This window comes from Ochlerotatus camptorhynchus, unplaced genomic scaffold, assembly GCF_037179485.1.
Source record: "Ochlerotatus camptorhynchus isolate MF236.1 unplaced genomic scaffold, CSIRO-AGI_Acam_v1.1 ptg000077l, whole genome shotgun sequence".
Taxonomy (NCBI): Eukaryota; Metazoa; Arthropoda; class Insecta; order Diptera; family Culicidae; genus Ochlerotatus; species Ochlerotatus camptorhynchus.
The window spans coordinates 5,572,785-5,861,142 of NW_027040567.1; the positions used below are offsets into that span (position 1 = coordinate 5,572,785).

At 39.8% G+C, this 288,358-nt stretch overlaps 2 protein-coding genes and 1 pseudogene across 2 annotated transcripts; all 3 read right to left on the bottom strand.

Moving 5' to 3' along the window:
- Positions 1-6,351: 6,351 nt before the first annotated feature.
- bbg (big bang) lies at positions 6,352-209,648 on the bottom strand. Its single transcript, XM_065217503.1, has 9 exons — positions 209,511-209,648; positions 120,152-120,903; positions 33,482-33,887; positions 7,805-10,454; positions 7,614-7,742; positions 7,341-7,551; positions 7,184-7,270; positions 6,983-7,120; positions 6,352-6,910 (listed from the first exon to the last, which is right to left on the bottom strand). Exons 2-9 carry the CDS (start codon positions 120,213-120,215, stop codon positions 6,762-6,764), a joined length of 3,834 nt encoding a protein of 1,277 aa, XP_065073575.1. The 5' UTR covers positions 120,216-120,903; positions 209,511-209,648; the 3' UTR covers positions 6,352-6,761.
- Positions 17,593-19,592, bottom strand: LOC135697756 (volume-regulated anion channel subunit LRRC8A-like). Its single transcript, XM_065217561.1, has 2 exons — positions 19,395-19,592; positions 17,593-19,330 (listed from the first exon to the last, which is right to left on the bottom strand). Exons 1-2 carry the CDS (start codon positions 19,406-19,408, stop codon positions 18,247-18,249), a joined length of 1,098 nt encoding a protein of 365 aa, XP_065073633.1. The 5' UTR covers positions 19,409-19,592; the 3' UTR covers positions 17,593-18,246.
- Positions 209,649-237,897: 28,249 nt separating the features above from the next.
- LOC135697666 (uncharacterized) lies at positions 237,898-241,389 on the bottom strand (annotated as a pseudogene).
- Between the last annotated feature and the right edge of the window lie 46,969 nt (positions 241,390-288,358).

The window sequence follows — 288,358 nt, forward strand, 5'->3', positions numbered from 1 at the left end:
CAGTTCTGGTGAATGAAGGAGCAAGCTTTATTGAGCATTTCTGGTACAAAAACTACAACGTTTTGGTGAATGGATGGACAAATTATACTTGATTTCCGAGAAGAACCTAAAGGGTATTGAATTCTGAGGACAGTTCCAAAAGAAAAAAATATTCTGGGGATGATTTCATTACAATTCTCCAAATAATTTCCAGTGAATCTTGCAGATAGTTCCAAGAAAATTTCGAAAAGAATACCGAGAGAATCAAATTTTGAATGAAATTCCAAAGGGATGTTGAGGAAAATTTTTTTGAGGAAAATTCCGAGGATAATTTCAAGCTAGTTCTAGGAAGAATTTATGGAGATTGCAGAGGAAATTCTTCTGAAACTTTAGGGGAATTTCAGTTCCAAAGTGTTCTGAGAAAAAAAAGTTCTAAAATATTCCGAGAAGAACCTTAAATATATTGAATTCTTAGGGCAGTTCCAAAATATTTCTGGGGAGAATTCCAAGAGAAATCTACGGATAATTTCTAGTGCACCCTGCAGATAGTTCCAAGATAATTTCGAAAAGAATACCGAGAAAATCAAATTTTGAGTGAAAATTTTAAGCTAACTCCGAGGATAATTTCTAGCTCATTCCGGGAAAAAATTCTGAAACTCTATAGGAATTTGAGTTCCAAGGTGTTCTGAGAAAAAATCATGAAGAGTTCTAAGCATAATTCCAGTGGACTTCTGAGAAGAATATCAAAAGAGCTCGTAGGAGAGTTCTAGAAAAATCCTCGAAGAACCTCAAGGATATTGAATTCTGAGGACAGTTTCAAAGTATTCTGGGGAGTATTCCAAGAAAACTCTGCGAATTATTTCTAGTGAATCCTGCAGATAGTTGCAACATAATTCCGAAAAGAATACCGAGAAAATTAAATTTTAAGTGAAATTCTAAAGAGATTTTGAGGAAAATTTCAATAGAGTACCGATAATTTCTAGCTTATTCCGAGAATAATCTTCGGATAATACTGAGGAAATTCTTCTGAAACTCCAAGGAAATTTTAGTTCCAAGGTGTTCTGAGTAAAAGTCAAGAAGAGTTCTAAAAATAATTCCAGAGGACTTCTGAGAAGAATTTCAAAAAAGCTCATAGAGTTCTAAAAATTTCGAATAGAACCTCAAGGAATTCTGCGGATGGACTTTTTCGAAACTGTACAAAGTCTAAAGACAGCTTTTGGATTCCCTAAATGTCGTCATTCCGTTGATAATCATGTACTCGCTTGTCAAAATAGTTTTGAGCGCGTTTGTTCCAGTCGTTAAATATTTGTTAAACCTCTTTAATGATCGTATTAGCCTTGGTATTAAGGTCAAAACTCGGAAAAGCATGCCGCAAAACATTGTTACAACGATTCCTACAGGGTTCAGAAATTGGAAAAAAAAACGACCGAGATGCTGGGCAAACACAATCGCAGTGATACCCATGTTGGTAGTATGGACACGTGGAAAAATTTCAAAATCAGGAAAGGTATCGACGAAGAATTGGACCACCAAAAAAAGAGGTATGATTGCTGCTAGTAAGGCAAAGCGGCTACAAAATTGCTATATAATGGAACGTTTCATCGATATTATGCGCATACTTTACAAAGGTGGCCGACTTCTTCGTGAACATTCGGAAGGAGCGGAAAGTGTGCCACCCAGTTGGTAGCTAACTATGATCCTGTGCCGGAAAAACACTTGGTGGAAGGTGCCAAAAATTGCCAGTACACAAGTAACCGTATTCAAAATGACATGATTACATCGTTGCACAATGTAATGTTGCGGAACATTGCGAAATCCTTGTGAGGAAAAACAGTGGTAATCATTGCAGATGTGACGAGCGATTGTGGGCACCAAGAGCAGTTGGCGATTGTCATCAGTTATATTGATAATGATCGGCCGACGGAAACATTTGTGGGTGTGAGACGGGTGTTGAAAACAGACGCGACGACCATCTTCAATGCTATTGCTGAGGTCTTGACACCGATGCAGATTTCTTGGGAGCAGGTGTTGGCAGTATATTTTGATGGTGCCAGCCCAATGGCTGGCAGCACTTCTGCAGTACAAGCCAAGTGCAAGGACGAAAACAGCAATATACTTTTATGAAGAGCTTTGAGTGTGTTGGTTTATTTTCTTTTAACAGATACGCGTATTTCGTCTACTACTTGCAGACTTCATCAGTGCCAAGTACTCAACACCACTGATCAAGATTGGATTGATCAAGAGCAATATAATGTTTTTTCACTGCTATGCGAACTGTTTGAACCTTGTACTTGTCTACGCAGTGTGCATGCGAAAGTGACTTCAGCTGAATCCGACCACCAAGGCAACAACATTGCAGGAAATGTATCATTTCGGTTAAAGCCCTACTATTGCAACCATTTGACGAACTGATCATCATCGACATTGTCGATGGGATTAAATTGCCAATTCCATTGGCTTAGCAGTTTCTATTGAAGAAGATGAACTACCACCGGAGTAAAAAATAAATAAAATTAGCTAAATTGAGCAGAAGGGTATCAGTGGTGGGTGGACATCACCGTCTCCCACGCACTTTGGAGCACTCTCCATCCTCAGATTAAATGCACCATAGCAAAAACAATTGCCCCTCCTTCACAAGATTTCTGTGCACGCTAGTGGGATCTGTGCATAGTTATAGCCGATGCTAGTCCAACTGGATTGGGAGCTGTTTTGTTGCAGCAAGGTTCCGATGGACACAGAAGGATTATATCGTTTGCAAGCAAAGCTTTAACAGTAATTGAACAAAAATATTTTCAAACAGAAAAGGAGGCACTTTCTTTGGTGTGGGCGGCTGATAAATTTCAGTTGTATCTGCTGGGCAAACGATTCAAATTGATAACCGACTGCAAACCACTACTTTTCTTGTTCAAAGAAAGATCTAAACCCAGTGCCCGAATTGAACGTTGGGTTTTGCGTTTGCAGACATACAATTTCGAGGTGATTTACGAACCTGGAACGAACAATTTGGCTGATGCACTCTCTAGATTGTCGGTTTCCAAACCAGTGGCTTTTAGCACATCCGATGAAGCCTGCATTCTACAATTAGCACTTACTGGAATTCCGTATGCCGTATCAGTACAGGAGGTTGAAGAAGAATCTTTGAAAGATGATGTTCTCCAAAACGTACTGCAATGTTTGGAAACTGGGATATGGAACGATGTCGCCAGAGATTTCAAACCGTTTGCATCGGAACTTTGTCGAGTTGAAAACCTTCTGTTGAGAGGTGACAGATTAGTCATTTCGGTAAAATTAGGACCACGAATTCTAGACATTGCCCATGAAGCGCATCCGGGTATAGTTGTTATGAAAAGGAGGCTTCGACAAAAGGTGTGGTGGCCTACATGGACATGGAAGTGGAGCTATACGTTAAGAGGTGTAAAAATTGTACTCTGGTTTCATTACCAAACCCGCCAGAACCACTGATTCGAACGAAACTGCCAGACAAAGCATGGGCAGATCTAGCAATCGATTTTGTTGGTCCACTACCATCCGGGCATAATCTACTTGTCATTGTAGACTATTTCAGTCGTTTCTTGGAAGTGATCATCATGCGGCAAATTACGGCAAGTCTCACTGTGAAGGCATTACACGAAACTTTTTGTCGTTTTGGCATGCCGGAATCCATAAAATCTGATAATGGACCCCAATTCATCAGTATCGAGCTTCAAGATTTTTGCAAGCAGTTTGGCATCGAACACAGGAAAACAACACCCTACTGGCCTCAAGCCAATGGGGAAGTGGAAAGAATAAACCGTTCCACTGGGAAGAGATTACAGATCAGCCAAGAAACGTCAGGATCCGATTGGCAGTGGGATCTCAGAACATTTGTTCTGATGCATAATTCCACACCACATTCTACAACCGGCGTTGCTCCATCCATCCTTATGTTTGGGAGAAAACTTAAAGACAAGCTACCAGGATTGCTAATGAAAGGTTCAAAAACTCTCGAGGAGATCCAAGATCGTGACCATGTACAGAAGGTGAAAGGAGCAGAATATACAGACAACCGACGCAGGGCAAAGCCAAATGATCTGGAGAAAGGTGACATAGTAGTAACAAAACGTGTGCATAAAGAAAACAAACTGTCAACTACATTTGATCCTGAAGAATACATTGTTGTTTCTCGTACTGGCTCAGATATGATTTTGAAGTCAAAGGAAAGTGGGAGGATAATTCACCGTAATGTATCACATTTTAAAAAGCTCGTTTCAGATGGTAACGATGCCACAATTGACTCGGAAACCTTAAACTCAGAAGACCAAAACGATCCATTGGAGTCCACACCTCCAAACACCGACGATGCACCATTAGGCGAGGATGAATCAAACCGATCAAGAATGGATATGGTTAGCCATCGTAATCTTCTGCGGAACAACTCACCAAATACAAGAAGTGAATTTAAATCTCGTCCAAAAAGGGAATTGAAACATCCATCATACTTAAAAGATTATACAGTTAATAACCTTTTTTTTTCTCGCAGCACATTCGATCATCCCTGTAGTGTCGATCATAGCATAATTACCTATACTTATATTAATCTTGAAGGTATTATACCTGAACCAAATAGATACATTGCTACTACCGCTGAACATACCTTTGTATTAAGAAACCTTGAAACAGAAATAAAATAGTTTTTGTCTATCCACGAACCGGAACGGACGCGTGTATTTATATATTAAAATTCCGATAAACCGAAACTCTACAATCCCTACCCGACGACAAAGATTATGTGGATCCCGGACTCCAAGGAAGTGTTCCCCGATCTTTTGGCAACGAGTGGAGATTACCTGCGTGTCTGGCGTGCCGGAGAACCGGACACCCGGCTGGAGTGCGTTCTCAAATATAACAAAAACAGTGATTTCTGTGCTCCGTTGACTTCGTTCGATTGGAACGAAGTCGATCCCAACCTGGTGGGAACCTCTTCCATTGATACGACCTGCACTATTTGGGGCCTGGAAACGGGTCAACCTCTGGGTCGAATAAACCTCGTTTCTGGCCATGTCAAGACTCAACTGATTGCACACGACAAAGAGGTGTACGATATTGCATTTTCCCGAGCCGGAGGTGGACGTTTACCGGCGATGTACATATAATTTTTATTTAAGGTGATACTCTAAGAAAGCCTTAGCGTGAAACTTCAAAGGCACAAATGCCAGCTTCCACAAAACATACAAATTGGAAATTGCTACTTTCTGTTTGTAGTAGCGCAGCAAACAAGGAGTAGCAATTTCAAATTTGTATGTTTTGTGGAAGCTGACATTTGTGCCTTTAAAGTTTCACGCTAAGGCTTCCTTAGAGTATCACCTTAAACGTACAATATTGTTGTCCGTGGTCTAGCGTTCTTTTTAGGAGTGTTCAGCCGTGATGGAGAAGGTACCAGTAGTTGTTTATTGCTACATTTAAGTAAAATAAAACAATAGATAATTAATTGCCCCTTCAACCACTGATAGAAGAGAAGCATCCTGAAAATATCAGTACAATCAATTAATACCGTTCCACTCAGGTGGAATTTAGCCTCTAATTAGATTGACTATGATCAACAATTTATTTTGCTTGATCAACCGTATTCGAAACAATCTATTAGTCGACTTCGTCCTTCGTGCTGCACCAGTTCACCGTACAGCAGACCCCAAATAATCATCCACTGTGTGTGCGCGGCGATAATTGCGTTTGCGAAATCAATAAAGGACATGTGTTCTTTCCACAAGTGAAATCCAATTAGCAGCAGCGCTAGCGGCAGTATTATTTGAAAAAGTTTTTTCGTATATTTCATTTAAACGGATTTTTCCTCTATTGATCATCATCGATAAATATCTACACGAATAAAAATAAAATGCGAAAATTAAAACGAAAAAAAAAACTAATAGGGGGATTAGAAACAAGCAGCGCAGCGTGACTAATTTAGGCTTTCAGCATACACGCTTAATATAATAAAACAAAAATCTAGAGCCCGATAAAAATACGTAATAGTTAATCTGCTATATAGAATCAATTCCCACTCTCTCGCCATCATCATCATCATCAGCATCAGCATCCTCGCTAGCAAAGAGGGGGGCAAGAAAAGGTTTCTCTTGTTAGACAGCATTGCGTGGAATTGACTTCGATTCACGGCAATCAATCATCATCTTCTCTGGCATAGGAAATACTCTTATTTTGATTCTAGAGTTAGTACGATTCCGTTGCTTTTTCTCGCTAAAACTACAACAACCACGATTGCTTGTTTTGATTTGTTTTGAATTTAACATTTTTTTTTTCACAGATACGTTACCCAGATTTTTGCTCCTTTCGTTTTTTTTTTCTCTTCTCTTTTTACACAGATCAGTCTAAATTAGCTTTTCAATTTGCGTTCTAGTCCAATGCAGTTTACAGTTGGCTATTGGCGCATTCCAAAAAATATAAATAACTATTTTTGTATACAAGTTTCCGAAACAGGCGAATACATATAAAAATATACAATCAACAAATTTTCTTAAGATTAGAGGGTTTAAAAAAAAGCTTGGGTTTTATACGAAAAAAATAGAGATAATAATTTGATTATTATTGCTGCTGAATTGAATCGCTTGGCGCGAATTGCATTCTGCCTTATTGAACTAGCATTGTTTTCCTATAGAGCATATGCATTTATAGTAAAATGTAACGTGTAGAAAAAGTACGGCTCTCTCTCTCTTTCGCTCTAGCTCTCGCTTTCTCGTTCCCGATTTGTATACATTCAATCACACTCCCATCATCGCGTGGCATCCGGACTACTTGAGCGTGATCCGGACGTTACCATTCGGTAGCTTCTTCATCATGTTCCAGACTTGTATCCGAGTCATGCGTTCGATTGTAAGGTCATTAATGGCAACAATTTCTTCGCCGGCCTTGAGCAAACCGGATTTCTCCGCTGCGCCACCTGCAATGGGGAGGAAAATTGGAAAGTGAGTAAATCGTGCTCAAAGTTAGACTGCGGAGATAGTTAACTAACCCATGAAGATCTTCTTGATCATCAGCGGCTTGTTTCCAGCGGGCGAATCGAAACCACCTTCGATGGAGAATCCGAGACCAGCGCCGTCCTTCAGGATTTCCACCATTCGGCTGCCCTCGATTGGCGAGGAAATTTCATCTGAAATCATGAATAAACCCTTGATTAAGAAACCTCCAATTAGACTGCGTTGCCTTAACTTACCACTAGCAGGAGTGATCGAGGAACATTTGGACTCATCGGCTGAGAGCAGACCATCTTCGGAGGCGGTTCCATCGAAGACACTTTCAGCTGTAAAACAAATGCCATTGTTAGTTTCAGCATCATCCCACTCAAAGAAAAAAAAAATCATGCGACCTACCTTCATTGGAAACGATATCCAGATCCAAGTCGAGCGATCGCGACGCCTTGTGTTGGATCTTGATCTTGCGTTCGTAGTCGGGAATTTCGTTCTTCTCAGCCAGCGAGCTGAGCGAACCCAACGATGGCCTCTTCGTCTTCGACAGGGTGTTGTTGTCGATGACCAACGATTTGGAGCGGGTTATCACCATGACCACTTCCGGGCGAGGTGTCTGCAAATGGGAAATTCTCATAAGATCGATCCTCTTTTTGAAAATCACACGAAAAAACATACCTTAAGTACACTGAGCGACTCCCGATGAGTCAGCCCACGCATGCTCAGTCCGTTGATGGAGAGAATGCGGTCACCTCGTCGCAGTCTACCGTCCTTCTCCGCCGGGGAGTTGTTCAGGATTTTGTGAATCTACAAGCAATAATTTCCATTAACAAAAATTCAAAATCCCATCAAAAAGTTATTCAACTCACCGTAATCTCCTTGGCCTCGTAATCCGACCCACCGGCCAGGGTGATCCCAATGCTGGATTCCGGAGTCTCCCTCTGTAGCACGATCACGAATGCTTCCGGTGTGGCCAGCGGAGGATCGGCCTCTTCGATGATCAGCTGCAGGTCCTGGGGTGTGATCAGACTATGGCTGCTTCCCAGCGACGAGAAGCTACCGTAATCTGAGGGTGTGCTCTGCAGAGTTTGCGAAGATCCGGAACAGTTTGCCACGTTGTTACCGAGCATGCTGTTCGTCTGCAGTGACGACACTCCCGACGACGATGAAGCCAGGGAATCCCACGATGAGAAACGATCGTGGTTGTTGTTGACTGTGGTGGTGGCAGGCGTCGATTTGGCTACCGGTGCAGGACTTTCCTTTGCCACGGTCTTCATGGGTGCTGGAACGACCGTGCTGTTGTTGGACTTTGCCTCAAACGACTTTCGAATCTCTGCCAGATTCAGCTTTTTCGTATCCACCGATGATCGCAGTTCACGCTTGGTTGGGGCCTGAATCTCCTCTGCCGTTTTTGAAATTTGCTCCGAGAACGATCGAGCGAACTTTTTCACATCCGGTCTCTTTGGAGCCTCCGGTTCCTTGGCGACGATCGTCTTGGCCGCTTCATGACGAACCCACTTGGCCAGATCGGACATCGTATTCGTCGATCCACTGTCTACCGAAATGCTCTTGGCAGCCGCGAAACTGATCTTTTCCTTCACGGCCTCGACCGGTTTCTGCATAGGAATGACCACTTCCGTTTCAACGCTAGCGTTCTCTTCTACATCCGAAACCACCTCAACGTAGGAAGCAACCTTGATTACCTTATCTACAATACTGTCTACCGTATCAACCACCTTGTAGTGGGTCAGTTCCTTTTCCTCAAATCCATTCGACTTGCCACTGTTTCCGGTTGATCCTCTTGGTTTCGACTTGGATTTCCTCCTTTCTTCTTCCTCGTAACCATCCGTACTGTCTCCATCCTCGTATCGTTTAGTCTTTCCATTGGCGGCATCTTCAATCTTAACATCACCACGTCCGCTACGACTCTTAGCCGAAGCCAGTACATTCTTCCTATTCATGGTCATCTCATTCGATGAAGATTTGGAAATGCGACGGCTCATATCAATCGCCGGGGTACTTCCTACTGAGCTGCAGCTCGCCTGCGAACCGGAACTTGATGTCAACGTCGAGTTCGAACTAGCAATCGAGGTGTTGGTCTCCGAACTGAGCGTTCGCGTAAGAACGTACTTCTCCGGAGGGGATGGAGCAACCGGTGAAACCGGAGGCGAAGATATGCGAGAGCTCATAACCGAATCGCTGTCGTCGCTTTCGTCTTCTGTGGTTAGACTGCGTTGATCCAGACCCTTCGGCGGTGGATACACGAGGGATGTTCGAGGGGGTTTTGCAGGTGGAACGGGAGCCAGTGGTCGGCGGAAGCCTTGCTCGTCCAGTTCCGGCTTCGGATCGGACTTGGGTGATGCACCGTTAAGGTTGCGGAAAATACTCTTATATGTACCGCCGAGTTCCGGAGTGGTCGGTTTCGGAGCAACCATCGGTTGGAATGAGCTTCCATTGGATTTGGCAGGCATCGGCAGCGTAGCCGTTTTGCGGTTGTACAAATTATCCGGCATCTTATTAAGTACGTTCGAGGAGAGGATTTTCTCCGAGTCTTTGCTCTTGATGATCGGCAGACCGATGATCTTGAAATCGGGCAAGACTTCCGTTTCCGGTACCTTTTCCGGAATGACCAGTCCACGCAGTTTGGACATGGACTTCTTCCGCTGTTCGAGCAGGTTTGTGATGGATGACTTCCTCCTCTCTTCAACATTGTTGCTGATCGTTGCGAGACTATTGCCGTTCGAGTATCCGGAAAAGCTAGTTGTCCTCGAAAGGACTTTGGCATTGCCAAACATTCCTCCATTGTCCAGCTTGCCTTCTCCGTTCGATGTCATCGTCCCGTTCGATGGGTTCAAGTTCTCCACGCTATACGCTTTGCCCAAGACCACCGGTTTCGACGTCTCCAGCCCATACTTGGTCTTGTAAGATCCATTCTCCACGGTCCTGAAGTCCGATGCACTCGGAACGCTATCCACTTCGTCCAGATTTTCCACGCTATGTGCCTTTTTCCTCAGCGTAGCGTACGCCTCTATTGGATCCACAGCTTTCCTAGTGAAACCACTCTCACCTCCACCGAGTAAATTCTCCGAACTCTTGGTGAAATCCTTGGAGAACTTTCTCAGTGCAGGCGAGCCTTCGTTTTCCGATCCAGCTCCACTGGCACCGGCTCCGGAACCATTCGAAAACATGGCAATCTTGTCGCGAACGCTTCGTTCCGACTTTTCATCCTTGCGCCAGTTCGATCCGACGAGGGTGATTCGCGAGGGAGGTTTGTTGATTTCGTGGATGTCAAACGACCGGCGGCGGGATTCGTCCTTCGGCAGGGGAAGCGTGGCGCTGAAGATCTCCGACGGAATCAGCGAGTTGCTGCGTGCCGGGGATGGGAAGATCGGAGGTTTCTTGAAGGTGGTCTGATCCGGTTGATTCTGGTCCAGTGACTTCAGGACCAGATCCTGACGGAAGACTTTGCGAGGTACCGCCGGTGGGTGGCTCTTCGGCAGGTCCGGAATGTCGTCGTAGCTGGAAGTGGATGGAAGGAGATGGGGGGTTAGAGATTTGTGTTCTTTGTAGGTGGAAGGGGTTTAAGGGGATCAACGCAATGTATGGAGGTCCTTTAAGTGGTATTCCGTTAGCTCTGAGTTAGTTGTTGTTGTTGGTGTTGTTTTTAAGATATGGTTAGTGCTACGGTTTTGAGATTATAAATAAGAAGTTAATAATTTCGATGAAGCTAGAACATTGAAAACGTATTTCATGAATAAAGTTCCGAGAGGACTTAAGTTTGCTTCAGAGGGAAGTTTAGGTACACTGCCCTACAATTATGGATAATCAGCTAGAAACAATTATGGATCAGTCAGACTAGCATGTTAATCAAATGGAGGTGATCCAAATGGAGGTGATCCAAATGGAGGTGATCAATATCAACAAAGTTTTGAGAGAAGTTCAGAGGGAAATTGTGGGTGGACTTTTTAGCAGTTCTAGATGAACTTCACGAAAGTTCCAAAGAAAAGGTAGGAATGCTCCGGGAGGACTAAAGATAAGTTCCGGAAGTATGTTCTCTGACAGCTTTCAAAAAGTTTACAAACATCCGAGAGGAATTCAAAGGTGTTCCGAGGAAACTTCAGCGAAGTTTCGACGGAGCTTCAAGGATGTTCCGAGTGAACTGCTGAAAAATTGCATCATTTTCTGAGAAAACTGCTGAAAACTTCTTAACATTTCACGAGTAACTTCAAAGAAGTTGCTTTGGAACTGCCCACAAGTTCCTTTCCAACTTATCAGAATCTATCCAAACGTATTTTAAGGTTATCTAGATTAAAATTTCTCAAAATTTCCATGCACTTCCTGGAAGCTCGTGAACTTCATGAACTTCGTGAAGTCCCTTGAAATTCTCGAAAGTTCGGAACTTCCGAGAACTTTTCGGAAAATCAGTGAATTTGTCAGAAGTTCCGTGAAATTCTCGAAAGTGGAGAAGTGCAGAGAACTTCTGACGAGAACCTCAAGGAATTTCCAAGGACAAGTTCAGAGAGCTTCCGACAGGAAAGTCAGGGAGCTTCCGAGGAGAAGTTCAGAGAAATTCCGAGAAGAAGTTCTGAGAACTTTCGGAATGAAATTCAAAAAACTTTCGATGAGAAGTTCTTAGAACGCCCAACGAGAAGTATTCAGAGAAGTTCAGAGAATTTCCGACGAGATGTTCAGAGAACTTCCGGCAAAAAGTTCACAGAACTTCCGAGCAGAAGTTCAGAGAACTTCCGAGCAAAATTTCAGAGAACCTCTGAAGATAAGTTTAGAGAAATTCTGGCGGGAAATTCTAAGAACTTCCGAAGAGAAATTCAGAGAACTTCTGACCAAAAGTTCAAAGAATTTCCAATGGGAGGTTCAAAGAACTATTGACGAGAAGTTCAGAGATCTTCCAAGAAGAAGTTGAGAGAACTTTTGTCAACGATTCCGAAGATAAAGTCAAGTAATTTCCGGGGAGAGGTTCAGATAATTTCCATAGAAAAATGCAGCTTCCAACGAGAGGTTCAGTGAATATCCAACGAGAAGTTCAGAGAATTTCTGACGAGAAGTTAAAAGAACTTCCGGCGAGAAGTTCAAATAACTTCCGACAAGAAATTCAGGGAATTTCTGAAGAGAAGTTCAAAGAATTTACGAGGAGAAAATCAAAGAACTTCCGGCGAGATGTGCAGAGAACTTTTGACGAGATGTTCAGAGATCTTCTGACGAGAAGTTTAGAGTAAAACTAAAATCAGAAAACTTCCAACTAGACGTTCACAGAATTTCCGAGAAGATGTTCAGAGAACTTCCAACGGGAAGTTCAGAAAACTCCCGTGAGTAGTTCAGATAATTTCCGACGACAAATTTAGAGAACTTCCGAAGAGAACTTCCGAAGAGAACTTCCGAAGAGAACTTCCGAATTGAACTTCCGAAGAGAACTTCCGAAGAAAACTATCGAAGAGAACATCCGAAGAGAACTTCCGATGAGAACTTCCGAAGAGAACTTCCGAAGAGAATTTCCGAAGAGGACTTCCAAAGAGGACTTCCGAAGAGAACTTCAGAAGAGAACTTCTGAATAGAACTTCCGAAGAGAACTTCCGAAGAGAAAATCCGAAGAGAGCTTCCGAAGAGAACTTCCGAAGAGAACTTCCGAAGAGAACTTCCGAAGAGAACTTCCGAAGAGAACTTCCGAAGAGAACTTCCGAAGAGAACTTCCGAAGAGAACTTCCGAAGAGAACTTCCGAAGAGAACTTCCGAAGAGAAATTCCAAAGAGAACTTCCGAAGAGAACTTCAAAGAGAACTTCCGAAGAGAACTTCCGAAGGGAACTTCCGAAGAGAACTTCTGAAGAGAACATCCGAAGAGAAAATCCGAAGAGAACTTCCGAAGAGAACTTCACAAGAGAACTTCCAAAGAGAACTTCCGAAGAGAACTTTCGAAGAGAACATCCGAAGAGAACTTCCGAAGAGAACTTCCGAAGAGAACTTCCGAAGAGAACTTCAGAAGAGAACTTCCGAAGAGAACTTCCGAAGAGAACTTCCGAAGAGAACTTCCGAAGAGAACTTCCGAAGAGAACTTCCGAAGAGAACTTTCGAAGAGAACTTTCGAAGAGAACTTCTGAAGAGAACTTCTGAAGAGAACTTCTGAAGAGAACTTCTGAAGAGAACTTCTGAAGAGAACTTCCAAAGAGAACTTCCGAAGAGTACTCCCGAAGAGAACTTTCGAAGAGAACATCCGAAGAGAACTTCCGAAGAGAACTTCCGAAGAGAACTTCCGAAGAGAACATCCGAAGAGAAATTCAGAAGAGAACTTCCGAAGAGAACTTCCGAAGAGAACTTCTGAAGAGAACTTCCGAAGGGAACTTCCGAAGAGAACTTCCGAAGAGAACTTTCGAAGAGAACTTTCGAAGAGAACTTCTGAAGAGAACTTCTGAAGAGAACTTCTGAAGAGAACTTCTGAAGAGAACTTCTGAAGAGAACTTCCGAAGAGAACTTCCGAAGAGAACTTCGAAAGAGAACTTCCGAAGAGAAATTCCTAAGAGAACTTCCGAAGAGAACTTCCGAAGAGAAATTCCGAAGAGAACTTCCGAAGAGAAATTCCGAGGAGAAGTTCAAAGAACTTCCGTGGAGAACTTCCGAAGAGAACTTCCGAAGAGAACTTCCGAAGAGAACTTCCGAAGAGAACTTCCGAAAAGCAACTTCCGAAGAGAACTTACGAAGAGAACTTCCGAAGAGGACTTCCGAAGGGAACTTCCGAAGAGAAATTCCGAAGAGAACTTCCGAAGAGAAATTCCGAAGAGAAGTTCCGAGGAGAAGCTCAAAGAACTTCCGCGGAGAAGTTTAGAGAACTTCCGCGGAGAAGTTAAGAGAACTTCCAAGGAGAAGTTAAGAGAACTTCCATGGAGAAGTTCTGAGATCTTCTGGCGAGAAATTCTAAGAATTTCCGAAAAGAATCTCAGAGAAGTTTTCTGAACATCTATTCTGAATTTCTCTAAACTTCTCCATGGAATTCTATGAACATTTTGTCGGAATATGTTGGAAGTTCCGTGAACTTCTCAGAAGTTTCTTGACGTTCAGAGAAATTCTGAAGAGAAGTTCAAAGAATATCCCATTATAAATTCATAGAACTTCCGACTAGAAGTTCAGTGTGGAAGAACTTCAGAGAGTTCAGAAATCGTCCAATGAGAAATCTTGAGAATTGCCAACTTGAACTTTTGAGAATTTTCGACCTTCAAAGCACTTGTGAGGATAGGGTTAAAGAATTTCTGATGAGACATTCAGAGAACATTCCGAGGAAAAGTTCAGAGAACTTTTGGCAAACAATTTCGAAGATAAATTCAAAAACTTCCGAAGAGAGGTTCAGGTCACAGGAAATACTCGCGGGAGCTCTCTGAACTTTTCCTTGGAAATTTATTTTCGAGATTATTTTCGACGACAAATTCAGAGAACTTGCGAAGAGAAGTTCCGAGAAATTTCGAAGAGGAGCTCAGAGGACTTCTGCGGAGAAGTTTAGAGAACTTCCAAGGAGAAGTTCTGAAAGCTTCTGATGAGAAATTCTAAGATATTTCAAAGAGAAATTCAGAGAACTTCTGATGAAAAGTTCAAATAATTTAAGAGGATTGGTTCAGAGAATTTTCAACGATAAGTTCAGAGATCTTCCAACGAGAAGCTCATAGAACTTTTGCGGAGAAATTTAAAGAACTTCCAAGGAGAAGTTCTGAGAGCTTTCGATGAGAAATTCTAGGAGATTCCAATGAGAAATTCAGAGAACTTCTAACGAAACGTTCAAAGAATTTCAAAGGAAAGGTTCAGAGAACTTCCAACGATAAGATCAGAGATCTTCCAACGAGAAGTTAAGAGAACTTCAGAGGAGAAGTTCAGAAAACATTCGAGGGGAAGTTCAAAGAGCTTTCAATGATAAATTCTAAGAACTACCGAAAAGAAATTCAGAAAACTTTCGATTAGAAGTTCAAAGCATTTCCAAGGAGAAGTTCAGAGAACTTCCGACGAGAAGTACAGAGAAATCCCGCGAGTAGTTTAGATGATTTCGCCGACAAATTCAGAGAACATCGGAAGAGAAATTTCGAGGAGAAGTTAAGAGAACTTCCAAGGAGAAGTTCTGAGAGCTTATGCGGAGAAATTTAAAGAACTACCCAAGATAAATTCAGAGAACTTCTGACAAAAAGTTCCAACAATTTCCAAGGAAATGTTCAGCGAACTTCCGACGAGAAGTTGAGAGATCTTCCGAGGAGAAGATAAGAGAACTCCCGACGAAAAGTTCGTTGATCTTCCGACGAGATGTTTAGAGAACTTCTGATGAGATGTTCAGAGAACTTTGGACGAGAAGTTTAGAGTACTTCCAAGCAGATGCTCAAAGAATATCCGTCGATAAATTCAGAAAACTTCCGAGTAGAGGTTTCGAGAACTTCCGAGGAGAAGTTCAGTGAACTTTCGAGGAAAGTTCAGGGAACTTTCGGGGGAAGTTCAGAGAGCTTCCAACTAGAAAGTCTATGAACACCCGAAAAGATATTCGGAAAACTTCCAACCAGAAGTTAAAAGAATTTCCGATGAGATGTTCATAGAAATCCCACGAGTAGTTCAGATAGTTTCGGACGACAAATTCAGAGAACTTCCAACGATATGTTTAGAGGTCATTTGAGAGCAGTGATTCAGAGAACTTCCGATGAGAAATTCCAGGAAATTTCGAGGAGAAGCTCAGAGAACTTCGTAGAAGAAATTTTGAGAACTTCCAAGGAGTAGTTCTGAGAGCTTCTGACGCGAAATTCAAAAAACTTCCAAAGATAATTGAAAGAACTTCTGAAGAGGATTCAAAGGATGTCCGAGGAGAAGGTAAGAGAACTCCCGACGAGAGGTTCAATGATTTTCCGACGAGATGTTTAGAGAACTTCTGATGAGATTTTCAGAAAACTTTGGAGGAGAAGTTTGTAGTACTTACGAGGAGAAGTTCAAAGAATAACCTTCGAGAAATTCAGAAAACTTCCGATGAGAGGTTCAGGGACATTTCTAAGAAAAGTTTAGAAAACTTCCGAGGAGAAGTTCAGAGAACTTTCGAGGGGAAGTTTCGAGAGCTTCATACGAGAAATTCTAAGAACTACCGAAAATAAATTTAGAAAACTTTTCAACATGAAGTTAAAAAAATCAAAGAGAGGTTCAGAGAACTTTCGACAAGATGTTCATAGAAATCCCACTAGTAGCTCATCTAGTTTCAGATGAAAAATTAAGAGAACTTCCAACGAGAAGTTTAGAGAACATTCGAGCAGTGGCTCAGAGAACTTTCGATGAGAAATTTCGAGAAGCTCAGAGAACTCCCAAGGAGAAGAAAAATTCTAAGAATTAATTAATTAATTTATCTTTATTAGGGAGACTTTCAAAAATTCTAAGAACTTCCGAAGAGAATTCAAAGGACTTTGTAAGTAAAAGAATTTCCTAGCAAAGGTTCAGAAATCTTCCCAGGAGAAGTTCAGAGAACTTCCGAAGGAAAGTTCCGAGAGAAAGTTCAGAAAACTTTCAAAGAGAATCTAGATGGAATATCATTGAACTTCTCCTCGAAAGTGCTCTGAACTTCCCGTCAGAAATTATTTGAAATTTTCGTTGGAATATTTCTGAACCTCCTCTTGGAAGTTCTCAGAATTTCTCAACAAAAGTTCTCTGAACTTCTTCTCAGAAGTTCTCTAAAACTCTACTCGAAAGCTCATCGAACTTCTTCGTTGGTAGTTCTCTGAACTCTGAACTTCAGACAAAAGATTAAGAAAAAATCCGATGAAAAATACCGAGAACTTTAAACGAGATGTTCCTTGAAATTCCAACGAGAAGGTCAAAGAACTTTCGTGAGAAATTCAGAAATCCTTCGGAAATGTTCTGAATTTCTCGTTGGGTGTTTTTTGAACTACTCGTTTGAATTTCTCTGAACCTGAACCAGTGAACTTCCGAGGAGAGATTCAGAGAACTTCTCGCGAAAATTCATAGAACTTCCATGGAGAGGTTCATAGCACTTCCCACGAGTAGTTCAGAGATATTCCAACTAGAAGTTTAGATAACTTTCGAGGAAAGGTTCAGAAAAGCTCAAGTTAATTCCGAGGATTCTTCGATAAGCAAATGAAATTTCCCATTTGAATCTCGGCAAGTTTTTCACTGGGATCCAGCAAAATGAAATGCCTAGCTGCTCGGTGGTGCCCATCTCAACAATAAAATTATCAGGGCCTTATAGGATTCAAGAAAACCGTATAGATGTTTTGGAAAATAAATAGAAATTTCCGCAGCTTATGAAATATCCTTAAAGATTACGGATTTTCAGAGGAACTTTTGGAACACCTGTGAAGTTCACGGAACTTCCTAGAAGTTCATTGAATTTCAGAGAAGTAAATTACGGATAGAAATCCTCTTATATATTTTCGTAAATTAAGTATATAAATCAACTAATAAGCCGACGCCTTGCAAAAATGGTAATCAAGCTCATGTATCTAATGAAATGTACAAATGGTCAAACATACCGTTTATGCATTTATAGGACCGATGTGGTTTGTCTTATGAAATGTATAAGGCTGATGTTTTGTCAAAAAATGTATAAGTGAAACACTTGTCTAAAATACAGAATTTCCGTTTGGTGTGGAATTTCACGGTCGTTTGTCGAAACTTCTTTAAATTTATCTTCCCTGAAGTACCCCTAAAACTTCACTGAAATATACCTTAAACTGTCCTGAAGTTCCCCTGAAGCTTTATTGAAGTTTCTCTTGAACTTTGAGGAACTCCTCTGGAACTTAAATTAAATGAACCAGGTTGGTAGCAATTTCCTATTTACACTGATGGTGGGTCAAGTTTGTATGGAGGATCACAACCCCTTGTTCCCCAATGCTCTTTAATTTTTTTTATGTATTGAGGGTCTAACAACTGTGCCAAATTTGATCGAATTGGATTTTCGGGAAAATTTCAACCTAGTAGGTTGGAAGAGGTATAGAAACGCAATAGAAATATTAATTTGCACATCAAAAATTCATGCATTGCTCAGTGTTGCCCATACCTGTGACTTAGATTGGGTAAACTTTGCAGATCTACTGTGTGAAAGACGGCTAATCGATTCGATTTCTGTGCAAAATGTTATTAAGCATAACTCTACGAAATGACTTCTACACAGGCAAAGGCACGACTCACTACCAAAGTTCCACTGAGTGTTTGCTTTCGGTAATCGTTTATTGTTAAATGAAAAGTAAAACAATTCATAAGCATTAAGATTATACATATTTCACAATATAATTATTATTAAATTACATTCCTGATCATTCATCAGACTTGAATCTACCCTAACTAATGAGTATCCTCATTCTCGCTATCGTATTCAGTGCAGCAAATTCCACCCCTTCGCACGCCACATTCCTTCGACGATTGTTCAATCACAATGTGTTCCCGTGTACTTTCCACAAATTGACAGCTCCATGAATTTGTTGTTCCAACCAGCGTCATGCCCCTGGGAAGATACCCCTTGACATTTCTAATTTCTATGAGCTTGTTGTTCGAAACATCCAGCTTTTTCAACTCCGGCATCCTCCAGTGCCGGACATCCATCTCCTCAAGTTTTCCGTTGAAAAATGTTAGATACTGAAGCCTCGGGAGACTGACGGATTCGGCTGTGCTTATCGTTTTCAGAGGATTCATGTCCAGGTTGATTTGTAGAAGGTTCTTCAGTCCATTGAAGGCGTCCATATTCAGGTGGGTGACATCGTTCCAGTAGAGATCGAGTTCTTCCAGTGCTACCAGTCGGTTGATGTTTTCTGGAATGCTCTGTAGGTCGTTAAAGGTCAACTTCAATTTGGTTAAATTCGGTAGATCGATGTTCGAATGGATCACAACCGTCGATGTTCTACTTGCTCTAAACGATACCGAATTGAGGTTGACCAAACCATCGAAACTGGACAAATTGAGCGTGGGGTAGATTGTTTCTCTAACTTCTACAGACTTTAGACGTTTAAGTGTGCTCATGTCATTAGGAAGAGGAACAATTGTTTCGAATACGATGATCGCCTCCAGTTGATAGTCTTCAGTTGGATCCAGCGTCATTTCCGTCACGTTCGATACCCAAACTGAAAGGTTTCTCAACGATGGAATGACGTATAAGGAATGGATGTTCCCGTATGCGAAGCCGAGATGATCCACTCCGGAGAAGTAGCCCTGCATCCATGGTGCCACGGAGGAGGACTGATAGTTATTTAGCAGCAATTTGGAAGTTGACTCATATTCGATCTGCGGGCTTGTTTTCAATAGATCGATATCGGTTAGGTTTGTCACCACACACCAACCTTCGTATTCTTCCGGAGACTCTTCGCCAGCCATGTCCTCGCACTCCCAGCGGTAGCCGTAGGTTGCTGCCGCTGCCAACAGGCAAAGGAAGATGCTGTTCAGGAAAATGAAGCTATGATCAGAGGCACTGTTTATTGGTTTACGACACAATCACTTACGTTGATCGATGCATTCCGCTCGCTGGTGTCTAAATGATAACTGAAAGTATACTGCACTGAGTGGTCTTCCTAGCGGCGAACTTTATATAGCCAATCAATCGTAAGATTAAACTGTTTATGGAATTGATTTTGTTTTCGTTCAATCATTCTGATTATTAGGAATGCAAGGAGCTTGGGGATGCTCAGCGGGATCAAAACAAAATCGATTCCGTGAACGCGTTTCATTAAAACTATGGAGATTACTAAGTACAACCTCAGTTCTCAGGAAGACGCTAACGGAATAGTGTGTGTGTGATTTTGATGACTGATTCTGTTATCACTTTATAGATTCACCTAACGGCATCGATCTGTTTGATGGCAGCAGCCTCTTCAGTAATATAAGGGTACTAACTAAGCATTATGAGCATTATGAAAAATTTGACCTGAGTCAAAATGGCTGAATTCTTGAAAAAAAATTGGCTCATTTCCCCTAGCGAACAATTATGCGAAATTTCATGGAATTCTGAGAGGCAAAATAAAAAAAAATGTTTATTTTTTCGTCATTTGGTCTGGATCTGCTCAGTTTCAAACTCTTAAACAAAAAATCAATTCTAAGAACATAGGGTAGAACGCTACTTCATCGTAATCACCCATTTCCGTTCTATCGATCAGAAAAGATCAATAATATCAATGATTTAACCGTGCCCAAATCAATAATAGGTTTGTTCCGAATTAGTTCATTAGCTGCAACATAAATCCTATTAGAGCGCATTGTATGAATATTTACGCTCATTGTTCTCAAAACAAAAGAAGCGTTCCTAGCGAATCCCCTTTTCCTCCGTTTATCCGTAGGACGAAGAAAATCTAATAGCGTTTCAATGCGTTAGGACGGAATTGAAACTCTTAGGACGAATTAAGAATCAAGAAGCAGTATTAGATGTTAAACGATATCTCAGCAATTTGTGACTCTTTATGAAATCCAACACTACAGGGTGCGTGACGAATTTTTGCAGTAAATGGCATATTTGAGAAAAAATACACCAGTTAGTTATTCTAGCAATGAATTTTGTGCGATTTATTTTCTTTCGCAACATATGGAAGTTGTAAGTAAATTTATTCAAAAAAATTGCCTTCCCTTTCGACGACTGTAGTTAGACGCTTCCGGAAACTGCAGTATGCACGTTTTAAAATGTTTCGATCCATAGATGTCATCACTGCCTTGATTTTAGCTTTTAGCGACTTAAGTGTGGTGTGAGGGGTTCTATTGGTATGCCGTTGGACGACGCCCTATACAAAATAATCCAACGGATTGATATCGGGACTGCTTGGGGGCCAAATTTACGAAATATTTTCCGTAAGCCAGTATGAGCAGGTGCTCCGTCTTATCACTTTCCCAAGCCTTTTTTAATATTATACACTGTTCTTTCAGACACATTTACCGACCGAATTATTTCTTTCATGCATACTCCGGCGCGCAACAAAGTGACAACGGCTGACAGATTGCTCTCTTGTTTCGACATCTTTACGTTTACTCAACATTGTTTGTTTAAATCTTACACCTAACAGTATAAGCTATCCAGTGCTGCCAAATATATCTAAATCATGATGCACAAGCATGAGAAATTACTATTTGAAATTTACTGCAAAAATTCGTCACGCACCCTGTACGTTGGGGAAATGGCTATAATGTTGGCTTATGGATCTAAGATTTAGCCCATCGCTAAAAATCTGCAATTTATCAATTGTATCTAGATGAACGCGTCATTGGGACGGTACTTCTGGATATTTTTGGTCGCTATAAAAAAATCAGTTGATTGCAGAATTTATGTATGGCCCCAAATTAAAGACATTTAGGTTGACATTACATCCATGTCTTGGAATCTGGAAAACTTGAAGTCTCAGAATCTTGAATATTTTTTCTGCAATAATCATATTATTTTTCCAGGAACACATTTTTTTTTAATTCAACGATTCAATAAAAATTGTAGATCAATCATCACTATCCAATGTTTAGGTTTTATTACTAAATCAGCCAAATGAACTTGGATCTAGTGGCCTTCGAAAAGCTTCATATTTCCGCTGTAAAAGCAAATGTTGAGGTTCAGCGAGGTTACCGTCTTGCCAAAAACGGGGATGAACTATGGTCGCTATCTCCGGAAAAGCGCTTTATTAAGGGGCTACATGTATACAGTCAGGAATCCTTATTACCGGATTCCTTATTGCCGGTATCCCTTATTGCCGGATCCTTATTGCCGGGCTATCCGCGAATAAGGATTCCCACAGCTTATGGGATTTTCACTAATAGGTGGATTATCTCATTTGTTTCAATATATAAAGCTATACTGTCTTGGACAAAGTTGCTGTACTGGGATAGACCAACAAGCCAGGTTTAATTGGTAACTACGCCGCTAGAGGCGCTTCACTTTTGTGTTACCTATGACGGGCGTTATAATTATGGATCTTAGGTCCAACATAGAATATTTCGTGATCCTGGCATATAGAAAGTTACTGTCTTGAGCAAAGTTGTTCAAGTGACCAAGTCCTTTCGGATGGTCGCCATATTAGTTCAGAACTCTCTCACTACGCAGCGCTACTGTGCACATGAGCTTCCTATATAAGCTGTATCTTAAAATGCTGGCCATATAGAAGGCTACTATCTACACCAGATTAGCCAAGCCGGTTGCCGTCAACGACCTGAGTTCGGACCACCAACCGGTGCTGACCGAGCTGGGCTACAACGTGGCCCCTGCACCGTGCCAGCGGAAGGACTACCATCGAGTCAACTGGGTTCAGTTTCGACGCGTGGTCGACCGCCACATCGACGACAACCCACCGCTCGACACAGTGGATGACATCGACCGGGCCTTGGAGGGTCTCCATCAAGCCATATCCGTGGCTGACGAAGAGTGCGTTCGACGAGTTCCTGTGAGGGGTAAGTTTCAAGCAATTGATTCCCACACCAAACTCTTGATTCGGCTCAGAAATGTTCGTAGACGCCAGTTTCAGCGGACTGGGGATCTGCAGCGTAAATACGAAATGGTCGATCTGAATCGGCAGATCGCTTCCAGAATGGTCTCAATCCGGAACGAGAGTTTCGGGCGGCTCGTTCAGAACCTGGACGACCGTTCCAGACCATTCTGGAAGGTTGCCAAGGTGCTGAAGTCTCACCCCAAGCCCATTCCACTACTTAGAGTCAATGACGAACGGCTTATCACCAACGAAGAGAAGGCCAATGCGATTGGGGAGCACATTGCCCAGTCGCATTTGCTTGGCTCTAAAATCCCAAGTCCACTCGAGAACCAGGTTGCGCAGTGCGTCCTGACGTTAGATGCCTCCCCTTGTGCCGTCCCTCCAGAAGAACGGATTACAGAGGAACAAATTTGCTCAGCGCTGAAATACAGTAAGAACATGAAGGCTCCCGGGTTTGACGGAATATTCAACCTAGCGTTGAAAAATCTCAGCCCGAGGGTGTACTCGCTGCTAGCTGCCACCTTCAACAGATGCTTGGAGCTGCACTACTTTCCAAGCATCTGGAAGGTGGCAAAAATCATCCCGATCCGCAAACCTGGGAAAGACCCTTCACTACCGTCAAGCTACAGACCGATTAGCCTGCTCTCAGCGCTGAGCAAGCTGTTCGAAAAATTGATCCTCAGCCGACTAAACAAGTTTGTGGAGGAACATGACATTCTTCTTCCGGAACAGTTCGGGTTCCGCAAGGGGCATTCCACCAATCATCAGCTAGTGCGGGTGATGAATAACATCCGAAGTAACAAAGCTGTATCCAAGTCCACAGCCATGGCCTTGTTAGACGTCGAAAAGGCGTTTGACAATGTCTGGCACGACGGACTTATATACAAGCTTTGTAACTCTAACTTTCCACCATACCTTGTGAAAATCACCCGTAACTATCTCCAGCAAAGGTCGTTCAGGGTGTCGTTGAATAGTTCCCTTTCGGGACAATTTCCGATCCCAGCAGGTGTTCCGCAAGGGAGTCTGCTGGGACCACTGCTTTACAGCATCTACACGTCGGACATCCCTCCTCTAGGAGACGGTTGCGTGTTCTTTCTGTTTGCAGATGACACCGCGATAGCTGTCAAGGGTAGGATGCCTCGTGAAATTACGAACAAGCTCCAACGCCTTGACACCTTTACTGATTATGCCACCACGTGGAAAATCAAAATCAACGCCTCGAAAACCCAAGCGATCATGTTCCTTCACAGACAATCATTAAAACTTAAACCGTCTCCCTCCTGTACCGTAATAATGGATGGTACAAGGGTCGAGTGGTCCACTGATGTTACTTATCTCGGGATGTTGTTCGATGAGAAGCTCCTGTTCCGCTCGCACATAGAGAAAACCCTAGTTAAGTGCTCCGCCTTGGTTAGGTGTTTGTATCCGCTCATTTGCCGCAGATCCCGCCTCTCAAGGCAAAACAAACTGGCTGTTTACAAACAGATCATAGCCCCCGCGATCTTCTATGCCGCCCCGGTGTGGGAATCGTGCGCTCAGACCCACAGGAACAAAATCCAGGTTGCACAGAATAGAGTGTTGAGGATGATCCTAGATCGTCCATTCGACACAAGAATAGCAGACCTCCATCAAGAGGCAGAAATTCCCAAAGTAGATTCCAAAATTGAGGATATGACAACCAAATTTATCCAAAAATGCAATCTTTCTGAACATGCTTTAATAAGCAATTTGTACATAGTAGGTTAAGTGTATATAGTAGAGTAGGTTAGTTTTAAGCTGTAAATAGTAGTATTAAGTAGTTTCTCTTCAAATTCTAAAAACAAAACAAACCAATCCCACCAAGGTGGTCGACCGTGTACTAAGTCTAGGACTAATTCTGTAAAACAAATTTTGAATTTTGCCCATACCTAAAGATGAAGAAATCATTAAATCACTTAGTAAAAAATTTATATGGTAATCGTCCAAGTTAAACAAAAATAAAGATCATTTAAACTAAAAAAAGGCTACTATCTTGAGCAAAGTTGTTCAAGTGACCAAGTCCTTTCGGATGGTGGGTAGATTAGTTCAGAACTCTCTCACTACGCAGCGCTAGTGTGCATGTGAACTTCCTATATAAACTGTATCTCGAGAACCAGGCCATATAGAACGTTGCTGTCTTCAGCAAAGTTGTTCAGGTGACCAAGTTCTTTCGGATGGTGGTCATATTATTTAAGAACTCTCTCACTACGCGACGCTAGTGTGCAGATGAACTTCCTTAATATGTTATTTCTGGAAAAGCTTGTCCATATAAGATGTTGCTGTGCAATGTGAGAACACGAAACGGGATAGGGATGACGTGTAGAGAGGCTGTAAATCGATTTCGGACGTCATTTTAAAATCCAAGATGGCGGTCATCGATTCAAGAAAAACTGTCAAATACCGTACAATATGGGTATTTTCGGAAAGGGAATGACGTGTAGAGGCTAGAAATTGATGCCAGACGTCATTTTGGAATCCAAGATGGCGGCCATCGGTTCAATAAAAACTGTCAAATACCCTACAATATGGGTATTCTCGGAAAGTGGATGACGTTTAGAGTTTGGAAATCGATGCCAGACGTAATTTTGGAATCCAAGATGGTTGCCATCGGTTCAAGAAAAACTGTCAAATACCCTACAATATGAGTATTTTCGGCGAGGGGATGGCGTGTTAAATTGCCAAGTTTTTCTCCCCCAGGTGTGTATTATTATTTTGCAAACTGTAATGAATATGTTGCTTGATATACAGGGCGGACTCGATTATCCGGAGTCTTGAAAAAAAATTCACTCCGGATAATCAAACCCTCCGGATAATCGAGCCATGAACAAAAAAAAAATATTTTTTGGTCTTATGTGGTCTCATTTAATGTTTTTAGTGGTTCTATTTAACGCTATTGATGAATTATGGAATCGGATCGCTGGTTGTGTAGATATGGCCGGAACAAGTTCCGGCGTTTATGGGCCATGAGGCTAAATTTGACTTGAAAGGAACAAAACCCATTAAGCGACACATCAAATTAAATCAAAATTTGATATCAAGATCAATGGTGGAAAAAAATTATGTACCTTGGACCATATTGGCCACTTCCGGACAAGTTCCAGGAGCCCCAGGAAAGTGACCAGAATCGAACTTGGATAATAACCTATCATGAGGCACATTAAAATCTCGAGATCCTGACCAGATAGGAAATTACTGTCTTCGGCAAAGTTGTTCTAGAGATCATAATCTTTTCGCTGGTGGAGAGTAGTTCAGAATTTTCTCACTACGTAGCGCTAGAATACATGTGAAATTATCGCATGTGATATATCTCGAGATCATGACCAGATAGAAAATTACTGTCGTCGACAAAGTTGTTCAGAAGGTCAAGGCCTTTTCGTTGGTGGACAGTAGTTCAGCGTTTTCTCGCTTTGCGGCACTAGTATACATGTAAAATGCTCGCATATATAAAATATTTCTAGATCCTTACCATATAAAAAGTTACTGTCTTCGGCAAAGTTTTTCATGAAGTCCAGATCTTTTCGTTGGTAGAGTAGTTCAGAAAATTCTCACTACGTGGCGCTAGTATATACATACAATTTTCGCATATACAATAGCTCGAGATCCTGAGCAGATAGAAGTTACTGTCTTCGGCAAACTTGTTCAGGGTGTCAAGTAGTTTTGGCTCGTGGACAGTAGTTCAGAATTTTCTCACTACACGGCGCTAGTATAAACGTGAAATTCTCATATAAAATATCTCGAGATCCTGACCAGATAGAAAGTTACTTTCTTAGGCAAAGCTGATCAGGAGATCATAGCTTTCTTTCTGATTAACTGTAGTTCAAAATCTTCTCACTAGGTAGTGCTCGTATACATGTTAAGTTCGCGCATGTGATACATCACTAGATCCTGACGAAATAAAGAATGTCTATGGCAAAGTTTTTCAGGAAGTCAAGATCTTTTCGTTGGTGGACAGTTGTTCAGAATTTTCTCCCTACTCTGTGCTAGAATGCACATGCAATTCTCGCATATACAATAGCTCGAGATCCTGAGCAGATAGAAAGTTTCTGTTTTCGGCAAACTTGTTCAGGGGGTCAAGACTTTTTGGCTGGTAGACAGTAGCCTAGAAATTTTTCACCGAATTGCGCTAGTAAACGTGTACAATTCTCTCGTATGCTAAGCTCGAGATTCTGAACAGGTAGAAAATTACTGTCTTCGAAAAAGTGGTTCAAGATGTCAATGCCTATTGCTTGGTGCACAATAGTTCAGAATTTTCACACTACGTGGTGCTACAATACACGTGAAATTCTCGCATGTGATTTGTTTCGAGATCCTGACCAGATAGAAAGTTACTGTCTACAACAAAGTTATTCAGGAGGTCAAAGTCTTTTGTCTGGTGAACAATAGTTCAGAATTTTCTCATAAACTCTAGGCTTTAAACTCCTGAACAACTTTGTTCAAGACAGTAACTTTCTATCTGGTCAAGAACGTGAGATATTTTATATGCGTGAATTTCACATGTATACTAGCATCATGAAGTGACAAAATTCTGAACTACTGTCCACCAGCCAAAAGACCTTGACCTCCTGAACAACTTTCTATCTGATCAGGATCTCGAGACATAACATGCGAGAAGTGTACATGTATACTAACGCCACGTGGTGAGAAAATTATTAACTACTGTTTACCAGCCAAAAAGTCTTGCTAAACAACTTTGCCGAAGACAGCAACTTTCTAGCTGATCAAGATCTCGAGCTATTGAACATGGGAGAACGGCACGTATATACTAGCACCGCATAGTGAGAAAATTCTAAACTTTTGTCACCCAACAAAAAGATCTTGACTTACTGAAAAACTTTGCCGAATACATTTACTTTCTATCTGGTCAGGATCTCGAGATATTTTATATGCAAGAGTTTCACATGTATAGTAGCGCCGCAAAGTGAGAAAACTCTGAACTACTGTCCACCTGCAAAAAAAACCTTGACCTCCTGAACAACAATGCCGAAGACAGTATATTTCTGTCTGGTTGGGAACTCGAGATATTTTATATGAGAATTTCACGTGTATACTAGCGTCGCGTAGTGAGCAAATTCTGAACTATTGAGCACCAAGCAATAGGCTTTGATCTCCTGAAAAACTTTGTGAAAGACAGTATTAACACAGACAAACAGACGTAACACTTCATTGTGTATCTTCGTTCATGCATTTAACGGTTGATTTGAATTTTATCAGTTCCGCGAACTACTCGCCGCAGCGCTGGCATCGGATCACTTTGACGTTTCTATACATTCTATAGAACTTTTATGGAATATTGTTTGCGAGCTAGCGAGCAAGCTTGTTTTCCGCGAGAAGCCCGAGAGATGTCGTTACTGAGGTCATATGTTTTGAGATACTATTTTTTTTTTGTTCATTAATTTATTTGATAAGGCTCAACCGAATTAACTTTACAGAGCCGAGGATTCTTGGTCACTATACAATACATCTTAAAACTATAGTCAAAAAGTACAACACAATAAACACTTTATCTTCCGCTATCCAAAAAGCCTCCTCCATCAGAACTGGAGCCGCTTCTAGTAGTTTCATTGTATGGCAAATTGTTGTACGCCAACGAGGGTCAGAGCGCGTCCATTGCAGCAATGGACGCAAAACGTGGCACTCACACACTCATCACGAAACGGTTGATTTCCAAAGTCGACGACGCATCGACCGAAAAAACTGATGATGAAGAACAATGAGGAGGACCACACAATGGTTGCTGCCGATAAAACAGACGATCGCGTAGCACACATCGAGAGTGGCCTGCTCGACAGCCGAGTGAACACTGTTTGAGATACTATGTTTTCAAGAAAAACTTTTTCAAAGAGTCACGTCTGTTTGTCTGTGGTATTAACTTTTTAGATATATCACATGCGAGAATTTCACATGTATACTAGCGCTACGTAGTGAGAAAATTCTGAACTACTGTCCACCATCGACAAGGGTATGATCTCCTGAACAACTTTGTCAGAGACAGTAACTTTCTATTTTGTCAGAATCTTGATATATTCCATGTTGTAATCAATTAAGTCAAATCCCACGTAGTATGGTCACATTTTTCGCGGTTTCTATTTACATTTTCCCTATTATCCCCATTTTTTAGGTGTTTACTGTAATCTTTAGTTTAGCTTGTTTAGATCAAAACAAGTTTTTGAGGAATACTCGTTGGTTTCAGATCGTTACCAATCGACAGCACCAAAATGGCAATGGAAAAAATCATGTGTGTTGTACAAATTACAACAGCGCGAGTAACGGAGGGTTAAAGGCCTTTTGGTACATTTTTTTACGGATCTTCAAAAATTTTGTTCGGTTCCCATACCCTCCCCCCCCCCCTGAAACGTGACGTTATTAGTGAATGGACCATCATGGGATTCAGTTTTTGTATGTTGTTGTGGCACATGATATGTTTGGTTCCTTTCAGGTCAAAGGTTAATCCAAAACCCCTTAGCGCCGGATTTTGTAACAAAGGCACACAAACACTTAAATATAGTCATTTCCCGATCTTGTCAGACTGAGTCCTCGGATCGAAAATCGGTTTTCCAAGCGGTTTATGAAAAATAATTTGCAAGATAGGTAAAAAAAATATGACTCCGGATATTCGAGCCATTTTCACCGGATAATCGAGCCCCGGATAATCGAGCCTCCGGTTAATCGAGCCTCCGGATAATCGAGTCCGGCCTGTATCTTATTTTAAACTGTATTTATAAAATCTGTTTGCGAGCAACTAGAATAACAGCGGATGCAGCCAATTGTAAACGCACTGACTGGGATTTAGGTACTCCACGGTGCTACCAATCGGTTGAGTGTGGTGGCTAGTGGTAGTGAACCGATTCGCTGCGGTCACTCACTACTACGCACGAGCTGCACGGAGAGGGAGAGGGATCGTCTTCGTACAGTGTGGGAGTAGGAATAAGTAATAGAAATGTAAACATTAGGAAACTAAAATTAGTCTAAAAGGTACACCGTCGCGAGTAGTCAACCGGGGGCAAACCCCGTACGAAATTTATGTTTAGTTAGTAAGAATAAATGTAGTGTTGTTAATAAATCAATGTTGTGCTTTAGTGAAAAATAAACGGTATTTTGTGAAAAAGGGTGTAGTGTTCTGTATGCGGTGAAGGAAGGTCTACGGATGACAGAAGGATTTGGTCGAGGAAAGGATACGAAAGGGTACGTTCGCCGGGCAAGTAGAAGTCACCATCAAACGGTCGGGACGGTCCCCGACATAAATTGGTCCTTCGAACCGGATCCCTACTACCGGTGGACTCACGGATCGATCGAATTTCGACAATTCGACGGTCAATTTGCGCCGTTGCACGTCCAGCAAACAGCCTACTCGCAACCCACAAAGGATCCACGCCATTCTTGAAGTGCATTGAAAGAGACCATCGCCATCGCATAGATCATCAATAGTGTCAATCGCCATCCTTGAAGTGTATCAAAGGGATCCAATCGCCATCGTCGAAGATAGCGAAAGAATCAATTGCCGCCAAACGACACCACCTAATCCTGCAGCAACAGTGAGGATATTCGCCATCGTCCTTCGACTGAATCGTCTGTAGGAACAACAGCAACAACAACCGATCATTTCTCGGGGATTTGGAACTGTACGGATCACGGATCAAAAGGGATTGTAGGACAACCTGAGCGTTGTTCTGCTATCAGGCCAGGTATGTAGAACATGTATATGTCCACCGAAGCATGAAATACATCCCACTAACACCCACATTTCGACTTTATCGTGTGATTGTTTCTGAATTGACGAACAACGGAGTGGTGAATCAGTTCACGAAGAACTCGATTTCGGGCATCTTCCGATGAGTGTAACCACTTGGAGGAATTCGGTGGTGATTTATTAGACGATCGATGACGATTTTGGCGCAGTTTTCTACTACGATTGATGACGATTTCGGCGCTGTGTTTCCCTCTGACTAGACGAGACAGCGACAACGTGATAGCTTTCAGGCTCGGGCATCGCTCAACGATCATCGTGTCCAGGTAACTACATTTGAATAGTATATGCCCAGCTGAAGCTGGATTCGATTGATACCGCACCTAAATAAATTCTACCTTTCGATGCTAAATTGGACTGTTCGAGTCAAATTATTTTGGACGCAAGCCCTGAGGTTTTTTTTGGTTTTCGGACTGCTGATATTTCATTCTGCGCGACGTTCAGCGCCATCTGTAGTTCTCCAGGTGAGAATAAGTATATGTCCTGCCGAAGCAGGCTCTCTTGTGATACTACATTGGTACATTTCTCCTTCGCTGCACTGGATTTCGATACGATCTACCGACTTGTTACCATAAGGCTTTACAACTTCGTGGTTCGAAAGGATAGTTATCGTGATTTTGAGGCAATTTGGATTCGGCTGTCGGCACAAACTGTCGTTTGCACAGGTTAGCCGAACGGTATATGTTCAGCCGAAGCACAAATATTGGTTACTACATTCGCTTTTCCACTCCTTCGCTCTTCACTGGCTCGAATTGGAATCCGAGATTCCCGATCAAACGTTTTGAGGTGTACAGTTTTGAAATTTACTGCTATCTGGCTTCGGTAGCACCACTGGTTCTTCTCACAGGTGAGTTGAACAGTATATGTCCAGCCGAAGCAGACAATTTGCATACTACATCGCCGATTCCTTTCGGTTCTCGGATCATTCAACGTTTCACGTGGAGCAACGCATCACTTGTACCTATCAACTTACGACTGGCTCTTGGTTCTTCGTTTCCGTTCCGTGATTCTCCAACAACAACCATGTCAACGAAGATTACCAGGTCAACCGACTCCTTGAAGGTGTTGAAGTCAAAACTCAAGGGTCTTCGAGCGTCGTTAAACAACATTAGTCAGTTCGTTAGGTTTTATAAAGAGGGTACAACAGCTAGTCAGGTCAATGTCCGCTTCGAACGTATAGATTTGTTGTGGGAGCAAATTAGTGAGACTTCTTGGGAAATCGAATCGCATGAGGACTACGAAGAGCAAGAAGGTGTCGAAAATGAGCAATTGGAGTTTGAGAATCGCTACTACGATGCGAAATCGTTCTTGATGGAGAAGGCCAAGAAGTTCCAGGAAGAATCAGCATTAAACCAGTCAACACGGAGTGCAGACACCGCTAGTACACATGGCACAATGGACCGTGTACGCCTGCCGCAAATCAAGCTGCAGACTTTCGACGGAGACATCGATGACTGGCTGAGTTTCAGGGATTTCTACACGTCCTTGATCCATGAGAAGGCAGAAATTCCGGATGTGGAGAAATTTCACTATTTGAAAGGTTGCTTAGCAGGCGAAGCTAAGGTGCTAGTAGATCCGCTAAAGATAACTAGCGTCAATTATAAAATAGCTTGGGAGTCGTTGCTAAAACGTTTCAACAACAGTAAGCTACTAAAGAGGAAACAGGTACAAGCGCTGGTCAAACTACCTTCACTCGCCAAGGAATCGGTCACGGATCTTCACAGATTGGCTGATGGATTCGACCGTGCGATTCAGATATTGGATCAAGTCATCGAACCAGCCAAATATAAGGATTTGCTGCTGGTAGAACTGCTGAGTTCTCGTCTGGATCCAGTCACTCGACGTGGCTGGGAGGAACACACGTCCGCTAAGGAGCAAGACACTCTACAGGACTTGCAGGAGTTCTTACAACGGAGAATTCAAATCCTCGAGTCTCTACCAGCGAAGGCAGAACTCAAAAACGAGCCGCAGCAACCCAAACGGAAGTCGTTTACACCGAAGGTCAGCCAAAACGCCGTACAATGGAATACCGCTAAGTGCCCATCGTGTACGGAGGTTCATGGACTACATACGTGACCAGACTTCCTGAAAATGTCGCTGTCCAGCAGGGAGTCGTTTCTACGAGCACAGTCACTCTGCCGAAACTGTCTCAAGCGAGGACATCTAGCTCGAGATTGCTCGTCAAAGTTCTCGTGTCGCAACTGCAAGGCTCGGCACCACACACTGCTGTGCTTCAAGGGCGAACACTTTTTGAGCACGAAGTGTTTAAAATCGTATTAATAAGCTTATAAATTGTTCTTTTGACTGTCGATTTCTCCATATTTAGATGGGGAAAAGTTGAATTTCTCACTAAGATGTGCTTGTTTCCCCTGCTGCTGGCGTGCAAAAGGACCAGTACTAAGTAACTAACGGATTACCACACTACATGGCATATAAGATCGACTCAAATTTAAGTTTCAATTACTCAAACTCTAGAAAACGTAGTTTACTTGTAGACTGAGTAAAATTTTCCTCATAATTTTTTTCGAATATAACAAAAATCGACGAAAAATCTACTCATTTTAGAAGTATACACTCAAACAATGAATCACATATCAAAAGGAAAAAAAAATTAGAATTTCACATAACTTTCATGTGATATCATAATTGGGAATTGCACCACAAAATCACATGAACCTTATTTGTCAAATGAAATTTAAGTGATTTATCATATAGGACAGAACATGAATGTTATGTGAAATTCAAAATGATATCATCGGTTTTGTTAATGGAAAAATGTAATGTTCATTCCCAATGGCAACTAAATTTTTTTTTCCGTGTACTAATTTCATATGTACATCGAGATGTTGCTCATATTAGAAAACAAAATCTCCGAAAGTTTTAAGGTTAACTACATTTCCAAGAATATGAGTGAACTAATCTCAACTTTGAGGCTACCTCATTTGTTGTGTAATCGTAATTTATCTTTCTATTATTTGCTTTTGCATTCCCAACTCAAATTAGGTTCAATTTGTTAATAGCAGGTATGTTTTGCTCAAACATGACTTCGCATCTATTTCATCTATTCATTCGTTGAAAAATCACAGAAAATCTGTAAAAAATCACCGAACGTTCAGCTGTTGAGATTTCGGTAAAATTTCACAAATTTCAGTGAAAAAAAAAAATCTTTGTGTGTAAGTTTGAATATTGCCACAAAGAAACAGACAAAAACCAACGGTTACCTAAATCCTTCCCGTTGCTACTCATTGTAACTTATTGTATATTATTCCATTACGTGATTCAATTAATTCATCGATCAAATTTTATAACCCAACCGCTGACAACTCCCCCTAGCATCTTCGATAACTTAAGTACAACAACAAGGACGGCAACCTACCTGGAATGTTTATCTCCTTTGGCCGCGATCGCTACCGCCGCCGCCGCCATGGTCTGGGCCTGTGTGACGGTCATACCGTTCGGCGTGGGTTCACTGAAGTTCGGTGGAAACTCATGCCCGTCCGGTGGCAGCCGTGAGAATGCCGGTGGCGCTACTTTCGTACTACTGTTGCTGATGATGATCCCCCCTCCGGTCGACTGGTGCACGGTACTGGCAATGGCGGTCGCTGTCGTCGTCGTTGTCACCACATTGTTCAGCTGGTCCATAATCGTGACAGTCTGGTCGACTCCTTGGTCGTTGTCGATGTCGTCGTCGTCGTCGTTGGTGTTGCTACTGTTGTTACTGTTGAGATGGTGGGCACTCGTCAACGGTGCTACTGCTGCTGCCGGGGAAAAATTGGTTGGTTCTGCAAAGATGAAAAAGATCGGGAAGATGGGGTGAGACACGGTGAGTCCATTCAATGATGACATGAGAAATATGAGCTGCTATTAATTTTAATTTGTTTTGCTTAAGAACTAGATTTCGCGCGGTTGGGACACACGATTCGATTCACGATTATACGGCTCCGTTGCACCACCCAGTCGGGCAGCGGAGACTCGCGTGGGAGATTGATCATCAAAGCGATCAACGAGAGAGGTGATGGGTTTCAATTACGCGCTGCCAGCCATATGACGAAAAACATGCGCATGTAAAGTAACTCACTTCACTCCCTCGTATGACTCAATAGCTTGTCGTTGTTGTTGTCGTCGTCGGTCATGCATGTGGCACGTATGACACGTCCCTCTTTGATCGATCTTTGTTCAGATACAGAAACTGTAACTGGCTTGTTTGTTTGAAATTCTTGGAATCGGTTAGCCAATCAACGGGCGCGCTCAAACGTCACCGATCAATTGTTCCCATGCATCTGATTTTATTTACGGGAATCTTTGATCTCCAGTTCAGCGCAAATTAATAATTCTTCCATTTCAGCAAATGGTGCCGGACGTAAACAAGCACTTGGCTAGAGTTGGCCTAGCGTTAACTATTTCTCGAGAATTTTTTTTTGAGAAGATCACACCACCAGCCACCGGGAACCGGGAGACCACAGGCCATGGCCATCTACCCGGATCCGCGCTACGCTTTGATCAATTATCGAGATCCGAAACCGTTCAATCAACTCTTAAAGTACGACGGCGCGCGGATAAAGGATGAGCAACCCATCAGCAACCGAAACAAGCGAAGGAAAACCGGGAGAAAATAAATCAATAAAGCTTCTTGATAACTAACTTTAGGCCGCCCCTGGCCTAAACGGCTTTGTCGGTGCGCGTTCTCGTTCCGGACATCATCGTTTAATCTAGAGCCAAGCCAAGATCGACGACCCATGCGGACGACCACCTCGTAAATGCGTGACCTGACCTCTTAACTTTGCGCACTTCTTTCCGGGGGCCCTGGATGAATGAAAAGTGAACTTTGTTTAACCCGTCCAAAAAGGGTGGAGTCATCGTGCGTTGGGAATATTGATTGTATCGATTTTCGATGGGTTTGTTCAGGCTGGGTTTTTGATCGCTGTCATGAGAATCAGGTTGAACAATAAAGGTACAGAGGAAATTGAAACTTTTTTTTTTCTTGCAAAATTGAGGGATGAACACGTGATTGCTGCATTCGATGTAGTATGGAAAGTTATTTTCGAAGAAGACGGGTTCATTGTGGATCAAATTGAAAGGTAAATGATGAATGAGACAGGCAGTGGAGGTTTAATCTAGTGGGTCGATTGGATGTGGAGTGATAAGCATCCCTTCGCCAATCCGACAGTCAATAATCCATACAACCCGGATTTCACAAATACAATAAATTTGGTGTGTTCATAGTGTATGGGTCATCCCAGCTCAAGTCGGTACAGAAACTTAATAAGTTGTGGTCGATGTCACCGATTTGAGTCATACTTGGCCAAAACGCTTATATTGGCATTCTGAACAAACGCCTTTTTATTTTGCTTTAAAGTGCCTACATCCTTCTGGGCTACAACCCTGGATTTTCGAAATTCTTAAATATTTCAACTTTCAGAAGAGATTGCTCCACTACCAATTAAGCTATTCGTGATCTTAATACGTCAATATGAAGTTTTTTTTTAATGTAGATTCTTATAGTTGTACTCTTATTTTGTTTTTGTCATAGTAACTACAATAAACAGACTGATTACGTTCATGAATGGAAAGTGTGTTTTCAAAAATGAAAAATTTAACTAAAATAAAAAAAAGCATTCTTGCTCGTGAGATTGTATCTAAAAAATAAATTAATTACTCTAATAAGGGCATTAGTCAAGTAGCAGCTGTCATCCACAACTGAAATTTTATATACCTGCTAATCTATCCGATTTCATCGTACTTCTAAAGCACAACGTTTTGGCTGTATCTCATAGGAACGTATTTTTCGTTTTTTAGGATCACAATTAAATTATGGACAGAAGTAAATAAATGAGCTAGTTATGATTTCAAATAATGAGAATCCTGCCCAGAACATGTGAAAAATAATATAACAATAATATTGTGCCAGGAAATCAAGAAAAAATAAAAAATATTAAATAGTATTGGTCATATCTAAAAAAATATTTGTCCAAATCATATTCCCTTGAAAACATATAACATATATATAGTTTTCCAAAGTGTGGTGAAAATTTGAGCCCGAAATGTTCAACTTATTTTTCCTTTATTGTTCTAAGATTCTCAACGTTTTTTTTTTTGTTTTTCTTGATATTAATGTAACTGCTCTTCAGTTATCTTATTTTTCCCAAGTACTCGAAATTTCTCTAAAGTTCATAAACCTCTAAACTTAACTTCTTAATAGTACTTTAACTATTCATGTTTGTATACTTCATCCGCGAAGTTAACGGTTTACATAGTTGGAGATGCTTAACGACAAATATCAGACTTATTATTAGACTTAGATTTTTATACGATAGATGAAGAGATGAAAGTATAGAGTTGATAGTTCCGTTAGAGTACGGCAGTGTGAAAATTGTATATAGAGAGTAGAAAGCGAGCAAAGGTCAATTTTGATCAACCTGATTCGTGCCTTCGTCAAAATTGACCTTTGCTCGCTTTCTACTCTCTATATACAATTTTCACATTGCCGTAATCTAACGGAACTATCAACTCTATACTTTCATCTCTTCATCTATTGTATAAAAATTACCACCTTTAGTGTGATATTTGTAGCTAAGCATCTCCAACTATGTTTTATTTATTTATTTATTAATTGTAATTCATGTTGTCTTAATGAATAAAACTTAGATAATACACAAAAAAAGCAACAGATAAACAGATTACAAAAATAATCACAATCTTCTCAATCGGTTTCGAAATTGGTTCGATGTTTCTCCGAATTCAAATGCTTCTTCCACAGCCGAGAATGCCCGAATCATCGCAGACATTGGCTCATGGTTTCCATATGCAGTCCGATGTAATCTTGGTTGTAGTAAGGATGATTGCCACAACATCCTTTGAGGAACACGGAAGTTTAATTGAGGGCAGTCCACATCGTCATTTAAAAGTTTCGCTACAAATAAGGCTTGTTGCATTTTTCTTCTGTGTTCCAACGTATCCAGGTCCAATAGCATGCATCGGTCTGCATAAGGTGGTAAATTCATTGGATCGCGCCACGGCAGGCTGCGCAAAGCCAACCTCAAAAATCTTTTCTGGACACGTTCTATTTGGAGATTCCACACTAGCTCATATGGAGACCAGACCACAGATGCATTCTCAAGTATGGGCCGAACTAAAGAGCAATATAGTGCCTTCAAGCAGTGAGGGTCTTTGAAATCTCGTGCAATATTCAAAATAAATCCCAGTTGACGATTCGCCTTAGAGATGATCGAGGAATAGTGAAGATTGAAGGTCTGGTTTGGGTCCAAAAGAGCACCAAGATCAGTCATACGTTCTACTCTGCGAAGCGTTACATTGTCAATGCCTTAGTCGTAAAGGATTGAACTCTTAGCGCGGTGAAACGTTATCACTGCACACTTTGGAACGCTGATGATGAGCTTATTGCGACGGCACCAATCCACAAACAAATCTAGCAGAGCTTGAAGACGAATCCTCAATCGAGTGAACTATGACGTAAAGCTTAAGATCATTTGCATAAACGAGCTTGCATTTAACTCCCAACAAAGCTGCTACATCGTTGAAGAATAACGAATACAAAAGTGGACCCAGGTTACCAGAGGTGCTGGTAAACGTAGAAGAGACACAAGATCCTAGTCGTACTCGAAGAGTTCGTCCAGTCAAGTAGGAATGTAACCACGACCTAAGTTGCTCAGACGCTCCTAGTCGGGAAAGCTTGCATAACAGAACCTTATGGTCGAATTTGTCGAATGCGGCTTTCAGATCAGTATATATGACGTCGACTTGTGCCTTATCCTCCATGCATGTACTGGTGAAATCCAAAAGGTTAGTAGCTACCGATCTACCGGGAATCAATCCATGCTGGTCAGTTGAAATGTAGTTCTTTGAGCGATTCAGGACAAATTCGCTCAAGATGATCTCAAACTGTTTGGATGCTGCCGAAAGACTGGTGATACCTCGATAGTTCTTAATATCCCGTTTATTGCCAGCTTTGAAAACCACAATATTGGGAATTTTCCTTGCTCCAAGGATGCATTAAATATGGCTGCTAAAGGTTCTGCTAAGGCAGCTGAGCAACGGCAGAACACCTCTGCCGGAATTCCATCTGGACCAGGAGAGAGTGAGGTTTTCAGTCTCCTTGCTGCTGAAAATACCACATCCCGAGTTACTTCGAATGCGCTCAGTTCCACTATGTCACTAGGCGTATCAGAGGCAGCAGATTCAGCTTCAACGTCACTTGTCATATTTTTATCAAAGGCAGATGCAAAGTGTTTAGCAAACATCTCACACGCTTCGTTAAGAGAAGTGGACTCTTTCCCATCGAGTAGCATGTTGGACGGTATACTCGAATATTTTTTTTTTGCTGTTGACAAAGCTCCAAAAATTTCGGGGGTTACGCCGCAAATTCCACTGGTCTCTGAGGACGTGTGATTTGTAAAAGGCACTGCTATTTTTAATGTAAGCGATACTGGCACGCTTGAAGTCACGCTTCGTGTCAGCTGTTCTGTGTCGACGTAGTTTTCTCTGGACTGCGTCATGCTCACGCTTCAGCACTCTAAGCAGAGGAGTACTTCAAGCTGGGATAATTGGTCGTCTTTTGACAGGAACATTTGATTCCAACCAATGTTGAATAATGCTACAAAAACGCACAGTCATCTCATCAACATCAATGCATTCAAACACATCGGCCCAGTCTTGATCAAAAAGATACTGCAGTAATGAGACATAAACAATTTTCTTGAAGTCTAGAAGCCCTGTTCTATCATCCACGTTGCAAGCTGGGTGAGATGGTCAGTCAAGTAGAGCAGGTAGCGACAGAATTAAGGAAGGATTAATAAATAAAAAAGCCCTAATTTCATGGGAACTTCAGTGGAATCCTTAAGGTTCACGCACATTTTAACCATTGGTGATCCGTTGCAGCAGCTCATACAGCTTGACAATTGATTTGGCTGTCACTTTCCGGCAACGTATGACTAATGGATGCAACATGCGCGTACCGTTACGGTTTATTAAACTAACCAAAAAGTCTGGATTTTCCTAAAGATTTTGAAATTTTCCTGGAGTTATCGGAACTAACCATCTTGAAGCTCTTGGAACTTTTTTAATGTTTCCACAATTTTCGCCAAGTTTGCCCTGAAATTCTTGAAGTTTCCCTTAAGTTCCCGATGTTTTCAAAATGTTCTTGGAACTGCTTCAATGTTCTATGTTTACTATCGGACGGGTTTGGGCCGAAGCGTCTCGAAATTTAATTTAATTTTGTCCACAGGTGGAGTTCATGGTAATATGCACGATAAAAAATTTCAAAAAATTCCGGGTGGTTAATTTTCCCGGAAAAATTTACTTTGAAAACCCATAACTCATCAACCAAGCATTGTAGAAAGAACGTTAAATAGTAAAATGATAGTTAAATTATCTCAGTAATCGATATTGAATATCATCAGAGAAATGGTTTCGCGAAAATTTTCACGATGGAGGAAAATCACAAGCAAAATCAAGAAAAAAAGCATTGTCAAAGTAGTTAAATTTTTGTCAGAGTAATGATGTTGGTCATGCTTCAATATTTCGTATCTATCACTGGTGAACATTTCAGAGTGGTGTCTCTTACCAGTTCAGAATAATGACCAACAAACTAACAGCCTGGGAAATCTGGTTTTTCTTGCGTGTTTCCGCCACCGTGAATATTTTCGTGGAGTTGTTTTATTAAATTATATTTGATATCGATTGCTGAGATAATTTCCTTATCATTTCAGTACTCAGTTCATCTGGAAATGTAGTACTTTCCACCCCGATTTTTTTTTTAATTTCATCCATTCATTCAACCCTAAACTCATAAGTCTTGAACGCGCAAAAATTGGTCAACATCATCTTGGTGTATTTCTGTTAAAAGTGCATTAAAAAACCTGAAATGCTGCATTTGAAAGTTGAGTGTATGTACAATGGTTCCTATGATGAGTTTTCACCGTTTGCTCTCCAGTTTTCAAAGTGACGTCCAAGCAAGAGGAGCAGCGTGTCAAAATTTGCTCGTACAGCAAGAGAATCCGACGTTCTCACATGTGGCCAAATCAACCGTGACAAACGTTTTAAAAGTGTTCGGGGAGCGTTTGTCGACCGCCAGAAAGCCTGGAAGCGGCGGAAATCGTAAACCGGACGTGGCAGCGACGACGAAGAAGGTGGCGGTGAAATATAAGCGGAATCTTAACCTCTCCATCCAGGACGTCGCTGGCAAGCTCAATGTCTCCCATACTACTGTGCAGAGGGCCAAGAAAAGAACCGGGTTGTCGACGTTTAAGAAGGTGAAGGTGGCGAACCGAGATTACAAACAAAACACGTCAGCAAAGCAGCGGTCCCGAAAGCTGTATACGAATCTGCTCACAAAGTTCGACTGTGTCGAAGACGGATTTCAAGCAGGGAAGGTGGCTGAATTTTTCAAAACCATTAAACTATCGAAGTTCCTGAAAAAAAATGTCTCGGCTGCTACCATTCCTAAAGCAACATAATAGACCTGTGCTGTTCTGGCCAGACTTGGCGAGCTGCCGCTATGGGAAAAATCAATCCAGTGGTAAGATGCGAACAACGTGGTTGTGGTACCCAAAGAACACAACCCTCCCAACAGCCCAGAACTCCGCCCTATCGAACGGTCAAACGGAACATAAAAAAAAAAACTAATATATTCATGGAAAACGAGCAGCAGTTTAAATCTAACTGGCGTTCGGCGGCGAATAAGGTCGATGAGACCACTGTGAAAAATTGAATGGAAGGGGTTAAGGAAGGCACAGCAGTTTGGATTTGGCAAACCAAAAGAATAAACGAACATTTTTTTCTTTAAATATATGAATTGAACTACCCAAAGAAAAATAGGAAGATTTTTGTGATATGTATTTTGATTTTTTTTGTCGACCAATTTTTGCGCGTTCCAGTCTTTATTTCCAGTTATGAACAGGTCATATTTGATTCTGCAACATGTTATGTATCAATTTATTGTGCATGACTCAAATCATATAAACATTATTGCTAAAGATACCTTATTATTTGTCACAGCTATTTCATTCAATTTATCTTACATCGATGACAACAAATTGAGAAGACTGGCAACTCTAGCATCATTAATGGGACAAATGCAGTAACGTTGCACTTAAGCAAAGGAGAAACCACCCGATAGAAAAATGAGAAATGCGCTAACTTCTCTTTTAAGTTTATTCGCCTAAAGTTTTAAAAAATATAGAATTTATTCTTTTATTTTTATTTCTCTCAGGGAAAAGCCTGTTTAAATGTCACTCACTTTCGAATACCTTTTTCAATTAGGATGAAAACTTATTTTTTTTCTATAAACAATTCAATAACTGTAGCACCTTCCAGTGAGCGACGCTCTTTTAAGGAAGTGAAGAAAATTCTGAAAATAATTCTGATTGTGATTCCAAACAGAATATGATGAGTATTCCAAAGACATTCCTACAAAAGCAGGAACTCCAGGTGATTTATGATAGTTCCATAATTTGAAGCGAATTTCAAAGTGAAATCAGTATTAGAAAAATATGGAAATCCCGAGCTAAGCTAAAATTTAAAATCCCCGAATTGAAAAAATGTTGAATATCAAAAATAAATTGCCTCCTCTCAAAAATAATTTGCTTAGAAACCGGGCGCGAAAAAGAAAAAGTCGTAATGTTCATGGTTGACGCCCAATACGCCTCTACCTGAAGTTTTTGGAACTTTGTTTAATTTTACATAATTCTTCTATTCTTATTAAAACTTCCCTGAAATTTATGGAATTGCATTAAAGATCTCTTAACTTGCATAAAACTTCCCAGTGGACTTCCATGAATTTCTAAGAACTTCGGTGATGCGCCCAATTTTATTTAAGTTCTTTTATCCTCTTTGGACTTCTTTAGGCTTCTCTGAAATTTTCGAAAAAAAAATTGAATTTTTTTTCCCATGAAAACCCCGGGAGATTGAAATTACCAAACACAACAACTTTATGGGTTTCTTTGGCGGAATGCAGAACAGAGAAAATCGATTAACAATGGGTTTCGATGAGCGCTCGCGTATACGGTCGGGAGGAAAGTACACCGCACAGATAAACAAAGTACGATCACCCAGCTTGATCGACGTCCACACCTGCTCTAAGCATTATTTTCTAGTAACCTCGCTTTAAACCTAGAACTTTCAGCCACCAAAACACCTCCACCTTTAACTTCGAAATCGTCGCCGAACACCTGACGAGAGAGCATGCGAGAATCCAACCATGTCTCCGTGAGAACAATGATGTCGTAGCAAAGATCCGAGGTAGTTACGTGAAAATCGTCGACATCACAGTTGATACCACCGACGTTCTGGTAGTAGACGGATATCTCATGCTGGTAGTTGGCAGGACGGGTGAATGGACATGATGTGGCAAGTGCGTCGTGATGATCGGGTACGGGTATTAAAAAAAAAAAAATTTTCGGGTTCGGGTCGGGTACGGGTATCTAAAAAAATATATGTTGGGTTCGGATCAGGTACGGGTCGGGTTCCTACGACCAGGTTCGTCTTATGATCGATCGCATTGAGTTGCAGAACGAAACAGTAGTTGCTGCTTCTGACCGACCACAGCCGTTGCCAAAGAAGGCTAAAATTGCTGACGAGGATATAGATTCAGCAAGCGACGATTAAACTGAAAACACTAAACCAGTACATGAGCTTGATCGATATCTGAAGTACCATTTTACATGTGGGTTTTTGTGGGATAACAATTGAAACATAAATTTAATATTTTATCTTATAATGTCTTTCAGGGTCTGAACTTGATATGTCTCGAATGGAAGAATTTGTAGCAGAAGATTTCGATGTGGCTAAATTTTGACGACAGCAAAGTGAAACCTATCCGCGTATCTCAAAGCTTGCTTTGTGGTTACTTGCTATTCCAGCTTCATCCACTTCGGATTAGAGATGGGCGATCCGCTCCCGAGCTGTTCTCTAGACCCGATTCTCTAAAGTGAGCTGATGACCCGCGGTTCATTTTTTAGGAACCGTAGCTCATCAGCTTACTGATATCACAAGTCTAAACCATTCAATCCATCACTCATAGCGGAACTTTTCAAAAAGGGACTCATTATTCCACTTACGCATTGAACAGTCACCGCGTAAACCAAGACGCAACATATGCCAACTGATCGACAGCACCAACGGTAGAAGCAAACTTCCAAGCGTCTGATAGGAGAGAGAGAGAGAGAGAAATATGTACATGTGCTACACGATCTTAATTTTCTACTGGTATTATCCAATTTATTTTTGTACCCGGCTCTTATAGTTGATGTTATTCCTCCAGCATATCCGGAGTACTTTGAGATTTGGGCATAATTGATTTTGTAAACAAACACATCTATCGCCGATTTCTCGTAAATTGAAACTCAATCTCGCGAACAAACCATACCAAATGATAGAGGATTCATATCTCTACCTGTTTTTTGCCGTTAATTTTTTAGATTGAGCTTTAATTGGCGAGAAATCGGCGATTGTCGTGTTTGTTTACAAAAGCAATTACGCCCTAATCTCAAAGTTCTCCGGATATGTGCTCTCACCTCTCCTCCCATCATTCTCTGGGGGAGCGGAAGATACGCACAAAAGCAAATAACCGAAAAGCGAAATGCAGCTCTCCAGCTTATCAGCTCAGCTCCAGATCCGGATCATCGACTCGAATGATTCACTGGGAACTGTTTAGGATGACAACTCTCGGACCCGTCCAGCTCTCGGACCCGTCCAGCTCTTCGGATCTTTTTTCTCTCTCGATTCTTCACGATTCAGCTCCGGATCCGGATCTGAGCTGATGAGCTGGAGCTGATGCCGAGAATAGTGAGAGAAATTATGCTGGAGAATTAACATCAGAAATAAAATTTGAATGTAGTCTGGATTGCATAGCTTGGGAAAAGCCGTAACATCGTGTGCCACGATGTCAATTATATCATCGCGTGTGACATAGGTCTACGCATACATTTTTTTTTTTTTTGTTTTACTGCTATGATGTTGGCACATTTTGCGCGCATTTTGGTTTACGCGATGGTTGATCAGTATTATTATCTTTTTCCATTGAAAAGTACAGTCATGTTGTAAGGTACGGATTCGTTGGTTTAGACTACTTTTACAAGTTTATGCAGTTTTAAGCACTAATTAATTTTCCGATTTTGAATTTGTGTCATAATTTCTAAAATTCCAATGTGATCTGAAGAGCTGTTCAAAAGAATCGACTCCCTTTAGTGAGCTGGATGGGTTTTATCTACTCAGCCAGATGAGCTGTTTTGCCCACCTCTACTTCGGATGAGCGAACGTTTTCAGTGACCGTAGCAACATTAGACGCTAGAAGAACAGACCTCTCACCGGGAACTTTGAGTACATTGACATGCGTTCACATGAATAAGCGTTTTTGGCCTGCCGGTTATTAATGTTTACTCTCATATTTACTCCTTTATTCTGGAAAATACTGAATACGAACTCTGACTCGAAAATAAATATGTTGTTAAATAGTCTTAATTTTTGAATAGCATTTAGAAAATTTCAGTTTTAGCTAGATATTTTGGATCGGGTTCGTGTCGGGTACGGACGGGTATTGAGATTTATTAAATTTAATCGATCGGGTTCGGGTCGGGTACGGGTAAAATAGTTTTCAATTTACACTCAAGGCCGAGACGACTATGCTGAGTGCTGGCGACTTAGGCAGAGAAATCGGGGGCTTCCATAGTGCCTTCCACGATGCGTCTCGGTGGTGATGGTGGTGATGGTGGTGGTCCAGAAGCAGTAGAGGTAGCGTTTCGTAATAACGGTGGGCAAGCAGGTCCGTTGTCGGGCAAAACATTTCGGAGAACCCCCAAAAGATCGCGTCTAGTGAAAACATCCCGTACTAGAACATCAGGTTGTCTATCTCGTGCCCGAAGGAAATCGTATAGCTCAGATCTGACGATGCTCAGCACAAGACCAAATAATGTGATCTGCGTCCTGGTAACCATGTCCACATTCACGGAGATTGTCCAACACTGAGCGTTCAACGAATAGTGATTGAACATGAGGCAAGACAAGTTCGTATTTGTTGATATTTTTGTTACATTAAATATTATTAAAAACAAACATATTCGTAGAACGAGTATTGCTCACCACAAAAAGCTCAATCTGTTACAAGTATATGGTTTTGAAAATATTCTAATTTTTCTAGTGATATTTAATATTTGCAAATATGTATAGGATGTTTTGGTATTTGGCCTTATTTTGATGACGAATGATATGAGATCAAAGTTGTTTAAAATTAGCAGAAAAATAATCCATATGTGAGGAGGATCTTACAAAATCGGGAAAGCCCTATATTTGTTATTTTATGTAAAATCACTTCAGATACCGTCATTCTGAACTGACACATTCAATTTAAAACAGATTCAGCGGATGATGAGATCGTATGGAAAATTAGTTGCATAAATCCACCCCATAAACTGCCTACCATTTGAAAGGTCCTATGGTGCGCCGTGTGGGAGAACATTCGTTGCTACACATTTTTGCCACAATTTAAGACCTGCTTCATTGGAATATTCATGAGACTTTTTGTGTATGCAGAATACTCAGATACTCCAGGATAAATTTAACGAAACATTCTTTACTCAATTTATGAGCATTAGATAAATTGTTGCGAAAAAAGCCATATAAATTAGAACGGCGGTGTGTGACACCTTTTTCGGCACCACCGTTCTAGTTTGCCTAATTTGTGCCGGTTCGATGGAAACACCGCTATTCTAATAAACATGTCCTCCAATTTAACGGTTTGATCCATTTTCGTTACCCAAATGTTGGGAAGATCGGTGCCACAGATGTTGATTTTTTTTTCAGGGCTGTTAATTCAATCCTAGCTTATTGCACCTTCAAGTTAAACACAGTTGTGTATCATGCAATGCACAAAGTGTTCATACCACACTTTCCGGGTTGCACTGTGTCACTGTTCTATTTTGCAACTTTTACCACCACGTCGGCTTTCCATCCCTGGGGAGCGAAAGCGAGAAAGGCTTACATAATCCGGTTGGTTTTAGGCTCTCTGTGCGTTGCTTCTGCTCCGGAATATATGAACAACGGTGGTGACCAAGTTTATCTTCGGGTATTCTTCCTCCCATTCTCTGATAGCTTATGGCCAAACACAGTTTCCAGTATCTCGGCATACAGTAACCGGTCAACGGTGTGGTGCGGTGGTGCTTGTTACTCTAACCGACCGAGATGGTGATACTTTTGCACCGCTCTGGCAGTGGCAATAATGTCAAAACTGGATTTTTTTTTTTTTGAACTTAATGTAAAGAGATTTCTGCGAACATGAAAATAGTGTTTGATTACGAACCGTTTTCAACGAATACCGAGACATTTTTATAAACCTTTTGTAAAAAGGTTCAAAACAAACTGGTAGCTCTTCCAGATGATTTCGAGAGGAAAGGTTGATGTAGTAAAAAAAAACTGTTAAATAAGATGCCACTTAAGTCATTCATCCCATCATCGCACCCAGTGTGTAACACATTATCCCATATCACCTCGGCTGGCCAGAGCTCGGTGTCCGACGAAAATAAGTGAGAAAGAGAAAAGTCAACCTTCCCCGTGGTCATTGCTATAAATAAGCGCATAAGAACGCTCCGTTACGGAAGGCTTTCGCGGGCATCCTCCCTTCGGCATTCCCCATTGAACTCCCCCCCCCCCCCCCGCTGAGCCCATGTGTTCAGCGAAATATGAACTGGAAACGGGGCTCAACAGCAACAACGGTGAAGCAAAATAAAACTTCGACAAAGCCAAAACAGAGCAACGAAACACGCGAAAACATAAAACGTTAAAACTTAAATCTACTCCGCTTAGCATTGATTATATATTTAATTTATTTGTTGTTTTTATTCGCGTTGCGTTCCGTTCCGTTCGTTTCCATCCGATTTTAATCCATAATATTCCGAGCAGCGGAGGCAGCGGGAGTTCAACGACTTGTTTCGCGATTCTCTTCTCCGATTTTGCAGATTTTCTTTCGGTTTTTTTTCCCGCGACACTCACACGACCATACACAAGAACAGAAAAGAAAGTTGTTTCTACTAGAAGCTGAATAGAACATTCCGCTGTGTGTGCAAAGCGTGCTGGGCGAACTGGAGTAAACCAACATGGGCAGAAAAGTCACCTTTGCGACAGGAACGGGGACTTGTGCCGAGCACGACCGGGAGAAATATGGGAAGGAATTAAAACTATATTAAAATTAATAACCATTCTTTTTTTAATATCGATCAGCGGAGGAAACAACCGCGCAAGCGTTCTGGAACGACCAGGACTGGTTCTGAGCATTGTCTTTCGCAGCACAGCAACAGCAGCTGGCGAGACTTGGGTGGCGGAATCGTCTTATTAATATTGTCGCTCCGGTCGCTTGGGGTTCGAACCCTGGGACACAGAACATTGGAGCTCAGTGTCATTGGGTTGGTTGTTTGCCTTATAATTTCATTATTAGTCCCGCACAACGCTAATCGAGTGAGCGAAAGGAGGAAGTCTACCGCGGGTGGGTTGCCTGCGATGAGTTATGGTCTGCCGCGAGTTATAATTCCGTTTGGCACATCAATATTTATACAAATTACGATAATTTGTGCGGATGTTCCGTGGAGGATTAAGTTGGTAGAATTTATGGGGCTTCGAACGGGACCACCCAGCAGGGGTCGGTTCTTAATACTTTGAGACTCATTAACCGAATTTCGGAAAGTTCGATTAGCTATTTGGTCATCGACATACGAATGGGACACCAAATTTCAATTCGGATTCAAATCGGACCGGACTATTAATTTTAAGATTAAATAAACATTTAGAGCATGGATTCTCAAATCAAGGTATGTTTATCCTCCCTGATTTCCGTTTCATTGCTGGTACCAATCATTAGAACTAAACTGCCTACAATCGCATATCAGTCCCATCTGGATTTTCGTAAATTTTGATAGAACAACGCTACCCACTATCAATTGAAATCTAAAAATTTAAAAAAAAATTCTCAAAAATTTCGTTTTCGAGTTTTTTTTTTTGTTTATTCAAAGCGGGGATGTTTCTCAGAGTCTAAAACTATGTTAATCATCGATCGAGTTTCCACTTGCTGCAATTAAGGCCTCCACACGCTTCCAGAATGCACAGCATGTTCTAATAATGTAGTCTGGATCCATTTCTCTCCAGGTACGGGTCAATGTTTGTCTGAGGCTTGCTGTACTCGGGTGGCGTTTAGAACAGGCCTTGGCCTTCATGACGCGCCATATTGAGTAATCCAGCGGATTAAGATCGGGGCTGGATGGCGGCCACATATCCTTCGCCCAGAACGGAAGATGTTCCTGCAACCACTTCTGAGTGCGGTTCGAGGTGTAGCACGGAGCCCCATCTTGTTGAAATACAACATTTGGCTTCGGACCGTACTGTTCTTTGATCCACGGAAGAACATACTTACTTAAAATCCCGATGTAGACCTCCGTGTTGACCTTGTCGCCTTCTGGAATGAACACCGGGTCCATTTTTTGCCATCGGAAGCCACCAATCCAAACACCATAACGCTATCAGGATGCTTGGTCAGATACACGTTCTTTTGCTCGTCGGCCACGCCTTTTACCGGAAGAGAACTAATATACCGGTTGGTTCTGGAATTTGATACGGGATCGACGGTAAACATGCTCTCGTCGGTGAACAGGATTACCGGATTTTTTCGCTTAAGCAAGTTCAAGATTTTCTTGCATCGTTCGACTCGTAGCTCCCGGATGCGGTTGGTAATCATGTGAGTTTTTTTTCCGTGCCCTCGACTTCGCCCCGTAATCTTCCTTTAGGCTCTTCCGTGCCGTAAAGTCACTGATCCCGTTTTCCTTTGCCATTTTCTTTATTGAACGCACTGGATTCACCCGAATCTTCCTTTTCATAGCAGCGATAACCCGCGGAACCCGAGCTGACCTCGGACGACCTGTGGCCACCTTCGCGGATAGTTGTCCTTTCTTTTCTCAGTCTAAAACCCCTTTTGACGGGTCACCGGAGCACTCCCACGCCGATTGAAATGTCTTTTTGCGACATTTGCGCGTGGGACAAATCACGAATACACTGCCACTTCGTCATGGTGCAACTGTCAAACTAAGTAAATCATTTTCTTTTATACACCGTCTACTACGGTATGAGCTATAGATTACGTGCATGCAAAGAAAACCAAGGCGTTGTATGCACAGGTGCAACGGGAACCTTATTTGTACGATGGTGCAAACATTATCACGCATACGGTACTTTCAGATTATGTGATAAACTTACGGACTTTGATCATGAACAATGTGAAAACAACATCAAGTCAGTTTTTCGCAACAAGTAAAGTAAACGCATATCAGTCCCATCCTTAAATTCAATCGTCCAGAGGTGAAGTCACAATTATGCTTTCGAGTTGCCATATTATTCGCTGATATTACATAATATGCAAGCTTAAATGCAACTGATTTTAACATGAAAAAATCCAAATAAATTAACCTAACACTCATCGTAACTTCGACTGCCATTTTATCAATGCCTACGGTTTCCAGTAAAGATCCCGATCGAAAACAGTCGCCCATTGGCACTGCCCAAGCCGTCATTTACCCTAATTCTCTTTAAGTCCTTCTTAAAATTTAACTGCTATTAATTTTTCTTACGATTTCCATAAAATCTCTATTGAAGCACCTCAGAATTCAATTCAGATCTTCTGTTGAACTGATTTCTTGTAACGCCCCGTTAAAACTCGTAGGTTGCTGGGAACAGCTTTAGGTACAACTAGTATTTTTTAATATTATTATTATAATTAGTAATACAGGGTGGCAACTGATCCGGGAATGCCGGGAATAAACCGGAAATCGTAAATAATTGAGAAAAATCGAGAATTAACCGAGAATTTGATTTGAACCTAAAATACACGATTAGTAGACTGATGCAAAATTTGGAATTTTCGCTGCACAATGCATAAACGTTTCCAAATTGAGTCCTGCTTAGCCTCCCAAAATTTGAACCACTTCAGTAAAAAACTGACTTGGCACAAACCATTTCAAGTTTATATGGGAATTACTATGAGAAAACTTATGTTTTTGATCATATCTATCTAACAATTCACCGTATCACTATGTATTTAAACATGATAGCAGTGATTGTAGAAAATTTTCTCAGCTACAAAACTGCTTTTCAATCAAATATAAGGAACAAAAGTTATTAATGATTCAAGTCATTGATGTCTTTTGATTATGCTCATTCAACTGTTCAGCAGGCAACATTGGTGTTTCTGGTGCGAAGAATAGAGCTCAAATATCATGGCTACTATTTGCAGAATACAGTGTTGCCCACAAATCAGCTACTTGATCATGATATAATATTATCAGACTCTCAAACAATTAATAACTATTTAAATTGACGTTTAACTGATGATCGATCTTGTGCAAAGTTGAAGCAGCAAAAAATTCCTATAAGAATAGTTGTAGAACTTTTAAACAGAGCAGTATGGAAAAAGGCTAGAAGTCAATGAACAAAAAGTTTGGTTTTCCCATAGTAAATTCCATATAAATTCAAATGGCTTGTGCGGAGTCAGTTTTTTGCCAAATGAGTTTAAATTTTGGGAGACTAATCAGGACCTGATTTGAATCCGTTTGAGCACTGTGGAGCGAAAATTTCAAATTATGCATCAATCTAATGTTTACATGTACTTCCGTTATCTCGAATATTTCACTTAGAATCATAAATAATTCATCAAGCTCGAAATTCTTATCTTTTCCTTAGTTCAGATTACCAAAACTTAAGAGTTGGATCTAAAAAATAGCAATGCACTAGAGTTTTCAAATCCAAGGCGGTGATAATGTTTTCAAATGATTAAAGCACAGACAAACAGACATAACTCTTGGAAGAAAATTCTTCAAAAAATATCGTCAAGCGTATTTTGCATGCGCACTAGCACCATCTATCATCCACATTTCCAAGCGATGTTTTGCAACCGGAGCATCCCTCGTACATGCAATTTTTACTAATTGCTTTTCCCTCGTTCTGTCAACGCGTTAGCTGTGTTGAATAAAAACAAAACAGATGGAAGTCAGTGATGTCGGTTGTACGAAATTTTCCGAAGATCTATAGAATTGATTGAATTCTGCAGAAATACGGATCCGTAGGAAAAATTCACAGAAGCTAAGACTTTTGTTTAGAGATTTGTTTTGTTTGCTTAGTGTGCTTTTTCTTTTGCTGGAAACAAGTTTATAAACGAGGTAATGCATCACTTATTAGTGCCCTTTCTACCACCGCTCATCACTTTAATGTGTACACAGAAGAAAAAAAAACGTATCAATCAATGATATTCATGGTGAAGTATTGAACATCAATAACTGATAAAAGTTGATTGAATATTACAGTCATCAACTTGATTTGTTTTCAAATTCTGTGTACATAGTACAACGTAATATTAGCAACGGAATGACTAATGTGCAGCAGTTTTGATGTATTATTCAACAACTTTTTTTCTGTATTCGTCAGATGTGGTATGTGTCTCCAGTGGGATGCTTTGACCACTTATCATTTTCAAGAGCTGACATCTACTAACTAGACGTGAAAAATAACTGGCATCACTGATAAGTTTGAAATGTGGTGGCTTGCTCAATGCTTCAGTGGCGCCACCATGACAAATGCAAGCACATTCCCAACTCAAACATTATTTGCGATGAATGTGATAGTGAGTGTTATGTCTGTTTGTCTGTGATTAAAGTGAGAATGTTAAGTAATTTCTAAGCCTTGAACACATAAATCTTTGTCAACTTTTGCAATCTCCAAATGTTGTTCGATGTCAGAATCTTCTAGAACGGCACTCAGTATTTTTGGGAAATAATAATTTAAATTCACTGCGAAATCTCCTCTTTGAAACCTTTTCCGAAATCGCTTGCAATTCTTTTAAAATCCCTATGAAATTTCCTTGAAACTATCTTCAGTTTGTTTTTTTTTCGGTTGTTTTTTTTTTTTTTTAATTATATTTAGCATTATATTCTCTTGAGAGTATTATCGATATCCCCTGGGAATTCTCCTTAGAATTCTTTTTTATTAATTGAATGATTGAACTTTCAAGAGATTTTCAAGGCCCTAAGTGATCATTAGGAGCAGGCTTGATGAAACTCCTCAAACTCACTGGAGGTTTTAAAACACTCTTGACCTGCAGTGAGTGGCGGCAGGAATATGGAAGAAGTAAACAAAAACTCCTTGAGAGAGAGAGGGAGAGTGAACTTCAGCGAGAGGATGATTTGACGTGAGGTGCGCTTTTAGAGACTCTTGATGACTTTTTTGTGCGACGCAAGAAGCTCAGAGTTCACCCAGAGTGAGAGTAAGAGCGTGTGATAGAAAACATGAACATGAATGACAGCAAACTTCACTCTCATTGTATCCCCCTTCGCTCACAAGCTCTGAAGCTCAGTGGAATGATTTGGCAGCAGGCAATCTACTCCTCAGAAAAATGCTACACTCGGCTCATTTAAAACTCGCGAGTGAGGCTTCATCAAGCCTGATTAGGGGTAGTGTCAGAATTGTTTCCGCATCATAATTAATTTTGTAGTAGAGTTAATTCAATTTGAATGCTCCTCCCGAATTCCTTTAGAATGCTAACTAACTGAAAATCATTCAGAGTTTCTCTGGACTTCTGCTCGTAATCTTTAAAAAAATCTCTTCTGTACTACCTGTGGATTCACCGATAGTTATCCTTACAGTCTACCTGAAATGCTTCTCGAAATTACCTGCAACTCGTTTTCCCATTTCTTTGGGATTATCCTCTGAAATATTTTAGAATTATTCCTAGAGACTTTTAGTAGCGAGAGAAAGATAGAATTGTAGAGGAGTAAAATTCTCACCAAAAATTTTTTTTCATTCTGATCAAAATTCTTTGGACATTTCTTTAAGAGTAAATTGTTAAGTGTTAAAATCCTTAAGTTTGATTTAAATCCTACCCAGCCACCTCCAGTATGGTCTTGCTTTGTAGCTGCGCCTATACCGACTGAGCTAAGGAAAGCCCCCTAACTTCCGTGTAGTTGAAATAGTTCAAATTTGAAAGGCAGAATACTTTAAGATTCTGGACCTCACCACTTATATCAATATTTGTCATGCACGTTCAATTGTTTGCAAAATTCCGATACCAACAACTAGGTAAATAAAGATTCCTCACATAATCTCCACCTCTCTCTCTCCACACAAATCATAAAATCTCTCCTCTAGGCCAACGAAAGCTGTTTGCGACTTTCGCATTCCTCGCGCAACGACCGATATCTAGATACGAGAACAGCAACTCACCACGTTGTTACAGGGCCCAGCAGATACATAGCTGGGTACGTACGTGTTGGTGCAACGTGGGCAAGGGCAAACGTGCAGAACTAACGACTGTTGGGGAAGACGGGGGGAGATGGACCACAGCCGGTTTTATGTTAAATTCTCCAAATTCTTACAAATTTTCAATCTAGAATAGATTAATATTATGTTTTCATCATTAACACCTTTTTTTTTTTTTCTTTGGTTTGTTTTTTTCCGTCGATCTTGTTTTCCGTGCTGAACACCAATGCTACCGACGTGCCAGGAATGCAGCTCCCACACCTGGACCCTACCTATCGACCCATCAACTCATGAACCGGGGACCAACGGCTTTACTTCCCATCCGAAGGAAGGCGTGATCAGAGATGTTATGCCTCAGAACATCCCGGCGGCGCCGACTGGGATTGAACCCAGGCCTGCTGGGGTGAATCATTAATACCTTGTAGGTCCGGAACTTACAAAACGACAAAATAAAGAATAAAAACGAATTGCTAGTTCGGTGGCGCTTTTGACGACATAGGGGAAATGGCTCTAATGTTGACCTATTTATCTTAGATTGGGCCCATCGCTAAAGATTTGCTATTTATCAATTTTATCTAGATGAGCGCGTCATTGAGACGGTACTTATGGATATTTTTGTTCACTATTGAAAATTTAGTCGATTGCTGAATTTATTTTATGGGCCCAAACTAGGGGCTTTATGGCCGACATTACATCCATTCACCCTAATTTTGAAAGCAACAAATCTTGGGATTTTTGTGTGAAAAAAACAATGTTGGTTGGTATCGTTACCCTTCATTTGGCTGTACTTCTTTTCTGTGGTTGTTGATAAAGGTATGCCAAAAGTTATTAAATTTTTGAAATTAAACAATACATTTAAAATTTAAACAAGGGGTAAGATGGACCACATTTGACGGGGTAAAAGCACCAGTACTTCACGGTGTCAGTGAAATAAAAGCTTATTATAAAAAAAAATCAGTATCGTTGAAACACCCACCGGCTAATATCGAAATGTTCTATCGGGAGGTCTAGAACAATGTTTATTGAATTCGTATTTTTTAGTGTAAATCACGTCCAAAAATGAATGTTTATGTCCATTTAAACCCAAAAAAATGTAGCCCCGATAGAACATTTTGAAACTGCACACTTAAAAATAACTAATTTTACACGAGACGTAATCCATCTTTGACGTAAATTTTGGAACGTAAACAAACATGTCATGTAAAATTAAGTTTTCCCAAACCGAAACATGCACAATCGTACTCGACGAAAAGTACGATTGATTGAATTTATTTTCTCGTTTCTTTCAGCTGATTCTTATGTCATTTGGGCCGCTTGCATGTGGCGGTCTCAGGGCACGTAAATTTACATGACTTTTTGGTATTGTGCAGCCTCAAATTATAGAGGAGCACCTAAGATATCGCTTGGTGGGTGTTTCAGCAACACTGATTATGTTTAAATTAATGTTCTTTTGCCACACTCTTAGAAATAACTAATTTTCACGAATCGGAATCCATCTTTGACATGAAAAATGAGACGTAAACAATCATTTCATGAAAAATTAAGTGCTCCGAGACTGAAAACTTCGTTACTCGTCGAAAAGTACGGTTGATTGAGCAGAATTTCGCGATTGCTATGACTGAATTGTATGTCAAAATTGACGCTCGTATATGTAACACACTAAGAAAAATTGTTGTAAATTTAGGTGCTCTGAGACTGACATATACGAGCGTCAATTTAGACATAAAATTGACTCATAATAGACGCGAAGTTCAGCTCTTTCAAACGTACTGTCAAACTTTTCAGACTCGGAGCACTTAATTTTACATGACATGTTTGTTTACGTCCCATCCTTTTTGTCAAAGATGAATTCCGTCACGTGTAAGATTAAGTATTCTAAGTGTGCAGTCTCAGAGCACCTAAATTTACTTGTATTTTTTCTAAGTGTGCAGAGACAGCGGGAGTGCTTTTGATTAAAACTGGAATGAGGTTTTTCCAGACCAAGTTTTAAGTGATATCCATTGCTCTTTTAAATAATGAAGAATACACACCTGATTTTATTTACCCAAGATAAAATGTGACAATTTTTACACACTTAGAAAAATTGATGTAAATTTAGGTGCTCTGAGACAGACATATACGAGCGTCAATTTTGACATAAAATTGAGTCATAACAGACGCGAAATATACGTACGAAACGTACTTTTCGTCAAGCAACGAACTTTTCAGTCTCGTAGCACTTAAAATTACATGACATGTTTTTTTACGTCTCATCTTTATTTCAAAGATAGATTCCGTCACGTGTAAAATTAGTTATTTCTACGTGTGTACTGTTTGTATTTCGTTTATTTTAGGACTACTCAATTGAAACGTAACATGTGAAAATAATCAATCAGTTACATGTAAACAATGACAATGAATGTCGATTATTTATGCATTAAAACTCATTCAGGTAAGCTGATCCAAAGATTGAACAAGCCTTACTTAAGCTTAACACAACTCCACAAATCAGCAATGCGTTATACATATTTTAATAGTTTGATTTGTTAAATGTCGTCAGTGTCTGTGTCACTCGTTGCATGTCCGGCATTTTAGTTCTACTAAATTCACTGCCTACCTTTCTAATTACAGGCAGTGGCAGCAGTAGAGACAAGGAAAAGGAAATTTTTAGTAACAGCTCCAGGTAGAAGTGGTCTGCGAGGACGTCGGAAGTATTAACATTTGTACTTCTGTTTTTTGACTGTTCACCACTTTATATTACACTGAATTTTCAGACCGCATTCCAAAAAATATTACTCAATTATGGCAGTAAAATAGCATCCAAATGACCATCAAAATAAATCGCGTGCTTGTGTCCACATTGTGTTAAGTGCACTTGAAAATGGCATTCCTCTCACCAGTTTGTTGCTTACAAATGCTGCATTGCTGTATAGTACTCTTCCGGTTGCTGTTATTGAACTTAAATTTGACGTGCTTCAAGTTATTGATCATACCTTTTACCACACATATGCCTAAATGGTCCAGTAGGTATGGTTGACGTCTATGAATCAGCGACTGCCGGTTCGAATCCCGAAATGCAAAGGTAATTTTAGACTTATATTAACAATATAAATATGTTAATCCAATTAGTCAGCAACAAGTTAAAGCAGTTCGATATAAATGCATAAGATATGAAGCGGTCTTCCATTATTATTTTTGAAATAAAACTAGAAGGCTGAACAAGGGTTGGAAAAGACTGTTATTTAATGCCTTAAAAAGCTTATAATGTATATTACTGTTGAGCTTTTGGCTGGTTAAAATCACCAGATTTAGATGTTTAAAAGCTGGACAAATGTTTAAGGTGGTCTATGTACAGCAATTATTCAATCTAAGGATGAATTGAAATTAATTAATCAGCACTTGTTAAGCATCAAATTGTTACCTGGGTATGGGGATACCATTCGCTTCATGCACTACTAATCAACTATATATTCAGCCTGATGTTAATCAGCTTTGTACACCTTAAATCAACCAATAGTCAGCTTATGTTCTTCATGTTCAGTTTGTACTGTTACTTGGGATGCTCTTTAATTATGGTACCGGAACTTTCAAGTTCTTATAACGACTTAGAAATGAGGCTGCTTGGAATTCTATAGACCACCTTCAACCAAGCTGATTAAGCCACAAATAGCATTTTATCAGAACTTTTGGCTACCTGGGACATTCAGTAGGCAGTTGAAAAATACTTCTCATTATAATTTTACATCTCAACAAACTTGAACGAGTAAAATTACAATTTTGATTTACTTTACGCCGTGTAAAAATACTAACGGACGCAATTGTAAAGGGTGTCCACGATGAAATTGCCACACTATGAAATTGCTCTAACTTTTTAACCGTTGGGTAGAATTTAATGAAAATTTGGGTGGATTTAGTTCATAGTGCATTATTTACATCCTGCAAGTTTTAAAGTCCTGTGATCAAAACTCGCGGAAATGGAGTCGAAAGAACAGCTCGTGCGTGATAAAATCTTGCGCATTCATCACGAGAACAAGGATCTCTCGCATCGTTCCATCGCTAAAACGTTGGGAATCGCGAATTCCACGGTGTCGCGAGTGATTAAGCGGTTCGAGGAACGGTTGATCACCGATCGGAAGCCCAGAAGTGAAGGAAAAAGTATTCCGTACAACACCAAAAATCACAACCGCGTAGTTGGGGCCTTCAACCGAAATCTGAACGCCTCCGTTAGGGATGTGGCTAAGAAGCTGCACCTAAGCCGAAGTTTTGTCCAGAAGGCCAAAGCTAAGGCTGGGCTTCGAACGTTCAAGGTACAAAAGGCCCCTAATCGCGACGAGAAGCAGAACAAGTCCGCCAAAACCCGTGCCAGGAAGTTGTACCTCAACATGCTGACGAAAGTTGAATGCTGCATCATGGACGACGAAACATATGTGAAGGCCGACTTCAAACAGATCCCCGGCAACCTGTTTTTCACGGCCAAGGATAAGTTCAGTGTTCCGGAGCATGTCCGCACTCAGAAGATGTCCAAATTTGCGAAGAAATTCCTGGTTTGGCAAGCCATCTGCACGTGTGGGAAGCGGAGTGCACCTTTCGTGACCCAGGACACGATGAACGGACAGGTGTACATAAAAGAGTGCCTCCAGAAGCGGCTGCTTCCTCTCCTGAAGGCCCACAACGTCCCAACAATCTTCTGGCCGGATTTGGCCTCATGCCACTACTCCAAGGACGTGCTGAAGTGGTATGCGGACAATAAGGTCAATTTCGTGCCGAAAATGTTCAACCCTCCCAACACTCCGGAGCTCCGCCCCATCGAGAAGTACTGGGCGATTATGAAGCAGCACCTTCTTAAACGACCTAAGGTAGTGAAGACAGTCGAGGAACTGAAGAAAGTGCATGCAAAAAACGGTTGATTCACAGGTTGTGCAGAATCTTATGGCCGGGGTTAAGGCCAAGGTGCGGGCATTTGCGTATGGACTGTAAATAAAATACGAGTAAAATGGTAAAATGAAGTTTAATAGTTATTTCTCAATCCCTGAAAATTTGATGGCAATCGGATGAAAACTCGAATTTTGCGAATCAATTTTGTGTGTGGCAATTTCATCGTGAACACCCTTTATGTTCTTTGAGTCGCTTACATGTGCCGGTCTTAGGAGACTTAAAATTACATGAAGTTTTCGTAGTCTGTAGATCTGTGCTTACCGGAACTTGTTCCGGCCATATCTCCGGAACCGGTTGACCGATCCCAAAATACATTCAACTGCGATCTACGTGTCCATAGCACCTGTCATTTGATGCTTGTTGCGTCCAATTTTAAGCAGTGGCAATAACATACAAATAGTTCACGACACCACTAGTATATTACAGTCAAACATTTTATCCACAATCCAATTAATTTACTCTATTTACAAAGTTTAGTAATCGTTGTACTGTAACCCGTTCTCCAGTCTGTGGGCGAGGGGTGCGACTAGGCGAGCGATCGCGAGCGGTGCACGGAGTCTGTCCGTGCAGAAGGTATGAGGTCAACAAACTAACTGCTGGTTTGATTTGCTGCTACTGCTGAGCTGTTGCTGTTCTGCAAAGGGGTGTTTGGAGATGTACACTATCACCTATACGGTTCTTGCATCCGACTGACCAGCTGTATATCGTTCCATCGATCCAGAGGATATAGATAGAACAATAGCTTCCAGTCTGCTTCGTATGACCATATGAGATCTGGTGTTTAGTGAAGAATAGTGGAGAAGCTCAAATTAATCAAAAATGCATTGCTTTGCAGCATCGACTGCTATCAGTTGTTTTTGGTATAGATGATACGATAACAGTGGAATCTCAAGTAGGGTAGCAAAGAGCGAATCAGCCTTTCTGCACTATGGGCTATGGTGGGTGCCATGGTGTTCAAAATCAGTATCATCTAAAGCAGTTCACGTTCAGCATGAACATACCTCCCCGCCTTGAACCACTCCTGGATTCAACGATGATGTTCTTCTTCTTATTGTTGACGTAGAACTACGTCTTTATCGACTATGCTGGGGTGCAAACCAAACATATGTGTGGTGAAATAAGGTTAGTTTTGAACGCTTGTAACTTTGTCATTTATAAATGAAATAAAAATCCAGACACGCCAATCGATAGGATATTTCATTACACATCTGATAAAATAAAGATTTTTTTCAATTTTCCAAAACAAACTTTTGAAAAATGTACAAATGGTCATTTAGCTCTGTTTTCATAAAATAAACGTTTTTCCCAAACCCAGTCGTCATAATCGAGTACCACTCTGTTGCACATCGTTCAACTTGAACCTGAGAAGATAAAACAGCGCTTCCGTCTCGGTTTGCGCAGAAGCTGTAGGTGGTCCGTGTCTAGTTGGTGGCCCGCAGATAGCTTGCAGTCAAGCAGAGTCTGGAATTGCAGTCGTTCGATACGTCTCAATGGGCAAGATCTTGCAAGTTGGTGTACGATCCCATTAAACGAGCGTAGGAGTGACCATATCAGGCTGGAAAGTATCAGTTCAGATTGTCTCCGGAATGGTGATTTCGCTTTTCCGTATGCTGTTGAGCCTTGGGTCACGTAGAAGCAAACGTGATCTAAATACGGCGGAATTGTTCCAATTGGTGGAATTCTGTTCCTCGACCCCGTTGGTGGTCCTTCTTTCCCCACCTATAAACGAACGAGTCTTTTTTGATAATTTTATAATTTTTGTCCATAAAGGGTGATACGGTCAAAATTTGGTCAAGGGAAAACGCGTGTAAATCGGTGAAATCGTTTATTTAAAAAATCAAATTAAATTTCTTTTTCAAGTTCAATTAGTATAAAATTCAGGAAAAATATTCAGTTAGGCTTCCGCTTTTCCAAATCCGAATTGCCGGGCCTTACGCTTGACCCCTGCCATCAGATTTTGTACAGCCACCTTGTCCACCTTCTTCGCCGCAGAAAGCCAGTTTGCCTTGAACTGCTGCTCGCCCTTAGCAGTTTTTTTGGTCTTCTTTAGGTTCCGCTTGACAATAGCCCAGTATTTCTCAATTGGGCGGAGCTCTGGCGTGTTGGGAGGGTTCTTGTCCTTGGGAACCACCTGCACGTTGTTGGCGGCGTACCACTCCATGGCCTTTTTACCGTAATGGCAAGATGCCAAATCCGGCCAAAACAGTACGGAACAACCGTGTTTCTTCAGGAAAGGCAGCAGACGTTTATTCAAACACTCTTTCACGTAAATTTCTTGGTTGACAGTCCCGGAAGCTATGAAAATGCTGCTTTTCAAGCCACAGGTACAGATGGCTTGCCAAACCAGATATTTCTTTGCGAACTTTGACAGTTTCATGTGCTTGAAAACATCTGCTATCTTTCCCCTTCCTTTTGCCGTATAAAACTCCTGTCCCGGAAGCTGCTTGTAGTCGGCTTTGACGTAGGTTTCGTCGTCCATTACCACGCAGTCAAACTTCGTCAGCATCGTCGTGTACAGCCTCCGGGATCGCGCTTTGGCCGTCGTATTTTGTTTATCATCGCGATTTGGAGTCACTACCTTCTTGTAAGTCGATAGTCCAGCTCGTTTTTTGGCTCGATGCACGGTTGTAGACGATACACCCAGCTTATTTGCGGCATCTCGGAGAGAGAGGTTAGGGTTTCGCTTGAAACTACCGGCAACTCTCTTTGTCGTCTCAGCGGCTTCCGGTTTTCGATTTCCCCCCGATCCAGACTTCCTGGCTGTCGACAAACGTTCCCCAAACACTTTAATTACATTTGTAACGGTTGATTTGGCAACTTTTAGCGATTTTGCCAACTTTGCGTGCGAGTAGCTCGGATTTTCGCGATGCGCGAGCAAAATTTTGATACGCTGCTCTTCTTGCTTGGACGGCATTTTGACAACTGAAGAGTGAATTCCAAAATCAAAATAGGAGCAACATTCTACACACACACACCTTCAAAATGAGGGGTGTTCAGGTTTTTTAAATGCAAAATTGAAAGAAATACGTCAAGTTGATATTGACCAAATTTTGACCGTATCACCCTTTAGGTAAATGAGCCCTAATTCATATGTAGCAAAGCAAAATGAGAAATTTCTTGCTTATATTGCGCTATACTAAGTGTATTGCCTAGAGTAGCGGTCTTACCCCGTCTTCCCCTGCTGAGTCTGTGGTCCCGTTTTCCAAACGCGCGAATGTTGCTGGTTTCTGGTAGGTAGAGCACACCATCTTCCGACCAACCGATCGGGCGACCGAGCGAGAGCGCGAGGAATGTGTCGGCCGGCTCTCCCCGCAGACGAGTATGGAGCGGGTGAGTCGAGTCGAGACCGGGCAGTCGGAACGGAAAGCGACTAAATTAGATAAATGTTTTCAAGGGTAATTATTAGCTATAGCTTATAGTTTTAATGTCTTTTAAAATGGCTTTCTTTGGCCATTGCAGCCGGGTAGGTCCGCCGGTCCGAAGTGCTGGTGGTGGTGGAGGTGCTAGTTGGTTCTGAGATTCGGTACGCTTTCTGAAGGGGGGGAATTTTGCTACTTTACGAAGCTTAATGGAGATTGCCGTTTGGATGCGATAGTTTATGGCTTAGGAGTGATAACCAAGAAAGAAGATTGCAATCTAGATCGAAGTAAAAAGTGCTTCTTTTTTTCGGCGGAGGGTTATTTGCGATGAAATTCAATTTTCTCCGCCCGTACCGTGTCCGGTTTTTCGGAGTGGATTTTGATTTGGATTACGAACGATAGCAGCAATAGCAAACAAAAACCGAAACCTGTACTTTCATTGTTCATTGCGAATTTGAATTTTCTTTCCGCTGCGTTTACTCATTTCACTTTGCGCATACACACACACACACGCACCCACGTACGCAGCAATAAAGCGATAATTATTCTTACATCATGCGGTTATTAATTAATTATCAATTTCCGGTAGCATGATGCGATGGTGCTGCCGCGGCCTGTCGGTTTGCATGTTATGTGACTTCTCCGAGTCATCATCATTTGTAAGGCAGCTCGCCGCGTTTGCATTACCGGTGATGATATGATGGGAACTGGATTTGAATCCTGTTTGTACATTCAACGTAATCAAATTGAAGAATTCAACTTTGAACAAATTCATAAAAAGATAGCACGCCATTTAAGAGTCGACGGAAAAAGGAATAAATTCAATTGTATCCATTTAATTCTGCTCCTTAAATTCAAATTACCAACTTCAAAAATTCAAAAATAACAGCCACAACTTTGATTTATAACATTAAAAGCTGTTATATGATGTTGCTTTTCTAAAGCTTTCCATATATTTTTTTTGATGAATTTGACGTTTATGTTAACAGGAACAAAACTTCCAGACAGTGTCATTACCTACTAACATTTTCACTTTTATAAGCAATCTTTTCTAGCGTTGTGCTGTAAAGTAGCTGAAAAATGCTGCAGATACGGTTACAAGTAGAAACTATCAAACTAGTTTTGGAGAGCGTTTACCCAGCTTTCTGACAACAACTATTCAATTTGTCAGTCGCACTGAATAACAGTAGCCAATTACTGCAAATGCAAATATTAACCCACTTTCAACTTGTAGCTGCAAAAAAAAAAGCCAAAGTGAATAGGAGAAATGGCTCTAATGTTGGCCTATGGATCTAAGATTGGACCCATCGCTAAAAATCAGCTATTTTTCAATTTTATCTAGTCATTGGGACGGTACTAATGGATATTTTTGGTCGCTATTGAAAGTTTAGTCGATTACTGAATGTATGTATGACATTTAGACCGACATTACATTAATTTCCCCTATATTACTCATTTGGTGGTTTTTACACAACCAACCATTCGTACTGAATAACATAATCATCAAAAGTGTTTTTTCAATGACTAAACAACCTGTACTCACCTAATAAACTATGTTAGCGCTGCTTTGGAAGCATTTTTACAGTCAACCAACACACATTTTCAGCTATGTAAGTTTACTTTTTGCAGTTTCGTGCTGTGAAGCAGCTGCATAAAAGCTGTGAGTTCAGCGACAGGAAAAAGCTGTCAAAATAGTATGAGTAGCGCCTAACTATTTATCATTTATCCCACTATTACTCAGCTTTTTAGTCAAATTGAGTAACAGTTGCTAATAAATGCTTACTGATCTTCAAATCGTATGGCTCGAAATCACGCGTTCGAAAGAACGAAGCAAAGCAATCATTCTCGAGCGATGCAAACGATGCTTTGATTCGAGTCTCTGTGAGTGACCAGTGAGCGAGGATTATTCCTGCTGTTCTTGCTGTCCTCCTTACAGCCACGTTCAATTCGCATCGTACGAATGTAGTTGCGTGCGATACAAAACGATGCGAAGCTTCTCTTCAGTTCCAGCAGCTTACGCATTGCTCTGAAGCATTCGTTGTGAATATTATTCGGCTGCGAATCGAATCGCTGTCGAATGCATCACCCAACTCTTCGAGCAGAAGTAAGCAGCTGGTGAGTGACGATTGCTTGATGGCAAAATGTAGTAACTCAGTAACCATTCCACAGTGGTTCCTGGCTGGCCAAAACCGCGAAAATTAAAGTTGATATTTTTTTATTTCAATATTTTTTATCATTTTTAGATGTTAATAGTATCTTAAATTGAATGATTTGTGCAGTTCTATTGATTTCATATTTGTTTATGGTTGTTATAGTGTAGCGGTATCACAAATTTTTGAAAAAAAATCGTAATGTTTCTTGTTACTGTTTTGCTCAAATATAGCAAAAAATAATGTGTTTATCAACTTGGTTGCTTGAGAAGAAATGTTCCTCGGCTTATTTCACGTCAAATGGATGGTAAAAAAGAGTGTATGCACTGTTTTAAGTGACAGTGTCAAATAAAAAATTAGCAAAAATATACTTTTTTCACATTTAGACTAAGCAAAACATATGACGGACACATCCACCCACTATCCATTAGTAACCAAAAGATAGCTAGAAAAGCTAGCTTTCAGATAGGCTTTAATGTGTTTTGCGATTTTTTGCGAAAGTTGTTGAAATTAGGAATAACAAGTAAAGTGTTCTTTGGAAAATATCCGTTTCTAAGTTATATAATCTGCGGTGTATACTGTAGCAAGCTTCACAATGCCTTTTTCAAAGCACACCAATACGCACACACATACACACACGCACCATATAGCTATCTCTTATGGTTCATGAGTTATGATTTGTTTAAACAAGCAGGTTAGGGTGGCCCCTAGACAATCGGCATTCTTTAAATATCTTTTGATACGTTCATTTAAGAACTTTTTATGACGCATATTTTTGCAAAGTTGTTATCTCTTTTATTTGAAAATTTATGGCTATCTTTTGCTGAAAAATATTTCTTTTTTTTTTTTAAATAAATTAAATCAAAGTCATCATATCAAGAAGACTGGCAACTTTGCCAGAATCCAAGCGGCATATACAATAGCGCTGCGCTTGAGTGAAGGTGGAAGCAACGCATAGAAAAATGAGCAAATACACAAACCTTTCTTCTGAGGATGTAATCTTTGCTATCAAATTCGTTCGAAGCATTTACCTTTGAGCGGCAGATGACGCGATTGTACCTGTCTCATAGCGTTCATATGACAAAATGGAAGGGTTGCCAGTCTTCTTGATTTGTTGTCTTCGATTAAATGCTTTAAACAGTAAAAGCTCTTGCAGTTTTTTACAAAAAAATAAGAAAAAACGATGTTTCCTATGAAATTAAATGTTTGAAAATCGGTTTGCTCCATTTTGAGATATTGACAATTGAAAAGAGCAATTTTTTTCGAAAAAATAGCCTTTAACTTTCTAATCAAAAAAGATAGTAACCTAGTTGCTTGAAAAAAAATATGCGTCATCAAAAGTTCTAAATGTAATCAGAACAATGTTTTTACTAGAAATTAACGCATGAAAAGATATTCAAAGAAACCCGATTTTAGTGGCCACCCTAACCTGCTTGTTTAAAAAAATCATAACTCATGAACCATAAAAGATAAAAACGTTGTGTCTTCAACAAATTTGTTTTGAATTGAATGTTCTACAACTGTTTAGAACACTGCTTTGGTTTATCTCAAATAATAAAAAAGTTTGTATTTTTAATTCACCAATTGTATGGGCCACCCTAATTTTACGAACATAAAAAGATTGAACAAAACATATGAAGCAAGTTTACCTAAGAAACCATATACCTAAAACTGACGGTTTGAGCGCAAACATTTTTGTCTTCCTAAATACGCCTTTGGGACCATTGTGCATTGGTTCTGCCTCTACTATACTTCTTTTTGTGACGTCTTGATTGTCAAATTTTCTTCGTACAGCTAAAAAAACATCTCTTTCAACTGTTTTATGCCTATTTGCAACAATTTTGAGGTTTTGGCCAACTTTTGTTCTAAGGGGAACCACTGTGCATTCGTGCAGCACTGTATTCATGCCAGTCTTGTAAGCGGTCACCGTAGTCGACACATTTCTTGTGATAATCGGCTGCCTTTACCTCTGAAACTTGCAAAACAAGCTGTAAAATTACAGTACCAAACTAAAATGTCATATGAAAGGCTATGTCATACGATTACTGTCGCCGAAGCCCGTCACGAATGTATGTATTTTAGTTGTTCACATAATAAGGGCTGCTGATGTTGTGCTTGTGTGAATTCTGAAAATAGCCATGCAACGCTGTCCTTGTAATAACATTTATGATCAGAAATGGTTTAATGTACACCAAATTGAGGAATTAGAACGAAATCACACATGTCATATGATTGTTATTTGATAATTTCCTTTTTGCTCGAATGTTGTTCTACCGTTTGTCTCATGTAAGAGAGACGACGGTAGAGCATGAGAGTATGCATGATTCGTTGCGAATATCTGCAGCCTTGGATTACACTACTAATAATATATCTGGGCTTTATTTTTCGTGTTGCGAAAAAATTCTCGGATATTCACTGTTTGAAAACCCTGTATTGTTCCTTAGTTCGCTCTACATTGGAGTATGCAGTTGTGGTCTGAGCTCCTTACTATCAGAATAGCATACAGCAAGTAGAAGCTATCCAACATACATTAGTCACTTTGCTCTTCGGCGTTTACCTTGGAATGATCTATATAATTTTCCTATATATGAAGATCGTTGTAAACTAATTGACTTTAACGTTCTGTAGGTCGTTGGAATGTCACTAAGGCTTCTTTTAAATCGGATGTTGTCCAATCTCACATAGGTTGTCCTGCAATGTTACGTGAGTTGGATTTTAATATTTGTCGACTTTCATCTGTCACGTTCAATTAATAAAAATAGTTTCCGTGAAGTGCTCAATAAGTAAATTATAGGTAGTATTTAGAAATAGAATAAGGTGATATTTTGTTTAGTCTTAAGTTAATACTGTATCATTTCGAATGTACTGTTCTGTTGATTTGAAAAGATGAGGATGCTCCCATAAAGAATAAAGAATATAATATCGGTATTTCTCGTAATGTTCTACACACACAACATTTAACTCTCCTTTGCTACTAAGTGGTATAGTAATTATTCAGTAGTTGGGACAAAGTTGATTAAGCGGCTTTTAACTTCATGCTCAGCTTAAACAGCTAAACTTCGGCTAAGAAGAAGCATTAACGAATATAGGATTAAGAGTTGTCTAATGTGACGAGAGGAGGACGATTCCCGACATTTGGGAATTCGGGAATACAACATTGCGCTTGCCCGGGGAATTCACGATTGAAGTAAAACTAAACTAAAAAAGCAATTTAATTTAATTTGTATTTTATCGCATATCAGACAGCAACTACAAGATCAACTTTTAGTCCTTGCTTCTAGTAAAATCAGTCTGTTGGCTTTTGCTGATATCGCTTTGTCTGATCTTGATTCATGAAATACGATCCTTATGGTTCGAACATGCAGGGTGGCCAGATTATTTTTTTCATTATCGGTAGCTTCTCAAAACTTTTATCGGTAGTTATCGGTAGTTATCGGTAGGCTGCCTTAAGAAGGCTTTCCCGATACTTGAAACCTTTGTGAGCAGGGGGGGGGGCTATGCTCCAGAACGATACACTTTCCTTCAGTTCTTCTGCTTTTAACGTGTCGAAATCAATATTTCAAATTCTAATGCTTATAAGATACTCCAAGATACGTTTATCAGTGGAACTGACAGCTAGAAATCTAGAGTGTGTGAGTGATCTGGTGTTATTGGTGCTTAATGTAAACATAAACAAAGCAGTAATTCATATTAGGATAAACTGCCAGTTAACCACTTCATTCGAGCAGTTAAAATGACGTTTACTAGGGTTAACTACCCCATTTTCGGCCTATGAAGCACAACCCGCACTTACTCCTTCTTAATTTAGCGCAGTTTAGCACCAAACGGAATGTTATTATTACTGATGGCTTTCAAATTTATTTACCTTTCCGTACGTACCAAAAGATTTGATAAAGAGAAACCAATCGTTGAGATATTGTCAAAAGTCTAACACTGCTTCTTGACGCCAAACTCGGCCTACGGATTCTAAACTCGGCCTAACGCATTGAAACGCCATTGAAACGCCAATAAATTCACTTCGGCCTATCAGATGAAGATAAAACATGATTCGCTCGGAGCGCTTCTTTTGTTTTTTGGGAATAATGGGTGAAGGTTTATCACGCGTTCTCATTGACTTCGTTGGGCAGCTTATTAACTAAAGTATCCTACCAAACGCATAAATGACTTGTTAGCTCTGAAATCATGGATTTATTTGAAGTTTTCTGCTCGATAGGCCCAAAATGGGCGATTAGGCCGAAGTAGTTCTCTACCCTACCACTCGAACTTTGAAATAAAACATTATTTTGAGATTTTTTCTTCTAGAACCTCAAAAAAAGTAGCCAACATTTGTGCGTTTTATAAAAAAAAATAGAAATTAGTTGGTCCAGTTTTGTAAAATAGCTGGTAGAAAGTCACGCCAAAACTGCTTGACAAAGTGGTCAGTTCTACTGTGATCTGTCAAATGTTCTTGGTAAACAAAAGAGTCAGCTGATCATAACTGCCTCGTGGACAGCCTTATTCAGACTAAACGGAAAACAGAACATAAGTATTAAACATTTTCCAAGATTATTAAAAATCTGTGATTCTCGGTAGGAAAAGTGAAAAATCGGTAGTTTTTAACCTTTCGTCTGTGAATCGGTAGGCATCCCAAAAATCGGTAGAACTCTGGCCACCCTGCGAACATGTATTAACACGAAAGTTTGATGATGACTCGCTTAATTTCGGTCGAAGTTGGCCTAATGTTTTTCAAAGCTTTGAAAAGCTTCTCGAGGTTGGGAGAAAGTTTTCCATGCCCCTCGCACGCAGCTAGCACGCCTCTAGTGTTGGGAGTCAAATTTTTTGACAGTTGCTTGTTTACATTACTATAGAGAACAACTGGTGCAAGTTTGATCAAAGTAGTCGATCGCGTTCAGAAATAACGTCAAATGAAACAAGAAAGAAGAATCAATATTGTGCACAAACACCTCGAAAATCCGAAGTGGTCCGGTTCCAAGCTGACTAAAGTGCGGAAGATGCCGAAAACAACAGTTTGTCGAGTGCTCAAAACCTACAAGGAAACCCTGAGTGTGGAAAGGAATCAGCGGACATACGAAAACACTGGAACCAGGGATCGTTAGCTGCGCAGCAAGGTGTTGAGGTGCGTTAATGCCAGCCCCGGTCTTTCGATCCGAGATGTGGCCAGAAGTTTCAACGCCAACTTTCAACCGGTGCAGAACATCCTTGCCAGGGAAGGATACAAGTCGTACAAAGCCAGTAAGCATCCGATCCGGCACATGAAGCATGTTTACATAATTTATATAAAGCAAATATTTTGTTAGCATTGCTGAAATCATTCAAAAGTTCGAAAGTATTGACACAGTGTGCCCAAAAAGTTTAAATGTCCATTAGCAGCATTTCAAAAATGGAGTCGAATGCGGATAAAATACTGCAGCAAATATGTTTAGAATTGTTTTTTTAAACTGTAACTTTTTTTTAAAAAAGAATGTGAAACAAAGAATCAAGCATATTTGATGGCATGGATTTTTTAAACTTATAATCGATGTAGTCCTTACTATTTGATGCAGTACCAGAATTTAAAAATTTTATTAGTTCTAAATAATTCTAATATTACCCTGAGGTTGATCAGATTTACAATTTAATTATTGACATTATACATAACACAACGCCCAGTAGGCCAAGAGGGAATCAAAGTCTAACATCGTGGCATTCACACAAAGTTTACCTAAACTAAGGGTAACTCCACTCCACTTCGCATGACCATTGGGAATAATTTTATGCCAGAGAATAATTTTATTATACTTCTAAAATAAAAGTCTGATAGCTTCATTTTGAAGTCTCAGGATCTTGAAATGCTTCTATATTCCAGAGTTTATATTTTTCCTGGGTCCCAGATCATGAATTTTTTGTGAGTCTGAATTTACTTGGAATTCTTCACAGGATATGTTCGCTCTTTTTTTTAGTTCCATTTGAATCATCCTAGAATTCCATCATACTTCTTTTCTATATTCCCCTAAAACAATCTTACCTCTTGTAATCTCTTATAAATCACTATTTAATTCCACAATTCCCTCAAACTGGTAATAATTCCCAAGAATTGGCACAATTTTGTGTCTATTTTTCTCTATGAAATACTGGAAAAAAATTATAATAATTTCCTTAGTACACTATTCAGAATAACCCGTCACGCTCTTCTCAGACTCATCCGATAGTTCCATTTGAACTGCTTTGTAGGTAAGGTTAGAATTGTTTTGAAATTCTCTCAGTATTTCCTAATTACTCAATTACTTTGCCAAAATGGTTTTGAAAGTTGCCCAGAAAATGTGCATAATTTCGTTTAAATGTCTTAAAATTTTTATTAAAATGAATCTCTATAAAAACATTGGACAGAATTCCATTGAAATTATTCGCACGATTCTTATCAGCATATTCCTTAAGATTCATCATAAAAAATTCTATGATTTCTCTTCCGAATTGTATTTCCTTTATTCACAAAATCTCCATACAACTGACATCAGAGTTGACAAGACAATTGACACCGTCTTCAACCAGAGGTTGCACAGACTGAATATTTTACACTAGACAATGGACAACACACCACACCCAGTAGACCAGTAGGTAAATTTTCAAGGAGTCAAAATTTGCACCGGCTGGAGCGGGAATCGAACCCTCACTTCGTGGTACTCACAATACGCCTGAACGACGGGTGAAGTCGCACGACCACGAAGCCCACAAAGATGCATGGAACCCTACTAAGAATTAGCACGAAATTCACAAGGAATTCACCTTACACTTCACTGTGAACTATTTTCAGAATTACATTAAAGTTCCAATAATGTCCAACGTTGATGGACTTTAATAATTAAAGTAGCAAGTTTGGCTTTTTATTTTTTGATTAGATGGTAAATCAATTGCAGTCTGTCTGTGTATCTGGCAAGACGACTAAAAATCTGGAATACTGGCAACGCTATGTACGACCGTGTGTTGACGAAACACAAGGGCTGCACTTTGATCGATGACTAAACATACGTCAAACTGGATTTGAAGCTGCTTCCCGGTCAAACCTCAGATTTTTCTTCACTGGATGTTAGTGTTGAAATCGTGTTTTGAAGTTTACAAAGTCGAGTATGAAGGCGTATATGGACAATTTGCCATACAAAACAATTACGAATCGAACACATGCAGTTAAATAAGGTTTAAGTTGATTGAAATAATCCAAATGGCATTAAAAAAGTTCTCTTTGTAAGTAAGATCCATATTGATTATGTCGACTTTGCGCAAAATCAATTAATAGTTGTTGGTTGCACAACATCCTATTTAGTTTCTCTTCCCTTACAAGAGTAAAAAAGAAAGAAATGAGCAGAACAGTTCGTTACAGCCACGTAATCATAGTAGGCATTGATTTGTGTCCTGTTTTGAGTGTTTTTTTTATAGATAAATCGTGTAAAAAAAAAGAAAATAGAGCGTTCAGTTGTTATGCTTCTAAAAAGCAACTCTGAAAAAAAATCATGTCTCTTTAGTAGCGACGATCGCTGAAAGATTTTTACCAGTTCAATAAAGGAGATAGTAGGTATCCAAAAGTTTTGTGTCCCCTACTCAACAGGTGGCGAAGGTGGAATTTGCCACCAAAACATCCTGAGAGATGGAAATTTTGCTTGGATTTTTAAAAATAAATTGAGATCTGAGATGCTTGACTCAACGGCGAGATCGAACATAAATTCTAGCAACCATAATGAATTTATTTGAAAATCTTTTATACGATAATGTCGATAATACAGGAATGAAACTCAACTACTCTTGCCCAGTAAGTTTAGGTAGCTCTCACCTTGAATTACTACAGAATTGCTAGAGCTTCATTGCAGTTCCCATATTTTGTTTAAGGAAACATTTTGGAAGGTTCAGTAACTTTCTAGGAAATTTTGCGAACTATAGGGAACTGTAATGAATTTTAGGAAAGCTTTGCAAACTTTAAATAAGGTCCTACAAAGAAGCAGAGAAATTCAGCAACTTTCAGAGCAGTTCATTGAACTTCTACAAACTTAAGGGGAGTTCTACAAACTTCAGGAAAATTCGAAAAACTTGAAAGATGTGCTTCGAGCATCAGAGGAAAAGTTCTATAAACTTCAGGAAAATTCTGCCAACTACAGGGACGGTTTGTGAGCTTCAAGGGGAGTTCAATGTCATCCTGGTTAGTTCTACGAACTTCAAGAGAGGTCCCAAAAAGATGAACCGGCCCAAGGCTGAAAATCTCTCTAATAAAGCAAAAACAAAACTTCAAGAGAGTTCTGTGAACTATAGCAACATTATATGAATTAAATGAGCTCTGCAAAAGTTCTTTAAACGTGAGGAAATTTTTGCAAACTTTACGATGGTCTGTCCACCACAGGGAAAATTTAATAACATTAGGAAAATACTGTGAACTTTAAGAAATATCCGATAATTTCAGGGAAATGTAAAATTCAGAGACGTTCAAAGAACATTAGGAGAGTTTGAATAATTTAATCGAAGTTCAACGAAATCATGGAAAAACTTATGAACAGGGATTTGAATTTGAAATGTAAATTCTATAAGAGGTAACATTGGGTCGTTGGTGGAACAACTCCACCTCCATATGTTAGAAAACAGGTATAATAGAGAGAATTTCTTGCGATACATCTTCCTCTTTTACGCTTCCCTTGTGAAATGTGATCGAAAGCATGTTTTTCAATACAAAACGCTTTTTTATATCTTTATATTTTCCTTACAAGTTTTTCTTATTACCTTTCATTCGATATTTTTATTTTTGAAATCAGTCTAGTGTTTCAAAAGTCACTTAAATAAAAAAAAAAGATTTTTTGGACCACCCTAACGTTGAAATGGTCACCCTTATGCCAAAATAAAGTTTGCAATAAGGAAAAAATTACCTTTTTTACCATATTCTGAGAAATACTATAATGTTTTGCTATGGAATGGCTGAATATTAGTAAATTTAGAGACTAAACCATTGTTTAATTATGTTTTCAATTTAAACATTATGAGATCATGACAAAGCTTCGATATTTTACGGTAACGAAGAGGGAATCTTACTGTATCATTGGAACTTAGTATTTTGACTACTTTAATCCCCTTTTGAATCATTTTCAGCTGAATTTGATTCGATCCGTAACAATTTTGTATCGTCAATAGTCCTTATACGCCTTTGTAAACGGCTAAGTATACTTCAAAATGCTTTTTCTCAAAGAACCCAAAATGAAATATTTTTAAAACCTTCACATATTTGATTTTTAGGATCAATACTAACTTCCTATGAATAAAAAAACTGAGGTACATGAAAGTAACAAAAAAGTGCCTTCAGACATAGTGTGCCTCGTGTCGGTTTGAATCGTTGAGCTTAAAGTTGATGGCAATACTATTTTGGCTTAAACGATTAGTTTTAACAACCCTAAACCATCCTTCGGTTGAAACTTTATGCCATCCCATTATGACATGGGAACTACTGAACAAATATTCACCGATCAATGACCACTGTCCACTATCGAACCGAATCCATCGCAACCAATCTGGGCGGTATGTTATTTTACAACCCCGAGCGAACTTCTTTGACCATGAACCGGTCCCTGATATACGCAAATTATCGGTGATCCACGCGACGACCCCTATCGAAGCCACCCGGTCCGGTTGGGCAGCGGACCGGAATGATAAGAAACCCCCATCTAATAGGATTAATTATGCTAATGAAGAATAGACTTGGGTCTATCTGTCTGGTGGCAGAGGATGGGATCCGTTAGTCGAAAAAATCCCGAACCGACTCTTTGAAGTTTCCTCGAGATTGTTGACCTTCCACAGCAAAAAAAAAAATAAAATAAAAGTTCTGCCGGTCCACGGATAATTTATGCAATTTTTAATTCACTACGCTCAATTTTGCATGCTCGCGGAGAAAAATTAAGAACCAACGGTTACGAGGATTGTGAGAAGTATATCTCTTTGATCAGCTCGCGAATTTGCAAAACCTGCGTTCGTTCGGTTCCCAAATAACTCTTTTTCGCTACCGATGACTAGAAACGAGAGTGGGCAAGCAGACAGAATAGAATTTGCTCTGCCAAGTTTAACAGCCCTAGTAGACGAATGTTCCTTCATTTCGCAGGAGAAGAATTCCGACTGGTTCTAGGAAGAACCTCCGAGCCATCATCGTCTAGTTTATGAGAGACCCGCCAAGGAGGAAACCCCTGTGTGGGGTGATTTATAGGTAAATAATGCGCGAGGAAGAACATTGTTCTTTTGCACGTCGTTCTACTCGGCAGAGAACCCATAATTAATTTATTGGTTAGTTTCTACGAGTTTATCGCGCTGATTAGTTTCCAGATCTCGATTTCCCTTCCAGACGAGAACGACTTAATTAGAAGGCGCACTCGTTGCGCATCCAAGCAGGGTAGTATTCGGATCGCGAAACGCGAATTAAGTCATCAATTTGGTCCTCTCCCGCTGAATGTCTCTAGAGAAGAGATGGAAAATGCCACCACGATGATGTTTTCGGGTGAATTTTATGGCTGTTTAAGTATATTTATGTCTCCCGCTGCGGAAAGGATGTAGTCTAATGAATGACTTCGCAGGCCTGTGGGGCGTGGAGTCATAATTGGAGCGGTACCTACTCCAGAAGTATATTAGTAGATTGGAGCATTTATGGCGGACGTGGGATATGATGGCCATTTCGCGCGAAACTGAAACCGAATCGAATTATGGGAAATTTAAATTGAGTGGAAGCGGTTTCGCGATTTGATTTGGTTAATCATCGTAGAAATTAAACATGATTCGTACGGACTACCATTTCAGAAGTCCACTGTAGTCCCGATTCCAAATTTTAAAAATTTTGCTTACACTCGCTTTGAGATTTCCATGCATCGTTTGATCAAAATCTTCATTATGGTTACCTGCAACGAAAGAAAAAAGAACAGTCATTAGAAACAAGCCAGACAAGATCGTTTCAAAAGCATCAAAACCAAAATCGCAAAGATCTGCATGATCTTCGCTCTCGGCCTGCCCGTTTACTTTCTTTCCCTCGCCCCATGTGGTACCATTTCTAATCACGCTGAAAATTTTCCTTCGATCAACGACGACGACGACGACGGCATCCAAAGCGCGTCGCGTCGAGCAGAACTATTAATTTGATTAAAATTGATTATCGGACTGAGTGAATCGCGAGCCTGATTTGCAACGGGTAATCTGCTCGCGGTTTTCTCCGCTGCCCTCTAAGATCATCGTGCAGCCGTGTCGGTGATCCATATTTGAATTGTTTTTATTTAGCGATAAATTTCTGTGTTTGTGAATGGGAGTGATTGGGCACAATCAATGTTGGTCCGGGGGAGAAAACCGTTTCACCAGTTCAAGAAACGAACAAGATTGGCAGCTCTCGCCGTACAAATGGACGGCGTTCTTCTTCTATTCCAACGTGCTAGGCCGGGAATGTAAAAGGGTGAAAGTTTGGGAGGGGTGGGGGGAGGGGGGGGGGGTTCGATAACGAACGTGTGCTAAAGCGGCGAGAGATGTGATAAATTAAATTAAATGAGTGTGTAACTTTGAAGGCTTTCGTCTTGTTGCGCGGGGATGGTTTTCTGGCGGCGTGTGATTTCTGGGTTATTGGCAGTACCTAGTGGCAGGCAGGCGGAGAGCTGTCGTTCTGCTATTTTTTTTTGCGGCGAGGTATTAGTTTGGAACGATGATTAATCAAATCGAGAAAGTATTATTTCCCGTTCGGTTAGGGATTCCGTTGGAGGTCAGTTTTTTTTTCTATGATGGTGAAATTGCTTGGTGTAAAGGTATGTTGAATGGTTGTTTTAGATCTAGGAAAATATATACGAGATGCGACACATTCCTTAGATTAAAGCTTGATATTACAGATGCATTTTATTGCAGGTCAAATCTATTCCTCATTGATTCAGGAGTCTTTGAGAAATGTTATTAGCTTACGTCCCACCAATATTGAATTTATGATGTAAGCCAAATGGAAAATCTGCATAATTGGTATACACTGATACCCACCTCATCATTTTTTGAATTTCTCTCATTTCTATCAAATTAAAGTAAATACATTGTAGTCTGTTCTGATAACTTATTTTTTATATTCTCTTATAGTTTCACTTATGGTATAAAAAAAAACAGTGACAAAAAAAGTGCATACTTCAAAAATCGATATGTTTTCGATAAGTTTCCATTGGACAACCCCTCGATTGTTTATGTTTTGATATTTTGACATGTTCTGAAGCAAATGGCTCGACCTGGTGCATTTGTACACGTGATCACATTTGATTTAGTTGAAAACAAAAAGAAAATGGAGAACGCAGTGATTTCTAAAGTTATTCCCTTCTGTATCCGAAAATTGTTGGTTCGTTATGTGCGAAAACGGTGAATTGTACCAGGTTGCTAGAAAGTACATTATCAGCAAGGCAGCGGTTGGAAAAATTATTCTGAAACTAAAAACGTTCGGATCAGTGGTGGATCGCCCTGGCAGAGGCGAGAACGGACACCAAGATCATGCGAGAAGTCAAGAAGAACCCGAAGGTAACTGTCCACGAGATCTAGGAAACCCTTCAGCTATCAGTTTCCGGTCGAACTGTTCGTTGCCGTCTCGTAGCACAGGAGTTGAATAGCAAAGTTGCCCGGAAGCACCCATTTATCAGCAAGGCAAACAAAGCCAAACGGCTTAAGTTTACTAAGGAGCATGCTGATGAGCCCTTAGAGTTTTGAAAAACGGTTCTCTGGACGGACGAATCAAAATTCGAGCTGTTTAACCGAAAGCGGTGGGTTTGTGTGTAGTGCAGATCGGGTGAGGAGCTTCAGGAGCGCCACATACAAGGCACGTTGAAGCATGCAGGAGGAAATGTGATGGTCTGCGGATGTTTTTCGTGGGGTGGAGGGGGAAGCCTCGTGAAAATCGACGGGATAATGGCCCTTATTACCGAAGTCACTTCACGGTGAAGTGACAACTTGTCACTCACGGTGAAGTGATTCCCATTTGATTTACACGGCAATCACTTCACCGTGAGTGACAACTGTTTACTTCACTTCGTTTTCACAACATCAACATCCTGTGGGAAAATCTGGAGGTTTCGCTTATCCAGACTTGAAGAGAAGCTCGTATTTCAGGAGGACAACGACCCGAAGCATACTGCCAAGAAGACCAAGTCTTTCTTCCGGTCTTGTCGGATCAAACTGCTGAAATGGCCTCCACAAAGCCCGGACCTCAACCCCCGAGAATTTGTGGGTGATTCTCGATTCCATGGTTGACACAGCTGCCGTTATCAATAAAAATAACTATTTCGAAGCCTTGGAGCGCATCTGGGAAGAGCTTGATCCACAGCAACTAAAGAACCTGGTGAAGAGCATGTCGAAGTACCTCCATCAGGTCGTGAAGGCTAAAGGAGGACACATTTATTAATAAAATACTTTTCTTTTACTTTAGTCATCTTTTCTGGAGCCAAAACTGTTTTTATTTTTAATATTCCATTAGTGAAACTTTAAAAGAATATAAAAAAATAAGATATCAAAAAAGACTACAGTGTGTTTACTTTAATTTGAAAAAAATAAATGAGAGAAATTCAAAAAAATATGAGGTGGGCACTTTATTTTGCATATCAGTGTGAACGCAAAAACAAAATGGCTTTGAAATGATTTATAAATAACAAAAATGACAAACTAGATAAAATAGTTAAAACGGCCCAATTGCGCTAAATTCCAAATCAGTTCCAAAACGACCATAAATGTGCGAAAACGATCTGAAGACACTGGCTCTAAACGAGTCATCGAATTGCATGAGTATTATCACACAACGACAATTCTCATAATAATCTAAACTATCTAATCACTTGGCTTTCAACAGAAGCAGCCCAAGCAACACACTTCCATAAAAATAAGGTGCTACAACTTGATTGTGGCTGAAATAAGTTACATGCAAGTTTCCAAAACTACTCAGTGACAAGTGTGCTGCTAGGGAGGCCACTCTCGATGTGTGTCACACGATCGTTTGTTTTTTCGACAGCAACCATTGTGTGGTTCTTCTCATTGTTCTTCATCTGCAGTTCTTTCGGTCGACGCGTTTTCGATTTTGAAAAGCAACCGTTTCGTGATGAGTGTATGAGTGATGACCACATTTTGCGTTCATTGCTGCAATGGAAGCGCTCTGCCCCTCGTTGGCGATACTGCCATACACTGGAAGCGGCTCCCGTTCTGATGGAGGAGGTTTATTGGATAGCGGAAGATAAAACGTTTATTGTGTTGTACCTTTGGTAATAGTTTTAACATGTATTGTAGAGTGAACAATAATCCTCGGCTCTGTAAAGGTTATTATATTGAGCCTTATCAAATAAATTAATAAACGACACAATTATTTTAAATCGGCAAAAATGGCCAAAATAAGTAAAATGGCCTTTTAAAAAAAAATTGTCTCGTCCTTCTTTGATATGCATAAAACTTTGCATAATTGATTGTTATGGGTAAAAATTCACATTTTTGCTAAACTTCGGCCATTTTGGATGTTGTATTTACAAAAAATGGCGTCTTTGTCATTTTTCAAAAAATGTAAACACGAAAAAGTCTCTTCTCATCGAAATGATGTCTATCAGAAGAATTTCTAAATTTGATCCGCAAAATCCGCGATTTCTCAAAATTAATCCGTGATTTAAAATACTAATCCGCGAAAAATAAAAAATAAACTGTTTTCATCGCTTAAAAAAATCTTTTTGTATCATTTCTACATGGCCTTTCAAGCTTATTGCTTATAGAATATTACTTCCACATTTAAAATTGAGAACTTTCTATGCCTGTACCATCCTATGCCCAAGGAAGTAGATAAATAGTCCAACCCAAAAAATAATAGACCGAACGGGAATTGAACCCAGCCGCCTCCAGAATGGACTCACTTCATAGTTGTGTCTTTACCGACTAAGCTATGCAAGTATCGTTTGCACCCTTGGTTCAAAAATAATAAAAAAATAACAACGTATCATCTTCAATTATTTATGATCTTGGTAGTATAAATTAATCATTTTGTTCGACCATTTTCCGCAGAGATGGCGCTATTCCGCTGATAGGAAGTGATAAAAATCCCCATATAGAAATTGAGAGAAGTGGGAAATTATTGTTAAACAAGCTACAATAAAATAAAAATGATTTATAGGGGCGACCCCGGCGTAGTGGCTAACATCCATACCTCTCACGCCAAAGTCACGAGTTCAAATCTCACCCCCGGACAAGTCACGAATGACCCAAGAGTGTTGAAGTGACTATAGAAAAAAAAAATGATTTATCCCCATACAGTTTTACCTGATTTACTGCCAGCTCCCAGAGAGCCAAAAAATTCAAATTTGAGAGAGAAAATTTGCTCTCACGACCTCAATCTCTCAACATGCCATGTATTTGGTTGACACTCGATTTGTGATTTCCCTTTCACAGATTACAAAATAGAGTACCTGACACTACAAGACATGTCTGGTATCTCTATATATGCATTTGCTTTAACATTTGAAGTCCCTCCTTTTTTACATATTCTGCGCAAAAGATACTTTATGCCCCGCCCCATACATAAAATTTGGCGGGAAATTCTGTGAGGGGTGAACTATTTTGTATGCAGAATGTGTAAAAAAGGAGAGACTTCGAATAATAATCTAAATGCATATATAGAGGTACCAGACATGTTTTGCACTGCAGTGTCCTCTATGACCAATTATAGGAAAACAGATTGTGTCTAGTTTCCGATAGATGTCACCTCAAACAACGGCTGTGACATCTGATGGAACATGAATGCAGAAGCTTGACAAAATGATTAATTGACGGGGTTAGAAGAAAAGGCGTGTAAGTGACTTTGATCGATTCTCTTCATCGACTTTCTCTTTCGTTAAAAATTCAGCTGCAAGCACATTTCTTGATACGTGTGCCTTTCTGGATGCTAGACGGGAACCTCCTTTATCAAACTATGTGGCAGAAATAGCGCAAAATCTGTTTATAAAGCTGTGGCTATCGAAAGAGAAAGTCGATGAAGAGAAAGTCGATCAAAGTCACTTATAGTCCCCTCAATTCTGAGTAATTAATGAACATAATAGAACACCCTTGCACTCTGAGATTCTATTGATACAACGCGGCATAGATTTTCTAAAAGCATTATTTTTTTAATTAATGCATTTTCATTTGAAATACAACATTTTCTTGAAAATTTACATTTACCTCCCTGACGTATTTTACTGCCAAAATTTTTTTTTTTAATTTGTCCTAGTTTTAGCAAATCAAACCAGTTTCATTATTCACACTTGTTGGTCCCTTCGGATTAACGGGTCTGGATTTACACATATATTCCTTGGGATCTGCCGAATGGTTTGGAAATTCGTCTAGAACATCCGTAGATTTGTTCTACTACCAGGACTGCAATAATGTCTTTAGTAACGAAATATGTCTCATCAGAATCAAAGTGTCTATGTGGATCATACATGACCTATTGCTTCTAGAGTTCAGCTTATTTTATCTACTAGAACTGGGACAATGTCTGTAGTATCGAAATACTTCCAGACAGATTCACAGTGACATTGTATACACTTCTTTCGAACTTTCAACAGCTGAACATTCTGTAGAGCTTTGACCCTCGTTTCAAAATCTGGTTCACTAAATTTTAATTTTAAAGCATTATCAGCCTTATTTAAATGATCGAATCTTGCCATTGTTGTTAAATTTTGTCTTGTTTTAAAGTTCCAAATCTAATGAACTCAAGTGCTTGATTTTTACCGAACTGTTGAAGATTCGGTAAAAATTACCGAAGTTTGTAATCCTTTCTAAGAGCGTAGATCATGCATGACCTATTGCTATGCATTAGGATGGGTCATCATGATCATTTTTTCAAAACAATGTTTTTTTTTGGTTCCATTTGGGGTACTAAACAACTGTGCAAAATTTGGGGACGATTGGTTGTAGCCCGGCTTTCCGCATTGCTTTTGAAATTTGTTTGGAAATTAGTATGGGAAAACCAACTTTTTTGCATCTTTCAGACTAGGGGCCACAATTTTGCACAAACCACGCATCTAAATACGTTAAAGTATAGCCCAGAAAGTGCCTAATAACTTTGCTCAAGGATGTATTGTGCAAGAATACCCCTAAAAAAAGTTATAGCCATTCAAAAATCAATGTTTCGAATTAAATGCCAAAAATCCCTTTTTCTGCCAACACTGGCGGTGTACCAATGAAAGTCAGACTCCAAACTGAAATAATTACGAAGTTGATTATTTTATCGGTTTGGTATGTTCAGATGAAATATTCAACAACTATAGATCTTTATCTCATATGCGTAGTCGGATGGTGGAGGGGTGTGGTGCACTCATATCAATAGAAGTAAAGTTTCAAACTGAAATAACTTCGGAGTTTCTTATCTTATCGATTTGGTATGTTCAGATGAATTATTCAAAAACAATTTCTCAATCTCATAGGCATAGGCAAGAGATGAGTGGAGGGGGGGGGGGGTTTACAATACCCCAACCCTCTTCACTCATATAAATGGAAGTAAAGCTTGCATGATCGGCAATAACTTCGGTGTTTTTGATCTTGTCAAGTTGGTATTTTCAGATGTATTCAAAAACATGTGCTCCATTTAATAGGCGTAGTTAGATATGAGGAGCTCCTTTCCGTCCTTCACTTATATCAATGAAAATAAAAAAAAGACTAAAATATCTTCGGAGTTTCCTATCTCTCGAGTTGTTCCGATGGGTTATTCAAAAACATTTGCTCAATCTCATCAGAGCAGTTTTAAAGCGAGTACCCCCATTCTTTTGGTGCAATATACAATTGATTTGGTTGTTCGACTGGTTGCATGGAGATTTCGTTTTTATGGCTTTCTCAGTCTAGGGTTATTCAAACAGTTAGGTGTGCATTGCCCTGGGCTAACTGTTTGAATTACCCTAGACTGAGAAAGTCATAAAAACGAAGGCAGTATACAATGTCAGATATCCGGAGTGATTTGAGATTTGGGCGTAATTGCACTTGTAAATAAACACGTCAATCACCGATTTCTCCCGAATGAAAGCTCAATTTCGAAAACTAATAGCACTATGAGGTGAAGAAATTATTCCTCTTTCATTTGGCATAGCTTGTTTACGAGATTGAGGTTTTATTCACGAGAAATTGGCGATTGACGTGATTGTTAAAAAAAACAATAACGCCCAAATCTCAAATCACTCCGGATATATTGACATAAATGCCATTGGATTGTACTGATTATATTTCATTTAATTATAGGTATTCTACTATTTCTCAGGGTACTTTTTTCGATGCTGTTCTATCCCCTGAAGCAAATATTGCTATTGAACTAGGTCTCGGGTGGATCTCTTGGTAAGTCAGAAATTAGCTTCACCCCTCATATCGTTGGCAATTATCAAGGAAGTAACTCGTTGTATCGCATTGACATAATCTGTATCATTACTCCACTACTTTGCCGGTTTTTGCATAAAGCTGGTTGAAATGTCGAAAAGGAACTGTTAAAAATGACGTTTGACTTGGGAGCCCAACTGAAATGTAGCCCACTTAAAGTTAACCCAACTGTCGTTTTCTCCTGTTTTTGGTTTTTGGCGGACGACTACCTCTGTGTTTTCTATATACGGGTGGCCCTAAAGGCAGTATAATATTTCAAATAAAAGCTTTGTATAGAATTTTTAAATTTTCCAACTGCTAATAATTCAAACAACATCTCCTCCTGAATAATTCATCCTGAACATACCAAATCGATAAGATAAGAAACTTCGAAGTTATTTCAGTTTGAAACTTCACTTCTATTGAAATGAGTGAGGCAGGCGGAGTATATTATTACCACCACCCCCCCTTCCCCTCTCCAACTACACATATGCGATAGATAAATTGTTTTTGAATAATTAATCTGAACGTACCAAATCGGCAAGATAAGAAACTCCGAAAATATTTCAATTTGGAATCTGACTTTCATTGGTACACCGGTAGTGTTGTCAGAAAAAGGGATTTTTGATGTTTAGCTCAAACCATAAATATTTGAATAGTTATAACTTTGTTTAGATACATTCTAACGCCGTACTTTCTTTGGCAAAGTTGTTAGTCTCTTTCTAGACTATATTTGTACATACTTAGTTGCATAGTTCATGCAAAATTGTGGTCTTTAGGGATGAAAATGCAAGAACGTTGGTTTTCCCAAACTAATTTTCATATAAATTTCAAACGCAATGCGGAAAGCCGAGTTACAACCAATCGTCCCCAAATTTTGCACAGTTGTTTGGGACTTCAAATGGAACCAAAAAAGGGTTGTTCTCGATTGGTGAGGTAAAGTTTGCGTTTTTCCATATAACGATGACCCACTCTACTATGCATACTAGATGCTCTAGGTTCTCCAAATCGTCCTGAAGACCAGTTGATTTGTTCTACTAGATCAACCATGACTGGGATGATGTTTGTAGTATCAAAGTATATCAAAACAGATACACAGTTTATATTTGGATCATGCATCATCATCATCAACTATTGCTACGTAGGGGAAATTGATGTAATATCGGAATAAATGCCCCCAATTTGGGCCCATACATAAATTCAGCAATCGACTAAATTTTCAATAGCGACCAAAAATATCCATTAGTACCGACCCAATGACGCGTTCATCTAGATAAAATTGATAAATAGCAGATTTTTAGCGATGGGCCCAATATTAGATCCATAGGTCAACATTAAATCCATTTCCCCTATACCAGATGCTCTAGGTTCTCTAGATCGTCCTGCAGTAAAGATGATTTGTTCTACTAGATCACCTAAGACTGGGATAATATTTGTAATATCGAAATATCGATTTGGAAATCCTAGAGCATCTGGCATACACGGAAATAGGTTGGCATGATCCACATTGCCACTGCTAATCTTTTTGGACAATTTCCGATCTAGTAGAACAAATAATCTGATCTCCAGAATGAGTTCAGAATCTATAATATCTTGTATACATAGCAATAGGTCGGCCATGATCCATATAGACACTATGAATCTGTTTGAACATATTTCAATACTGCAGGCATTATTTCAGTCTTGGTTGATCCAGTAGAATAAATCAACTGAACACCAGGGAGATTTGGAGAACCTAGAATAGCTAGAATACATACGAAAAATGCTATGTTCACAAAGGAAGACCAAAAATCATGAAAATGTGTCATATGTTAGGAAGTTCAGGCAAGGCTGAAAACATAGCCACAACAAAGTTCCAAACAAGTTCTCAGCGGAACTTCTTAGCAACTTTAAAGTATCTTAAAAGTTCCCTGTGGAACTTCTTAGCAACTTGAAAGTACCTAAAAAGGTCCGTCATAGTACACATGAAGCAATCCACGCAAGTCTTTATTAGTAACAAAATTTAATGTACGTAAATATGACATGACCAGTGGCTCAAATATATCATAATTATTATATATATGCAGTGCATCAATATTCTATCCAAACATACAAAAATTAAAGAGCAATTTCCTAGATTCGAACCCGTGTATTCGGTATGCGTTCTACGAACGCTGAACACTGCGCCACAAGTGTATTGGAATATCATGCGGGCAAAGACCAATTAAAAATTCATCATCGTGTTGTGTTTCGTATTCAAGTCAGTCAGCTGGCACAGAAAACTTCAGCAGTAGGCGGGACAACAGCTCACTTTAATATATCTCAGATGGCGTAGCGGTTCGTGCTCTCACGCAGAAGGACTGGCTTTAAACAGCTCTCCAATACTACTACTAATGCTGATATATCAATACACGTTCATACCTGCCTTTAGAAATAAATATCATAAAATCCTGACTTCAAAATTAACTGTTCGAACTAATTTACAAAATTGGTGTAGAGACAAAAATTTTTTTTCTTAAAGTTCCGTTCAAGTTCCTCCAGAAGCTGCTTAGAATGCTCTTTAATTATGGTACAGGAACTTTCAAGTTCTTAAAACGACTTGAAAATGAGACTGCTAAGAATTCTATAGACCACCTTCAACCAAGCTGCTTAAGCCACAAATAGCCTTTTATCAGAACTTTTGGTATCTACTTGGGATCGATCTTGGAATTCGGTGCATGGTAGGAGGGAAGCCCGTATCAAGGAATCTAAATGAAATTTGTACGTTATTCCGTTTCCCATCTTTCTTGCATTAATTCAGTGGACATTCTTCCCTTAGAAACAATTGATGATAGGCGGAGCCTCATTTCGAAATCTATGCACCAATACGAGTTCCTTGATTGGCCCATGTAAACGCGTTTCAACGAATTCAATGCATTTTCCAATTTTCGTCAATTAAAACCCCAAACGTCAAACGCTCGAAGACATTTGTTACGAAAATTCCGATCCAATCCATTTCCAGCTGAACATTGAAGAAATAATTATTAACCTGAAAAATGTTGACGAGAGTTTTCGCTTTCCCCCGTCCAACCAGCAATTTACGAATGATCCAAACCATCAACAAGTAGAACGCAAATCATGCCCCGATCGGGCACGATTTCCCACATCAATATGCCAACCGGTAAGTCAAACATGGCATCTTCAGCATCTGGTAAAAGCACTTTTAATCCGCACTAAATGCCTTCCATCAGCGAAATTCCGTCTCTCATCTCTTGCAGTTCGTGACGGAAGTTTTCAGCACGTCATCATCCGGCCCAGAGGGAAAATCGACCTCATCCTCATCAGCGCGCGCGCCAGCAATTGCCTGGCATTGCAAAGAAGGAAAGCAAAAGCTCTCACCCTAGCTCTCCTTTGTAGCCAGTAGGTTAGGAAGCCATCATCGGAAGGTCGGAATCAAAAAAAAAGAGGTAGAAACTACGAGATTCGACCATTCCTCAAGTGAAGTTTTTTTTTGCCGGAAAAAGTTTTCACTGTCTAAATCACTCCGGGTCAAATCGGGATACGACGGTTCGTTGTTCGTTGTTTTCTATATTCGTTCCAACACTCAGAGATGTGTGATTAGACGGTAGGAGAGATTTCCGCGCGAAATTGCTTCGAATTGGACCGAAAACGTGACTATTTTAGCATCGATTTAAGGAACACATCGGTTCGATAATTAGCATTTCCCCTGTTCCACTACGTGGCCAGAGCGTTCCACCGGTGCGCGCGTAATTGTTTGTGAAATATCACTTGCTCCCTGAGGCCATTTTCAACGGACACGAACTCCCCATCCTGCTGTTGCTGCCGACTGAAACGACTTTCCTTTTTCGCACGTCAAATTAAATTTCACTCCAAGCAGCTGCTCGGGACGGCGGTTGGCGTCGCAACGCCCTTGAACTTGAACCTGGAACTCGAGCGTCCCGAGCGGACCAACCGGCTGCGGCTAGGAAGGTATGTCATACAACACAATGGAACGCACTGTTGGTTGTGAACACTTGGACTTGAACTGCGGCGCGCGTGAGTGCTTTCCTTTTCGAGACCACCCTTCCTCCCCCTTCAAGTGGATAGGTACATGCCAAAAAAGATCGTGATGGAGGCGGTCGCACCGACACGGGGAGGTAGTAAATCATAATGATGGCTTTTAATTCGAAGTAATTGTCCGAAAATTTCCTACGGCACGCAGCTTCCAGGAGGGCAGAAAGGTGAACAGCGCTGCTGCTGCTGTTGCTGCATGACCATCTAGACTGGGTTGTCTCCCGGAGTTGTGTTTGCTGCTGTCCGCCCACCCTCGGTTTAGAGAGCCGATGGTGCTGCAATGGACAGCTGGGTGCTCTTATTGGTAGTGCTTGGTGGGTGGGTGGAATGATTCTTAGGAGAAAAAAAGAAGGAAATTGCTGATTTCACTTTCTCGAGGCGATAATTATCGAAAAAAAAAAGTGTCTTAAATCGATTTGACTAACAGGCCTTGTTGGGCCCTGCTATGTTTGATTATTCCATGATTATTTATTTAAGTTGTAGGGTAGAGCGCTACTTCGTCGTAATCACCCATTTCCGTTCTATCGATCAGAAAAGATCAATAATATCAATGATTTCACCGTGCACAAATCAATAATAGGTTTGTTCCGATGCGTTAGTTCATTAGCTACAACATAAATCCTATTAGAGCGCATTGTATGACGAAGAAAATCTAATGGCGTTTCAATGCGTTAGGACGGAATTGAAACTCGTAGAACGAATTTAGAATCAAGAAGCAGTGTTAGATTTTAGACAATATCTCATCAATTTGTGACTCTTTTTCAAATCCAACGGTACGTATGGAAAGGTGAATAAATTTGCAAGTCATCTTTGACAGAAATATTCCATTTTTTTTGTTTAAATTCGTTCAGAAAAGAGAGGTAAAGCGCGGGTTGTGCTCAGTAGGACGAAAATTAGATCAAAAACCCTATCAGTTTAAAAGGCATTTCCTTGAGGATTGTACTGTGTGCTGAAGAAGTAGTCAGGGCAGTTTTTTAAACGTTACGCGGTAAGCTATAAATGAAACATTTTTCGGTAACTTTAACTGTCTATTCAAAGAAGAACTCCAATGATTTTCTAAACATTCAGAAGCACTCCAAATTTCTATGAAGACTTCGGAAATGATCTTGAACTTACTGATAATTTTTAAAGTAACCCAAATGCATTAGGAAAACTTCCCCTGCACGCAAAAATATTTCTTAAATCCAATGTAAGGTTGGATTTATTACATCCTCTGCATATGTTTCATACAACAAGTGTAATAGCAGTTCTTGCAAAGGACTGCAGCGTACAAGCAAGGTTTCCTGAAGGCATATTTTTTAATAAAACCTAAACGAGATGATTTTCTAGACGCAATGCATTTTGGAAAAAAAAACTTTGTTCGAAAAAAAGCTAACTTTAAAATAACAAAATTATTTTAAAACCCTTCCGGTGACAATATTACAGAATCTTTTCATGACACAAAACATTGGTAATTCTGCATACTTTTGGTTGTTATTGATCCATTCTATAGCAAAACGATAAAGTGATTGTCAGGATTTCATTAAAATTGCTAGTTTTGTTCCTTGTCGTAAAATATTAGACCCTTATTATTAATTTTGTCATCAAGGTGATCATTCCCACGTTAGAGTGCTCCAAAAAATCGATTTTGTTCAAAAGATACTTTTTTCTAAAATTTAAAACTACTGAGCCGGTTTCAATGATCAAAATATTAAATGAATGGTAATGTAGGTAACATTGGAGAAGGTTGAGTCAAAAATTTGTTCATTTTTTATATTTGGCCTGGAACAGCTCTTTTGAAAATAAATACTAGCATTAAGTAAGGGTCTAAGATAAGAAAAAAGTGGATTCAAAACAAACTATCTTGAAAAAATATGCATAGAGCAGTGTTGCCAATGCAATCAAGACGCTGCACAGTGTGGTTGGTTCAAAACCAGTCAGTCTACCCCTCCCTTATCCTAGACCCTCACTACTGGAAATAATAACGAACTGTGCACCTCTGCAGCTATATGAACTCCTCGTCTAAGTCTTCTGAAAAGTTTGCACTCCGAAATTTCCCGAAACTTGTCAATGTCCGGTAAACCTTATTGAACTTTGCTGAGCCACTCCGAATTTAACTGTAGTTCTCTGAACATTTTAGAAGATTCTACTTTTTATTTTCAGAAGCTTCCTAGTCACCTTATTAGTTCTCCGGACCTCTCAAGTGTGCCCTTAATACTTGAAGGGCATACTTAAGTGACGTTACACATTTTTGATCAATACTATATATCTATGAACATATAATTCTTTTTTTTCCTGGATTTGTTTTCCATCTATCTTGTTTTCCGTGCTGAGCACCAATGCTACCAGCTCCCACACCTGGACCCTACCTATCGAAAAGCGATTTCCCTAACACAGATTTCAAAGTTGAATTCCATCCGGTATCACCAAACGGTGTTTATTCAATCACCACGCTATGAGTGGTGGTGTTCTCCAGTACACAACGAAAGGCTGCCTGCAAGCAGCGAGCTGCAGCCCACATGAGCATCCATAGAAGAAGGAAGAAGCCACACCGCTATCATTCTCTGCTTGACCATCAAGCTGTGCAGTTCGATTTTCTTTTCGATCGCTCTCTCGAGTCGTTCGGTGTTTTAAGTCGGTCATTTGGTCATGGTACCCGTCGCAAGTTTTCGCTTTGGCTAGCAACGTGTCGTCAGTTCTCGCCTCTCTTGTGGCAGTCGCTAAATCGGCGGTAGTGGAGCAACAATTGAATGCCTCCACTCATTCGTTGAAAAAACAAAAGTGTGGATGCAACCGCATTCGATCATGATGCCCCGAAAAGGCCTCGCAAGCAAGCTGGTGCAAGCAACCACACGGAAAGGTTGCTTCAGAGTAATCCGTTCTCGGCTCTCCCCGAAGAAGCAGATATAGATCCAGTTGAGAAACGGGAAAAAGTGCTCCCACTGTTCACCTCGACGAAGGAACTCGCGTTGCTCAGGAATGAGCTGGCTAAAAATCAAATCCATCCACTGTTCATGCTGCCGCTAAATCTTGTGCTCGCCGCTGGCGGACTACAACGCTGTTGGCACTTTTCTTCAGCTGAACCGGTTTGAGTTCTACACTCACGACGTCCCTGGAAGCAACCCACTGAAAATGGTGATCCGTGGTCTTCCAAATCTCCCTGTTGCGGATATTAATGCGGAATTGGAACACCTTCATCTGCAACCAATTCAACATTTTTCCCATTGCGAGACGTGAAGAAACCAGTGCATTCCGGGACCAGTTGTACCTGGTGCACTTCGATAAGGACTCCACGAGTGTGGCTGCTCTGCGGCAGATTCGCGCGCTGTTCAACATTGTGATTTAGTGGGAGCAGGCACCGAGACGTGACACAGTGCACTAATTGTCTGGCATTTGGGCACGGTACAAAAAAAATTGCCACAGGCTCGTTGTGGCAAATGTGCTGGGGCTCACAATACTACCGCCTGCAAGAAGGAAGAAGAAGCTGAACATAAGTGCGTAAACTGTGATTCCAACCATCTGGGCAGCTATAGGAGATGTCCCAAGCGAGGGACTGGGGCTCACAATGCTACCGCCTGCAAGAAGGAAGAAGAAGCTGAACATAAGTGCGTGAACTGTGATTCCAACCATCAGGGCAGCGATAGGAGATGTCCCAAGCGAGCGGCCTTCATCCAGATCCGACAACAGGCTTCCACGAGGAACCAACCTGGTCGACACCGCAATGTCAAAAAGGACACGTTTCCTATACTTCAGGCTCGTCGTATGGTCCGGAACCTAACACCGCTTCCCCTAAACCAGCGCCCCCCGTTGCGAATACAACATCAGATCAAGCCGAGCCATGGCTCTACTGCCCCGGAATTATCGTACGCCCGTGCTGTGTCAGGTGAGTTAGAAGAAAATTCTCCGAGCTACGAACTAGTGATCCTCGTGACTGAGGTGATCATAATCTTGCGCTCCACCAAGACACTACCTGAGCAGCTTCGTGCAGTTACGACCCTCGAGCAAAAGGATGGATCGTGAAGCCATCGAATTAGTCAACTCGCTTGCTCGCCCAAGAGTAAAATTATTTAGTTCGTTGATTTCCTCAATTAACATAGCGTAGATATCGCTGTCATCACTGAAACACACCTGAAGCCGGAGATAAATGTTCACCTCCCCGATTTTCGGCTCGTAAGGCTAGACCGGACCAGCTCCTGCGGAGGAGGAGCGGTTTTCGGATTAAGGAGAAATATTAGCTGCCGACCATGCTTGGCATACACAGTTTTGGTCACGAACTGCTCATTTGTTAATAACTTTGCACACAGTTAACGAAACATAACCCTTTTTGAAGCAATAGATAGAATAGTAATAAACTGTATTTGTTTTTGTGTTATAAAAATGAAGTGAGAAATGCTCACTGCACATCTCGGACTTTAAGTGTAAAAATTCATTGGTGTTCATTCAAATGTTAAGATTTATCTACTCTTTGCATATCATTAGTAAGCTATGATCCTAATCCATCAATTACTTTAAGGAAAAACAAATTTTAACAACTAAGTGAAAAGTTATTAACAAATGAGTAGTTGGTGTGTACAACTGTGCATGCCAAGCATGCTGTCGACTGCTACCGAGTTTCCAGCTGAAGATGATCGAAGCGGTGGGTGTAGCAGTCTCCACTCCTGTCGGCCCTATTACCATCATTGCGGCCTACTGTCCCAAACAAGTCACCATCAGGGACGGTTAGGCAGCAGACCTGCGGAGAGACATCATCAGACTAACTCGACGGCGCACAGTGGCACGAATATGAATAAAGACGGTCAAAAATATTTTCTACCCTTTTTCGACGTTTTAGAGACTGGGTGTCTTGGGAGAAGTTGCTCAAAATTATATCTCGCATCTTTTGAAATAAACACCTGAATAATCTTTAAGCTAGTATTACACATCCAAATTCTAACTTTTTTCAGTTACGAGATAATGGTTCCATGTCTTGGACAAAGTTGTAGAGCAGTTGATTTTATGAACATTTGCTATAGACACCAAATTTCTACATCATAACTCTGTAGAGCTATAATAGATTTTCTTTTAAGACTACCTTAATATTGGTTTTTTGAGTTAATTAGTGCTTTTTTTCAAATTTGATCAATTTATCATGTTCTAAGAAATTGTTGACATCATTAAAATATACAACTTTGCTGAATACACCAATGCTTTTCATTGATGTACAACAGTGTACAGTGATGTACAACAAAAAACATCATTTTAGATAATTTTAAAAATTGTAACTAACAAATTGGACACAGAACATGCCGCAGCAATTTTTTCTCTTAAGGTTTTGACCCTTGGGAATCTGAGAAAAATATAAAAGGGTGAGATTTCACTGAAATTTAGAGAACTAAAAATATTAATTGGATAATAGCTATGAAAAATGGACTCTTTTCAAAAATCTCTTCGGGGCGACCTCTAAACAACATTTTCCAGAGTTGCCGCCATACAAAAGTTTGTTTGTAACACTCTTAGCTATCAGTTGGAGGGTGAGCCCCCAGATTACCAGACATAGTGCAATTTTGGGACACCCTAGCAAGTAGCACACTCGTAGCATACATTGGTTTATAACTTGTACTAAATATATATAAACGAAATTTGTCTAGGTACCCCTCGGTACCCAACGCTCAAATTTTCAGGAGTACTATTTTATAAGGTGATCTTCCAAATACAATCAGTTTTCGACTACATCAGGGACCGCCTACCCATTAAATATGACGTCACAAAAACGCATGATGGGGTACATATAACATTGACTATTTTGACTCGAGATTTGACTAGATACCCCTGGAAACCCAGCACTGAACTTTTCAGGAGCACTATTTTATAATGTAATCTTCGAAATTCAATCAGTTTTAATCCCTGCCAGGGGCCGCCTCCCATCTTTTCGGGCCGTTCAATATGGCGTCACAAAACCGTCCGATGGGCTGTATATAATATTGTCATTTTCGAATCGAGATTTGGCTAGGTACCCCTCAGTACCCAACGCTGAAATTTTCAGAAGTACTATTTTATAAGGTAATCTTCAAAATACAACCAGTTTTAGACCCCGCCAGGGCCCGCCCACCCTCTTTTCGAGCCGTTGAATATGACGTCACAAAAACGCTTGATGGGCTGTATATCACATTGATTTCAATGAAAAGCATTGGTGTATTCAGCAAAGTTGTATATTTTAATGATGCCAACAATTTCTTAGAACATGATAAATTGATCAAATTTGAAAAAAAGCACTAATTAACTCAAAAAACCAATATTAAGGTAGTCTTAAAAGAAAATCTATTATAGCTCTACAGAGTTATGATGTAGAAATTTGGTGTCTATAGCAAATGTTCATAAAATCAACTGCTCTACAACTTTGTCCAAGACATGGAACCATTATCACGTAACTGAAAAAAGTTAGAATTTGGATGTGTAATACTAGCTTAAAGATTATTCAGGTGTTTATTTCAAAAGATGCGAGATATAATTTTGAGCAACTTCTCCCAAGACACCCAGTCTCTAAAACGTCGAAAAAGGGTAGAAAATATTTTTGACCGTCTTTATTCATATTCGTGCCACTGTGCGGCGTGAGAAGTACATCATCGCTGGCGACCTGAACGCCAAACACCAGGCTTGGGGCAATAGTCGACGCAACCAAAACGGCACAATCCTGAACGAAGACCTGAAAGAGGCTCACTACACCATTATAGCGCCGAACTATCCCACCCGCTTGAGCCGGTCTGGCGTATACTCCACCATCGACATCTTCGTCAGCAACATGGGAGACAACATCTCGCAACCTATGACCCACCAGGAGCTGAGTTCGGACCACTATTCGGTGGTGGCCGATGTGGGCGCAACCGTCAACCGATTCCAAGCTTCCTGATGCAACTACCATCGCGTCAGCTGGGATCAGTTCCAACACTGTGTCGACTCCACTGTCGACTACGGTGTCCTTCTGGAGACGCCCGAAGACGTTGAACGGTGTCTGCATTCCATCGAGGAGGTGATATCCAGGGCCAGGGAACAACACGTGCCAGTATCCAGACAGGTGAGCAATACTCTGAACCTTGAAAGATCTACCAAAGACCTTGTAAGACTCCGTAGCACCATCCGAAGGCAGTACCAACGCTCTGGTCTGCCTGTCCTTAAGACCCACTTTAATCGCCTAACAAAAACCATCCAAGCCAGGATGGTGGACCTCAGAAATCAGGACTTTGCTAGCAGGATCCGCTCGCTCCCAGATTGTGCAAAGCCCTTTTGGAAACTAACCAAAATTCTTAAAAATAAGCCAAGACCCATTCCACCACTGACCCCACAGTATAGTTTCGGCGACCCAGTGGTTCATCTGATAACTCCTGAAGAGAAGGCTGCCGCGATAGGTCAACACTTCGTCATTGCTCATAATCTCGGACAAAACATCGTCAGCCTTCACGAAGCTGAGGTTGTTGAAAACACAACCAACCTCCATCAGATTCCCAATATTTTTTTTTCCGAGGAATCCGAGATTACGACTGACGAACTGTTGGCCTATATCAAATCATCTAAAAACATGAAGGCCCCAGGTTTCGACAGCATCCTGAATCTGGAACTCAAACACTTTAGTTCCAGATTCTACAACAATCTGGCACTGATTTTTAATCTGTGCCTCAGACTTGGCTACTCCCCCTCGTGCTGGAAGTCTGCTAAAGTCATACCCATCCGGAAACCTGGGAAGGATCCGTCCTCTCCTTCAAGTTATCGACCAATCAGCCGTCTCGCAGGGCTATCAAAACTGTTCGAAAGAGCAGTCTATCTGCCGGAGAAAACAACTTGTTACTCTAGGAACAATTTGGTTTTTGGAAAGGTCGTTCGACCGTCCACCAGCTGGCTCGAGTAACAAACATTCTCAGACGGAACAAGTCTATTTCGAAAACATCTGCCATGGCGTTGTTAGACGTTGAAAAAGTGTTCGACAATGTCTGACATGATGACTTGGTGTTCAAATTTCAGCACTACGGTCTTTCAATCTTCCTAGTGAAGATAATTAACAACTACCTATCGAACAGGACGTTCCGAGTCTCTCTGAATGGCATCACATCGGATGCTTTCAACATCGTTGCTGGGGTTCCACAAGGAAGCATCCTTGGCTCCATCCTATTCAACCTGTTCACCTTCGATATGCCTGCTCTTTCTGATGGTGGATCATTGTCTCTGTTCGCAGATGACACATCCGTCGTCTACAAGGGTAGGGTCATCGGAGCTCTGACTGCCAAACTTCAGAGAGGCCTGGACGTAATGTCTGAAAATTTCAACAGCTGGACGATGCGTATCAACGCGGCAAAGACCCAGGTCATCATAGTTCCACAATCTTAATCTCCCAGACTTGTTCCGTCGGTGAATGATAAGATCTGCCTGAACGGCACAGTGGTGGAATGGTCTAAAGAGGTAGTCTACATCGGCTTAACTCTAGACAGCAAGCTGATTTTCAGGGAGCACGTTGACAAAACTAAAACCAAGTGTAACATCTTGATAAGATCCCTGTATCCACTCATTAAATAACCCAAGTAACAATTCAGTAACCATTTGGCATCCACTCTGATTTATGATGGTTTTATAACGGCAATGAACAATAAAATAAGTTCAAATACAGCATTTAAAAGTGTTACACAATGCTGCTTAGTAATTCAGCTTTTTTCTGCTTTACAAACCTTTTATAGTCTGGCAAGAAAGTCAAAAACTGTCTTGTTTTAAAAATAAATTTAAAACAGTTCTCAATCCCTCCTTAAAACTGCTCCGTAATTCAAGCATAAACGTCATTAGCATTTTTGTATTAATGTCTTGATAAAATACTTTATAAACGTGTTCTATCTTTATAAAAGCAACCATAAAACCATTAGGTTTTGAATTAGAGCAAAAAGCGTGTATTGTAGCTTTTTAGGCTTTTTAAAGTGCATCATTAACTCACCAATTACTCTGTTTACAAATTGAGCTTAAAAGATGGTTCCTTATAGTCAATAAATGCCAAATTTATGACAAGGAAATCTCGAAGGATAGACGAAGTAGGATGAAAAATTCAAGTCGATTTCAGCAAAATTTACTTCTTTAGAAGAACTTTTTGCAGGCAACTTTGCCTCCATAAATGCTGCCATAAATCTGAACGGGTTAGGATCAAGCAAAATGGCTTTAGATAAATACAATTCAGCCTGCAAATTTTCTTCATAAAAGCCATTTTAAAACCATATTAATTTGTTAAGGAATTCTTGACAGCAAAACAACTTTTTCACAAATGACCCATTTTTTTTTCCTTTGGTTTGTTTTTTCCGTCGATCTTGTTTTCCGTGCTGAGCACCAATGCTACCGACGTGCCAGGAAGGCAGGTCCCACACCTGGACCCTACCTATCGACCCATCAACTCATGAACCGGGGACCAACGGCTTAACTTCCCATCCGAAGGAAGGCGTGATCAGAGATGTTATGCCTCAGAACATCCCGGCGGCGCCGACTGGGATTGAACCCAGGCCTGCTGGGGTGAGAGGTAATCACGCTTACCACTACACCACCGGCGCCGTTACAAATGACCCATGAAAATCAACTTTTATTCCACCACCATGTTACAATTAGTTTGCTTGTTTTTTATACAATCTTCGATTTTCAATCTATAGTTCCTTGGATATAACAATATTTTGGTAAATTTAGCAATGAGCAAACATTTAAATGCGAATATCATAAAAAAAAACAATCTCGGTCTAGCTCGATCTGAAAAATATTTTTTTTTTCAATGTAAAATAATTAGTCAAATCGGCGTTTTACGAGGGTGGACTTAATTTTTTCGATGTTTTCAAGTACATTTCACATAACATTTAATAAGGCACTTAAAACTGGGCCACTTTATGAGAACTATTGCAATAAATTTGGAATTCAACAAGATTTTTATAAAATCAGTTTCTATTTTAATTATTTTGATAAGATCGGATTCATAAAGCCTTTTCTATCTTGATTGATGCTTTCCTAGTGGATTCAGCATGCGGCTAGGGGAAATGGCTCGTAAAGGGTTTTTATTGTTGCTAAATAGCTTTTATTGTAGCTTTCAAATGGCTCTCAATGCAACCTTTTGCAGTAAATCAATCTTGAAGAGCTTCGAGAATACACCCTTCAGAACCTTCTCCAGGGTGCCAACTAGACATATTCTAGTCTTAATGAGGTTATGTGGGATGCATTAATGACAAAATAGCCTTGACCAGGGTTTTATGAATGTTGTTTTATAGTTGCTTTGTAGTATTTCATAAAACTTAAAATGTTACTTGGGTAGCTTGCTATGGATTTGCAAAAAGTAGATAAATCTTAACATTTGAATCTACACCAATGAATTTTTACACTTAAATTCCAAAATGTGTAGCGAGCATTTCGCACTTCATTTTTACAACGCAAAAACAAATACAGTTTATTACTAGAATTAAAATCTACTTTGTTTTATGTTGTTTTATCTACTGCTTCAAAAAGAACTATGTTTTGTCATTATGTAAAGTGATTAGCAAATGAGCAGTTCGTGACCAAAACTGTGTATGCCAAGCATGGCGGTAACTCCAACTCTTTTCTTAAGGGACAAACCAGACAGGTGCTGAAAGTCTCTTTAATAAAGCTAAACTAACTAAACTAAACAATTTTTAGGATTGATTGAACAACAATTTTCTACTAAATGTAAGATTAAATAAGATTGGGTTTCTTTATTAAAGATGCTTTCAGTCTACTAAATGTTTGAATTTCATAGAACCCTTCAGTTGTGCAAAGTTTGGTAACACCAAAGTTGAGGATATGTTTAAAGTATGACGTACTGTAGACTTTTGCTTCATTTCTCAATCCGGATTCATTAACCTTCGCTGCCAAATTTTATGTGGTTGCCAAAATTGATCTGATCAAATTTCGAACAATTTCTTATCGTAATTGAAACACCCCAATTATTCACACCCAACATCATCGAAATACGGTGAAAATTTCCAGCACTTCGACATGGATTTCCCCATCACTACTTTCCACAAAAGGTGGAACCCATTTTCCGCTCAAAATCAAGGTGCCAAGTATCTGATAACCATCTGTGCCGAAGTTAGTCTCTATCCACATTGTTGCAAAATTATCGCATATGCAGCAAAAAAAACCACAACACCAAAAAAAAAAGACCAAATTTTGTACATCTAATTTGCATGTTCCGTACACATAACAGCAATTACCTCCCGGACAATCCATACTCAACAACGCCGCCACCAGCGGCGTGCATGATTGGACAATGAAGCTACCACACCTCATTGACAGTTTTCCAGCTGATGTTGATAGTTTGGTCATCTTCGTCTGCTCACTCGGACGGGACGACGGAGGACGCGCGCGGTGCCAATCCACGATGGCGCCACCTGAGTGATGACCATTCACGACGCGCATTGTTGATTTGTTGCTGAATATGTACCCACTCACAAAAAAAAAATACGAACGATCGAGCATGCACATGGTAGTTCGCGGCATCACGAAGTTAATTATGATGTTTGTAAATAATTACGAGTCATTATGGGATTTTTTTTGCCCGGTTGGTTGGTTGGTTACTTGGTTGGATGGTATGTACGGAGGCGCTTCACTTTGAATAAACCATCATTACTCTCTTCACTCGTGCCGAACTGACTTTGAGTCCGGCTGCTGGTGATGATACGGCGATGTGCATCGGATTTCTACACATCCCCAACGCAATGTTGAAGCGTTATGTTGACATGCTTCTATCGAATCGGTTGCAACCAATATGGGCATCTTCAGTGGATCGATCAACGGGAGGATGTGATTTCTCGCGAACTAGTTTCGCGTAAATAGTTTCCAAGAATGCTGACATCAACTGGTCATGTTTCTCCGCGCCTGAATTAAACCGACACTTGGTATTTCCTGGGGAATGTCTTTCCCATTCCTTCACAGCAAGACCTTCAGTTTGAAGAAATCGTTCACTCTAAGCGCAATACGACACCTCCTCCGCTAAAGTAACGCTTTCCAGTAAGTAAACAAGCCGTCATCGTCGTCGCACGTCGTCCGTCATTCAGCCAACAGACAGCTACTCAAACCCCCCCCCCCCTCCTTTTCCAAACCACGCCGTTGAAGCTTCAAGTTCAGCCAAATGAAATCGAAAACTGATACATTGTTCAGCCGGGCCATTCTTGGTGCAAATGACCATTTTCCACTATTTTGTCTGCATATCGACATTCTTCCTTCAGTCAAGCATTTAACTCGTGTTCTTTTTTTTTCGCCTCCGTCAACTCATTTCAATTCCAAGTTCTATTTCTCCTTCTTGTTATTTCAGGTGAGTCCAATCGTCGTCAGTCGCCAGTCCAGGAAGACAAGACACCTATACGGAAACTGACAGCTCCCCACATTGCGTGGCCGCGCTCGGCAAACGACCTTCGTTTTGCACAAACATTTCCACCACGAGCGTAGACGAACGTGAGGAGGAATTCGATAGGGTTTTTAATGCTCTGGATCCAAACGGGGAAAGGGGATGCTGGCGACGGGGCGGTTTGTCCAAAAAGAGAGAACTAGAACGTATGTGTAATTATATTTAGTCATCACCGCAGCAGCAGCAGCAGCAGCAGCTCGCGCCTTTCAACGCATACTTAACGCGATGTCATCGTCGTCTTTGTTGACGACGACGGACGGCAATGGAAATCCAGCTCCCCAAAAAAGGAGTTCCAAGCTTAAGATTGGTGATGATTATGCAACGCGTAAAGCTCGGTTCGTTAGTAGCTGCGCACAGCTGTTCGTTCCAAGTGCGAGCATTGTGGTTCAGCCGGTTCAATGGGAAGCACTTTGGGATGACCTTTCGGAAATTTGGTGTTATGTTCGTTAGGTGAGTGGAGGATCGAGCTGATTCGTTCTGTTCATTTATGGAAATTTCATTAAAGATCTGAAATTGAACCAAATCGCTTAGGGACTTGAAGTAATCTAGATATGCGTTTGGTAAATGTTAGTTAGCTAAAAATCAAGAACCTTTTCGGCTGTTGAAAATCATAATTAATCATAATTGGACAAGCGTAAGTAGTAAATAGAAGTTCACCAGCTGGGGACGCCAATCACTCGCATCGTAAAACCACAGTTTGACATCGAGGTCTGTCGAGTATGGGCATGAGAACCATCAGAATGGGATTGGAAGTCTTTGAATAAATTTAGTGAATGTTCCAGGGTTATCTGGAGCACTTAATAGCTTGAAAACTAATGATTTAAAAAACTGCATGCCAATAAACAACTAAAATTCAGGTATACTTCGATATAACGTCCCGAGCATAGTCTGATATCAAATTGAAAACTACATTTGATGTTTTGATTTCGCACTCTATGAAATACTTATTATTATTTAAAACTCAACTCTGACTGCCACAGTGGGGTTCCCACCCCTTGACTAGTTTTTAACCTGGACGTTGGTGGGCGGGCTTAATCTTATGCTTCATAGTGGAGCGTTGGAGACGGTTGGTTTAGGTCCGGCATCGTTGGCTCATGCCGTTGCAGAATAGCGTCATGAGCATGCGATGACGACTCGGGATTTCCACTGTGGCGTGCTTCTATTGTGACATATCCATACGTAATTTTATGGGACGACATAGTGGAACGTGTGAGCGAAGCTGGAGCATATACCCTATATAATTTAGAAATCAACTAGGAGACTAACTTCAAAGTGAAGCATTTTAGTCACTTGAAGGTGTCACCTGGAACGAACTTATGTATGTAAGAAGCCACCATCCTAGCTTGGGTAGTGCCCTGCATGCGGCTCCACTCAACAGCAAGATCAATTTTCGTAATCATTATGAATTCAACATACTGCTGTATGAAGGGCCAAAAAGGGTTGGGCGGGCCCGTAAGCAGAGGCACTTACGCGAAACCCGCGGGAATAAAAGAATCTCCTTCCAACAATATGATCCAACAAAATGATATACGAACAAAATGTCACCTGGATCGAACTTATATATAATAAATATAGGTCAAAGTCAAAAACAACTTGAAACACGTTAAATTTTAGATTACATGCCCAAGTGGGTTATAATTGATTAGGTAGATTAGAGATTCCAATTATTTGTTAAATTAGGCAAATGAAGTGTCATAATCATCAAACGAACTTAAATAAGAAAATTTAGACAGCCTAATAACATTGAGTAGATTAACAGAAGAGTTAAGATGCGGGGGGTCCACTTAGGGAGGCAACTAGCCTTTAAAGCAACTAGTAACTAGCCTTTTCATATATTGTCTGGTTATTTTGATGGTTGAATCAGTAGGAGATAGATTTTCGGTTTCTCTACGTTTTGCAGCACAAATCTAGTACTATGTGTCATTTCCTCGAAAACCCCCAATAACCGACCTCTTCAATACATTCCTTTTCCCATGGCGTTCAAGTGGTCCGCATAGACTATTCAGCCATTACCCTTCCTTTATCTTCAGCTTTGGATTGACTTGCGCTCCCATTGCCCCACAAAACGCTGCAAAATGAAAATGAAAATGAAAACTCTGACTGCCACAGTGGGGTTTCTGGAGCTCAATTCCCTAGAATGAGCATGAGCATGAGAATGATTGACCGCTTGAGGATGCAACTTCGTTATGGCAGATCAGCTGTAATTACGCAGAGAACCAATAGACGGTGCTTGAGACTAGCAATCATCTTCAATATGTAAAGACTGGTGATCGCCACCGAGCTCCTTATATCAAAAAACAATAACGACCAAGTTTCTGTTCAACTTGTTGTAATAGGTTTTGATCCCGGTGGTGACCTTACCGACGACGACGACAACAACTGCTCTTGAAAAGGAGTTGATATAGCGGCACCGGTGGTGTAATGGTAAGCGTGATTACCTCTCACCCCAGCAGGCCTGGGTTCAATCCCAGTCGGCGCCGCCGGGATGTTCTGAGGCATAACATCTCTGATCACGCCTTCCTTCGGAAGGGATGTAAAGCCGTTGGTCCCCGGTTCATGAGTTGATGGATCGATAGGTAGGGTCCAGGTGTAGGTCTTTGGCGTCGGTAGCATTGGTGCTCAGCACGGAAAACAAGATCGACGAAAAACAAAACAAAAAAAAAAAGGATTTGATATGGATTTACGATCAATACGTCTTTCCTAAATTCATATATTACTTCTTTTGCATACCCGTCCCTCAAACCGAATTTCATTACATTATCATATTATGAAAGAAATCCGATCCAAACTATAACTCTATAATGTGAAGGAGCTTGAGATTGAACCCATGATTTTATGCTCAGTAAGCATAATCGGTCGCCACGAGGCCATCAAGCTCCTTATTTCACAAAACAATTACGAACAAGTTCCTGTTGATCTTGAAGTTCCTGGATTTTGATTCTGTCAGTGACTTCACCGACTTTCACAAAAACTACTCTTGAGAAGGATTTGTCATAGATTTTCGATCAACACATCTTTCTCAAAACTGGAATATTGCTTCTTTTACGTACTCGTTTGTCCAACTAAATTTCAAAACGCTTTATCACATATTAAGAATACATCCGATTTACAGTAAAACTCTATAATGTGAAGGAGCTTGAGATTGAACCCATAATTTGCTGCTATTTTGGAGCTCCAATCTAAAGAATGACGAATAATTTTATGTTCTTTTGGTTTATAGATTTTCGCTGTTCATTTTCAAAAAAATTAGGAGTTTTCGAACAGCAAGATATTAGTATGTTGGATAAAGCTTCCATTCACTTTTCACTTTTCATAGAACTTAAAGTCATATGATTGTCCCTGCAACAAAATTTAGATAAGCTTTCTGCAAAAACCAACTGATTCTGGACATTCCCTTGGAAAATTCCAGCAGTTCTCAAATCCTCATCGGGAAGGTTTGCAACCTTTGTGTGGAAAATCAGGAATCCTGATGGAGAAAGTTTATTCGGAAACGTGTGGAATTCCCACTGGGAACGTATTAAACCTCCGTGAGCGTCCTTTGGAATCTTCGTCGGGAATCCTCTCGAGAACGTCTGCAACCTTCGTTGAGAACTTCTGGAATCCCTGTCAAGAGCTGAAATCTCCTTTAGTAACGTCTGGAATTCCCGTCCAGGCTTCCAAATAGTTCAGCCTTCTAGTGACAGCTGGTTTGTACCTGAATTGACAGTTGATTTGTGTGCTTTAAGCTGGGTGTAGACAGGGCAAATCAATTGATCAAGTCAGTTGAATTCAACTGACTTGAACGCAAATTGAACGTGTAAACCATGCCATTCAACTGATTTGATAATCTCACTTGAATTGAAAAAATTGAACCAGGCTCAACTTTTCAAGCCAATTGAATTCAACTGAGTTGATCATTTGACTTGCCTAGTCTAAACCCAGCTTTACTACCACTTGCTACCGTACGTTCAGATCTGAATTCGAAGTGTATTAGCTACAGCGCATGCATACCCGCTTTGCTAAAATCATCGAGCTTGAAACGTAGTGAACCGAATAGGCTGTATTTATACATTTCTTTATGACCAGGTTTTCAATGTTTCTGTCGTCAAGACAGCCTTCACAAACCGACGACATCCCTCAGCTTACCCAAGTGGCTGTCACGAAAAGGCTGTCACGAGACATTATATACAATTGATATACGGCAGTGGAGTATGGAAGAAACCCAAGAAAATCATCCTGAACAGACATGTCGGGCCGATTCCAGATCAATGTAAGGTCGATTTATGATCGACGTCGGTCAAATTTTGGGTCGATGTCGGGTCAAATCTGTGTATATCGGGTCAATATCGGATCAACATCGAACAAGCTTCGGCGTTACACTGCCCGCATAAACGCGAACCATCACATGACCTTACCGATAATGGTTATAAATTGTTTATAATCCCTGCTAAACTTCAACTGAAATGGTTATGGAACTTTACATGAACGTTGAATGATAAAGTTTTAACCTTATGTATTATAGTTTTTTGGAAGTGGACCTTACAAATAATGGGTTGTTAAGAACCATAACCATTCAAAATTCTTGTTTTCTCCATACATTTTCGGAAAGAAAACTATACTAAAACCTTTTAACTTATGGTTTGAGAACATTAATGGTAATGGTTATGGTAACCAGTAAGGTCCATTAATGGTTTTGTAACATCGATCAACTTTATGTGGAATATATCGCGAATTGGTTGCCTGTAAATTACTGATTACCAATTCACGATATATTTCACGTAAAGTTGAGCGATAATACAAAACCATTAATGGACCTTACTGACTACCATAACCATAACCATTAATGTTCTCAAACAACGGCACCGGTGGTGTAGTGGTAAGCGTGATTACCTCTCACCCCAGCAGGCCTGGGTTCAATCCCAGTCGGCGCCGCCGGGATGTTCTGAGGCATAACATCTCTGATCACGCCTTCCTTCGGATGGGAAGTAAAGCCGTTGGTCCCCGGTTCATGAGTTGATGGGTCGATAGGTAGGGTCCAAGTGTGGGAGCTGCCTTCCTGGCACGTCGGTAGCATTGGTGCTCAGCACGGAAAACAAGATCGACGGAAAAAACAAACCAAAGGAAAAAAAAAAAAAAAATAATGTTCTCAAACCATAAGTAAAAACGTTCTAATATAGTTCTCTTTCCGAAAATGTATGGAGAAAACAAGAATTTGGAATGGTAATGGTTCTTAACAACCCATTATTTGTAAGGTCCGCTTCCAAAAAACTATAATACATAAGGTTAAAACTTTATCACACAAACGTTCATGTAAAGTTCCATAACCATTTCAGTTGATGTTTAGCAGAGATTATAAACAATTTATAACCATTATCGGTAAGGTCATGTGATGGTTCGCGTTTATGCGGGTGGTAGTGTATTAGCAGTCTCACAACATACGAACAAAATTTCAAAGACAGCAGCAACGAATCGGCAGTTTGACGGACTGCTTGTAAATACATGAATAAGAACGAGCTGTCGTGAACTGCACAAGACGGCAACGTTACATATCGTATGACAGTCTCACTGTGGGCTGTCGCTAATAGCTCAACCTCAAGGCTGTCGTAGGAAAAAGAAAGCGACAATCGTTGGAATACTGTCATGAGGCGGTACTTTTGGTATGCCTGTTCCCGTCAAGAATGTTTGGAATCTCCTTCAGGACTTTCTGGAGTTTCCATCAAAATGCCAAGAATCCCCACCGGGTACGTTTAGATGCTCCATACATATCACCTGGAATTTCTGTACAGCATCTATTCCAAGCGAAGTCTGAGATCAAATTGAAAACCAAAAATTGATGCTGCTATGTCACCGATAATGATTACACACGTTGCTGTCGATTTGGTCGTTTTGACGGTTACATAGGGTAAATGTTGGCTTCGGTACCTATTGACTGTTTTCGGCAACCTAAATTTAAACGTTAATTTCACTATGTTTTCCCATCAACGCACTTCCCTGAATATGTCCAAACGATTGTTTAGCCTTTCAGCTTCAATCTGATTATATTTGAACGATCGAGCAATCCAGTAATGCTACATTTTTCTTCAAATAAAGCATACGCACTACAAAGTGGGGTTGATTTCGAGTTGCCGATAATAGAACAGCTGGTTAACACGCAGTTCTAATGGGAAGGTTGCCGAAGAACAAGAGGCTGCCGACAATAGTCACACTCACCTGAGAAGTTTGGAGCGTTGTAAAAACGCTTTCAAAACGTTTTGAAAAATTCTGTCGATTGGAATGGATAGAGAAGCAAGCAGCAGATGAATGTAAACAAACAGACACATCATATATGTGCGTGACGCTGAGAAAATGCTAGTAGAAGTGCAGACGCTGCTTAGATTGACGAGAATACGTAAATTCCCCTATCAAAATTGAGAGCCAAAAAATCTTCCTGTAACATCACATTGGATTCCGCAACCAGTGAGAGCAAACTGAAACCTCAATTTGATGTACATTTATCCTGTTGATAACAAAACGACTATTCAATTTAATATTCTGCTAAGGCAATGAAAGCAAAACTTCAACAACACATTTTTGAAGAGCAAACGTGCAGCAAACTACAAACAAAATTTGTTATCAATGCAGTCAATTATGATTTCAGTGTGATGTTGGTAGGACTGTCATCTGATCACGCGCAATGTACTGATTTTCTGAAATAAGCAAAGTGAGAATCAAGCAAACACAAAGTTTGCTTGTCTTTCACCCTGCGCAAGTTTAAAGCAGCGGAAAAGAGAGACAGAAACACACCGAGAAATAACGAAAGCTCAATGTGTAACTATCGCTCCGTCGGCTCCGACGCAAAGAGTGCCACTCAGTGTAGGGTTGCAAATGGGAAACCCAACAAAAAGACAAAATTATTCTTCGTTATGCCCTTCTTCATCTCCTATGCATGCAGTCGTGGTAAGCAAAGTATGCAAAGAACTCAAAGAAGACATTAGCGCTTGTTGTATAATATTCGCTCCCTGCGCCGCACGGAGTGTACCGCTCATTGTGTGGATCGCTTTCTCGCAGATTAGTTGAAAAAGAGTGTGCGACGTAAATAGGAGAACCACACACTCTTTGTCGAGTGTTCTTAAATGCATGCACAAAGTTGCTATGCTAACGTTCTGAGGTGCTTCCCAGCCCTGGATGTTGGTTTCAAAATTTGATTTCAATTTGCTGTCATTTTGATGCTGGACTTTTCTAGGACTCAAATCCAAGTTGGGAACGTTAAGTATCGTCGTCAAAAACTTCTGAAACGTCGTTCATGGCGGTACATGTGGAATCCCGTCGAGAACATTTAAATATTTGTCAGCATCGGGAAGCTCTGGAATCCCTCCAAAATGTCTGGAAACTTCGGAAGGAACGTCTGGATTCTCAGTAGGTTATTACCATCCAGAACGTCTTGAATCCAAGTAGTGAATGCCTAGAATAGTTGTCAGGAACGTCTGGCATTATATTTGGGAACTTTTGGAAATTCCATCGACATTGTCTCAAATCGCCTTAAGGGGGTATTCCCAATCTTTTGCCTTTTTTCGGCCTGTTTTTCAATTAATTTTTTTTCAAGGAAAATGAATAGTAATGCGCCTAACTCTTTGGGATTCTTGTTTATTGAACATTAAAGTTTACAAATAAATTTTTTTCGACATAAAAAAAGACATTATTGACGTCACAAAATGGTGGCAAACAGACCCCTGTTCGCCGCAAACGCCTGGACGGGCGAAGACTTTTCTCTGGAACGGCTTCATCTGAAACAGATTTCGTGATGAAATTATAATCTGCATAAGATTCTCTGGAGCTTCTCCCGTTGGCAGCAAAAAATCTTGCAAATTAACAAAATGGCGGCCATATGAAAAAACAGGCGATTTTTAGCCCGCTTTTTTGCAGCTTTAAGGTGCTTCAAACAATGTTAAATGTTAATATTTTTGGCTGAAAGTGGGAGAAGCTCCAAAGAATTTAATAAGGAACAAAATGCGCAAAGATTCAAGTCAATATCTCTTATAGTTTCTGAGAAAAATCTTCGCCCGATAAAAAAAATGTGGTTTCGAGAAAAACGCGTTTAAAGTTTTGACTTTAGTTAAAACCATTTGGGGGTTCTTACCATTAGTCAGCTATGCCTGGACACCGAATTTGCTGATCGCAAAACGGCTTGGGGGGATGAAAATATATAGTCTAAAGTACAAAAAAACGTGAAAAAAAAAATTTGATTTTTTGAAAAAAAAGATCGGGAATACCCCCTTAAATGCACGTCAAGAACGGTTGAAATACATATATCATTTGAATCCTCGCCCCCCGTGTTAATTAAATAATTTCTTTTTATGGAAACAATACTGACATTCAATAATACATTCAATTATTGTTTTAAAGCATTGAGTTGAAGATTTTTTTTAAATTTCTTTTTTCTCGCATTTCAAGCTTATTGCTTATCGCATATTAGCTTATTGCGTGCTCTCAACTTAGTGTTCTAGATGCACTTCCACAGTTTATAATTGAGAGCATTCGATGCCTGTACCATTTTTGCATTAGTATAATTGTGTGGCAAGTCCAATCATAACTTCTATGCCCAGGGAAGTCGAGACATTTTACAACCCGAAAAATTCCTAGACCGGCCCGGGAATCGAAACCAACCACCTCCAGCATGGTCTTGTAAGTAGTGCCAGAACTGGTGAACTTCCCCTAATGATAATCAAAATGCAACGGTTGTATCAATCTCGAATACTTCATTTAGCCAATTTTACTTAACACAGGTTTCCATTTACTGTCGGCTCAAGAAACCTCACCAGCTCAACGTTCAAACGAGACATACTTTCGACTGAAATAGGCCACCCCCTTCAAATATTCCATTCCAAAGCCAATTTAACTCCACTTGCGATCCGTCATCAGTACCCGTAACCGACTTGTCGGATGCATATTGGTTCCATAACATTACCACCGAGATACCGTTGCGTCGTCGTCTTGAAAGCCATCCCCAACCCAGCCACCGAATGCACCAATTGATGCGAAAAAAAAAATCAAACAAACTGCAAGCTACAACCGACCGACGTAGTAGACATAACCTATCTCCGTGGCACAGCCAGGAGCCGATCGGCCGACACCGAGCGGCAGCGAGGGCACTATGAATGACATAATTGCGATTTTTAAGATGATCGCCATAATTTTTCCGGGGCGCAAAATTAATGATCGCGTGTAAGCTGCTGTTGAAACCGCCACCACCGCCACCTCCATCATTCGTCATCATCATCATCACCATCACAATCACCACACACCGGTAGTGAGTAGTACGTACGGGCTAATAGCTGCACGTCTCAAGACGTTGCGGATTGTCATGAATAGGAGATGTCTGGCTGATGGCTACCGTTGCTGCATGCTTTTCTATGGGAAAAAGGGATTCGTGGCAGCGTGGCAGAGTAGAACTGGTGGGAGTGGAAGCCTTCTGACAGCTCTACGACCGACCAACCGACCAACCGACGCATACCGCGTAAAGTGAGTTGGCGTTACTGGTCGGTCAATCCTAAATGAAGGCTGACCGAATGAAGCAAACGAACGAACCGAAAAGCAGAGCAAACTCCGTGGAAAATCTTTAATGTAAATAACGGACACGAATGGCGGAACGTAATTAAATCTGTCAAAATTTTATCATGTTTACGAGCAGTCGCAGTTCTTATTGCTCCGCTTTTTCCCCCCGAGTCAGGTTGAGCTAATGTGACGCTTGATAGGTGCCGTTTTCGTGCAACGGTTAAAACGCAGTCTCTTCACCATCAAGGTAGGGTGTGTGTGCCAGTTTTTGGCACTGGTGGTCCTCTAATTGGTTGTATTTTAAATTTTGCGTTTTTTTTTCGTTCGAATTTATTTCGATGCAAGGTTAGAACGTACACACTCAGTTTTGATTTCCCAGCCTAGTGCTCAGCAAAACATTTAACTGATATCTCAGCAAACATTACCGTAATGCACCGAATACCGTTCGTTAATCTGGACAGTTTATTTATAATGAATTATTACGTCTACTTTGCAACATAATGAACACAATGAGCATGGTAGACTTTTAAAAGTTTTCGGATTTATGAACTAAGTGTCTGGATTTCGGTGCATTACGGTACGCTTGTTTTCTGAAATTCAGTGGAACATTTTCCGAGATTCAGTAGGCAAACGTCACTTTTGCTGAGATCTCAGTGAAAAATGATTGTCGGGAGTATATTATGACATATAGGGGAAATGCAGGTAATGTCGGCCTAAGTGTCCCTTATTTGGGCCCATACATAAATTCAGCAAACGACTAAATTTCCAATAGCAACCAAAAATATCCATTAGTAACATCCCAATAACGCGTTCATCTAGATAAAATTGATAAATAGCAGATTTTTAGCGATGGGCCCAATCTTAGATCCATAGGCCAACATTAGAGACATTTCCCCTATCTACCCAAAAAAAAATAATGAAAATTCGTTTCAATTTAGACCCTTGGTTCAAAAACTGGAGCACCATTTCCAAATCTTGCACACTTACCCTATGCTTTTCGAGTGTTTTTTTTTTGGGGTGCTCTCACTTAGTTCCGTACTCGTACACGATCACACAAGAGTGTATAAACGGGTCGCGTATGTATCTACATTGTTGCAAATTGTATGAATGGAATGGAAGGGACTCTTTCCATTGCAAAAGGGCACCCATTTTAATGGATTGTAAGCGGAAGAAATTATTCAACGGATTGATCGTATGCGGCGGTACGGTGAATGGAAACTGTTTCGGTGCAATTAAATGGTTATCTTCGAATGACCTCGGAGGATGATAGGCATTTTTACGAAAAGCCCTACAAATGTGATGACTTGAGGGCTTGGCAATCGAAGATAGAAGTAATGAAGAAGTTGTTTGCTTGGATAGCTTTTTATGCCTATATACCATTTTTGCAGTAGTATATTATGTAGCAAGAGTTTCATAATCTCTGTTAGTGCAGGAAAATTTCGAAAATTTCTAAATTGAAATTAAACTCTAGAGTCGATCGTGAATAGAAACCGTCGTCTCTCTCGTTTTTTTCACACTCTTGCTTTTACTTACTAGACTACGGGAGACTTTAGCTATATTTAAATTTACTTACGTGAATGGATGCTTATTTTGAAGTACATTGGTTGATTATGAATGAAAGTTTACCTGCAACGAGAAGAAAAACAATAATTAGTATTGAACAGAATTGTATGAATTGTATGTATGTATGTATAATTGTCTGGAAATATTCTCATAGATAATGCCATAGCAATTCCAGTATATTCTGAAAAGTAGCTGGTTTGCCTAGAACAACTCAGAATGTTAACATAAGAACATCATGTGTTGATAGAAAATGACGGATGATGTTGGAAAATGGCAGGTAATAATGCAAACTAAAGGGTGATACGGTCAAAATTTGGTCAAGGGAATACGCGTGTAAATCGGTGAAATCGTTTATTTAAAAAATCAAATTAAATTTCTTTTTCAAGTTCAATTAGCATGAAATTCAGGAAAAATATTCAGTTAGGCTTCCGCTTTTCCAAATCCGAATTGCCGGGCCTTACGCTTGACCCCTGCCATCAGATTTTGTACAGCCACCTTGTCCACCTTCTTCGCCGCAGAAAGCCAGTTTGCCTTGAACTGCTGCTCGCCCTTAGCAGTTTTTTGGTCTTCTTTAGGTTCCGCTTGACAATAGCCCAGTATTTCTCAATTGAGCGGAGCTCTGGCGTGTTGGGAGGGTTCTTGTCCTTGGGAACCACCTGCACGTTGTTGGCGGCGTACCACTCCATAGCCTTTTTACCGTAATGGCAAGATGCCAAATCCGGCCAAAACAGTACGGAACAACCGTGTTTCTTCAGGAAAGGCAGCAGACGTTTATTCAAACACTCTTTCACGTAAATTTCTTGGTTGACAGTCCCGGAAGCTATGAAAATGCTGCTTTTCAAGCCACAGCTACAGATGGCTTGCCAAACCAGATATTTCTTTGCGAACTTTGACAGTTTCATGGAAAATTTAGATATGAGAATGCCATAAATTAATAAAAAAAACAACACATAATGATAGATGATGGAGAAAAACGGCAGATGCTGATGAAAAATAAATATCGGGATCGTAAAAAAAGAGTGGGTTCGCAAATTGACTCGTCTTATATTAATGTTAAGCTGTCGCAAAAGTGGACTACAGTCAATGTTTGAATGCAGGAGATCGGCGATGAAGACAGCCTTAGCGACGTCACGGCGAACACTGAGAAGTTGTAGGCTCAGCAAGTTACATCGACTTTCATAATTAGGGAGGTTTACAGGGTCTCTCCAGGGTAGCCAACGAAGAGCATAGTGAACATATCTCCTCTGAATAGACTCAAGTCGATTCGTGGCATTGTTGTAAAACGGCGCCCAAACTACTGAACATTATTCCAGTGTCGAACGGACTAGTGAACAATAAAGCGTTTTCAAGCACGAAGTGTCTCTGAAATCTTTTGCAAAGCGAAAAATAAAGCCAAGCTGGGAAGATGCTTTACTGGCGACATATGACACATGCTCCTTGAAGGTTAGTTGACAATCTAACATGACTCCTAAGTCTTTGACTGTAGTCTCCCGATTCAGTGTCTGACCATGAAGGCTGTACGTAAAGCAGGTGAGTGATTTTTTTTTCTGCTGAAAGTGATTATGGAACATTTGGAAGCATTCAATACCATTCTATTCTTGTGACACCAAGTAGCAAAAAACGTCCTGCTGTTGTTGAAGGAAAACTGAATCACTACGATCCTTTACGACAAAATACAATTTAAAATCATCCGCATAATATAGCTTCGGACACCTGATTGAATAGTGAATGTCATTCAAATACAGCAGAAATACGAACAGCCCAATATGACTACCTTGGGGTACACTAGAAGAAACCGGAAACGACTGAAAAATATGGTCACCTATTTTCACTGACATTTGACGACCGGTGAGGTAAGAACGAATCCAATAAAGAAGGGGACCATGGAAACCTAATCGCTCTAATTTGGAAACAGCAATCTTGTGGTTCATTTTATCAAACGCAGCAGAGAGATCCATGTAGCTAGCATCAACTTGTTCGCCTTTTTCAAGCTCGCGAATTATAAAAGATGTGTATTGCGCGAGATTTGATGCAGTGGATCTCTTCTGCATAAATCCATGTTGTTCAGAGGCAACGTAACTGGAGCAAGTGTGTTTAAAATAATCCAAAACTATCAGCTCAACTAGGTTTGAAACTGCGCACAAAGCCGCAATGCATCGATAGTTGATTACTGACTGTTTATCGCCTTTCTTGAAGACAGGAAAAACAAAAGATTTTTTCCAGCCATCAGGGAAGATTCCAGAATTCAACGAGAGGTTGAATATGAATGCTAGTGGTGCAGCACTCCAGGCTTCTATACAGTTTTTAATCACCACAGATGGAATTCCATCCGGGCCAATACTGAAAGAATTTTTAAGCGAAGGCCTGCTGTTTGAACGTCATCTCTCGATAAAGATGGATGAGATTCAACAACTAAACGTATGGGAGCCTCACTTGCTGCATCTGAAACGTGTTGGTCAGAGAGCTCCTCGTTGACGAAAACACTACAGAAATGTGACCTGACCTAGATCCGCGATACCATGCACATTAGACATTTCTCGATCCCCGTTGAACATCGTGGAGGGCAGACCCGATTCCTTTCGTTGATCTTTCACGTGATTCCAGAAGCTTTTAGGATTAGTAGTTGACGCTGGTGTTCTAGGTAGAGTTGCTCGTTGAGCTGCTTGTACTGCTTGTCAATGCGTATGTATTTCTTTCTCGACACGTCAATTCGCAGTTTGCAAAACTTTTTCAAGGCAGCCCGTTTAGATGATTTAAGACGTTTCAAACGAGGGTTTGACCATGGAGGGTGAGTTGGTATGACTGGAGTTTCTTCGGTACGAACTGATCGATTGATCGATCGATTTACGTCATGATCACGCAGTTCTTCATCCCAGTTTATGCTCTCGAAAAAACAGTCATTCCATCGAAGTCAGCCTTCCAGTAGTCATATGAAATGCTATCCATAGTGTTACGAAAAGAAAATGCTTGGTTCAATTTCAATGATATCTGCAGAGGTGAATGATGCCTACAACGCTTAACTAGTGGCTCAGGCGCCTCATAAATCGAGCAACTAGAAGCAACCTCACGGCTAAGAAAACATAAATCAAGCAATCTGGAAACACTATTTAGTTGCAGGAGATCAGCAGTACTGTAGCTGTCCAGAAGAGCTGCTGCCAAGGGTGCAATGTTTGAGCAACTGGATTGAGGATGGAGGAACCCGGCGTCATTCCAGGGCCATTTGATAGACGATAGATTGAAATCATCAATTACGAAGATGTCGTCATTTGCCTTCATCTTGGATGTGATCCAAAAGAGAGAGTTTAAGTGTTGATCAATCAACTCGAAATCTCCAAGGCGGTCCGGGGGCAGATACAGCACACAGACGAAAACCACTTTCGATTGTAGAGGGATGGACACCCACAGTTGTGCAATGGCAATGGATCGAACTTTGTATGGAGATTTCTGTGAATTACTATGGGAAACTATTGAGATTCACTTGCATTGCTCTAACTTTGATTGACATCTCAGACAACCAGAAGTCGTATAATAATGTACAGACAGTCTCGTAAACTGCTACAGCGTAAGTCAACATCGCATATAAGAATAACATACATCGCATTATTTTAAAGTTAAATCGAATAGAATGCAAATTTCCGACCTATGTGCGATGAATCATTTTCCAATGTAGTGTATCACAAATTATATTGGGTAACATCGTAAGACATTCAAATTAAATTTGTTAATACAGACTAAATTGTATATGATGGTAAATCAACTCGTTTTAAAAGAAATTGAAGTTTGGACATATTGGATTTTTGTTTTTCATATTATAAAAGGTCCTAAATGCCCCTAATTTGAGCCCATACATCAATTCCGCAATCGTTCAAATTTTCAATAGCGACCAAAAATAACCATTAGTACCGTCCCAATGCGTCATTCATCTAGATAAAATGGATAAATAGCAGAGTTTTAGCGACAATAAAACTCTCTTAGATCCATAGGCCAACATTAGAGCCATTTCCATATTAACTCCTACATAAATTTCCTTCATCAATCTTTACCATTTTTTGCACAGGCTCATATTTTGAGTTTGTGGATCAAAATGGAGAGTGTCGAGCCTCTCTCATTCAGTAACGCAATACAGTTTCATTTCTTTTTTTAAAAAATTCAACAATCTTCAAAAATGTCAAGCTTCACAATTGCACAAATGTGTACTGGAAAATAAACATGTTCATGTTCCAGACTATAGGTTGAGCAGGAACATGAGCATGAGCATTGACGACCATACATTTCAGTAGTTGCTACTCCGTGATTGACCAAATTTAGCGAAATTTGCTCAAAGAAACATATGAACGGAGCTTGGGACTAGCAATCCATTCTCAGAGTAAAAAATCCGGAGAATCCAAGGCCAATAACGGCACCGGCCACGTCCTTACGGTCATCGGGGAGGGAAAGGATTGTTATTTCAACAACCGTTGCTACTAGAGACCGAGTATACCTCTGCATCTCCACGGTTGTCACGGGAAGGACGTTTTTGTTAGTGGGAAGGGTAAATTAGATCTGGATTCACTTTTAAAATTTGTTACGCAAATGACGCGACCCTATCAACTCAGTAATGTAAAGAGACTTGGGTTTTAACCCACGACCTTCTGCTCAGTAAGCAAAAAGGGTTACTCTAAGGCCACCGTGCCCCTTACATCACAACAAGCTACGACCGACGATTGTTCATTATCGGTTACAAGAATCTTTTACATTAAAATGAAATCATCCAAAGTAGTAAACAATGTCTTCCGAACCGATTCAGGCGTACGTCACATTTGTCCAAATATACTTATTACTTTTCTGAATCGTTCCTCCAATTTCTGTTATTAACGATTTTCTACAATAGAGGCCTGAATATATTAGCTTAGTAATGTAATGAGGCTTGCATGAGTCTTTTGCATGAGCCCTATTCCCACTTGTTTGGCAGCCAAATTCTATTTCCGCTTGAAATCATTCAGGTCGATGACAGTTCCACCCTTTTTCTTCAGTATGTGCTTCACAATTGACAAATATTCCTCAATTGGCCTTAGTTCCGCAGTATTGGCCAGATTCTTATCCTTGGGAACCACTGTGACGCCATTTTCACTGTTCCCCTGTTTGGTGGAATTTAAGTAGTGGCAGCTTGCCAAGTCCTGCCAGAATAGGCAATCCACCTAATGTTGCTCCAGAAAAGGCAGAAGTATCTTCCGTAGGCACTTCTCCTGGTAAATTTGCTGCTTCATGGTCCCAGAAGTAATGAAAGTTTCGCTTTTCAGTCCACAACTGCTGATTGCTTGCTTGGGCATTTCGACTTCTTTTTGATTTTGCATTCTTCCGGGGCACTCTTCCGGTCAGCCGAGGTATAACAACGTTGATAGAAAACTGCCAGGAGCGGATAGTCCAGGATTTTCGTTTCGAGCGTGCTGGATCTAATAGCGACGTGCTTGTTCCGGTGAATCCATGATGTAAACAAATGAACTTATCCTGACAACCAATGCCTAGTGTGATTCTATACACTCTTACCTTGAGTCAGTGAAATTTTGAAAAAAAAATCATCAATCAATTGGATCAATTGTCAAGACATATGGATGATAAGATCTATGAGTAGAATTACACGGTAACTTTGAGGAAAAAGCTTATGGGGATTGGAATGCGCAAATCGGAAAAAAAAAAATCCAAAGAAACTTTATGGGACTTTGCTAGTGAGAAATGAGGAGAATTCAAGGGTAATTCTTTCGGTAATTCCAAGAAAATCCAGACAAGATATCCAAGGGAATTCCGACAAAAACTGCAAGAGAATTGAGAATTGAGATGATTCCAAAGAAATTCTACAGAGATGATTCATTTTTTGACAGTATTCCTTAGAGAGTTTACTTAAAGCGAAGACATCATATCAAGAAGACTGGCAACTTTACCAAAAATGAGCAAATACACAAACCTTTCTTCTGAGGATGTAATCTTTGCTATCAAATTCGTTCGAAGCATTTACCTTTGAGCGGCAGATGACCCGATTGTACCTGTCTCATAGTGTTCGTATGAGAAAATGGAAGAATTGCCAGTCTTCTTGATTTGTTGTCTTCGCTTAAAGGCTGTCCACATTTCACGTGGAAATGTTTTAAACCGCCTCACCCTACGTGGAAAATCAACCATATCAATAAAAATAAAATAGACAGCGGTAATTTCCCAACAACCCCCCTCTTTGTGAGAAAGGCCAACAACAGCTTCTCAGAGATTATTTGGGAACACACGTCGGACTCGATTGTCGATAACTGATATCTGTCACATTTATCGTCGATTTCTAGCGAACAACAACTCAATCACACAAATCATTACCAACAGATGGTCTTCTCTATCCGATAACCGTGTTAAACCTGCAGTAATAGTAGTTATAAGTCGAATCCAAAAGAGTTATGTTTCAAAGCTTTTGAGGACGATTCTCAGCATAAGAACTCCATTTTCAAAGAAACTATAATGAATAGGAACAAGGTAATTTCAAATAGAATTCCAAGAGACTTTTAAGAATACTAATGGACTGCTGAAGAGAATTCCTCCGCATGTTTCAGAAAAGCGTCTATGAATCTCTGGAAGAATTACAACTAAATTTGGTAATTCCATGTTACAATGCCTTCGTGTTTTGGCAACACGACATCATCAGAGAGGCTACCTCTACTGCTTCTGGATTGCTCTGCCTCAGTCGCGCTTACTCCAGCTAGCGCTCAGCATAGTCGTCTCGGCCCTGAGTGTAGATATAGGTCGGGGGTCTTCCAACTATCTATTACTGGCAAGTATATTGACGATTCAGCCTTTCCTTTGCCTGATGCTGCTTCAACTTCTAGCTTTGTTTCCGGTTTTGCGGCCTCCGCATTAGCCACATTATGTCTATGCATCCGTCCTGCCAACTGCCAGCATGAGATATCCGTCTACTACCAGAACGTCGGTGGTATCAACTGTGCTGTCGACGATTTTCGCGTAGTTACCTAGGATCTTTGCTACATCATTGTTCTTACGGAGACATGGTTGGATGCACGCACGCTCTCTCGTCTGGTGCTCGGTGACGATTACGAAGTTTTCCGTTGCGATAGGAATGCTGCTAATTAATGGTGGAGGTGTTTTAGTGGCTGTGCCCAGGACATAGCTCCTTTCTTATGCGAGGCACCCACTCCTCTGGTGAGACTGGATCGGCACCACCCGCCGCTACTGGTGACGTTAAGTACTAAGCTGATGCATGATTTTAATATTTCGCCTGTCCCCTTTTCCTACGATTTTCACAACGCCGACCATGGTAGTATCGCCGAGTTACTCTCCAGTTTAGATTAGGACGACTTATTGGACAAATTGAGTCCGCTGCTCAAACTATTTTTAATGTTTTGGCATATGTCATTGACAGACACGTTCCAAAAAAGATCCATCATCAAACGACCGTCGACGACGACGACACCGTGGTATACGAGCGAATTTCGTCGACTGAAATCCAGAAGAAGAGCCGCTCTTAAGAAATTCACCAAGCACCGCACATTATCCCTTCAACGTCACTATGTCAGGATCAATCACGAATTCAAACGAGTTGCAAAACGGTGCTTTCTTCAGTATCGACGTGGATTGCAGAGAAAGCTTAAGTCTCGTCCCAAGCAGTTTTGGAAGTTTGTTAACCAACAACGTCGTGAAGCTGGTCTGCCGTCGTTTATGATACATAATGGTAACGCGGCCTCATCTACGCACGACTATGCCCGACTGGCTGCCAGTTACGTGCCACTCTCTGGCCAAACCATGAGAAAAATTGATATCAATCCCGAGATGTTTTTCAGAGCCTCCTCGAAACTCAATTCGTTGTACACTCCGGTTCTTGACGGAATTCCATCGGCGTTTCTCAAAACGCACTTGAACAGTTTGTTGTCTCCACTGCTGCACGTTTTTCAACGGTCCGTGGAGGTCAGCGTTTTCTCATCCTGTTGGAAACTAGCGCACATGTTTCCGGTTCACAATAAGGGCCACAAACAGGACGTTGGCAACTACCGTGGCATCACTTCGCTTAGCACTTTTGCTAAATTGTTCGAACTCGTTGTTATGGAACCGTTACTTGCTCATTGTAAGCCGTACATAAGTATCGACCAGCATGGTTTCATGGCTGGTCGCTCCACTGCCACTAGCTTGCTGTGCCTTACTTCCTACATCTCTAACAGTAAATATGTCAGAACGTGCTCAGACGGATGTCATTTACACTGACTTATCTGCTGCCTTCGATAAATTGAATCACCGGATATCAATCGCAAAACTGGACAGGCTTGGTATCCACGGCTGCCTTTTGGTTTCAGTCGTACCTCACCGATCGCTATCTTGCGGTTGCCATTGGTGATCATCAGTACCGTATTTTCGCTGCCACGTCCGGCATACCCTAGGGTAGTCACCTGGGACCGCTGATTTTCCTGATTTACTTCAACGACGTGAATCTGGTAATTGAGGGACCACGATTATCTTATGCAGGTGACCTTAATCTCTTTCTTCGAATTCACTCAATTGAAGACTGTTGCTTCTTTCAACGTCAGCTGAATGCTGATTGGGGAATTCTGATTAATCGATTATCTCTTTTTCGCGCAAGAATGAGACTATTATGTTCAAGTATGTTTTGTTAGGCACTTAAATTGAGCGCGTCAGCCAAATTAAAGACCTAGGTGTGATTCTTGATACACAACTCTCTTTCAAGCTACACAACACGTATGCCGTCGACAAAGCTTCTAGAATTCGGATTGCCAAAGACTTCACGGATATTTACTGCCTTAAATCGTTCTACTGCTCCTTGTCTCGCTCCATATTAGAATACTGATCGGTTGCCTGGACTCCTTACTACAAGAACGGTCTCGAAAAAGTTGAGTCTGTTCAGCGACGGTTCCTGAGATATGCGCTACGTAAACTGCCGTTGACGGATCCCTTTCGATAGTCTCGTTACGAAAGCCATTTGCAACTGATCCATCTGGAGACCCTGTCGGTCCGAAGAGATGCTAGTTCGAAGGTGTTCGAGATTATTGTAAATGATGCTAGGAAGCATGGATTCTGGTGCCCAAGTCGACGCTGTTTATACAGATCTCACAGCTGCGTTCGACTGTGTTGACCATGGAATATTACTAGCTAAACTGGAAAAAATTGGCATGTCTCCTGCTTTTGTCACTTGGTTCAGATCTTATCTATCTAATCGCATGCTGTGTGCCAAAATCGGATCTGAACGATCTCAAGGCAGCAATTTGGGGCCATTGCTATTCGTGCTATTCACCGGTGAGATCGACATTATGCTTTCAACTGGATGCCGTATGTTTTACGCCGAGGATGTCAAGATCTACATGATAACTAGGAGTCTACTAGATTGTTTGGAGCTTCAGAGGATGGTGGATTGCTTTGAAATGCGGTGTTCTTGAAATTTCATGACAGTTATCATTTATAAATAAAGTATTATTTTTTTTCTATCGAAAGATCAACCCGTTTGTCTTTGACGATATTATCGCAGGACAGCCTCTGTAACAAGTAGCTCAAGTGCGAGACTTGGGCGTAACGCTAAATAGTGCCCTTACATTTCGAGTACACTACAGCGATGTAATATCTAAAGTAAATAGGCAGCTTGGATTCATCTTCAGAAATTTCTTCAGGGTTCCGGGATCCACTCTGCCTACGATCCCTGTATTGCTCGGTGGTACGATCCATTTTGAAATCAAGTGTGGTTCCCTGATGTCCGTATGACTCCAAGTGGGTAGCTAGGATTGAAACAGTGCAGCCAAATGAACCCATGGAATGATCCCTCCAACTTACCGCCTTATGAAGAACGTTGTCAACTTCTAGGACTAGAGTCACTAGAACGACGGTGCTCAATCGCTTAAGCAGGTTTTGTGGATAAAGAAAAAATGGATGCTCCGAATATCCTCGCACAAATTAATGTCTACGCACCAAAGAGAAGACTTCGCCAGCAGGATTTCCTTTATCTTGATTCGTGATGCGTGGAATATGCACAACATGACCCATTAGATATATGTGTAGCTCTTTTCATGAAGTTATTGAATTATTTGACCTTAACTTGACCACGCGGACCTTTCAACGACGACTCTCTTTAAGACGATAACTGTTTGCAATTTTATATGTTTAAAAAGAATTAAGTTTAGTGTATACATTTCATTGTTCATTTAGACCACATAATAATCAGTTGAATAGTTAAAAATAAATACATAAAATAGAAAACGACGAGTTTGAGTTTGACGAGAGTGTTTTGCTATCTGAATTGATGTGTAGGAAAAAATTGAGTTCGAGTTTTTAGATATCACACCAAAGTAAATGGAACCTTCAGAAATTTTCACTCTAGAACAGTAATATTTAAATTTTTGATTGATTTTTTTTTCATGTGTCAAATCGCGGGACGCATAGACATTAGGGACGTTAGATCATCTTCCCTATTTCTCATTAGTCTTCCAACTATTTTGTCATTCGCAACCGTCAATTCAGCATCGTAAAATATCATCCCAAAACACCTCAATTACCTTTATCGCTTAAACTACCACTTCGGCTATTCTTCGGTTTCAGAAAAATCACTCTCGGTTCCATCACTACCGGCTTCTGAATCGCGTCTGCACTAGACAACCCACGACAGGAGGACCATTTGGACCATCCACACTACTCGCTCAGAAGCTCAGCCGAGCTCGTCCTCCCGCTTGTGTCTTCCGGCACTACTTTGTCTTCTTCTGCTGTGTCGTAAACTGCTCACATGAATCACACATCACCGCACATGTCCCCCGGATCGAACAAAAGCCACTAACAATCGCTACCCCGGTCTTATCGTCGAATGTGTCAAACCATCAATTGAAGCGAATAAAGTCCGGGTATCTTCCACTTCCTACTGCTGCCGCTGCACACCCATACACATTAACACACCCCTTTCACAAATCAGCACACATCAAGGAGCACACTTTTAAACTTGTTAGCACTTTTATTGTTATGACCGCTGTTGTTGTTCTCCAAAACTGTTCATCCGCGTGTGCCCTGGCACAAAGAAGATCGTGTTGATCCGATATGGAAGTTGCAGGCGCGTTTTTCCTAGAACATCACCCGTCTCGCCTGTTTCTTCTTCTTCTTATTATTCGTCGTCGATTTTCGGACTCACTTTTTAATGTTGTTTAGATTTTCTGTATTATTATGCTCTTTTATGTCTTTCGCCCTCTTTGTTCATTCACTAATTCTATTGCTGCTGTTGCGCTTTTTGACCATCATCGTGCGCCTTTTTTATTAAGCGTGCCTAAAATGTGTAACAAACGGTTTGATTAATTTGTCGTATTCTTGCCGGTGTGCCTCTCCACTCCTCTCGCCCCTCGTGCAGAGAGGGGAAAGGAGCCGGCACATGTTCACGCCATCGCGAAGTGATTCGTGGTCCCCGTCGTTTGCGATCGTTAAAAGTGTCTTCCCAACACGGGTAGTTGGCTTCGGGCGATTTTCAGGAGAAATAAAACACTACCTTCTTGGGGGCAACTTCAAAACAGCACTTGATAGGACAGAACAAAACGACTCTAACAATTTGCTGATAGGACCCAGTTTCGTCAGACAGGCCGCTCACAATTGGGTGGATCCTAAATGGGCCTTAGTTAGCGACTGTCGAGACTGTATACCGCTATGTTGTTGTTCCCCGTGCGCTGAAGCAACAATAACACCGAAATTAGTTGGAAATTATGCTTGTTCTAAACAATTTAGCTTGACGCGTAGGCATTCGAGCTGGGGGCCTCTTTCGGGAAAAGTTTCGTCATCTGACGTCCCGATGGAGGAGACTGTTAGTTTTAATGGCGCTTTGCGCCCAGGTGTCTTGACGGGAGAGTTCGGCCAGAATGGGAGGTGATTATGATGATTGGGGGAAAAAAAAAACCGAGCGAGGAACGGGGCCAGCAGAGCAGCCTCTGATGATGATTCTCAGAGCAATTTGTTTCTCTAATTGAAAATTAACGTCTTTTGGGATTTCGGAGGTGGGCAGAGATAAAGATTAGTTTACCGTGGGGGGCATGCATTAATTATGATACGCTGAATTGAGGAAACATTTACCCCTCTTCTCCCCTTTTTGTCACGTTTTTCCTATACCTAATGTTTCGCTTCTCAGAAAATCAAACATTCTCCCTTTCTACGTAAGAACGTGACACAATATATGTATCACCCCTTGCAGGAAAAGTACTTGGATAAGTAATTTAAGACTGGATTTTACAATGGCTGCAATTTTGGATTAAGTGATACGATGGAAGTGAAGTAGTAATAATACATACTCAGGGTGTCTACTTGTTTTTCTGAATAGAATTCCCTGATTTTTTCAGCACTTCAACGAAAAATTTACAGGTTTTTATCGAATCCTTTTTTCACATAGTTTCAATTATCATAATTTGAATGAAATGTAGTTTTTTTCTGAAATTGAAATGCTTTGTTTTTTAACAAAAATGCTGCTATTTTCAGGGATATCATTTAACAACAGCAGATCTCTTCAGGTATTTTATTTTTCATGTGTAATTAATTTGTTCTGACAACATTTTATCTTATTTTTTTTTTATTATAGTCACTTTAACACTCTTGGGTCATTCGTGACTTGTCCGGGGGTGAGATTTGAACTCGTGACTTTGGCGTGAGAGGTATGGATGTTAACCACTACGCCGGGGTCGCCCCCATTTTATCTTAATAAAAAAAAACATTTGTAACCAAGGGCGTAGGGAAATAAATCTTGAATGAACTGGTAATATTTCAAGCGAAGAAAAATCTAGTTCCAGGAGCTATTATTTGATGAACTATGATCGATCTATCGCTTTATTGCATAGCCTTACATAACAAAAAAAATGCTTAATCATTAAGAAAAACTAATAATTTATTTTAAATTCGCATTTATAATCACATTTCAAAGTTTGAAATTTATAAAACGTTTGCTTACCCTTAATCTTGAAAGCTTCTAATGGACCAGATTGAAGATTTTTCTTAATCCATCAGAATCAAAAGAACATTTCTACGCATTAGAAATCAAATGAGGGAGTTAGAAGGAAAGAGATGGAAGTGACTTTGATCGATTCTCTTCATCGACTTTCTCTTTTGATAGCCACAACTTTACAGCAGATTTTGCGCTATTTCTGCCACATAGTTTGATAATGGAGGTTCTCATCGAGCATCCAGAATGGCACGTGAACCAAGGAATGTGTTTGCAGCTGAATTTTTAACGAAAGAGAAAGTCGATGAAGAGAATCGATCAAAGTCACTTACACCCCTTTCCTTCTAATTACCTCAAATAAAAAAAGAGCCAGGTTTAAAAATTTTGATTTTTATTAAATCTTATAGGGGAAATGTCGGCTTCGGCAATATCTTAACCCATTATCGTCTGGATGTTCTGAAATACAATGTATCCACATGCCAACATTGAGCTCTCAAGGATCTTGTTTAACCCCCTGACGATAGTAGAATAAGGTATTTCCGAAGCCCTCATTTACCCTATTTTGAATTCTTTTCTTTGATATCGAAAAAAATATATATATATTTGTATCGTCTTGATACTTTTCGAACTCTTCACAGGATTTGTTTAGAATTTTCTCAAGAAATTCATTTGAATCATCTCAACATTTTCTCAGAGTACGTCTTAGAACTCTCTCTGGTACTCCCTTACAATTTGCTTCATGTATTATACTCTACAAATTCTCTATAGAAGGCTCTTTGATTCAATCTGCAATTCTCTTAAAATTCTTGATTGTAAAAATAATTCTCCTGAAATAAATCCTTCCTCAGTATTTAGTAATTATTCTCCTAAAATTCACAATTCACAATTCCCTCCAAAATCATCATAACATATCATAACATAACATAACATCAAACATATCATATCCATTGATATGCTCCTCAGAATTCCCCATACAGGTAAACATATTTTGTAATTTGGAGCAGGTTTAATGATCGGTAATTCAATTAATTATAGCTTAAGTTCGTTGTTCGCTGAAAATTAAATCAATTTCAATCAAACTGTTGACTTCAATGTGCGACATGTAAATTTAAAAAGTTTTCGCTGTGTAGGAATACTTTTTTTTGCATTCTCCATTGTTTCATTGCATTGAAACTCTTTCAATTATTCCAGTGAAATTTACCTAAAACTTTCCCTGAAACATTTTTTAGATTTCCTCTGAGATTTAGCTCAGAATTTTCATTGAATTCGTTTCAGAAATCCTTTTGGATTTTCCGTATTCTCTTGACATTCTACTCAGAAGTAGCTTGGAGTACTTCCTTAAAAATTGCTTAGAATTCTCAGAACTCTCATGAAATTCTTTTTAGAATTATCATGCAATCTTCCTAAGAATAATGTTGTAAATTTCCTTCTCAGATCTACCTTGGAATTCTTCTTACGTTTCAACTGAAATCTTTAGTTCAACAGAACTAACTTGAAAGAAGACCTCAGATTTCACTTCTAGTTTTTCCAACGATTCTTGCCACGGAATACTCCTTCGAATTCCCCTGGAAAAATCCCTGGAGTTCCTTGTACATTTTCGTCAAATTCATTCAATAAACTCCAAACTATAAAAGCTTGTATTACACAATCAAACATTTTCAGCTTGTTTTAAAAGATCCTTTTTTATTTGGGTTCTTGGAAAAACATTTGAAAGAAGACAAATCGTTTTACTCGCTTGAAGACCGTAATGCCGAGAAAATTTCCCTTTCGAACCGTGTACTAGTTGATAGAAAACTGACTAGAAAATCGACCGTTTATGAAGTTGCTGTCTGTGGCAAACTTGTTTAGATAACACTAGTTTACAACTAAAAGTAAAATCTTCAAGGGACAGCCCTATGGGGTTGCACGCAATGGTGCCGTAGGACTACGTGGTCTTATATAATAAATCTGATTTGTTAACTGCAGCAGCAGCTTATGTTTTGTGTAAGAATAGAAGTTTGAGCGGGGTTCTCTCTGTTTATACTTTTTGATTTGACGCGCTTGACATGGATGGCCCACAGTAACTCACGAAGAGCTACTGATTCCGATCAATAGCGGTGCGGCTGCTTCCTCCTTCTATGGCTGCTCATGTGGGCTGCAGCTTGCAGCTTGCAGGCAGCCTTTTGATGTGTACTGGAGAACAATGTTCAATGCCACGCGCCGAAAGCACTGCTGCTGTTGCTTTTGATGCCGACGACAGGACACCACCACACACGAAGATTGCAACTGAATCCAATCAGCGGTTGAGGGCAGACTTGATAGATTTAATAAACACCGTTTGGTGAGACCAGATGGAATTGAAATTTGAAATCTGTGTTAGGGAAATCGCTTTTCGCAGGCAATCGGTGATAATTTTAATTATCATAACAACAGTTGCAAATTCGTGCAATTTTCAACAGTGATAACGTCTTGATAGATGCGTAGAAATATTTCTGATCGATTGCTGATAAAATTATTAAAATTGATCCAGGGGCAGCTGAATTATTAACGTTCAAAATCTTTCATAATTTTGTTACATGTTCCATTTTTGATTTTCACAAAGTGTACCCCTATAAAGAAATCACAGACGTAGTCTTGAGGCGAAAAATTAACTTCAATATTTGAGTCTTATGTAAAATTGTGCGCTGAATCCAAAAATGTAGTCTGAAAAAATCTCAGTAGGATAGTTTTCCAGATACAGCTAAACACTGAAATTTCACTAGCCTATGGCTAAAAATCTCTATAATAAAGGAAAAAAAAAATGAAATTTCACTTCAAAATGTTTGTTTACCACATCACAAATATCTCCGGCTGTAAAAAGCCATATCATTATTTGAATATCAAATTAAAGGTAAGAACATTTTAGTTGGATCAGCTGAACATTATTTGTCAGTGAAATTAGTGGTGTTGTTGTTAATTAATAGTTTGTTTAATTTGTTTTTATTGTTTTGCATATTTTCAAGAAAAATTGGATTTCAGCAAAGTTTTTAAGCAAAGTAAAGACAAATGTTTGTAGTGGTTGTGCCACCAATGCCACTAATCTCACTGAAAAATAGTGTGGAATTAATTGATAGCAAATTTTCTCACTTTTAATTTGGCATTATAATAATTGATATTGCTTCATTACAGCCGGAGATGTTTGTATTTTAGCAAAAACAAATTTTATTAGGTGAAATTTCATTTTTTAGCTGTGTCTAGAAAACTCCCTGAGATATTTTCTGACAACATTTTTGGATTCAGAGCACGATTTTACATGGGAAATGACCATCAGCGTACAAAGTTCAAATATGCTGTAAACTAGTGTAATCAAGGTCTTTCGAATGGTGTTCAGAATTCTGTCACCATGCAGCGCTAGTGTGCATGTGGACTTCCAGTATGAGCTATGTTTCGAGATCCTAACCAGCTGGGTAGCTGCTGTGTTCGAAAAAGATGTTCAGATAGCCACAACTTTTCGAATGACGCGTCATTAGTTTAGAAAAGTGTCACTGTGTGGCACTAGTGTGCATGTGATATTGCGGTGCGCTTTATCTCGATTTACATGCTCACTAGTGCCATGTAGTGGCAGAATTCTGAACGTATCTACCCACTCTTCACAAGGATTCGTCTATCTGAAAAACTTTGCCGAAATCATCATGTTGCCAGATAGTCAGGATCACAAGATATAGCAAAACTTTTCATCTACACTAGCGCTGCTTTGTGGCGCTAGAAGAAGAAGATGAAATTTTCATTCCACTCTTAAAATACTCTCACATTTTCCGGATGTTCATTTAATTTTTACAGCGTTGCAGAAATCCTCTCGGAGCTTTGTTTTAGTTTCTGAAAACACCTTCAAACTTTCCTGGAATTATCTGGACCTCTGTGAAGCTCTTGAAATACTTCTGAAGTTCTCATAAATTCTCTGAAGGTCTCTATTTACTTACTTCCCTGAAATACTCGGAACAGCTTAAGGGATCTCGATTTTTTTTTTCAGTGCATCATGAAACTATTCTGAATTATTCTAAACTAACGTTTATAGATTAATAAACTGCTCCAAAAGTCTAGACTAAAGATACGGGAACTACCCTTAAGATATCTGAAATTCCGTAAATATCTAGTTTTTCTGAAGTACTTGGAACTTCGTAAAAGTTTCCAAAACTTTCTTCAAGTTCTCTATATTTCTGAAGTCCTCTTGACACCGGTGAAGTTCTCTAAAATTTTAGTAACTTCCTAAAAGTTCCTTAAGTTTTTCGGAAGCTAATATAGCCGCTAGGAGGTACTTTGAGCTTCCAGTAAGGTTCCCATATTTTCAAAATTATAACTTCCCGCGGATTGCTTAAAAAGCTTATCTGAAATTCTCAGCATTTCCTTTCACTGCTCAGAACTTCTGTGAAGTTCCTACAATTGTTGTGAAGTTAATAGGACTTCACTGAAGATCTCTAGTCTTTTATTAAGTTAATAACAAACATATTTTTCCCCTTAATACGAGCACTTTCAATTTTCAAAAACTTGAACTTGGATTCAGATCGTGAGTTGGTGATGTGAATGAACATTTGAGGCACAGAGACAAATGCTCAAAGTCTGGAATTAAGCCAAACAAAGTTAAAGATCAGGATTTTTTTTAAAGATCTGAACAAAAACAATTTTGAGACAAACAATTTTCAAAGAACTAAGATATAGAAGCTTTTATAACAGCTCAAACATAAACACATTTCCATAACTATGGGACATATATTCTAGATTGCAGTCTAAGAAAGAAATTTCATTGTTGGAGATGCTTAACGTCAATTATCAGACTTAAAGTGGACGTTGATGAGGGGTGGAAAGACAATCATCCCTTTTGCCAGTGGTGGTGGAGGGAAACACCCAGCACCACCCCTCATCCACAGATGAGTTTGTTAAAGGGGATGATCAACCTGATTCGTACCTTTCTCAAAATTTCCTTAGCTCGCCTTCTACTTTCTATATACAATTTTCACACTGCTGTACTCTAACGGAATTATCAACTCTATACTTTCATCTCCTCATCGATCGTTTAAAATGTCCAAGTCTGATATTTGACATTAAGCATCTCCAACTATGTTAACCGTTTACATCACGCATGAAGTAAAAACATGATTAATTGAAGTAAAACAATCTCATTATCAAGGACGAGGAAAATTTTCCAAGAAACCAAGATCAAGAACCTTCAAAATTTAGCATGCGTTATACTTCTGAAAGAAAAAAAAAACATTTCATGATCTTGGACACAGAATTTTTGATTCCTAAAATTTGGACTTGGAAATTTTTTGATTCCGAAAAATTCAATTTAATGGACTCTGAGTAAATTCTCGGCTTGGCTATGCAAATACAAAGTAAACGCACGGAGAACTGCGAGACCTAGTTCAGAGAGTTCAGACTTCAAAGGTAAATCCGGAAAATAGATGATTAGTTTTAGGCCTAAAGTTCACCAGTCTAGTCCGAAGAGTTTTCTAAATCTGGATCATTAGCTATCTGAAATCCATCACCGTTACCAATATCAATTGATTTGTCATTAAAGACCAACGCATTTTAATCCTGTAAAGTGCCTCCGTCTTCATAAAGATCTCTAGATCTGCCCCATAAAATTCTAAGAAAATTTATCACCCAATCCGTTCTCTTCCGAACTAGTTCTAGAAGGTCACCCGACCTCAACTCCGACAATCACACAATTCAAAGTGACGATAGATATCGTACGAACTCGTTAGAGAACATCCAAACGCAAGCAATCAGTTTCCTTCAAGACAAGTTCGTAACTGGTTCTGATTTGCAATCAAACGGAAACGACAATCCCACCTCCCATTATTGCCAACCAGCTTAATTTGGCGTAGCGAGAAGAGAGCACGATAACACTTGGGCGTAAACCGTCCGTATCGACCGTTCGGTGTTCATCGGAATTAGTCACACCATTTCACACACGATGACGATGGAAACGACATCGGTGCCGGCGTAGCACACTGGCACAGACCGGAGCACCATCCTAGGAGATCCAACGCGCATCATACAGAGAAAAGCTGACATTTAATGGTTGCACCGAAATCGATTCGTAGTGCTTCTTCAAGATCAACCAGGCAGCTATGGCTTCTATGAACTGACTGCTTGCAGCAATCAGTCGGTTAGTCAGTCAGTTGGCTCCGTCTCCCCGCCCGCGGTGATTTATTGAAATTCCGGTGGATGGTGAAATCTTGGTTTAGGTTAGGTGGCAAAACAGCTGAGAATGCGCCACCAGCGTGCCACCGCGTCGTCGCCGTTAAATCGGTTGATTAATTTTTATTGTAAAGTAGCTGTAGAGCAGATCTCCGCGCGCTCTAAGCTGTTAAACCACAAGCTGCTAATTAAAAGATTTTATCTGCCCGATAAATCAGGCTCTGGCTCTGGAGGGAGTGTTGGCAGGTCCATGCACTGGCTAGTTGAGCACTCATACACACGTCACGGAGAAGTTATAATCAAATTAGTCAAACCTCATGTCGTCGTCGTCATCGTTGTCGTCCGTCAGGACGGGTTAGCAAATTAGAGTTGGTCATGGCGTAATTGCGATTAGCACATAGAACTGTAATTACTCATCGTTTTCCTCCGGTGATGGTGATGGTTGAAATGTCAACTGGTTGGACAGAGCCGAAGATTCGTCCCCGCGCGACCTTGTCGACACGGATTGGCTTGAAACATGAGATAGGACGGTTGAACTGATACTTGAAAGCTGTTGTTTTGAAGTTGAAGTTCGACTTGGGTTCCACACTGCTAAGTGATAGGACTTTGGAGGGAAATCCCAAGTTCACCGTTGTGCCCCAATTACCGTGAGAATCACGTTTCGCGCCCACTAAAAGCGTGCTCGCAAATTATCTTTTCTCCAAACAAAACCCCGAACGTCGGACTCCACCTTCATTTCCAAGTAGGGCTTCTCCCCATATAGACAGGCCCGCGCCAGTTATTCATTTGATCCAGTTCTAACGAGTTCACAAAAGGCGAAAATCTCCAGTCACGATCATACGGTGCGCGCTAGTGTTCTCTTCCCTCCGGTCCCCTGTTACCGTCCGAAATTCCCATTGTATCGAAACCCGGGTGCCAGTGAGCGATATCGCGATTCAGGTCCAGCGGGCAGATTTATTTGCAAATTCCCGCACCCCTGCTGCTGCTGCTGCTGCTGCCGCCACTGACTGACCGGCTGGATTAAATCCACGCCTCTGGAGCAGACCGGGGATCTGACCTTGTTTCTGTGCATCATAGCAGAGCGCCTTAGTCGTCTTGGCCAGACAAGCGTTAGATCATCGCGCATTAGATCGCTCGCGCCCAGGGAATATGATGAAAAATACATGAGCTTCCTCGAGAGGGCGAGGGAGAATCCGTTACGCGATTCTATTCCGCCTTTCGGAACCGTGCCGATATGGTAGCGTACCTCTACACATGACGAGCGCGAGGAAAGGTCAATTTCGTGAAACCGTAAGGCGATCTTTCCGCAGCGCAGTCTCTGCATATCTCTTAATCTCCAGTTACACGGTCAGGCCAGCTCTTAGCAGGAGGAGGAGGACGTGTGGGTGGCAGCGGTGCGTCCCAAGCAGAGAAGCGTGAAAGACGCAGGCATTCTGGAGCTTTGGCATTTGGTGGGTGGGTTTCGGTCAAAACAATGTTTGACCGGATTGATAGATCGTGCAGTCGATCTTTGGAACTGTGCTAACAAGACACATTTTATTCGTTTAAGAATGGCGAATCGGAGCGTTCCTTCTAAATGTCTCACGGAAGCGAACTGGCTGCAAAACGGTAATTTGAGCTTTGCCACCATCGGTGTACGGTCTGTTAGAAATTCTGTCCAGATGGGTGGGCTGTCTAAGAACACTGGGCTTCCGAAACGAGGCGCTTGAGGGGTGCAATGCCTAGCACTGCAATTATTTATGCAAAAATCAGCGTGAATTAATCATGAAGAGAGCAAAAGTTTACCGAGTCCGGAGGGCCGCCGTCAACGCGAAGGTGCTTTTCCTCCGCTCAATGGGTGAAGTGGGAACACCGCTAACGGACCTCCCGAAAGGTCGACGGAGGTTGGTGCAGCTGTTCGATGTAAATTAAATTTATTATTCAAATAATGGGTTGGCAGGCTTTTTTCGATGATGCTTTCGCCAGCTAGCGCAAAGCATTTTGCATCTAATTCATGTTCTCATGATGTTTTGCATATATGGTTTCTGCTGGATGGGAAGAGCTTGTTCCCATAGTTCAAGTGCACAAGCGGACGCTCTCCTGAAGGGTTCCGTTCTTGGCGGTTGCGAAGAAGCTCTTACTCGGGTGGACGATTGCTTCCGGGATGGGCTTTCTAAGAGCTGAAGAGTGAATAATGAATATTTAATCATGCAGGTGCAAATCTTGCAGATTTATTCCAATCAATTCCGAAATGCAGGGTGCTTTACTCCATGTTTCGGATAAAGCTTAACGGTTGTGGTGATGTTTGGGAATGTGTGCCAGTTCAGTGCAATTGAATATGGCGTATGGGGAACTGATTACATGAACTGTTGAGCGGACTAATCGTTGAAAATTGAACTGCCAAAAAGGGTGCCATTCTTTTTTTTTTCAATATTAAATGCTTAGCAGCTGGATTATTCGGATAATCAGTCAACTAAACGATTGACCGACTGAGGATCATTCGATCATGTTTTTGATCTTACGAGCTTGGTGGTTAATTGTTTCTTGGTTGCTTTGCTCTGCACTAAGCACATTTCGCTGTCTGCTAATGCGGTCTATTCAACCAATCGCCTGAATGTAGATAATTCAATGCTGAGTTATTATGCCGAATGGCCAAAAGGTCGACAATTCATCACTCACCATGGGTAAACTCGAAAAAATCCACTAAGTATATAAACTTTTACACAAATTATCATTTTTTGTATTTAACTTTTTTCGGAGCAGTGAAACTTCCCCTTAATCATTTTTAAGATCACATTCAACAGGTTCAGTAATCATTTTGATATTGTTCGCAATCATTGTGAGGTTGAACAACAGCATCTGTTTTCTGAACAATTCCAGAAATGGATTTACGTCACATTGTAATCTCACTGCAGTTTAGAAAAGATCCATGATTGTTTGGAAAATAGGTAACTTTAGGATGGTCCAAAAAAGTTTGGAGAAATTTGATTTTTTTTAAAGAAGTATTGTGAGAATCTGTGGCTGTTTTACAAAACTACATAAGAACTTTAAGACAGTTTCTTTAAATTTTGGTAAAATTTGGGAATTTTCAAGCAGTTCAGAAGACCTCAGAATATACCAGGAGATTTTTTTTATAAAATTTCACTAAGAGTTCTCCTTCATTCTCCCGAAGTTTCCATGATTTTTTTTTCTGGAAACTTTACTCTGAATTCGCCTGGAAGTCTTCTTTGAATTCTCAAAAAATAACATCGGGATATCTTTGGAATACTTCTGCAAATTTCCAAGAAATATTTCTTAAAACGTTGGAACTAGCCGCCAAATTAAACTTTCTTTAAATTTTCCTCAGAATTACCTTGAAATTCTTCTCAGTAGGAAGCTTTTTGGATCAATTCTCAGAATTAACTGCTTCCCTTGTTATTCTAATCACACTGGAAGTTTCCTAAGAATTAATTTACAGTTCTCGTCTCAAGATTCTTAGATGTCACACCAAAATATGTCTGGCAAACTCTTCTGGAATCATTTTCCAAATTGCTTTGAAGTTTTCCTGGAGCTATTCTCCGATTAAATTTTAATCCTTCATATAGCATACCCCGTCCCCTAAGTTTCTCCTAAAAATTCCAAGGAATTAAGCGCGGTATTGTCTTTTCCCCACAAATTCCATGAAATTATCCTCAGATTGCCCTTGGATTTTTCCTTTTGGGAAGGAGTTCTGCTCAGAATTATCATGGAATAATCCTGAGCTCTCACTAAAATACACTCTGAATCCAAACCATGATTTTTTTATTGAAATTCTACTGAAAAGTATCTCAGGTTTCACATTTAAACAGGAATTCCTCCGGTAATATAGTGGTAAGCTTGACTGCCTCTAACTCTAAAGGATCTAATCAATCCCAGTCGGTACCGTCAGGATTTTCTGATGATAGATGATGATAGTGGTTTACCACCCATTGTAGCACGGAAACTAAGTCCGACAGCAGTCCACAATCCACAAAGTGCGAATCGTAATGCTGGGTTTAGACTACGCAAGTCAAATGATCAACTCAGTTGAATTTAATTCGCTTCAAAAGTTGAGCCTGTTCCAACTTCTTTCAATTCAAGTGAGTTGATCAAGTCAGTTGAATGGCATGGTTTACACGTTCAATTCGCTTTCAAGTCTGTTGAATTCAACTGACTTGATCAATAGACTTGCCTCGTCTAAACCCAGCTTAAGTATAGAGCAGCGGAGAAGAGAAGAAAGACACACACCCAGAAATAACGAAAACTCAAAGTGTACCCATCGCTTCGACGGCTCCAGCGCAAAGTACGTCACTCATTGCTGGGTTGCAAATGGGAAACCCAGCAAGAAGACAAAATTCTTCTTCGTAACGCACTTCTCAATCTCCTTTAAATGCAATCGTGGTGAGCAAAGTTTGCAAAGAACTCAAAGAAGACATAACATCAGCTTGTTGTATTTTATTCGCTCCCTGCGTCGCACGGCGTGTACCGCTCGTTGTGAGGATCACTTTTTTTTTTATCTAGTTCGTTTATTTGTAAGGCTCAATTGCGTTAGCTTTACGGAGCCGGTAATTCACTGTTCTTTGTTTGTAACAGAATTCACTAAATTCTATGTCTAGTAGGAGTTGGGCCGAATACTTGCAGCTTATCCGAGGTTAGAGGGGTACATTGTCCAAGGATAGGATCAGGGGAGAAGCTTAGGGGTAGGGTTTCATTGTATCATCAGAGCGTTGTCGCCAGTATGAACCGTAGTGTGGTTCTAGATTCGTCTGGAGTTCGACCGGCTATGGTGACCAGTTGGTGACGATGAAACTCATCGAGACGGGGGACAAGACAAAACAAAACAAAAAGACAAACGAACTAAATTCTTATAGCATATAGCAGAGATCGCGGGTTGCCAACACGCCTCTGATAGGAACATAGAGTTGTCTTCCTTGTGCCTCGAGGATATTCAAAAGTCGCTCTCTGGCGGCGTCATTATCGGTACATTGCCAAACTGCGTGATCGATGTCATCGTAACCGTTTACACACCGGCAGATGTTGCTGTCCACAAGGTTTATTCTATTGAGAAGCGCATCTAGCGAGTAGTGATTGGAAATAAGTCTACTCATCACGCGAATGAAGTCACGACTTAAACCCAAGCCACGCTCTCGAAGAAACATTAGGAATAATTGAAGGTAACCACCGTCCAAGATTTCCAGAGTCCCAATCGGTTTGCCAAGTCGAAAGGGTACTCTGGCGCACTAAATGGTAAACCTGTCATAAAATTCGCCTTCCTGCGCGCCCTTCTTTGCCTGGAATTGAGCTATATGAGGGGACCCATACAAAGGTAATCATCTGCTCCCTTACCTTTGAAAGGAAATATGATGAGTGCATACCTGGTTTCATCGACCGAATGTGTGGAACACTTTCTCGGAGATAAGTTGGAAAAGAGTGTGCAAAGCAAATGGGAGAACCACACTCTCTTTGTCGAGTGTTGTGCGAGGCATGTACAAAGTTGTTCTGCGCATAACAGCCCTGCTCTCAAAAATATCTTAAAAGCAGATTGCACTTGGTATTTTTCTCAAAGATGTTTTTTCTAACTCCCTTGAAATGATCCTGTAGAAATTGTAATCAAACTCAAAGTGCTTTTAAAACTGTGCAGGAGATTTAACTCCAGTTTCTAGAAAAATTTCTTAAAGTATAATTGCTTTTAGCCCAGAATTCAAAAAGGCTAAACATTTGTGGAAAATATGCCTATACTGGAACTAGAAAAAAAATAAACACATTTTTTTTGTCGTGAGACTACGTCTTTCGGGAAGGATGCCAATCCAGGGAAATGCAACGAAAATTGGTCAGACTTTAAATGTTAATAACTTGGCTAATAATCAATGGATTTTGATGATTTTATGTCGATCGATTCGGCAGTTTTATACAATTTGTGTGGTTTGTCACACATTATAAATGTTAGATAGTTAAATAGCTAAAAATTAAGAAATATGTAAAAATTCAAATTTCTCACACATTTTCTTCGACCGCAAGGTGCTCACACCTAACACAGCCATCAGAAAGTTGGTTCCTAACAACCAGCGTTGCCAGTATTCCAGATTTATCTGGATTTTACAGATTTTCAGTCGTCTTGCCAGATACACAGTCAGATCACGTTTATTTCCAGATTTTTTAAATATGCTCCAGATTTTCCCAGATTTTTAAAATGTGTTGCTTTATAAATATCACTGGACTCCCTTATCAAAAAATAAAAAGTCAAACTTACTACTTTAATTACTTAAGACCATCAACGTTGGACATTATTGCAACATAATACATTGAATTGTTACAACATGTTTGCAATGGGTTGCAGAATCATCAAAATTGAGACATTTTCTTCACATTGTTGGCTGTCAATAATCCTAAAAAAATTTAAAATATCGAGTCAGTTTTTTTTTATTTATTTTGAGTTTTTGTTTAGATTTCGGCTACAATTTTTTTTTTTTTTTAAATCTTGGAGGAATTTTCCTAAGTTTGGAATTTAGAGAAATCGAAAACTGTTCAGGATAGAAAACAATAAATCGAGCTTTGGAAAATTGACAAGGCTTTTGAATCTAGAAAACCACCAGGACTTTGAAGTATGTTCGTGAAATTTATGAGGATAACTAATTGGATTTCTAAATAGAGTTGTAAACGTGTAAATATTGAGTTACCCTAGCAGTCTGAAATTCGTAAGAATTCTGAATTGGCCTAGATTTCAGAATTTTAAGGTAATTCTGAAAATAGTTAACAGTGAAGTGTAAGCATGCAGTCTGTGCAACTTTTGATTGAAGTGAAGACGGTATAAGTTGTCTTTTGCAAACTCTGGTGACAATTGCATGGAGATTTTGTCAAGAAAGGAAATTGTTTGAATTCGGAAGAGAAATCATAAGGAGAATGCTGATACGAATCGTGAGAATAATTTCAATGGAATTATGTCCAATGTTTCTATGGAGGTTAATTTGTATCAAATTTTTAGAAATCTGGCCATTTATGGGAGACCTTCAAGGCCTTTTTGGCAAAGTACTTGAGTACTTAGGAAATTCTGAAGAAGATTTCAACACAATTCTGATCTTCCCTACAAAGCAGTTCAAAGGCTAAGTGGGAGAAGATTGTGACGGTCATTCTGAAGAGCGTACCAAGGAAATTATTAAGAATATTGTTAGGTAATTTCATAGAAAAAAATGAAACAATATTATGCCAGTTCTTGGAAACTTACCAGTTTGAGGGAATTGTGGAATCGCGATTTAGCGATTTATAAGAGATTATAAGAGAACGATTTATAAGAGATTACAAGAGATAATGCTAAGCACTCTTAGAATGTTATATGTTTGGATATGCTCAAGATTAGCTAAGAGGAATCCAGCATTGAAGTATGATGAAATTCAAGGATGATTAAAATTGAACTCTGTATATGAAGTAAATTCAGACTAACAAAAAATTTCATGATCTGTGACCCAGGAAAAATATAAATTCCAGAAATTAGAATCATTTCAAGATCCTGAGATTTCAAAAATGACGCTTTCAGACTTTCATTTTAGTTATATAATAATATTATTTTTTGGCAAAAAATTATTTGTAATGGTCATGTGGAGTTACCCGTAGTTTAGGTAAACTGTGTGTGAGTACCACGATGTTAGGCTTTGATTCTCACTTCAGCTAGGAGAATTTTAGTTTAAAATCAAATTGCCTACTGGTCTGAACGATTTTTACGGGATTTTGACACATCATTTTGCTTTCAGTAGCATTATGTTAAAAACAGGATTTTTTGGAGCATTCCAGATTTATCCAGATTTTATATTTAGACTGGTCCAGATTTTTTCAGCAAATGACCTGGCAACGCTGCTAACAACACAATCCTAAGCCGCATAATCATTCAGCGTTGCAGGGTGGACGGGTCGACTTCGAACTTGTTCCATGCAGCGTGAGCATCGCAGCATTTTTTTTCTTCTATTCATTCACCTACATCAGCTAAACACAGAAAAAGAAGGGGCATAGAATAGTAATCCAAATGCTTAAGTAAGAAAAACGTAGAAAATTTGACTACTACTTTTACAAGTTTGACTGCAGTCATCGGTTGACTGCCGAGTGCTCGTTGCGTTGCACACTGAAAGTGAAACTAACTCAGAGAGTGAATAACTTTTACTCAGTTGTGAGTAACTTTTACTCATTCGTATTTAAAAAATTCCTCCATACGAATCAGTAAAAGAGGCTCATTCTCTGAGTAATATTCATTTTAAATCCATTTAGCTTGCCATCTCGGCTAGAAGTTGGATATTGGATAGTCAAGTTCAGCGTGAAATTTGCATCAAATTCCATATTTAAACTTGACAGCACGGCCAGAAAGCAGGTTTCTGTATTCAGTGAAGTTATTCGGATGGACAATACCTGTCGCATGATTGGCCTCTTAGTTCAGAATTCATTCACCATGCAGCGCTAGTAACATTTGCTTCAAAAGGCTTGCTTAAGCAGTCTACACTCACTGAAATCGAATCTTATTCAGTGAGTGAGTCTCTTTTACGTAGGTTGCTCATGCACTGAGTGACCAACGCTTTTAGAAATATATCCTTACGAATTAGCAAAAGTTACTAACTCTCTGAGTTAGTTTCGTTTTCTGTGTTTCGACTAGATAAGAGATTGCTATCTCTAGTAATGTTATTCAGATGGATAACACCTAATTTGTATGGGACACAGGGTGACCAGTGAACCGGGAAATCGTGAAAAAGCTGTAAATTCTAAATCACCTGGAGAGGTCCGTGAATTTCGATGATGAACCGGGAAAAAATATACTTTGTCCTCTCTTTGGAAAATAATAATCTTCTCAACTATTAGATTTTCTGGACACAATCGCCTTGAAGAACTTATTCGATCCAAAGGAATTTAGAGGACATTTTAGAATGAATTCAGGGGGCGACCCCGGCGTAGTGGTTAGCATCCATACCTCTCACGCCAAAGTCACGAGTTCAAATCTCACTCCCGGACAAGTCACGAATGACCCAAGAGCGTTAAAATGACTATAATAATTAAAAAAAAAAAAAAATCATAATATGGTATGTAAGAAACTCCAATGGAGTTTTTGGAAGTATTTTTGTAAAGTTTTGACTACAACGACAATTGTCAATTGTTTAAGTTCAAAGTAGTATTATAAGTCAGTTCTGTGTGACGATTGTAAAGAGGATTACAGGTTAATTTCTAATGAATGTTCTAAATAAATTCCAAGAAGAATCTAAAGAGAGTTCTTTTGAGAACTTCAAATAAATTCCGAGAGTATTGAGTTCTGATGGAATTAAAAAGATAATTTCAAGTGAATTTTAATGGAAGTTCCAAGGAACACCCGTGAAAGATATCAAGAGTTTTGAATTTTCAATGAAATTTCTAAATTAAATTGATTTGTCATTTATATATTATTGAATGGAACAGCAAAATAATCTCGTAGTTCTACGTCAACAATGCGGTCCTGCTTTGGACACAACCCTCAACTTTTGACGTAGGACTACGTCTGTGATTTCTATATGGGGGTACACTTTGTGAAAACCGAGAAATGGAACATGTAACAAAATTATGAAAGATTTTGAACGTTAATCACTCAGCTGCCCTTGGACCAATTTCAATACTTTTATCACCAATCGATCAGAAATATTTCTAGCATCTATTAGAATTATGACTTTATCGTTTCTCAAAATGTCACTCTTGAATATTGCAAGAATTTGCAACTGTTGCTATGATAGTTAAAATTATAACGCGAAAAGCGATTCCCCTAACACAGATTTCAAAGTTGAATTCCATCTGGTCTCACCAAACGGTGTTTATTCAATCACCACGTGGTAAGTGGTGGGGTGGTGTTCTCAAATGCACAACGAAAGGCTGCCTGCAAGCAGCGATCTGCAGCCCACATGAGCAGCCCACATGAGCAGCCATAGAAGAAGGAAGAAGCCGCACCGCTATTGATCGGAATCAGTAGTTCTTCGTGAGTCGCTGTGGGCCATCTATATCAAGCGCGTCATACTAAAGAGTGTAAACAGAGAGGACTCCGCTCAAATTCCTATTCCTACACAAAACACAAGCTCCTGCTGCAGTTAAAAAATAAGATTTATTAAATAAGACCACATAGTCCTACGTCACCATTGCGTACAACTCCATAGGGCTGTTGCTTGTAGTCTTTTTTCTGAAGATTTTTTCGCTGGAGATCTAATAAGTTCGATTGTTAAATGAAACTAGTGAGGAAAATTTAATATTTGCATTATAAAAGAAGAATCAACTTGGGGCTTCCATTAGCTTAGTCGGTAAAGGCGCAGCTTCAAAGCAAGACCATGCTGGAGGTGGTTGGGTTTGATTCCCGATCCGGTTGAGAATTTTTTCGGGTTGGAAACTTTCTCAACTTACCTGAACATAGAGTAAAAGTGCAGTTAAATGGTACAAGCTCTCAATTGATAACTGTGGAGGTGCATCTTGAACACCAAGTTGAAGTAAGTAAGAAGTAATATCAACTTGAAATGAATAAGTCTAGTCGTCTGTATTCATATTTTAAGCTTATACCGTGCGGGTCCAAAATTCCTATATACTCAATTCTGTTATACACGTTTTTTTCTGTCCGCATTTTTTATCGTGCACAGCAAAAAAATTATTTTGATATCACATCAAAGTGGATGCACTTCAATCGTTTAAAAAATATGGTGTGATATTACTTTCCAAAAAGTACAAAATTATCATTAATACAGTGCATGAACTGGCATTGCGCTGCTTTTACTGCATTTGTTTATTTTTGTGGCCATAAAAATTACAAGAGATTTTCGACATGATTGAAGCGCATCCTCTTGAATGTAATATTAAAATTAATTTTTTGCTGTGTGTGATCTGAAATTCCAAACAAATTTGGTGCAATTTGTTTCGAAAAAGCAGACAAATCTAAAACAAAAATATGGCGCTTTTCCAATTTCTGTACTGATCCCAAATGAGGACAAAATCAAAAAAATGCATACGATTGGCATTAATTCATTTATCCAACCTGAGCTTCATTTGCGATTGAGCACATTTTCTGAATTCAGTACAGTCAGTTCCCTTCAATCGTAATATTAGCTCAAATGAAACATCTGAATGATACATTACAAAACTTATATTTACACGTGTCGCCATGATGCATCACCCAGACAGAAAAAAAAGTCAGTAACGATCATCGCTGCTGCTGCATCCGGAAACATTCCGAAACGAAATGCAAAAATGCACTCTCATAACCATAACCGGAGCGTGGCGCATAGAACCATAGGGAAAACCTCGCACCATCACGACGACGATGACGACGACGACGACGATGATAGAGAACGAATGAGAAACGCTTGTTCCAAAATACCCAAACACCCAGCAACAGAGAAAAATGTTCATTTATATACTTTTATGGAAATGTGTTCATAAACAAAGCAAGGCCGAATGCAGCACTAGCGGAGGAGGAGGAAAAACTGCATCCACCACCACCACCAGCCACCCATTTCGCTTTCGCGTTATTTTTGTATTATTATTTTTTGTTTCCCCCTACGAGCACCGGTGGTGGAATTTTTGTGCAACATTTCACCGCGGACCATTTGCCTTTGCTGCGCTGCACTTCCTAAAAATAAAAATGTAAGCGATGAACCGCGGTTCTGGTTTTCCTTTCCTAATGCACTTCGCGGGGAGTGGAAAAGTAGGTATGTAGCAAATTTTGAAAATTTTCAACCACAACTCGGGTAAATCTTCCAGCAACAGCAGCAGCAGCAGCAGCATCAATTATGGCATATTTCCAACCCATGGAGTAATTACCCCAGCAGCACCGGCGATGAGTCGTGGGAATCATTGGAGGGAACTGAAATGTGGATGCATATCGCGTAAAATGCGATGATTGAGAAGCAGTCAGTAAGTTGCGGGGAAAAAATCGCCACCCGTCATCACCCTTCCACCATTAAATTGCAATTAATCTTTGTGTACTTCCCCACTCACTGCACCGGGGTCTCGAGAAGAGAGGGGCTGAGATTTCAGAACCACGAAAGTCCTGTCGAGCCTCGGTGGCAGCAAAAAAAAAAGAATTACTGGCTTTCATCATTTTTGAAATTTTTATTTATGACCACTTTAAGCGTATTATCTCGCAGCCAGCCGTGGAGGGTTCTCACATTCGCGGAAGCAGGTCCTCTGGAGAGAAAAAAAAAATGAACGACAACCCATAGGATGGGATACGTGTTCAGGTTTTATCACAAGAATGAAGTTTTTTTTTATTATTTTCTCAATCAGAAATTGTGGAACGAAGAGAAGGACGATCGTCTTGATTCATGGACTCACATGATGGGAATCTTTGGGCGAGGAATTTAGAGATTTAATTTGCGCAACTTTGTTGCAGGAAAAAAATGTACGGTAATTGGAGTGAAAACTTGGGGCACATTTCACGAAGCAGATTTTTCAAAATTGAACCGACATAATTTTGGTTAAACGTTTTTTGGAATTGTTCTGGAATTAAATTTAACGGATAAATTCCAAGTCGCACAAATCTTGCATGGATTCCAATTTTAAACAAGTTCCACATATCGTTATCTAACAAAGTTTAGCTTAGTCCAGTACCGCAACGTGACCGATAGCATCATATTAATTCTGAATCCCAGAATCTTATGTCTTTTTTTCTTCTACGATGCTGACATTAGCAACACCCTGGGAGATCAAAAACCTCATTTCATCATCCTGCCCTGGTGTCTGTTCGCAATCCTACGTCGCAAACCTTCTCCTCCGGTTGCAATCTAAAATGAAATCTCCAGGAATCTACTTCACATCGGATCCCGTCTCGGACCGGAGTAATTGAAAACTGCTGCGCCGGATTTATACCGTGTCGACTTCTTCGTCGGTCTCCTAGCGCCATATTGTGGCCCATTCGGCAAAACAAAAATAAATGGAAAAGAGCAAAACTAATATTCTTAGAATCAGGAAGACTTCCCGTGTGGGATGACATTCAATTTACTGACTTGGGAAAGGATCATTGCTGGCCATCAATCTGCCAGGCTTTGACGCCAACGACGCCCACTGTGAAAACGACCTACGCACGACTTTGCCAGCAACATCAACCACCTTCTGGAGTCAACAGACCGATCGGTCGTGAGGAATTTGCCACACTCAATTAGTTCTGAAGAATTCCAGTAGCTGAGCCGTTTAGCTTCCACATGTGAAGCACGCGGAAATCGAAAAAAAAAATTCCGAAACCGAAAGTATGGAACAGAAAAATCAAAGATAAAGATACCATTAGAGAGGTAATGAGATTAATTATAAGGCGAAGCAGTCTGTTTTTTTTTATTTTCTTTCTTCGCACTGTGATTGGTTGCTTCGTTCCTCCATATGAGCGATGATGATGCTCACATAACAACGCATTATATCTACGGGGGCTTCTCTTCTCGGGTATCGTATCACTTCCCCAATAAATTTCTGTTTGAAGCCGAGCGACGGAGCGACTCATAATCAATATCGGTACGTGTTGCTGCTGATATTGGAGATGGTTCGCTTTTGGGGTGCTCTATTAGAGGACGATGGCTTCCGGTTTTTTGGAAGGCGAGTGACTGCGGCAAGAAGTTCCCACAGTCAGAATCAACGCACGGAAGGGATTATGGAATTTGGAATGTGCTGTGAAGTGGCGAAGCTATGGCTTGATCGAAAATTTTAACAAGCTATTGGAAGCATCATATTTTCGTCTGCCTCTTGGCTTTTGCGCCCCAGTTGGAACTGCAAATGAACTACCGTAACGTATAGCCAACCTACTCGGTATTCAAACGCTGAGTGAATAGCGAATGGGAACTTCGTCAAGCAAGCGATGTTGCACGTGGACTGCAGTAGAACGAAACAGGCGAGAAACTGAAAGAATGGGAAAAACGATTGAATGCGAAAAGCTGTGAGGGAACAACTTGCCGCTCACGGATAAACAGTTCAAGCGTAACTATTCAAATCGACGTATCTGATTTTGTAAACAATCACTTCAATCGACGATTTGTCTTAACTGCTCACTCACCCACGCAAACAAACACTATCATCAGGTAGGGAAATATTTCCCCTGCAAGCTGGTGCTGCAAGTTTCTGTGAGTGAACTAGCAGTTGCCACAAATGGTCGATTGAAGTGATTGTTTACAAAAGCAGATACGTCGATTTGAATAGTTACGGTTGAGTTGATGTTGTATCGTTTTTTTGATATTTAGCATGAGGTTTTCACGTTGATATTTTAATCAATGATGAGTTATTCTTGATAATAATTCCATAATAAAAGCAAGCAAACAATTAATGACCTTCACAGAACTCTCACTCTCACTTTTTGCTTCTTAAAGCTTCAAAATATCATGTAGGACTTACTCTTCATACTTAGAAAAAATCATGTAAATTTAGGTGCTCTGAGACTGACATATACGAACGTCAATTTTGACATCAAATTGAGTCATAATAGACGCAAAATTCAGCTCAGTCAAACGTACTTTTAGTTGAGTAACGAACTTTTCAGTCTCGGAGCACTTCACTTTACATGACATGTTTGTTAACGTATCATCCTTTAAGACAAAGATGGATTCCGTCACATGTAAAATTAGTTATTTCTGAGTGTGTTGTATTGCCAAAACATCACAGGTTATCCAACCCATAAAGATGATAAGATCAAATGAAGTCCTTCAGATATTCTCTCATCATATCAGGTTGATCAGCAATTCATATGAAGACCATTAACTCGTCTGATATTTTCTAATTCCATCGCTCAAGAAACATTCTGCAGACCCTCAACTGATCAAAAAATCAAGCATGGTTCTTGAGATATCTTATGATAAAATCAGGATGATCAGAAATTATCATAAAAATAATTAAAAATTCAGACCATGAGATACTTTCTCATCATTTTAGATTTTAGATTGATAAGGAATTATCAGAAATATAAGCATTTACTGTGGATACCAAAAGAGGTTATATTCAACTTATACAACTGATCAAAAAAAAAACCAGTGTTCACTCGGCTGTCGATGTGTGCTACGCGATCGTCTGTTTTCTCGGCAGCAACCATTGTGTGGTCCTCCTCATTGTTCTTCATCAGCAGTTCTTTCGGTCGATGCGTCGTCGACTTTGGAAAGCAACCGTTTCGTGATGAGTGTGTGAGTGCAGACCACGTTTTGCGTCCTTTGCTGCAATGGACGCGCTCTGACCCTCGTTGGCGTACAACAATTTGTCATACAATGAAACTACTGGAAGCGGCTCCAGTTCTGATGGAGGAGGCTTTTTGGATAGCGGAAGATAAAGTGTTTATTGTGTTGTACCTTTTGACTATAGTTTTAAGATGTATTGTATAGTGACCAAGAATCCTCGGCTCTGTAAAGTTAATTCGGTTGAGCCTTATCAAATAAATTAATAAACAAAAAAAAAAACTGATCAAAAATGCATACGACGGCTTTCGCAAATCCATGGATTTTTAACCTTGGGTTAGCGAACCCCCAAGGAATGAAAAGCATATAAAATGAAGCGGTGTTGAGCTTGCTTGATCGCACGGTGGGTCAATCTTGAGAATTGATACTCCTAGAGATTCTTCAAATATTCTCTTAACGTAGAAGATTTATAGAAAATTTAATTTAATTATAATATTAAATATGCTTTCATTAAAAATGCTTGACGCGGCTGAGCTGATAGTGGGTATGTGATGTAATCGTAGTGACTTTAGTGACTAATATTACGAAAATAGTGACCAAATAGTGACTTTTAATCAATACAAAAGTGACCAATAGTGAAATTTATTGATCGGAAAGATACAGGGTGTCTGCAAATTATCCGTACAGACTTTGACAGCATGCCTCTTTACAACCAAACGGATTAAATTAAGCATACCTATTTGGTTCAATATCTCGACCTATTGTCTTTATATGATGCAGTAAGTTTGGTGAAGTTATGATTTTAAATTCTTGCCAAATGAAGCTGAAAAGTTTTCGCGGAGCTGTTGTTAAACTTTTTCGTCAAGGAAAAAGTAGAAGAGTCTGTGCCTAGGGGCACGAACGGAAGCTTGACGTAGGACCGCTAGTGGACGGAACATTTTGTTCTTTTAATTGATCAATCATCAATTATCTTAACTTAACTTTCCGTTTTTTATTTGTTAGCGTATCAAATTTGTAGAATTTATTTCAAAGCGAAAGTTGATGAAGCATGTCGTTTGGAGCGAGGGAGACATGCTTGGCATACAGGGAGCGTGTGGTTCTGAGTATGGCGATAAGTGTGCAAATATTACGCAATTCCATCCTCCCTATTCGCACGCGCCCGAGGATCGGAGACGAATGCCACTTCGACTTGTTTCGTCTACTGACTACTCTCTGTCGACTGTGCTGGGGAAGCAGCATATGCATGTAGGTAATTGGTGGATTTGTTAGTTAATTCGACGCTTTTGGTCAATGCTGAATATTTACCAGTTTTTCAATAGTTTCTTGTTGAAAATCAACATTCAAAAGCATTAATATCGATGCGTAGCCATATTTCTGATCGATTGGTGATAAAATTATTGAAATTGGACCAGGGGCAGCTGAGCGGTTCCACGAACAAGTGGGAAATTTTTCCAGTTTTAATTTTTTGTATTTTTTGATTTGCATGAAACCTTGCATACAAGTTTTTGGGGAAGAAAAACGCCGTTTTGCATACTTGGTTCGCCATTTTGAATCTAGCCTTACTTATGAGAAGGGCCTATGAAAAATGCACATGATATCTTCAAAAAATTGTATCTCGGAAACGATTTGTCCGATTGGTTTGCTGTCTTGGGCGAAGTTTTAGACAATTGTTGGTGTTATATGGAGAAAATATGCACGGTAAAAAAAAGTTTGGTATTTGTGTTTTGAACTAAAATATAAATTTTCCCTTTAAAGTGACATGTCAATAATTTTTTTATTATCCTTATGTTATAGCTGACTGAAAATGCTATCTAGTGCACAGTAGGTTGTTCTGGAGAAAAATAGGTTACGATGAAAAAAATTGTTTTTTAAAAAAAATACAATTTTCAAAAAAGCTATTAAGAAAAGTCAAAAAAGTTTGTCACCCTAATTTTATGAAAGTACATCAAATTTGCAAACAAAAAGTACTTCGGTAACATTTTTCTAAGATGCACCGTTTAGAAGATATTACTGATTTAATATTGTTTTTTTTTTATAACTTAATAAGTTTTGGCCCTTTTCGGATGTACTCCGTGTTTTTCCAGTTTCAAAAGTATTTTTTTCGGAAAGATTGGAAAATTTTGAGTTAAAATGACACTGACAGCTTAAAGATTCGAGTGAAATTCTCTGCCTTAAAAGTATTTTGAAAAACAAGTTACAAAATCCCACTATCAGGAACAATGATTTTTGGTGCGTTGTGTTGAAAACGTGCTAACAAGTATTAGATACAGGTAATCAGATACCAGTTAGCTGTACTACGTACAGTTGGTGATTGTAAACATGGTCTTTGTTGGAACTAGTCCAGCTGGCCATAACGAGGCTAGCTCCGTCGTTGACCGTTCCTTAATAATAAATAAAAAGAACGCAGTAGTCACCTTCCATCAAACTAGAGGGCTGCCGACTGATACCTCAATCAACAACCGCCGCACTCTTTATTCATTCCAGGTATATACAATTTACAATCTTCTTCAATAACAATATACCTACGCCAGCAAATCTACCTCGCTCCAACTCTCCAAACTCGTACCTGAAGGTTCGACGATACCTGAGCGTTCAACTCTACCTATCTTCCAACAGTCTTTACGCAGCATTCTATGATTTCTACCCGTGAGCTGTATAATAATGTCTGACTCGGTTCTGAATTCATCCAGTATCTACTAGGGAAAACCAAACAGTAAATGCAGAAAGGTTGCTAGTAGCATAGTGATTATAGTAATTTCAGCTCATAATCCTGTGTTTTTGAACGAGATCCAGTGTTGTTTGATAACATAATAATTGTAAAGGAAAGTGTAACACGTTTTGGTGCAAAGGTAAGTTTTAAATACACATTTTAATTATATGTTTTGTGATATTTTCGTACAAAACTAACAATTGGAAAATATTTTCTATGTTACAGATTACAAAATGAGTAAAATAAGATGTATTCGCCCATTCAAAGACATTCAGTGTTCGAAAGAGCTGCGATATCTCACGGATGGTATCATCCAAAAACTAAAATCAATTGAATTTTCCAAGGTATCCACACTGAACACCAAGGATTTTCGTGTTTGTTCGTCTTGCCGTCTACATATTGATTCAAGAGCTCACCTCACCCAAAACGAGGAACAAAGCGTAGCCGGCGGCTCAAGGATGCCAACTGTTCAGACCATACCTGATGTACCTGATTCGCAAAGCTATGAAAGTTTGGTCACGATACCATCAGAGTCAACGCTAAGCACAATTAAATCAAATAAAGACTTCACGATGCCTGTAGACGTCGAAATATTCAACCGAGGAATAGCAGCTATTCGTGTTTCGCCTATAGATTTAGGTAAGGTTAAAAATGTTCACTATCCTGAAAAAAAGTGCGCTGAAATCGTCGAAGGTGTACGAAGAAATCTTTTTAAATTAGACGCTAAAACAGAAAAAGCAAACGAGTTTGATGAAGTCATAGAAAATATGAAAATTAAATTTTTAAATTCAGCCACAAGGCAAGAAAAACTATCAATTTTATCATTGTTGCCAAAATCATGGTCAGTACAAAAAATTGTAGACGAATTTAAAACCAGTAGAAATATGGCATCAGATGCAAGAAAGGAAAGAGATAATGTATTTGATTCATCTCAAGGTTCAAGCTCTGGAAAAGCTTTGAGTAATGAAACAAAAGAACTGGTTTTGAATTTTTTTGAGGACGATGATATAAGCCGTGCAATGCCAGGCCAAAGAGATTTTGTTAGCGTAAAGACAGGAAATAAGAGATTAGCTGTTCAGAAAAGATTGTTAATGATGACATTGAGAGAAGCTTTTAATCGCTTTAATGAAATATACGTCAATGTAAAAATAGAGTTTACATCATTTGCAAGCCTCCGGCCAAGGCAATGTAAACTATTGACTATCACAGGAACACATAATGTTTGCGTTTGCACTACGCATGAAAATGTCAATTTAATTCTACATAGCTTAAAAAAAAATACAATGTCTTGAATGATCTAAAAACATTAACGAATAGATTACTTTGCGAAAATAAGACAACTCATTGCCATCTACGAAGATGTAAAAACTGCGCAGATACCTCAGTTTTAGAAGACAGTTTATTGAAACAACTGGAAGAAAACTTTGTTGAAAAGCTTTCATTCGAACAATGGGTTACCACTGACAGATGTGATTTAGAAACTATTGTAAAGCAAACCGATGAGTTTGTTTCATTTTTCAGCTCAAAATTAGAAAGTTTGATTCCGCATGATTTTGTAAAAACCGAGCAATCCAATTTTTTGAAAACTACAAAACAAAACTTGCAAGATGGTGAATTTTTAGCTATTTGTGACTTTTCTGAAAATTACAGCTTCGTTTTGCAGGATGAAGTTCAATCACACCATTGGAACGTGCAACAGGCTACAATCCATCCTTTCGTAATATATTATACTGAAAATATGCAAATTAAACAATTTAGCTTCATTATAATTTCTGAAGAACTAAGACATGATTCAGTCGCTGTCAATTTGTTTATTGATAAAATGATAAACTTTTTACAAATTGATCAAAATAAAAACATAAAAAAAAATTATTTTATGTCAGATGGTGCTGCTTCACAGTATAAAAACCGAAAAAACTTTTCTAGCCTTTGTAAATTTAAGTCAAAGTATGGTATTGACGCTGAATGGCATTTCTTCGCAACATCGCACGGAAAAGGTCCATGCGATGCTATTGGAGGTACGATAAAACGCATGGCTACCAGAGCAAGTTTAGCCAAAGAACGCGAACACTCGATAAAGACTGCAAGAGAGTTGTTTAATTGGGCAAACAAACGAAAAGAAGAAGAACTTACAAAGTTGTCATTTTGTTATTCTACTACAGAAGAATACGAAAATATGTCTTTGCAGCTAAATAATCAATATAATAATGCAAAAACAATTCAAGGAACTCTAAAATTCCACTCATTTCTTCCTCTATCAGAAAATACAATAAAGGCAAAGCTTTATTCAAACTGTCCTGACAATGATGCCAAAATATTCAATATTGTTAAGAAAGTTGTGTAAACAATAATTTTATAAAAATACAGGAATAAAAATAAACTGATGATATCCAACATATAATGTTATTTTTTATTGCGCACAATCACCATCCCTGAAAAATAAGCTTAATTCGCTCTTTTGAATCTTGCTAATTGAGGAGCTTACATTTGCAGTTCTCAAAAAGGTGTATCTCGAAATCGAGTTGTCTCATCGGTTTGATGTCTGTGGCGATGTTTGGCAATAGAGAGAAAATATGCACAGTATAAACACATCCAGTTTAAATGGATTAAACTGTTAGGCGATATGCAAGAGTTGAATGCACATTTTCAGCACAACGCACCAAAAATCACTTGAAGAAATCATTGTTCCTGATAGTGGGATTTTGTAACTTGTTTTTCAAAATACTTTTAAGGCAGAGAATTTCACTCGAATCTTTAAGCTGTCAGTGTCATTTTAACTCAAAATTTTCCAATCTTTCCGAAAAAAATACTTTTGAAACTGGAAAAACACGAAGTACATCCGAAAAGGGCCAAAACTTATTAAGTTATCAAAAAAAAACAATATTAAATCAGTAATATCTTCTAAACGGTGCATCTTAGAAAAATGTTACCGAAGTACTTTTTGTTTGCAAATTTGATGTACTTTCATAAAATTAGGATGACAAACTTTTTTGACTTTTCTTAATAGCTTTTTTGAAAATTGTATTTTTTTAAAAAACAATTTTTTTCATCGTAACCTATTTTTTTCCAGAACAACCTACTGTGCACTAGATAGCATTTTCAGTCAGCTATAACAGTAGGATAATAAAAAAATTATTGACATGTCACTTTAAAGGGAAAATTTATATTTTAGTTCAAAACACAAATACCAAACTTTTTTTTACCGTGCATATTTTCTCCATATAACACCAACAATTGTCTAAAACTTCGCCCAAGACACCAAACCAATCGGACAAACCGTTTCCGAGATACAATTTTTTGAAGATATCATGTGCATTTTTCATAGGCCCTTCTCATAAGTAAGGCTAGATTCAAAATAGCGAACCAAGTATGCAAAACGGCGTTTTTTTTCCCCAAAAACTTGTATGCAAGGTTTCATGCAAATCAAAAAAGATGAAAATTACTCGTTGCTTTAATGATATGGAACCGCTCAGCTGAGTTATTAACATTCAAAATCTTTCTTAATTTGTTACATGTTCCATTTTCGGTTTTCACAAAGTGTACCCCCATATAGAAATCAAAGACGTAGTCCTACGTCAAAACTGTGTCAGAGATTGCAAAGACGCTGAATATGGCAAAATCTACTGTGAGTGACTCAATAACACGATTTCAGGAGCTTGAAACGCTAGAGGACCGCGTTGGGAGAGGAAAAAAACGCACCATTCGGATTCCACAAATGCGCGAGACAAGCCGGCGACGAATCAAGCAAAATTCAACAATTTCCATGCGAAAGTTGGCGAAATCACTGGAAATATCGAAATCTTCCGCTGCTGCCATACACGCTATTTCGAAACTACCCAAATTTAGGTAGAATGCACCCAGATCGGCCAAAACTGAACCAACTGAAAAATGGGTAAACTGTGTTGGGAGTGACAAGTTGACAAATGAACAACGTCGAACGGATTCATGTCAATGGTGCTCATTTGTCAACTTGTCACTCCCAACACAGTTTACCCATGTTCACTTAACCAACACTTAACTTAAGTAGTTCAGAAAAGTTAAGGTTCTTCTGAACCGGTTGTCCGAGGGCCGCCATCAGTCAGTGCTGTTTACCGATGAATACATTTTCACTATCGAGCAGCATCACAACCACCAGAATGATCTGCAGCTGCTTCCTGTCATCATCCCGCTTCCGTCATGGTTTGGGCTGGAATAACTCACACCGGCAAAACCCCGTTGATCTTCATAGACAAAGGGGTAAAGGTGAACCGAGCAGTGTATCAGAAGCTGTTGACTGACTCAGTAGCCCTGGGCATCACAGCATTTCGGCAAGAACGATTGGATTTTTCAGCAAGACTGGGCGCCGGCTCATGGGGCAAAAAAGACTTTTAGTCTCTGCAAACGTCTTTTTCCGAGCTTTTTGACGAAAGAGGAATGACATTCCACCTCACCGGATTTGAATTCAATTGGACGGATTTGAATTCAATTTGTTATCGAAAAATAAGTATGAATTTAATGAGCAAGAGCACGTTCCAATTCTAACCTCCATTTCCTCACTCTGCAGATCACGAATGTGGTATTAGATCGCGAAATTGAGGCACAGAAAAAAATGTTCAAAGTACCGATTTTAGACATTTTTTTACAATTTTAGGACAGCATTTTTTGGAGATCTAGGGTCTATATGAAGCGATATATTTAGCAACATGAAGAACTGCAGTCTAGAATTAAATGTACCTGGATCTAAGTTAGCCATGAGTATATTAATAAAAGATCTTTCTCTTCCTTGTAGTCGCTATAACGAACTGATCGTCAATTCCTCCCAAAAATAGAATCTTCTGTAACACTTGAGATGTTACAGGTGTTACAAAGCAAAAGAATCATAACTCTGGGATCTAGACAACTTTTCTAGGTCGCAGTTGAAGAAAAAAATCTCATTATTATGGCACGAGAAAAATTTTCCCAGATGGAATGATCACGGACATAAAACAAAACTGAATGCGTCTAGGACTTAAAATCTCAATCGTGAAAAATTAGAGATTTAGGAATACATTTGAGAGTTTTTTAATTCTTTACGCAGGAATACGTCTGTGATTTTTATATGGGGGTACTTTGTGAAAATCTAAAATGGAACATGTAACAAAATTATGAAAGATTTTGAACATTAATAACTCAGCTGCTCCAGGACCAAATTCAATAATTTTATCACCAAACGATCAGAAATACTCCTACTCATCTGTTAAATTTATGACTTTATTATTTTTAAAAATTTCACTATTGAAAATTGCACGAATGTGCAATTGTTGCTATGATAGTTAAAATTATCACAGATTGCCTGCGAAAAGCGATTTCCTTAACACAGATTTCAAAGTTGAATTCCATCCGGTCTCACCAAACGGCGTTTATTAAATCACCACGTGGTGAGTGGTGGTGTTCTCCAGTACATGATGGTGTTTGGTCGTTGGCATCAGCAGCCGTGCTTTCGAAGCGTGGCGTTCAACATTGTTCTCCAGTACACAACGAAAGGCTGCCTGCAAGCCCAGCTGAGCTGCAGCCCACATGGGCATCTATGTCAAACGCGTCATACTAAAGAGTATAAAGGGTGATACGGTCAAAATTTGGTCAAGGGAAAACGCGTGTAAATCGGTGAAATCGTTTATTTAAAAAATCAAATTAAATTTCTTTTTCAAGTTCAATTAGTATAAAATTCAGGAAAAACATTCAGTTAGACTTCCGCTTTTCCAAATCCGAATTGCCGGGCCTTACGCTTGACCCCTGCCATCAGATTTTGTACAGCCACCTTGTTCACCTTCTTCGCCGCAGAAAGCCAGTTTGCCTTGAATTGCTGCTCGCCCTTAGCAGTTTTTTTGGTCTTCTTTAGGTTCCGCTTGACAATAGCCCAGTATTTCTCAATTGGGCGGAGCTCTAGCGTGTTGGGAGGGTTCTTGTCCTTGGGAACCACCTGCACGTTGTTGGCGGCGTACCACTCCATGGTCTTTTTACCGTAATGGCAAGATGCCAAATCCGGCCAAAACAGTACGGAACAACCGTGTTTCTTCAGGAAAGGCAGCAGACGTTTATTCAAACACTCTTTCACGTAAATTTCTTGGTTGACAGTCCCGGAAGCTATGAAAATGCTGCTTTTCAAGCCACAGGTACAGATGGCTTGCCAAACCAGATATTTCTTTGCGAACTTTGACAGTTTCATGTGCTTGAAAACATCTGCTACCTTTCCCCTTCCTTTTGCCGTATAAAACTCCTGTCCCGGAAGCTGCTTGTAGTCGGCTTTGACGTAGGTTTCGTCGTCCATTACCACGCAGTCAAACTTCGTCAGCATCGTCGTGTACAGCCTCCGGGATCGCGCTTTGGCCGTCGTATTTTGTTTATCATCGCGATTTGGAGTCACTACCTTCTTGTAAGTCGATAGTCCGGCTCGTTTTTTGGCTCGATGCACGGTTGTAGACAATACACCCAGCTTATTTGCGGCATCTCGGAGAGAGAGGTTAGGGTTTCGCTTGAAACTACCGGCAACTCTCTTTGTCATCTCAGCGGCTTCCGGTTTTCGATTTCCCCCCGATCCAGACTTCCTGGCTGTCGACAAACGTTCCCCAAACACTTTAATTACATTTGTAACGGTTGATTTGGCAACTTTTAGCGATTTTGCCAACTTTGCGTGCGAGTAGCTCGGATTTTCGCGATGCGCGAGCAAAATTTTGATACGCTGCTCTTCTTGCTTGGACGGCATTTTGACAACTGAAGAGTGAATTCCAAAATCAAAATAGGAGCAACATTCTACACACACACACCTTCAAAATGAGGGGTGTTCAGGTTTTTTAAATGCAAAATTGAAAGAAATACGTCAAGTTGATATTGACCAAATTTTGACCGTATCACCCTTTACACAGAGAGAACCCCGCTCAAATTCCTATTCCTACACAAAACACAAACTCCTGCTGCAGTTAAAAATAAGATGTAGTATATAAGACCCCGTAGTCCTACGTCATCATTGCGTACAACCCAATATATACATAGGACTGTTTCTTGTAGTTTTTTTTCTAAGACCTGGACCTGGAATTTTTGTTTTTGTATTACCGAAATACAAGTATGGAATAAAATACAACACAATTTAATGAAAAAGGAACTCAAGAATCTGTGACATGATTTATTTTCCTCTATGGTTGGACAAATACTTAAGCTACCGGGGTCAAAGATTATTCAAATGTCGAGAGCTTGAAATTTTCCTAGACCATTTTTTGGCATTATACATTGAAAGGTAATTTTTACCTGACCATTGAGGTAACCTCTTCAAAATAGGAATCTAATAAGGTTCACGTGCCACACATAAAATTCAATTCCACTGGATTCACTGGTCCAGTCCACATGTCATGCAGGTTAACTGAAGTTAACGTAAGTTTTTTAAGATTTCACTTTTCTCGTCGTATTTGTAATTCAAAAATGGCGATAGAAGAAAGTGTGCATTCGGCATTGTTGGACGAGTGGGAATTCCCAGGCTTTTTCATGTTTTCAAGAGTTTAATTTTTTTATAAATTGACACTCATTTATAAATTAAAAATGAAACTGCAGAATACGGGAATGGATTTTTCGAGGTGCTAACAATCAACAATTGACGAACTATAAGGGTGCTATTATACGATTAATGTATTTCGACTTCGAGATCATCAGTGCCAATTATTAAATAATGTAAATTAGTGAATTTTCCTAGAATGCAATCATTTAATGAATCAAATAAATCGAAATTTAAATCTATGGTCTATCACCAATTCACTTTATCATTACTACAAAATCCAGTAACATTTACTTGCTGATTCCCGTAACTTTAAAATGATGACAATATGAAGATCATCGAAAAATTACGATAAAATTGAAGTGAAAATCAATTAAATTTGTATGTAAATCACTCAAATGTAATCTCTCCCCCAAAACACGTAATATTGACCTGAAAAGTATGATGGAAAATATCTACGAGTCTATTCAGGTGAATTTTACGAAACTTGTTGTTGCAGTATAGACTTGGACAACTTTCATGATCTCAATGTAAAATAGCCAGAATATTGGGTCTAGAACTTTTTTTCAAAATCTCTGAAAATTTATGATAAGTCTATGACAATTTCAAGATAAAAAAAATCAAAATATTAGATTCCGACAGCAGTTAAGTAACGTTTTCATATGTTCGCAACTCCTCTTGTCAGACTTTACTCTGAGTTTTTAAAGTCAAATTCTTTACTCTCAACCAGTGTTGGAAAAATATCAAAAAATCAAATCTCACCATTGTCCAAGATCACGCTTGATTTTTGTAGATAAAAATCAATAAGCAAACATCTACGGTTGATTTTGCAAGCTGTGATATCGCAGCTCAGAATATCAAGCTAACAAAACTCACCAACTGCAAATTTCACCAAACTGTGGTGAGATTGAGTTTAATGATTTTTGCTCTACACCCGAATGCAACCGAATCTTCCATAACGGCTGGCAGCAGTTCCTTCGTGTCTGCCATCGGTGAAGATTAAAAAGAGATAGCAAACTATACTTTCTCTTTCTAAGAAAACGATGTGGAACGGAATCATGTTTGTGTCGAGTCAGCTCTCAGCTTGATTTTTGCGCGTTGTGAATAGTCTCGCAATATCAAAGGAGCTTGTAAAATCAATATCAAGCATGATATTTTGTTCCAATATCACGCGTGATCTTGAGAGCGTATGAGAGCGGAAAAATATTATTTGATTGATGATTTTGCCAACACTGCTCTCAACATTGGTCGTAAGAAAGTGACTTTAGTGACTAAATTTTAAGGAATAGTGACTTTAGTGACTTTTTGATGAAAAAAGTGACTTTTTAATGACTGACTAGAAAAAGTGACCAAGTCACTAAAAAGTGACCTGCTACCAGTGGGTTCTTTATTTGAATAATTTCATCATTTTCAAAGACCAATCATTTGAACAAGCTTCGATTCCATGATTCCATAAACCGCATTTGGATGTTTGAGGCTTTTTAGATTTGATATTAAAATAAAAAAATACGAATAGTAGGGAATCCGGTGCCGGTGGTATAGTGGTAAGCGTGACTGCTTTCTCACCCCAATGGGTCTGGGTTCAATCCCAGCCAAGGTCGGTGGAATTTTTATGAGGCATAAAAATCTCTGGTCACGTCTTCCTTCGGAAGGGAAGTAAAGCCTTTGGTCCCGGCCCATGTGTGTTTGAATAAGTGCGATATCCTACGCAGGTATGAAAGCTGCCTTCCTGCACATTCAATTGCCGTCAATGGATGGCAATCGATGTCCGTCGGAGATTGGCACTAGATTGCGGAACAGAGCCCGCGTTAAATAAAGGAAAGAAGAAGAAGAATAGTAGGGAATTTGCTACTGCATTTATTTTTATTTTGATAAACTACGGTTTAATAAAAATTCGCGAAGATGTTATTCAATCACATTGCGTCAACGCAGCTTGTTTTGGGGAATTTTTTTCTGTGACCAATAATACGACATTGAGGCTTGCTTTAATGATGAAACAATAAATTTGATTATATTTATTTCATAACAACGATTGGGACCTCGATTTGGGAAACCGTAAAAGTTTACTAATTTTGAACAAGCAATGATCTCAGAGTTAGGAATTTTGTAGCTACCTTTTTTATTTTGAATATTTCCTCATCAGTTGAAGCTCAGACATAGGTGCCAAAATTCAATTCTAGGAGTTTGAATTTTTAAATTTTATTAAATTCTGGCTATGGTGTTTCAATCGTTAAGTGCACACAGAACTAATTCCATACATTTAAAACGTACAAATTCTTAATGTTAAAATAGAAATAGTTTTGAGATCCCAAACCCATATGTCTTCAAGATTTTGTAACTTAAAAAATAGATATCTCTGATACAGCTTTTAGGTATAAATTCTTCGAAGGCAAATGTAAATAAAAGTCAACGAAATTAGATCAATTGTCCTAATTCTTTGACAAAGATTAAATTGAAAGATCCTTCCTTGACAGTCGTTTCGTAAAAAATCCAGTACCTTTATATTAAAAACACATGAAATAAGAATGTTCATAATTATAATATGTTTGACCTAACCGAAAGTTTCATTAAAACTCTACAAAATAAATATGCCTGAAAAATCATTCGACGACGTTTTCTTCAAAATAATTTTAACGGATTAAAACAATGTTTTGCGATAAAAGGCATGGACGAGCATTGAATCTCCTGGACTTAAAAATTTGTAATTCAAGATCTTGGGAAACTTACCAAGATTTTGAGACTAACAGCATTTTTCAAGAGGAAAACTCTGAGTTTCGGGCGTAAATTTCATCGAAAAGCAGAAAATTATACATGTTAGGCATATTTAGAAATTTCCATCTCATTTATGCCCGGAATTCAGCTACTGGAGTGCTAATTTTTGACAGTATAGCTAAATCACCAATGCACGGGTCTTCCCAATAGAAAATGTACAAACATGTCCATTCAATCTAGATTAATCATTCAAGATTCCATCAGATTCAATTAGATGAAAAACTTTTGAATACTTCATGAAAAACCTACAGCCTTGAAAAATCATTGCATTTTTTAACAGTTGGCGATCCTCAGAATTTGATCAATCTGAAGTCTTGAAAAATATCCTGAGAACTTTACTTATATCTTCGCCTATATGGGGATCTTTTGGATACTTCCTGCTGTCTAGTAAGGATGTCTGAAAGAATATCCTATAACTTCCCTAAATTTATTCCAAATCCCAATTTTTCCATCTCTCTTAATTCTATGAAGACCTCTGCACATCTTTGCACATCTCGAAAGACACCTATGATCTACAAATATTCTTGGACATCTGGAAAGTTTCTTGAAATTTAACGTAGTTTCCAAAACTTCGTGGAGCTTTTTTGAAGCAAGATCTGTGACAAACTGCAACGAAGTTTCCTAAGCTGAAGCGATGATCCCTGAAGTTCTAATATGTTTATTGAACTAGTTTTAGATCTTCTACAAAATTCCCTGAACTTTTTCAAAATTCCTTACACTTATATGAAATTTTACGCAGCTCCTCAAAATGCTACGGAATTCGCAAAACTTCTACAAAGTTTGCTGAACTTCTACGTTTCTCGTTGATTTTCTGTGTAGTTCCACGACCGAAAATTCATGAATTTGTATGTAATTTCAATAACTATTCCAAGTCCATGAGGCTTCATTAAAATGTCCCGAAATTATATAGGGATTCCCGATCATTAATGAGCTTCCCTGAAATAAAATGATGGTCCCATAACATCTACGAAGCTCCTTTCCAAGTTCCTTGTTTCTACGAAGTTTTCTGATGATCTATTAAGCTCCCAGAATTTCTACTAAGTTTCCTCAATTTCTATGATGTTTCCCGAGCTTTTTAGAAGTCTTTGAAGTTTTACGAAGTTCTCTGAAGTTAAAGAAAAATCCCTAGGCCAATTTGTAGAGCCTCTAGACGTCTTATTATGCTTTCGATTAAATATCGATATAATAAAATTTCTCAAAATTGTTTCTTCTTATTTAGAACATAAGAAAAGTATTCAGAGACTTAAAAAAAAAAATACGTTGTTTGTCGTCCAATCTTATTAATCACTGTTAAATAGTAACATCGAACTTGACAAGCTTGACAAAATACCGGTGGGTTAAAAAATAAACACCAAAAATGCTGGGGGGGGGGGGGAGGGGGGCTAGATAATTCTGGAGAGGGCCTGTCCCTCTTGGCGCCCCCATTAGCTATGCCAATGCTGCACATTGTAGATGAAATACGCGTATCTGTCAAGGATAAGCAAATAAGGTAGTGGAATTTAATGGAATTTATTTATTCTAATGGGCTGTGTGGCGTTTTACTAGTATCCTTGGTATTTCAAATTTTAACAAAGGTTTCGAATAAAAATCTCTGCCAAAACAAAACAGGACTTCAAAATAATTTTAATTTTATTAGATCCACATTTGAACTCACAAAATAACGCCTAAATCAATGTTCACAAAGAGCTTCATTTAATTTAATATGTTTGATTCGATTGTTCCCTCCATCTCCAGATCTGGAATGTAGATCTATTAACGTTATCACAATGTAACTAAAGCGAAGCAAACAGAACACCAGTCTATTCTAAACAAAGCCATATTTCGTAATTACAGGTGCAACAGGCCAGGCACTCGCCCCGTCTCGAATCGCATACTGCTGATGGTATGCGCCGTTGCACACGTTTTACAAAAGCCAACCTCACCATCGTCATTTTATGGGCTGTCAGATCAATCCTACCTGTCATGATCTCAGCCCGTTGAAGGAATGGAACGATCGTAAACGGGACGGGAGTTCCTTCTAGGGCGAAACGTTGGCAAAATTTTTGCTCAGAGGTCAACGTCAGCTGCTACGACGTCGTTGGTAGGTCGATGGGGTTTTCGCTCCGTGTTTACACAATAGGTTCAAGCCGGATTTATTTACGACCCCGGAGAAATTCCCACACATCACCTCCGAGCCGCCGCCTAGTAATCTAAACGTTCGGTTTTAGGTGCATTCCTCAGCGATACATGCGGCAAATTTAGTATCTCTTATCTGGCATTTCCATTAATTGTTCCACTGTAGTAGATACATTGCAGTGTTAAACGCGGCTATCTGAGGCACGCAGGGTTTCACGTTTTTCAGGCGAAATTCCCGCGCCCTGGCAGTTGAATAGATGAGTGCATTTGATGCGACGCAGTTGGAGGGATTTTGTGATGAATTTCGGTAGAATTTAGTGCAAACAGAACATGACACCGATCAACGACATCACAAGTCATTAAAGGGTCCAAACTTCCGCTTCACACCATCTGTCATGCGGTGTGCGGTTCCGGTGAAGTGGTAAAATGACCCCCTCCTTGCGTCCGGAATCATCCATTATGCATTTGGGAAACCTTTGAATGGTAAGATAATCAGCCACCACCACCCATCTGGCGTGGTTTCTTTCGATTCAACCCAAATTGCGTGCATATTATGCAAAAGGCGAAATTTGAATTATAATGCCAAACACACAATACCACAAACGGAGCACCATGCTGCTGCTGCCGGTCGTCCAAAATTTATTTTCTTTAACATAAAGCATAATTTGTTTCCATTTCCATTCATCCATCAGCATCGGTAGACACACCGAAAGCGCTTGTTGCTCACACAGTAGCTGCCTTTCCACCCGGCTCAAGTGGTGTGTAAATTTGACTCTCGAGAGTCAGGCAGAAGGCTCTTGAAAACGCAATTACAATCGAGCTTCTTTAGCTCAGCGTGCTCGGGCTGACCACCCCAAGAAGAGTGTATGACCTCTTCCCCCCAGCAAGTCCAAAAACTTGGAAACTCCGAAACGTAACCTATCGACATGGCAAGCGCTGTTGGGCAGCTTGGCAAGTTTTCTGCTAAAATAAATAGCAAACTACTTGAAAGTTTGCTTTCTCTTTCCAATTGGAAGCCGAGATAAAGGCAAGTGAACTCCGACAAAAGGCTGAGCCACACAAAGTACAAACTGTGCCCTCACTCGCTCACTCACTCATTCCGCTCGATATATCACTTCTGCTGCAGGCTGTGCCTCTGAGCTGAGTTGTCAACATTTGCGGTTTTGACGACGTCGTCGTCGTCGTTGAATGGGCGTTCTTCCGCTTGGCATTCTTGAAGGAAAACCACACAATAAACAGTTGGTTGGTTGGTTGGTTGGTTGACTATAAGTTTGCCAGGCAAAAGACAATGATGTGACCTGATTTGCTGCCACTGCTCTGTGGAGTGAGCATTTTTCTTCAAAAAGGTTGGAGTGTGAACTATGTATTAATCATTTAAGTCGTTACAAAATCAAACACTTTTGATAAAGACGAAATTCACGACTCTGAATTTTGAGAGTAGGTCAATAGACTCAAAAGGAACGATCAGTGGAATTCTAGGGCAGTTTGACAAGGCTTTTAGGTCGTTAGATCCAGAAGTTGGCTGGATATTTTTCCTGATTTCAGTATATGATCTAAAATTCTATGCACTAACCAGTGTTGTATCCCTAAGATTGAATTAACCTTCAGAATCTTTCGGGATTATTCAAGCTCAAATCTTCTCAATTAATAAGCCCCTCGAACTAAAAGCATTGAGATCCGTCCTCCTGTTTTCCAGCAAACACCACACTCTAAAATTTTACGCAACTATTCCTTATGCCAGATTTACCCGACAAAATAAACAATCCCATCGATTAACCTCGTTTCAAGAAGCGCATAAATTCTTGATAATACCCCATCCACTCCGTTGCACTGCAATCAAACCGAAAAAAAAAACCACTCGCCGATTTCACTTTCCCCACAATCTGTTGCCTCTCTATGGCCGCATAGCTCGACTGAACCAGCTGCAGATCATTTCTTCTCACTTTCCTCCTTTCTCCACCTCGCCACCGCCACCACCAGCCGCACAGTAATTCCTAGCTTATTTATTGCACTCATTAACCCCCCCCCCCCTCTCTCCCACTTCCCACCCCATAATCGCGCGCGCGTAAAACTCCGAAGAAAGAGGCGGCAAACAATCCGAAATTTCTCCGTCCGTCAAGGTCGCCGGTGGCTTCGGATCGGACCATATGACCGGAAAAGTACCGCTCGCTCGCTCACGTGGGCCTCCAAACAATAACAAACTTTGTCCAGCTCAAAGCGGTCAGTCGGTAACAAGATCCGGATGGGTTGTTCCTCGACTAAAAAAAGACGATCTGCGCTTATTTTTGGGCCGTGGCCCAGGTGATGGACGGACGCTGGTTGAATTTTGTGAAACGAAGGGAAAATCGAGTTCGTCGCTTCCAGCTTAGCTCCAAGAAACCCAAGTGTAAAATGCAACTCGGTTGGAGAAGATTTGGATCTTTCTCTCGCACACAAAGCCCCAATGGGTAAGGGGTAATCAATTAGACAGATCTTGAGTTTGGCCGGAGTGGGGTGGAAAGCAGAGCTTGCGATTAGAAAGGTTAACATAAATTAATTTAGATCAGTATCTCCTGGGGCATCGGAACGGGAAATCTGCATTCAATGATAGGAATGGGGCTTGGACGTTTATTTGAGAAAACAGTTATTGCGGGTTGGTGCATCGAAAAGTGGTGCACCAGAGCGCAGGTAGGTCAGTGCTTCGATGAGTCGAAAAGGCACAAATTCCCAGACTCACGTGCCGGTTGGTCGCCGGGAAGGGCGTATCAGTTGTCTAGGCTAATGCAATTTACCTCGCTTCCTGACCCCGGCTTGCCAATCGCGACCTACTCACGACCTCATTCGCTTCGCCCGGTTTTCCGTTCAAGACTATTTACTCGTGTGGACGCACGAAGGTGAATTGTAAGGCTTCCATCGGAAGGAGGTAACGTTGGTGCGTTTCTGTTTCTTTTACGACAAATGCGATACTTACATCTGTGACTCAATATTTGCAACGCAGTGGAATTTGAAACGTTAGGTTGAGACAGGACATACAGTCAAGATTCCTTTAGCACGGCTAATAGGGACCGCACAATAGGAACCGGCATTACACGTAGCATATGGAATTAGAGCTCATTGGGGACAAACACTTACTGCAGGGTAATTTGAAGAGATAACTTCCTGGTGTCTTCTGAAAAGTTATTAACAGGATAGATGACCTCCTTTTGGGATAATTTTGCATCCGGAAAGTCAAAAGTCCGGTCCTCCCAAAGACCCGGAACATCTGTAAAAGCTTTCAATTCATGAAACTGAGCTTACAGCTCCGTGATTTTTTTCGAATTACAATTAATTCGAAGTTATGACCAGAATTTGAACTCTGGAGACTACAGAATGGTCCACCGGAAGATCCGGAACATCAGTAAAAGTGGTTAATTCAAGAAGCTGATCCTATAGCTCCGTGTTTCTTTTAAAACCACTCATAAACGTTTTATCAGAAATAATTTGGAGCTTTGACCGAAATTTGGATTCTGGGGACTACGGGATGGTCCAATAGATGATCCGGAACAACCGCAAAGGTGGCAAATTTATGAAACTGATCCTGTAACTCCGAGGTTTTTTCAAAACCACTCATAGACGCCTTAGCATAATGATTTTGGATTTGCGACCGGAATATGAACCCTGTGGACCACGTGATGGTTCACCGGTAGGTCCGGAACATTGGTAAAAGAGATCAATTTATGAAACTGATCCTAGAGCTCCGTATTTTTTTCCAAACCCGCTCATAGACTTCTAATTACAATTAATACGAAGTTATGACCATCATATGAACGCTGGGGACTACAGGATGGTCCACCGGAACATCCGGTACATACGTAAAAGAGATAAATTCATGAAATTGATCCTAGAGCTCCGTTGTTTTTTTTTAACCACTCATTTACGTTTTATCAGAACAAATTCGGAGTTGTGATCGGAATATGGAGTCTGAGGACCACGTAATGGTCGACCAAAAGATCTGGAACTTCCGTAAAAGTGGCAGATTAACGCAACTCATTTTATAGCTAAGTGGGTTTTAGCAACCACTCATAGACGTCTTAGCAGAATTAATTCGGAGTTGAGACCGGAATATGAACCCTGGGGACCACGGAACATCCGTAAAAGCCATCAATTAATTAAACTGATCCTACCCAACTAACAATTTTCACAATGTAAACGCTTTACTCATTTAATTTATACAGTCTCAAGCTGTATTCAAACGTTATACGATATGAGGAAACCTTTACTCAACCTCTATACAAGCAAATCTGGCGAACTTACTCAGCTACTTATGGCTGTTGGAACGGTCGGGAGAAGCTCTTATTGCATATCCATTAACGCTTCTATACAGCTGTTATCCTGCTGTTTAGTTGTGTGTGAACTTGAAAGGCGCTTATTCAACCTTTTCTCGGTTATCCAATAATCACTACACAGCTTTCTCTTGAAACCGAGTTAAATACTGTTTACGCTTTTTTATGAAGGAATTTATTGAGTTTATTTTGCTGTGAATCAAATTAATCGAAATTAGTTACAAATCATCACCAAATTATTTACCCTGCACCGGAACCTAGAATCGAACTCCATTGGCAAACGTTGACACTACCAACTGTGCTACGCCAACACTTTGAACTTATGTAAACAAATCAACATTCCCTTCTACAACAAAATCGCTGAGTAGAGGCTTTATAATAGTACACATGAATCAATTTTCTCGACTAGTTATAAAAGAGCAGAGTAAAAGCTGTAAAACTGCACACGTCTAAAAAAAAACCTAGTTGACTGTGAAAATGCTTCCGAATTTGCTCTAACACAGTTTATAAGCTGAGTACAGGTTGTTTAGTTGTTGAAAAAGAACTTTTGATGTTTATATTATTCAGCAAGAGTGGTTGGTTGTGTAGAAGCCATCAAATGAGTAATATATTCACTTTGTTAGCTTTGTTTTGCAGCTACAAGTTGAAAGTTGGGTAGTGTGTGTATAGAATTGACATTAGCGTTTACTGGCTGATGTTACTCAGTGCGACTGACAAATTGAATAATGGTTGTGAGAAAGTTGAGTAAACGCTCTCCAAAACTATTTTGCTAGCTTTTGCTTGTAGCTGTATCTGCAGCTTCTTTACAACACAATGCTGGAAAAGTTGGCTTACAAAGCTGAAAATGTTAGTTGGGTAGAGCTCTTGGTTTTTTTATTTCTAAACCACTCATAAACGTCTTACCAGAATGAATCTGAGGTTGTGATCGGAATATGGACCCTGGGGACCACGTAATGGCCAATCAAAAGATCTGGAATATCCGTTAAAGTGGCAAATTAATGCAACTGATCCTACAGCTACGTGGGTTTTAGAAACCACTCATAGACGTCTGATCAGAATTAATTCGAAGTTATGACCAGAATTTGAACTCTGGGAACTACAGGATGGTCTTCTAGAAGATTCGGAACATCCGTAAAAGCGGTAAATACATGAAACTGATCTTAAAGCTCCGCTTTCCCTTGATTTGTTTTGCGTCGATCTTGTTTTCCGTACTGAGTACCAATGCTACTGACGCCAGGGAGGCAGCTCCCACACCTGGATCCAACCTATCGACCCATCAACTCATGCGCTGGGGACCAACGGTTTTACTTCCAGAAAATCCCGGCTGTGCCAACTGGGATTGAACCAAGGTATTTTGAAGTGAGAGGCAATAACGTTTACCACTACACCACCAGCGCCGCTGTGGTAAATTCATGAAACTTATCCTAAACATTTGCGGGATTTTCTAAGCCTTTCATAGAAGTCTTACTAATGTGAAGTTATGACCGGAATTTGGTCACTGGGAACCACGAGGTGGTCCACTAAAACATCCGGAACATCCGTAAAAGTGTTTAAAACCACTCATAGACGTCTTATCAGAATCAATACGAAGTTGTGACCAGAATATAGGCTCTGGTAACCACGGGATGGTCCACCGAATGATCCGAAACATCCGTAAAAGTGATTAATTCATCAAAATGATCCTAGATCTCCGCGGTTTTTTCAAAACCTCTTAAAGACGTCTTATCAGAATAAATTCAGAGTTGTGACCGGAATATTAACCCTAGGGACTTTGGAATTGTTCACCGGAATATCTGTTTTAGTGGTCAATTCTTGAAACTGATCCTAGAGCTCCACTTTTTTTTTCAAATCAACTCATAGATGTCTTATCAGTATGAATTCGGAGTTTTGTTTGGAAAATTTACCCTTGGGTCCACGGAATGACCCTCCAGAGGTTCCAAATCATCCTTAAAAGAGGTAAATTCATGAAACTAATCCTAGAGCGCTTCTGATTTTTAGAAATCGCTCATAGATGTCTCATCAGAATAAAATGGGAGTTGTGAGCGGAAAATTGACCCTTTGGACCAGGAGATGGTCCACCAGGAAGATCCGGAACATCCACAAGAGTGTTAAGTTCTGGACACTGAGCGTAGGGTCCGTTTTTTCACTACCACTCATTGGCTTCTTATCAGAATAAATTTGGAGTTATGACCAGAAAATAAACCCTGGGGGACCAGAGGATAGTCCACCAAAAGATTCGAAACATCCGTAAAAGAACTCCGTGTTCAACAATGTCCCCAAAGACATCAGGAAGTTATCTTTTCAAATTACCGTACAATCAGTGTTCAGTCCCAATTAGCTCAAATCCCATATAGTATAGCGTTCTGTCATCTTCGTTCCAAGGCGTCAATTCCAAGCAGACGACAGCGATTCACGTAAGACGGTAAGTTAGCCATGTCACGACAGGGCAGATGACGAACTTTCTCTGTATACTTTTAGATCTTGAAATCCAGCATGCTTGGTACGGGCACCAGACGACAGCACTCCCAAGTAACAATTCAGCAGCTACTTGGCATGCACTCTGATTTATGATGGTTTTATAACGGAAATGAACAATCCATTTAGTTTAAATATAGCATTTCAAAGTGTAAAACATTCCTAGTTAATAATTCAGCTTATTGCTGTGTTAAAAACCTTTTATAGTCTGTCGAGAAAGTCAAAATCTTTCATGTTTTAAAAATAAATTTAAAGCAGCACTCAATTCCTCCATAAAACTGTTCTGTAAATCAATCATAAACTTCATTACTAATTGTTTATTAATACCTTGATAAAATACTCTTTAAAGTTGTTCTCTCATTATAAAAGCAACCATAAATCCATTCGGTTTTAAATGAGAGCAAAAAGCATATATTTGTGTTGATTAGACTTGAAAAAGTGTATCATAAAATCCACAATTACTCTGTTTCCAAATTCAACTTAAAAGTTGGATCCTCATAGTGAATAAAAGCAAAATTTATGAAAAGGAAATCTCGAAGGGTACACGAAGTAGGATGAAACATTCAAGCGATGTTAACGACCTAAGGGAAGTAAATTTCAGCAACGACTGAGCATTTGGCGTTTGCATCCCTTTCTGAACGGTGTTGACCGTCTCCTTTATGAAACAGTCTAAAAACAGACCAGCCTTCTCCAGATCAAACGAACGAAATAACTTGCATTTGTACCGACAGCAAAACATTGAAGCTGTCAGTAAGCGGAGATTGGCTGGCTTCCGATTCATATGGCTTTAGATAATATAAATTCAGTCAGGAAGTTTTCTTCATAAAAGCTATTTTGAAACCTTATGGATTTGCTAGGGATTTCATTAAAGCAAAACTGCCTTTTCGCAAATGGTCAATGAACACCAACTTTTTAGCCACCGCCATATTACAATTATTTTGTTTGATTTTTACAATCTTCGTTTACAATGTGTTTTTCCTTGGATATAACTTTATTTTGTTCAATTTAGCAATTAGCAGATATTTTCAATAAGATAATCATAAAAAAATATCTCGGCTGAGCTTAATGATTAATCTGAGGAATAACATCTTTTTTTTCTCAATTAAACATAATAAGCAAAATCGACGTTTTCCGAGGGCGGACTTATTTTTTCGAGGTTTTCAAGTATATTTCACATAAGATTTAATATGACACCTACAACAAGGCCACTTTAAGAGAACAATTTTAATAATTTTGGAAATTGAATAGGAGTTTTATATGATCAGATTATATTTCAATTATTTTGATACGATCGGATGGTATTTATGAATCCTTTTCTATCTTGATTGATGATTTTTCTAGTGGATTCAGCAAGCGGCTAGGGAAAATGGCTTTAAAAAGGTTTTTATTGTTGCCAGATAGCTTTTATTGTAGCTTAAAGACAGGTTTCAAATGGTTCTTAAAACGTTCGTCATACAACCTTTTTGTAGTAAATCAATCTTGAAGAGCTTTGAAAATATACCCCTCAGAACCTTCTCCAGTGTGGGCCAACTAGACAGATTCTAGTCTTAAAGAGGTTTTGGTGGATGCTTCAATGACTAAGTAGCCTTGACCAGGGTTTTGTGAATGTTGTTTTATAGTAGTTTAGCGGATCGCGAAACATTAAGCCTAGATGTCTATTAGCTTTAGTCAGGATGTCATTGTAGTGCGGTTTGAAGGTCAATTCACAGTCGAGCGTTACTCACAAATCTTTGATCTGGCTAATCCTCCCTAACGCTTACACGGAAATGGAATAATCAAATACTATCGAGTTTTGTTTGCGGTGAAATGATATCACATTGCACTTGTTGATGCTGAGTGTCAAGAAGTTACGGGTGCACCAACTCTGCATACGATCCAAAATCAGCTGCAACTCCTCACCATCAGCGATGCAATTGATAACCATATACATTTTGACATCGTCAGCGTAGAATAGCCGGCATCCAGGTGGCAGCCCAAGTAACAATTTTGGTTTTATGAGGGTTCTGTAGACCATGTTTTGGACTTGTAGAATGCTATAAAACCTCTATAAAGCTTGCAATGTTACTTGAGAGTAGACACGTAAGCTCGTTGACGAAAAGTGAAAACATAAGGGGTTCCAGATTACTTCCTTGGGGAACGCCAGAAACGTTCGTGAACACTTCAGAACGAGAAGCTACAATCTTAACGCAAAGCGAACGGTTCGTAAGGTAAGGATCCAGACACTCCGAGTTTATCAAGCTTGCTCAAAAGAATGTTGAGGTCTACTCGGTCAAATGCATCCTTGATATCAGTGGCAACAGCGTCGATTTGTCCACCAGAATCCATGGTCCGAACGTAGAGCGACACGAATTCGGTCAAATTGGTTGTAACTGACCGTTTTGGGTAGAATCCATGCTGAGCCGTGGAGATGTAATTTTTACAAGAGCTGAAAAGCGCCTCATTCGATGATGATCTCGAATACTTTGGAGCAGCAATATAGTGATGGGATGCCTCTGTAATTCTGGACATTCCTTTTATCGCCTTTCTTGTGGACGGGGAACATATGCGAACATTTACACGCCTCAGAAAATTTACTCTCCTGTAGTGACAGATTACATAGCTTCCCCAAGGGAATGAGCAACGACTCCGAACAAAGCTTCAGAACGGACGCAGGAATGCCGTATGGGCCGGCAAAAAACGAGAGTTTCAACCTTTGAAGAGCTAGATTGACGGTATGTTCACTGATGTGAAACGGACGGAGCTCAAATGCATCTCTTGGAGAATCGTTTATAGCAATCGTGAGGCCAAAGATTCATTGAACGCACTCATGAAATGTTGAGCAAAAAGGCGGCATTTCTCCGGTTCAGAGCTAGCGGTTTGCTCACCGAGATGACAATGGCAAACCGACTTCGTTCTTTTTGGAGTTTACAAACGACCAGAAACGCTTTGGATTTCTGCAAAAAGATGATTGCGTACGGAAGACATATCGTCGATACAGGAATCTGTTGTATTTCCTATAGTTGTTATTTGTGCCGTTGAACTCCTGCTTCGTAATGTACGAACGATTTTGGCAGTATCTTCGTAGAGATTTAGCCCTATACCGTTGCAGTCGACACAATAGGTGCAAATTTAGCCATGATATCCCAAATCATTTGATTGAAATGTTCAACGGCATCGTCAACACATCCAGTTGATTCTAATGCTTGCCAGTCGATACCGGAAATAGCAACACTAATCACAACACAGTCGGTTCGACGGAAATCCAATGTACGATTATTTTCTGAACAATCCTCAAAAACGATGGGAGGTTCATCAGGATGGTTTGCATCAAAAAAGATCAGAGGTTATATGGCTTCCGAAACGATGCATGCTAGAGTGGCAGCTTCGTTAGACAGAACAAGGTCTAGAAAGCTAGCGTTCCTACTCGATACACCCCAAGTAACATTTTACGTTTTATGAAGTACTACATGGCTACTATAAAACAACATTCATAAAATCCTGGTCAAGCCAGCTTTACCTTTATTACATCTACCAAAACCTCATTAAGACTATGATCTGTCTAGTTGGCCCACCCTGGAGAAGGTTTTGAAGAGCATATTTTCGAGGCATTTCAGGATTGATTTGCTGCAAAAAAAAGTTAAACGACGAAAGCATTGAGAACCACTTGAAATCCTTATTAAAACTACAATAAAAGCCATTTGGTGTCAATACTTGTGCCATTTGCCTTTGACGCTTGCTAAGCGTACTTAAAATAAAGCATCAATCAAGATAAAAAGGCATACATAAATATCATCCAATCTTTCCAAATTGATTGTTCGAAAATGAATCGGTCAAAAATCCTCACATGTTTCCTCATTATTAAAGTGGAAGAAGTACCAAAATTATCGATACAGTTGTCATATTGTGATTTATTTTTAGGTGACAGATTAAATCTAATATGAAATGTGCTTAGGAAGGTCGAAAAAAAAATTAGTCCGCCTTCGGAAAGCGTTGATTTTACTTATTATTTTTAATTTAAGAACAATATATAGTTATTTGTTATATTAATCATTCCGCCCAGCCGAGATCATTGGATGATTTTCGTAATCTCTAGTACTGCTCATTGATGAATTATTGAGAATAAAATTTTTTTGAAGGAAAAACGTTTTGGAAAACGAAGATAGTAAAAAAATACAAATCGAATCATAACAATATGGCGATAGCATAAACATTAATTTTCCAAAAGCCATTTGTGAAAGAGCTGTTTTGCTTTCATCAAATCGCTAAAAAGTGCAAAAGGTTTTAATGCGGCTATAATGACAAATTTGTAGACTGAAATATTTTATCTGAATCCATTTTGCTTGGTCTTTAGTCCGTTTAGTTTTATGACGTCATTAATGGTGGAAAAGTTGCCTGTAATACTTTAAACGTCAAAATTTGTTTAGCGTTTGATAGTTTTGTTGTGCGATCTTTTCAACGAGGTTCAACTCCAGCGTTGGATCAACGAGTTGCATGACATCTTCGATTATGTCGATTTCCATCCATTGGAAGCAGTTAATTATCAAGTATGCATAACTTGGTACAAGTGGAAGCTCCATAGTTCCCGGAACAGTTTCCCTTCTCCCAAATGATGCGATGAAGTTTATGTGCGCTTGCTTGGAATTTTTGGAACAGTTGACCACTTTCGCCGACTGAAACCGCTGCTAGGAAAGGCAGCTGACAGCTACTGATTTATCCTGTCGGCAGTTTTCCGCAATCTCAGTTTGGCACTGATGCATGTTATTTGGATCATCATCGGAACGCAATTTCTGGAGAAGGCTGGTCTGTTTTATTCAGAACGTGACGCAAACGCCATTGTGTCAATTTCAAGCGACTAATTTGACGGATTTCAATGCTTCGTGAAAATCATGACCTACAAAAGATTTCCAGGATTGAAGATCTTCAAAATATTTTAAAATAGCACTTATAAATGAAAAAGGAAAATTTTAGGACTTGAAAAAAAAAATTACCAATCTGGATTCTGAATTCGTCCTAAATTTTTAAATCGATGACTTGAAAAACTTTCCATGGTTCTGGGACTTTGATAAATTAAGAGATCATGGGGGTAGAAAATGATTTACGATCACAGACTCGGGAAGTTTTTAGGATCAGCTGAGGAATGTTGAGCCTATGATTGTGCATATGCAGTTCTTTCGACTGTCAAAAATGATTTCCTTCTTTGGTACATGAGCGGTTTCTTGGATAAACTTTGTTTTCGCCTTCATTATTGATGCGCTATATTTTCCTAAACCAGAGAAAAACAGTTACCGTTCAATGAAAAGTGAACAACTATTAAAATTTCGACCTTATGACCCATCATCTCATTTACCCCTCCGATAACAATCTCACCAAAATTTGGAAATCTTAACCATAAAGTCAAGTTTTTTGCTATAGCAAACGATTCCTTCTATTCAAAAATTCTAACGCAACTACCATCTTCCACCCCAAAGCCCCCTAAAGGCAACTGCTCTGCAGCACTTCTATCGCTTCTTCCTATCCATCTCCAACGTTGTCATCTTCGTCCGATCCGATTTGCCATCAACCTTCATGGCTGTAATTCTACGAGCAAACTCTGAACGACCGCTGGTGGTGGTGTTGGTGCACGTGGTTTGCAGATTCATTCATCGAATCATCCCATCCAAGACGACGTTCACCGCAGGACGGACGAGATGGGCAAAGACGAAGCGTGGCAACCTAAAATTCGGAACTAAGCCGTCAATCGTGATTTAGGAATCTTTTCCATCAACGAAATAAAAAAAAATATGAGTAAACCTTTCTCTTCCAATCGAGCTCTGATGTGCGAGAAAGCCATGCCAATCTATTGTGAGACGTGTTTGAGAGTGTGAGGCTAAAAAAAAAAACACGAGCAACTTTGTTCGAGTTTAGTAGGTTTTGATGCGAAAAGTTACGCTTTTTTCGTTGGGGAATACGGAGGAGGAAGGTTGGGGGAGCTAATCGGTCTCGATTCAGTGAGCGATTATACCAAACCAAGCTCGTTCACGAGAGTGGGTTGGCTGTTAGTGGCGTATGACTCACGACCGAAGCATTGCCGTTCTAACTACCAATGTATATGCGAGGGTCATTGTCAAGAGCTGCTGAGCGCATGTGGTTTATGCATTCCTTCGCTTGGTGGGAGAACTGCATTCCTGCCAAAGGGATCCTTCGGTTCAAGCTGGAAATTGATTGTGACTCACTCACAAGTCCTTTACTCGAAAACTGATCGTACTCTCCCGAGTCACCCGAGTGGCCTTAATCCAATTGCCTCAGAGCGCGCGACTGCAACTAACGGCACATTCACACATGTGATCTCTCGACAATGCAGTTGCTCCCCTCGTCTCGGCACGAAAGATATCGGATCAACGAACAAACCGCAAAACCCGGGTGTCTCTACTTTGGGCACACAGAATTGTACATCCAGACATATCAGTTGGTCGTCGTCGGTTGGTTATAGATTCCCTGATTCCGATCCCACCGACGACCGATCGATGGTTGCAACAGCCGGCCCCGGACAGCAGCATCGGTTAACGGGATCGTGTGAGACTCTGCAAGAAAGTATGCGCTGGGATCTGCGATCTTGCCGCGCGCCCGTAGGGAACACAGAAAAGAGAAATCCCATTCCATCCCCGTTTTTTTTTTCTTCTGATCTCCGGTGCCGAGTGTGTCGTTTCTCTTGTTGTACACCCTTCCTCCGAGTCTTCCGAGAACATTGTGTATTAGATATTGAACACACCGAGAGAAATAGAGCTCAATTCACCTGGATTCCGATCGCCCTGCAGTCACCGCTTGCCACACACTCGGTTACAGATGGACACAGACACAGGCGAGTCCGAGCGGTCCCCAGATAACCTATCTATTTTAATAATAATTTATCAAAATGCTACTGAATTCCGAATCCGATGCTTGCCGATCGGAGACAAGATCTGATAAAAATCGGATTAAATGGTTGTGATCATCACACCCGCCCGTGGTGGACACAAGGCGGAGGTCGGAGACGTGCGGCAGGGCCCGGCCCGGTGGAGGCGGCTCTAACAGCATTATTATCGACCGTTTCTGTTTTTTTTTGAATTTGTGAAACGGTCCGCATCTCTAATGTGATCATTCCTATGCTAAGTGAATGCTATGATGCACGCACAGATCAAATACAGAATGGACTGAATTCTGTTTTTTTTTTCTTTCGGTAACGGGGTCATGCGGTGGCGGATCTGAATTGGGTCGTTTCCGATGTTTAGTGGGATTTGATTGCGGAGAGGTGATTTTTCGTTAGTTGTGCGTTAGTCCTCTTTGTGTTGTGATACTTGCTTAATTTTGTGATTCTTTAACATCGGCGCAGTTTTCAAAACGATTATTTTACGAAACTCTTTTTAGGGGGTCAGATATTGCTTAGTTGTCAAGCGAGTCAGATATTGCTTTTTTTTAGCGGTACCGGTGATGGAGTGGTAAGTGTGATTGCCTCTCACCCCAAATGGCCTGGGTTCTATTCCAGTCAGTGCCGCGGGGATTTTCTGAGGCATACAATCTCTGATCACGGAAGTGAAGTAAAACCGTTGGTCCCCGGGCCATGAGTTGATGGGTCGATAGGTAGGGTCCAGGTGTGGGCCTCTCTGGCGTCAGTAGCTTTGGTGCTCAGTAAATGTAAGATGTAACAAAATTATAAAAGATTTTGAACGTTAATAATTCAGCTGCCCCTGGACCAATTTCAATAATTTTATCACTAATCGATCAAAAATATTTCCACACATCGAAAACATTTGCTTTCGACTGTTGATTTTCAACAAGAGATTTTTTAAAAAGTGGTAAATGTCAAGCATTGTCCAATGTACAAATAAAAAGTGATAATTGTATGACTGTTTTCATGAAATAAACGTTCTTCCCAAATTCAGTCGTCATAATCGAGTACCACTTGGTGGCACATCATTCAGGTTAAAGAAAAGATAAAGAGCGCTGCTGTCTACCTTCAACTCATTTTCGCTTCGGACGGCGTGGTGAACAGGCAGCAGAAGCAGCAATAGCAGCAGTAGGAAGGTGGTAGCAGGCTAGGTAGTTCACTCTTCTACATAACAAGCGACAATGATTGGTCGTGACAAAGAACGAAAAGGTCTTGGTAAAGGAGGCGCCAAGCGTCATCTTAAGATTCTTCGTGATAACATCCAGGGTATTACCAAGCCCGCCATCCGTCGTCTGGCTCTCCGTGGCGGTTTCAAACGTATATCCGGTCTGATCATCTGATGATCTCATCTAGTCACATAACCAACAAAGCAACTACCCTGTGTGGAAGTAGAACCATCGCGACGATCAACAACATAAACCAGCAAAACGGTAGCAAGTAAGCTTCTAATCCAGAAGCAACCGGGTCAAGACTCATCTGAGTGCGCAGTTCTCGTAGCGAAGTTAAGGTTTCCGCCTCTCCAACCACCTAGTCAACCCGTGTCCAGCAGCAGTCACGCCGAAACTCTTCCGAGTACCCATTCATCGTAGTAAGGTTGAGGCTTCCCTCGCTGTAGCCTTCCAACATGTCGCAGACACCAGTTCAACCCCTGTCCAGCAGCAGACGGGCCGAGAGTCTTGCGAGTGCCCAATCATTGAGCCGAAGAATATGGGGTTTTCCGGTACGATTTGCTGATCCAGCTGTCTACACGTCATCATCATCTTCCAAAGGCTTTAAGCCTGGCCCTTTTCAGGTGGGCTACCAAGATTTTCCAAAAGAGTTAAATTTCTGAACGTGTCCCAACTAAAATTCATATCAAAAAGTTCTTTTCAGGGCAATCATAGTCATACTAAAGAGTATAAACAGAGAGAACCTCGCTCAAATTCCTATTTCTACACAAAACACAAGCTCCTGCTGCAGTTAAAAAATAACATTTATTATATAAGACCACGTAGTCCTACGTCACCATTTCGTATAACTTCGAAGGGCTGTCCCTTATAATTTTTTTTAATAATAGATCAATCTAGACTGTGACAATATCTGTAGTATCGAAATATGCCCAATCAGATCCATGGTAATGCCCAACCTATAATCACGTACACCAGATGTTCTAAGTTCTCCAAATTGTCCTGCAGCTTAAATCAGATGATGAACTAGATCAACCAAGGCTAGCGCAATATCTGTAGTGTCGAAATATACCCAACTAGATTCATGGAACCAATATACACCATTTACGATACATTCGCTTGTACACCCAAATAGACTCATGATGTCTATGAAAGTGAACCAAAGTATCAGCAAATGTACCATTTCATTCCTTTTTAGAAGTAGGACTAGGTATCTGTGGACTACACTGAGGTGCAAATAAAAAAAAATGTGACGAAATATTGTCAGGTTTTGAACGCTTATAAAATGGTCATATATAAATTAATTTCAAATTTAACTACACCATTTGATTCATATTGCATGTATGATTTGGTTGGTATAAAGATGACTGTTGTCGGGAATCCTCAGGAATTTTTTTGTTTCCTTAAAGTACCTGGAAGTTTTAAAGAATTTAAAAAAATCTTACTAAGCTATTTTAAAGAAAATAATTAATCTTAAAAAAAAACATTTAATTTTTCTCATTATTTTCATTCTCACTTTGAACTTTAAAGATTCACGGTGGATTAATCTTCAGTAAGAAATAAATTTAAAAAAATATTTTTTTTTGTTTCTGAAGTTACCGAAGTTTTTCTAAATGTATGGAACAAGCTTTTTCTGAAGTTCATAAAACTTCCCTTAAATTATCGTCACTAATTTAAAACTTCTTCAATAGTCCTAGTGCCTAAACGATTACTAAATGTTATTAAAGTTCTCTAGACTGCCTTGAATTTATCAGTATTTTTTTAAGAACCCGCAACTCAACTGAAATTAATTAATTTGCCTTGAAGTTTCAAAAATGTTCCTTAAGTATTATAACCATAATTTTCCCGGAACTTATATATGCTTACCTGAAGTTCTCTAAATTTGTTTAATAACCCAGAAAATTTTAAGATATAAATTCATAACTCCTTGACGCTTCTGAGGCTTTAGGAACAATCGTAGAATTCTTGGAATACCCTATAATTCCATGGAATTCCTTGTAAGTCACTGCAAATTTGCTTAAGTTAATGGGATTATTCTGCAGCTATCTGACCGTCATCTGAACTTCGCTGAATATCGATAAACTATCTAAAAATATCTTAATTTAGTTCTCTGGAATTTCTTGAAGAAATTGCTGCTTGCTAAAAGTTCTCGTTTTTTTTTTTTATTAATGGAACTTCGTTGATGTTCTCAAATCAACTTAGCTAAATTTTCGCATTTTTTCAAGTTCTTGAAATCTCCATGATATATCATCGTTAAAATACTCTCACGTTTTCCGGATGTTTATAAAATTTCCAGGAATTCTCTCGGACCGTTGTTGAAGTTTTCGGAAATTCACTGAGCTTCTCGAAACTTCTTAAAGGTTTCTAATATTTCCTTGAAATTATTTGAACTGCCCTTTGATTTCCTGACCTGTCTTGATATTTTCGAAGCTTCCATAAAGCTCTTAGTTCTGCTCGGAAATAAATAGAATTCCCGTAAACACCTTTAAATTTCCCTGAAATTCTCTGGAATTCTGTGAAGTTTCTGAAATATTTCTGAAGTTTTCATAAATTCTCTAAAGGTCCTAGTACTTCCTTGAAATTCACGGAACATCTTAAAGATTTTCGATTTGTTTTTCCGCACATCATTGAACTATCTTGAATTTATCTAAATTTGGGATTGTAGAGTTTTAATCTATCTAGCTTTTCTGCGGTACTTAGAACTTCTTAAAAATTTGCACAATACCCCTCAAGTTTTCTAAATTTCTCAAGTTTGCTTGACACTTGTGAAGTACTCTGAAATTCTAGGAACTACATAAAAGTTCCTGAAAAGTCTCGGATGCTAAAAAAACACATTTTCCCTTATGTTCTTGCAGTTTGTTTATAGGGCTTCACTGAAATTCTCAATCTTTACTTTCATTCCTCAGAACTTCTCCAAAGTTCCTACAATTGTTGTAAAGTTAATGGGACTGCTTTGAAGATCTCTAATCTTTCATCAAGTTAATTACAAACTTGAAATAAATCATTTATGTTTTTACTTATTTTTTTAAATCTTGAACTTGTACATGGAATACGAAACTTCAAGACATTGAATATGTTTAGATCTTGGACCTACTAACTTGGAAAACTCAGGTAATTTTATTCAAAAAAATGAGTAGACATCCTGTATGTCACAACGCAAAGATTAATTAATCGTGAAATAAATTCACGCTAGAAAAGTTGAAAAAGTAACTTAAGTGACTTGGCCTTAAAAAAGAGACCTTTTAGTGACTGACTTGAAAAAAGTAACTCGCTACCAGCCCTGACCATTCAAAATCAGAAATTGGCATTCAATAGGCTGTTGTTGTGAACAGGTTGAATTGGGTCGCTCCCGGTGAAAATTTAAATTTCGATTTATTTTTTTTATTTTTCAGCAAGAATGACGTACAGAACTGATTTCAAATTAGGCCAAAACAATTTAAAATTAATGTGTTTTCTGAACAGCCTTTTACAGGGAGTCTAAAGCTGCTCACATCATGAAACAACTTTAAACAATATCGTTCGATGTATACAACAAGTGCGAAAAACCTGTTTTGTCACGATAGTTATCAGGATGACAATATGGATCACTCGAATGTTCAACTGATTAATGAATGACGTGGGACCAATTATGGAAAAACTGCCAATTTGATCTTATTCTAGTGCCATTAAATTATTGCACTTAAAATAAAAATCTTGAACTCCATCATCCACGTCAACATTAGCCACAATCAGCCCCAATCTCCCCTAGCATCACCGCGCCAAGCTGATGCGTGAAATTTTAAGGTCACTGTCAAAGCGATAAAATTGTATTATTGTTCAACGGTGGTGGTGCTGTTGCTGTTCCTACATACTAATGGTTACCGGGTGTGCGAGTAGGAATTTTATAGGCGTCCCCTTGCCGAACTCCTTCACCCTCCGGCACCTAAAATCGATGATCCAAGCGAGATTTGTAGAGCGAAATTGGTGAGGCGTGACTCGATTGGGTTTGGCTTGCCTCGCATTTCCTCTCCCTTTCTTCCTAGGTTCACATAAAGGCTCCAGCGGCTCTAGCAATGCGACGACCATAATAACCGTGACGATGAAGATGAGATCTTGGTCGTCGTCGTCGTCGTCGTCATTTCGGAAGAGAAAGAGATTTGTTTTGACGAATCGAGCGATGCTGGTGCTGCTGCGGATGCGTTTCGAGCTCTCAATGGCGATTGGATAGGTTTCGGCAAATATTGGATTAGGTCCATAAAGTCGGGATGGGGTCGTAAAATCGTGGTTCGGAGTAGATTGGTGAGGAACAATGTTGTAAAGATGACTGTTTTGTGTCAATGAACCGAAGCTAAGTCAAATACATTTAGGTTTTGTAGTTATTGCCTACTTCCGGATCAGAAAAATCTACATTTAGGGAGAATTTCTCGGCATGCAGACAACTTCTGACGCCAACCTTTCATGCAGAATGCAATCGTTGTTCCAATCACCATTTTGGCGTATCGCCTTTTAGACAAGACCCAGCTTTTATTGTGCAAATCTCCCACGGATCGCAATTCGCACTCAACTCCATTCGACTAACACGGCATCCACATGTGTATGGGGCTACTTGCGTTCACTTGTCATTTGGCAGATTGAAATGTCGATAAGCAAATCACCTTAGTAGTGTCTAGCCTGCGGAATTGGAGGGGTGGGGATACCCTCAAAAGAGCAGCCAAACCGCTCTAGCTCGTGTGGGAGTGAACTCTCATTTTCATCAACACCTCGGAAAGTCTAAGTAGGTACCTGGTACGTCTGCATCAACGAGTACACCTTTCCGTAACTTCAGGGCCAAGTCGTGTTGGAACCTACCTACCCCTAATGACGACGTTCGCCAGTCGTTTCGGGAAAGAGATGCAGAGGGAGGACCGGGGGACTCAGATCCCGGGGTACGTGAACCATTATTTATGCGATTAAATTTATATAAAAATATCTTTCTTCGCACAACGAATGGAGAGGACCTCTCCAGCATTTGCTTGCTTGTTTGCTTGCAGGCAGGCCTGGGAAGGAGGAACCGGTTGTGTTCCTTCCTTGCCATACTTGGGATGCAACACAATAACCGGGCCTTTAACTGGCTAGCAGGCAGGAATTTTAATATAGAATACTTTCTGCCCGGCACACTCTCTCACACACCAGCCCGAGACCAGTTTGCGCATTTGCCGAGTAGAGTGCCCCGGCCTGCAAGTATGCACATTTTATACCTTTTTTATGCTGCTGCTGCTGCTGCCGGCGAACATCCGTTCCATAGCTGTTGGGAAGAATCTTAGCCATGATTTGCAAAGTTTGCAGTTCGCGCCAAGCCCGGAGAGCTGAGGAGGTTAGGGCCGGTGCCGTCGGAAACTTTCTATTCTAACGCTCCCTGCTAAAATGCTGGCAGCTCGTCATAGTCGATGGCGACGAAGATGACGACCAAGCTGTCGGCCGTTTGATGATGATGATCTTCTTCGTCTGGACGACGGAGGAATTTCCCGATGGGGGTGCTCAAATTGATTTGCGAACGGAAGTTTGACCTCTGTATTTGATGGATTGATACCAATATACAATAATTCCAGAATATCACAACCAGTAAGGGACTGTTCTAACTTTTTAATCATGTATTTCTTCAAGAAAAATATACTTGATCACCAGCAGGATTCATGCAGTATCAATATAAAATAGAATTTACCAACTGCCGAAGCATTTTTTTTTATTTATTAAAGAAACTTTCAACCGTAGGATGGTTCGTCTCTTAAACTACCGAAGCAGATTTGGAGTATCTCACATGTATCAATGCATTAGGAAATGTTAAAATATGTCTTTTCTCTCGGCTAAAATGTCTGCTCTCAAGACTTTTTTTTTTAGGTTCTTTTAGAAAGCGTATGGAAAATCGCTCATAAACTTCAACTTTTGCAACCAAATGTATTGGAACTTTTGGAGAGTGTACAGGTGAGTTAAGTTTGTATAGTGGATCACAAACCCACTGCTCCACGCTACTATTTCGATCTGTATTGAGGTCCCTATTATATGGATTTGCCGGAGAATGTTCAAGTTTGCATGGGAAATGGAGCAAAACTATTGAGTTGCTTGTCAAAAGTTGCTCAATTTTGATCAAACTTGAAATTTGGGAAACCTATGCAGAACAACTTTGTCGAAAATCGTTAATCGAAGAACATTGTGCTTACAAAGTCCCTTATTTTGTTATTTGTCAACATTTCACCCCAATTCATTGGGGTGGTCCTCAAATTAGCTGACATAAATTTTTTTTTATGAATGGAGACGTAGAGGAAATGCTGGCTTCGACAATACCTTAACCTATTATCTTCAAGGGGTAAACAAAGCCGTAGAGTACTCAAATTAAACGTTCTTTATCGGCAAAAGTTGTTACCAGCGAAATTTGCTTATAAATTTGAAATAAAAATAAAAATAATGTATAAACCTGCTTTTTTTTAAAACAGACCCCCTAATTCAATTGCTTTAAATTAGTCAATAAGCAGGAAAATCTGAGTAAAACTCAATGGAAATGTTTCAAACGAATTCAGAAAATAATTCCAAAGATATGTTGAGAATAATTTTAAGTGAATTTTAAAGAAACGTACATACAAAATTCTAGAAGAATTAAAAAGAGAACTCCAAGATACTTCAGATCAAAATTTCAAATAAATTATGAGATGAATTGCTTGAGAATTCTAAAGAGAATTCAAGTAAATTTTAAATAGAATTATAGCAGTAAACTTCAAAAAAAAAATGTCAGTTTGAATTTTAGGCTTTTTTTGGATAAATCTGCAGAGATATTCAAGACTGTTATAAATATTTTTTTAGAGACTCCTAGATAGATTCGCAACCTTAGTTTAGAAGAAATCTGAAATAACATCTATGAAAAAAATTAGGAAATGCTTGACATTCTAATAAAATCCTTTTAAGGGTTTTGAGAATTTGTTTAAGGTAGGAATTCTATAAAATAAAAGCATATTTTTCAAAGATAGAAGCCGAAATTCAGCTTGAAAGAACAGAAAATTAAAAATTTCATGGAAATACGTACTTTTGTGAATATTAACCCGATTCGTCCTTCACGTATGGAATCAGCAAGGTCCATTCAATAAAACAAAAGCTTTGAAATGCAGTTGGGCAGACCCGAAAAGCTATTTTTTTTATGAAAATACGTATAGATTCAGTAATTCTTTAAAATCCACGTTTTTTTTCAAATGAAAGAGCCAAAATTTAACTTGGCTGAACAGGAAACCCAAATTACTAAGTACTTAGAACTAAGTTTTCTAAAAAAAATTATACATGGTCACGTATGGATTCAGCAAGGTCCACTCTTTAAAATCTAAGCCTATTTTCTCAAGGCTGGAGACACAATCCAACTTGCCTGAACAAGAAACTCGAACTTCCATCAAAATACGTATTTTTAAACTAGGTTTTCAAAAAAATTCAAAAATTCATGAGAGCCGAAATTCGGCAAAACATAAAAATCAAAATTATTTAAAAATACCTAACCAGGTTCGTCCTTCACGTATGGATTCAGTAAGTTTCATTCCATAAAATCCAAGCACAAATTTCAAACGATGGAACCGAAATCCAACCTGACTTCAAAAAAAATCTACCATCACGTATGAACTCACAAAGTTCCATTTTATAAAATCCTAGCCTGTTTTTCAAAACGGTGGAGCCGAAATCCAACTTGGTTGATCAAGAAACCCAATTTTCTATAAAAAAAAATACGTACTTTTGTGGATGTAAGCCCAGACTGCTCAACAATTGAGCTTGCTTAAAAAAAATCAACCATCAGGTATGAACACACGAAGGTCCATTCTTTAAAATCTAAGCCTTACTTTCAAAAGATGTGAATCTTACAAAAAGGGGTCTAGCTCAGACTATCATTAAATACAATTCAATCACTCAACAGACACGTTTGGACTCCCTAAGAAAAACATAGAACCACTTCAGAAAAAGGTTGGTTTTTGGACCGCAGGCCTGCTGCGGTGAGAGGTAATCACGCTTACCACTACACCACCAGCACCGCTCAAAAGGTTGCACTCTGTTTGGAAAATTTAAGCTAAAAAAAAGGCCGGTTCACTTAGGAAAACTTTAAACACTTTAAGGAAAGCTAGATGAATGCCGAAGCAGTTAACACTTGGGCAAAACCGTTCTGACAAGTTTGGACTCAGTTCGGAAAAAGGTGAATCAATGCAGGAAACGTTGGATTCATTAAGGAAAGGGACTAAATCAGGTAATGTGGCTTCAAACCAGAAAATGCGAAACCAATTCTTTAAAGCTTGGGTTCTGGATATGTTGAATCACTACACTGCTTTGAATTTTTAGAAAGGATTGAATAACAGAAAAGTTACAGACTCAGTAAGAAAAATGTTGATGACTTATTCGAAAGTTTGAACCTCATTTCAAAAAATTTCAGACTCAGTTTTGAATCAGATCTGAAAAGTTTCACCTCAACTAGGAATCTTTTGAATCGTTTCTGATTTGGTATCACTTCTAAAAAAATTAAACCAATTTTGAAAAGATTGGATTCAGCTCGGAAATTGTAAAAAAAGATGAAAACTTAACAAGTTGTAGCTAATAACAAAACCTACTAAAGTTCTAAACACCATTTTGCAAAATTCTGTTGATGAAAAAAGTTAGAGGCAAATGAATGTAAATCAATGCATCAAATGAATGTAAATGATTTTCCATGCCTAGTCAGGTCTAGTACCAATTTATATGAAAACTCTGTGATAGAACAAGGTGATATTCTACAACATAATACAATCTAGCAAAGCGAGTATTCATAGCCAAATGAATTGACGATACTCGAGAAAAAAGGAACAATCCTGTTCTTTTTATCGTATGATCCGTTTCTTAGACCAGTTTGTCAATGGGAATTCAAATCGGAACAGCTCCAGGAGTCCGTGATGTTCCGTGGTATTGTCATATGGCGCTTTCCGAAAGCGAATACTGTTCTACCCGCCTTGGATACACATAAAAGTTTGTAAACAACAACGTAACCAGAACTAATTACTTTTAAATCTACACTTCTACACGAGATGCAAGAGTTAAAGCACTAGATCACACCACCATTAAATCTTTTGACACTTTGTTTAGCTGAATGACTGTTCTGTACGAGAATCGTTGAGCGGTGCTTTGCAGGAAAACGCGCAAAAACGAATAACAGCTAACCCACACAGAGAAAAAAAATAGCCTAAACTTAAGTTCTTTTTACTTAATTTTGGGTAATTTTGAGTTTTGCATCCCACTCTTACTTTTTGTTGTTGTCAAAAACGGAACGAGAGATTCGACTTTCTCATGACTATCGTTCAATAAGCTACTAGTGAGTATATGAGATATTCTCAAATTTGAGTCAGTTGAACTTAATTTTGGGTAGAAAATACTCACGGGTAAGTAACTATTGGCAAATGTAAACTACTATAAGCGGTGTGCTGAAAATTCCGGTTCCGTGCAGTGCTTAAATTATGGCAATAAAGGAACGAACCTAAGAGGAAGAGGACACAATACGGGGGCGAAAACGAACCACTTTTCTGTCAAACGCGAACCAGCTCGTGATTGGCCGATTTGAAGTGCGTAAGATAGAGATAGAGATAGAGATTAAAGAGTATGAAGCCAGTTGTCTCCTCTTCCTCTTAGAAACGAATGAGAAAGCGCGCTCGAGAGTTCATGAAATATACACTGAAAGTTTTTTTTTTTTAAATTTCATCCTTTGATATATTCATAACTTTGGAAGGAGTGACAAAAGAAAAACTTGAGATTTGTTCCGGCCTAAATCTTTAAAAAAAAACCCTCCACAAATCAAAATTTTACGTAAGAAACTATTTTAATATCCATATTTGGTTAGAATTTAGGAAACAAATGTAACATACTATGTAGTCGCATTTTCATGAGGTTCTGGATTTGGCAAAATTTAATACTAAATTTGTTAACTAACCCAATTTTATAATTGCGTCAGTACATTTTTCGTATCACCCTTTATTATCTAGGGGAAAAGTTGGCTTCGGCAATACCTTTACCTATTATTGTCAGGGGGTAAACATCGTCCTTGAGAGCTCAATTTTGGCATGTGGATACATTGTGTTTCAGAGCAACTATTGGCCAAATTTGAGTGCTCTAGGACTTTGTTTACCCCCCTGACGATAATAGGTTGAGGTATTGCCGAAGCCAACATTTCCCCTACCTATTTTATTTGTCTTGTGAGGAAAAGGGAGTATGAAAATTGTCAGAGACGCATTTTCCTTTGCTACGTCAATATTAATATCTTTTATTTTTCTTTGACTAATGTTTATCAGAAACATAGTGAAATGATATAATTATTAATACAGATATCATCAAAGATTTTCTGTAAAAAAAACGAAGCTGAAAAGATGTTTGTGAGCGAAAACACAGATTGCAATTTGGCAACCCTGATCAGCACCGGAGCGGTAAAAAGGAATGTTTCCTCTCATTGTTTTTGTTTGCGATCGCTTGAGCAGGGTAAGCGAAATGCGCGAATCATGTTGTTGTTAAGTGCACCCCACACGACAGAAGTATTTTCAATATTTCCATCAATATTTTTTACAATAATTTTAAAGGGCTGCTCCTTATTAATTTGTTATATCCAATGGATTATTCCGAGACAAATCAAGCTGAACAATTCATTAGGTCCTAAGTAACAACGACGCCTTTCTCTTTGCATCCTCACAGCCATATTAGGACATTCTCAGCTATTTTTAGCTCACAACAACTCGACAGTGAGCATGCATAAGGGCATATACGCAATTTTCGATTCTCTTCATCGATTTTCTGTTGCTACAACTAAGCGAAACAATTTTCTAGATTTTTTTCAATGCAGAGTTGTAACAGGTTGTATTGGCTATCAAAAGCAAACAGCAAACACACCGAGAAACGTTAAATCTACACGCTACGATTTTGTTCCCATGTTCGGTAAATTTTACCGAAATCAGAACAGCTGAACGTTCGGTAAAACTTTGACCTTAATTTTAAAGGCTATTGAATTTGAAAATAATATCAAAACATGTTCAACCTTGTTTAAATGATCAAATCTTGTCATTTTAGTGGAGATTTAGTTTCAAAGTAGCTGAAAAGCAATTTAATTGAATTGCATAAATTTTACCGAAAAGTTCAGCTGTTCAGATTTCGGTAAAAATTACCGAAGTCGGCGATAATTTCTAAGTGTGTAGCGAGTTATTAACAAAAGAGAAAATCGACGAAGAGAATCGATCATTGCATATACGCCCTTATGCATGCTCATTGCTGAACTACTGTTATGTACCCAAGTTATTGACGAAAGAGAAAATCGATGAAGAGAATCGATCTTTGTTACTTAACACTTAATGCATTGTTCAACTTGAAATGACAACATTCCTGACAAAAGATGCCTAGAATCAGACCCCATCTGTAATATTTTTGCCCGTGTGGTGCCTGCTTAATTCGATCTGTTCCTCCACTCGCACACTCCCAAACACACTGTATAGCTCTCTAGTAGTTACTCGTCATAAAAGCCGTAAACACGCGAGCGCATTTATTCGATGGGAATGTTGAATCTGCTCGTCGCCGCTTAACAAGAGACTGCCTGTGCCGCTGCACTCGCTACGGCATAAGATCTCTCACCCGATTGGCCGTGATTCTCTGTGCTGCTCGTGATGCGTTTTTGTTCGTCCGTTGATCCAGAACAGATGATCGTCGATAATAAAGAGGTTATTAATTTGTTCTGGCTCGATGACTCTCTGCGCGTCTTGTGGAGTCATCTTCTGCTCAGCAGACAAAACAAAAACCGCACCATCTGCATGCAATGAAAAAAAAAAAAACAATCATCATGAGGGCGATGATCGCTGCACTGCATGGCCTGGAATGCGTCTAGGTCAAACGATCCAGGAAGACATCTCGATTTATGCAATCCGCTTCGTCCCTCTCCGATTTCGATTCAATGCAAATTAGAATCTGATCTATTTCTTTAAATAAATTAACTTGATCCACGTCTTCGATCCTAACACCAATCATCGCCCGAGTATTCTGATGGCGACGGCAGTGAACTGACACTAAGCATCAACCTTCAGTCTGGATTCCAACAGCAACAACAGAAATGTTTCATTTATGATGGAGCCCAAGAAATGCGAAGCTAATCCAGAAGCCGGTTTCTTCCGAAACCTCAAAACCGCAACACACGCCACAGAGGAAGAAAAAAAAATCCAATGCTTTACAATGTGAAGGCAACATCGAGAAAAAGTAACAGTCAGTACTACATCTCCGAATCGGAATACACTTGGGGACCTTGTGCTCCGCTCAGAGCGATAAAATTCAAATTTCATCTCTAATTCACTAATTCCATTTGGGTTTGCGGTCGGCTAGAGTAGTTCTGTCCGGAAACATGTCTGACAGGCATTCTGGACAGTCGTTCGTCCGTCAGCAAGATCACCGACGTGCCGGCCATCGTTGTCATCGCATCTCTCACGGCCATCATAATCATTGTGCGACGGCATTCGACTAATACTTGAAAGGGTGAATGCAGTCCAAAAGAAAAAAAAATATGGAATGCGATTCTTAAGACTAACCGTGTCAGATTTGCGGAATTAGATCATTTCTGTTTTTGTTCCGCAGAAGTTGGGCGCAGATGTGAATCTCAGACGAAATGATGCGGTCTGTGATCTGACAAAATAAGGTTTGAAACGAAGGTTTTTTGTTCGGCTGAATGCAATTTTTAGACGCTGTGCCGAAATAAATCTTTCAGCCAAATCATAAGAATTAACATCTCAGTAATTATAATCCACCGAACGCAAATTGAAAATTAAAATCTCCGCCTCTTATCAGCCAATCATCAGAGCCCCCCTGGAAAATCGCAATAAAACGCGTTATCCCTCGCTGCCGGAAGATTCCACATTCCCGATTACGTCGTCGACGACGACGGCCGTTCCGTTTTGCCAATTCTCAGCAAGCCATTAACAGATGCATAAACATCAAAGATGATGATCGCCTGGATCCTGCCCCCCAGTTCATTGGTTGTTGTAATTTTTGTTATTCCATCGTCTGCGTCAAATTTGGATTGTATGCAGATTACCTCCTCGGCTTTGTGGGCAGTGAATTTCATACTGAACTTAATCCCCCACCATCCGAAAAAAAAAGAACAGAAAAGACTGGTCGCAATTTCGCATCGGTAGCTTTAAGGCTTTCAGCGCATCAGGGAGACGGACTCAACTCAACGCAGGTTCCACCCCAACAAAGGGAGCGTAATCCAATTAGTTTTGGCCGAAAGTTTAAAGACCGAGCCCAAGTTGTCCGTCGTCGGGACGGGATCGTCCGCGGAACAGGTTGTTGGCTGGCCGAAACGAGCCATTTAAAATTTAGTGGATTTTCTGCTTCTGGTCTTCAGCAGTGATCGCGGGACGAACCGTCGACGTGGAGTCAGCTCAAGTAACCGGTAAGCTCGTTCCATAGGGTAATTAGTTAATTAATTGTGAGAAATGTATTCAACCGGTGGTCAGGTTCCCCGTGGAAAAGGGTCAACCCCGCAGTTCTTTATTGATGATATGGAGTCCGCTTCAAGCTGTGGGAACCTTTGTTTGTCCGTTCCCCTTGGAGCATGTATCAGCCGGCGATCAGCCGGCAGCAGCAGTTTGCAATCCAATTATTTTCAATTTTATACGATTTCCACCCAGCAGAAGCAGCAGCAGCAGCAGCGTCTGCCAGAAATTGGTAATTAAATCTTTCAAATAGCAAAATTTGAATAATTCGCTGCCGTTTTGGCACGTCCTCATCCTCGCACCGCGGTGATTGCCCGGAATCATTTTGGCCCCCACAGATGCTCTCGGAATGAAGGTACGTTTAGAGAATGATTGGTCTGGTGGTGCTGCAGCAATCATTCCTCTACGATACAATGATTGCTATCCGCATCCGAGGAACAAAAGTACACAAGTTCTTGGTCCGCTTGCACCCCTCACGCAAGAATTGTACTCACAAAGTCCGGTCCGGTGGGCAATAAAGATGTAACAATAAATTGCCCAAGCGGCCGTAAAACCGACATCATTATATTCATTGTCAAATTATTTGAAATGAAGCATAGATCTTCATTTCAAAACAACTCGCTGAACGAGCAACCGAGCGTGGTGGCAGCCCTCGGTTCCGTCGCTCGTGGCATTCTCGGCTCGAGTTCTTCAGCATGGAGCCCACCTACGCCACCGATCCGAACCCCATGCAAATCTTGATCTTCAACGACGTAGCCATGTAGGAGCTGGGTTGAATCAAGCTTTTCCGCTCATTCTATCATTACCTCCCGCACCTTCTGGCTCGAGCAGTCAGTGGAATCGTTTGTTCGCCGTCGAGAATGCGTTCGACGTAGCGCAACAACGCTCGACTGCATGGGTATAGTGGTAAGAAGTAAAACTATCATTTCCGTATGGGCCACCACCTTCGCTGTACTTAGACTCCCACATGTGATTAAATATAAGAAGAAGAAAAAGAACATTGGTGAGGTGGAATTGGTTCTCCATCCAAGGGCTGGTGGGTGGACACTGGTTAGGCAGTCTTGTTGTCGATGTATTTTTTTTAAATTTTGCTCAAATGTTGTTCCCAAGTAATCAAAAGTTCTGATAAAAGGCTATTTGTGGCTTAAGCAGCTTGGTTGAAGGGGGTCTATAGAATTCTAAACAGCCTCATTTTTAAGTCGTTATAAGAAGTTGAATGTTCCAGTACCATTATTTAAAAGCACTCTAAGCGGCTTCCGGCTTAACTTGAACGGAACTTTTAGAAATAAGTTTAAAAAAAGGTTTTTGTCCTTATATTTACTTCGCAGTCTTATGAAAGTTAATTCTAAAGTCAGGTCTTTATCAACGTTATTTACAAAGGCAGGTATGAACGTGTATTGATTTATCAGCATTAGTAGTACACACTTCGAAAAAGTAGTGTAAATTTCTGACACATTTCATGCAATGTAGCAAATATTGTATAAATACAAAAGCCCATCTTTGTAAACAACATTGTTTACAAGTTGCTCGGTTGCGTGAAATTAAATATAAGTTTACGTGAAAGAATGAATGTTTACATCGCAATTAAAATTCAGAATTTTTATTTGTGCAGTATTGGAGCTGTTTGAAGAACTAAACCTAGTTCTGCTGCGTGAGAGCCCCAGCACGAACCGCTACGTCATCAGAGATATATTAAAGTAAGCTGTTGACCCGCCTACTGTTGGAATTTTCAGCTGACTGATTTGAATACGAAACACACACCACCTTTTTAATTTTGACGTAGGACTACGTCTGTGATTTCTATATGCGGGTACACTTTGTGAAAACCAAAAATGGAGCATGTAACAAAATTATGAAATATTTTGAACGTTAATAACTCAGCTGCCCCTGGACCAATTTCAATAATTTTATCACCAATCGATCAGAAATATTTCAACGCGTCTGTTAAATTGAAGACTTTATCAATTTTCAAAGTGTCACTGCTGAAAACTGCACGAATGTGCAACTGTTGCTATGATAGTTAAAATTATTACGGATTGCCTGGGAAAAGCGATTTCCCTAACACAGATTTCAAAGTTTAATTCCATCCGGTCTCACTATAGGTGTTTATTCAATCACCGCGGGGTGAGTGGTGGTGTTCTCCAGAATACAACGAAAGGCCGCCTGCAAGCAGCGAGCTGCAGCCCACATGAGCATCCATAGAAGAAAGAAGAAGCCGCATCGCTATTGATCGGAATCAGTAGCTCTTCGTGAGTCGCTGTGGGCCATCTATGTCAAACGCGTCATACTAAAGCGTATAAACAGAGAGAACCCCGCTCAAGTTCATATTCCTACACAAAACCCAAGCTCCTGCTGCAGATAACAAATAATTTTTATTACATACGTGACCTACACAGTTAAAAATTATGAAAATTAGCGATGATTTAATTTGAAATGTAATTGAATAAATGCTAATGTAATACAATATCGCACAGAATTTTCAATCAGATAAGACGCAAATTATAATTACAACACATCCAATTTAGTATTGGATCTATTTTCATATAATTTTAACGTAATGGTTTAATTTTGAATGAAACACCATGTAATTTAATGCAGCACATTCAAATTTTCATCTTAAAAACTATAATTTTACATGTTCTTAACGTAAACGCATCATGTCTTTGGCTTGCAGGTTTGACGTTTTTCAACAAAGTATCATGGCGGCCAGTTGGAAAGTTTTTTTTTTGTATTAATTTATTTGTACAGGCTCAATCGAATAAACTTTACAGAGCCAAGTTATCATTTGCGTTATACATAATAGATGTCTTAAAGCTAGAGTTAAAGGAATTGAACCGATTACTCGCGGTCGTCTCGAGGTTACACACTAAAAAAATCTGAATTTTACTGGTGATGTAAACATCCATGCATGCAAACATTCATGCATGTAAACTTCCTTTTCACGTAAACTAGCAGCTTGCAAGAAATGTTGCAAACAAAGGTGGAAAGTTGCATACAATATATGGAATATTGCATGACATGTCTCATAAATTTACACGATTTATAATGTAAATTTGTATGATTTATGACGCTCCATTTATGTGCATCATAGTAACGGAAATTTGCACTACTTTTTTTTAGCTGTGTAGTAAAGATATACAGTTTTATGGATGGGGAGAGGGAGAAGGAGGTTTGAGTTATGATTTACGATACAAATATTTCATTATTCCTAAGACATGAACTTATTCGTATTCAATTTGGTAGATGGAAAATTGCACGCATTAAAAAACAGTTCTGCTCTTGATTCGAAACAGTTGTGTCAGATTATGGTCTATTTTTTGTGGAATCTAGCTAAGTTGTTACCAGCTAACTCGTGGGTGTTCCGAATGATGCGAAAATGACGAAGCCTCATCGCAACCCTCCAGAAACGAGTCCAGAAACAATTGCTCTTCGAGAGATCCGTCTCCATCAGAAATCCACTGTGTTGCTGATCCGTTTGCTGTTCCTGCGTTTGGAACGTGATATTGTTCAAGTCTCCAAACCCAGATCTGCTCCTTAAAATCTCGACCGTGATGCAGAAGTCAATGAGGATGATTTTTTCAAGTTTGATCGATTCCACTAATTTGTGTGTCATTCCCATCCGTGCCAAACAGGGCATCGTTATTTACTAGAATTTATTCGACAAGAGCTTGCCTAGGAAGTGTTTTTGTGGATCTTATTGGAAACAAAGTTAGTGAATAAATTTAAACAATGAATAGTTTCCTATACCTTGTTTTAATTCCAAATAATTCGAAAAAACAAAATCTCAAAATGATTTTATTTCTAACCTCTAAACTTCATAATAACGGCCAAAATTACATGGAGATTTAATTTTACAGAAAAGACATGTAAATTTAATGGTGACAAAACAACAACATGTAATTTTAAAATCTCATGTAAAAATAAATTATTTATCATGTGGTCTTTTTGTTACATTCAACCAGACAGAAAATTACACGTTTCGTTCGTTCTGTATACGTCACCATTGTAGTTTTTTTTTAATTGGTGTTTACCCGCATGATATTCCAACACACTTGTTGCGCAGTGTTAGCGTTCGTAGATCGCAAAAACGGATTCGAATCCAGGAAATTGCTCTTTGATTGTTTTATGTTTAGAGAGAATATTGATGCACTGCATATATATAAGAATTATGATATATTTGAGCCACTGATCATTTCATATTTATGCGCAATAATTTTTTTTTTAATAATAAAGTCTTGCTTCATGTGGGTTATGACGGAATTTTTAAGAAACTTTCAAGTTGCTAAGAAGTTCCGCAGGGAACTTTTAAGATACTTTAAAGTTGATAAGGAGTTCCGCTGGGCACTTGTTCGGAACTTTGTTTTGGCCATGTTTTCAGCCTTGCCTGAAATTCCTAAGAAGTGCTTGGGGATGCTTTTTGGAACTTTTTTTTTGGACTTCAAGTTACTAGGAGTACGCATCGGAATTTAATGGAACTTGAAAGTGGGTTTTATCGTTGAATGCGGAAGTTTTGTTTACTTGGGTTGGACCTCAGACATCATACGAAAAAAATTCCATTTACCTTTTGAAATGTAATTTGATACACGTCATAGAGAGGATGTACCCAAACTTGTTTGTTGGGTTATTTTCCAAAACTGGGACAATAGGGTGGGTCTTTTTTAATAATCGTTCGGGGACATGTTTTCTCATGTGGAAAATGATTATTGGGACTAATTATGTAACATATCAAAATTTGAGCTTTTTTCGTTGACATTTAGAGGTGGCACAAGGGCTCTAAGTCCAAAATGTTGAACGATGAGCTTTTTCAAATAAAACATATGCTTCATATATGCTGATATATGAAGCGTGAGTAAATATGAGAATGAGAGAGAAAATAGAATGGAAAACAAAGAAAGAGAAAACGAGAAAAGGGAGGTGAAAAGGTAAACTCTCTCTATATAGATATTCAAGCAAACAACGAGTTAAAAAAGGATTTCGAGTTACGGCAGTAATTGAGCATGGGAAATCAAGAGCCACATGTGAAAAGGGCATACAAGCTTTTTGTAAACAAACCTTTGTAGGCCCTTTTCTCGCCAACCGACGGTCGCCCACGCAAACCAACAACATCATCGGGAAGGGGAAAGCTTCCCCTACCCGTTAATGTTAATGGTTTGCGTTGGTGTCATATGAGTGGTGAGAAAAGGGCATAAGAAAGTTTGTTTACAAAAAGCTTGTATGCCCTTTTCACATGTGGTTCTTGAAATGTAGTTGAAGTAGTCTAGATACCCATTGAGGGAGAAGGACAGTTGACTGTATTTGAAATGTTATCTGATTTCAACGTTAAGTATTAGGAATACTTAACAACAAGTCGTCTTTTCTTCATGTTTTGAAGACTTTTAAGATTTACATTTACAATTAGGTTTTGGAAATTAATCTTTGTTTATTTTTTTCCATGATTTGTTTTCCGTCGATCTTGTTTTCCGTGCTGACGGATGGACGCCAGGGAGGCAGCTCCCACACCTTGTCAAGGAAAAGGAATCCCAATTATTATTATTCAGCAATTCCATAGAAAAAGTTAGAGTGGATCTAAAATTTTCACAACAATTGGTAATTTTGTTCCTTATCGAAATATATTAGACCGACATTTTTTTTATTTCGCAATTAGGGTGGCCCGACAGTGGTTTTGGTACAATGGTACTTCATATCATAATTGACCAAGCAACGTTAATTTTGGCTGCCAGAAACTGCCATTTTCAGAGAAATTTTATCCGCAAAAATGGTTACACATTACTTTAAAATTACAAAAATTTAAAATCGCAACTGAAGCGATTCAAAATAATGCTGTTTTGAGAAAAATTGTGTATTTTGATGATATTGTTGACTTTTTAGACCAGAAAGAGTAGAACAAGTAAGCAACCTAGGTGTAATGCTGGACCCTAAACTTACGTTTGACTTACACCGTTTAATGGTAATCACTAAGGCTAATCGTCAGCTTGGTTTTATATCAAGAATCTCAAGAAATTTTTCGGATCCGTACTGTTTAAAAGCACTGTACTGTTCACTCGTTTGTCCGATTATCGAGACTGCATCTGTTGTTTGGACTCCCTACCAACTTTCCTGGAACATCAGAATAGAACGTATCCAAAAAACATTCATTCGTCGAGCATTAAGACAACTTCCTTGGAGAGATCCACTAAACTTACCTCCGTATGCTGAGAGATGTCGCTTGCTAAGCATGGACACGTTACAACGACGGCGACAAATTCAACAGGCAACATTCGTCGCGAAGTTATTAAGTGGTGAAATTGACTCTACCCACTTACTCTCTTGCTTGAACTTTCGTGCGCCAAGCAGATTTCTACGCTCAACGTTCCTATTGCATCAAGACTCACACCGCTCTTCTTTTGGACAACATGAACCTGTTACGATTCACACGTTTTCTACAGTTGAAGAGTTGTTCGAGTTTGGGGAACCTGCTGCTCAATTCCAGAGACGTATTATTGACTCCAGATACATTTAGTATTTGTTATGGCTTCTGGTTCATTAAGACTTATTGTCAGATGGATGTATTAAATAAAAATAAAATAAAATAAAATAAAATAAAATTTCAAATCGATTAGTTAAAAAAAGCTAAATAACTGATTTTAATGTTGTCCTAGCAAAAATCCTTTTATGTCCCGCTAGACTTATGACGTAGAAACTTAATGTATTGAGCTAAGTTTCATTAAATTTCTAGTTCTACAACTTTACCGAAAGCATAAACATATTATCTTGTAATTACAAAAAAAAAAATGTTATTCTAAGTGTAATACCACCTTAATGAAAAATATATATGCATTATTCATAAGATGCAGAATAATGTTTCAAAAACCTTCTTTGAACAAACCTAAACGATAAAACATCGGGAATATTGTGCAAAGGGTTTTGTTAGTCTTTTTTCAGAATGGTCCTGAAAAATAGCCTTCATGACATTTACCGATTTTTACCAGATTTTTTTTTTAATTTTCTCGGTTGTTCGACATAAAGGGTGGAACGTACAAAATGTAGTCAAATCTAATTGAGTGCATTTCTGTTTAAAATGCACTATAAAAGATAACAAATGTTGATTTTCGAAGGTGGCTTTCTAAGAAATCTCTTGGCATTTTAGAATTGGAATTTTGCATTAATTTTTTTTTTGTTGGATATCAAACAAGAGAACCATAATTTAAAATTATGCAAGCGCATTCGTTAAATTAAAACCTTTCTTTTTGAAGGCTGATTTTAAACAGCTTCCTGGTCAATAATTTCATACTGCAACTTTGAAAAGAATAGTTTAGTTCAATCTTCCGAAATTAAAAAAAAATATATATTTAGTCGAGCTCGTGATTTGCACTAGTGAACTGAAGAGCAATTATCTTTGTGACAGCTGGCATCTTTTTTTTCCCATGATTTGTTTTTCGTCGATCTTGTTTTGCGTGCTGATCACCAATACTACCGACGAAAGGGAGGCAGCTCCCACACCTGGACCCTACCTATCGACCCATCAACTCATGAACCGGGTGCCAACGGACAACTGGCATCTTCATCCAGAATATTTTCGTGAGCGAGTGTTTGAACAAATGTGGATTACCTTTTATTAAAAAACTACTGCTTTCCTGAGCTGTACTGGCCTGATCTCGTGCCTTGCTATTGCTGTAAAGTTACGATAGCGTTGTATGAAACCAACAACGTTGCAGTTGTAGCCAAAAACTAGAACCCGCCAAATTGATTATACTTCGGCCATTTTAAAAAAATATTGAACAATCATCAAGACAAATCCTCAACAAAGGTCCAGAACATGTTGATAATACGAAAAAATATCAAACCAGAATGACGTACATTGCAAGTTACTATCAATTAATAATTTAATAAGGTTGTGCAAAAAATTAAAAAGAGGTCAACCGCAAAGCCTTCAACAATATCAGAGCTTCATATGAGGGTTAGCTGCCTGAATGGCATTAAACAGATGATTAATTTATCATCATTATTTTTCTACAATTAATTTTGGGTGACTACTTTTTGCTCGTTCCACCCTTTACATGTAAACTAAGCATACAATAAAATGTGCTTGAGCTGACTGCTAGGTTCAATTGGTCATTACTAAGACAGCAGGATTCCAGGATCCTGGATCTTGAATTTAGTTCTTCGTTCGAAGTCTTCATAATTTGCTCAAAACTTAACAATATTCTATGTGATTGTCAAGCATTTCCTAGTACATAATTTCCCTTTACAGAGTTCTTTTCAGAATTCTTCAAGCGGCGCCGGTGGTGTGGAGTTAAGCGTGATTAGCTCTCACCCCCGTAGGCCTAGGCTCAATCCCAGTCGGCACCGGCAGTCTCTGATCACGCATTCCTTTGGAAGGGAAGTAAAGCCGTTGGTCCCCGGTTCATGAGTTGATGGGTCGATAGGTAGGGTACAGGTGCGGAAGCTGCCTCCCAGGCGTCGTTAGCATTGGTGCTCAGCACGGAAAACAAGATCAACGGAAAACAAATCAAGGAAAATAAAAAAAAAGATTTCTTCAAAAATATATTTGCGATTCTCTATGGGAGGCCGTTGATAATTTATTGAAAACAGCCCAGAAATTCTTTGCGAAGCACTCCATAAAATTCATGGAGTTCATCCAAAGATTCTCATTGTATTTTAATCTTACTCAAAGAATTCATTGAAGCATCCTCCATTTTTTTTTTTAAATTTCTTCATAGCTTCTTAATTCAAATGCAATTCACCTCACGAATGACCCAAGAGTGTTAAAGTGACTATAATAAAAAAAAAAAAAAAAAAAAAAAAAAAAAAACCTCAGAATTGTCGGAAAATATTACTCAGAATACTCTTAGAATTGTCATCAGAATTCTACTGATAATTCACTTAAAACTCCCCTTCAACTTATCTAGAAATTATTTTCGAGATGCCCTTGAAATTATCATCGGAATTTCCTTAAAACTCTTCGCATAATTCCTTTGGAATTTTACTCTCAAAATTTGATTCCCTTGATATTTTCCTCGGATCCAGAAATCCTCTTCAGTTGTTGCACAGAACCACGTTAAAAAAATACTCTGAAATAATATAATTGACTTGGAGTTTTAGACAAAACTCTCTTAGAGTTCATCTTTGGAATTCATTCTCAAATCTGCCCAAAATTGCTTTGGAATTGTTTTTTTTTTTCTTAAATTCTCGTAAAAGTTCTTCAGTGACTGTATCCCGAAAATCTAGTCCAGTTTAATGGTCTAAAAATCTTATTTTTCTTGGGAAATTCTTCGCTTTTTCCCAATTTCCTGATTCACTGGTGATGCCTCATAGCTTCGACCAGCTCGACTGTCTGGCTGAACAAGTGGAAGTGATTTGACAGACGTGGATGAAGATTTCCTTGACTCTTCTTCTCCCTCTGTTAAGTGTCTGAGCTCCGACTTGCTGCTCCACTGTCGGGTGGGGACTGATGGTGGATGCTATTAGGCAGAAGCATTTTCGAACGACAAAGAGCTCTTCTCACTACACCGTGCAGTATTAGGACCAGGGCGTCACAGCAAGAGCTTCAATCGACAAAATCGATGCGACGAGAGACTGATAGCTTTCTTTTTATGCTGAAGTCGAACAGCTTCGCAGCATTTTAGAACGTCAGTCAGCGTTTACAAATAAATTTTAACATATTTATCTATACAAATGTTACGAAACGGGACAAAACGCATATTAAACAAATTTAAAGAGCGGTGATAGAGTGCCGGTAAAATGGAGTTAAAGCAATGAGAAGGTTTCGTTTCAACCCGATAATCGACGTTACTTTCATTGAAAGCGATGAGCAAAGCAACGACCAGAAAATCCACAGCCTTTCGTTCTAAGCGTCCGTCTTTTTTCATTTTCGTTCCGTGCTGATATTCTAGCTAGGCGTTATAGAAATGATGCGTTGAACACGTTGTATGAAAGAAACAAAACTCAAGTTCATTTTAAAGCATCGAAAATGTAGAGGATCAGGATGGTTTTTGCGTAAACCAGCTATAACTGCATCTTCAAACCAACGCAATTCCCATCCGACCCGGACACTGCACGGTGTTTCTACATAACACCTTCCCTATTCAACTGATTACAAATGACTACCAGCTGAAACATGGCCACAGCAAAGCGAGTAGGTATATGACGATAACACGGCGATAGAGGAAATGTTTCCATGGACGGACGGTTCAAACATATTCGGGCTGACTTCCAGCGGCTGAATAAGAAATGCTTATCTCCGGAAACTGACTGTCTCAGAAATTGTCCAACCGTCACTGAATCCATCGATGGAAGGTGTTCTGGAAACTTCTGATGACAACTTCTACGTATTGCCGGAGACAAACTCAAGAAACACTAAAAACCAAGTGTTGGCAGCCACCGTAAGTGAGTTCTGAGATATTCTGAAGTCTAATTCGGGATCCTTCGATCATAAGTTGTGCTCTGGTATCATCGATATGTAAATTAAGGAGCCATTCCAGATCAGTTATGGGATTTGTTAAATGTAAGATTTGATCTTTGAAACGCAAGTTTGGAGAGACTTCCTCAGCAGAAAGAATATGGCGGTCATATTTAAAGATTTTCAGAAGAACTGCTTCGAGCTTTCGTGGAGATTTTATCTGAAATATTTTGAAACCAATTATTACAAATTCTAGGAACTTCCAATCACAAGTCAATGGAACGTCTACCGGGAAGGAACATCCAAAACAATTTTTAAAATTTTCGAAAAGGATTTCTAGGCTACTTTTGGAGAATATTAATTGACTTTTCCACAAGGGACTCATGGACATTTTCAAACGCAATTTCAAGATACTTCCGAAAGCAAGTCAAAGGAGTTTCCAAAGATAAGTTGTTGTGCATTCTAGCAACGTCAAGAGGCCTGAAGAAAAAATGTTGGATGATCCAAAGTAAATCATTTGAAACATCCAGATACTAGTTCTACGATTGTAATCATCCGAAAACAAGAACTGAAGTGGACACATTTTAATAGCTTCCGAAAAACCATTCTCCTGATGAAGCGATTATCATTCACATAAATCACCACAGAAACCGAAGGATACAACTCTTTCCTCTAAGCACCCCACAGAGCAAGAACATACTATCCTTGATCTACCGAAGTGATCATTCATCTGGACACCGGAGGGAGGCGCGTGCGGCTATTCTACGGCATCAACCCCAATAATTGGGGGGAGCGCTCAAATTGAACCATATTCAACTGTCAGCGATCTCGTGGCATCACTGCAGCAGTGATCGTGGCGGGCGAGCAGGCGGCCTCCTTTTTTGCATCATTGCGACATATGTGTGTGTGTGAGCAACTGAAAAAAAACATCGTTCTTTGGCGGCAGCCACATTTCAATTGACGACGACGGCGTCGGGGTTTCGTATTTTTCACAATTTCACATCTGATGGGGTGGCACAGTGCATTCGGCGCAATCTGCGCGCCTAGATCTAACCTTTCGAATTGGACTTTGAAATAGCCACCACCATTGGGTATTCGCGGCTCCGTCAGTCGTTGATCTTAAAAAATCACTCACAAAGAAAAACGCCGCCACCACGATTCAAGGTTTCGCGTCCGTCGTCGTCGTCGTCGTCGTTTCATATGCAGCGAGCTTAGGATTTTTCGCGCGCGCGAGCTCGGTAGGTGACCCACCCCTCTCTGGCTGTTGCACCAACGACCGGTATACAGATGGGTGGAGCAGCAGCAGCACCAGTAGTGGTTGCATATTTGCATATATTTCACGCTATCAGTGAGTGAGGGCCCGCGAAGGGATTGTTTCGGCCGGAATGCTGATTCATTATTAGAGGTGGGTTTCCAGCGAAAAACCTTGGCGCCTCGCTTGGTTCGTGTGTGAGCGCTGCATTGGAAATGTGAGGAAGACGGAAGGTAGGAAGTTGCCGGTCGCTCGCGGCGCGCTATATGGGGCGTGATCGATGGACAGTAATGAACTCACCGCGCACACCCCGCACACAGTGCCTATAAAAGTTTGAATTGGTTTGGTCAAAGGAAAACAATGGATATGCTTTCTGCTGAAAAAACTTCTGGAAATTTTGATGGATCGCTGCAAGTCGCACGTAGCACGGCTTGCAATCCAATTAAATTAAAGGGGAAAACTGTCTTTCTTTATGGGGCATGCAATCTAACCCTCCGGAAGGGTCACGTCGTCGTGCAGCAATGGGAAAGAGGGATAACAAGAATTGCAAAAAGTCACGCGTTAGAATGTGTGGCAATGCAAGTGGAGTTGATAGGTCTTTGCTGTTCCGTTCTTGGGAACAACATTTGGTGCAGCCCCTGTTATTGAAATTATTGGTACATTTAAGGTTTCGTGTTAAAAATTTCAACTCAAAGTGCTCTGAGCACTTTTACGGTTGGAAAATGAGTTGATGTTGTATCACTTTCATCGTAAGATTCGGAGAATGCGCAGGAATCGGATGGTCATTTCTTAACTAGTTGAAGGCTCTAACAAGAGTATGTATTTGCTTTTTAATAGACTTATCACAAATGGGCCAAAGGTATAAGAAATTCAGAGTTTCGCACGGTCGCTGTAGTGTCCGAGATTTTCACTTTCTAAAAGACGAAGTAAAAGTACAAGTTAATCACCACGACGACTATTGGGAAACTCTACAGTATGGTATTAACACATCCCAGATTGATAAATAAGATTGTTATTATCAGATGATTCTGTAGTTATTACCGAAATTGTCGTATTCTCAATCAAAAGAACAACTTTTCCACTATTGGGGAAATGGATGTAATGTCGACCTAAATGCCCCTAATTTGGGCCCATACCAATCAATCAATCAGCAATCGACTAAATTTTCAATAGCGACCAAAAATATCCATTAGTACCGTCCCAATGACGCGTTTATCTATTTTCTTTAATGCAGTTATAGTTGTTATGTCAGCAAATTTTGAGGAAAAATAAAAAGAGTAAAGTTTAGCGAAGTCCCTGTCTGTGTGATAAATATTTATGAATACATTAGTTTAAAGAATAAGATCGCAGTGATACCGTCAATTTTCTTTAAATCCGTTAGAAAGTGAACAGCACTTCGAAAAAAAAAACATAATTTGTTAAGGCATTCTTGCTTCAATCTTTTACGACATAATTACATAGTAAAAAGGTTTTAATTTTATCGAAAATCAAATACATATATTCACAAATAAATGGTAAAAAGGTAAATGAATCTTTAAACAATGACGATGTTCCTTAATAAATAAAAAAAAAATTCCTTAAAATAGATCGGGTTGCTCCTTGAATGATTGATCAAAATACGTTAAAAATCTTAAAATGCTCAGTAAATATTTAAAGTACGCTCCCTAAAATAGAGAAAACTGTACATTAAGCATTTGAAAATGCTCCTTAGTATGCACCGCTTTGCACCATTTTGAAGTGTAATTGTACCATATATCATCGGAAAAGCTGCTGTAGAAAGGTTAATAAGTACCATGAAATCAGCTGAAATGTTCAGTAAAAATGTACAAATGCACACAATGATTTACTGGACATCTCAGCTTTCATGGTACTTATTAACCTTTCTACAGCAGCTTTTCCGATGATATATGGTACAATTACACTTCAAAATGGTGCAAAGCGGTGCATACTAAGGAGCATTTTCAAATGCTTAATGTACAGTTTTCTCTATTTTAGGGAGCGTACTTTAAATATTTACTGAGCATTTTAAGATTTTTAACGTATTTTGATCAATCATTCAAGGAGCAACCCGATCTATTTTAAGGAGATTTTTTTTACTTATTAACGATAATTTCATCTGTTTTATTGAGCAACAGTAGGGCTGCCCAAATAAATCGAGTGAAATTTTTCAATAATTTGAAATCGAAAATTACAAGGTTTATATGAAAATCAGAGGATTTGTTTTCTCAGTATAGGGTTGACGAACCAGTTATGGCTAAACGCTCCTGTTGGGTGTGTTCCAATTATCGCCTATGAGAATTCCACAATAGGTACGCATAGCCATAACTAGTACACGTACCTTGAATTCACTGGTATTCTAACCGTACAAAATGGAACCTTCGAGCATTTGTATTAAACGGAATTATTTCCATGCAGCGAGTTTATATGAGTTCATAAATTTATTGTGTTTCTTATAATCCACAGGTCTATAAAAAAAACGCTTCTGGTCTCGAAGATCCTGAGAAAGTCTGAAATTGATCTCTCCATTGATTAGTCATGTTGTTGTACCAGGCATACGGTGCGGCCCTCCGGGGCCCTACCGTGCCACAAAAAACCAGGATGTGACCTGAAAGATGGTGAACTATGCCTGATCAGGTTGAAGTCAGGGGAAACCCTGAAGGAGGACCGAAGCAGACGTGCAAATCGATTGTCAGAAGTGGGCATATGGGCGAAAGATCCATCGAACCATCTAGTAGCTGGTTCCCTTCGAAGTTTTCCTCAGGATAGCTGGAGCACACAACGCTTCGAACTCTATTCTTATCTGGATAAGCGAATGATGAGAGGTTCGAAATGATCTTAACCTATTATCAAACTATAGATGGGCGTGCGTTGACGCCAGACCGGTCCCCTGCGGTCGTGCCCCCATAAGCGACATAGAAGATATCCGTGTGCTTAGTGGGCCAAGTTTTGGTAAGCAGAACTGGTGCTGTGACATGAACCAAACGTAATGTTACAGCGCCTAAATAAACGACGCATCATAGATACCATGAAAGGTGTTGATTGCTACAGACAGCAGGACATCTCGTTTGATTCAACTTCTCCATGGATTTAGAGGCTTCGTAGGTAAGAGTGGCAGCTCAAACTAACTGTTCTTTGCAGCACTTTCACGGTTTTTAACAAGAAGCTTTCTATTCCAACCAATGCATACATTGTGTAATGTGTGACAAGCACAATGATACTTCATTCCGAGGAAAGTCGAAACTGACTTCAATGAGTGTTTCCAATGTTTCAGCAAAAGCCTTAAGATGAGTTGAAAAGCAAAATATCTGATTTAATGCAAAATGATTACCAATAGACAGCGAGTTTTACATTGATCTCATATGTTCAGAGTTAGAGTTTTGATAATATATAACACATAGCTTTGTAGTAAAGCATTAGCCAGTAGTGCACACTGCTGCAAATCTTTGAAAACAAATTCTCGTTTGATGGGGGAAATTGGCGCTTATGTTGGCCTATGGATCTAAGATTGGGTCCATTGCTAAAAATATGCTATTTATCAATTTTATCTAGATGAAAGCGTCATTGGGACGGTACTAATGGATATTTTTGGTCGCTATTGAAAATTTAATCGATTTTTGAATTTATGTATGGGTCCAAATTCATTTCCCCTATGATATAGATTCAGTAGATTTTGTGTTTAGTGTTTTTGCAGATCTTCCATATATCTTTGTGTTACGAAGTATAGATTTTAGCCTTATGGACATAACGTCCGAAAACTTCATAAATCTCTTCATAATGTTTGCAGGAACTAGCATAAATTTTTCTCCATCATTCACTTTAATACGAATACTCGTGAGAATTTCCTCGATACACTTTTCAGAATAACAAAAGAATTATCCACATAGGGTAGCGAACTACTTCGGCCTATTATGCAGAAAACATCAAATAGATCAATGATTTCGGCGTTAACAGGTGAATTATGCGTTTGGTACGATACTTTAGCTAATAAGCTACGGAACGAAGTCAATAAGAACGCGTGATATGAATGTTTGCACCCAATATTCTCAAATACAAATGAAGCGCTCCGATCGAAGAAATCTTTATCTTAATCCGATAGGCCGAAGTGAATTTATTGGTGTTTCAATGCGTTCGGCCGAGTTTAGATTCCGTAGGCCGAGTTTGGCGTCAAGAAGCAGTATTAGACTTTTGACAATATCTCAACGATTGGTTTATCTTTATCAAATCTTTAAGGTACGTACGGAAAGGTAAATACATTTGCCATCAGTAATGTTAACATTCAGTTTGGTGCTAAGCTGCGCTAGATTAAGAAAGACTAAGTGCGGATTGTGCTTAATAGGCCGGAAATGGGGTAGTTAACCCTAATTGCCTTGGGCTGGTGCTCAACATTATATTGAAATTCAGTTCTATATTACCTTGGAATTCTCCATTGTTCAGAAAATCCCTTGGAATGATTTCTAAGTTCTTAGACATTCTCCTTAGAAATTCCTTGCAATCCTCGTCAGTCTCTTGAATGAAGCCTCTGAATTGAAATTCTGTTTAAGGATTTCTTTGGAATTAGAACTATCTTCAAGTTCAGATTGCAGATTGATTTCTAATCAGAATTCTCTTGGAATACCTGAAAAAGATGCCTTTAGAAATCGGATCATATTTTCGTTGGAATTACCATTGCATATTTTTTTCAGAATTTCCATTTATTTCTCCTCAACATACCGCAAAGAATTTCCTTTTAATTCAGATGAAATTTACCTCAAAATATTAAAGAAATATTTTTCAAAATTCTGTTGGATTTTTCTAATTATTCTTCTAAATAATCTTCACAACTCTTTTGGGACCTCCTTACGCTCAGTCGGTAAAGGCGCAGTTACACAGCAAGACCCCGTTAGAGGTGATTGGGTTCAGGTTGAAAAATTTCTCGACTTCCCTGGGCATAGAGTATGATTTTAATTAATCATATCATCCTGCCATTTTCCACAGAGATGGCGCTGTTCCATTGGAAGAAAGTGATGAAAATCCCCAGAAAGAAATTGAGAGAAGTGGGAATAATTCGCTTTCGGTGCAGATTTAGGTTGAAAAAAAAGTGAACGACAACCTAACTTTGTCGTTGAGTTTTTTCCTGGAAATTATTGTTACACAAGCTACAATTAAATAAAAATTATGTTTCCCCATACAGTTTTACCTGCTTTACTATCAGTCCCCAGAGAGCCAAAACATTCAAATTAGAGAGAGAAAATTCTCTCTCACGAGCTCAATTGCTCAGCATGCCATTTATTTTGAAGACAGTCGATTTGTGATTTCCCTTTCACAGATTACAAAATAGAGTACCTGACACTGCAAAACATGTCTGGTACCTCTTTATATGCATTTAGATTAACATCCGAAGTCCCTCCTTTTTTACATATTCTGCACAGAAGATACTTTCTGCCCCACCCCATTCATTGAAATCGGCGGGAAATCATGTGAGGGGTGAGCTATTTTGTGTGCCGAAGGAGGGACTTCGGATGTTAATCTAAATGCATATATAGGGGTACCAGACATGTTTTCCACTGCACTGTCCTCTGTGAACAATTAACGGATAACAGATTATGAGTAGTTTCCGATGAATGTCACCGTCAACAACAGCAGTGACATCTGATGGAAAATGAATGCAGAAGCTTAACAGAATTATTAATTGACACACTATTATTAGTAATGCAAAAATTGCTCAAAAGCTTTCAATTAATAACTGTGTAAGTGCATCTACACAGCAAAAAATTTTTTATCTCACAACAAAGTGGATGCACTTCAATCGTGTCAAAAATATGGTGTAATATTACTTGCCAAAAACGACAAGATTATCATGAATACAATACATGAACTGACATTACGCTGCTTTTACTGCATTTGTTTATTTTTGTGGCCATAAAAATTACATGAGATTTTCGACATGATTGATGTGCATCCTGTTGGATGTAATATTAAAGTTTATGTTTTGCTATGTTGAACACGTAACATTCCAATATATTCCTTCCTCAATCTGTGCTCCACCTCAAAATGTTTAATGTAATTGCAAAGCACAATATTTATTTAAATTTGACAAATTCAGCCAGAGCTGTCAAGTCAAAGTCGGGGTTGGAGTCGAAAAAATAGCGACTCCGACTCTCCTTTCATAAAAACTAATTTTAAACAAGATCGTCCAAAAGATGGCCCATGAGCTCATTTTTAACGAAATGAAAGGTATACTAATCGCTTGGAAAACCAACTTTCGATATATCAATCGGCTTATTCTCGACAAGATCATGAAATATCTGTGTGTGTAGGTCACAAAATTTTTAAAGCGCGTTTTTCGGAAACTATTGAACGGAATTGAACTCAACAACCACAAGGTTTCATAGTCTCATGAAACATTTTGATTATTCATAGAATCGGTTCACTATTTCCGGAGACCTGGCTGAAGCAACATCCTAAAAACACAGATTTTGGGAACTGAGTTATCCTCCTCGTCAACCGCTGAATCGAAAAGGACATAGCAAACACCAAATTAAAGCTTGCATAGTCCCAATGAACGCCTTTTAATATCTTCGATATCTTCTATTATCTGGTTCCGGAGATATGGACGGAATAACATCCTAAAAACACGGATCTAGAAAACTAAGTCGTGTTTCTCGACAACCACTGAACTGAATAGGACACAGCAACAACCAAACATAAGGTACTAAGATGCTTGGACATCAATTATGTATAACGCAAATGATAACTTGGCTCTGTAAAGTTTATTCGATTGAGCCTGTACAAATAAATTAATTAATAATAAAAAAAAAGATGCTTGGAACAGGTCAACTGGTTCAGGAAATATGACCTGAACATTATCCGGGCTTTGAGACTAAATCCGTCCTAAAACGAATAAAACCCATCACGTGACAACTCAAATGCAATGAGAATAAGTGGAAAAGTTCGATAGGCTGAAATTAGGAAGCAATTTGAGAGTTCTGTTTGTGAGGTGCTCTGTCGATGTTCATGTAGTACAAGCCAATCCTGGACGGTATGTCTTGGATTCAAGCTCTTACTCTTTTGCTAACTCTTTTATCAGTCATTTGTGGTTCTGAAAAGGACCAATGGAAAAAGGAAGCTTGGAAGCTAGTTTAGAACAATGCTGTGGAAATTTGTCCTCCATGTTCTTGGAGATGATAGCGGTGCGGACATGAAACATGCATTAGGGAAAACACATCAATCACAGAATCTGAGCCTACCGGACGGTACCTACGTTTATGATTTTTGATGCAAATTTAAGCATATTATGTTAATAGAATTCGGAAAGATTTTTTTGTATAAGTCTCTTAATAGGAAGGGCTTAAAATTTGAATGAGTCTCCTAATAAGAGGGGCTTGAAATTTTCATCAAAAGACATAAAGATAGATACCGTCTGGTATTCTCAGTGCTTGGTATTAATATTCAGCGACTGTGTTAGGGAAACCACTTTTCCCATAACGCCTCGTTTTCTGATGACAAAATTACGCATTTTCCTGCCCAAAACTCCAATTTTTTTTATTTATTCAATAGAAAATTAAAAAAAAAAATATAATATTGATTGAAGGAATTTCTTGCTAAAACTTTCTAATATCTTGTCACGATCAATCAAATAAATTCGAGCTTTGCTGCTGCTGCTGACAACCAACCAAACACCACCACGTTCGGCGAAACCGAAAGGAATACGATTTTGAAATCTTTATTAGGGAAAGCGCTGTTTGCAGGCAATCGGTGATAATTTTTGATTACATTTCAACAGTTGGAATTTTGTGTAATTTTCAATAGTGACCTATTGAAAATTAATAAAGTGTTTATTTGAAAAGATTCGTAGCAAAATTTCTTATCCATTGGTTTGTTTAGAATTAAAATCCATCCGCTATTGACAGAGTTATATGTGGTCAAAACCTGACCAGTTTTCGTAACGCAGTCAATTTAGGTTTTTTTGAAATTGCACCCCCAAAATGTTGCCGAAAGATGTAATCCTATGTCAAAAATGTCTATCAACTTCATTTTCAATCTGGTGTGCGAAGAGTTAAGTTAAGAATGAGCAGCAATAAAAGAAAGCAAAACATGTTGATACATAGTTTATCTAAGATGTCAAAAATCTTTGCTGCAATATGCCCGGATAGAACCACTCATGTTTCATAGAAGCAGGATTGCTTCCACTCACTTGCTATAAAAAATATTGTTGGGAATTATGCAATCATTATAAGTTAAAATGCTATATTGCACTTGTAAGTAACAAGAAGAGGATGTAAAGTATGTGTTTGACTCATAAAACCTGTCAATTTCGCTTTGAGAGCGTCACAATTAACGATCTTATGATTCGTGAGTGAGCGCTCACGAGTCAGAAAATCGCTGATTGTGGCGCACTGAAAGCAATATTGACAGATTGTATGTGTCAAACATTTACTTCATAACTTCTTCTTGTAATTTACTAATTAGCATTAAACTATTGCATGATTACATAATTCCGAAAAACATTTTTTTATAGCAAGTGAGTGGAAGTAACCCTGCATAGAAGGAGAAATTTGTTGTGATTATAGGAAACAGTATTCCTTTTCAGATGACTGTAAATGGTATAACTTGCACCACCTGTCATTTAATTTATTCTCGATCCAAAAATTTTAGTAATCGTTAAGTTCCCACACCCAACCGGGAAATTTAAGGTTCTATTACAGATTTGCATGAAAGTATGCAAAATTTGGAATGTTTCGCGACGGGAACAGTTTCTGTAATGTGTTTGCCGGAAGAGTTTAAAAAAATTGTAATTTTAATGTTAGCTTATTATTCGAACAAAGTTTGCTTCCCCAAATGCTTTGCGTCTGGATAATAATCTTGTGAACGTTTTATAAAAAATGTCATACTGGAAAAACTTGCTTCTACACTGCAGACTATGGCAAGAACTGCCATGACATTTTTTCTATGAAACATAGGATGTAATAAATCCAACCTTACATTGGATGTAGGAGAAATAGGATTTTCATGATATTAGTAAAGCTTCATCAAATTACATAAAAAGCCTACCAATAAAATCGTGAATCCTAATCAAATCAGTGGTAATTCGGATGCAGTTGAAACTTCCACTCACCAAACATCGGTAGAAACGACTGAATAACATTGAGGAACTACAAAGATACAACATCGGAAGAAGTTTGTTGCACATCATGACTTGTGTAGAATCCTGTTCATATCCCTCTTAATGTTGTGACGACTTCCGCAGCCTTCAACCACGAGTACAGCGAATTTCAATATGACAAATAAGACCTGTGTTTACCTGTTACATTCATAAACGCTTCACTACAATTGCCATCAAATCGCTGTTAAGCTTAATTACCGCACTCGTGTTTACAACCCTAGGTAGTGTTTCGACCCCCAAAAACCAATCGCCTGGAGCACTATCTCGCGTTGCCGGACAATCCAAAATCCAATTGCTGTAGCACTGAAGAAAACAACAACGGGTACGTTCACAAAAGTTGCCGACCACATTCTGTCACACCACCCCGAGAAGCCTCAGAACCTGTTCCAAGTCTTCGTCGCCTTATTAGGACATCCACACCATCAGAGGCTCACTCGTTTCTTCTTTAGTAGTCATACCTCAACAACAATACCCGGGGTGGTGCGACAGCTCCACGCCTGTCACACTTCGCAACCCTCGGAAAGGGCGCACCACACAATCCGGCAATTGACATTTACCGCCCGAGCTGGACCACGAATCACTTTGCATGCTGCGCGAGCACGGTTGCATTCACTTTCGAATCGAATGTGTGATCATTCATTTAATTCAAAACAGAAACAGAAACTGCCGCTCCGCTGCGGTTGCGATGCACTTCACTCGCTTCGTAGCTTCTTGGATTGATTGGGTTGTAGAACCCTGGCTAGTTTGCGGTCCTGCCGACTACGAGGACGGCGCCGCCGCACAAGGCGAGGGGAGATAATCACTGCTTTTAAGCGAATTCATCGGCGCGGCAAAGTTCACTCAGACTACTGTACTGTCGTAGGTGACCGCCACGTTGACGACATGGCACGGAGTGTTGTTCATAAATCATAGGAGTAAATAGCAAATTGCAAATAATAATTAACAATTAGCGTTTACTGTGAACTGACCCCCTCTCGGTCGCTCTAAACACTCCGAAGAAACCTAACCGGTAGTCACTTCTTCATCGTCGTCGGCGTTCCCTTTTTCAATTTTCACGCACTCACACAGTCCGTCGTCGGTTTATGAGCAAATCGGTTGCATAGTCACGCACCGCTGCACGGATTTGATTCGATCGCAGGCGGCTGCGCGGTGCATCACAGCCCAAGAACTCCACTTCTCCACCCTCTCACCCCTCCCCTTTTGATCCCCACCGTTCACAACAATCTCAGTAGGTGAGCTCTTCGCGGAGAAAGTAGTGCGGCGCGGTGCGGCGCCGCCGTGTTACGCGTAATACTTTTTACTTTTGTGTTCACCGCGTGCACCAGCAATCTCTTCTCAGCCGCGTTGAACTCTTCCTTTTACTCGAAACTATTTACAATCTCTTTTTTGCCTTTGTTTTTCTTGTATTTCTTGCGTGGTGGAGCCACAATCTTCTCTTTCACCACGAACGGGGGTCCAAAATTCGTATTCACCTGGTGGTGGAGTTATTTTCTGGTCCACGGCGATCACGAAACTCGGACACTGAAGATCAAAACCATCATCATCATCATCAACAAGGAAACAAACCTAAATCTGCACTCCAAAAAAAGCAGCAGCCACACGACCGCATACGAATGAACGTACGAACGAACGAACAAACGAACGCAACTCCGGGACACCGAACGACCCTGGCCCGATCTGGTAGATGTACTGAACTAGACTGACTGCTGCTGCACTCGGCTGCTGGCGGCAAAGCCCGCTATGAATTAAAAATAATTCTCCTGAATGTGGTTCGCCTTTTTTTTTTCGTCTCCCCTTTTTCGCTCAATCTGCTCCACGCCGACACCGCGCGCTGAACCATCCGTAATGTTGTATGTTGTTGTTATCTTTATTTATGGAAATAACACACAACCAGTCAGCCCGAGCCGCCGCCGAGTCAGTCAGTCAGTCACGCTCTCTACGATTCGCTCTCTCCTGCCCATCCGAGCCGAGGTGGTGCGCGTGGAGCTTCATGAGCTCGAACCAAGTTTACGCAGAGGAACTTCAACGGAGGTACGGACTAGGGACTCCACCACCGGAGGCACTTGGGAGATTCGCCAATTCGCTCGCGGATTACGTTCGCTCCCATGTGCTCTCTTGGGTTCGGCCGAGCGAAGCGATCGTGGCCGCCGGGCGGCTGTTTATTCAGAGGGTGGTACAGTGGGTCCGGGTATTCAATGTGGGGGACAAAACTTGAAAGTTGTTTGAAATCTGTTCAATGATTTGAATTTTTATTTTTCAAATTCCTGTGTGTTTGTTTAAATAATATGTTTGATGATATCAGCTGATATTTCAGCTTCGATACCCTTGGGAGGGTTAGACAGCTTCATAAAGTTAGGTCCACTTAGAATCCGGACACTTTATTCATTCTATAGCAGCGCGTTGACAGCGATTTCTTTTCAAAGTACACGTGTTTCAGTTGTACCAGATGGATCCTGTACACCCACGTCGAAAACTCGACGTAGTCAATTCGAAATATTGATAAAGATGGATTTCAGGCAGGTTCCCGGATAAAAGTTTGATCTGACCACAGCATGGGTGATATCGTCAGCAAATTCAATTTTGTTTTCGCCGATAAATTCACTCGGTTACTGATGATCTGGCAAGAAATATGCAGCTGCGGACTCAAAACCAAACTCTTCATCACCAACAAAACGATGAACTCGAAGCTGTACAAGCATGAGTGCCTGGAGAAATGTTTACTACCTTTCATTCGGGAGGTGCTCCAGTGGTACTGCGACAATAAGGTGGATTTCGTCGACAAAGATATCAATCCACCTAACTGCCCGCAATTCCACCCAATCGAAAAGAATTGGGCAATTATCAAGCGGAAGTTAAAGAAAACTGGAAGGACGCTGCACAGATGGCTCGATGTAGGGAAAAAAAATGGCCGGTGAGGAGGTTGACCAGTCCAGTGTGCGGTAGATGATGGCGAAAATTCCAAAGAAAGTCCGCGAGTTCATCCGAACGCCGTTGGAGTAATGCTGCAATTTTTATGAAAGTACGATAAAAAACCTTCATTTTGACTAAGTTTATTTTTCTTACGTCAAATCAATCCCCAGAAACACCTTCAAGCCAATCTTCGGAGATGAACCAGCCTGCGGCTAAAAAAAAAACCTTCGAGCCAAACTTTATTAATCCAACAAATTGTTATCCTCCAGCCCTTTCATTTTGCTCAGTTCGTCTTGTAGTAGTGCGCTACGTAAAATTCACCATATCCCAATCTGGCCCAGGGATATTTTATGAGACAAGTTTTTTGGCGTTTCCCGAGAGAACCGAGAGTGTAATCCGAGGATTCTTATGCAGGCTTAAATATCAGTATTATTACAGTTTTTAGTCACATAGGATACCAGTTTTAAAGGCAGATAGGTTAGGCTTGTCTCTCAGAAAAATTGATCCTTTGTGCGAGAAGAGTAAGAATTAATTATACCTGTATCTAAAACGACTATTTTATTAAATTTACAATTCGTGAACCAAAAATACCTTTTTAACCTCTTTTTCGAGAATCTTTTAAGGAACACTGCTAGTTCAATGTCTGAACTAGCAATGCTGCATGATCAATCCATGAAAATATATTGCCAATGTATTCACAATTTGCAAAATGTCAGCGACACTATTATTCGAAAGGGAGCGGAAAATTTCACCGAATGGGTCATTTCGCCAAAGAGTAAGCCATTTTCTACGGCTTAGAACTTTTCTAAAAGCTCAGTGAATTTTGGAACTACAAGGGTCAGCCCTATGGGGTTGTACGCAATGGTAACGTAGGACTACGTGTCTTATATAATAAATCTTATTTGTTTACTGCAGCTGGAGCTTGTGTTTTGTGTAGGAATAGGAATTTGAGCGGGGATCTCTCTGCTTATACTCTTTAGTATGATGCGCTTGACATAGATGGCCCACAGCGACTTACGAAGAGCTACTAATTCCGATCAATACCAGTGTGGCTTCTTCCTCCTTCTATGGATGCTCATGTGGGCTGCAGCTCGCTGCTTGCAGGCAGCCTTTCGTTGTGTACTGGAGAACACCACCACTTACGACGCGGTGATTGAAATCTGTGTTAGGGAAATCGCCTTTCGCAGGCAATCGAGGATAATTTAAATTATCATAGCAACAGTTGCACATTCGTGCAATTTTCAATAGTGACATTTTGAAAAATGGTAAAGTCTCCAATTTCACAGATGCGTAGAAATATTTATGATCGATTGGTGATAAAATTATTTAAATTTGACCAGGGGCAGCTGAGTTATTAACGTTCAAAATCTTTCATAATTTTGTTACATGTTCCATTTTTGGTTTTCACAAAGTGTACCCTCATATAGTAATCACAGATGTTGTCCTACGTCAAAAAGATTAAGAAGGATCGATTTTTTCAACCTGGCAACCTATTCAAATGTAATGCTTCCTTCTTATGAACATGAGCAGTGCTTTTAAGTTGTATTTTTAGAAAGATTTCCTTTATTTGGGTTGTACTGTTTCGTTATTTTCTAAATAATCATGCTTCCTTCTTTTAAACATGACCAGTTCTTTCAGTTTGATTCTTGATTAAAATTCGGCGAAATGACCAATTTGGAGAAATTTTCTTCGGCGAAATGACACAGCCTCGTTCGAAATACGTTGTTCAAAAAATTTCCTAAACTTAGTAGCGCCAATGTGATGCAAGCATGGTGATTTAATGTGATTACACTAAAAATAATGCATTTGGTTGAGAAACTCGAGACTTTGTTCATCTGATGATCATGTGTCACTTTTACTGCGAACAAAATGTTACTGTAAACCAGAAATGCTGAAAGTTAAAGTGGAACATGTATGCGTTACGTCCAGCACAGGATATCTCGTGAACCTGTTGCTCAGGAGACCAAGGCCTTTCGGTTATTGGGGAGATTAGTTCTGAATTATCTCCCAACGCATCGCTAGTGTCGATATGATCCTCGTGTAAATGCAATACATTTATATTCTGGCCGTTAAAGAAGTTCTGTCTTCGGAAAAGTTGTTCAGGTGATAATGGTCGTCCAAATTGTAGACAAATTAGGTCTGTAATATTTCACTATACGGCGCTACCCAAGTAACAATTTTGGTTTTATAAGGGTTCTGTAGACCATGAATTGAGCTTGTAGAATGCTTTAAAACCTTGATAAAACTTGCAATGTTACTTGGGTAGTGAGCGTATTTACTTTTGGTGGTAAGTGCTATATATCGAGCCAAGTTATCAAAGTGACCAAGGCTTTCCGGATGGTAGATAAAATAAGTTCAGAATTCACTCACTGCATGGTGCTAGTGTCCATGTGAACATCCAGTATGTGCTACATTTTAAGATCATAGCCATTCAGAAAGTTTCTATTTTAGGCAAAGTTATTCAGATGATCAAAGCCTTCTGAATGGCGAATAAGCAAGTTCAGGATTGTCTCACTGCGTGTCGCATGTGTGCATTTGAGTTTCTTGTATAAACTATAACTCGAAATCATAACCACCTAGATAGAAAGTTACTCCCTTCGCGAAAATTGTGCAGGTTACCAAGCCCTTACCGAAATTAGTTCAGCACTCACTCCCCAAGCAACAGACATGCTCTATGTCAATTTACATAATCTTTGTATGGCTGGATTTGATTTTATAGGAGTTTACTCAACATAATTCTATGAATTTGTGCTACTTGGTCCCTACGTGGCATTGTATGTGTGTGTGTGTGAGTGTGTTCAATCTAACCCCCACTGGCCGGCAGTGGTATTATGGAAGAAAGTTGCTTACAACAATCCTTGATGTAGTTAATAATTTAAAGCAAGTTTAGTCCGGGAGTTAAAAAGCGATAGCTTTACTGCAGATTCAGCAACCCATTTCCGAAAGCCTGGTAATTCACGCCTATTCCGAGGCTACTTTCACATTAAAAAAGCCCCGCATGTAAACACTACCGTTATCATATTCCAGATTTCGAAATGTAATGTTTCAAAATCTGGCGCGTATTTAGTAATATATGGATATATGCATTTATGATTGATTTATAATCAGATGGAACTCACCAAATTCTTCCTCCGAAAAATCACCGGTTTTTTCACTCGCGGTAATACAAAAAATCTTCCGCGTTATTTTTACAACCGAACACAACATTTTGAATCTCATGCGAAGTTGTTCATTTGCACCGAATTTTTACCTAACACCTCATTCGCGTGCATCCTCCGGAAGGCAGAGCGCCAGTACCAAGAACCGAAAAAAATACCCGGTAAAACTCTTCTTAGGTGGGAGGCAAAGCACAAAAAACAAGCGAAAAGAAAAACCAACCAACGCGACACCACGACAACACAGCTACTCTAAACAAATTCTTGTCCCAGAGTTTTCACGTTAATTACAATATCACTCAAAAGATTCTTTAAACGTGAGTGATCTTAATTTAAACTTGACTTGGCACAGTTAAAAAATATGCGGAAAACAGATTAAATCAGCGCCAGCTAAAATCAAACCAACCGTTAGCGGGCAGAGCCTACTGCGTTTTTACTTTGGTCCCTACGTGGCATTAGAGTAAACATGAAGCTCCTGCATAAGTTATGCCTTGATGTTCTGACTATCAGCTTGCTAGCTGATGCTTTTGGTAAACTTGTTCAGGAAAGCTGATTAAATCAAAATCATTTCACTACGTGTTGAGTTAGTGTTCATGTGTTCATCCTGTATGTGCTATATCTGGAGATTCTGGTCATCTGAGAAGTTTCTGTCTTCGAAAAAGTTCTGCAGAATGTCAGTATGGGTATTTCCGGAGCCAGAACCACATGTAGAGATCAGAAACATATCCTTTTTTGGTTTGTTTTTTCCGTCGATCTTGTTTTCCGTGCTGAGCACCAATGCTCAGTTGTTTTCCGTGCTGAGCACCAATGCTACCGACGTGCCAGGAAGGCAGCTCCCACACCTGGACCCTACCTATCAACCCATCAACTCATGAACCGGGGACCAACGGCTTTACTTCCCATCCGAAGGAAGGCGTGATCAGAGATGTTATGCCTCAGAACATCCCGGCGGCGCCGACTGGGATTGTACCCAGGCCTGCTGGGGTGAGAGGTAATCACGCTTACCACTACACCACCGGCGCCGTTAGATCAGAAACATATGATTGACTCCATTTTGGAGGCCAAGATGGCAATTTTCGGGTTTCAAAAAATGGTCAGAAACCTTAAAACATGGCTATTTTCGGAATGAAGACGACTAGAGGCAGAAAACAGAAGTCTGACGCTATTTTGGAATCCAATCTGGTTTGAGGAAATATGGGTATTTTTGAAATCGGATCGACGTGTAGAAGCCATAAATTGATGTCTGATATCATTTTGGATTCCAAGATGGCGACTTCCAGTTTACGAAATACTATCATCTACCTTACAGTAGACGCCAATTTTAAATCTAAGATGGAGTATCTTACAATATAGGTACTTTCGAAAGGAGCAAATCCAGGCCAACAAAAACATATGTAGCGTTCAGAATTATCTTGGTTCTTTTTAGGTTGCTTCTGCTAGTAAATACATCCTTTTGCTTTAATGGGTACATTTCGAAAAATTGTTCCACTTAAGAGAAAATCGATTAAGATAATCGATCATCGTAGTTAAGCCGTTAATATTCTGTACGCTAGATATTTCGAACTTCAACTCTCCGAAATCCAATTGTTCGCTATGATCAATATGTCAAAGTCTTTTCATTTTGACCCACGCTCAATTTTTCAAAATGGCCTATTTGATATTTTTCAACAACTCAAAGCTTGAAAATTGCCTTTTCAATCAATATGACGCCTAGGAAAAAGTTGAAGGATAAAGGATGACCTTTAAATAAAGAAATCACACACAGTAAACAATACAAATTAAATTAAAAAAAATAAAACAAATAAACCTAAAAACTTCAACAGTAATCGATGCGCATTTTAATTATTTTTAAGACTTATGTTTATTTGATAGCTTAATAATATTTTTTGACTATTTTTTTATCTTAATTAATTGACGAGTTTTTTAGAAGAATAGTTGTATACTTTATTAAGTTATGTTTCCTTTAAATTCTACTACTATTGTAACACTTTAACTTTCACTAGTTCATTATTCACTTTCACAAACTTCTTCAGTGTCTAGTCATAGTTGCTTGAGTTTGCAAGTAGAAAACGAAATACGGTTATATAGTTTTATAGTTATAGTTAAATTAAACAGTGAAAGTTAATAGTAAACTAGTGAAAGTAATACAATTTAAAGGAAAAACAATCTAACTAGGTAGGAAATTTATATTTAAATTTTTTTGATCAATTTTTGAATTCGGCATTCAAATAATAAAAACTTTGTGCGAGAAAAACGTTCAAAAATATTACTAAAAGTTGTTGTACTACGATTTATGTCAATGGTAAAATTTCCATTGTGTCCAATATCTGAGCAGATAGCATTTTTGATAAGCCTCCAAATTCACATAAGTTTGAATATGTTAAAAAATCTAATTTATTGCTATTGAAGTTTTAAACAGATGTTTAATTTTTTTTGTCCAACATTTTTGATTTCATATCCGTGTATACTTTTATTTGAAAATATCAGATATTCTTCAACAACTTTATTTCAGACGTCATTTCGTTTAGAAGAAAAATTTAATGAATTATTGAAAAATATCAAATAAGTCATTATGATGAATTAGACGCTAGTCAAAATCGATGAATTCCAGCATAAATTTTATAAATTTCCCATAGCGAACAATTATGCAATGCGTCATTACTTTTGGGGAGGGTAAAGATTAATCGATTCGATAGTTGGCGTGACCACTCAAGTGAGATGACGTGTTGGAAGGTGAATAACGGTTTGCACTTAAACGTAAGATATCTTACAACATGGCTTTTTTTTCGGAACGTAGAAGGCATGAAGAGGCCGAACATAATTGTTGGAATCGGAAAACATACTAAAAATCAAATCTCTACAAAGAACAAGACGTGATCGTAGACAAAAATCAACAAGCAAACAACTGCGGTTGATATTGCAAGATGAGATATCGCAGCTCGGAATATTAATATTTTCTAACAAAACTCACCTGCTGCAAATAACACCTAACTGTGGTGAGATTGAGTTTCATGATTTTTGCTTTTCACTTGAACGCAACCGAAGCTTCTATAACGGCTGACAGCAGTTGCTTCGTGTCTGCCTTCGGTGAAGAGATAGCATTATTATACTTTCTCTTTCTAAGAAAACGAGGTGCAACGGAATTATGATTGCGTTTATTCTACTCTCAGCTTACTCTTTACACGTTGTGAATAGTCTCGCAATATCAAAGGAGCTTGTAAAATCAATATGAAGCATGATATTTTGCTCCAATATCATGGGTGATATTGAGAGCGCATGAGAGCCGATAAAATATCAAATTTGTTAATGATAATGCACACTGTCTACAACCGTTACAACCGTTTTTACGGAACGGAGACACAGTGTAGAAGCTGAAACGGCCTTTTGCCTTCTTGCCCCTTAAATGCTGCACAGTAGACCTGGCCGTTTTTGGTATGTGTGATGCATCTTCAGTGTGAAACATATATCAAATAGGCACGAAAAATTATGGAGGTATATCAATCCTTTTGCAGGATGCTTTCAAACACTGGCTGTTTTGGTGTTAGATTACATTGCATTAGGCTTCGAATTCAACCTCATGGTTCTCCAGAGTAGCCCGAAATCTACCTAGAGAGTCTTCTAATATTACTCACCATTTCTTACCTTAAGAATTTGCTGTCAAAATATGTCGTTGATATAATCATCAATGCTGACTTAATAACGATTAATTTGCTGGCAATTAAAACGAGATTAAAGAGCGAAAAATTGTGATATAGGGTAAATTTATGGCTCCATATGATCCCGTTAATAACATTATGACAGACTTGCTGATTATTGACAAAGCAACACACTAAGAAATAACTAATTTTACACGTGACGGAATCCGTCTTTCACAAAGATGAGACGTAAACAAACATGACTCGCGTAACACTTGAAAAGGGCCTATCCTCGTTGATCGATTCTCTTCATCGATTTTCTCTTTGGTTTACCACGGCAACATAAACGAATTTCTCACTAAGCTCGCAGCACAGTTCGACAGAAGATGATGTTGGCTTGCGCCTGAAACAACACACAGAATGAAAAATTCATTTGAATTCATTCGCGAAAGAGAAAGTCGATGAAGAGAATCGATCAACAATGATAAGCCATTTCTCGTGGTGCGCGAGACTGAAAAGTTCGTTGCTCGACGAAAACTACGTTTGATTGAGCTATAAGTTGCGTCGGTTATGACTCAACTTTATGTCAAAATTGAGGCTCGTATATGTCACTCTCAGAGCATCTAAATTTACAGGATTTTTTCTAAATGTGCACGCTTTATATTAAAAGGAGACCTCTTGAAGTCCATGAATCAAGTTTACAATTCGCGCATTTGATGACACCCCATTAACCATAAATGCGATAGCCATATGGACGCTTTCCAAACGGGCGAGTGCCAGATCAGACCTTTGCCATACAGTTATTTTCGTATGTCGACGTTAGCCATAATGGACATTTGCCATAATTCTTATAATCAAAGTAATTAACATTTATCAAAAACATGTTTGCTGTTGGATGTACATGAATATTTCAAATGAATGTTCCATAAAAAATCAAAGTACAGCTTATGCTGTAAAGAAGCAATCGACTCCAAGAGAAAAGTTATGTGTGATTGCTTCAATTGAATTTTTAAAACAATTTTATTTTTCAAAAAACTTCTCAACATATAAAGTGGGAGATAACTTACAGAGAAAAATAATTTGTGAATATTAAAATTTACTTTCATAAAAAAAAAATCAAATACAGTTCATGCTGTGAAGAAGGAGTCAAATCCAAGAAAGATTTACTTTTGAGAATTTTCAGATGGAATTTTCAAAAGTTTTTATCTGTCAAAGAAGGAGTCAACTCCAAGAGCATCATAATGCATGAGTATTTTACAAAAGAATTTTCAAAAGAATAAAAAAAAAAAACAAAAATAAAAATTCAAAAGAACAATTTATAGTATAAAGACGGAGTCAACTCAAAACAAGAAATGATTTAAGAATTTCCATTGCATTTTTCTAAAGAAAAAGTTTATTTGTGAGTACAGTACCCGTTTGACTTTGGCATGGTTTGCTTTTTACAATAAAACCACTAACCCTTTCGATTTTTAGACGGGATTCGTTTTATTTATTTTTTTTTTTTGTTTTTGATGAAAAATTCCATTTAAGAAGAACCAACCTTGCCCCTTCTCAAGTGGGCAAAAAACACAAATAACACAAAATACTACAGATACATATATACTTCAACTAATTCAGGAAGCATTAATCTTTACTTAATCAGGATGATAAAACATCATAAAATAAATACTTAAGACTAGCACGGGAAGCATGGTAGTCAAAAAAGTTATAACAACTATTAAAAGTTTTACACATGCTTGTAATTGGTTCGTTTGCACCATGGTTTGAGCATAAGAAGTCTGAATAGTAAAGAAAGAGTGGGTTCGCAAATTGACTCGTCTTATGTTAAGCTGTTTCAAAAATAGACTACAGTCAATGCCCGAACGCAGAAGATCAGCGACGTTTTAAGACGTCACGGCGAACATTGAGAAGTTGTAGTCTTAACAAGTTACATCGATTTTCATTCGTTTCATTCGATTAAACGAATTTGGAAGATTATGTATTTTCGCTCCAAGCGATCACAATTAAACAAAATTTATTAAAGTCTTAGTCAAGAAGATGATTCCTCTCTACTTCTCAGTGGTCCAAAATTATTGGAATCATAAAAAAATCGAAATAAAGCCGTTCGGTTATGGCAACACTAAATTTTCAGGCTAGTCGACAAAATACATATAACGGGTACCGCTATTGTAACTGGATTAAAAAAAATCCAATATAACAAAATTATGGCTTCTAGTATAAGAATTCAATTCCTTTGTCTTTTGTCTCTCTTTAATAGTTTTTGTTTGTCTTGTCCCCCCGTCTCGATGAGTCTCATTGTCGCCCACTGGTCACCATAGCCGGTTGAACCCCAGACGAAACTAGAACCGCACTACCGTAATGCTGGCGACAACGCTCTGATGAGACAACGAAACCTTACCCCAAAGCTCCTCCCCTGATCCTATCCTTCGACAATGTACCTCTCTAACCTCTAGTAAGCCGCGAGTATTCGGCCCAACTCCTACTAGACATAGAATTAAGTGAATTTTGTTACAATTAAAGAACAATGAACTATCGGCCCCGTAAATCTAACGCGATTGAGCCTTCCAAATAAACGAACTAGATAAAAAAAAAAAAAAACAAAATTATGGCTAATGTCTTTATGGCAATCGTACGTATGACAAACATCCGTATGGCTAACGTATTTATGGCTAATTTCCGGTCACCACTCATTTGGCATAAAAAAAGGTTTTCCAAAATTATGCAATCATTATTATGATTACACGTTTAACTTTTATGCTAATGAAGTAATGAAATTGGGTTGTTAGTGGAATGCTTTAAATAAAATTGCAAAAAATGTTATCTTCCATTTTATTCCACTTTATTCATTTTGGTATCCATGATAGATACGTATTTTGACTACAATGTGCAGTCTACATCAGTGTCATTCCCACTAAAGAATTTATCAAAACCTATCTTCCTTAAGTATTCATCCCTTAGGTAAAAATGCCAAGATCACAGGTATACAAATGAAAGTACAACGTGTAGAATCGGAACCTACCTGTCCATGGATACCAAAATTAATTAAGTAGAAAAAAATGGAAGAAATCTAATTACAACCTCTTCTTTGCATTTCAGGTGTGATGAGCTACTCGATAAAGAACGATTTACCGGTCTTTTAGAAATATTCCGTTAGTTCTTAAAACGCCTTGAAAAGCACACAATAAGCTTTCATCCGACTTTGTTTGATGTTGAGAACAACTTTTACGATATTTTCCATGGGTATAATGGTAAATACTTGTTTTTCAAACTCTTGATCCACAAACCAAACAACATATAGCTCTTGGCAAAAACTGAAATGAAAACTTCTCCATCAATTAATGACAATCGAAAATCTGACATGATATTTGCAAGTTGAGAGCTCTTCGTTGAATTGTGACGCGTATTTATCAAAATCCAGCCCACAGTTGGCTGCCATAAGTCGATCGCAGCAAAACACACGAAGAGCGCGGAATGTGTTGGAGCACTAAGCTACCCTAACGCTCTCCTCTCTCCCTCTCTCGTCTCCCGTATGGAGAAATTAAAATAGCCAACAACAACAACAAAAAACTGAAAACAAAACACTTCGAATTACTCTTTCGGAACCGAAAACGAAACTGAAAAAAAAAACTTCGCATGCATTTGCTGGACGCACTCTCTATAATTATATGTGGGTACACTCATAAATGCTTATGCAGAAACCCCTCCACATATGCGGTGGGTGGTACCGTCCACCCACTGCTGTTTCTCGGCTGTCCTTCAACCAATTACGCTGATTTTTTGTACGTTATTATTGTCAGCCTCTCAACTAGTTATCCACATAACGTCAGCTCAATTGATTGAAGGATAGCCAAGAAATACCGGTGAGTGGACGATACCACCCACCGCCTACATGGAGGGGATACTGTATGTACGCAACAGCAGTGGCATACGAACAGTGGTGGTCGCCTGTTTGGATACATCGTTGTAGATCTTTGAGAGAGACAGATAACGATGGTCAATATTTGTTCATAATTATTCATTAGGAGGCTCACTAGGTCTGCTTATTTGAATGCACAGAAAACAAACCACCTTTGAAAGCAATTTACGAAAAGATGGACATCATCATATTTAAATGAGCATTTGCACACGTTTTGTGGCACTCTCCGGAACCCGAAACATGCCATCCCCCGTAAACATTATAATGACTGCATTCTAATACCCATCCCCCTAGCCACCACACGCGAATGCGAAAGGTGTTTTTTTTTTTGCATTATCTCATTCCCCCTGGTCAGTCAGTTTGGTGGTAATTTTGTTGTTTCGGACGTAGTCGTAAAACTTGATATACCTACCTTACTACAGTGGATGCTTATGTATTCACAAAGTACCATACGGAATGACCAGAAGAATAAAAAAAAAACACGTTTAGTCAGAACATAGCCAGGTGCGAGAAAGAATTAAATTTTCTGTCGGGAAATTAGCTTGTACTTTGGCGAGTTTAACTAAGCCCTCGGGCGGGGTGTGGTTTCGGATTCGGCCGTTTTTGGGAATGGAATTTTTTGGTCTTACTCGTAATGAATTCCTGGAAAATATCCGATTTTGACTGGGAATTGCAGGCTACCACGTTGCGTTCCAATTGCGTCATTCGCAGACGCTAGGTTCGTTGGGAAAACGGTTAAGGTATTGTACAGTAGATAGATCTTTTTTTTCTCACCTGTTTCGTTTGATTTTTTATAGATAAGGGCAGAGTAGACAATGTTTTACTGACCTGAAATTAAATAAAAATAAAAAAAGAATATTAATGTCATTGTTTTTTTTTATATATATTTGGGATTGAGATAAATTAGAAGGTTCAGAACATTAAAAAACAAAAGTATTCATTGTTTTCAACATAAACAAATTTTCATCATTCAACTGAATCAAGCTTCATTTTGCTTATTAATTGATACCCATTAATCATCATCTAGGATTTTTACGCATTTTAAAAATTAATATTCATATAGCTTAAGGTGATTTCTTGTAGAATCTACAAATGGCCGCCACGTAGGCTATACATGCACTTCCACTTTGAATTTTCAATTACACAAATCTCGGAAATCGATGCCCCATTTCACGATGCCCCATTGCTACTTCAATTAACAATTTGAATTTTATACGTATCGTAGAAGCTGTATTTGTGCACTTAAAGTTTCGAAGTGATTCCGAGAATAAGGATGTCACAGCGATTCACCTTAATCGCGTAACACGAGTCTTAAATGTCTTGAAAACATTACTTAAGAAATTTGAAAAATCGTGTATTTTAAAATAAAATGGGCATGGGCTTAATAATCTTTTATATTTTTTTTTATTAAATATATGTAGTCACTTCAACACACTTTTTGGGTCTTTGCAACTTCTCTGGGATGAGATTTAAACTAACTTATGACCTTTAGCGGTAGAGGTACGGATGCTAAATATTATGCCAGACCGGTACTTTGTTTAATAATTGTACGCAGTTGTGTTTCAAAAAACTACTGTAAAGGTTGGCATCAAATGAAGTTTTACTACGCCTAATGAAATTTTACAAAAAAATGTCATTCGAAATATTTTATTTTTTTTTTTGAACATTTGGCGAGATTTTCAATTCTGTGAAAGCACGTCGTCTTGAAGTTTCTTGGCTTAGTTAGGACTACAATTTTATGCATCGAAATGCTTCATGCCTTGGCCGCAAAGTTGGCGCACCGATCTCAACTTTTATATTTCGATCGCTAGAAGTTTGCTGTCCTGGGTTAAGTTGTAGAACGTAAAGTTTTATGAAAATTTGTCGAAGACATAAAATCTGTTCATCCTCAAATAACTGCGATACACGATGTTTTGTCTGAACTTCACGTTTTACTATGTTTTGTAAAATTGTTCAAATGAACATTTTCATCATTCTTCTTCAATCGGTACTGGTCAATCCAATCTTTTCACAACAATTCTAATTTTGTTAGCATACTAAAAAATAAATATTACATGAAATTACATCATTTTATTTATTTATTTATTTGTCGTCAATCAGTGTAGACCGTTTTACAATAGTGCTGTTGCCTTACATGCTATTTTAAAACATACGTTTTATTTGGAATTGTCAGCAAATGTAGACTGCATATACAAATATCTAAAAAATAAAAATTGTTTTAAACTTAACGAGATGAAATCCTAGCAGTTAGTGTTCTCCTTACTGTATCTTTAGACATCGTTAGATCTATATGCTCACAATAATTATTATACACTCTCATCATTCTATTAATTGGTCCATTTTTACCATAATTCGTTCTGTGAGGTGACAGTTGAAATACATTTCGAGTTCTTAACATGCGTGATGGTACGTAAAAATTTAATCTTGCTAATATTTTTTCTGAATTTACGCGTTGTGAGATAATATCATTGACAAAGGAAATCATGGAAATTTCTCTTCGTTTTTTAAGTGTTTCAATGTTTATCAACATGCAACGGGACTCATAAGAAGGAAGGGGAAAAGAAGTCCAGCCTAGTTTCCTAAGAGCAAATAACAAAAACTGTTTTTGAACTGATTCCATACGATTTATATAAGTTTCATGGTATGGAGCCCAAACCACACTGCAGTATTCGAGAATTGATCTCACGTAAGCTATATAAAGTGTTTTGATGGTATATGGGTCTTTAAAATGATAACTAAATCTTTTTATGAATCCCAACATATTATTTGCTTTGTGAATTGTGGTATTCACATGATCTACAAATGTCAACTTCGAGTCAAGAATTACTCCTAAGTCCCTAATTTTATCGCACCTTACAACCAGCTGGTTTCCTAGAGTACATGTAAAATCTAGAGTAGTGTTTTTTTCTGGAATATGATATAATATTGCATTTTTTAACATTAATATCCAGCAGACTTTTAACGCACCAGTTGTAGAAAACATCAATTTCATTTTTAAAATGTAGCAAATCAGAATTGTCAAAGATTTCCATGTACAGTTTCATATCGTCAGCATATATGAGCACATTTAAACGATTTAATACAAACTTCACGTCATCCACAAATAAAATAAATAATAAAGGACCTAAATGAGATCCCTGTGGAACTCCCGAGGTAACATTAACTGGCGAAGATATTTTTCCTTTAAAGCGGACCATCTGTGTTCTTTCTGTCAAGTATGATCCAATCCATTTTAAAAGTGTACTTGTCATACCTAAACGTTTTAATTTAAAAATAAGTAAGGGAATGTCTACTCTGTCAAAGGCCTTACTAAAGTCAGTGTATAAGGTTTCAACGGTATTACCTCTATCCATTGCTTCAATAGAAAAGTTTACAAATTCCAACAGATTAGTAGACGTTGACCGACCTTTAAAAAAACCATGTTGATTATTTGAAATGCGATGCTTAACCTGGTTAAATATTTTCTGGTTAACAATTGCTTCAAACATTTTAGGAATGCATGACATAATTGCAATACCTCTATAGTTTTTAATATCTGACCGTTTGCCAGATTTAAATATTGGAACTAAAAATGATTTCTTCCAAATTTTTGGAAAATCACCTGTTTTGAGAGATAAATTGTAAAGCCAAAACAATGGTTTAACAAAACTTGTTGCTATTTTTTTCAATAAAAATGGAGGTATTTCATCAGGACCAGGTCCTTTGCCAGCATCGAGACTTTCAAAAGTCATAAAAATTTCTTTAACAGTGATATTTTTAACTGATACGTCATTTTCCCCTTCATGTAGGTAAGAAAAATAGTTCAAATCTAGAGCATTACTGGATTTCTTATATGTGTTTTGGAAAAAATTTAGGAATTAATTTTCTCAAAAATGCGCAAATGAGCGCAAAGTGTTATCAGTTATTCAAAATGTACATCAAATAGGCTATAATTTTTCAAAAAATCTCAGAGGTTGAAACCTTGATTGAAAATCAGTGTTATCTCTCACAACCTCGAAATATTTCCACAAAGCTCATGGTAAGAGCACATAGGGCAGACGTTGAGGCTCGAACAAATATTCCTATTCGACTTAAGCGCCATGCACTTTCTTTAACACCCTGATGGCGCTGGTGTTGCACAATTTACGCTAGACACATAATTTACACTAGTGGCAATATTCAACAGAAAATTTATCTTACTGGCGCCAAATTGGTCGAAAGTGGAAAATTTATTGAGGAAATCAGGAGATGCTAGCGCCACGTAATGGTGATCTTTCCACTTATCTTTACACAAGATTCTGACCGAGGTTGGACGTCTGTTCTCTGTGGTAAGAGGGCACACAAACCTAAAACGAAGATACACGTAAAGTTTTCCTCATCGGTAGTTCTACTTATTCCCACCAGAGGCAGCAAAAGAGGTACGCAACACAGCAAAAAATTAATTTTAATATCACATCAATGTGGCTGCACTTCAATCGTGTCGAAAATATGGTGTAATATTACTTGCCAAAAAGGGCAAAATTATCATTAATACAGTGCATGTGCTGACATTACGTTTTACTGCATTTGTTTTGATTTTCGACATGATTGAAGTGCATCCTCTTGGATGTAATATTAAAGTTTATTTTCTTGAATAGCCTGTCTCATGGAGAGATCATATTCAATGGGGCAACTGTAGTTAGTAAAGTGTACACGAGGGGGGGTTATTGCACGGAAGGCTAATATCCGATGACATGCACGAATCTAGACTGGGTGCTCAATTTGAGCATTGCTTAGAAGTTTTCAATCACAAGGTTGTTTCTGACACTAGATTTGATCAATACTCTTAATGAGAGCTCCCAGAAACGGTTCTGCAGAGGTTTTACCCTCGCTAGAACCTCTAGGCTCATATTGTGTGTTGAATGCATACAGACAAGGGCATTAAGTAAAAAAAATGCAAATTTACTCCAACGGTGTTTGGATGAACTCACGAACATGGTATTTTGAATGTGCGCCATTATCTACCGCACACTCAGCAGCAAGAGCATCAGTTTCTGGGTGAATTTATCGACTAAAACAAACTTGAATTTGCTGTGGATATCACCCCGTGCTGTGACCAGATAAAACTTTTGTCCGGGAACCTACCTGAAATCCATCTTGACATAGGTTTCGCCGTCCATGAGAAGTCATCCTCTGTACTTCGTCAGAACCCGGTCGCACAACTTCCGGGCACGTGCTCTGGCCACTAGATGCTGCTTCATCATGGCTTGGAAGCAGTTACTCAGTTCGGTTGATTGCTGGCACGAAATGAATCGTAACCTGCTCGCAGACGGATCCTCCGGACCGTATTTTTCGGAAACATCCCGATCCGAGAGTCCTGGGTCTCTCTTGATCAACCTCAACACCTTCCAGTTCATCTGCCAATCCAAATTTCCAGCACGACGTTTGCTTTACACGTTCTTGGCCACAATCTTGCGATGACGGAACCATTTTAGCACATCTTCCACGGTAGAAACGACAATGTTCAACTTTTTCGCGATATTTCAAATTGACCACGTCGGGTTTTTGATGTGGGTGTGCGAGATCAGCCTTTTATTGAAGATTGCTGCACAAGAGCATAGCAGGTTCTCATAGTCTTCATTTTATATGCCACAGAATCGACATATATCCTCTTGAGGTTTTCCTATTAACTTCAAATGATATTTACATGGACAATGTTCTGTTATCAAACCAGTATGAAACACTGAGACCTTTCTTTGATAATTCAAGAATTTTGCTAGTCATTGAAATGTTCGGAATTATGAACCGTTTCGACTGCCTAGTAATGGAAGTGTTGTTCAAATTGGTCTCCACTTTCATCAACAGTAACAGCTCTTCACACGCTTGTCACAAAACTAGAAAAATCTTTTGAATCAAAAGACATGTCACTAGCACCATTCCACTATCAGATATCAGGCGGTCAAAAATCAAAAAATCGACTTTCACTAATCCTTATTTCGTTATTTTTGGTCGATAGTTAACATTTAAACTAAGAGAATCTGGAAGTTTCAAGCTTCTAGCAGTTTTAGTTTCTGAGATATCGGATGTCAAAGTCAAAAAAGAGTAAGAAAAGTACAAATTTTGCCGCAAAAATACACTAACCACTCAATAATTGAAAATTAATGAAAATTTAACTTTATTGATCACAAACTTTCGAGTCTCGCACATTCTCAGGCTAATTCTCAGCTCTGGATGAAGTTTTGAGTGTACTCTAACAAGAACTGAAGAGTTTGCCTGCCCCAACCTGCCCCATTGGAAATATAAGCGATTTGAAAATTTTCGGTTATTATGGGAGATTTCAAATTGTACAAGAGCCGGCTTGGAAACAAACTTTTTCAACAATTATTTTGCAACTTTTGGAGTTATATTCGGTTGGTATAGTCGAAATATATAGTTAAAGAACATTTTCTAATATTTCATGACCAACTTTTATAAAGGGCTTAAGCTTTTGTACAAAAAGAAGTCATCATTATCATAAAGTTCACTGTAGGATGAACGTAAAACTACATTCGTTTATGCTTTATTCTAAAGTATTTAAGTACCTGGGCATATGCGTAAGTATGTACCTACGCATATGCGCGGATGAGTACTGTAGTGTCAATTTGAAGCCATAGTGTATTTTGTGTAGCTTTTATTTAAACTACTACAGTGTAATTCAAATTTACGATTGAGACCAAGTGTGAGCATGGATAATAGAACCATTATTAATCTATTAGACGCAAAATAAGCCATAGTGACAATGTTCACAGAGCCATTGAATTCATTTGTGAAAATTATAACATCTCGGTGGAAAAACGTAAACGTCTCGATGAAAAGATCCATAAAATCGTTACTAAATACATCAACAAATGGCATGAAGCTAATCGCACGAAAGAGCGATTTGAGTCGTATTTTCGGAATTGGCTTGATGGAGAATTTGGCATCGAGGAATTTATCGAACAGGAGCAATGTGTTGCCTCAACTTCGGCCTCGGGAACAAAACGTGGACGACCTTCAAAACCTTTCTTGGATTTGAGTGAAAGAGGAAATCGTCGCGTCATCGATAAAGAAGCAGTTGATCCAAAATTCGATACCATCGAGAAAGCTTTGTTATTTGCCAGACGGAGCGCTTATAATCGAAAGGATTTTAATTTAGTTAAAGTTATTGGGCATATTTTAAAAAAAACCAAAAAAGCTCTAAAACCATGCTGGCTCAACTAACTGATCAACGAGGAATGATGTCACCAGAAGAGGCTTTTAGTGTACTTATCGAGGCTGGATTGAGTAGATTTCAATACGAAGTAATACATAGTGAATCACCTTCAAGATTTCCACCTTACTATGTGATCGGAGCAGTGAATAAAATATGCGCCCCTTCTAGTGTATTCATCGAAGAAAGTGCATTGAAAATAAGAGTGAAACTCCAGGCGCTGATGGAAAATACAGTGAAACGAATCGTCCAAATAATTGATGCAGAGCTCAACGAGTATATGGATAGCAACGATCTAGTTTCTATGGAACTGGTTCTTCTATGTAGCTGGGGTATGGATGGATCAACTGGGTAATTCGCAATATCATCAAGTGCTACCAGAAGGATGTCAGGACGATTCAGATGTATTTTCGTCCACTTTAACACCAATTCAGTTGTTCATGTACAATGATCGAAAGGAAATTATGTGGTTTAATCCCATGCCTCAAAGTATTCGATTTTGTAGGCCATTCATCCTTGAATTCATTAAAGAGAGTAAAGAAGTTATTCTGGCTACAAAACAGGATGTAGAAAAAGAAATGAGTGAACTAACGCCAGTGAAAATTGAACTCTCAAACGACAAGTTTATACTTGTTGATTTTGATTTTGTCCTCAGTATCATAAACGGAAAAGTCTTAACTTATATCACTGGAAATTCGTCGATGCAGAATTGTCCAATATGTGGGGCAACACCAAATGTAATGAATGATGCAGAGAAATTCGAGGAAAGATTTATATCAAACGAAGAAGCCTTGCATTACGGCATATCTCCACTTCATGCTTGGATAAGGTTTTTCGAATGCCTTTTGCATATTGCATACAGATAATGCATATTATAACTCCATGAAAAACAATATGTTGAAGCGTGGATTTGACAAAAGCATCGTTAGGTGGATTAATGAGATGCTTTCTAAAAGAGAAATCTCAGCAAATCTTGGAAGCTCATGCATAACAGTTAGAGCTGTAAAAGGGTGTTCTTTCACCTCTTTTATGATCTTTAATAGTTGACAAACTTCTCAAAAACTTAGTAGCAAAGGACTTAGAGATATTTGGCTTTGCTGATAATAGTACGAGGAAAATTTGATAATATTATTTCAAATAGAATGCAAACTGATTTAAATTATGTTTCGACGTGGTGCACTAAAGAAGTGTTGTTACCCAAGTAACATTTTAAGTTTTATGAAATACTACAAAGCTACTATAAAACAACATTCAAGACTGCTTTGTCATTGATGCATCCACCAAAACCTCATTGATGCTACAATCTGTCTTGTTGGCCCACTCTGGAAAAGGTTCTTAAGAGTATATTTTCGAAGCTCTTCAAGATTGATTAACTGCAAAATGGTTGTACGCTGAACGCATTGAGATCCTTTTCAAAACCATATTTAAGCTACAATAAAAGCTATTTGGTAACAATACTTGCTGCTTGCTAAATCCACTAAATTCATTATTATGTACCATCCGATCCTATCAAAATAACTAAAATAAAAACTGATCGTATAAAAATCCTGTTGAATAACCAAAATTATTCAAATAGTTCTCATAAAGTGGCCTCTGGTTCTCAATGCGTTCGTCATATAACCTTCCTGCAGTTAATCAATCTTGAATAGCTCCAAGAATACATCTTTCAGAACCTTCTCCAGGGTGGGCCAACTAGACAGATTCTAGTTTTAATGAGGTTTTGGTGGATCCATTAATGGCAAAACAGCCTTGACCAGAGTTTTATGAGTGTTGTTTTATTGTAGCTTTGTAGTATTTAATAAAACTTAAAATGTTACTTGGGTTCGGTTGTTAGCATCGCTTGAATTTTTCCTGCTACTTCGTTTATCCTTCGAGATATCCTTGTCATAAATTTGGTTTTTTATGCACTATGAGGATCCATCTTTAAAGTTCAATTTGTAAACAGAGCAGATTTTATGATACACTTTCAAAAGCCTAAAAGGCAACAATATATGCATTTACACTCATTTAAAACCGAACGGTTTTATGATTGCTTTTATAATGATAGAACAGGTTTATACAGTATTTTATCAAGACATTAATAAAAAATTGCTAATGAAGTTTATGATTGATTTTTAGAACAGTTTTATGGTGGGATTGAGAGCTACTTTAAAATTTATTTTAAAACAACACAGTTTTTGACTTCTCGCCAGACTGTAAAAGGTTTTTAAAACAGCGAACAAGTGAACTAATAAGCACTGTGAAATGCTGTATTTAAACTAAATGGATTATTCATTGCCATTATAAACCATCATAAATCAGAGTGGATGCCAAATGATTGCGGAATTGTTACTTGGGTATAAACCCTTTTAAGACCACTATTGTACTGTTCACACAGAAAATGAAATTTTCTATAAATAACAATGAAGTATCTGGGAGTCATTCTTGACAGTAAACTTAACTGGAATTCAAATATATAACGGGTGTTCAATAAAAAATGAGAATGATTTCAGTTCCGTCCAGCGCTCTGTTGAGAGCATCGCGACTAAGTTACGTCGTACGGCTGACCAGGGCCCCTTCTACAGTATTCATTGACATTTTTTTTTTTGAAGAATAAACATTATGTTTAAAAAAAAAAACAGAATTCCTTGAAAAAAAAAATAACTAGCTATATGACTGAAAAAATTCTCATTTTTTATTGAACACCCGTCAGCAGGTTGGCAATAAGTCAATAAATGCTATTTGGATAAGTAAGAAATAAATGCTCTTTGGATAAGTAAGATGAATAAGACCCAGAATATCCTAAGATTAGTATATTGGTTTGGTGGCCGAAAACTAACGAAAAATCGGTTCAGAAGAAGCTGAGGAGACTGCAAAGACTTGCTACTCTCTCAATAACTGGTGCGACGAACAGCACACCGAGTATGGCACCGAGATGCTCTACTTTATCTGCTTCCGTTGCATCAATTTATCCAATTAGAAGCTGAAAGGAGTGCTTTAAGGGTGCAACGATCGAAGTACTTCCTTGAAGGTGATCTTACAGGATACCTTAGTATTTAAAAAATGTTTGATATAGATTTTTTTGTTTTAAAAAATGAAGACTTGATGGAGATAAAATATAATTTCGATTGTTTATACAATGCAGCAAAATTTGATCGTAATGTTTGGGAAAGTGGGACCCCAAACATCAGACCAGGTTCAACTGTTTTTTATACAGACGGTTCAAGATTGAACAATCGTGTGGGAGCAGGGGTAACTGGTTCAGGGATAGATATCTCAATATATATGGGCTACTGCCCGAGCAAAGCTGGAGATCAAATTGAAATCAAAATTTGCTGTTATGATGTAACTTATTTTGAATACTCCAGTTGATCTCATTTTTGGTTGAGAGCAAACTTTTACACTGTTGAATCAAACGGAAAACTAATGCTGCTTTTGATGAAATCAATTTGATTACTCATTTTGCATTCTAAATGTTTAACTGAATACGGGCCTGTCGTAAATGGTTAGCATCCATGCTTCTCACGCTGACTCTCTCTGACTGAAAGGCTGAAAGAGTAAAATCTCACCCTGGGCAAGTCACGAATGACCTAAAACGTTTTAAACAAAACAAATAAACAATAATCATTAGTTCAACAACAGATGAACTTAAATTAAATTTTAAACAAGGCTTTAACAGCAGAACTTCAAGTTAAGTTGCTTTAATTTAAAAAGTTTTGACTGCGTAATTAAAGCACAATATGAAAAAAAATCCAGAATATGATAACAGTAACGACTGGATTTTCTCGATCTATTGGTACTAGAACTACAAGACTGAGAAAATTTGTCGTAAATTTTCCTCATTTCCAGCAGATTATGAAGGTTTTTATTTGGGTTGATCTCATCGGCCGTGCGCAAATGTGATGGGACAACATCTGACTATATATAGTCGCTATATTAATAGTCTGGCGGATAGAATCTCGAGAACCAATTTAGTTGTAAAACCAATCGAGCAAATCACGACCAACAACAGAAAAGAGCACATCAGTTGTTGCGAACAAAACTTCGGAACCCTTTTTTTTGTGGCTCAAGACTCGTCTACGCAAATTAATACCATCTTTGGGTTGGGGAAATTATATTATAAAAGTTGATAGTACCTTTTCAATTGTTGGTATACAATATATTGAATTGGTTCCTCTTTTTGATTAATCGAAATTCTATCCGCCAGACTATGAATATAGCGACTATACATCTGACTGGCCTTATAGAGCTTTTCGACGTCTAATCAGCGCACACTACTGTACCATTCAAATCCAACGATATCAGTCTTATGCCGCGACAGTTGAAATCAAAATGAGTTTTCATTTTGATAGCCGCTGCAAACTTTGCTTTTATTTTGTTAACCGACTTTGCTCGAGTGGCCAACCGTGTTCCAAGCAGAAATTCAAGCAATTCTTGAATGCTCTGTAATATGCTTGCGCAGAAATTATAAACATTCGAATATCTGCATTATGTCTGATAGTCAAGCAGCATTAGATGCTTTAAAATCAGCAACATGCAATTCAAAACTCGTATGGGAATGTGCAATGTCACTTCAGAAATTGGCCTGTCAAAACCAAGTAAATCTATATTGGGTTCTTGGCCACTGTAAAATTGAAGGGAATGAAAAAGTCGACACGTTAGCCAGGCTAGGATCATCTCAGCAATTCATAGGACCAAAACCATTTTTTTTGGAGTTTCTGCTTGTTCTCTTAAAATGGAGATGAAGAAATGAAAAAAAAATCTCTTCTTCGGTCTAGTACAATTTTTTTGCTACTGCACGTAACGAGACGAAACTGTCACCACTGAACCAAGTGTACTTTCAAAACAAATCGCTGTCCAAACATTCCAAATCTGATCACTAGAGGTTATGCTATTGAATAAATAAAGTGTCCGGATTCTAAGTGGACCAGACTTTACTACATAGCTCCTCAAACATTAGTTTGGATGTTTAATTACAACAGCAGGGGTTTGGGGTTTCGATAGAAAATTGATGATTTTATGGGTAATTTTCAAGTATCAAATGGACGTTTTAAGTGACTATTGATCTATTAACAATTTTGGGATATTTAATTGTAATAACAGGGAGTTTGGGATGTCTTTTTAAATTTTATAATTGTTTGGATAGCTTAAAAAATACATCAGAATGGCGTATGGGGTGTGAACTGAAAATCATTTGTGGGGGAGAGGCATCAATTAAAATGGATGATTATAAAAAATCGGTGGTCCCCAGAAGTTGGCCGATTGGCACAATACTTTAGATATTTAGTTTTGGCCTAAAATAAGTAAACCGACCAATTTTGGTTCAAATCGGAGAGGGTCGGTCGGTCACTTGAGATAGAATGACCCATAAAATGATTTTTAATTATCCTATACAAATGAAAATGCAAATACGAAAAGCAAAAATAAAGTTAGTTTTTCGTTATTGTATGGATTGTGTATGAAAAATTACTATTTTTGACTCTTTAGATACTTAAGAGACCTTAGGTTAGCCTAGTCAGCACGGTAGTATCGAACCCAAGGCAACGTCTCTGATTCCCGGTACGGTCAAGAAAATCTAATGGGTTTGAAATGTTGTCGACTTGCCTGGACATACGGCATATAGGCGCGTTGCTTGCTACACAATATACAAAGTCATGTCATAGAAAAGCCCCCAACTTATAACGGCTAAAATACGTCAAAGAACAATTTTAGAGCAGGCAAAACACTCGCATAAAAAGAATAAAAACTCCAAGAAGATATAGAAGAATGCAAAAAAGCGTAAATGAGAGCTAGGCTGAACATTACTGCACTTACTCCAAATCAAATCCATTCAATCATCGAAAGCGAATCATCAACCGTGTCAATTACTGTCACCTCATAAAACATTGAAAGCATCAACCCAAGGTCCTCTGCTGGTTCTACTGAGTATCTCGCATTTCAAACCAACATCCGGCGGTAGGGAATCGCCAAAGGCAACCCATCTCCCGGTCTCCCGCACCCCAACCCCACCGTAACCATCTTTCCACAAACGCGTAGTGAAACAGTTTTCAATCACAGCCGCAGTCATTCAGTTTGTGCAGCGAAGCGCGAAAGAGATTTGTTACTAATCGAAACAAGATCAACGAGCAACAGCAACGACACGGCGGCGTGGCGGCTTCTCATGCAAAAAGCGCAAAAGATGCGCGGCCGCCAGTCTTTTGAAGTCTGCCTGCTTCCAGAGGCGGATGGTAAACTTCATTTTTTTTTCCCCGCGTCCTTTCCCTTCCACCGAGAGGAACCCAGCCGGTTGGATGTCGCGACAAAGTCTCGCGGCAAAGCCACGCAGAATCCGATCCATCGGAACTAAACCAACAGCAGTTCAAAAGGGTTATCGGTTTCAATATTTACCCAGACGTCGGAGCATACACACAAGGGACGGTGGAGCCATCTTTGTTCGGTCGGGAGGGAATACCCCACGTACTTTGAATAGCTTCTAAATCTACAGGCCATTCCCGGTTCTAAGCGCGATTGTCGCACGGAAATGGAGCAAAAAGCTCTCGCGGCATCGCGCAAAGTCCGGCCCGTCCGGCGATGATCGTGTGAAAAACGGACTCCACATGCAATTGTCCCCGCCGTCATCGTCATTGCTCAACCAGCACACATAGCACATATATAACAAACGACCCCAACCAGTCGAACCGAGGTGGTGGCGGCGGTGACTGCACCGGGCGACGCGGCATGGACATACACGAACGGGAATACAAATCATTTTTCATGTCATCAAGTCATGGGAACGCGTTGTTTGCTTCCAGGTGCCCGCCGCTGCCCGCCTGTCTGGCTGCCGGGGCTGAGGTCTACGAGCAGGCAGGTTAGACCAGAGAGTCACTTACTTATTGCAAATATTTTTTAATGACAATAGGATAGCGACGCATCCAGAGACCGAGAGACCCCGAGGTTCATAAAACATTCTTTCCCGTTGGAATCGCAGTCGAAAGACGAAAGACTGCTGTGGTGCGAAAAAGCATAGCACAGAATTATGTGTTGGGGAAATTTATGATCGTATCGTGATGATGAGAACAGGGACAGCTAGGGGAGTGAACGTGGAATTCGGGGATTGACAATTTTTCGGGATAGCGAAGCGAAGGGAGGCTTGGGCGAGGTCTAATTAAACCCATGGAGAATCGCACATTTGAGAAATGGGAAAATGACAAATTACGATCTGTCAGTCTTCATTTCTGCTAACTATTGTAACCCGTTGGTTGTTGTGGCCAAAAGTCGCCGTCTACGACACAAGCAGAGAGAGAGAGAGACAGAGGGACTGTGTGGTTTCATTTGGTTGCCGGGTTGGGTCAAGTCTGTCGAGTAATTTCGTTGTCCTCAACGTTATTACCGGTTATTGTTACTCGTTTTTTTTTGTGGAGGAATATTTCAATGGGTTCAAAAGAGATAATTCAAAGTTTGTGCAAAATTAATTCAAATGCGCATGGCCTCAATTTCCTTGCAATGAATATCTTATGGTCTTTGATGTAGTGAGCTGAATACTAATTGAATATGCTTTTCAATATAGATTGCTCCAGTGGTTACGAGATTCTCCAGTGGCCCTCACTCCATTGCATTTGAGATAATTTGCAACTTAAATTTTGTTTAAGAATTCGCATACACTTCTATTTCTTCTGTTTCTACGCCTTTTACACTTCTACACTGAGCGTTTTGTCGGCTCTTAACTTAGTGTTCGAGATGCACTTCCACAGTTATTGATTGAGAGCTTTCTTTGCCAACCAATGCATGAATTTCAATATTGTGTGGCAATCACAATGATACTCTATGCTCAGGGAAGTCGAGAAAATTCCCAATCCTGAAATGATTCTTCGACCGAACCGGGAATGGACCCCACCGCATCCAGCTTGGTAATACCATGTCTTTACTGACTTGGTTATCTGAGGTTCTTTCTCTTCTTCAGTGATTCCAATTCTACAAATATTTCACACTCGGAATTCATCAATTGTTGAGGATAGTAATGAAAAGTTCGGAACTTGTAAAATTTATACCTTGTTTAACTCTTATTCCTCTTCGATCCTTGTTTGGACCTTACCCGAGGTAATCGTGCTTGGTCATCGACTTGGAAAATTCCTCTTCGATCCTTCGGATTATTATAGTTATCTGCTTGGAAGTCGATTTTGAGAAACTTGGTTCTGCCGCCATGGCGCCTAAGCGCAAAAGAAAAGGGCGATATCTTGATCCCCCTTCTGATGAAATTCAATTGAGCAATCTATTTAATATGCTTACGCATGATGAGAATGATCCATCATCCAGGCAAAATTCCATTAAACATTCCTGGCTTAATGCCGAAAAGGAAAAGGCTCCCGCTATGGTTGTAACCACTTCCGATTTTCATGCTCTTCGCAAGGAACTTTTGAACTTCGTTCAATTTAAGTTTTCAAATTGGCCGTCGTGGCGAATGCCGTGTTTTGGTTGAAACCATGAACGGATTCAAACGTTTTCGCATACTGAGAAGCAACACACAGTGTTTACTTATGATACCAAAACTGAACGTCTGTTCAAGGTTGTCTTGAAATGTCTGCCCAGTGGTGAATCCCTGGATCAGATCAAAGATGAATTGAGAAAAATTACTTGGAGTTGAGCCTGTTCAAGTAATCGAAATGAAAATTAAATACCGTCTTGGCGATTCACGTAACGGGATTTCCAATGATTTTTATTTAGTTCACTTCAAGTCTAGTGAACTAAACAACCTTAAGGCCTTAGAAAAAGCAAGCCTTATCCTCCATGTCCGAGTGAAGTGGGAACACTTCAGGAAGACTGGAGGAATTTTCCAAAACCTCACTCAGTGCCGTAAGTGCCAGGGATGGGGTTAATGGTTGGTTTTTAAATCATTAAATATTTTTAATTGGAATGCACGATCTCTTAAAGATAAAGAGGACGGGTTATTTGATTAACTGAAAGTTCATAACGTACATATCGCCGTTATAAATTAAACGTTTCTTAAACCTGACCATAAGGTTAAAAGAGAATCAAACTATTTAATTTATCAAAATGATCTTCTTGATGAAGCCTGTGGTGGCGTTGAATGTTCATGTTCATGTTCATAGATGTAGCAAACATCAAGTTCTTTCATCATTTGAAACCAATGTTTTCAAAACTTTGGGAGTTTCTGTCGAAACAAAATTCGAACACTTCAGTGTTCACTCGGCTGTTGACAAAAGCAGGCCACTCTCAGTGCAAGTTGTTGGTGCACAATCTTAGCGACATCGTTGTGACGACCGAGATACGCTACTTCTGCCAACGCTTGGCTTCCAGCAACAACATGTTCGATCGTCTCCCCTACTGCATTGCACTTTCTATACCGGTCTTCTACTTCTTCGTGCAATATGTACCTACGGTAGTTCTTCGCCGCAATAACCCGATCCTGGATGGCTACCATGAAACCTTCAGTTTTTGAGAAGAGTTCACCTCGCACCAGCCACGTATTCGATGCCACTTTGTCGACATGCGCTTGTTCAACTGATGGGGATGCGTCCCATGCAGCTCCTTCAGCTTCCACGATGCGACTTTATCTTCGACAGTTTTTAGGTCGCAATTCAACTGGTAGTCTTCCTGCGCCAGGTGCAGGGCGCTGAACCCGTGGACTGCCTCACAAACAGCACGGTAGACTTCGTGACGGTTCTGCTGAATCTGGGAAACACATAGCGCTTGGATATCAGTGATGCCTCTTCCTCCTTCATTACGTGGCAAGGTGACTCTCTCGACGGCCGACTCTGGGTGATGCATGCGATGCTTAGTGAACGCCACTCTTAGCGGTGCCGGTGGTGTAGTGATAAGCGTGATTACCTCTCACCCCAGCAGGCCTGGGTTCAATCCCAGTCGGCACCGCCGGGATGTTCTGAGGCATAACATCTCTGATCACGCCTTCCTTCGGATGGGAAGTAAAGCCGTTGGTCCCCGGTTCATGAGTTGATGGGTCGATAGGTAGGGTCCAGGTGTGGGAGCTGCCTTCTTGGCGTCGGTAGCATTGGTGCTCAGCACGGAAAACAAGATCGACGGAAAACAAACCAAAGGAACAAAAAAGAACGCCACTCGTACTGCTCGTTCTATCGCCTCCAAGTCTGTTTTGGTCCACTTGATCACCCCAAAGCTGTAGGTCAACAGGGGCACGGCAAACGTGTTTATCGCCTTTATCTTGTTGCCGGCCGACAGGAACGACCTCAGAACACGATTGATTCGATACAAGAACTTTTCCTGCAGCTCCTTCTTGATCGTTGTATGGCGAATCCCTTTCAGTTGCCGGAACCCCAGGTACTTGTAGGTTTTGCTTTCAACCATATTCCGAATCTCCTCCTGTTCGTTGATGCAGAAGATGCCAGTATCCACTACTTGACCCTGACGGATATTGACTGTTCGACTTTTATCGACTCCAAACTCCATCCGAATGTCATTACTGGACACCGTTACAAGCTGCAGGAGACGGTGCAGCTGCTCCATTGTTTCCGCAAACAGCTTCAAGTCATCCATTTAGAAGGTGTGGGTAACATTTGTGCTTCTTCGTCCACTTTTCAAATGGTAGCCGTAGTTGCATTGATTGAGTGTTCTGCTGAGGGGATGAACCCCAATAGTGAACTAAAGGTATCGCCTTGGAAAATCCCCCTTCTAATGCTGAGAGTTCTGGACCGTAACACAACTGATCCGTCAGTAACGTGGAGAGATGTGCTCCACGCTCCCATTGCGTGCTGCATAAGCCTGATGACTCCACCGTCCACCTTGTACAACTGCAGTACCTTGAGAAGGTACGAATGCGGTACTGAGTCGTACGCCTTCTTGTAGTCGATTTTTCTGGCTTGCCTGACCGTGTTTTGACGGCAGCCCTTCTATTCTTTGGCCATAACGTTGTTTGCATTGCAATGGTTCTGTATCTTCCGATTTATTACTGATGAGAGCACTTTGTACAGGCTCGAGAAACATGCTATTGGCCTGGATTAGTCGTGTTTTGGTCCTTGGCCAGAAGATAGGTTACCCCTCTGGTAATGAATTCTGGTAACTGTTGGGGGTTTTCTAGTACCATATTGAAGCATTCCGCCATCCACCCATGGATTGAGGTGAACTTTTTTATACCAGAAGTTATACCGGGTAGCCTCCCGAATATCCTGTGCGGTTACAATGACCGTGGGCAGCATACTTACAATTCCATTGCTCCTATCCTCTTCCTCTGCCAACCACATCCCACCACTGTTATGTTGAACAGGATTCTTCCACAGATCGGCCCAAAACTGTGTTACATAGCCAATCTCCGGGAGTCCTTCACTATAGTCGGTTTTGTTGTTACGGATGTGGTTGTAGAACTCCCTTTCGTTAGTGTTGAACATTCGATTTTCCTTCTCCCGCTTCGACCTTTCTTCATAACGTCGCATCGCAAGAGCACTCAACCGCTGTACATGGGTGTCGAGTACCTCAGTAATATCGGCTTCAGTAAGGTCATGGAGCTCTGCGGGCTTGACAATTTCAGCAACGTGACGAACTAGCCTCGATGATCGGTTTCCCCTCTTGTACTGTGCCAACCGACCAATCTTAGTCCGAAGAGCGACGATTCGGCCCTCCAGACGTCGCATCCATGCGGGCTTTTGTGCGTTGGGACGTGTACGAGTTTCACCGTTTCCTTGCGGGTACGTCCGCAATCCCAACGTTTGTACCACGGCCATAGCTGCACAGTACACTATGAACTGCACGTCCTCAAGGTTCTCAACGGCTTCCAAGTGCTGTGGCAAAATATCCTCGTTGAGAATGCTTACTGCACTCGTTAGTCGGTAGGAATACTGCAGTTTTGGTATCCTGTGCCGGGACATGGGTCCGTCCCTTGGAACTGTGTAGCCACTGCGTCCATTCGAAAAGCTAGCTCATCCCGTAGTTGCTGTCGTTGCTGGTCTACTACTTGTCCAGGAGCGGTTGGCTCCTCCGTTGACGTGTTTAACGCAGCAATCGACTCACGTCTCTCCCTCGCAAGTGATGCATTCAGCCCAACAGAACTCCTTCTCGACGTATCGCTCGATCCATTCCCTTCCCTCCATAGTTCCCTCCGCACTTCCAGCTTGATGCACTCTACCTCGGCCGGTGCGAGCAAGTTGTGGGACATGCCCAAGTAACACAAATTCATAGAATTATGTTGAGTTAACTGCTATACAACCAAAGCCAGTCATACAAAGGTTATATAAAGTGTTATAGAACATGTGTATTGCTTGGGTGATTTCTCTGTGCCTAGTATACAACTTGTTCCGGTCAAGCTGGTTGGCAAATCGAGGGAACCGCTCATTGAACATATCCAGCATCCTTGATCTGCCGGAAATATCCGTCTCTAACCTCGTGCAAATGTAGCAGCAGCGCATCACGTACTGGTTCATCTCCCTCGTCCACATGATCCGCTGCTTTTGGCGGCCCGCTAGAGTGAGCGATTGACGCCGGTCAGCCACAGCATCAGTAGCAGGTGCAGCATTGCCTTGGTGTTGTCTATTGCTGCCTGTTCGGTCTCGCGTGTGTGTTACGGGCTGAAGGGCCGCTCTTGCACCTCATCTTCCTCCAGCCGCTGGCCGCTCGCTCTGTCCCCCGTCCCAGGACCAGCTCCAGTAGGGGCTACCTCCTCGGGCGATCGCATTGGTCTTAATCTTCTTGTTCTCAACTCCATGTTGGTGTTGCTTCTTTCCTGGAAGCTACGGGTTTGTAAGGCATGACACCGATAATGACCATGCACCAGAACCCTAGTCTTAACCACTTCAAACTAGGGAACCACGAATAGAAGATTAGGAATCACATAGATGAGGACTAACTAACTAATTTTTTCCTTGTTTCAAGATCATCATCGGTGGACAAAGCCGAGTCTTGTCACTATCAACAAGGCATAAAAAGTAACAAGGACTAAGATGTGTTCCTTCGATTACTGTAAAATCCTGTTCCCCTAGTTTGAAGTAGTCATGACTAGGAATCGGTGGTAGATCTTACATCCCGTAACGTACCACGAAAAAGTGATCTACCCACGTTACGGGGCTACCTCTCACTTCAAAGGCCCTGGGTTTCAATCACAGACGGCGTCATTGGGATTTTCTGAAGCATAAAATCTCTGATCACGGGACGTAAAGCCGTTGGTCCCGGTCCATGAGTTTGATGGGTCGATAGCAAGGGTTCAGATGTGGGAGCTACGATACGAGAGAAAATGCGTGTATTAAGCGAATACAATACCCAATGCTAACTGATCGATCACGTTGATATTCTCTGAAGTTTGTTAAATAACTGCAGTCATCGCTTCTATATTGAAGGGACAATCGAGCTATGGTGGAAATTTTTGATATTTTTCCTGGAAAATGTGGACGAGTCACCTAGGGGCTCCCTTCTCCCTGCGTGGTCAATCATCCATATACATTTTCAAAAACTTATATGGAATGTAGACATTTTCCATACCTCCAACCTCCTTATACTGTCCACGTATATGGTATATGGACAGCCCCCTAGATTTTCATTTAGATTAGGGTGAGATCGAGTGAAGGACAGTTGTCTCCAGTTAAAGAAGCTTGACATATTTTTTTCGTTATCTGCAAATACTAAAGCTTGTGTATTTTCGATTACTTGAATCAAAAAGAGCAGATTTCTAGATACATCCCGTTTGCAACTAAGATCCAAATTTATAAAATTCTAGAAGTTATTTATAAGATTGACGCACATCACTAGCTAGTCATTCAACCCCTCCGAAGAGATTCGTCATGTCCAAACAAATGGAGCTTGCCGTCTCAGCTGACTCAATTTCCTCCATTTGAAAGCAGAATGCATTTCATTCAACAAGTAAGCTTCAGTGCATCTGTGGCCCGCACATTCTTTCCCCCATGAGAGAGCCCAGGCATTCATAACTTGCACAAATCAAGATTGAAGTCTGACAACTACTTCAGTGCAGGCAACCTTTCCGCCGTCGATTACGGGAGCATAAGGCGATGTTGATGCTGAAGACGACTACGATGATGATGGCGATCGTCTTCCATCTGGGAATGGGACTCTCATTTTTCCAATTACAACTCTTCCATCCTCAACTTGCGTCAATCGGGCAGCTCGCCGTCGTCGTCGTCGACGACGACGGCGACGACACCACAAAAGCAGCAATGGTATTAATTTGCATAAAGCCATTTGCTGTGTGCAATGAGCGCACAACCATGCGGTTTCCCCTTCTTGCGTTCGAAATGAATCGCGGAGAAAGGGGGAAGCCTGCGGGAAAATGATACAGTTGGAAATTCAAGCACGCGTCCCAAAAAAAAAATGCTTTATGCGCTTGACTGTGAACCGAAAAATAAACAGAGATTTTAATTCCTCTTTCCCTCCGCCACGTGGTGGTTGGCTGTGTGTGCTACGTTACTTTCCACCTTCCGGTTGAAGATTAGACTGGTACGAGGTTTAAATTTTGTGGTTTTATTCAAAATCAAACGGAGGAGAAATTGTTTCAAATTTACCACCCCTCTCAATATGATACTTATTTTCCAAAAGTAAAATGCAAGTTCCAAGTTCGCCCCCACGAATTTCACCCTACATCTGTGCACGACAAACAAACCAAGACGTTCTACTTCGTGTTCCGAACCAGCCAACAACCCAAGCCAATTCTTGCCAACTGATGCAAAACTCTCCACGCCGCGGCTAACTACCGACCCCAGCACCTTAATTAAACTCATTTAAATGAAGAGTGCACTTTTATTAGTCATTTCCGTTTGGTTGTGGTGGCGTCGTCGTCGTCGTCGTCGTCGTCGGCCTTCCTACAGAAAAAGAGAGACGTGCAGTCCTGCTTAATGGAATCCAACAACCCACCACCAGCGCGTCGTCGAATTCAGGCCGAGGAATGGCAGCAATATAAACATTTAACATTTTCGCATTCATTTCGGGGAGGCTGGTGCTCTGGTTTTTCCCCTTGGCGCGAGAGTCTGTCATTACCTACCTACTGAGCTGAGGCTGAGCCTTTTTGGCACACTCATTGGAGTCATTGCGGTCGGTGTGTGGAGTGGCAGCGGCGTGACCGACCAAAGAAGCCACCACCTTCACGACGAGCGAGGCACAACCTCGACGACGATGGCGTAGGTTCATCTTCATCCGGCGTGGTGCAGGTTCGCGCTGAAGTGTGTGTGTGGGGGGCATTCGGTCGGGCTTTTATGGCAATTAATATTTTTTGGAGCAGTCCGCCCTCCTGGCAGTTGGGAAGGTTTCAAGTCCCGACCAAGTGTGTGCACTATTTGCCGAGGATTATTAAAATAAAAGCGGCTCAGTTCGGGACCGTCTGCTTTGTAGGGCACCGGGGCAAAAGTGTGCGTCGTTAAGGGTAAGGGGTTTATGGGGGAGTTGGAGATCGTCTGTGGTTGAACGTGAAAGTTTTAAGGCAGACTTAAATTTTAATCAAGTAGTCCGTTGCATAATTATTTTCTAAATAAACCTTGATGGGTACTTTAGAGCAACTGGACCAGGACGGGATGGTTGTGGAAAGTTCTATTTTGTCGTTATAGAACGAACGGAAGCTCAATGCACTCGGTACAGGATTGAGGAACTAAAAGGGTGATCATTGAATAGGTAGTCAGCACCGTACTCAGTAGGTGACATTTGCCTCAGAAAAAATGTCTGAGAGACAGAAAAATTGCACAGATTTTTTTTCACTTAAAAGCGTGAAAATAAATTCTGGTTGCCATATATAACCAATTGGGACGATTCTAAGGAAATTCTTAAGAAAATTCTATCTGATGGAGAGTTATCTTTGAACAGTCGTCAAATAATCTACAAAGGTTATTTAGAAATTGATAATTTGGGGTATAGACATTCTTGATTCAGGATTATATTTCATCTTTAATTATGAAACTTCAAACAGAAAAGTGCAAGTCTAACTCCCGTAAAGGGTGTCCCATATCAAATTGCATCACGGATAAAACACTTTAGAAAATTACTCAAGCAACAACATTTGTTTCTCAGCGAATAACAACAACCTTAGTGTGACTAAATGAAGGTCTAAATTATGGACAATACAACGCATATAAAACTTCATTTTTCCTTTAAAAGCGTAGAAGGTGCAGTCTCTATGCAACTTATGTTTGTTGCAAAAGGTATTGTGATTCAGTTGCATATAACATGATATTTGGATGACACAAGTTGCAAATGAGGTTTTGACTTCCTTAGATGCAATGTATTACTGACATATATAAAACAGTACAGTAATGTTTTAGAATACATGTGAACGACATTCTAGTTAACCATAAACATGTATTGGATATTTTTGTGTGGTGATGTGGAAAATATTACTGATGATTTTATTTGGACTAAAGAATCAGAGGTGAAAATCATAGAAAAAGTAATTTGAATAAGCATATGACAGTAATGACTTTAAAAAACTAGTCTGATTTTTCAAACGCATAAAGTTTTATTGTGAAATGAAACATTTTACTTCGATTAAATATACGCGCCTTCTGAAAATTAAAAAAATGATGCTACAAATTTACTGCTCAAAAGTGTGTTGGAAAAAAAATTATAGCTATAGAAAATATTTCATGTTTTTATGTTTATATGGTGTGAAGTTCAAAAATAAAATCATTATATTTATTTCTGCTGGAATACATATGGCTGCCAATCTTACCATCAGCATACCAATTGTGTACACTTACTTACTTACTTACTTACTTAAGGGTCCTGTGCACCACCAGCGGTGCAAAGGGCCAACGTGAAAGACTTCCACCCTGGGCGGCTGCTCACTTTTGCCTTGACCTGGGCCCAGGTCAGATTCCTATAGACTTGCTTAATTTCCTTATTGAGGCTCCGCCGCCATGAGCCCCTGGGTCTGCCTCTGCTGCGATGTCCTGCCGGATTCCAATCCAGCGCTTGCTTGCAGATTTCGTTTCCGCCCCGTCGAAATGTGTGGCCGACCCACCTCCACTTTCGCTCTCGAATTTCTGTAGCTATCGGCTTCTGATGACATCGACGATGGAGCTCGGCATTCGAGATCCAGTTGTGAGGCCACCAAGCACGAATTATATACCGCAGTCATAGGTTGATGAAGACCTGCAGCTTTTGAGTGTTCTCCGCTGATACACACCACGTCTCGCTGGCGTATAACAACACAGATTTCACGTTTGAGTTGAAAATTCGTATTTTGGTGCGTTGACTTATCTGGTTGGATCTCAAAACGTTTCGTAAACTCGCAAAGGCAGCCCTAGCCTTCTTGATTCGCGCACCTATGTCGCTCTTGGTCCCGCCGTCCGACGCTATTTGGCTGCCAAGATATTGGAAACCTTCGACCTTCTCCACTGCTTGCCCCGCTACCGTAAAGTTGGAAGGGTTGCCCGTGTTGATATCCAACGATTTGGTCTTGTTGACGTTGATGGTGAGACCCGCCGCAGAGGAGCGTTCGGCTAGATCATTGAGCTTACTCTGCATATCAGAGCGCCGTTGAGATGCTCCATGGTGATAGGCTGCCAAAGCAGCCCTCGGTTCGGTACACGGTCAATTGCACCTACCATGATCTCGTCGATTACGATGAGAAACAGTAGCGGTGATAGTATACATCCTTGTCTCACACCAGCGACTACCCGGATAGGGTCGGACAAGGCTCCGTTATGCAGAACTCTGCACGTGAAAGCCTCATACTGCGCTTCGATGAGATTGACGATTTTATCCGGGACTCCCTTGCGTCTCAGGGCGCCCCACAGATTCTCGTGATTGAGACGGTCGAAAGCTTTTTCGTAGTCAATGAATACCAAATAAATGGACTCTTGGAATTCATTGACCTGCTCCAGGATGATGTGGAGCGTGACAATATGGTCCACACAAGATCTTCCGGCACGGAATCCTGCCTGATACCGTCGGAGAGTCGCGTCGATCTTCTCCTGTATCCGATTCAGGATAACTTTGCACAGAACTTTGAGAACAATACACAGTAACATGATGCCTCACCAATTGTCGCACACAGACCTTCACTAAGATGCCCTGCATCCAGTCGACCGGAAAAGTCGCGGTGTCCCAGATATTACAGAATAGTTGATGCAACATTTGTGTGGATAGCATGGGGTCAGCTTTGAGCATATCTGCTGATATGCGATCGACCCCTGGAGCCTTGTTGGATTTCATGCTTCGGATAGCTGCTTCAATCTCCTGCAGTGATGGGGCCTCGGAATTGACGCGAGTGATGCGCCGGACCCTAGGCGGATCATGCCGAGATGTTGATGGCTGGTTGGCCGTCGAAACTTGAAGAAGTTGTTCGAAGTGCTCAAACCAGCGTTTAAGCTGGTCAGTGGGGTCGGTAAGCAATTGTCCAGTCGTGCCCTTCACTGGCATCCTCGGGTTCATCCTTGCTCCACTCAGGCGTCGTGAGATATCGTAGAGGAGGCGTATATTGCCAGTGTTTGCGGCTTTCTCCCCTTCGTCGGCCAGGGAGTTCACCCACGCTAGCTTGTCACGTCTGCAGGAGCATTTGACTTCCTTCTCTAGAGCCGAGTACCGTTGACGGGCTTCGTTCTTGGCTCCTCTGCTTCTCGCCCGCTCTATCGTGGCTTTTGCTTCTCTACGCTCCTCAATCTTCCGCCAGGTTTCATCTGTGATCCACTCTTTCCTCTGGGTGCGCAGCTCACCCAAGTTGTTCTCGCTTGTTTCTAGAAAGGCATTCTTGATGGCCGTCCGTTTTTCTTCTACGCTGCCACCTTCTGGAGCGTCCGCAGCTCGAATCTCAAGTTCTTCAACAAAAGACCTTTTTACCGCTGGATCTTCAAGTCGGCGTGTGTTGAACCGCCTCCCGAGTCTCTCATTCCGTTGCTGGATACGCGCCATGCGTATGCGGTTTTCTCCTATTAGAAGGTGATGGTCAGACGCGATGTCGGCGCTGCGTTTATTCTGGACATCAAGAAGGCTCCCCCTCCATTTTCGACTGATGCAGATGTGGTCGAACTGATTTTCGGTATGTCCATCACGGGAAACCCACGTGCACAAGCCGATGGGGGAAAAGCGAGCCCCCGATCACCATGTCGTTATTGCCACAAAATTCTGCAAACAGCTCACCGTTCTCGCTCATTTCGCCGAGACCATGGCGTCCCATGACACGCTCATAGTCCGTGTTGTCGGAGCCAATCTTCACATCTTTGGAACCTTATCCACGACGGCATTCAGTTGACTGTAAAAATTCTCCTTGTCCTGTAGCTCGGCAGCATCGGTTGGCGCATAACATTGGATTATGGTAAGGTTACGAACCCGTGTTCTAAATCTGGCAACGATTATCCTCTCATTAACAGGCTCCCACTTGATGAGCGCAGCACTTGCCTAGACGCTAAGTAGGAGACAAACTCCACGATGGCCGGGAGCCTCGAGTACCAGAGTATAGTAGTACCTGTCCCGACGGCAGTTTGTGTTCTCCAAAGTGTGGCCAACGAACTTCACTCAGTCCCAGGATTTCTAGCTTGATGCGTTGCGCCTCGTTGGCGAGTTGTGTCAGTTTACCCTGCTGGGCTAACGTCAATACATTCCATGATCCAATTCGAGTCCGTTGTTTTGCGCTAAAATTCGTTGCCATTTAAATCAGTTTGATGTCTTTCTCTGTTGGTTTCTGTACCAATTGTTAAGGTTTCAGAGACAGTAGGTGGTTGGCTAAAGGTCTCCTATCCGCCGTGATGGGGCTGCCATCTTAGGTGTAGCTTCCGGGGAAGAGCATTTCTTATTCAGCCGCTGGATGCCAGTCAGACGCTGTTTGAGCCGCACCTCCATGGTGAACAGACGCTCGGGTTGGCGAAGCATTTCCTCTATCACCGTGCTATGGTTACCTGGTTGCATGGTTGCATTTATTTTATTGTGCTAAACTACGGTTAAATAAAAACTCGCGAAGATGTTATTGAATCAAATTGCGTCAAAGAAACTTTTTGTTGGATGTGATCAATAATATGATAATTGTCAATATTATTTTAATGGTGAAAAATAAATTTAATTATATTTATTTCATAACAAAGATTGGGACCTCGATTGAGGAATTTAAGGCTTACTGATTTTGAACAAGCAATGACCGTTTGTTCATGCTTTTTGTAATGAAATCACAAAGCGTCCGTATGTCATAAAACTAAGCATCTCAAACTTAAGAAAATTATCAGAGTTAGGTAATTCCATGAATTTTGTTATTAGATTCAATTAGAATACTTCCTGAACAGTTTACAGTCTTGAAAGAATATTTGAATGTTTAAAAGTTGAAGATCCTCAGAACTTGATCAACCTGAAGTCTTGGAAAAATGTCCAAGGATGGAAGGAAAAATGTCCAAGGAAGGATGGCTCGAAGAATATCCTGTAACTTATACAACATTTCCTGAACATCAGTCTTGTAGAGTAATACAACATTTTCTCAACTTCTACGAAGTTCCCTGAATTTGTTCCAAATTACATATTTTCTTTACATCTCTCGTAACTCTACGAAGATCTCTGGAAATATTTGCATTTCTGGAAAGACACCTATCATCTACAAATGTGTTTGAACATCTGGAAAGTTCCTTGAAATTCAACGAAGTTCCCATAACCTCCAAGAAGTTCATGGAGCTTTTTTGAAGTAAGATCTCTGACAAACTGCAACAAAGTTCCCAAAACTGAAGCGAGGATTCCTGAAGTTCTCAGTAGTTTATTGAACTATTTTTAGATCTTCTACAAAATTCCCTGAACTTTTTCAAAATACCTTCTACGATATTTGCTGCACTTCTACGTTTCTCGTGAAGTTCCACGAACGAAATTTCTTGAATTTGTGCGTAATTTCCACAACTAAAAGTCTTCAAAAAAGTGCCCCGAAATTATATAGAGATTCCCGAAAGGACTTTAAAACATCGTTTTTGAGGTTCAATTTTATTAATCGCTGTTAAATAGTAACATCGAACTTGACAAGTTTGACAAAATTCCGGCGAGTCAAAAAACACCAAAAATTCTGGGGGTGCCTAGATAATTCTGGAGGGGGCCTGACCCCCTTGGCACCCCTATTAGCTAGCCAATGATGGTCTTGCTTTGTAGCTGCGCCTTTACCTACTGAGCTAAATCGTGAGTATTTTCAAATCTGGGTACAGGGTGTGTGCGAATTCAAAATTTCCATGTAAAGATGAAATACCCTAGACATTCCGGGCTTCTCAGGCATTTCCAGTTAGTAGAAAATCATGAAGAATTCGATTTTTTAGAAAAAATTTGATCATTCTTCCACACCAGGTGCTATCAACCCACATGTTTTATAGCAGTTTATATAACTTTTGTAAGTATGACTGAGTTTGGTTGTATAGAACTTTACTCAAATTTGTGTTACTTAAACCACTTTTGAATATCTACCACTACTACTTAACCCGTTGAGGCCTCAAACCATTTGCCAAACTGCTGCCCATTTCCCATTAACTCGCGATCAGAAATCCATCGCCATCATCGTCATCACCCAGAACGTTCACTTCTCGGGGCCGCGGAAGGGCAATTGAACGAAAATTCTTCTCTTCCTCCTCGTTTTAATTTCTCCCGCCCGCTGCTGGAGTATGTTTTGAAAAATCATCTAAGTGATCCCGAAAAACGCTCACTTCCTTTTCCATCCATTCTCCCAGTAAAGCAAATTTCGACCTGCGCACCACTCCCCTGCTACTTTGCTGGTGATGTCTTGGGCCGGTTGGTCGGTCGGTCGGTGGTGGTGGTGGTGGTTAATTCATGCTCATTTCGAAAGAGCGCGCAGTTTTCCCTTGCACACCTTCTTTTTCCCATACGCTTCCATAAGAAGCTCGCGGTTCAGCTCGTTCATTACTCGGGCTCTCGCTACAATTATCCACCCCGTGCACCTTGGCAAGCACAAAAATCCTTAATCATCCTCCGCGCAGCCACCTAGCTACATTTGTGCGTCCGTATATGGCTTAACCGTATCTACGCTCCCCGCGACCCGGTCGATCCCATCCCGAACTGACAAGGTGAAAAAAGCGTAAGAACTTACATCCGCTTACTCGGCCGGGAAGATCACAACCTCCCACCCTCGTAACAACCTCGCCTTCACCGGTGCTGGTAGAGATTCTCGACGCGAGCAATGCCCACAGCCACAGGAAAGCGCTCATCTTCAGCATTCCTTTCCCACCTAATCCGGTGTGAGCGAAGGGTTCTTGTCTCGTCGTCGTCGTTGCCGTCGATTGACACCCCCTTTCCAGAGCTCTTTCTTAAGCCATCACGGCTTAACAGGGACTCGAGAAAGGGGTTCCTCTCATTGAACGTGTTTTTCGCTTTTTGCTGCATCGCATTGCAGCAGTCTGCGCACATTCCATTCCAATTCAGTGCGCGCATTCCGAGTGATGCGGGTCCACACATCAATCTCTCTTTCTCCCAGGTAAGTGCCTTTCCTACAGGGATGCAACAACCACCACAGCTGGTGTGCGCGTGGACAGACGACTCTGAGCGGGTTGGATTGGACAAGGGGCAGTGCCGAGTGCCGGCTACCAGCTGGTGTCGGCTCGTTCGTCACCATTGATCGAGGGGTCGGGGCAAGAGATTGACCTTAAACTTGACACGTGGAAGGTGGAAGAGGAAGTTAGGGATTTACTGTTGGAGGGGAGATTGAGATTGAGGATGTAGCTTGGTAGGACGGTGATTGGGTTTGGTTGATTTCTTCTGGAAGATCTTCAGAAAGATTAAAGTTGTACATAATTATTAAAAAAAAAATCAAGAACACGTAGAGTTTCAGCCCATAGGGCTATTTGGAAAACCCTAAGATTTGAAAGAGAAAGAATGTTATTCCTGGAGAATCCTATGATAAGAGTGTTACAAAAAAAACTGATTGTGCAAGCATCTTTATTGTTTGCGGATGTCATTAGATAATCGAAAACTTATGGAGAAAAATACATCAAACCAATCGTAAATTCAACCTGGTAGCAACCCACTGCATACCAGAGCGCCCTGCGTTAGCTCTCTCAAATTGACACTGAGATATGAGTAAAACTTTTCTGTATTTAGCTGTCATAAAATATCTGAGACGTAGTTCTTGGAGCAGTGCTGAAGTTAACATAACTGCTCTAAAAATCTATAATCATTTGTGAAATTATCTAGACTTTCCTTGAAGTGCCAAGGATTCCCTAACATGGTCTGAACTTCTTTATTTATGTAAAGGGTGATACGGTCAAAATTTGGTCAATATCAACTTGACGTATTTCTTTCAATTTTGCATTTAAAAAACCTGAACACCCCTCATTTTGAAGGTGTGTGTGTGTAGTAAAGGGTGATACGGTCAAAATTTGGTCAATATCAACTTGACGTATTTCTTTCAATTTTGCATTTAAAAAACCTGAACACCCCTCATTTTGAAGGTGTGTGTGTGTAGAATGTTGCTCCTATTTTGATTTTGGAATTCACTCTTCAGTTGTCAAAATGCCGTCCAAGCAAGAAGAGCAGCGTATCAAAATTATGCTCGCGCATCGCGAAAATCCGAGCTACTCGCACGCAAAGTTGGCAAAATCGCTAAAAGTTGCCAAATCAACCGTTACAAATGTAATTAAAGTGTTTGGGGAACGTTTGTCGACAGCCAGGAAGTCTGGATCGGGGGGAAATCGAAAACCGGAAGCCGCTGAGACGACAAAGAGAGTTGCCGGTAGTTTCAAGCGAAACCCTAACCTCTCTCTCCGAGATGCCGCAAATAAGCTGGGTGTATCGTCTACAACCGTGCATCGAGCCAAAAAACGAGCCGGACTATCGACTTACAAGAAGGTAGTGACTCCAAATCGCGATGATAAACAAAATACGACGGCCAAAGCGCGATCCCGGAGGCTGTACACGACGATGCTGACGAAGTTTGACTGCGTGGTAATGGACGACGAAACCTACGTCAAAGCCGACTACAAGCAGCTTCCGGGACAGGAGTTTTATACGGCAAAAGGAAGGGGAAAGGTAGCAGATGTTTTCAAGCACATGAAACTGTCAAAGTTCGCAAAGAAATATCTGGTTTGGCAAGCCATCTGTACCTGTGGCTTGAAAAGCAGCATTTTCATAGCTTCCGGGACTGTCAACCAAGAAATTTACGTGAAAGAGTGTTTGAATAAACGTCTGCTGCCTTTCCTGAAGAAACACGGTTGTTCCGTACTGTTTTGGCCGGATTTGGCATCTTGCCATTACGGTAAAAAGGCCATGGAGTGGTACGCCGCCAACAACGTGCAGGTGGTTCCCAAGGACAAGAACCCTCCCAACACGCCAGAGCTCCGCCCAATTGAGAAATACTGGGCTATTGTCAAGCGGAACCTAAAGAAGACCAAAAAAACTGCTAAGGGCGAGCAGCAGTTCAAGGCAAACTGGCTTTCTGCGGCGAAGAAGGTGGACAAGGTGGCTGTACAAAATCTGATGGCAGGGGTCAAGCGTAAGGCCCGGCAATTCGGATTTGGAAAAGCGGAAGCCTAACTGAATATTTTTCCTGAATTTTATACTAATTGAACTTGAAAAAGAAATTTAATTTGATTTTTTAAATAAACGCTTTCACCGATTTACACGCGTTTTCCCTTGACCAAATTTTGACCGTATCACCCTTTATGTTATGGTCAACAGGTAAAATATTCACCCCAATGACAGTGTACTTACTTACTAGACAAATTATCATAACATACTCTTGAAATTTCACTTATTTCTAAAACGGGAAACATTGAAGTCAAATACATTGTAGTATCTGTTAAATATGCGACACATCCTCCGCATGGGCTCATTCCATCCGTAGTTGGTTCGTGAAAGGCGGTTGTTCAGGAAAGCATACGATCGTAGATTACGGCGGTGGGTATTGATGTCGATACTACTCAGCAGTGTAGAACAATCAACGTTTCCCTGAAGAAGATCACCGACGAAGCTCGCCATTGCTACGTTACGTCTCGCATCCAAAAGCTCTAAGTTGATAAGCATACAACGGCTTTCATAGTTAGGTAGATTTCTAGAGTCATTCCTGCGAAAATGCCTTAAAGCATACCGGATGAACTTCCGTTGAATAGCTTCAATGCGCATGGTTTCATTTTGGTAGTTTGGAGACCACACGACCGTCGAATACTCCAAAATAGGTCGCACCAACGAACAGTATAATGCGTTTAGGCAGTATACATCTTTGAATTTTTTGGTGAAGCGGAATATGAACCCGAGCTGTGGAAGCTTTGGATACTACGTATGCAACATGATCCTTGAAGCTAAGCTTGGAGTCGATCAGTATTCCCAGATCCTTGATAGTCGATTCTCATTGCAAAGTTATGCCCGTCAGGGTGTAGTCATGGTGAAGAAGCGAACGCTTGCGGCCAAAGGAAATTATAGAGCATTTCGAGACATTCAGTGACATGCGATTAATACGACACCACTCAGCGAAGACTTCCAATTGCTGCTGCAAGAAAATTTCATCACTAGGTTCTTTTATCACGAAGTAGTGTTTCAAGTCGTCCGCATACGATAGTTTCAGGCATTCAGGATGGTATTGACGTCATTTATGTACAACAGTAACAGAAATGACCCAAGATGGCTACCTTTGGGAACGCCGGATGTCACGGGGAAGGATGAAGAAACATAGTCTCCAATCTTGACAGACATGTTTCGACCAGTCAGGTAGGAGTAGAGGCAAATAAGCAGGCCATCGTGAACACATATCCTGTCGTATTTAGCCAACGCAATTTCATGGTTCATTTTGACAAATGCTGCGCAGAGGTCTGTGTAGATGGCATCTACTTGATGGCCACGTTCTACTTCATGAATGATGAACGAAGTGAACGTAACTAAATTGGTCGTCGTGGAACGCTTAGGCATGAAGCCATGCTGATCCGTCGAGATACAGTGTGCAAAACTTTGAACCAAATTTTCGAGTATAATCAACTCAAAAAGTTTGGAGGTAGTACTTAACGAAGCTATTCCACGATTAGTTTCAAACAGTCCTTTTGCAGCCTTTCTTGTGGATTGGGAACACGAAAGACTCTTTTCAGCAAGCTGGGAAAACCCCAAACACCTAGGAGAGATTGAAATCGTTGGCTAGAGGTGTCGCGAGAGCAGTCAGGCAGCGTTTGAGGACTAACGACGGTACGCCATATGGACTGGAACCCGTTGAAGTTTTAGCTGCTTCGCAGATGAAATAACCATTTCGCTGGTGATAGAAAATGTATGGCTGGAGAAAGTTGAGGGTGAGTCGTTACTAGACGCAGAAATTACATCCTGAGTTCTTTAAAGTTTACTAGTAGTCGTTGGAACTTCTTAAAAGCTACATAACTTTCCTAAAGCATATGATGCTCACGGTACTTTCCTTGAAATCTATCAATTTCATAGAACTTCTCTGGACTTTCCTCACTTACCTTACCAATCAGACTAAGGCCTTGTTGTCCTCTGTTGTCCGAAGAAGTCGTCTCCACTCTACTCGATTCATGGCCACACTTCGCCAGCCTCGTAGTCTGCGAAGGGTCCGCAGGTCGCCATTTACTTGGTCGATCCACCTTGCCCGCTGCGCGCCTCTTCTTCTTGTTTTTGTTGGGTCGCATTCTAGAACCATTTTGACTGGGTCGTCGTGGGGCATTGTTACGACATGCCCAGCCCACCGTAGTTGCCCAATGTATGCGATGTGGACGATGGATGGTTCTCCCAGCAGCTGGTGCAATTCGTGGTTCATTCGCCTCGCAACACCTTTCGTTCGAAAACACCAAGGGCGCGTTGGTCCTCCACGAGCATAGGCCTTAGAGGACCACCGGTCTAATCAGCGTCTTGTAGAAAGTCAACTTCGTGCGGCGGCGAATTTTATTCGACTGGAGCGTCCTCCGGAGCCCAAAGTAGGCCCTGTCTAATTCGTCTTTGAATTTCTCTGCTGGTATCATTTTAAGCAGTCACCAGTGAGCTCAAATACACGAACTCATCGACCACCTCGATTTCGTCACCGTCAATCTGAACTCGGGGTGGGAGGCTAGCATTGTCTTCCCTAGAACCTCTTCCTTTCATGTATTTTGTCTTTGATGCGTTGATGGCAAGTCCAATCCGCCTAGCTTCAGCCTTCAGTCTGATGTACGTTTCCGCCATCATCTGAAAGTTCCGTGCCATGATGTCAATGTTATCGGCGAAGCCAAGAAGCTGCATAGACTTTCTGAAGATCGTGTTACTCGTGGACTTTCCTAAAGTTCCCACAATCCCCTATATCAGTTTTGAAGTAACCGATTTTTTAAGGAATTCTCGTGACATCCAGAAGTTTTAACAATTTCCAAGAAGCCCTAGAAGTTACTTTACAAATTTTGTAATTTCCCTTACATTAAGGGGAGGTTTAATTGGATTTTTTCAAAAAAAATTGTTTTTTTTTGCATAAAATGAAAGCTACAAGTGTGTAGAATATGTGGTCAAAAGGATTTTACGATCCGAAACATATTTAGCGAGTTATGGCGCTTTGAGTGAACCTTTGTCATGCGCGCTGAGGGACGCTACAAAAACTTTAAACGCGTTTTTCTCGAAACCATATTTTTTATAACAACTTAGAGCATAGGGCTTGAACAAATGATCCGATTTACAATCGGAAAATTGCGCTTTGAAGGATACTATTTTTTGTATGGCTTATACTTAAAATGAAAAAAAAATTGTTAGTTACTATTTTTTAAGCAAGGTCAAAGTGAGAAAAAAAGGTGTAAAAAAAGCACTAAATTTTCAAATGTCCATAATTTGGTCAATTTTTGTCGGATTTCGTTCTAGTTAGGTATAAGCCATAGGGAATATTATCAACTTTAACCACAATAAAAAAAATTTCATTTCAGTTCACCACCAGAGGGTGTGCACTCGAAGTTCTGCAGCAAAACCTGACTGACACTCCTCCACGCGAGCCGCCATTTTGAGCCGCCATTTTGTTTTTTTACCTTCAAAAAATTTCCAAGTATTCAGGAATAGTGGACAAATATAATTATCGAAACCGGAAGTTCGTATGTCTTTTCATTCTCCTGAAAAAAAATTCCAAAGTTCAACTGTTTTTCAGCCAAATCCAAGTAAACCTCCCCTTAATGGAACTGTCATAAGGATCTTTGATTTTTTTTTCCTGAAATTCTCGGAACTTCCCAAAGTTCTTAAAATTCACGTTCTTTTGGGTTCTTTGAACTCATATGAAGCTCTCAAAACATTTCTGAAGCTTTCTTAAATACCTCTGAAGTTCTATGAGCTTCTTAAAAATCTGGGAAATCATAAAATTTCCCACTGTTTTTTTTTTTTTTAAATTAGGGTAGTTATGGCAATAGTGCTTCATTTTTTGACCCTAGGGTCTTTCTCAAATTTGAATTTTGTTTTCATGACTTTATTCGCATGGACATATTACAACATCTATGTTCTAACCCAGCATGGAAATAAATTCGATAAAACATTATAAATAAGCTTGGACCACAACCTGCTTCACTTAGCCTAATAGATTTCCAACGAACTTCTCTGACGTTCCCTCAATTCTCAAAGCAGCCCTGAAGCTTACGGAACTTCTTTTAAAATGTTTTTGCATGTTTCTGATGCTTTCAGAACTTCTCTAAGGATTTCTGATGTTTCCTGATCTTTTTTCTCTGGAATTATTTGAAGTTACTGCAGTTTTCCTGGAATTTCTTAATTTCCCTTGAGATTTTTGAATTACCCGAATCTTTTTCAAGTCTCAAAATTAAAACGAAATAATAAATGTTGTTCTAACATTTGCGCTTAAGTTCTAATAATTTGCCTGAAGCTCATGAAGACACTCTAGAATTATGCAAACAAATTCATTACACGGGAAAAAATCCGTTCCAAAATTAGTCAACCTCCAGTCACGATTTTCGGAACAAGTAAATTTTTTGTTTACGAAAGTAAACCATGAATAAAAATCATGAAATCGTTAACATTGTTCCACAAAATAAACGTAACGCCTGCAAAGGAAACAAAAGTCATTGAATTGTGAACTCTGTTCGGAAAATCATGATCTAGTTCTGGAAAACGTGATTTATGTTCATGCGTTGTGATTGATATCGTCAACCTTGTTCTCGAAAACGGGAACATGGTCCATGGACTGTAAAATGTCAACTTCATTATAATTACCAATATTTAAAATGGAGTGAGGAAGTGGAATGAAAACAACGGAAGCCTTGAGGCAGGTTTTACCCACATCCCAAACTGGCAGCAGGTATCTGTTCAGCAGATGGAATGAACACACTTTCAGGCCGCGTTTTCAGCTCAACAAATAAACACCACATTCGACTTCCATCGGAGCGGTGAGAGCAAGAACACGGGATGCGTTAGGGGATTCTTTTTCTTCGAGGACGGCCAGTATGATGACATGTACCAGCCACTGCCATTATTGTGCCGGACCACCATTCTGATGATACGGCTCAACTCAGTCACTAATAATCGAGACACTATTCTCGACGGATCCAAGCACTCCATAAGGATAAAATCAACAACAACTGAAAATAACAGCTGCAGATCCAAGTTCACGATTTCAGGAACGAATATCACACTTATGGGTCCATGGATCACGAAATCATGATTTTATTTTGTGTTTTCTGTAGCGTTATGAAATCGATGGTCGCGCTGAACAGACGTGACGTAAGTTCATGGATTTGGGATTTATTTCATGAAAATTTTATTTACTCGATCACGTTTACGGGAACTAAGTCATGAATTCAAACGTACTAGCAGTTCATGCTTTCGTGAGTTGTTGTTCACGAATACCTGAACGGTTTTTTTTGCGTGTATCATTTAACTGTTTTCTCAATTCATAGTAACATTCCTATTGTTTATGTTTTGTCCTTTACTTATGTTGTTGGGACTGTCAGAAAGATCTCTGATCTTCCCCTACACGCAAAAAAAAAACCATTGCTTTATTCGTGAAGAAAAAATCATGATTCCGTGAACTGCTAGTTCATCTGAATTCATGGCTTTATTCCCGTAAATGTGATCCCTCAATTCGGAATTTTAAGAATGTAATCACAAATCCATGAACATAGTTCACACCTATTCAGTGCAACCAAAAAAACGTAACGCTATATAAAATTCAAAATGAAATCATGATTTCGTGAACCATGAGCCCATAAGCGTGATTTCGTTCCTGCTATCGTGAACTTGGATCACGAGCAGTTGATTATGACCAGTTGTTTGGCAGGCAAGGTGTCCCGGGGAAAGGTTCGAGCTCACTTATATCAGCTACATATGAACTATTCCGGCGGTGGCAGTAGAATTGGTAAACCAACGAGTGCTGAATTCACCAATCAATATATTTTATACAGCGAATGATCGTCTAGTTTACGGGCACTGGTACAGCAGCAATTTCGTCTATCTTCGGAGTGAACAGTGGAGCCGGCTCCAGTGCAGGTGTTTTGGGCGCTAGCTTGGCAGGTTCTGGTCTTTCGTCGTTGTATTTTAGCTGCAGATTTTTCGGTGGTGCTAACGGTAGATCTTGGTAAACTACCGGCAGTGGTGCACCGATTATTTCAATGGTCAAAACATTGACAATAATATTATTGTTTACATTTTGAAGCTCATGAACCGCGCTCCCGTTTTCTAGAACAGGTTCACGATATCAAGCACAACTCATGAACTTAAATTCCGTTTACCAGAACTGAAAATTATGATTTTCAAAACAGAGTTCACGTTTCTATGACTTCTATTACCATTGCTGGTGCCCGGTGCACCGTAACGCAGGCGTTACGATTATTTTGTGGAACAATGTTTGTTGGGGTTAAAACCGACCGACCTCCAACACAGTAAGAGAATTGTAGCCAGCGGAAGAACGTTTCCTGGTGCTGGGGTGTTGAGGTATTCGCTCTCTTGTTGAAAGGAATGCATTAGGATTCCGTCTCGTCGTCAATCCAATTGGAGGTTTCGTTCAAAGTAGGCAATAAGCATCACTTATATTAATATTCACAACACTAGTATACACATACTATATTTATTAATAAAATACCGGACTATAATACAAAATTTACAGAAACGTTTAAAACACTAAAAATGGTCGTACTGAGCCTCTTACCCGGCGGCTGTTGATATTGAGGACCCAGGTTGGACTGGTTTTCCTATCAGGCCTTGCCTGTGTGGGTAGTCTTCGAATTCCGATCGGCCTCCGATTGCATAGAGAGTCCTCTCTATTGCCTCCATACTCTCACACTGTACTGTAGCCATAGTCCACAGTGTAGAGTTCGTGATGATGATAAAGTTGGTGAGGTGAGTGAAAGAAGAGGGGGGGGGGGTGTTGTGATTTACTTTGAGTGACCAACAGAATCCAGGGTTGAATTGTTGGGCTCACTCCCGAACAATGTTCACGATTCTATTAATTTTATTCATGGTGTATATTAACGTAAACGAAAAATTTACTTGTTCCGAAATTCGTGACTTGAGGTTGACGAATTTCAAAACTGATTTTTTCCCGTGTAAGTGTTCTAAATTATCCTGAATTTATCAATATCTTTTATAAGTCCTCGTAATTTTACTGAAGTTATTTTAATTGTCTTTAAATTCCGTGATATTCCTAGAAGTTTCCGTAATTTTCCTTAAGTTTTGCAAACTTATAAAAAACTCACGGAATTTCACCTGAAAATTCTTATTTTACCTGACATCGAAGAAGTTTCCTAAATTCTCTGAACATCTTATAATTCCTTGTAGCTTTATGAATTGTCCATGAGATAATCTATGAGAATCTTAATAAGAAACGTCCTGAAATTCTCCTTAAATTAATTCAACTGCTCTAAAGGTCACTGAACATCACTACTTCCCAGAATATAATGGAACTGTCGAAAATTCTCTAAACCTTTCAGTAATTTACTAATCTTCACTGAGGTTCCTGCAATTTCCTTAAGTTCTTGAAACAATCATAAAAGTAAAGGAATTTCTAGAAAATCTACTCACAATTTCACGATGTTTATGTTTCTTTCCAAAATTTTAATGAAACTCTCTGAACGAAACCTGGTGTTCTTTGAAGTCCCTGAATTTTCAATGAAGTTCTCTGGTGATCTCTGGAATACTTTGAAATTTTCGGAACATTTTTAAGGTTCTCGAAACATTCCTATAGTTCATGGAATTGTTCTGAACTTTCCTGAAAGTCTGGACTTTCATGCTGGTTTTGGAACTTCCCTGAACTTACTGAAACTGCCATTAGATCTCAGTAATTCCCCAAAGATATCTAGACCTAGATTATCTGAGGTACGTGCTATCCATAATTTTCTATATGTTCTCTCTACAACTCTGAAGTTCTCTTGACTTTCCTGATGTTTTTCTGGATATTCCTAAAGTTCTCAGAATTTATAAAAAGTGTCTGCTGTTTTCCTGAAGCCTGGACTCGCCTTGAAGTTCTTTAAGCCTCTCTGAAGTTTCCAAAAATTTCCCGAATTTTTCGAAACGTCTCCGATGTTTGCGAAGTTAGTTTTTGCTTCCTTATTATAAGCATTTCCTGTTTAATTCCTCAAAGTTCTATCATTTTTTTTGCAGAGCAGTTCCACGCCAAATGACAAATTCGGAAAAGCTTGATTTTCTCCGATTTGAATAAAACTTTGCATAATTTTGTCTTATGGGCAATCATTCACATTTTGGATCTTGTATTTTTTTTTTTTCAAAATGGCGTTTTTAAAATTTCTTAATAAGTTACAGCACAAGAACGTCACTTCTGATCAAATTGACGTCTGATACAAAGTTGTTGTGAAATCTAAAGTCTTTCTTGGGAAAAATATATACGGTTTTTTTAAAGTGACTTTGAGTAAATATTTAAAAAAAAAGTGCTAAATCTCTAATTTATATATATATTTTCAATAATGCTCTTCGAAAATACAAACTTTTGAAATATTTAAAGCTTGGTTACTTGAAAATTAACAAAAATTAAAGAAATAGAACTTTTAATTAAGCTAGTATACTTTTTTATGTAATTTCTACACAGAAAACAATACTTGAGACATTCGTTTTCTGTGAAAAAATCAAACTAAAAAAGATGCCATTTTAAAGAAAAAAATTAAAACATTCAAAATGGTCGAATTTTTGCAAAAATATTTATGATAGTCATAACACACAATTGTGCAAATTATGCAAATCGGAGAAGGTCAAGTCAACATTTTTGCTTGGTGAGGGCCAAAAAACGCTGTTACTGGCGTCGGTTCGTCGAAGACCCAAGGGCTAACTACCCGATAATCGCCCTTTTTGTGATATACATAAGGTAAATATAGGGCTTCCGGACTTTATATCAGTCGTATATCAGCCTTATATTGCAAAAAGGGCGATTAGCGTGCTTGTTGGTTACTTGGGGAGACTTCCATGCAAACGCTCTGGAATGTCGACAGGAGAATGCGTAACGCGGCATCGTCGGTCAACGAGGACAAGGAATACTCTAACAAGTGGATTTTCGACTTCGCGCGTAAGGTTTGTCCCGATTCGGTTCCGGTTCGAAGCAACACTCGCGATCCACCGCTGGAAAAGGATGACATGGACTCCCCGTTTTCGATGGTAGAATTCTCAATTGCTCTTCTTTCATGCGATAACTCGGCTTCGGGAATGGATCGAATCAAGTTCAACCTGCTCAAGAACCTCCCAGACGTCACAAAGAGGTGATTGTTGAACTTGTTCAATCGATTCCTGGAGCTTAACGTTGTTCTGGATGATTGGAGACAAGTGAGAGTTATCGCCATCCAGAAGCCCGGTAAACCTGACGCGGATCATAATTCGTACCGTCCCATCCCGATGCTGTCGTGTATTCGGAAGCTGTTAGAAAAAATGATTCTTCTTCGTCTGGCAAGTGGGTCGAAGCGAACGGCTTACTCTCAGATACGCAATTTGGATTCCGTAGGGGCAAAGGGACGAACGACTGCCTTGCGTTGCTTTCAACTTAAATCCAATTAGCCTATGCTGAAAAACAGCAGATGGGTTCAGTTTTCTTGGAAATTAAAGGGGCGTTTGATTATGTTTTCATCGACAAACTCCATGCGAGTGGGCGTTCTAAGATTATCAACAATTTCCTGTTTAATTTGTTGTCCGAGAAACGAATGAGTTTCTCTCATGGCAACTCGGAAATTGCACGAATCGGCTACATGGGTCTTCCACAAGGCTCATGTTTAAGCCCTGTACAATTTCTATGTCAAAGACATTGATGATTTTTTGGCCGAAAATTGCACGCTAAGGCAGCTTGCAGATGACGGCGTGGTTTCCGTGGTTGGACCAACAGCACCAGACCTGCAAGGACCATTGCAAAATACCTTGGATAATTTATCTACTTGGGTAATTAATCTGGGTATCGAATTCTCTCCGGAGAAAACAGAGATGGTTGTTTTTTTCTAGGAAGCTTTATCCAGCACAGTTTCAGCTTCAACTTATGGGTAGAACAATCACTCACAGCATGTCGTTTAAGTATTTAGATGTCTGGTTCGATACCAAGTGCACTTGGGGAAAACACATAGCGTATCTGAGGCAGAGATACCAACAGCGAATCAATTTCCTTCGTTCCATTACCAGCACTTCATGGGGAGCCCATCCGGAAGATCTGATAAGACTCTACAAGACCACCATTCTCTCGATTTTGGAGTACGGTTGCTTTTGCTTTCAATCGGCGTTGGGGACGCACATATTTAAGCTCCAAAGGATTCAATATCGTTGCATTCGAATCGCGCTAGGTTGTATGCAATCGACGCATACCATGAGTATTGAAGTTCTTGCGGGCGTCCTTCCCTTAACAAATCGTTTTGCAGATTTATCGTTCCTGTTCCTCATCCGCTGTGAAGTCATGAACCCGCTGGTGATCGAAAACTTTGAGAAGCTGCTAGAGCGGAATCCTCAAACACGATTCATGACCTTGTACTACGAGTACATGACTCTGGACATCGGCCCCTTCTCGTTCAATCCCAATCGCGCTGTCTCCCATTATGTCAGTGGTTCTTCCGTGAGATTCGATCTCACAATGAGGCTGGAGATTCAAGGAATTCCAGAGCCTCACCGTTCCCTGATTGTCCCAACTATTTTTGCGAACAAATACCGCCACGTCAACACCGAGAAGAGATTTTTCACAGATGGGTCGGTGATAAATGCGTCGGGTTTAGCAGCTATATCGTACACGTTAGAGCGTATTGCCTCACTTCCACCTGACCATTATTTCATTTCTACGGATAGCCTAAGCTCCCTCGAGGCTATGCGTTCAATGAGGCCGATAAAGCTCTCGGCGTATTTCCTCCAGGAAATACGGTCGTCATTGAGTGCTTTATCAAACAGCTCGCATGTTATCACCTTGGTATGGGTCCCTTCTCATTGCTCTATCTCGGGCAATGAGAAAGCGGACTCGCTGGCCAAGGTGGGCGCTATGGAACGCGATATTTATGAGCGACAAATCGCTTACCACGAATTTTTCACGATTTCTCGTCAGAAAGTCCTCGCCAACTGGTTCAAAGGGTTGGATATGAGTAATGATTTTATTCGTGTAATGGCTAGGCTCATGTCAAATCACTGTTCGTTAAACGCCCACCTCTTTCGTATTACGCTTGTCGACAGCAACTTGTGTACCTTTGGAAACGGTTATCACGACCTCGAGCATGTTGTTTGGTCCTGCTCCTTGCATCATAAGGCGAGATCTGTTCTGTGTGATTCCCTAGGGGTCCGAGGGAAAACAACCTTTTTAGCCAATTGGAGACGTCTTGGCTTGCCGTGATATCGCCTTTATGAAGTTTATTTACGACTTTCTTAAAGCTGTTGATGTATGTGTTTAATGTTTTGTGTTTTGGTCATCCTTTACGTTTAAGTTTTAAATTAGTTCAAAATGCTTTCCCTTGTCCTCCCTCCAAATGATCAATAAATGTAATCCCTAATCTCGAGTAAGCCACGAGTAATCGGCCCCCATTCTACCAACATTAGTTGTAAGAAATGATATTCACTCTGTAAAAATTAACCAGTATGTAAACACAATCATGTAAATAATATACGGCTCCGCAAAGCTAACGCATTTGAGCCTAGACAAATAAATGAATTTTATAAAAAAAAATTCAACATTTTATTTTTTTTATCCTATTTGGCCAGGTTTGCTTTGGTTTACAGTTATCTGATCTTTTCCAAAGTACTCTAAACATCCCTAAGCTTGATAACATTTGACCTTAATTCCTCGAAAGAGCTGTCTAAACTACCCTGAACGTCTCAGATCATCTTTAAAAAAAAAACTACAGTTGTCCGAAACTAACGGAATTACCCTGAAGTTTTATGAGCTTTGCTCTGACGTGTCCTTAACTTTCTTTAAACAACTCCCGCATTCTTTTGATGTTCCATTAATTTCCTGATGGTCTTGGAACTATGCTGAAGTTTAAGAACATTTGTGGAGGTTCTCGAAACTATTTAAAAGTTCCTAAGTTTATTTGTAGTTAGTGGAACTTTCTATTTTTCTGACGTTATCTTAAATTCTCAACTCACACTTCTTTAAATTTTTAAACCACTGTAAATGTGCTTGGAACTTCCCCAAATCAGAACTGCCCTAACGATGTGTAAGCTTATGGAATTTTTTTTTATAATCTTCACAACAAAGGGAAGGGAAGTAAAGCCGTTGGTCTCCGGTTCATGAGTTAATGGCTCAATAGGTAGGGTTCCTAGATGTGAGAGCTGCCTCCCTGGCATTGGTGCTCAGCACAGAAAACAAGATCGACGTAAAACAAATCAAGGGAAAAAAAAGTAGGTTTTTTGTAGTTTTCGCTCATATGTATTTTCTACTCACAACCCAATTTATAACTTTCATTGAAATATATTGCTACCTTCAACCAATACTGCACAAAAAAATAACGTTTGAATAATGGAGATTTGGAAACTAGAAGCAGTATACTGACACTCAAATGTGAGCTTAAAAAAATGGTGATTCAAATTTCTTTCGAACTTCAATCGTAAACGTATACTTTCAGTCTAAACCGTTACATAAATGTCCGCCATTCATTCACTTTGTATAGCCATGAAGATATCGTTTGAAAACACTCCTAAATAGCAAAATTTGCATCTATGGCTACTGGAAATTATATATCAGCCCTTCACGCACTCCACTTCACTTATGAAAGGCCCATCCCCCCGCCATTCATGATCCCATGAAGCATTGCCCGGGCCTCAGACAACTCATACACAATTTATAATTACAGATAATAGCATACACATTTGATTGTTCAGCATCCCACCAAACTATTCACATAGGAAATTATTCTTAGTTTTGTTTCGATTCCTGCCCACACACACACAGACACACATGGATTCCATTGATCATCCATTCATCGATCATCATACAGCCGCAGCGCAGCAGTTTGAACCTCATCTCCATACGTGCGCGCTTGAATGCTTCTATATTGATTGCGATGAATGCGCTCCGGCCGTGGCACGAAATTGGCCTCGATTCCCCCCCGAAAACGGATGCGAGCTTTAAGTGGTCTTTCCTTTCGATCAGGAGGAGACTGCTCCGATTCTACTGTTCGAAGCGTCCATGTCTGAATTACGTGATCGATCCACCTAGCCCAGCGCAGCAAACGGCCAAACGAGACCTGGATTCCGAAACTCGCACCGCTTGGTGGGGGGGTGAGGGGGCCGGATGTGACCCATCAGTAATTGAAAAATCGTGCCTCGATTGTGCTCCATCCCGTGTCAGAAGGTGCCAGACCCGACCCAGGGAGGAAAGGATTTTAATACATTCAGATTGCCCGTTTCCTTTCGGTTGCTGCTTTAAATAGAAGCAGCTACTGGATTTCGCGTTTTGACCGGGTCACTTTTGCGGGTGATCCAAAAACATTCGAAGGGGCGTGGGCTGCGCGGTTCGATCATCATTCACACAAAAAAAAATAAACAAATTGCAAAAGAAATGGATCTCCTTGGCCGTCGTGTAGCAATGATGTCGGCACGATGTGCGAGCGGCTCATAAAGTGAATTGTTTTACGCAACCTGTCCGATGATCGGGTGAAAGATCGAACGAAGCCCTCTTCCGGTTATACAACCTCGAGCTCGAGCTCAAAGTGGACCCGGATCGTGTGTGTGTGTGTGCTGCGAGAAAATTTGAATAAATATAAAACTGTACGTGTGGCGCTTGGGTGCCTGGTCGAGGATGATCCGCGGGGCGTTCCAATTCCCTGGTGGATCGTAAAGTCCCAAGTCCATTTCGCTGATCGTTTCGCGATCGTGGGGGCTGTAAAAATAATTAGGTCAGGGCAAAATTTGCATAATTTCTTCGATTTACTTCCGAGGGTCAAAATACGGTTACGTGGTAGGTCAGGGCAAATTCGTTAGCACAGTCTCCCACTCAATCAGCCGACGAGGATGGTGCTAATGGGCGACAGTGTCACTAACCTTTCGGTCGGTCAGGTTCCGTGAGTGAGTGGATGGATGCTAAAACGATCGTAAAACGATGCAAGCAAACCGGTCGTCCCGAGGATCCATTGTCTTTCGAGCCAGTAACGAGGTGAACGGGCATCGATTTGATTATATTTATACCGGGTTGTGTGCTTACGAAGGTTGGATTGATTGCATATCCATAGAACAGTTGATCGTTCGCTTGATGAACAAAGTATCAGGCGCAGAGAACGTTATGGAAATGTCAAGGCTTATATAAACAAACAATATGACAAATCAAAGGAAAAAGGGGTAGTCCCCTACACGGTAAGAAAAAAGTACCCAACGGCCAGTTCACTTTTACCTACTTTTGACTAGTTTGTCTCATTTTCTCCTTCTAATGTTGTCAAAAAAGAAGGAGCAAAACCACCCAACAGGGGTAGTAAAGTGTGGGAACCCAACGTTGGGTATAATCATATTTACCTACTGTTGGGTACAATTAACTTATTTTTGGTTAAAAAGCTAGTGGAAAATTCCATACGAACTGCACACAAGTAAATGAAAATTACTTTGACCCGCTTTACCTACTTTTGGGTTCTTGCACTATAGTGCCGAGATGAGTGAAAAGAACTTAATTTTGGGTACTTTTTTCTAACCGTGTAGTAGTTAACATGCAAGTTTTGAAAGTTTAAAATTTTAATATAAAATGTTCACGATATAATTTTCGTTTCTCAAAATGGACGTTTGGCAGTTTGTTTTAGGACCATTCTGTCCAGAATCGACGATATGGCTATTTGACAATTTTGCTTCTAGAGAGTCACAATAAACAATTTTATGATCGGTGAATATTTACTCTTCATGCAAATATGGACGCCAATTCGAGGAGATGTGACTCAAACAGCGTCAGTCTGGCACACAGTGGCTGAACAAGAAATTATTATGAATGCGATACTCCGGAAGCTACAATTGAGATGGTGACCCTATCACGGTGGATTTGAGACTTTAGGTGAACTATAAACCTACTGTTTCCGAAAGATTTTGAACCGATTTAAGTGTATTGGGTCTATACTGTATGCATCACTAGAGGTCAAGAGTGATCAACAAAGATAAACATGTTCTTAACAAACAATGTACATTAGGGTGCAAAAGAATGTGGTTCCAAAATTTCCACTACTACATGAAAATCAATCTACCGTTTGAAAATTTATATGATACGCAAAATAAATATAAATTCGGCAGCTTCTTATGTCTGCAATTTTCTAAATTATTGACCAATTTTGTTTAAATAGCTTGAATTCGTTTATTAATTTTATCTTGTTTATGATCCTTAGCATTAATTCCGTTTCACTTTTCAAATGTTTGCAAGGAACCCGTAAGATTAATTACATTTTTAAATAACTGTCAAGACTCAAAATTTTCTTTATTATTATTATTACTATTATCATAATTTTTAAATCGGAACGGGATAGTGCTAAATATTTATAAGCTCAAACACTCAAATCAATTCCTGATCGATTGGAATCTATTTGATCTCCATCGGTCAAGAATTGAAGAAAAAACTACAAGGGACAGTCTTATGGAGTTGTACTCAGTGGTGACGTAGAACTACATGGTCTTATATAATAAATCTTATATGTAAACTGCGGCAAGAGCTGTAGGAATAAGAATTTGAGCGGCGTTCTCTCTGTTTATACTCTTTTGTATGACGCGCTTGACATAGATGGCTCACAGCGACTCACGAAGAGCGACTGATTTCTATCAATAGCGGTGCGGCTTCTTCCTCTTTCTGTGGATGCTCATGTGGGCTGCAACTCGCTGCTTGCAGGCAGCCTTTCGTTGTGTACTGCAGAACAATGTCAACACCACGTGCCGAGAGCACTGCTGCTGCTGCTGTTGCTGATGCCGATGACCGGAAAACACCACACAAGGTGATTGGAACTGAATTCGATCAGCGGTTGTGGGCAGCCTTGATAGCTAGCTGTTTGCGGGCAGCCTTTCGTTGTGTACTGGAGAACACCACCACTCACCACGCGGTGATTTAATCAACACCGTTTGGTTAGACCGGACATAATTCAACTTTGAAATCTGTATTAGGGAAATCGCTTTTTGCAGGCAATCGGTATTAATTTTAATTAGCATAGCAACAGTTACACATTCGTGCAATTTTCAATAGTGAAATTTTGAAAAATAATGAAGTTTTAAATGCATAGAAAAATTTCGGATCGATTGGTGTTAACATTATCAAAATTGGTCCAGGGGCACCTGAGTTATTAACGTTCAAACTCTTTCATAATTTTGTTACATGTTCCATTTCAGGTTTCACAAAGTGTACCCCCATATAGAAATCACAAGTTTATTGGGCCAATGCAGCATGCACCACTAGAGGTCAGGATCTATGAGTGATCCACAAAAGTATTCTTAACAAACAATGTACAGTAGAGTTCCAAAGAATGTGGTGCGAAAAAAAATCCCACTTTACTGCATTAAAATCAATTTTCCATTTAAAACCTTACTTGACACGCAAAATAAAAATACATTCAGCAGCTTTGTTGTTAATCCGTGCGTAACCAATACCCCTGTAAAAAATTATGCAATTTTCTCAATTATTTATCAATTTTATTTAAATAGCTTGTAATCTTTTATTAATTTCAGCTTGTTTTCGATCCTTAAATCGTTTAGCATCAATTTTGTTTCTCCCCAACAACTGAGCCAAATCTGAACAAATTTGGCTATGATCTGGATTTTCGGGAAAATGTATGGGAAAAGGAATGAAACTACTCATTTGGTTGTCAAAAATTCAAAAATAGCTCAATGTTGACCTCAATGGTTTGGTTAGATTGGGAATACAATGCAGCGAATATTCTACAAAGGATATTATTTACCAAACCGCAACGCAGTTTCTGAACCCTCTAAACGAGTCTCCGTCCCATTTGATCAAGATATTACTTGTAAGCTAGGACCACAGTTCTCTTTCATTTCTATTTTTCATACAAAACATTTTTGTTTTGTATGGGAAATACGTTTCGATCAAAATGAGAATAAGGGCAATTTACTGTACCGTCTTCATGAGAGAAACTGCCTTCACGCAATTCACCCCGTTATCTGTGGTGACAGAGTGAAGTTTCTCAATTTTCAGACCAAATCGTGACAACAGTTTGAATACTTCGTCACAATTTTTTTCCGCGGTTTGAAATACCTTCATATCAATTGAACCGAGGGTCCTTACCACCATTGATCTTTTTCAGGTACTGTGTGTTCGCACCTAAATAGGATGCTTCGTCCCTTTTTTGACGCTGAATCCAACTTCAAACACACGAACTTTTCTTCCAAATCCTTCGTGATTCGATATTGGAACCTTTTAGCTACCTCTCCAATTCTTCCGCGAATATTCTTCCGGGTAACGAGATTCGCTGTGAGAGCTCCTTCGGTTTTTGTCATAATGTCGTAAATCCCTGGTTTTTCAAAGAGTAACTATGGAAGTCCACCTTCTGTGACCATTTTAGTGCAGGAGGTCACGTAGAAGTTGTAGTCCATGTGCATACCAACTCTCGACATCTTTTTTTTTTCACCCAGGCATGAATCCTCCGCTTCATCATCGGGGTCAAGACCAAATTCTGAGAACTTTTCCGGGTGCAGGACTTTGAGATGTCGTTTTAGATTGCTTTTTGATGTCGTTTTCAACATCCTGCTGCATAATTTACATATCACTGGTGGCTTTTCTAGGCTTTCGAACCAGTTTAAAATCTTGCTGACGTCTTCCTCTGTTAATTTCCGTTTAGACAAAGCGGCTGTGAGACCGCTGTTGCTGAAATTGTTCTTAAAATAATTCATAATTCATAGCTTAAAAGCATACACATTTTTACCTACACGGGAGCTCAGACACTGTTGACAGTATTTGTTTTGTGAATTGATTTTATCCGCGTTTAAGCACTCTCTAGGAGAAACGGATGGCGGGGGAATTTTTAGACTAACAGCGTATTCTGTTTCAGAACAGTTTTAGATATACTTATTCCTTCAACATCCTTATACATGTAATATTCACATCATGCTAATATTGTTTTAGTTTTTAAACAGTTCTATAAGTTTAAATTTTTCTGCGCAGTAGGTACATTCCTTCCATTCATTTTGGCTAAAAAAATGTTTTATAAAATTATGGAATAATAAGATATTATAATAATATTTTGTTTATGTAAGCAACAAGAAAAGATTGTGGAGTTTGTGTTTGACACATAATACCAGCCAATGTTGCTGCATGAGAGTCGCAATAAGCGATTTTGTCATTTATCTCACCCACTCTTCACTCTTCACTCTTCGCGAAGAGGCGATCAGAAAATCGCTCATTGTGGCTCTGTCAAAGCTAAATTTGCAGGTTTTATGTGTCAAACACAAACTTTAAAAATTTGTCTTGTTCCTTACACATACAAAATACCATCATAATATCGTATTATTCCATAATTTCCTAAAACATTTTTTTAGTCAAAATGAATGGAAGGCACCCTGGGTAGGGGAGAATGGTATACAACGCACCCCCTGGGCAGAACACACCAGCTGACTTTCATTTGTGTTTTTCATGGCTTTTACGTAACTTTTTTGTTGTCTTATCAAGCAGCACTTCTAGCATAGCATCTGAACTCAAAATCATGCATGATAAATCCTAGAACTGGATTAAAAATTCCAAGAAAAAGTCCAAATAAAATGAAAAAGTCCGTCTTACCCTGGGGGTGCGTTATGTACTGTTCTCCCCTACATCAACACCGTTCGAAAAGTTGCACGCACCGTGCGTAAGTTTTGACAACGGAAAAACCAACACGAAGCGTTTTCTACGTAGACATGAAGCGTTCGTTTCACCCATTCGCTCGGTTCGTTTGCACTCGTTCAACGCGTAGTTCGGTTAGGTTCGGAACACTAGAACCGAACGGAGGGTGTGCAACTGTCATCTTTCGGTTCGGTTTATAGGTGCTGAACGAATAGACAGTGCATCACAACCGAACGCAGGGTGCTCGTTCGTTGCTCGCTTTCGCTCCAGGTGACATCACTGGGACAAACCAAGAGAACTTTAGTAATTGAATTCATAGAACATAAAGCAGAAGCTAATAAGGCCAAAAGGCAAGAGGAAAAAGGCCTAACACATGATTTCAAATCAAAGGTTGCAGAACACATCTTCACAGAGGACCACCAACTATCGACGGAGGACATCACGAGTTTACGAACCGTATCTACACCATGGAAATTGGATGTTGCAGAGAGCCTCGAGATCAACAAACAATGGAATTCAAATTTATTCAACAGGGATCAAGGAATCGGACACACACGGCTTTTTAAGCTACCTAAGACACATAAAAGAGTACCTGTTTCCACAGGAGATTAGATTTAAGTTTGCTTAGCTTCTAAATGAAAATGTTCCTTCGTTAATATATATTCCGGAAAATGCGATGATTTCTTCTGTCGAGTATTTGTACAAGACACTGAAGAAGTCTGCACATTGTAGACGAAAAACGCGTATCGGTCAAGGATAAGCAAATAAGGTAGTGAAATTAAATGGAAATTACTAATTCATTCCGTTTGCCATACATTTTCCCATACAACATTTAAAATGCTCCCGCTTATTGAGATCATTACAAAATTCGATACAATTTGGCACAGCTGCTGAAAAAAGTGGTTATAAAGTCGACTCACTATAATGTACAGTGATGATTTTCATACAAAATTCATATCATCATATCTCACCTCATCTTACCTCACCTCACCTCACTTCAAAACTCATCACCTTACCTCACATCATCTCACCACCAGGGTTGAAAAAATCATGAAAAAATCAGCAGCATTCACTATGAAATGAATTTTTCATCCATAGTGAACTTTGATGAATTTTAGTGATTTTTTCAGCCCTGCTCACCACTACTCAACTCAACCCAGCTCACCTCATCTCATTTAATCTCACTAAAATTAACCAAGCCTCACCTCACCTCACCTCACCTCACCTCATCTCACCTCACCTCACCTCACCTCACCGCACCTCACCTCACTTAACCTCACTTTACCTCACCTCACCTCACCTCACTTCACCTCAAACTTCACTTCGTTTCATCTAACTCCACCACACCTAAATACACCTCAGATCACCTGAACTCACCTCAAATCACCTCACAACAATACCCTTTGAAATTAATCGAGTTCCTTACAGTTGCCATTGATTTCAGAATGGTCCAAAGTGTGGTGAACATTTTAGCACAAAATATTAAGGTATAAAAATCCCGTCCATGGTGAAAATAGGCCATTTTTTAACAATGTTGATACCTGCCGGTAATAATTCTGTTTACTGTAGTGACTATAACAAAAACAAAATGTGAGTACACTTATATAAATCTAAATTAAAAAACTTTTCAATTGACGTTCTAATATCATGAATAGATTATTTGGTTCTGGAGTAACCTCTCCTGAATGTTGAAATTTTTAAAAATCTCGAAGATCCAGGGTTATAGCCGAGAGGAATCTAGGCACTCAGAGCAAAATCAAAAAAGGCATTTGTTCAGAATGCTAAAATAAGCGTTTTGGCCAAGTTTGGCTCAAATCGGAGACATCGACCACAGGTGGTGTACCCATTTGAGCTGGAATGACCCATCTAGGGGAAATGTCTCTAATGTTGGCCTATGGATCTAAGATTGGGCGCATCGCTAAAAATCTGCTATTTATCAATTTTATCTAGATGAACGCGTTATTGAGACGTTACTAATGGATATTTTTGGTTGCTATTGAAAATTTAGTCGATTGCTGAATTTATGTATGGACCCAAATAAGGGACACTTAGGCCGACATTACCTGCATTTCCCCTATATATTTTTTTAAAAATATAATCCATGAAATTTTCGTAAAGATTATTTCCTCCTTAGATTTGTCCCCTAAAATTCTCCTTAAAAATTTTCATCTTCCCCAGCATTCCTTAAAACCAGAATTCGATTCTCTCTTTTTTTTTCTTGATTTGGAGAGGACCCTACTTATTGACCCATAAATTCATGGACCGTGGACAAGCGGCTTTACTTCCCTCCCGAAGGAAAGCGTGATCAGAGACTTTATGCCTTAGAAAATACCGGCGGCGCCGACTGGGATTGCACCTTGGCCCTTTGGGGTGAGAGGCAATCACACTTACCAGTACACCACCGGCACCGCTGACTTTCTGTTTTTTTAGCTTATTTTTTTCTTAAACCAGAACAATTCCGTTGCCGTACGATGAAAAGCAAATTTCAGCAAAATGACCCATTAGTGACTAATGACCCATCGCCAAATAGAGTAGCGAATACTAAAATGTCAGAATCTGCCAGCACAACGTGAAGACAATAGGGGACGGTTCCGGTGTAGTGGTAAGCATCCATGCCACTCACACTAAAGGTCAGTGTTGGCAAAATCAAAAATCAATTGATATTTTTCTGCTCTCATGCGCTCGCAATATCACGCGTGATATTGGAACAGAATATCGTGCTTGATATTAATTTTACAAGCTCCTTTGATATTGCTAAACTATTAACAACATGCAAAAATCAAGCTGAGAGTTGACTCGACACAAACATGATTCCATTGCACATCGTTTTCTTAGAAAGAGAAAGCACAGTTTTCTATCTCTTTTAATCTTCACCGATGGCAGACGCAAAGGGACTGCTGCAAGCCGTTCTGGAAGTTTCGGTTGCATTCTGGTGTAAAGCAAAAATCATGAAACTCAATCTCACCACAGTTTGTTGAGATTTGCAGCTGGTGAGTTTTGTTAGCTTGATATTCCGAGCTGCGATATCACAGATTGCAAAATCAACCGCAGTTGTTTGCCTAGGCGTTGATGAGATTTGATTTTTTGATATTTTCCCAACACTGCTAAAGGTCATCCCCGGAAAACTTCTATAGCCTCCCAACTAACAATTTTAGGTGCCGATTAGCTTGACTGCGAGACATTTCACCAAAGGACGTTTCGCCGAATGGATCATTTTGCAGAATGTCATTTCGTCGAAGAGCAAGCCATTTTAAACGGTTTTGATCTTTTATCAAAGCTTAGTAAATTCTGAAATCAAACTAAAAAATGATTAGGAAGATTCGATTTTTTCAACCTGGCAAGCTATTCAAATGTAATGCTTTCTTCTTTTGAACGTGATCAGTTCTTTCGAGTTGCACAGATTTCGGAAATGTTTAAATAATCAATATTTTACATTTGTAGAATTGCTTCCTTCTTTTAAACATGACCAGTTCTTTCAAGTTGTACTGATTACATATATTTTTAAATAATCAATATTTTTGATTTATAGGAATGATCCCTTCTTTTAAACATGAATAGTTCTTTAGAATTGTGCTGATTTAGTTAAGTTCTAAATAATCAATATTGATGATTTAAAGGAATGCTTCCTTCGTTTAAACATGAGCAGTTTCTTCAAATAGTACTGCTTTCAGAATTTTCTAAATAATCACAATACATCTATTATTTAAATGTGTTACAAATTCATTTGAATTGATTATTGATTCATTATTAAAATGACCCATTCGGCTAAATGTCCTTCGGCGAAATATCCTTCTTCGTTTGCTGACTAAAAGTAAATTGGCACCAACAACCTGGTCTATACAAGGTGTGGAATTGTAGGCCTGAATGTATTGGTGCACTTCGTTTTTCACTTGGCTTTCATTCCGCTTCGCACGATTTGTTTCTTTCGTTCACTCAATCACCCTTGTAGTGACGTCATAGCGTTTGTTTCAATCGGCACTTGCATAGGAAAATTAATATGGATTAAAGAATGTATGTATGTTACCAATATTTATGAATGGTCTCCCACTAAATGTTGAGATAATTAATTGATTCTTGAATTATCACACTGTAAACCATGAAAAAGCAGCCTGTTTGTGAGTTTTTGTTTGTAAGGAGTTATCATAAAATAAAAATTTCCAGCTAATATTTCGTGGCGACTTTACAAAAGAATACAGCCAAGCAATATCATCATGCAAAAATAGCTAGGATTTGTTTTACTTCTTATTTCGTAAATTTCCTTTCGAGTGTTACGACGTCGTCACCATCGTCTTCCGCAAAGTTTACATTTTTTCCTCTACCAACACATGCGTCAGGGCTTGATCTCCACACTTGTATAAACCAGGTTGAATTGGTACGCCCCTCGCGTCCCACTAGCACGCTACTAGTGTTGGAAATCGAAAATCTTTGACAGTGGTTTGTTTGCACTTCTATAGAGAACAACTGGTGCAAGTTTGATCAAAGTAGTCGATGGCGTTCAAAAATAACGTCAAATGGAACTCGAAAGAAGAAACAATATTTTGCACAAACACCAGGAAAATCCAGAGTGGTCCGGTTCCAAGCTGGCTTAAGTGCTGAAATGCCGAAAACAACAGTTTGTCGAGTGCTCGAAACCTACAAAGAAACCCTGAGTGTGGAAAGGAATCGGCGGACATACGAAAAAACAGGAACCAGGGATCATCAGCTGCGCAGCAAGGTGTTGAGGTGCGTTAAAGCCAACCCCGGTCTTTCGATCCGAGATTTGGCCAGAAGGTACAACGCCAACTTTCAAACGGTGCGAAACATTCTTGCTAGGGAAGGGTACAAGTCGCACAAAGCCAGCAAACATCCGAACCGGCACATGAAGCAGAATTTCGCGGCCAAAAAGCGTGCAAGGCTCTTGTGTTTTGACGAAACACAAGGGCTGCACTTTGATCGATGACGAAACATACGCCAACTCGATTTCAAGCAGCTTCCCGGTCAAAAGTTTTACACCGCGACTGGACGTGGGGATGTGCCGGGAAGATTCAAGTTCGCGAAGAAGGCCATGATTTGGCAAGCGATTTGCAGTTGTGGACTGACGTCCCACGTTTACATCCAAGTGATAAAGCGTGTATTGCCGTTCATTCACAAGCATAGGGGCAAAGTCATCTTTTGGCCCGATGTGGCCAGCTGCCACTACTTCAAGGGGGTTCTGGAGTGGTATGCTGCCAACAAGATCGATTTTGTCCCCAAGCTTATGAATCCTAATGCTGTAACTTTGAAGTTTTCATAAAAGTACTGTAAAGAAGCAATTAATGGACTTTTGAAGCTTATTGAATCGCGACTTACAGGTCTTTTTGTGCGTACCAATTTACTTGTAGTCAGCCTTTATAAGCCATTCGGCTGCCAAAATTGTTTCTTTTTGGAATTAATTTGTCTACCCTAAGATGGATTAACTGAACATTTAATTAGACTTAACTTTAGTTTTATTTTAACTTGTTCATTTATTTGAAAGACTCAATCGCGTTAGCTTTACGGAGCCGATAATTCATTGTTCTTTGTTTGTAACAAAATTCTCTTAATTCTATGTCTAGTAGGAGTTGGGCCGAATACTTGTGGCTTACTCGAGGTTAGAGAGGTACATTGTCGAAGGATAGGATCAGGGGAGGAGCTTGGGGGTAAGGTTTCGAACGTTAATTTTATTTATTAAACCCAAATAAGCGATGCTCCAAATAGCAATCCATCTCAGCTACAGAACATCAGTATACATAAGTAGAGGCTCATGGCACCGGAGTCTTAATAAATAAAACAATGAATTCAACAAAAACGTTCCCTTGTGCACTGTGGACGCCCGTGATATATGACTGAGAAAAACACAGTCTAGCTTTTTCGTTTAATCTTTTCAGAATAAGCAAATTTTAAATTAAATTCCCAACATCCCCAACCAACCTAGATTAGGTAATTTTAAAATTTCCTCCAATTTCCGCAAAAGCAACAATCTGAAAATGAACCATTCAACCATTCAAATTAATTAACCGATAACCACCATGCCACCGTCTCGGGCAAGCCTGGCGGGGCTCATTTTCACAATGAACTTTGTTTTCCATAACGAGCTCTCAATGAACCGACGCACACTGGGGCAGCAAATCCGGTAGCATGGCCAAAACCTCTAGCGCCGTTGGTATGAATCCTTTAGATTTACAGTCTTTGACATTGTTACTTAGTTTACAGAGGGTCAGCTTACGGTGGATTCTGGTTAGTTAGTATACCTGCCGCATAGGTGGCGCTTGATTCTACTTCTAAACGGAGTGGCAAATTAAAAAAATAAACTATTAAATTGTGTTGGAGTGTTCGACTGTGAGGTTTTACAATAATCAGTTTCGGCTTGGCAGTCTGGCAATCACTCATCAGAACAAATTAATTTTGAAATTTGTCCCTACGTTTCGGTTCTGATTAGGGCCTTCTCGAGGGGAGAAATCAGAGCCGAAACGTAGGAACAAATTACAAAATTAATTTGTTCTGATGAGTGATTGCCAGACTGCCAAGTTGAAACTGATTATTGTAAAACTATTAAATGGATAACTTCTAGGACGCTCCGTTTAAAGATGCGGAAGGAACACGAAATAATCAGTAACCATCAAAAGCTGGCCCTTTATAATCGGAGCTAATTTGTCGAAGACTACACATCTCTAGAATGCATACCCACCGCGCTAGAAGTTTTGGCCACGCTACCGCGTGTTCTCCCCCACCGTGCGACGCCGACAAAGTGCCTTGTCTCGTGTCTTATGATGGAATTATTTAAAATAAAAATAACGATACATGCACGCGAGAAGAAAAAAAAAAGCGCACAAACAAGAGCAAATGCCAGTCATTTGCTTTTGATGTGACATTGTGGAACCAACAGAATTACTACATACAGAAACAAAATAAATACTGAAACTGTGAATAAAGCACCTTCATCGCGATGCCGCCTTCTGCCAGCGCCGCCTTTATGAAAATGATACTTCGGTTGCCTTTGCCGTTGTTGGTGCGCAAAATTGCCGCAAGCTTGACGGGAAGGAAAATGAGCGACAGCTTCTTCGCATGGCACCGGGCGGGGGTTTTATGTAAACAGGGAAGTAGTTATTTTATTACTACATTGTTGTTGATACAAGACTCTTGAGGAAGAGCGACAATTCGCCCGGAATGTTTTGCAGGGTGGTTCAAGGTTGTTCTTGATGCACTTGTTGGATCATGTCGTCGTTGTCGTCGGAGGATGATGCGAGTGCTAATGTGTGGTAATTATTCTCGATTGCTTACAAATTGGCCGTACCCAGTAGTTGTCGAGTTCGAGTTGTTCTTGTTGAGAGCATTGTTCTGATCGAGATCGAATCAGGGGGGGTCATTCATTGACGCATTAACTCGCTGGGGGGTTTTCCCATTTCTCCTAATTTTGCACTGTTCTTCGTTTGTACATCAAAATCTATGACTAGTCAAAATCACTCACACTCAACGGGGCTTAACAATGGCCTAGAGCGCTCTATGGCTAAAGAGTGCCCACATGATGTGAATGCAAATTTGCGGTTCCACATTAGTCCGGACGGCAAGCCAACAACGACGAAGGAGGAAAACCTTTCTAAGGTAGCAGCAAGCAGCACACTTTCTTCGGGCATCATAGATCGCCCCGTTGATCAGGTCCACGTGTCTGCTACCTCTCCATTCAGCCGACAGCCAAGCATCTTAATGGCAAATAAATTACACTACAATGAGTTTGTGATTTTAATAAGGTCTTTTGCGTGAGTGGGTCTCCGACGACGACGACGCGAGAGAGGAATTCGGAGATTGCTGGCGGGTGGATACGCTAGCTTGGCTGTGGCCGCGCATGGTCGTTGATCAGATTGAGGCCTTCAGATAACGACGACATTACGGCTGGCTGACGAGCAGCAGCTCTAAGCAGGAAGTCCCGGTGCCCCTGTCATTTCGCTAAAGTAACACCGCAACGGGGTCTGTGTGGATAAGGGGCGTACGTCTTGTTGCTTTCCTCGGTTTCTCTCTCTCTCTTTCCTTCTGGGTGAGTGGGTCTAGGTCACGGGCGGTGCTTGTGAATGTGGTCGGAACTTTGTGAGGTGATTGTGGCTGCTGATTTTCTAAATTTGAAGGGAGATGTTGACAGAACGTTGTTCAGTATATATTCAAATCAGGGGGCTCTAAAACTTTGATCTATGGAAATTTCTTGCTGAATGTCAGGCTTCGAAAATTTTCCGGGTGTTTAGAATGTCCCGGAAATGATCTTTCTAAACTCAGGAACAAACTAATCCTGGGTTAAGGCAAATTTCAGGATTTTTGGATCCAGCGACGATCCACGATCAATAGACGTTCCCAGAAATAAGCATTTTCAGGCCAAATTGCAAAAACAAATTGAATTGTAGACTCAACCATTCACATTTGATGTCTAATTCGGCCATTTTGAATCTCGCTTACTTGATATCTTTCAACAAATCGTAGCTTGAAAATATCACTTCCAATCAAATTAACGCTTGAGACAAAGTTGTACAAACAAATAAATACTTTTCAGAAAAATATACGCGGAATTTTTATTAAATTTAATTTTGAGTACCTGAATCTCGGCCAGAATCTTCAATTTCAGACGAAAATACAATTTGATTATAGCCTATAACCTAAGAATGAACATCCAACCCAAGTATCAATTTTGGTATTCATTTTCAGTTTGGGTTTGAGCCATGTCAAATCTCAAAGGAAGTAAGTAGGGAAGGATGGTGCACACTGCACCATCTAAGCAAAATCGTCACTTACTTGCGTACGGAAGCTAAAACCAATGCGAAATTAATTGAGTATGGTTCATTCTTGAAGATCGAGTTTTTCATGAATTTCAAAGCAATAAAAAAAAACATCAGAGGAAAAGTTATCGTCGATTTTCTACGTGTGAGCCTATGGAGATTCCGGTAATTGCGGTAATCAGCAGTGTTGGGAAAATATCAAAAGATCAAATCTCACCAAGAGAGATGGCAAACGATGCTTTCTCTGTCTTAGAAAACGATGGGCAACGGAATCATTTTGGTGTTGATTCAACTCGTATCTACAATTTTTCATGCTGTGAATAGTCTCACTAGGGGCTTGCAAAATCAATATCTAGCTTGATATTTTGCTCCAGTGAGGAATTATACCATCACTGGTAATCAGTTTGATAATAGAGATTTTGAGCTTCTGAATTCAAAGCACTGTGTGTCTGTGAAGATTCATTAACAGAATGTTGCCAATGCTTTCCCGTTCCCATATCTGTTTTCTCATCAGTGATGCCCGCAGACTACTGAAGAGAAGACCACAGATGGAACGGGAGAGCGAGCGGGTTGACAACATTATGTTAACCAATATTCGCTATTCCAACACACATGTTCTATAACAGTTTATATAACATTTGTATGAGTGGATTTGGTTGTAAAGCAGTTTACTCAACATAATTGTATCAATTGATGTTACTTTGGATCTCTTTGGTGTCTCCATATTACCGCAGAGCACAACACCCAAGAAACAATTTAGGTTTTATGATGGTTCAATAGACCATTATTTAGGCTTGTAGATGCTATAAAACCTCTATAAAGCTTGCAATGTTACTTGAGTGGAGCATCGCCGTTGACGAAACTGCAGCTATTGAAAGGGATTTGTGTTTAAATTGAAGCAACATTAGAAACCATCACCGTGTGCCTCACCCCAGTGAAGCTGTGAGAAGTTTGCGGTGATTTTCATTGATAATTCAAGCACTCCGTTTCATGAAGCTGGTGCTGGTGCTTTCAACTACACACTTTGCTTACACTGAGGGGAATAGCAACTCTGCTTGAAAGTTTAGAAATATCACCAGCTTCAGAGGTTTCAAGAGAATTGGTTTTATTTTTAAGAACAAGGCTACCCAAGTAGCATTGCAAGTTTTATCGAGGTTTTAAAGCTTTCTACAAGTCTAAATCAAGGTCTAAAGAACCCTCACAAAACCTTAATTGTTACTTGGGTAATAAAATCAACAAATGGCCTTTATATAATGCAAAATCTGCTAATGTATCAAATCAAAGAGGTAAATCTGTATGGTTTGTATGTAATCTAACATATTTAGTAATCATTTGCCCTACTTCCAGGTTAAGGCAAAATTTTGAGTTTTTCTGAAGGATTTCTCCACTGAAATCACGGTCTGAAACAAATCCTGAAAATGTCCACTAGTTTCCAGAACAAAGAGTTCATCAAAATGTTTGATCTGTATCCGTCTATCAAAACTTCCCTCGTCCATTCATTGTGGTTTCAGATCCATGCAATAAAAAAAAACATCCCGAACGGAATTGATCCATTTACGAGTGCACAATTACCGATAATGGCTCAATGTTTTCCACATGATTCTTCCACAGCAGTCACACAACCCATTCCTCATAGTAGTGCCCTTGTTGACCACAAGCCCTCGCTCACGCCGTCGGTCGTTGGTTGCTACCGACGATCCTTTCAATCAACGCATGCACAACTCCAATAAATAATGGCAGACGACTTGGACGACCCTAGGGCAAAGAAACCGCATTTTATGATTTATTTTCCGGAGTTCCTAGATTGTTTTCTGTTTTATTTGCTACCCCTCTGCCTCGAGCTGCATGTTTTCCGCCTGCGTGCAAGGTGCTGCAGCAAAAGGCGAAAAACTTTGTAAAACAAACATCCGATAATGGCTCACCGACTAATACCCATTGGTACCGAAGAAACGCGAGCACACGGGCAATTTTGTTGCGATCCATGAAGATATTAACTTAACAACAAAAGCATTGTTACAGCTGTAACAACTTCACTGCAGCACCACCGACGATCGACCGATCGGGGCGGGAGTGGCGGCGGGGGTCTTGGGAATCGTTCACACGATGGATCTCGTGTGTTATTATCGAATTACCGAGCTCGGCAGGGAGATTGTTTTCCCGAAAGATGCGAACAATGAAACGACAAGCAAGAAAGGGTAAGTTTACGCTTTTTGAAACAATTAAGTACAATGTTAATTAAATTTGAATAATGAATTGCTAAAAGATGGTAAGCAGAGCCGCATGCGTCGCGTGATGTTCGGGAAAATCGGCAATTAACCGGCACCCTGATGATGACGGTGGTTTACAGTATCGTTTTGAGATCCGTTTTGGATCATACTTGCACTGTATTAACGTATACGCTCGAATTCGATCAGACATACGTACGTTGATTGCGATCGTTAAAGTGACCTACAAGAAGGGAGTGTGTGGACTTTCTCCCGGAATTCGCTAGGAATCGTAAATCAAGAAGTCCTCCAGCGTACATATATGTTGTTTAAAATAAAGTCGTGTAACTCTACAAAGGTCGTTACAAAGCAACAGCATACACACAATCTGTTATTACGCACTTAATTTATTTTCCAGAAGTCTGTAGTTTTACTGAGTATTTGAATTGCTGAAAAATTCGGCAAAAATTCACATTAACGGTCATGTAAGGTCCGTAAGGAATCAAAGAATTTGAAACATTTTATTTTCTACCATAAATGGGGTTAGCAGAACTAAGTCTGGTCAAGTTCTGTGAATAATTGTTCTCATTTTTTACTTTTCCACAAATTTTTAAAGTTTTAGCGAACATTTCCGCAATTCTAAAACCCAGTAAATCCTTACTGCCTTACTTTCTTTTGTGTATAACTTTTTATTGCATGGAGTTTTGAGTAAAACTAGTTTGGAGTGTAATGTTTACATGTGCAAAATTTCGTCACAATCTGTCTAGTGGTTATCGAGATGGCTTCGAAGCAAGAAGTGCTTCGACAAAAAATTATGAGAGCGGTCGTGTAAAATCCAGGCCAGTCCCACAGGTCGATCGCGAAACAGTTTGGATTCGACAATTCGACCGTGTCTCGTGTGGTAAAATCATTCAAGTAGACCCAGACGACCCAGCAGTGAGCTGGCAGTGGAAGAAAAGCGAAGACGACCAACTCCGTGAGCGCAAGGAAGGTGAGGGATTACTTCAAGCGCTATCCGAACCTTTCGATTCGATGAAGGTCAATTCTTCCATCTGGTTCTTCCAGCAGACAATGAAGTGGGGCGAACTTCATGTCTTCAAGGTAAGGAAGGCGCCTAACCGAACCGATAAACAGACTACGGTGGCCAAATACCGCGGCAGACAGTGGTTGGTGCAGCCGAAATGCATCGTAATGGACGACGAGACGTACATTAAAGCGGATCCCCGGCCTGGAGTTTTTCGTCGGCAAGTCCCACCCCCTATTCCGGAGAAGTTCCGGAAGAAGAAGGTCGACAAATTTGTACTTAGTACATTTACAGTACTGGGTTTGAACCTAGGCCTACTGGGGTGAGAGGTAATCACGCTTACCACTACACCACCGGCGCCGCTTGGCCTGGACTTCGCTACATAAACAAACAACACTCTAATATAATGGGGTCATCCACACAGGTTGTTTTCACTGGCTAGGCTTTAGCCATCTTCCGTTTAACCTTCCGTTATAGAAATCATCCTGCTGGTTCTATAACTCAGGTTTCATACTGGCTCAGATTTAACAATCTTCCGCTCAACCTTCCATTACAGAATCCATCCTGCATTTCTGCTAGGTTCTATAACTCTTGGTATACTACCATCGATCAATGAGGGCTTTACTGAAATAAGAGTTTTGGGAGTTTAGACTTCTTCAACTTCTGTCAACACAACCCTAATCATTCGACCGTGGAGGGATTCATCCTGACTCCTGCAGGTCCCACAATCTCCTCCGAGACATTCGATGAATTGGTCTGGTCACCTGTACTCTGAATTCTAGTATTTCAGTATATCACACGACATGACTTATCAGAATCAACCGCTGACTCCGGGTTCCACAATAACAAATTCATATAACGTACTTAATCCCTAAGAGTGAGTCACTGAATAGTCATCGTTGTGATAACAAATACCTATCAACCAGCCCGGCGAGTACCAGGTACATTTCCACTCTAACTACCTTGTGACCCATTGTATCAAAGTTTGATTGAATATTTTCCGAATATTACGATTGGTCATGCCATCGTATTCAAATTTCCTGCTTGCGAGTCTTCCAATTTTTCAATCGTCGCCAAATGTAGAGTAGTAAAACAGGTCTTCACTCTTCGGTGTTCTAAACGATAAAGCCTAGTATACAGATCGAAGTGAAACGAAATTTGAAGCACGCGAAAAAGGATGTGAAATTTTTTTTCTGGAACATTTTCCAGTTTCCAGTTCTTTCTCGAAACGTCAACTTTTCGCTTAGCTGCTGCTCTTTTCGCGAGCGCTGCTTGCACGAAAAAAAATAAACGCAAGCGAAAAAGATGCGATCCACAAAATTAGATTTCGCTGGATCGTATCTGTTTACAATTCAAAGTGAAGTGAAATATTTGCCAATTGCGTTTTTCACGCAGGTGAAAAATTTAGTATTTTGTATGAGATTCTCGCTTCGCTTTGATCTCTACACGGTAAAAAGTTATCACATCTAATCCAAATGCTCTTGCATTTGACTCACTTGACTCAGTCTGTTATGCGGCACTACGAATCGAAGTGATTTATCATTGATTTTCAAGTTATTTGCGCTGTGAAACAAAGTGATTTCGTTGAAAAATATGTACTGTATAACACTTTTAAACTAAAATGATTATCATTTGAATAGGCACCACTGATTTAATCCATTGAATTTGATTAGTTTTGCTTTTGGAAGCAAATGTGAAAAACGCACATGACAAACATTACTCGCGAAGATGGCAAGTCAACAAGAAATGAAGGCAAGCGAGAGAAGCGATAATTCTCCATCTCCACCCGAAATAATTTGCGTTCTAGAGCGTGAGTATTAAGAAATTGTTGCTGTAGTCATTAATAGTGTATTACTCAGATAATTTCGGTTACAAAACAGTGTCAAACTTATCAATTTTATTGCTCAATGTCACACCTTGCTTCTACTAAAAGCCTTGCGATGTTGTTCAATATCACTTGGAAACATGTCATCTGGGTAGTAATCTGATATGGTCATATTCTGAATAACATATAACAAGGCTTGTAGTCTGAACAATGTTATGTATTTATTTAAACCCATTTTCAGCAAAAATTAAATCCAAGGATAAATTATTTAATCTTAAAGTGATAGATTGTTATGGTTGACATTTCGAGTTTAAAGCACAGCACATCAACAACAATGTGCAATACAATCTAAAATAAAGTGATTTGCTGTTGATGTCATCGTGTTTCGATATGATCTCTTCCAAGGGATTTGCACATCGAATTGCAATGTTTGGCAAGTAGTGCAAATTCAACAGGAAATCAATTTATATGAACATGATGCTTTTTTGCCGTGTAGACAGGCCTTAATGCTTTATTTGATAGACGTCATTTATTATTACAGTAAATCAAGGCTATTTTGATTTGTCCAGATTACTAATATCCTACACTAACGAAATTTATATTATTTTTACGTGAACGATTTGCGTATCGTTGTTAGGAAGATTCAGTTGATTATGAAGCTGAAGAATCGTCGATTTTTTGGAATTTGTAATGGCGAACGTTATAGTTTATTTTGCAGTGCTGTGATAAATATTCGATTATTTAAGTGTCAAATTGAGCTTGTGCCGCGGTAGAATTGTTCCTACGTGTGCCCCATAGTGATCGTTGAGTGGATAAGTAGGAGAACGGTTGCTGCTGCAGCTGGTTCTTGTTCAAATTTGTGTTTTTTTCTTCGCCCGACATGCTATCGGCACCCTTTAGTAAGCTACGGCATTGTAAATTTCTGCTGTCGTTCGTGTTTAGTTGTGTCACTGTAGTGTTGCATGTAAAGTTTATGTGTATAGGTGGATAGAAATGGCAGAGTGTGCAATATGTAATTTGGAGATTTTGGTAAGCGATTTTGCGGTTATCTGTGTGGGGAAGTGTGCTCGTGTATTTCATTGCAAATGTACTACACTTACGCGGACTCAGGCAAAGCTTATTTATCACGGACAATGCAAATGTTGAACAGAACAGTGTGACAATTGTCTATCAGATCAGAGTTGCGACGAGCAGAATGATCTGATCTCGCGCGTCAAAAGGATAGAGGAAGCGATGAAGAATGTATTTCAACTCTCGAACTCGATCACTGGCATGCGAGATCACATTGCTGCTCAGATAGACATCGCATTAAAGAGCGGGATGGTAGACATTAGGCGAAATGTAAATGGTATTGAAAAAAAAAAATCTGTGATAAATTGGACAGTATGAAACACTCATTTTTTTTTTCAAATTACTGCTGAAAAACAATTAGCTGTACCGAACGACCAGCACTGCGCATCTAGGACGATTCAGTCAGAATCGGACCAAAATACCGGACGCAAAAACGTAAATTAGTAATTAGTAATAGTCATGTTGATGATAATGTTTTCTAAGAAAATGCGAGTTTTGCGGATGTTGTAAAATGACATAGTCGTGGAAGTAAAAGTAAAAATATTAGTTATAGTAAAATCAGGGTAATTATAAGACTCGTTCGGTCATTGTGATTAAACCAAAAAAGTCCAAACAAGCTTGCGAAGATACTCGCAAGTTTTGAAAACACAGTTAGATCCAAAAACACACAAAATCAGTAATTTTAGGAATGGTAAAGATGGCTCTATCATTGTTAAGTGTGCAACAGGAGCTAATTGGATTGTACGTATGTATTAATTGTTTGAAAATAAATAAAGAACGTAAAATGAACTTGGACGTCAACCATGCCGCATTTAGCTCTGAACGTTTGCTCTATAAAAGAAATGCAGCTTGCGTTTCAATAAATAGAAGCCAAGTTCCAGGAATGTGAATTAATTCGATTTTTTGTATTTGAATATTGCGGGGTTGTCAACAAACTACGTAGCATTACATTGTTGAGGAAAAACGTCCTCTTTTAGTTTTCTTATCTGAAACTCATATTGTAGAAACCGAAGCTTTTGATCACATCTAGACACACTGGCGGTGTTGCTATTTATGTCAAAGAATCAGTTCAATTCAACCTTCGTATCAACGAAGTTATTGATGGCAACTGGTTCTTGGGCATTACAGTTGTACGCGGCATGAAGATGAGTTATTATGGTGTTTCGTATCATTCTCCCAGTTCTAGTGACCAGCGTTTTGTTGAAGTTTTAGAGAAGTGGCTTGAGACGTTCCTTGATTCTAGTAAATTAAATATATTGGTTGGTGATTTTGATATTAATTGGCATTTTTTTTTTGAGTTTTTCAATTTAAAGCAAACGGTAAATGAGTATACGCGTATTTTCAGGCACAGTAGAACTTAAATTGACCACGTTTATTCCAATTTTGATTCCATGTGTTCAGTTATGGATACTGATTTAAAATTAACCGATCATGAGACCTTAGTGATTAATGTTTTGACCATGTTAACAACGATAAAGAAGGTTTTGTAAAATTGAAGTGCTGGAGGAAATATTCGAAGCAAGCTGTTTCGAATCTTGTTGAGAGGAGCGTGAATTTTCCATTCGCGTCCGGTAACTTAGATGAATCTACAGCTGTTCTTAATAAAGCTTTGAAAACGTGTACCAATCAACTAGTTGAGCAAAAGTTTGTTTCTTTGAAAAACTTGAAGAGCTGGTACAATTTGGATCTTTTGCGTCTTAAACGGAAAAGGGACAAATTGTACAAAAAGTTTTGTAGATCAAATAATGACAATCATTGGAGTAGTTACACAATCGCGCGTTATAAATATTCACAATCGATAAAG

Coding starts and splice junctions, on each gene's coding strand:
- bbg (XM_065217503.1), bottom strand. CDS start 120,215: ATGGAACCGAGAGTGATTTTTCTGAAACCGAAGAATAGCCGAAGTGGT. Junction 10,455..33,481: donor AAAGGAGATAAACATTCCAG/GTAGGTTGCCGT, acceptor ATCCACTTCCAG/CTACGACGACATTCCGGACC. Junction 7,271..7,340: donor GGATATCGTTTCCAATGAAG/GTAGGTCGCATG, acceptor TTTGTTTTACAG/CTGAAAGTGTCTTCGATGGA.